Source organism: Scyliorhinus torazame, chromosome 24, assembly GCF_047496885.1.
Source record: "Scyliorhinus torazame isolate Kashiwa2021f chromosome 24, sScyTor2.1, whole genome shotgun sequence".
Taxonomy (NCBI): domain Eukaryota; kingdom Metazoa; phylum Chordata; class Chondrichthyes; order Carcharhiniformes; family Scyliorhinidae; genus Scyliorhinus; species Scyliorhinus torazame.
This window is the reverse complement of record NC_092730.1, coordinates 22,650,095-22,907,594: the sequence shown is the minus strand read 5'-3', so window position 1 is coordinate 22,907,594 and position 257,500 is coordinate 22,650,095. Positions and strand designations below refer to the sequence as shown.

At 53.5% G+C, this 257,500-nt stretch overlaps 3 protein-coding genes and 1 long non-coding RNA gene across 4 annotated transcripts; 2 read left to right on the top strand and 2 right to left on the bottom strand.

Annotated features, from left to right (window-relative positions):
• Window positions 1-10,174: 10,174 nt before the first annotated feature.
• On the bottom strand, window positions 10,175-26,851 carry LOC140399969 (uncharacterized). The gene is made up of 3 exons (XR_011937931.1): window positions 26,675-26,851; window positions 11,118-11,350; window positions 10,175-10,338 (listed from the first exon to the last, which is right to left on the bottom strand). It is a non-coding gene; the product is annotated as an uncharacterized lncRNA (long non-coding RNA).
• A 32,308-nt stretch (window positions 26,852-59,159) lies between these two features.
• On the bottom strand, window positions 59,160-74,239 carry LOC140399965 (protein RD3-like). The gene is made up of 3 exons (XM_072489458.1): window positions 74,139-74,239; window positions 63,734-64,052; window positions 59,160-60,046 (listed from the first exon to the last, which is right to left on the bottom strand). Exons 2-3 carry the CDS (start codon window positions 64,027-64,029, stop codon window positions 59,755-59,757), a joined length of 588 nt encoding a protein of 195 aa, XP_072345559.1. The 5' UTR covers window positions 64,030-64,052; window positions 74,139-74,239; the 3' UTR covers window positions 59,160-59,754.
• A 15,945-nt stretch (window positions 74,240-90,184) lies between these two features.
• On the top strand, window positions 90,185-207,976 carry LOC140399964 (nuclear RNA export factor 1-like). Its single transcript, XM_072489457.1, is given in 24 exon segments — window positions 90,185-90,311; window positions 112,623-112,718; window positions 120,939-121,134; window positions 145,461-145,518; window positions 145,520-145,552; window positions 145,554-145,607; window positions 151,885-151,968; window positions 160,148-160,252; window positions 161,407-161,487; window positions 163,952-164,021; window positions 165,462-165,550; window positions 165,841-165,948; window positions 169,313-169,422; window positions 172,517-172,553; window positions 175,881-175,949; window positions 181,494-181,549; window positions 184,826-184,933; window positions 185,524-185,582; window positions 190,268-190,383; window positions 194,750-194,792; window positions 194,894-194,966; window positions 195,788-195,970; window positions 200,760-200,820; window positions 202,267-207,976. Coding segments are annotated over 24 exon segments (1,962 nt in total). The 5' UTR covers window positions 90,185-90,283; the 3' UTR covers window positions 202,312-207,976.
• A 24,694-nt stretch (window positions 207,977-232,670) lies between these two features.
• On the top strand, window positions 232,671-257,471 carry LOC140400101 (uncharacterized). The gene is made up of 3 exons (XM_072489580.1): window positions 232,671-232,903; window positions 255,036-255,217; window positions 256,926-257,471. Exons 1-3 carry the CDS (start codon window positions 232,807-232,809, stop codon window positions 257,367-257,369), a joined length of 723 nt encoding a protein of 240 aa, XP_072345681.1. The 5' UTR covers window positions 232,671-232,806; the 3' UTR covers window positions 257,370-257,471.
• Window positions 257,472-257,500: the final 29 nt, after the last annotated feature.

Below are 257,500 nucleotides of genomic sequence, written 5' to 3'. Positions count from 1 at the left end.
TGGAGCTTCTCCATCAGTTCTCGCGCAGTCAGTCTGTTATCCGTGCGGAAGTCGCTGACTGTCGGTGTGCCCCGGCCTGTCTCCCCCTTTTAAAGGTGACATCCATCTTGGCTGACGCCAACCTGTGATGCAGATGGGCCCGGGGGAGGGGGGGGGGGGGGGGCCGCAGCGGACATTGCGGTCAGACCAAAGTGGTGTCTCGGCTGCTTTCACGTCCGGAGCGTGGCTCCTACCACAGTGGGCTGGTGGAGTGTTTGGCCGGTGGGGATGGAAGAGCTGCTGTGGCCAGGGCCCCGAGGGACGACCCTGTGCAGGAACTCCTCCATTTTCACCCATTCAGCTGATGGTTCCTTTGCCCCTTCCCTTACTCTTTCCGCTGTGACTGCCCAGTGGTAATATTGCAGCTGTGGGAGGGCCGGGCTAGGCCTCCCCCCACCCCCCCCCCCCCCCCCCCAGTGCTTTTCGTTCTACGCAAGACATTGAAATTGTTTTGAGTCTTTGTTCGGCCACATCGGAGTTGCTGTGCACAGCTCTGGTCTCCCCTCTTATTGAAGGAAAAAGACATGGAGGCACTGGAGAAGGTGTGAAGAAGAATTGAGAGCGGGTGGAATGTGCGAGGGAGCGGCTGAGTGAGAACAAGGAGCTCCGAGGCAATGCTCTCTGTCCAGGATACTGTTTGAGTTCAAAGAATATAGCAGATACCGGCCAATTTATCCGTGCTGGCTTGGGTCGGTGGTTCAGAGAGGGTTAATGGGCTCGTTAACTCCGGTGAGAAAACACACATTCGCAAGAAAGGGAAAGATGGCGAGAGGAAGGATTGGGCAACTCCTTGAATTTGGGCTTCGAACATTTGATCACGTTAAAGGCCCTCGAACAGAGCTGATGGCTGCGTGGGAGTGAAACAGGCTTGGGGGGGCGGGGGGGGGGAGAAGGGGCTTCGGGCGAGGAGAGGAACTGCGGGGGGGGGGGGGGGGCAAGATCACAAAGAGGTTTCAAGTTGTCGGGGTGGGCCAAGAGGGCAGCAGCCGAGGCAGGGACGAGACGAGACCCCACACTTTCCCCGAACAAGCTCAAACCCCCCCCCCCCCCCACCCCCCAAAAGAGGGGGGAACAAAAAACCCGAGACAGGAGAGGCCGAGAAAGGCTAAAACCGTGAGATGGATAAAGAGATGGGGTTTTCTGATTGGCCGCAGCACTCTCAAGTCGCTGCCGAAATGTGCATCCGAGTACTTTCAATGCGATTGGCCAAACATTCAGCAAATGTTTCGATCACGAGACGTTTCTGCTGGTTGGGAAGTCCAGGACTCGGGGGGGGTCATGGCCCAGATATCAACAACACGAGCGTCACTAGGATACACTTCGACACGCACATGGTGGTAGAAGTTTGGAACTCTCCTCAGCAAATGGCAATAGGGACAGCACGGCGGTTAGCACCGCTGCCTCACATCGCCAGGAACCTGGGCTCAATCCCAGCCTCGGGTGACTGTGGAGTCTGCACGTTCTCCCCGTGTCTGCGTGGGTTTCCTCCGGGCGCTCTCGTTTCCTCCCACAGTCCAAATATGTGCGGGTTAGGTGGATTGGCCGTGCTAAATTACCCTTTCGTGTCCAAAGATAGAACATAGAACATTACAGCGCAGTACAGGCCCTTCGGCCCACGATGTTGCACCGAAACAAAAGCCATCTAACCTATACTATACCATTATCATCCATATGTTTATCCAATAAACTTTTAAATGCCCTCAATGTTGGCGAGTTCACTACTGTAGCAGGTAGGGCATTCCACGGCCTCACTACTCTTTGCGTAAAGAACCTACCTCTGGCCTCTGTCCTATATCTATTACCCCTCAGTTTAAAGTTATGTCCCCTCGTGCCAGCCATTTCCATCCGCGGGAGAAGGCTCTCACTGTCCACCCTATCCAACCCCCTAATCATTTTGTATGCCTCTATTAAGTCTCCTCTTAACCTTCTTCTCTCCAACGAAAACAACCTCAAGTCCATCAGCCTTTCCTCATAAGATTTTCCCTCCATACCAGGCAACATCCTGGTAAATCTCCTCTGCACCCGCTCCAAAGCCTCCACGTCCTTCCTATAATGCGGTGACCAGAACTGTACGCAATACTCCAAATACGGCCGTACTAGAGTTCTGTACAGCTGCAACATGACCTCCTGACTCCGGAACTCAATCCCTCTACCAATAAAGGCCAACACTCCATAGGCCTTCTTCACCACCCTATCAACCTGGGTGGCAACTTTCAGGGATCTATGTACATGGACACCTAGATCCCTCTGCTCATCCACACTTTCAAGAACTTTTCCATTAGACAAATATTCCACATTCCTGTTATTCCTTCCAAAGTGAATCACCTCACACTTCTCTACATTAAACTCAATTTGCCACCTCTCAGCCCAGCTCTGCAGCTTATCTATATCCCTCTGTAACCTGCTACTTCCTTCCACACTATCGACAACACCACCGACTTTAGTATCGTCTGCAAATTTACTCACCCACCCTTCTGCGCCTTCCTCTAGGTCATTGATAAAAATGACAAACAGCAACGGCCCCAGAACAGATCCTTGTGGTACTCCACTTGTGACTGAACTCCATTCTGAACATTTCCCATCAACCACCACCCTCTGTCTTCTTTCAGCTAGCCAATTTCTGATCCACATCTCTAAATCACCCTCAATCCCCAGCCTCCGTATTTTCTGCAATAGCCTACCGTGGGGAACCTTATCAAACGCTTTGCTGAAATCCATATACACCACATCAACTGCTCTACCCTCGTCTACCTGTTCAGTCACCTTCTCAAAGAACTCGATAAGGTTTGTGAGGCATGACCTACCCTTCACAAAGCCATGCTGACTATCCCTGATCATATTATTCCTATCTAGATGATTATAAATCTTGTCTCTTATAATCCCCTCCAAGACTTTACCCACTACAGACGTGAGGCTCACCAGTCTATAGTTGCCGGGGTTGTCTCTGCTCCCCTTTTTGAACAAAGGGACCACATTTGCTATCCTCCAGTCCTCTGGCACTATTCCTGTAGCCAATGATGACATAAAAATCAAAGCCAATGGTCCAGCAATCTCTTCCCTGGCCTCCCAGAGAATCCTAGGATAAATCCCATCAGGTCCCGGGGACTTATCTATTTTCAGCCTGTCCAGAATTGCCAACACCTCTTCCCTACGTACCTCAATGCCACCTAATCTATTTACCTGGAGCTCAGCATTCTCCTCCACAACATTATCTTTTTCCTGAGTGAATACTGACGAAAAATATTCATTTAGTATCTCGCCTATCTCTTCAGACTCTACACACAACTTCCCATCCCTGTCCTTGACTGGTCCTACTCTTTCCCTAGTCATTCGCTTATTCCTGACATACCTATAGAAAGCTTTTGGGTTTTCCTTGATCCTTGTGCGGGTTAGGTGGATTGGCCAGGCTAAATTACCCCTTAGTGTCCAAAGATGTGCAGGTTAGGTGGATTGGCCGTGCTAAATTACCCCTTCGTGTCCAAAGATGTGCGGGTTAGGTGGATTGGCCGTGCTAAGTTACCCCTTCGTGTCCAAAGATGTGCAGGTTAGGTGGATTGGCCGTGCTAAGTTACCCCTTCGTGTCCAAAGATGTGCAGGTTAGGTGGATTGGCCGTGCTAAATTACCCCTTCGTGTCCAAAGATGTGCGGGTTAGGTGGATTGGCCGTGCTAAATTACCCCTAAGTGTCCAAAGATGTGCAGGTTAGGTGGATTGGCCGTGCTAAATTGTCCCTTAGTGTCCAAAGATGTGCAGGTTAGGTGGATTGGCCGTGCTAAATTGTCCCTTAGTGTCCAAAGATGTGCGGGTTAGGTGGATTGGCCGTGCTAAATTACCCCTTCGTGTCCAAAGATGTGCGGGTTAGGTGGATTGGCCAGGCTAAATTGCCCCTTAGTGGCGGTGTGGTCATGCATCTGCTACCTCCTCTTTCTCAGAGGTACAGGCTCGGGTTTGGGCAGGAGGTGTTGGACGAGCCTGGGTGAGCTGCTGCGCTGCACCTTGTAGACCGTCCACGCCACTGTGCGCCAGGTGGTCGATCGGCCACGGGTAACTTGCCACAGAATTCCCAGCTTCTCACCTGCTCGTGGAATCTCAGCGAGCATACCCCACCTCTGACCTTCTGTAGTAGGGGAAGTCATTGATCAGACTGCTGAGGATGGTTGGGGCCGAGGACACGACCCTGAGGAACTCCTGCAGTGATGACCTGGAGCTGAGATGATTGACCTCCAACCACCACAACCATCTTCCTTTGTGCCGGGTATGACTCCAGCCAATGGACAATTTTGCACCGGTAAGCCTGTTGCCACACACATTGCGTTGATGTCAAAGGCGATCACTCTCCCCTCAACCCCTTGAATCCTTTTTTAAAAAAATGTTTGGACCAAGGTTGGAATGACCAGGAACTGAGTGGCCTCGCAATACTCAAACCGAGCGTCAGTCAGCAAGCAGATTGTCGCTGGTGCCACTTGATGGCGCTGCTGACGACACCTTTCCAGCACTTTGATCCGGACTTTCGCTCTAGCCTCATGGAGCGAGGTGCAGGCGCAGAAGGGGGGCGTGAGTGTGTGCAGAGTCGTGGGAGCTCCGGTGAGACAGACCGTGTGGATCTGCAGAGCCAAATCCAATCGCGACAGGTACGAGGTACGAGCTGTCTTTGAGGGCAACGATTGTCGGCAGGAGAAGGAGAGCATAGACCATGCCATGTTTAAACGGGAGGTTGTCGAAAGAGGGTGAGGGAAGTGGGGGGGGGGGTGACTTAATGTGGTTATTGTCGGGGTGGGGGGGGGGGGGCGGGGATGGTATTCTTTGCACAACCTGCTCCTGGACCTGGCCCAGAAAATTGAGATGATCTACGAGTCAGTGGGGTTGATGTATCAGAGAGGGTGAATGAGGGTCAGTGGGGTTGATGAGGGTCAGTGGGGTTGATGTATCGGAGAGAGTGGATGAGGGTCAGTGGGGTTGAAGTCCAAAGTAGTAGTTGATTCCGAGACTAGGATGCTGAATCTTAATAAAGGGAACTATGAGGATATGAGGCGTGAGTTGGCCTTGATAGATTGGGGAGAGTTACTTAAAGGGATGACAGTGGATAGACAATGGCAAACATTCAAGGAACGCATGGAGGAACTACAACAACTGTTCATTCCTGTCTGGCACAAAAGCAAAGTGGGTAAGAGGGCCAATCCATGTCTTACAAAGGAAATTAGAATTCATATCCGATACAAGGAAGAAGCATACAGATTGGCCAAGAAAAATAATAGGTCTGAGGATTGGGAGCAGTTTAGAATTCAGCGAAGAAGGAAGAAGGAATTCATTAAGAAGGGGAAAGTACAGGACGAAAGGTAGCTTGCAGGGAACATAAAGACTGACACTATAAGAGTTTCTACAGATATGTGAAGAGAAAGAGATTGGTAAAGAGAAATGTAGGCCCACTGCAGACAAACAGGGGAATACATAATAAGGGACAAAGAAATGGCTGAGCAATTAAATACATACTTTGGTTCTGTCTTCACAAATGAGGACACAAATCAGATCCCAGAAATGTTGGAGAATGAAAGGTTTAGTGAGAGGGAAGAGCTGAGGGAGATCAACATTAGTAGAGAAATGGTGCTGGGAAAACTGATGGGATTGAAGGCGGATAAATCCCCAGGGCCTGAGAATCTGCATCCCAGAGTGTTGAAGGAGGTGGCTCTGGGAATAGTGGACGCATTGGTGGTCATCTTCCGGGATTCTATAGACTCTGGAACTGTCCCTGCTGATTGGAGGGTAGTTCACGTCACTCCGATATTCAAAAAGGGAGGTAGAGAGAAAGCAGGGAATTATCGACCAGTAAGCCTAACATCGGTAGTGGGGAAAATGCTTGAATCCATTATCAAGGACTTTATAGCGGAACATTTAGAAAGCAGTGGCAGGATCAGTCAGTGTCAGCATGGATTTATGCAGGGAAAATCATGCTTGACAAATGTTGGAATTCTTTGAAGAGGTAACCAGTACAGTCGACAAGGGGGAGCCAGTCGATGTGGTATATTTGGACTTTCAGAAGGTGTTTGACAAAGTCCCGCATAAGAGATTATTGTGCAGAATTAAAGCGCATGGGTTTGGGGGAAATGTATTGAGGTGGATAGAAAACTGGTTGGCGGAGAGGAAACAGAGTAGGGATTAATGGGTCCTTTTCAAATTGGCAGGCAGTAACCTGTGGGGTACCACAGGGATCGTTGCTGGGACCCCAGCTATTCACAATATATATTAATGATTTGGATGAGGGAAAGTTTGCAGATGATACCAAATTAGGTGGGAGGATGAATTGTGACGAGGATGCAGGGATCCTACAGCAAGATCTGGACAGGTTGGGCGAGTGGGCAAACCAATGGCAGATGCAGTATAATTTGGATAAGTGGGAGGTTATTCACTTTGGAAGCAAAAACAGGAAGGCAGATTACTACCTGAATGGTTGTAAATGAAATGAAATGAAAATCGCTTATTGTCACAAGTAGGCTTCAAGTGAAGTTACTGTGAAAAGCCCCTGTGCTAAACAGCCCCTAATTGGGAGAGGGGTGTGTGCAGCGGGACCTGGGTGTCCTTGTGCACCAGTCGCTGAAGGTAAGCATGCAGGTGGTAAAGAAGGCTAATGGTCTGTTGGCCTTCATTGCGAGAGGATTCGAGTATCGAAGCAGGGATGTGTTGCTGCAATTGTACAGGGCCTTGGTGAGGACACGCTTGGAGTATTGGGAGCAGTTTTGGTCTCCTCTGAGGAAGGGATGTTCTTGCTCTCGAGGGAGCGCAGCGAAGGTTTACCAGACTGATTCCAGGGATGGCGGGACTGTCATATGAGGAGAGATTGACTAGGTTGGGATTGTTCTCGCTGGGGTTCAGAAGAATGAGGGAGGAGTTTATAGAGACTTATCAAATTCTAACAGGACCGGACAGGGTAGATGCAGGAAAGATGTTACCAATGATGGGTGTGTCCAGAACCAGGGGTCACAGCCTGAGGATTCAGGGTAGACCATTTCGGACAGAGATAAGGAGACATTTCTTCACACAGAGAGGGGTGAGCCTGTGGAATTCATTACCACAGGAAGTCGTTGATGCTAAAACATTGAATATATTCACGAGGCGGCTGGATATGTACTCGGGGAGAATGGGATCAAAGGCTATGGGGAGAAAGCAGGATTAGGCTATTGAGTTGGATGATCAGCCATGATGGTGATGAATGGCGGAGCAGGCTCGAAGGGCCAAAAGGCGGCGGCCTGCTCCTATCGTCTATGTATCTATGAGATGATGGGCAGTGGGGTGGATGAGGGTCATAGAATTTACAGTGCAGAAGGAGGCCATTCGGCCCACCGAGTCTGCACCGGCTCTTGGAAAGAGCACCCTACCCAAGCCCACACCTCCACCCTGTCCCCGTAACCCAGTAACCCCACCCAACCTAAGGGCAATTTAGCACGTCCAATCCACGAACCTGCACATCTTTGGACTGTGGGAGGAAACCGGAGCACCCGGAGGAAACCCACGCAGACACTGGGAGGACGTGCAGACTCCGCACAGACAGTGACCCAAGCCGGAATCGAACCTGGGACCCTGGAGCTGTGAAGCAACTGTGCGCACCACTGTGCTACCGTGCTGCCCCTGTGGGGTTGATGCGGGTCAGTGGGGTGGATGAGGCTCAGTGAGGTTCACCAACGCAGCTGAAGACCCGGCTGTGGAATGTCCACACCAGAGATTCCTTGTTATTACCACACAATGACTTATTTATCGAGTTGGATTGTGAGACACTCAGCTTTGCTGTTGTTACGTCACACACTCCGGCCTAGCCCTGCTTGGAATTGGGTCACATTAGTGGTTAAACCTTTTATGTGCAGAGTTCCTACCCCAAAGAATTCGCAAGGGAACAATATTAAAGCCACTGTACAGATAGCACTCTTTTAATTCTTTCATCTTCCACCTCTCTCTCTCCATGCTCTATTTGATTAGACTGCCTGTCTAGCTGGGTACACTGTCACTTCAATTGAATACAGGTTATTATGGATGCGTTGAAGGTAATTAGTTCGACTGTGAAAGGGTACGTAACCCTATTGAGAAAATTAAGATATTCTGTTCAGTTACAATATCTGAGCTTCGAAAATTTGCATTTATTTAGACCAGAAACGCATCTGAGACACCGAACGTAGTCAGCAGGACTGATCTTGGGCAAACCAGGTATTATTTTCCTCCTTGTGCGTCATGGAGAAGGGTGCAGGCTGGTGAATTTCTGTGTCCACTCACAGAGGAAGAACAATGAAGGCAGGGTCATACTGCTTAACAGAAGAGTGGATGGGACAGAGGTATCATTGATAAACGTGAGGATGACCCACAACTTATTCGAAAGATCTTCATCCTTACCTTAGATAAAAGATGAGCGAGGTTAGCATGGTGGTATTTTAGAGTACCCAATTCATTTTTCCAATTAAGGGGCAATTTAGCGTGGCCAATCCACCTACCCTGCACATCTTTGGGTTGTGGGGGCGAAACCCACGCAAACACTGGGAGAATGTGCAAACTCCACACGGACAGTGACCCAGAGCCGGGATCGAACCTGGGACCTCGGCGCCGTGCGGCAGCAGTGCTAACCACTGCGCCACCGCGCTGCCCTCTTAATCGGAAAAATGAATTGGGTACTCTAAATTTATGTTTTTTAAAAGATTAGCAGCACAGTGGTTAGCACTGCTGCTTGACGGCACCAGGGACCCAGGTTCGATTCCGGACTCGGTTGACTGTGTGGAGTTTGCACGTTCTCCCCATGTCTACGTGGGTTTCCACCGGGTGCTCCGGTTTCCTCCCACAGTCAAAAGAAGTGCAGGTTAGGTGGATTGGCCGTGCTAAATTGTCCCTTAGTGTCCAAAGATGTGCAGGTTAGGTGGATTGGCCGTGTTAAATTGTCCCTTAGTGTCCAAAGATGTGCAGGTTAGGTGGATTGGCCATGCTAAATTGTCCCTTAGTGTCCAAAGATGTGCAGCTTAGGTGGATTGGCCGTGCTAAATTGTCCCTTAGTGTCCAAAGACATGCAGGTTAGGTGGATTGGCCGTGCTAAATTGTCCCTTAGTGTCCAAAGATGTGCAGCTTAGGTGGATTGGCCGTGCTAAATTGTCCCTTAGTGTCCAAAGATGTGCAGGTTAGGTGGATTGGCCATGCTAAATTGTCCCTAGTGTCCAAAGATGTGCAGGTTAGGTGGGGTTATGGGGCCAGGGCGGGGGCCTAGGCTAGGGTGCTCTTTGAGGGTCGGCGCAGAACCGATGGGCAGAATGGCCTCCTCTGCATTGTAGGGTATCCCAGATGAATATCCCCCCCCCCCCCCCCCCCCCCCCCCCCCCCAAAATTAGGTCCGATTCCCGAAGCGACGGAAGGAAGAACAACCTTTGACAAACTTTGCTTATAGCTGCCCTCAAGACGGTCGCCCCCGATCGGCTAAACCCCGTGCGCCCAACCGACAGATCCGCGGGCTGTCTTAGACTCCGAGAGAGCTGTCTGAGACGGAAAGAATCTCGTATGCGTTCCGCTGACACAGCGGCATGTTCCTTCAAACGTAAATCCCAGCAATGGCAATAATGTTCATGGGAGGTAAACCACAAAGAGAGCCGGTCCCACTCCCATCCCAACCCAACACCACTCATTATGTAGATTTTATTTGCCCACCGCCCCCCCAACCCGCGTTTTTTTTTAACCGTGCTTTCCCGTACATTTTCTCCACAGGAACTCGACACGTAAGGAAGCAACTTCTGTCCGGACCCGTTAACCATCATCAAATTCTTGTTTATCCTCTCTGCTTTTCTGTACATGTCATTTGGTTTTCGAAACTAGAAGTGCCTTGGCGATAACCACCCGCTTTAATACTGCGGTCATCGGCACCGAGGAGTTGACGGGATTGTGTCCAAGTCTGACTCTTTTTTAAAACCGTGTTAATCTTTCCCTTCTGCCCGCTGGGAGAAAATGAGAGATGGGTCGGCTCCGCGGGGTCCAGAGAAGGAGAGACACGGGGCCCAGCGGGATAATAAGGCGATTTACAGACAGATACCGGGGTACAGCATTTTCTTCCAAAGGATCTTTGCCTCTCGAGATGGGAGGGTTGGGCGGGATGGAAGGGGGGGGGGTTGGGGCGGGATGGAAGGGGGGGGGGTTGGGGCGGGATGGAAGGGGGGGGGGGTTGGGGCGGGATGGAAGGGGGGGTCCCTGTCTGTCCCGTTTTCCTCTTTGACTCGGTTCCATCACTGGCTGTGGCCGTCGAGTGGCGGACTTGATCATCTTCCTCCCAGTCTCTGCATTCTGCATCCTCCTTTTCAAAAGGACAGTTTCACATTTAGTGCATCAGGCATTGAAACGGACGGATTTGCGACGGGGGGAAAAACTCCCTTCGCGCCCGAAAGATGTCCCCTGTAGTGCAGAGTCACAGAATGATATCACACAGGGGGGGGGCCACTCGTCTGCCTCTGTAGCTGCTGTCCAATTGGTGTTGATTGGTTGGCCGGCGGGCTGGGTTTGGTTGGAGGGGTTGCCGTGGGGGATGCAGCATGGAACAGTTAACTGCCCGGCTTTGCTCGATTTCAAACCGGGCGGGTCCACGCAGATTGGTCCAGGCGTTCCCCTGGGGAATGCAGCACGGAACGGTTAACTGCCCGGCCTTGCTCGATTTCAAACCGGGCGGGTCCACGCAGATTGGTCAAGGCGTTCCCCTGGGGAATGCAACACGGAACGGTTAACTGCCCGGCCTTGCTCGATTTCAAACCGGGCGGGTCCACGCAGATTGGTCAAGGCGTTCCCCTGGGGGATGCAGCACGGAACGGTTAACTGCGACGGAGGACGGAACAAAATAGCTTCCATCGGCAGCATGTCTTTTCCCGGGAGTATCTGGGATCTGTTGAAGAGACGTGCAATGATCCCACCCTGGCAGCTCCTTCCCGCACCCTGTCGGAGCTCGAAGGCAGTGATGGGCTGGGGGAGTGGGGGAGGGATTTCCCTGGGTTTGGAGTTTCTGGGGATGTGGCTGAAGGACGGACAGTGCCCCCCCCCCCTCCCCCGGGTACCCCTTTCTTGGTTAATTCTTTCTATTCTCACCGTGACGCCGGCCACGTTGCCTTAGCTGGTGGACGTCTGGGGTACCGGTGTCTTGCGATGCTTTTTCTTTTTGCCGGATCTCCGGATGATTTTGCAAATCCGCCGAGGTTTGGAGGTGACGCTGATAGCCGAGGAGTCAATGTCATCAGTGGGGATATCAATGTCCTCTGCCGGTTCGGGCAGAGGGGTGGGAGTATGAGCTTCCGGCTCCGGGGCCTCTTCAACGATGGCATCTGCAGTCGGGAGAAGCAGCTGTTAGTGCATCCGAGCTGACACCGGGCGGGGGGTGGGGGGGGGGCATGAGCGAGGGAGTGCTGCACTGTCAGACGGTCAGTACTGAGGGAGTGCTGCACTGTCAGAGGGTCAGTACTGAGGGAGTGCTGCACTGTCAGAGGGTCAGTACTGAGGGAGTGCTGCACTGTCAGAGGGTCAGTACTGAGGGAGTGCTGCACTGTCAGAGGGTCAGTACTGAGGGAGTGCTGCACTGTCAGAGGGTCAGTACTGAGGGAGTGCTGCACTGTCAGAGGGTCAGTACTGAGGGAGTGCTGCACTGTCAGAGGGTCAGTACTGAGTGAGTGCCGCACTGTCAGAGGGTCAGTACTGAGGGAGTGCTGCACTGTCAGAGGGTCAGTACTGAGGGAGTGCTGCACTGTCAGAGGGTCAGTACTGAGGGAGTGCTGCACTGTCAGAGGGTCAGTGCTGAGGGAGCGCCGCACTGTCAGAGGGTCAGTACTGAGGGAGTGCTGCACTGTCAGAGGGTCAGTACTGAGGGAGTGCTGCACTGTCAGAGGGTCAGTACTGAGGGAGTGCTGCACTGTCAGTGGGTCAGTACTGAGGGAGTGCTCACAGTTGGAGGGTCAGTACTGAGGGAGTGCCGCACTGTCAGAGGGTCAGTACTGAGGGAGTGCCGCACTGTCAGAGGGTCAGTACTGAGGGAGTGCCGCACTGTCAGAGGGTCAGTACTGAGGGAGCGCTGCACTGTCAGAGGGTCAGTACTGAGGGAGTGCTGCACTGTCAGAGGGTCAGTGCTGAGGGAGCGCTGCACTGTCAGAGGGTCAGTACTGAGGGAGCGCTGCACTGTCAGAGGGTCAGTACTGAGGGAGTGCTGCACTGTCAGAGGGTCAGTACTGAGGGAGCGCTGCACTGTCAGAGGGTCAGTACTGAGGTAGTGCCGCACTGTCGGAGGGTCAGTACTGAGGGAGTGCTGCACTGTCAGAGGGTCAGTGCTGAGGGAGCGCTGCACTGTCAGAGGGTCAGCACTGAGGAAGTGCTCACAGTTGGAGGGTCAGTACTGAGGGAGTGCCGCACTGTCAGAGGGTCAGTACTGAGGGAGTGCCGCACTGTCAGAGGGTCAGTACTGAGGGAGTGCCGCACTGTCAGAGGGTCAGTACTGAGGTAGTGCCGCACTGTCGGAGGGTCAGTACTGAGGGAGTGCTGCACTGTCAGAGGGTCAGTACTGAGGTAGTGCTGCACTGTCGGAGGGTCAGTACTGACGGAGTGCCGCACTGTCAGAGGGTCAGTACTGAGGGATTGCTGCACTGTCAGAGGGTCAGTACTGAGGGAGTGCCGCACTGTCTGAGGGTCAGTACTGAGGGATTGCTGCACTGTCGGAGGGTCAGTACTGAGGGAGCGCTGCACTGTCAGGGGGTCAGTACTGAGGGAGCGCTGCACTGTCAGAGGGTCAGTACTGAGGGAGTGCCGCACTGTCAGAGGGTCAGTACTGAGGGAGTGCGGCACTGTCAGTGGGTCAGTACTGAGGGAGTGCTGCACTGTCAGGGGGTCAGTACTGAGGGAGCGCTGCACTGTCAGAGGGTCAGTACTGAGGGAGTGCCGCACTGTCAGAGGGTCAGTACTGAGGGAGTGCGGCACTGTCAGTGGGTCAGTACTGAGGGAGTGCTGCACTGTCAGAGGGTCAGTACTGAGGGAGTGCTGCACTGTCAGAGGGTCAGTGCTGAGGGAGCGCCGCACTGTCAGAGGGTCAGTACTGAGGGAGTGCTGCACCGTCAGAGGGTCAGTACTGAGGGAGTGCTGCACTGTCAGAGGGTCAGTACTGAGGGAGTGCTGCACTGTCAGAGGGTCAGTACTGAGGGAGTGCTGCACTGTCAGAGGGTCAGTACTGAGTGAGTGCCGCACTGTCAGAGGGTCAGTACTGAGGGAGTGCTGCACTGTCAGAGGGTCAGTACTGAGGGAGTGCTGCACTGTCAGAGGGTCAGTACTGAGGGAGTGCTGCACTGTCAGAGGGTCAGTGCTGAGGGAGCGCCGCACTGTCAGAGGGTCAGTACTGAGGGAGTGCTGCACTGTCAGAGGGTCAGTACTGAGGGAGTGCTGCACTGTCAGAGGGTCAGTACTGAGGGAGTGCTGCACTGTCAGTGGGTGAGTACTGAGGGAGTGCTCACAGTTGGAGGGTCAGTACTGAGGGAGTGCCGCACTGTCAGAGGGTCAGTACTGAGGGAGTGCCGCACTGTCAGAGGGTCAGTACTGAGGGAGTGCCGCACTGTCAGAGGGTCAGTACTGAGGGAGCGCTGCACTGTCAGAGGGTCAGTACTGAGGGAGTGCTGCACTGTCAGAGGGTCAGTGCTGAGGGAGCGCTGCACTGTCAGAGGGTCAGTACTGAGGGAGCGCTGCACTGTCAGAGGGTCAGTACTGAGGGAGTGCTGCACTGTCAGAGGGTCAGTACTGAGGGAGTGCGGCACTGTCAGTGGGTCAGTACTGAGGGAGTGCTGCACTGTCAGAGGGTCAGTACTGAGGGAGTGCTGCACTGTCAGAGGGTCAGTGCTGAGGGAGCGCCGCACTGTCAGAGGGTCAGTACTGAGGGAGTGCTGCACTGTCAGAGGGTCAGTACTGAGGGAGTGCTGCACTGTCAGAGGGTCAGTACTGAGGGAGTGCTGCACTGTCAGAGGGTCAGTACTGAGGGAGTGCTGCACTGTCAGAGGGTCAGTACTGAGTGAGTGCCGCACTGTCAGAGGGTCAGTACTGAGGGAGTGCTGCACTGTCAGAGGGTCAGTACTGAGGGAGTGCTGCACTGTCAGAGGGTCAGTACTGAGGGAGTGCTGCACTGTCAGAGGGTCAGTGCTGAGGGAGCGCCGCACTGTCAGAGGGTCAGTACTGAGGGAGTGCTGCACTGTCAGAGGGTCAGTACTGAGGGAGTGCTGCACTGTCAGAGGGTCAGTACTGAGGGAGTGCTGCACTGTCAGTGGGTCAGTACTGAGGGAGTGCTCACAGTTGGAGGGTCAGTACTGAGGGAGTGCCGCACTGTCAGAGGGTCAGTACTGAGGGAGTGCCGCACTGTCAGAGGGTCAGTACTGAGGGAGTGCCGCACTGTCAGAGGGTCAGTACTGAGGGAGCGCTGCACTGTCAGAGGGTCAGTACTGAGGGAGTGCTGCACTGTCAGAGGGTCAGTGCTGAGGGAGCGCTGCACTGTCAGAGGGTCAGTACTGAGGGAGCGCTGCACTGTCAGAGGGTCAGTACTGAGGGAGTGCTGCACTGTCAGAGGGTCAGTACTGAGGGAGCGCTGCACTGTCAGAGGGTCAGTACTGAGGTAGTGCCGCACTGTCGGAGGGTCAGTACTGAGGGAGTGCTGCACTGTCAGAGGGTCAGTGCTGAGGGAGCGCTGCACTGTCAGAGGGTCAGCACTGAGGAAGTGCTCACAGTTGGAGGGTCAGTACTGAGGGAGTGCCGCACTGTCAGAGGGTCAGTACTGAGGGAGTGCCGCACTGTCAGAGGGTCAGTACTGAGGGAGTGCCGCACTGTCAGAGGGTCAGTACTGAGGTAGTGCCGCACTGTCGGAGGGTCAGTACTGAGGGAGTGCTGCACTGTCAGAGGGTCAGTACTGAGGTAGTGCTGCACTGTCGGAGGGTCAGTACTGACGGAGTGCCGCACTGTCAGAGGGTCAGTACTGAGGGATTGCTGCACTGTCAGAGGGTCAGTACTGAGGGAGTGCCGCACTGTCTGAGGGTCAGTACTGAGGGATTGCTGCACTGTCGGAGGGTCAGTACTGAGGGAGCGCTGCACTGTCAGGGGGTCAGTACTGAGGGAGCGCTGCACTGTCAGAGGGTCAGTACTGAGGGAGTGCCGCACTGTCAGAGGGTCAGTACTGAGGGAGTGCGGCACTGTCAGTGGGTCAGTACTGAGGGAGTGCTGCACTGTCAGGGGGTCAGTACTGAGGGAGCGCTGCACTGTCAGAGGGTCAGTACTGAGGGAGTGCCGCACTGTCAGAGGGTCAGTACTGAGGGAGTGCGGCACTGTCAGTGGGTCAGTACTGAGGGAGTGCTGCACTGTCAGAGGGTCAGTACTGAGGGAGTGCTGCACTGTCAGAGGGTCAGTGCTGAGGGAGCGCCGCACTGTCAGAGGGTCAGTACTGAGGGAGTGCTGCACCGTCAGAGGGTCAGTACTGAGGGAGTGCTGCACTGTCAGAGGGTCAGTACTGAGGGAGTGCTGCACTGTCAGAGGGTCAGTACTGAGGGAGTGCTGCACTGTCAGAGGGTCAGTACTGAGTGAGTGCCGCACTGTCAGAGGGTCAGTACTGAGGGAGTGCTGCACTGTCAGAGGGTCAGTACTGAGGGAGTGCTGCACTGTCAGAGGGTCAGTACTGAGGGAGTGCTGCACTGTCAGAGGGTCAGTGCTGAGGGAGCGCCGCACTGTCAGAGGGTCAGTACTGAGGGAGTGCTGCACTGTCAGAGGGTCAGTACTGAGGGAGTGCTGCACTGTCAGAGGGTCAGTACTGAGGGAGTGCTGCACTGTCAGTGGGTGAGTACTGAGGGAGTGCTCACAGTTGGAGGGTCAGTACTGAGGGAGTGCCGCACTGTCAGAGGGTCAGTACTGAGGGAGTGCCGCACTGTCAGAGGGTCAGTACTGAGGGAGTGCCGCACTGTCAGAGGGTCAGTACTGAGGGAGCGCTGCACTGTCAGAGGGTCAGTACTGAGGGAGTGCTGCACTGTCAGAGGGTCAGTGCTGAGGGAGCGCTGCACTGTCAGAGGGTCAGTACTGAGGGAGCGCTGCACTGTCAGAGGGTCAGTACTGAGGGAGTGCTGCACTGTCAGAGGGTCAGTACTGAGGGAGCGCTGCACTGTCAGAGGGTCAGTACTGAGGTAGTGCCGCACTGTCGGAGGGTCAGTACTGAGGGAGTGCTGCACTGTCAGAGGGTCAGTGCTGAGGGAGCGCTGCACTGTCAGAGGGTCAGCACTGAGGAAGTGCTCACAGTTGGAGGGTCAGTACTGAGGGAGTGCCGCACTGTCAGAGGGTCAGTACTGAGGGAGTGCCGCACTGTCAGAGGGTCAGTACTGAGGGAGTGCCGCACTGTCAGAGGGTCAGTACTGAGGTAGTGCCGCACTGTCGGAGGGTCAGTACTGAGGGAGTGCTGCACTGTCAGAGGGTCAGTACTGAGGTAGTGCTGCACTGTCGGAGGGTCAGTACTGACGGAGTGCCGCACTGTCAGAGGGTCAGTACTGAGGGAGTGCTGCACTGTCAGAGGGTCAGTACTGAGGGTGTGCTGCACTGTCAGAGGGTCAGTACTGAGGGAGTGCCGCACTGTCTGAGGGTCAGTACTGAGGGATTGCTGCACTGTCGGAGGGTCAGTACTGAGGGAGCGCTGCACTGTCGGAGGGTCAGTACTGAGGGAGTGCTGCACTGTCAGAGGGTCAGTACTGAGGGAGTGCTGCACTGTCAGAGGGTCAGTGCTGAGGGAGTGCTGCACTGTCAGAGAGTCAGTACTGAGGGAGTGCTGCACTGTCAGAGGGTCAGTACTGAGGGAGTGCTGCACTGTCAGAGGGTCAGTGCTGAGGGAGCGCTGCACTGTCAGAGGGTCAGTACTGAGGGAGTGCTGCACTGTCAGTGGGTCAGTACTGAGGGAGTGCTGCACTGTCAGAGGGTCAGTACTGAGGGAGTGCCGCACTGTCAGAGGATCAGTGCTGAGGGAGTGCTGCACTGTCAGAGGGTCAGTGCTGAGGGAGTGCTGCACTGTCAGAGGGTCAGTACTGAGGGAGTGCTGCACTGTCGGAGGGTCAGTACTGAGGGAGTGCTGCACTGTCAGAGGGTCAGTACTGAGGTAGTGCCGCACTGTCGGAGGGTCAGTACTGAGGGAGTGCTGCACTGTCAGAGGGTCAGTGCTGAGGGAGTGCTGCACTGTCAGAGGGTCAGTACTGAGGTAGTGCTGCACTGTCGGAGGGTCAGTACTGAGGGAGTGCTGCACTGTCAGAGGGTCAGTACTGAGGGAGCGCTGCACTGTCAGAGGGTCAGTACTGAGGGAGTGCTGCACTGTCAGAGGGTCAGCACTGAGGAAGTGCTCACAGTTGGAGGGTCAGTACTGAGGGAGTGCCGCACTGTCAGAGGGTCAGTACTGAGGTAGTGCTGCACTGTCGGATGGTCAGTACTGAGGGAGTGCTGCACTGTCAGAGGGTCAGTGCTGAGGGAGCGCTGCACTGTCAGAGGGTCAATACTGAGGGAGTGCTGCACTGTCAGAGGGTCAGTACTGAGGGAGTGCTGCACTGTCAGAGGGTCAGCACTGAGGAAGTGCTCACAGTTGGAGGGTCAGTATTGAGGGAGTGCTGCACTGTCAGAGGGTCAGTACTGAGGGAGCGCTGCACTGTCGGAGGGTCAGTGCTGAGGGAGTGCTGCACTGTCAGAGCGTCAGTACTGAGGGAGTGCCGCACTGTCAGAGGGTCAGTACTGAGGGAGTGCCGCACTGTCAGAGGGTCAGTACTGAGGGAGTGCTGCACTGTCGGAGGGTCAGTACTGAGGGAGTGCTGCACTGTCGGAGGGTCAGTACTGAGGGAGTGCTGCACTGTCGGAGGGTCAGTACTGAGGGAGTGCTGCACTGTCGGAGGGTCAGTACTGAGGGAGTGATGCAGTGTCAGAGGGTCAGTACTGAGGGAGCGCTGCACTGTCAGAGGGTCAGTACTGAGGGAGGGTCAGTACTGAGGGAGTGCCGCCCTGTCAGAGGGTCAGTACTGAGGAAATGCCGCACTGTCAGATGGTCAGTACTGAGGGAGTGTTGCACTGTCAGAGGGTCAGTACTGAGGGAGTACCGCACTGTCAGAGGGTCAGTACTGAGGGCGTGCTGCACTGTCAGAGGGTCAGTATTGAGGGCGTGCTGCACTGTCAGAAGGTCAGTACTGAGGGAGTGCCGCACTGTCAGAGGGTCAGTACTGAGGGAGTGCTGCACTGTCAGAGGGTCAGGACTGAGGGAGCGCCGCACTGTCAGAGGGTCAGTACTGAAGGAGTGCTGTACTGTCAGAGGGTCAGTAGTGAAGGAGTGCCGCACTGTCGGAGGGTCAGTACTGAGGGAGTGCCGCACTGTCAGAGGGTCAGTACTGCGGGAGTGCTGCACTGTCAGAGGGTCAGTACTGCGGGAGTGCTGCACTGTCAGAGGGTCAGTACTGAGGGAGTGCTGCACCGCCAGAGGGTCAGTACTGAGGGAGTGCTGCGCTGTCAGAGGGTCAGTACTGAGGGAGTGTTGCACTGGGTGTGAGTGGGTCGGAGTCTGGAATTTGGGGGCATTTTTATGGGTTCAGAGTGTAGATTTGGGGGGTCTGGATTTTGGAGATTTGGGGTCTGGATTTTGGGGGGTTGTGTCTGGATTTTGAGGGGATTGGGTCTGGATTTTGGGGGTTCAGGGTCTGGATTTTGGGGGTTTGGGTCTGGATTTTGGGGGTTTGGGTCTGGATTTTGGGGGGGGTTGGGTCTGGATTTTGGGGGGGTTGGGTCTGGATTTTGGGGGGGTTGGGTCTGGATTTTGGGGGGGTTGGGTCTGGATTTTGGGGGCTGAGGGTCTGGAGTTTGGGGGTTTGGGTCTGGATTTTGGGGGTTCAGGGTCTGGATTTTAGGGGGTTGTGTCTGGATTTTGAGGGGATTGGGTCTGGATTTTGGGGGTTCAGGGTCTGGATTTTGGGGGTTTGGGTCTGGATTTTGGAGGTTTGGGTCTGGATTTTGGGGGGGTTGGGTCTGGATTTTGGGGGGGTTGGGTCTGGATTTTGGGGGGGTTGGTTCTGGATTTTGGGGGTTCAGAGTCTGGATTTTGGGGGGTTGGGTCTGGATTTTGGGGGTTCAGGGATTGATTTTAGGGGTTTGGGTCTGGATTTTGGGGGGTTCGGGTCTGGATTTTGGTGATTTTGGGGTCTGGATTTTGGGGATTTGGGGCCTGGATTTGGAGGTCTGGATTTTGGGGATTCGGGGTCTGGGTTTTGGGGATCAGGGTCTGGGTTTTGCTGGTTCGGGGTCTGAGTTTTGGGGATCAGGGTCTGGGCTTTGGGGATCAGGGTCTGGGCTTTGGGGATCAGGGTCTGGGTTTTATGGATCAGGGTCTGGATTTTGGGGATCAGGGTCTGGATTTTGGGGATCAGGGTCTGGGTTTTGGGGATCAGGATCTGGGTTTTGGGGATCAGGGTCTGTGTTTTGGGTATCAGGGTCTGTGTTTTGGGGATCAAGGTCTGGGTTTTGGGGGGTTCGGGGTCTGGATTTTGGGGATCAGGGTCTGGGTTTTGGGGATCAGGGTCTGGGTTTTGGGGATCAGGGTCTGGGTTTTGGGGGTTCAGGGTCTGGATTTTGGGGATCAGGGTCTGGGGTTTGGGGATCAGGGTCTGGGTTTTGGGGATTTGGGGTCTGGGGTTTGGGGATCCGCGTCTGGATTTTGGGGATTCGGGGTCTGGATTTTGGGGATTCGGGGTCTGGATTTTGGGGATTCGGGGTCTGGGTTTTGGGGATCAGGGTCTGGGTTTTGGGGATCGGGGTCTGGGTTTTGGGGATCAGGGTCTGGATTTTGGGGATCAGGGTGTGGATTTTGGGTTTCGGGGTCTGGGTTTTGGGGATCAGGGTCTGGAATTTGGGGATCAGGGTCTGGATTTTGGGGATCAGGGTCTGGATTTTGGGGATAAGGGTCTGGGTTTTGGGTTCATGGTCTGGATTTTGGGGTCTGGATTTTGGAGGTTCAGGGCGTGGATTTTGGGGAGTCCGGGTCTCGATTTTGGGTGTCAGGGTTTGGATTTTGGGGATCAGGGTCTGGATTTTGGGGATCAAGGTCTGGATTTGGCGGGTTCAGGGTCTGGATTTTGTGGTCTGGATGTTGGGGGGTTGAGCCTGGATTTTGGGGATTTGGGGTCTGGGTTTTGGGGATTTGGGGTCTGGATTTTGGGGGTTCAGGGTCTGGGTTTTGGGGATCAGGGTTTGGATTTTGGGGATATGGGGTCTGGGTTTTGCTGGTTCGGGTTCTGGGTTTTGGGGATCAGGGTCTGGGTTTTGGGGATTCGGGGTCTGGGTTTTGGGGATCAGGGTCTGGGTTTTGGGGATCAGGGTCTGGATTTTGGGGATCAGGGTCTGGGTTTTGGGGATCAGGGTCTGGGTTTTGGGGATCAGGGTCTGGGTTTTGGGGATTCGGGGTCTGGGTTTTGGGGGTTCAGGGTCTGGATTTTGGGGATCAGGGTCTGGGGTTTGGGGATCAGGGTCTGGGTTTTGGGGATTTGGGGTCTGGGGTTTGGGGATCCGCGTCTGGATTTTGGGGATTCGGGGTCTGGATTTTGGGGATTCGGGGTCTGGATTTTGGGGATTCGGGGTCTGGGTTTTGGGGATCAGGGTCTGGGTTTTGGGGATCGGGGTCTGGGTTTTGGGGATCAGGGTCTGGATTTTGGGGATCAGGGTGTGGATTTTGGGTTTCGGGGTCTGGGTTTTGGGGATCAGGGTCTGGAATTTGGGGATCAGGGTCTGGATTTTGGGGATCAGGGTCTGGATTTTGGGGATAAGGGTCTGGGTTTTGGGTTGATGGTCTGGATTTTGGGGTCTGGATTTTGGAGGTTCAGGGCGTGGATTTTGGGGAGTCCGGGTCTCGATTTTGGGTGTCAGGGTTTGGATTTTGGGGATCAGGGTCTGGATTTTGGGGATCAAGGTCTGGATTTGGCGGGTTCAGGGTCTGGATTTTGTGGTCTGGATGTTGGGGGGTTGAGCCTGGATTTTGGGGATTTGGGGTCTGGGTTTTGGGGATTTGGGGTCTGGATTTTGGGGGTTCAGGGTCTGGGTTTTGGGGATCAGGGTTTGGATTTTGGGGATATGGGGTCTGGGTTTTGCTGGTTCGGGTTCTGGGTTTTGGGGATCAGGGTCTGGGTTTTGGGGATTCGGGGTCTGGGTTTTGGGGATCAGGGTCTGGATTTTGGGGATCAGGGTCTGGGTTTTGGGGATCAGGGTCTGGGTTTTGGGGATCAGGGTCTGGGTTTTGGGGATTCGGGGTCTGGGTTTTGGGGAACAGGGTCTGGGTTTTGGGGGGGTTCAGGGTCTGGGTTTTGGGATCAGGGTCTGGGTTTTGGGGATCAAGGTCTGGGTTTTGGGGATCAGCGCCTGGATTTTGGGGATCTGGGTCTGGATTTTGGGGATCAGGGTCTGGATTTTGGGGATCAGGGTCTGGGTTTTGGGGGGTTCAGGGTCTGGATTTTGGGGATCAGGGTCTGGGTTTTGGGGATCAGGGTCTTGGTTTTGGGGATCAGGGTCTTGGTTTTGGGGATCAGGGTCTTGGTTTTGGGGATCAGGGTCTGGATTTTGGGGTATGGATTTTGGAGGTTCAGGGCAAGGATTTTGGGGATTCCGGGTCTGGATTTTGGGGGTCAGGGTCTGGATTTGGGGGATCAGGGTCTGGATTTTGGGGATCAGGGTCTGGATTTGGGCGGTTCAGGGTCTGGATTTTGTGGTCTGGATTTTGGGGGGTTGAGCCTAGATTTGGGGGATTTGGGGTCTGGATTTTGGGGGGTTGAGCCTAGATTTGGGGGATTTGGGGTCTGGATTTTGGGGATTTGTGGTCTGGGTTTTGGGGATTTGGGATCTGGATTTGGGGTCTGTGTTTTGGGGATTTGGGGTCTGGATTTTGGGGGTTCAGGGTCTGGGTTTTGGGGATCAGGGTTTGGATTTTGGGGATATGGGGTCTGGGTTTTGCTGGTTCAGGGTCTGGGTTTTGGGGATCAGGGTCTGGGTTTTGGGGATTCGGGGTCTGGGTTTTGGGGATCAGGTTCTGGGTTTTGGGGATCAGGTCTGGGTTTTGGGGGTCTGGGTTTTGGGGATCAGAGTCTGGGTTTTGGGGATCAGGGTCTGGGTTTTGGGGGTCTGGGTTTTGGGGATCAGAGTCTGGGTTTTGGGGATCAGGGTCTGGGTTTTGGGGGTCTGGGTTTTGGGGATCAGGGTCTGGATTTTGTGGGCTTCAGGGTCTGGGTTTTGGGGATCAGGGTCTGGGTTTTTGGGATCTGGGTTTTGGGGATCAGGGTCTGGGTTTTGGGGATCGGGGTCTGGGTTTTGGGGATCGGGGTCTGGATTTTGGGGATCGGGGTCTGGGTTTTGGGGATCGGGGTCTGGGTTTTGGGGATCGGGGTCTGGGTTTTGGGGATTCGGGGTCTGGGTTTTGGGGATCAGAGTCTGGAATTTGGGGGTTCAGTGTCTGCATTTTGGGGATCAGGGTCTGGGTTTTGGGGATTTGGGGTCTGGGTTTTGGGGATCAAGGTCTGGGTTTTGGGGATCAGGGTCTGGATTTTGGGGATCAGGGTCTGGGTTTTGGGGATCAGGGTCTGGAATCTGGGGATCAGGGTCTGGGTTTTGGGGATTTGGGGTGTGGGTTTTGGGGATCAGGGTCTGGGTTTTGGGGATCAGGGTCTGGGTTTTGGGGATCAGGGTCTGCGTTTTGAGGATCAGGGTCTGGAATTTGGGGATCAGGGTCTGGGTTTTGGGGATTTGGGATCTGGATTTTGGGGATCAGGGTCTGAGTTTTGAGGATCAGGGTCTGGGTTTTGGGGATCAGGGTCTGGGTTTTGGGGATCAGGGTCTGGATTTTGGGGATTCGGGGTCTGGGTTTTGGGGATCAGGGTCTGGATTTTGGGGTCTGGATTTGGGGGGTTCAGGGTCTGGATTTTGGGGGTTCAGTGTCTGGATTTTACGGGGCCAGGGTCTGGATTTGGGGGGTCAGGGTCTGGATTTTGGGGGGTTGGGTCGGGATTTTGGGGGTTCAGGGTCTGGATTTTGGGGGTTTGGGGTCTGGATTTTGGGGGTTCGGGGTCTGGATTTTGGGGGTTCGGGGTCTGGATTTTGGGGGTTCGGGGTCTGGATTTTGGGGGTTCGGGGTCTGGATTTTGGGGGGTTGGGTCTGGATTTTGGGGGTTTGGGTTCTGGATTTTACGGGTTCGGGGTCTGGATTTTGGGGGTTCAGGGTCTGGCTTTTGGGGGGTTGGGTCTGGATTTTGGGGGTTCGGGTTTGGATTTTACGGGATCAGGGTCTGGGTTTTGGGTTTCGGGGTCTGGGTTTTGGGGATCAGGGTCTGGATTTTACGGGATCAGGGTCTGGGTTTTGGGGATCAGGGTCTGGGTTTTGGGGGTTTGGGGTCTGGATTTTGGGGATTCGGGGTCTGGGTTTTGGGGATCAGGGTCTGGGTTTTGGGGATCAGGGTCTGGGTTTTGGGGATCAGGGTCTGGGTTTTGGGGATCAGGGTCTGGGTTTGGGGGATCAGGGTCTGGGTTTGGGGGATCAGGGTCTGGATTTTGGGGATCAGGGTCTGGGTTTTGGGGATTCGGGGTCTGGGTTTTGGGGGTTCAGGGTCTGGGTTGTGGGGATCAAGGTCTGGGTTTTGGGAATCAGGGTCAGGAGTTTGTGTGGGTTCAGAGTCTGATCTTTGGGGATCAGGGTCTGGGTTTTGGGGATCAGGGTCTGGGTTTTGGGGATCAGGGTCTGGGTTTTGGAGATTCGGGGTCTGGGTTTTGGGGATCAGGGTCTGGGTTTTGGGGATCAGAGTCTGGGTTTTGGGGATCAGGGTCTGGGTTTTAGGGATCAGGGTCTGGGTTTTGGGGGTTCAGGGTCTGTGTTGTGGGGATCAAGGTCTGGGTTTTGGGGATCAGGGTCAGGAGTTTGTGTGGGTTCAGGGTCTGAACTTTGGGGATCAAGGTCTGGGTTTTGGGGGTTCAGGGTCTGGAGTTTGGGGGGTTGGGTCTGGATTTTGGGGGTTCGGGTTTGGATTTTACGGGATCAGGGTCTGGGTTTTGGGTTTCGGGGTCTGGGTTTTGGGGATCAGGGTCTGGATTTTACGGGATCAGGGTCTGGGTTTTGGGGATCAGGGTCTGGGTTTTGGGGGTTTGGGGTCTGGATTTTGGGGATTCGGGGTCTGGGTTTTGGGGATCAGGGTCTGGGTTTTGGGGATCAGGGTCTGGGTTTTGGGGATCAGGGTCTGGGTTTTGGGGATCAGGGTCTGGGTTTTGGGGATCAGGGTCTGGGTTTGGGGATCAGGGTCTGGGTTTGGGGGATCAGGGTCTGGATTTTGGGGATCAGGGTCTGGGTTTTGGGGATTCAGGGTCTGGGTTTTGGGGGGTTCAGGGTCTGGGTTGTGGGGATCAAGGTCTGGGTTTTGGGAATCAGGGTCAGGAGTTTGTGTGGGTTCAGAGTCTGATCTTTGGGGATCAGGGTCTGGGTTTTGGGGATCAGGGTCTGGGTTTTGGGGATCAGGGTCTGGGTTTTGGGGATTCGGGGTATGGGTTTTGGGGATCAGGGTCTGGGTTTTGGGGATCAGAGTCTGGGTTTTGGGGATCAGGGTCTGGGTTTTGGGGATCAGGGTCTGGGTTTTGGGGATTCGGGGTCTGGGTTTTGGGGATCAGGGTCTGGGTTTTGGGGATCAGAGTCTGGGTTTTGGGGATCAGGGTCTGGGTTTTAGGGATCAGGGTCTGGGTTTTGGGGGTTCAGGGTCTGTGTTGTGGGGATCAAGGTCTGGGTTTTGGGGATCAGGGTCAGGAGTTTGTGTGGGTTCAGGGTCTGAACTTTGGGGATCAAGGTCTGGGTTTTGGGGGTTCAGGGTCTGGAGTTTGGGGGGTTCAGGTCTGGATTTTGGGGGTTTGGGGTCTGCATTTTGGAGATCAGGTTCTCCGTTTTGGGGGTTCAGGAGCTGGATTTTGGTGTTCCGGATCTGGATTTTGGGGGTTCAGGGTTTGTATTTTGGGGTTCAGGGTTTGTATTTTGGGGTGTTGGGGTCTGGATTTTGGGGGGTTGTGGTCTGGATTTTGGGGTTCAGGGTCTGGATTTTGGGGGGTTGGGTCTGGATTTTGGGGGTTCGGGTCTGGATTTTACGGGATCAGGGTCTGGGTTTTGGGTTTCGGGGTCTGGGTTTTGGGGATCAGGGTCTGGATTTTACGGGATCAGGGTCTGGGTTTTGGGGATCAGGGTCTGGGTTTTGGGGGTTTGGGGTCTGGATTTTGGGGATTCGGGGTCTGGGTTTTGGGGATCAGGGTCTGGGTTTTGGGGATCAGGGTCTGGGTTTTGGGGATCGGGGTCTGGGTTTTGGGGATCGGGGTCTGGGTTTTGGGGATCGGGGTCTGGGTTTGGGGGATCGGGGTCTGGGTTTGGGGGATCAGGGTCTGGGTTTGGGGGATCAGGGTCTGGGTTGGGGGGATCAGGGTCTGGGTTGGGGGATCAGGGTCTGGGTTTGGGGGATCAGGGTCTGGGTTTGGGGGATCAGGGTCTGGGTTTGGGGGATCAGGGTCTGGATTTTGGGGGGTTGGGGTCTGGATTTTGGAGATCAGAGGCTGGATTTTGGGGGTTCGGGTCTGGATTTTGGGGGCCTGGGTCTGGATTTTGGGGGTTAGGGGTCTGGATTTTGGGGGTTAGGGGTCTGGATTTTGGGGATCAGGGTCTGGGTTTTGGGGGTTCGGGGTCTGGGTTTTGGGGGTTCGGGGTCTGGATTTTGGGGGTTTGGGGTCTGGATTTTGGGGGTTCGGGGTCTGGATTTTGGGGGTTCGGGGTCTGGATTTTGGGGGTTCGGGGTCTGGATTTTGGGGGGTTGGGTCTGGATTTTGGGGTTCGGGGTCTGGATTTTGGGGTTCAGGGTCTGGATTTTGGGGGTTCGGGGTCTGGATTTTGGGGGGTTGGGTCTGGATTTTGGGGGTTCAGGGTCTGGATTTTGGGGGGTTGGGTCTGAATTTTGGGGGGTCGGGGTCTGGGTTTTGGGGGTTGGGTCTGGATTTTGGGGGTTCAGGGTCTGGATTTTGGGGGGTTGGGTCTGGATTTTGGGGGTTCAGGGTCTGGATTTTGGGGGGTTGGGTCTGAATTTTGGGGGGTCGGGGTCTGGGTTTTGGGGGTTGGGTCTGGATTTTGGGGGTTCAGGGTCTGGATTTTGGGGGGTTGGGTCTGAATTTTGGGGGGTCGGGGTCTGGATTTTGGGGGTTTGGGTCTGGATTTTGGGGGGGGTTGGGTCTGGATTTTGGGGGGTTGGGTCTGGATTTTGGGGGTTTGGGTCTGGATTTTGGGGGGTCGGGGTCTGGATTTTGGGGGTTGGGTCTGAATTTTGGGGGGTCGGGGTCTGGGTTTTGGGGGTTCAGGGTCTGGATTTTGGGGGGTTGGGTCTGGATTTTGGGGGTTTGGGTCTGGATTTTGGGGAGTCGGGGTCTGGATTTTGGGGGGTTGGGTCTGGATTTTGGGGGTTCAGGGTCTGGATTTTGGGGGGTCGGGTCTGGATTTTGGGGGGTTGGGTCTGGATTTTGGGGGTTCAGGGTCTGGATTTTGGGGGTTGGGTCTGAATTTTGGGGGGTCGGGGTCTGGGGTTTGGGGGTCAGGGACGGGGCACTACCTGTCGTTTTCTTTGAAGCTCCGCAGCCCATCCTGGGTCCGGCCGGAGCGGCAGCTGAGCCGCTGCTTGTGAAAGGCGGACCCGGGAGCCGCTCTTGTGACGGGGCAGCACCGGGAAACGTAACAAGGGAGAGGCGGCAGGACCGGGGGGAGAGCGGGGAGGAAGGGAAAGAGTGAGACAGGGAAAGGAAGGTGGGGAGCGAGAGAAGGGGGGGGGGGGGGGGGATAGTGGGAGGGAAAAAATGATTGAGAAAGGAGGGAGAGAGAAAGAGAGGGAGGAAGGTGGAGAGGGGGAGAGAGAAAGATGGAGGGAGAAAGAGGGAGGGAGAGGGGAAGGGAGAAATAGGGTGAGAAAGGGGGAGAGAGGGAGTGTGAAAGGGGGAGAGAGGGAGGAAGAGGAGAGAGGGGAAGGGAGAAATAGGGGGAGAGAGGGAGTGTGAAAGGGGGAGAGAGGGAGGAAGAGGAGAGAGGGGAAGGGAGAAATAGGGGGAGAAAGGGGGGGAGAGGGAGTGAGAAAGGGGGAGAGAGGGAGTGTGAAAGGGGGAGAGAGGGAGGAAGAGGAGAGCGGGGAAGGGAGAAATAGGGGGAGAAAGGGGGAGAGAGGGAGTGAGAAAGGGGAAGTGGGGAGTGAGAAAGGGGGAGAGGAAGTGAGGGGGAGAGGGAGTGAGAAGGGGGAGAGAGGGAGGGAGAAAGAGGGTGAGAAAGGGAGGGAGACAGGAGGCGGGAGGGAGGGAAGGTGGGGAGTGGGAGGGGAGGGAAGGGAGGGGGAAGGGGTAGAGGGAGGGAGGCAGAGAGAGGAGAGGGAATGGGAGGGGAAGAGGGAGGGAAGGAAAGTGGGGAAGTTGAGAGGGAAGGGGACAGGGTAAGAGAGCGGGGAAAGAAAGGTGGGAAGAGAAGGGGGAAGGAGAAGGAAAAGAGGGAGGGAAAGGGAAGGAGAGAAAGAGAAGAGGGAGGGAATGAGAGAGGCAGGTTCAGAGGAATGGAATGTGTGGGATGGAGAGCAAGGGAAGAAAGGCTGGGCAAGAGAGGAAGGGGAAAGAGAAATAGATCGAAAGAGAGGGAAGGAGAGGAGGAAGAGAAAGTGAGAGATGGAAAGGAAGAGGGGAGGGGTGAGAGGGAAGGAGAAAGGGCGGAGAGAGAGAACATAGAACATTACAGCGCAGTACAGGCCCTTCGGCCCTCGATGTTGCGCCGACCTGTGAAACCACTCTAAAGGCCATCTACACTATTCCCTTATCGTCCATATGTCTATCCAATGACCATTTGAATGCCCTTAGTGTTGGCGAGTCCACTACTGTTGCAGGCAGGGCATTCCACGCCCTTACTACTCTCTGAGTAAAGAACCTACCTCTGACATCTGTCTTATATCTATCTCCCCGCAATTTAAAGCTATGTCCCCTCGTGCTAGACATCACCATCCGAGGGAAAAGGCTCTCACTGTCCACCCTATCCAATCCTCTGATCATCTTGTATGCCTCAATTAAGTCACCTCTTAACCTTCTTCTCTCTAACGAAAGCAGCCTCATGTCCCTCAGCCTTCCCTCATAAGATCTTCCCTCCAGACCAGGCAACATTCTGGTAAATCTCCTCTGCACCCTTTCCAATGCTTCCACATCCTTCCTATAATGCGGCGACCAGAATTGCACGCAATACTCCAAATGCGGCCGCACCAGAGTTTTGTACAGCTGCAACATGACCTCATGGCTCCGAAACTCAATCCCTCTACCAATAAAAGCCAATACACCGTATGCCTTCTTAACAACCCTCTCAACCTGGGTGGCAACTTTCAGGGATCTATGTACATGGACACCGAGATCTCTCTGCTCATCCACACTGCCAAGAATCTTACCATTAGCCCAGTACTCTGTCTTCCTGTTATTCCTTCCAAAATGAATTACCTCACATTTTTCTGCATTAAACTCCATTTGCCACCTCTCAGCCCAGCGCTGCAGCTTATCTATGTCCCTCTGTAACGTGTTGCATCCTTCCGCACTGTCCGCAACTCCACCGACTTTAGTGTCATCGGCAAATTTACTCACCCATCCTTCTACGCCATCCTCCAGGTCATTTATAAAAATGATAGACAGCAATGGCCCCAAAACAGATCCTTGTGGTACACCACTAGTAACTGGACTCCAGTCTGAACATTTCCCATCAACCACCACCCTTTGCCTTCTTCCAGCTAGCCAATTTCTGATCCAAACTGCTAAATCACCCTGAATCCCATGCCTCTGTATTTTCTGCAAAAGCCTACCGTGGGGAACCTTATCAAACACCACATCAACTGCTTTACCCTCGTCCACCTGTTTGGTCACCTTCTCAAAGAACTCAATAAGGTTTGTGATGCACAACCTACCCTTCACAAAACCGTGTTGACTATCTAATTAAATTATTCCTTTCCAGATGATTGTACACACTATCTCTTATCAACCTTTCCAAGACTTTGCCCACAACAGAAGTAAGGCTCACTGGTCTATAGTTACTGGGATTGTCTCTACTCCCCTTCTTGAACAAGGGGACAACATTTGCTATCCTCCAGTCTTCTGGCACTATTCCTGTAGACAATGATGACATAAAGATCAAAGCCAAAGACTCCGCAATCTCCTCCCTAGCTTCCCATAGAATCCTAGGATAAATCCCATCCGGCCCAGGTGACTTATCTATTTTCACGCTTTCCAGAATTGCTAACACCTCCTCCTTAAGGACCTCAAGCCCTTCTAGTCTAGTAGCTGTATCTCAGTATTCTCCTCGACAACATTGTCTTTTTCCTGTGTGAATAATGACGAAAAATATTCATTTAGCACCTCTCCGATCTCCTCGGACTCCACGCACAACTTCCCACTACTGTCCTTGACTGGCCCCCACTCTTACCCTAGTCATTCTTTTATTCGTGACATATCTATAGAAAGCTTTAGGGTTATCCTTAATCCTACCTGCCAAAGACTTCTCATGTCCCCTCCTGGCTCTTCTTAGCTCTCTCTTTAGGTCCTTCCTAGCTAACTTGTAACTCTCGAGCGCCTTAACTGAACCTTCATGTCTCATCTTTACATAAGCCTCCTTCTTCCTTTTAGCAAGTGATTCAACTACTTTAGTAAACCATGGTTCCCTCGCTCGACCACTTCCACCCTGCCTGACAGGGAATACTTATCAAGGACACGCAGTAGCTGTTCCTTGAACCAGCTCCACATTTCAATTGTGCCCATCCCCTGCAGTTTCCCTCCCCATCCCATGCATCCTAAGTCTTGCTTTATCGCATCATAATTGCCTGCCTTATCGCATCATAATTGCCTTTCCCCCAGCTATAACTCTTGCCCTGCGGTATATACCTCTCCTTTTCCATCGCTAAAGTAAACGTAATCGAATTGTGGTCACTATCACCAAAGTGCTCACCTACCTCCAAATCTAACACCTGTCCAGATTAATTTCCCAGTACCAAATCCAATATGGCCTCGCCTCTCGTTGGCCTATCTACATACTGTGTCAGGAAACCCTCCTGCACACATTGGACAAAAACGGACCCATCTAAAGTACTCGAACTATAGCGTTTCCAGTCAATATTTGGTAAGTTAAAGTCCCCCGTAACAACTACCCTGTTACTTTCGCTCCTATCCAGAATCATCTTTGCAATCCTTTCCTCTACATCTCTGGAACTTTTCGGAGGCCTATAAAAAAAACTCCCAGCAGGGTGACCTCTCCTTTCCTGTTTCTGACCTCAGCTCATACCACCTCAGTAGACGAGTCCTCATCGAACGTCCTTTCTGCCACCGTAATACTGTCCTTGACTAACAATGCCACCCCGCCCCCTCTTATACCACCTTCCCTGAGCTTACTGAAATATCTAAACCCCGGCACATGTAACAACCATTCCTGTCCCTGCTCTATCCATGTCTCCGAAATGGCCACAACATCGAAGTCCCAGGTACCAACCCATGCCGCAAATTCATCCACCTTATTCCGGATGCTCCTGGCATTGAAGTAGACACACTTTAAACCACCTTCCTGCCTGCCGGTACATTCCTGCAACTTTAAAACCTTACTCCTGACCTCACTACTCTCAACCTCCTGTATACGGGAGCTACAATTCAGGTTCCCAAGCCCCTGCTGAACTAGTTTAAACCCTCCCGAAGAGCATTAGCAAATTTCCCCCCCAGGATATTGGTACCCCTCTGGTCAAGGTGTAGACCATCCCGTTTGTAGAGGTCCCACCTACCCCAGATTGAGCCCCAATTATCGAGGTATCTGAAACCATCCCTCCTGCACGTGTAACAACTCCCTGTAGCCACGTGTTCAACTGCTCTCTCTCCCTATTCCTCGTCTCGCTAGCACGTGGCACGGGTAACAACCCAGAGATAATAACTCTGTTTGTCCTGGATCTAAGTTTCCACCCTAGCTCCCTGAATTCCTGCCTTACATCCCTATCCCTTTTCCTACCTATGTCGTTGGCACCTATGTGGACCACGACTTGGGGCTGCTCCCCCTCCCCCTCAAGGATCCCGAAAACACGATCCGAGACATCGTGGACCCTGGCACCTGGGAGGGGAGAGGAGGGGGGAAAGAGTGAGGGGGAGCCGAGGACAGGGGAGAAAGAGAGAGAGAGGGGAAGGGACAGACAAGGAGAAGGAGGGGGAATGTGTGGGGGGGTAAGAGAGACGGGATGTTGAGATGGGGGAAGATAAGAGTGAGGAAGAGTCCAAGAAAGAGAGAGCCACCCTTCCACCTGCTGGTCACATCCTGACCGGTCGAGTATTTGGCCATCGTCCTTGTCTCGTGTCACTCGGCCAGTGACCGAAACAGCTCAAAAACGTGCCCTCAACACTGTGAACGTTAATTTTGGCTGACCGTCTCTTATCAAATGTCGTCTGGAATTCCATGGAAATCACATCCAAAAAGGTATTCCATGGCCCACTACTCGATCCAGGCAGATCCGAGAACAACACCAGGAGCACTTCATGGCCCACATCGACTGATCGAAGCATTTCATCGAATCATAGAATTTACAGTGCAGAAGGAGGCCATTCGGCCCATCGAGTCTGCACCGGCTCTTGGAAAGAGCACCCTACCCAAGGTCAACACCTCCACCCTATTCCCATAACCCAGTCACCCCACCCAACACTAAGGGCAATTTTGGACACTAAGGGCAATTTATCACGGCCAATCCACCTAACCGGCACATCTTTGGACTGTGGGAGGAAACCGGAGCACCCGGAGGAAACCCACGCACACACGGGGAGGATGTGCAGACTCCGCACAGACAGTGACCCGAGCCGGGATCGAACCTGGGACCCTGGAGCTGTGAAGCAATTGTGCTATCCACAATGCTACCGTGCTGCCCCCTCGATAGTTGAGGGACCCCAAAGATTTGCACTTGCACACAACTTCTTCACAATCCTGCAATGGCTTCACAATGGTCCGGCTTCAACAGCCCTGAGTGAGAGATCTGGAACAGACCCCCTTCGATATCAGGGCCGGGGGTTTTCCAAGATGATTGTGTGACGGCCTCAGGAGGGACTAGATCTCGTGGGTTTGGAAGGTGCTGTCGAAGGAGCCTCGGCGAGTGGCTGCGGTGCGTCTTGTAGACGGTGCACACGGCTGCCGCTGTGCGTCGGGGGCGGAGGGAGTGAATGTTTGTGGTTAGCGTGTCGATCGAGCGGGGCTGCTTTGTCCTGGATGGTGTCGAGCTTCTCGAGTGTTGTTGGGAGCCGCGCTCATCCAGGCGAGTGGAGAGTATTCCCTCACACTCCTGACTTGTGCCTTGTAGATGGTGGACAGGCTTTGGGGGGAGTCAGGAGGTGAGTTACTCTCCGCAGGATTCCCAGCCTCTGACCTCCCTGGTAGCCACAGTATTAATGTGACTGGGTCCAGCTCAGTTTCTGATCAATGGTAACCCCCAGGATGTTGATTGTGGGGGATTCAGCGATGGTGATGCCATTGAATGTCAAGGGGCGATGGTTAGATCCTCTCTTGTAGGAGATGGTCATTGCCGGGCACTTGTGTGGTGTGAATGTAACTTGCCCCTTGTCAGCCCCGAGCCTGGAGATTGTCCGGGTCTTGCTGCATTTGGACAGGGACTGATTCAGTATCTGAGGAGCCGCGAATGGTGCTGAACATTGTGCAGTCGTCCGCAAACATCCCCACTTCTGACCTTGTGATGGAATCATTGATTTCAGTTTTACCAAGTCTCCATGGTACCTTGGACACTCACCTGACCTTGGAAATAAACTGTACCCATGTATGAATCCCCATCAATGACCAAAACATTGAGTCGGGCGCCTGACCCACATACTGCGCCTCTTCGAGAGGACACGAGAAAGGATCAGTGATCTTCTATCTAACCTCCGAGACGGACCAGGGGAAAGACCCCCCCCCTTGCCCCCACCCACCCACCCACCCACCCACACACACACACACACACACACACACGAGGAGCTGACAGGGACTCGGTGTGAATATGCCAACCGGTTCAGTTTCATTAGCAGTGGGCAGTGCCTTAATGTCCATGTGCTCCCAAAATGGCAGCTGCCTCCTTGAGAAGACCCCTCCTCCCCCCCTCCCAGCCACCACCCCCATGCCACCCCCCTCCTCTTCCCCCCCCCTCCCAGCCACCCCACCCCACGCCACCCCCCTCCTCTCATCCCCCTCCTCTCACCCCCCCAGCCACCACCCCACGCCACCCCCTCCTCTTCCCCCCCCCAGCCACCACCCCACGCCACCCCCTCCTCTTCCCCCCCCAGCCACCACCTCACGCCGCGCCCTCCTCTCACCCCCCCCAGCCACCACCCCACGCCGCCCCCCTCCTCTCAACCACCCCCCCACCCCACGCCGCCCCCTCCTCTCACCCCCCCCAGCCACCACCCCACGCCACCCCCTCCTCTCCCCCCCCCCAGCCACCACCCCACGCCGCCCCCTCCTCTCACCCCCCCCAGCCACCACCCCACGCCACCCCCTCCTCTCCCCCCTCCCAGCCACCACCCCACGCCACCCCCTCCTCTCAACCACCACCACCCCCCCCCAGCCACCATCCCACGCCGCCCCCTCCTCTCACCCCCCCCCCCACGCCACCCCCTCCTCTCCCCCCTCCCAGCCACCACCCCCTCCTCTCAACCACCACCACACCCCCCCCCCCCAGCCACCACCCCACGCCGCCCCCTCTGAACAGATGGGTTGCTGTCGGGTCAGACGCCAACTTAGTCTAAGGTTCTGTCCTTGCCACGGTGGGCACCAGCCTTGCAAGAGGGATGTGTGTGCGTGTACATATATACACACACACACACACACACACACACACACGTGTGCAGCAGGAGTTCCCCAAAGAGGCATCAGGTGGCCAACACAATTCATTCCCTTTGCATTGTGGGAGGATGGGGAATCCGCTATGGCCTCATCGTGCAGAGGACACACTGGGGACTTTTGACCAGGCCTGACTCTGAGGAACATAAGAGCAGGAGTCTCCCATTCGCCCCCTCGAGCCTGCTGCCCGACGCAACCCGGTCAGGGCCGACCGTCTACCTCGAACCCGTATTATCCCCATATCCATTGACAATCGTCACCATCCCGAAATCGACTCGCTCTCCGGCTGGAACATATTCCTGGATTGAGCATCCACAGCCCACTGGGATAGAGAATTCCCAAGATTCGCTCTGCGTGAAGAAATATCTCCTCGTTCCTCCTCCAGGGGATCAGGGGTTATGGGGGAGGAGAATGGGGGACGAGAAAAATATCGGCCGTGATGGAATGGCGGAGCAGACTCGATGGGCCGAGTGGCCTAATTCTGCTCCTATGTCTTGTGGTCTTATCTCAGTCCGAAATGGCTGCCCCTTATTCTGAGGCCGTGCCCCCTGGTTCTGGGCCCTGCACCCCCCCCCCAAATCAGGGGGAAAACATTGTGGGCGGGTTCTCCAATAATGGGGCTGTGCCTCCCACGCCAGCGTCAAAACGCTCCAATCTGCAGGGGGCCGAGCAGGGTCCACAGCCGCCGCCGCCCGTTCCCGACAGGCAAAACGTGGTTCAAACCACGCCATCGGGAACTCAGCCGGTTGTCCCCGGAGAATCGCCGCGGGGGCCTCTGCCCCCCCCCTACCCGCGCCGCATAGATGGCATGCGGACGATCCGCGACAATCCTCCGGTGAATGGAGAATCGCGGGAGCGGCGTCCCGTTGGGTTTCGGCGTCAACGCCCATCTCCGCGCCGATCGCGATTTCGGCACAGTGGCTGGGAGGATCCAGCCCCCTATCGGCATGTACCCCGTCGAGCCCCTCAAGAATGTTGTAAGTGTCGACGAGACCACCTCTCGTTCTTTGAAACTCTCGCGGTACCAGTCCCAGTCCCCTCAATCTCTCCTGGTCAGACCGTTCCTGCCGTCTCAGGGATTAGTCTGGTCAATCTCTGTTGCACCCCCCTTTAACGACATGTACATCCTTCCTTGGGGTAAGGAGACCAGAATTGAACACGGTACTCCAGGTGAGATCTCACAAGGCTCCATACAATTTGAAACTGAGTCAATAGAAGCAGGAGGAGGCCATTCGGCCCATCGATCCCGCTCCGCCATTCATTCTGATCATGGTTGATCATCAACTTGATAGCCTGATCCCGCTTTCCCCTCATATCCTTCGATCCCCTTCAGCCCAAGTGCGATAGCTCACTGCTTCTTCAAAACACACAAGTGTTTTGGCCTCAACTACTTCCTGTGGTGACGAATTCCACAGGCCGCCCACTCTCCGGGTGAAGAAATTTCTCCTCGTCTCTGTCCGAAACGGTCTCCCCCGTATCCTCAGACTGTGAGCCCTGGTTCTGGTCACCCCCAGCATCGGGGAACATCCTTCCTGCATCGACCCTGGTCTGATCCTGTTACAGTTTATCGGTTTCTGTGAGATTCCCCCCCATTCTTCAGAACCCCAGCGAATACAATCCTGACCGACTCAATCTCTCCTCGTACCGTCAGTCCCGCCATCCCTGGAATCAGTCTGGTAAACCTTCGCTGCGCTCCCTCGAGAGCGAGAACATCCTTCTTCAGATAAGGAGACCAGAACTGCCCACAATACTCCAGGTGTGGCCTCACCAAGGCCCTGTACAACTGCAGCAACGCATCCCTGCTCCCGGTACTCGAATTGCAACCGGACATAATTATCCCTGATCTCCCATCCCCTTCCCTCAAAGGCCAATAAACCATCTTCTTCCTATTTGCTTCCAGCAACTCCGTGCCAACTTTTCAAAGACTTGAGGCCGGGACTGGAAGGGGAGGAGAGTTTTGAATAGGGAGTGAGGGCAGGGAGGGACAGGGCAGGGTTTGGGTGGTAGCATTGTACTGGACGATCTGGGGAAGGGTGTAGGGTGGGGGGGTGGGGGTTTAATGATGGATCTAACAGGTCTGTGGTGATATGCATCACTGTAAATACACAAGGGGTTAATGTAGATACACAACAACTAAGTAAACACTAGAGGGAGCACCAGAGACGTCATGACACCCAGGCATTCAACCAATAGGTCAGTAAGATAGGACACGACCAATGGGCAGTCAAGACACACCCTGAGGTGACACTACCACAAGGGGGCTACCCATATAAAAGGACAGGGCACACATGCTCTTTCTCTTTCCATAGGCGACACTCAGAGAGACAGGGGCAAATCAGGAAGCATCACACCCACCGCATGGCTTAGAGCAGACTGGTTAGTCAGACTGAGTTACTATAGCAAGATTAGGAGAGTCGAAGTCAAGGAGGAGAATTGTTAACTGTTCAATAAATGTGTTAAACCTATCTCCAAGTCTGAACCTTCCTTTGTCAGAGCGTACATCAAGGAAGCAGCTTATGCTACACGAAGAAGCAGAACGCAACAAGGGCGAGACAAGGTAGATGCAGGGAAGGCGTTACCAATGATGGGTATGTCCAGAACCCCAGGGGTCACAGTCTGAGGATTCAGGGTAAACCATTTCGGACAGAGATAAGGAGACATTTCTTCACACAGAGAGGGGTGAGCCTGTGGAATTCATTACCACAGGAAGTAGTTGAGGATAAAACCTTGAATATATTCGAGAGGCGGCTGGATATAGCACTCGGGGAGAATGGAATCAAAGGCTATGGGGAGAAAGCAGGATTAGGCTATTGAGTTGGATGATCAGCCATGATCGTGATGAATGGCGGAGCAGGCTCGAAGGGCCAAAAGGCCTCCTCCAGCGCCTATCTTATTAATAATAATAATAACCTTTTATTGTCACAAGTATGAAGTTACTGTGAAAAGCCCCTCGTCGCCACATTCCCTACGGGAATTGAACCTGCGCTGCTGGCCTTGTTCTGCTTCACAAACCCCAGCTGTCTAGCCCACTGAGCCAAACCCGCCCTTCTGTGTATCTGTGGCCCCCCTGGAGCTGTTTCGGAGTGTGTTTTCCCACCTGAGGTTTGACATTCCTCGACCTCCTCTCCCAATGGGGACACTGCAGACGGATTGGAGCCGACCATTTGGGACCGAGGTGAGGGGGAATTTCTTCAATCGGAGGGTGACGAGTCTTTGGAATTCTCCCCCCCCCCCCCCCCCCCTCAGAGCGGATGTGGGGGCTCGGCCATTGCTCTTGATTTTCCCCGTCCGTTCCCGCCGGAGTCGACATCGTCGGGACTGGAAGATCCCAACGCTGGCCAATGGTGGGGGCCACTTCCGCCCCTGGGAGGGGGGGCGGATGGAAAATCCCACCCACTGAGTCTGTTCAAGACCGAGAGCAACGGAATTCCGCAGATCCGGGACATTCGAGGGATCGGGCAGGAAAACGTTGTCGATTGTAGGAGGAGCCGTGATCTCATTGGAAGGGCCGGGCGTTCACGAGGGGCCGAATGGCCCACTCTTCTCATTTCTTACGTTCCGAGATAACCCCCTAGTCCCCAACTGCCCTCCGGTTAATATAGGTGGAGCGAGAGAGGGAGAGGCCGAGAAAGGGGGAGAGACGGGGAAAGAGGGAGAGACGGAGAGATCGAGAGAGAGAGGGAGAGACCGGGAAAGAGGGAGAGACGGGGAGAGAGGGAGAGACGGGGAAAGAGGGAGAGAGGGAGAGACAGAGTGAGAGACAGAGAGAGGGACAGAGGGAGAGAGAGAGACAGACAGAGAGAGGGGGAGACACAGGGAGAGTGGGAGACAGAGTGAGAGGGGGAGCCAGAGGAAAAGGGGGAGAGAGAGACAGAGGGGGAGAGAGAGAGACAGAGAGAGGGGGGGGAGAGAGGAGAGGGGGTGACAGAGGGAGAGGGAGGGAAAGAGACAGAGGGGGAGATAGAGGGGGAGATAGAGGGGGAGATAGAGGGGGAGACAGAGGGGGAGACAGAGGGGGAGACAGAGGGAGAGACAGAGGGAGAGACAGAGGGAGAGACAGAGGGAGAGACAGAGGGAGAGGGAGAGGGAGAGGGAGAGGGAGAGGGAGAGGGAGAGACAGAGACAGAGGGAGAAACAGAGGGATAGGGAGAGGGAGAGACAGAGGGAGAGAAGAGACAGAGTGAGAGAGAGTGAGAGGGGGAGGGAGAGAGAGTGAGAGGGGAAGACAGAGTGAGAGGGAAAGACAGAGAGACGGAGGGAGAAACAGAGGGAGAGGGAGAGACAGAGTGAGAGGGAGAGACAGGGAGAGACAGAGGGAGAGAGAGAGACAGAGGGAGAGGCAGAGGGAGAGACGGAGGGAGAAACAGAGGGAGAGGGAGAGACAGAGAAAGGGAGAGATATAGAGGAAGAGAGAGAGCGGATGATCCCCCAATTTGTTCTGGGCCAGGGTTTAGAGAACCCCAAAGTGTATCATGGAGTTCACCTGACCCACAACTTTTACGAGATTGTGGTTATGGGGAGCACCGGGCCTACTCTACAGGTGTGGTACAGCAGAAATCTACAGTACTTTTAAATTACAACAATGTTTATTTATGAATCCAGTTAACACTTTATAAACATCTGAACAACTACCAACACCAATAAATCCCCCAAAGAATACAGTACTCTACAAGTAACTCTTAATCTTTCCTTGCACCATGCATCAGACTGGGTTAAGGAGAATGGGCCACTTGGATGTGGTTCTGAGGTTTGCGACTGTTGGAGGGTTCACTGGGATTGAAGGGGGGGGGGGTGATTGGGGTGGAGGGCGAGTGTCGGACACTGCCCCACATTACGGATCCCTCACCAGACCACCCCCCTCCTCCCACCCTCCTATTTGAGGGAGCGCAGCCCTGTCGGATGCGGGAGGGGGTGCAAGATTGAGGGGGGGGGATTGTCCTGGGCTGACGGGCAGCCCCTTTTTAAAAAAAATAATTTTTATGAAAGGTTTTCATAAAATATCAATAACAAAATGAAAAAGAAACCCAACAGGGTTAAGTACAAAACACAGTCCAGAAAAACAACCCTCCCTCCCCCCCGTACATAAATAATAAATTAACATTAACACCCCGACTTAATACAAGTATATACAACCCCTCAGACCCTCCAGTGTAAATAACAAAAACAAAGATAAAGTGACCCCCCCCCCCCCGAGTTGCTGCTGCCATTGACCAATGTCTATCGTTCTGCCAGGAAGTCTAAGAACGGTTGCCACCGCCTAAAGAACCCTTGTACCGACCCTCTCAAGGCGAATTTCACCCTCTCCAATTTAATAAACCCCGCCATATCGCTGATCCAGGATTCCACGCTTGGGGGCCTCGCATCTTTCCACTGAAGGAGAATCCTTCGCCGGGCTACCAGGGTCGCAAAGGCCAGAATTCCAGCCTCTTTCGCCTCCTGCACTCCCGGCTCCTCTGCCACCCCAAATATTGCGAGCCCCCAGCCCGGTTTGACCCTGGATCCTACCACCCTCGACACCGTCCTCGCTACGCCCTTCCAAAATTCCTCCAGCGTTGGGCATGCCCAGAACATATGGGTGTGATTTGCTGGGCTCCCTGAGCACCTAACACACCTGTCCTCACCCCCAAAGAACCGGCTCATCCTTGTCCCGGTCATGTGTGCCCTGTGCAGCACCTTAAACTGTATGAGGCTGAGCCTCGCGCACGAAGAGGAAGGGTTCACCCTCCCTAGGGCATCTGCCCACATCCCCTCTTCGATCTCCTCTCCCAACTCCTCCTCCCACTTACCTTTTACCTCCACCACCGAGGCCTCCTCCTCCATCACCTGGTAAGTTTCCGAGATCTTCCCCCCTCCCCCCCCCCCCCCCCCCCCCCCCCTCCGAGAGCACCCTGTCCTGTACTGTGTGTGGCAGTAGACATGAGAATTCCACCACCTGCCGTCCGGCAAACGCCCTTACCTGGAAGTACCTGAAGGTGTTCCCCGAGGGGAGCCCTTCCTTCTCCTCCAGCTCACCCAGGCTCGCGAACTTCCCGTCCACAAACAGGTCTCCCAACCTTCGTATCCCTGCCCTGTGCCACCCCGCAAACCCTCCACCTGTTCTTCCTGGGGCGAACCGGTGGTTCCCCCGTAATGGGGTCCACGCAGAGGCCCCAACTTCCCCCCTGTGCCGCCTCCACTACCCCCAAATTTTGAGGGCAGCCACCACCACCGGGCTCGTGGTATACCTCCTTGGAGGGAGCGGCAGCGACGCCGTTGCCAGCGCCCCCAGACTCGTACCCACACAAGACGCCGTCTCCAGCCTCTTCCATGCAGCCCCCTCCCCCTCCATCACCCACTTGCGCACCATTGTCGCATTGGCGGCCCAGTAGTACCCACAAAGGTTGGGCAGTGCCAGTCCCGCCCTATCTCTACTCCGCTCCAGGAACACCCTCGGAGTCCCTCGCGCCCACACAAACCCCATTATACTCCTGTTAACCCGCCTGAAAAAAGCCTTTGGGATAAACATGGGGAGGCACTGGAACAGGAACAAAAACCTTGGGAGCACCGTCATTTTGGTTGACTGCACCCTACCCACCAAGGACAGCGGCAACGCGTCCCACCTCTTGAACTCCTCCTCCATTTGCTCCACCAGCCTTGTAAAATTAAGCCTATGCAGGGCCTCCCAGCTCCTGGCCACCTGGACTCCCAAGTACCTGAAGCTCCTCTCCGCCCTTTTTAGTGGGAGCTCGCCAATCCCCTCTCCTGGCCCCCTAAGCATCCTCATTACCTCTGGCGTCCTCCCACCGGGTCCGCCACATACAGCAGCAGGTCGTCCGCATAGAGCGACACCCTATGCTCCTCCCCGCCCCACACCAACCCCCTCCAGTTCCTCGACTCTCAGTGCCATAGCCAGGGGTTCAATCGCCAGTGCGAAGAGCAGGGGGGACAGGGGACACCCCTGTCTCGTCTCTCGGTGCAACCGAAAGTACTCGGACCTCCTCCTGTTTGTGGCCACACTCGCCATCGGGACCTCATACAACAGCCTAACCCACCTGACAAACCCCTCCCCAAACCCGAACCTCTTCAGCACCTCCCACAGATACCCCCACTCTACCCTATCGAAGGCTTTCTCAGCGTCCATCGCCACCATTATCTCCGCCTCCCCCTCCCTCGCCGGCATCATGATAACGTTCAAAAGCCTCCGCACATTCGTGTTCAACTGCCTCCCCTTCACAAACCCCGTCTGGTCTTCGTGGATGATCTGCGGCACATAATCCTCAATCTTCGTGTCTAAGACCTTCGCCAGCACCTTGGCATCTACGTTTAGCAACGAAATCGGCCTGTAAGACCCACACTGCAGGGGATCCTTGTCCCGCTTCAGGATCAAGGAGATCAGTGCCCGGGACATCGTCGGGGGCAAGGCCCCCCCCCCTCCCTTGCCTCATTAAAGGTCCTAACTAACAACGGGCCCAACAGGTCCATATATTTTTCATAAAATTCAACCGGGAAACCGTCCGGCCCCGGTGCCTTCCCCGCCTGCATGGTTCCTATCCCTTTGATCAGCTCCTCCAGCCCAATCGGGACCCCCAGTCCCGCCACCAGTCCCTCTTCCACCTTTGGAAACCTCAATTGGTCCAGGAAACGGCCCATCCCTCCCTCCTCCCGTGGGGGCTCGGATCGGTACAATTCCTCGTAGAAGTCCCTGAAGACCCCATTGATGCCAACCCCACTCCGCACCACACTCCCTCCCCTGTCCTTAACTCCCCCGATCTCCCTAGCTGCGTCCCGCCTCCGAAGCTGATGCGCCAGCATCCGGCTTGCCTTTTCCCCATACTCGTAAATCGCCCCCTGGGCCTTCCTCCACGGCACCTCCGCCTTCCTGGTGGTCACCAGGTCGAATTCGGCCTGGAGGCTGCACCTCTTCCTCAACAATCCTTCCTCGGGCTCCTCCGCATACCTCCTGTCTACCCTCACCACCTCCCCCACCAGCCTCTCCCCCCCCCCACCTCCCCCACCAGCCTCTCTTCCCCCCCCCCCCCCCCCGGGCTCCCTCCGCTCCTTGTGGGCCCTAATAGAGACCAGCTCTCCCCTCACCACCGCCTTCAGTGCCTCCCATAACATCCCCACTCGGACCTCCCCGTTGGCGTTGGTCTCCAAGTACCTCTCTATACTTCCTTGGACCCGCTTGCTCACCTCCTCATCCGCCAACAGCCCCACCTCCAAGTGCCACAGCGGGCGCTGGTCCCTCTCCTCCCCCATCTCCAAGTCCACCCAATGCGGGGCGTGGTCCGAAATGGCTATTGCTGAATACTCAGTATCCTCTATTCTCGCTATCAACGCCCTGCTCAAAATGAAAAAGTCGATTCGGGAATAACCCTTATGGACATGTGAGAAGAATGAAAATTCCCTAGCCCCCGGCCTTGCAAATCTCCACGGGTCCACCCCTCCCATTTGGTCCATAAACCCCCCTCAGCACTGTAGCCGCCGCCGGCTTCCTACCCGTCCTAGACCTGGAGCGATCCAGTGCCGGATCCAACACCGTGTTAAAGTCTCCCCCCATTATCAGGCCCCCCACTTCCAAGTCTGGGATCCGACCCAACATACGCCGCATAAAACCCGCATCGTCCCAGTTTGGGGCATACACGTTGACCAGTACCACCCTCTCTCCCTGCAACTTACCACTTACCATTATGTACCTACCGCCATTATCTGCCACAATGCTCGACGTCTCGAATAACACCTTCTTTCCCACCAAGATCGCCACCCCTCGATTTTTGGCATCTAGCCCCGAGTGAAACACCTGACCTCCCCACCCTTTCCTCAGTCTTACCTGGTCTGCCACCTTCAGATGTGTCTCCTGGAGCATAACCACATCCGCCTTGAGCCCCTTCAGGTGCGCGAACATGCGGGCCCACTTAACCGGCCCATTCAGTCCCCTTACATTCCAGGTTATCAGCCGGATCAGGGGGCTACCCGCCCCCCCCCCCTCCCCCGCCGAGTAGCCACGACCCCTCCTTGGCCAGCCACGTGCCCGCACCCCACACCCGGCCCATTCCCCACAGCGACACCCCCCCCCCCTCCCCGGCTAGGACCCATCCTTGCTGATTTACTCCCCCCATTGCACTTCCACAAGTCAGCTGACTCCTGCTGACCCCGGCCACTCCCGCCTCTCCCTCGACTCCTCCCATTGTGTGGCACACCCTCCTCTCCCGTCCCCATCCATAGGCTCTCCCCCTCCCCCTTCCGTTCTGAGCGCCGGAAACAACCCTCGCCCCCCCCCCCCCCCCCCCCCCCCCCCCCCCCCAGTCTTCAGCACGGGAAAAAGCCCGCGCTTTCCACCTACCAGGCCCCGCCACCTCTGACGCAGCTCCTTTTACAGGCCCGGTCCCCTCACCCCTGACTCGGGCCTCCCCCTCCCCCGCGGGGCCCCATCTCACCTTCAAGAGCCCCCCCCGACCAACCCAACCAAAACAGTGCCCAACCCGCCCCAGCCACCCTCACCGACCCAAAAGAGAAAAACACAAAGAGAAAGAAACCTGGAGCCCCCCACCCCCCTCGAAACAAAAATAAACATAGCATATCAACGCAGTCCCCAATCGCCCATCCCGACCCTCAATTGTGTCCAACTTCTCGGCCTTAACAAAGGCCCACACCTCCTCCGGAGACTCAAAATAATGGTGCCGGTCCTTGTAGGTAACCCACAGTCGCGCCGGCTGCAACATGCCAAACTTCACCCCCTTCCTGTGCAGCACCGCCTTCGCTCGATTGTACCCGGCCCTCCTCTTCGCCACCTCCGCACTCCAGTCCTGATATATCCGAACCTCCGTGTTCTCCCACCTGCTGCTCCTCTCCTTCTTGGCCCACCTGAGCACACACTCCCGGTCGACGAACCGATGGAACCGCACCAGCACCGCCCGCGGAGGCTCATTAGCCTTGGGCCTCCTCGCCAGCACTCTATGGGCCCCTTCCAGCTCCAGGGGCCCCTGGAAGGACCCCGCTCCCATCAGCGGGTTCAACATGGTGACCACATAGGCCCCCACGTCCGGCCCCTCCAGCCCCTCCGGGAGGCCCAGAATCCGCAGATTCTTCCGCCTCGACCGACTCTCCATCTCCTCGAACCGCTGCTCCTGCCATTTTTTGTGGAGCACCTCGTGCGCCTCCACCTTTACCGCCAGGACTAAGATCTCGTCCTCATTGTCAGAGATCTTTTGTCGAGCCTCACGGATCGCCACTCCCTGGGCCGTCTGTGTCTCCAGCAGCTTATCAATAGACGCCTTAATCAGCTCTAGCAGGTCCGTTTTAATCTCTCTGAAGCAGCACTGGATACCCTCCTGCTGCTCTTCCGCCCACTGCATCCACGCTGCCTGGTCTCCGCCCGCCGCCATTTTGTCCTTCTTCCCTCGCACCTTCTTCGGGTCCACCACCACCTTTTTTGTCGCCCCGCTCCTGGTTGAAGCCATATACTGACGGGGGGCTGTGGTAGACTCCTTCCCACGCCGGGAAGAGTGCCGTTGGGGGCCCTGAAAAGAGCCCGAACGTCCGCTCTTGCGGGAGCCGCCGAATGTGCGACTTAGCTCCACGTAGCCGCAACCGGAAGTCCCGGGCAGCCCCTTTAACCGACGTGACCACGACAGACCATGCCACTCGCCATGAGTTTGCCGCCCGCGGGATCTTCCTGTGCGGCAGTTGACCACGCGACCACACTTCGACGAGTTGCTTCATTGGTGGCCATTACCCGGCGGTGATGGGGGGCGGCGGGAGAATCCCGCCCGGAATTTCCTCCAATATATTCGATAGCCACGAGTAATAAATAGGCCACAGCTTGTGAGTCCCCACAGTTACACATCGATTACAAGCTGGTGTAGGCCCCGGGGTCGCTCAACCCTTGAGGTCGGCACAAACATCACTTGACAGAAATGGGTTGGAATATAAAAGCTACAAATTTGAGATGGTGCAGTCCACAGACACAGGTTTGAGAGAACAATGGCGTCTTTAACTCTGTAACCTCTATTAAAAAAAGTCACGGACCAGGAGCAGGACTGAGGCTCCTAGATCCAGCTCCACCGTTTCATAAAGCCCCTAAAAGGGCCCAAATCTCTATCAATCTTTTTTTTTTAAATTTAGTGTACCCAATTCATTTTTTCCAATTATGGGGCAATTTAGCGCGGCCAATCCACCGAGCCATATGCAAACTCCACACGGACAGTGACCCAGAGCCGGGATCGAACCTGGGACCTCGGCGCCGTGAGGCAGCAGGGCTAACCCGCTGTGTCACCGTGCTGCCCGTCCTGGTAAATCTGCACCGCGCTCCCTTCAAGGGTCAGTACGTCCTTCCGGAGGTGAGGGGGCCCCGAGCTGCTCACAGAGACTCCGGGTGAGGCCTAACCGGGGCCTGTGTCCAGCTGAAGCCTGACTCCTACTCCCTTTTGTATTCCCGCCCTCCAGGGATAGGGGGCAGCATCCCGCCGGCCATCTTGATTGTTTTCTGTACCGTTCCCTGCCATTTTAATGACCTGCCTTGCCTGGGACCCCAGACTCTTTCAATCCCGGGGCAGGCAGTCAAAATGTCTTGCTGGTCCCCTTGAGAATTGCAAGGAAGTTGCCGGAACTGAGAGCTTGTAGCTGTGGGGAGAGATCGAACAGGGCGGGGGTTCTTTCCTCGAGAAAAGGGAAGGATGTAGGGGATGGCCTGATGGAGGCATTGAATATTATATGAAGGGTGGAAGGGGGGGGGGGGGTCTCGATGGGGTCGGCATAGCGAAGATGTTTCCACTTGTGTGGGTGAGACCAGAGCTTGGGGGGGCCGTCAATGTGTGACAGCCACAATAAATTCATAGAATCCTTCCAATGCAGAAGAGGCCATTCGGCCCATCAAGTCTGCACCCACCCTCTGACAGAGCACCCTAGCTAGACCCACTTACACGCCCTATCTCTGTAACTCCGTAACCCCACCTAACCTTTTGGACACTAAGGGGCAATTTAGCCTGGCCAATCCACCTAACCCGCACATCTTTGGACATTAAGGCGCAATTTAGCACGGCCAATCCACCTAGCCTGCACATCTTTGGACACTAAGGGGCAATTTAGCACGGCCAATCCACCTAACCTGCACATCTTTGGACACTAAGGGACAATTTAGCATGGCCAATCCACCTAACCTGCACATAGAACATAGAGCATAGAAAATACAGCACAGAACAGGCCCTTCGGCCCACGATGTTGTGCCGAACCTTTGTCCTAGATTAATCATAGATTATCATTGAATTTACAGTGCAGAAGGAGGCCATTCGGCCCTTTGAGTCTGTACCGGCTCTTGGAAAGAGCACCCTACCCAAACTCAACACCTTCACCCAACACCAAGGGCAATTTGGACATTAAGGGCAATTTATCATTGGCCAATTCACCTAACCTGCACATCTTTGGATTGTGGGAGGAAACCGGAGCACCCGGAGGAAACCCACGCAGACACGGGGAGGACGTGCAGACTCCGCACAGTCAGTGACCCAAGCCGGAATCGAACCTGGGACCCTGGAGCTGTGAAGCAATTGTGCTATCCACAATGCTACCGTGCTGCCCTTGAGAACAAATAAATCTACACTATATCATTTAACCATAATCCATGTACCTATCCAATAGCTGCTTGAAGGTCCCTAATGTTTCCGACTCAACTACTTCCACAGGCAGTGCATTCCATGCCCCCACTACTCTCTGGGTAAAGAACCTACCTCTGATATCCCTCCTATATCTTCCACCTTTCACCTTAAATTTATGTCCCCTTGTAATGGTTTGTTCCACCCGGGGAAAAAGTCTCTGACTGTCTACTCTATCTATTCCCCTGATCATCTTATAAACCTCTATCAAGTCGCCCCTCATCCTTCTCCGTTCTAATGAGAAAAGGCCTAGCACCCTCAACCTTTCCTCGTAAGACCTACTCTCCATTCCAGGCAACATCCTGGTAAATCTTCTTTGCACCTTTTCCAAAGCTTCCACATCCTTCCTAAAATGAGGCGACCAGAACTGTACACAGTACTCCAAATGTGGCCTTACCAAAGTTTTGTACAGCTGCATCATCACCTCACGGCTCTTAAATTCAATCCCTCTGTTAATGAATGCGAGCACACCATAGGCCTTCTTCACAGCTCTATCCACTTGAGTGGCAACTTTCAAAGATGTATGAACATAGACCCCAAGATCTCTCTGCTCCTCCACATTGCCAAGAACTCTACCGTTAACCCTGTATTCCGCATTCATATTTGTCCTTCCAAAATGGACAACCTCACACTTTTCAGGGTTAAACTCCATCTGCCACTTCTCAGCCCAGCTCTGCATCCTATCTATGTCTCTTTGCAGCCGACAACAGCCCTCCTTACTATTCACAACTCCACCAATCTTCGTATCGTCTGCAAATTTACTGACCCACCCTTCAACTCCCTCATCCAAGTCATTAATGAAAATCACAAACAGCAGAGGACCCAGAACTGATCCCTGCGGTACGCCACTGGTAACTGGGATCCAGGCTGAATATTTGCCATCCACCACCACTCTCTGACTTCTATCGGTTAGCCAGTTCGTTATCCAACTGGCCAAATTTCCCACTATCCCATGCCTCCTTACTTTCTGCAGAAGCCTACCATGGGGAACTTTATCAAATGCCTTACTAAAATCCATGTACACTACATCCACTGCTTTACCTTCATCCACATGCTTGGTCACCTCCTCAAAGAATTCAATAAGATTTGTAAGGCAAGACCTACCCCTCACAAATCCGTGCTGACTATCCCTAATCAAGCAGTGTCTTTCCAGATGCTCGGAAATCCTATCCTTCAGTACCCTTTCCATTACTTTGCCTACCACCGAAGTAAGACTAACTGGCCTGTAATTCCCAGGGTTATCCCTAGCCCCTTTTTTGAACAGGGGCACGACATTCGCCACTCTCCAATCCCCTGGTACCACCCCTGTTGACAGTGAGGACGAAAAGATCATTGCCAACGGCTCTGCAATTTCATCTCTTGCTTCCCATAGAATCCTTGGATATATCCCGTCAGGCCCGGGGGACTTGTCTATCCTCAAGTTTTTCAAAATGCCCAACACATCTTCCTTCCTAACAAGTATTTCCTCGAGCTTACCAGTCTGTTTCACACTGTCCTCTCCAACAATATCGCCCCTCTCATTTGTAAATACAGAAGAAAAGTACTCGTTCAAGACCTCTCCTATCTCTTCAGACTCAATACACAATCTCCCGCTACTGTCCTTGATCGGACCTACCCTCGCTCAAGTCATTCTCATATTTCTCACATATGTGTAAAAGGCCTTGGGGTTTTCCTTGATCCTACCCGCCAAAGATTGTTCATGCCCTCTCTTAGCTCTCCTAATCCCTTTCTTCAGTTCCCTCCTGGCTATCTTGTATCCCTCCAATGCCCTGTCTGAACCTTGTTTCCTCAGCCTTACATAAGTCACCTTTTTCCTCTTAACAAGACATTCAACCTCTCTTGTCAACCATGGTTCCCTCACTCGACCATCTCTTCCCTGCCTGACAGGGACATACATATCAAGGACACGTAGCACCTCTTTGGACACTAAGGGGCAATTTAGCACGGCCAATCCACCTAGCCTGCACATCTTTGGACACTAAGGGGCAATTTAGCACGGCCAATCCACCTAACCTGCACATCTTTGGACTGTGGGAGGAAACCTGATAACCCGATGGAAACCCACGCAGACACGGGGGGGGGGGAGGACGTGCAGACTCCACACAGACAGTCACCCGAGGCCGGAATCGAACCGGGGCCCCTGGCGATGTGAAGCAACAGCGCTAACTGTCAGAACTGTAGTGATCTGTATATCTGAAGGTTTGTAAAGGGTTAACATCTTTAAGTAAGTGCTAGATAGCCACTAGATGGCAGCACCAGATATATGTATATAAGGTAAACTCAGAGAGAGTTCCCGCCTCGGCGTATCAGGAGTGACTAGTGAACAGAGTGTTAGAGATATAGCTTACTGAGCAGGTGTAGTTAATCACCATCATGTATATTGAATCTTATTTATCTAAACTAGTTCTAGTTATAGAAGAGTGAACAAATTCATAGTTAATTTATAATCGTTACTCAATAAACAGTGTTTGCTTTATTTGAAGACTTCGAGTGTTATTGAACACCACGCATACGACCATTCTGGCAGTAAGCAAATGAGTAAGAAGATATTGTGGCGCAGTGGATAGCACTGGGACTGTGGAGCTGAGGTCCCGGGTTCGAATCCCGGCCCTGGGTCACTGTCCGTGTGGAGTTTGCGCATTCTCCCCCTGTCTGCGTGGGTTTCACCCCCACAACCCAAAGATGTGCAGGGTAGGTGGATTGGCCACGCTACATTAGGGCAGCACGGTAGCATTGTGGATAGAACAATTGCTTCACAGCTCCAGGGTCCCAGGTTCGATTCCGGCTCGGGTCACTGTCTGTGTGGAGCCTGCACATCCTCCCCGTGTCTGCGTGGGTTTCCTCCGGGTGCTCCGGTTTCCTCCCACAGTCCAAAGATGTGCAGGTTAGGTGGATTGGCCGTGATAAATTGCCCTTAGTGTCCAAAATTGCCCTTAGTATTGGGTGGGGTTATGGGGATATGGTGGAGGTGTTGACCTTGGGTAGGGTGCTCTTTCCAAGACCGGTGCAGACTCGATGGGCCGAATGGCCTCCTTCTGCACTGTAAATTCTATGATGATATAAATTGCCCCTTAATTGGGGAAACAAAATAATTGGGCACTATAAAAAATTTTTTAAAAAAAGATATTACTAAACGTAATATAACATGGTACTAGGTACTTGGCTTTGAAAAAGACTAACTAGATAGATTAGGAAACTCAAGAACATAAGAAATTAGTAGCAGTCATTCAACTGGGGAAGCTTCGCAGCAATCAAATCCTCCGCAGAAAAACCACCTCGATGGGCCACGCACTCAGGACAACCGGTAATCTTAATTCCAATGGGAAATTGTTCAAGCAACAGTTTCAAATTTACCTAGAACATACCTAACCACCGTTACTGATGCTAGGAAGAGTGCATTGCTTTTATCAATGGCAGGAGAGGCTGCAATTGAAATTTATAATTCGCTTTCCATGCGCAGAAGGTGAGGACAAAAGAAAATTCGATGTTATACCAAAGAAATTTGATGACCACTGCCCAAAAGATGTGCAGGGTAGGCGGTTTGGCCACGCTAAATTGCCCCTTAATTTGGAAAAAAAAGAATTGGGTACTCTAAATTTAAGGAAAAAAAAGAAAGAGCCCACACCTCCACTCTATCCCTGTAACCCAGTAACCCCACCTAACCTTTTTTGGACACTGAGGGCAATTTATCATGGCCAATCCACCTAACCTGCACATCTTTGGACACTAAGGGCAATTTAGCACGGCCAATCCACCTAACCTGCACATCTTTGGACACTAAGGGGCAATTTAGCACGGCCAATCCACCTAACCTGCACATCTTTGGACACTAAGGGCAATTTAGCACGGCCAATCCACCTAACCTGCACATCTTTGGACTGTGGGAGGAAACCGGAGCACCCGGAGGAAACCCACGCAGACGCGGGGAGGATGTGCAGACTCCGCACAGACAGTCACCCAGCGGGGAAATCGAACCTGGGACCCTGGAGCTGTGAACAAAGAACAAAGAAATGTACAGCACAGGAACAGGCCCTTCGGCCCTCCAAGCCCGTGCCGACCATACTGCCCGACTAAACTACAATCTTCTACACTTCCTGGGTCCGTATCCTTCTATTCCCATCCTATTCATATATTTGTCAAGATGCCCCTTAAATGTCCCTATCGTCCCTGCTTCCACTACCTCCTCCGGTAGTGAGTTCCAGGCACCCACTACCCTCTGCGTAAAAAACTTGCCTCGTACATCTACTCTAAACCTTGCCCCTCTCACCTTAAACCTATGCCCCCTAGTAATTGACCCCTCTACCCTGGGGAAAAGCCTCTGACTATCCACTCTGTCTATGCCCCTCATAATTTTGTATACCTCTATCAGGTCGCCCCTCAACCTCCTTCGTTCCAGTGAGAACAAACCGAGTTTATTCAACCTCTCCTCATAGCTAATGCCCTCCATACCAGGCAACATTCTGGTAAATCTCTTCTGCACCCTCTCTAAAGCCTCCACATCCTTCTGGTAGTGTGGCGACCAGAATTGAACACTATACTCCAAGTGTGGCCTAACTAAGGTTCTATACAGCTGCAACATGACTTGCCAATTCTTATACTCAATGCCCCGGCCAATGAAGGCAAGCATGCCGTATGCCTTCTTGACTACCTTCTCCACCTGTGTTGCCCCTTTCAATGACCTGTGGACCTGTACTCCTAGATCTCTTTGACTTTCAATACTCTTGAGGGTTCTACCATTCACTGTATATTCCCTACCTGAATTAGCCCTTCCAAAATGCATTACCTCACATTTGTCCAGATTAAACTCCATCTGCCATCTCTCCGCCCAAGTCTCCAGACAATCTAAATCCTGCTGTATCCTCAGACAGTCCTCATCGCTATCCGCAATTCCACCAACCTTTGTGTCGTCTGCAAACTTACTAATCAGACCAGTTACATTTTCCTCCAAATCATTTATATATACTACAAAGAGCAAAGGTCCCAGCACTGATCCCTGTGGAACACCACTGGTCACAGCCCTCCAATTAGAAAAGCATCCCTCCATTGCTACCCTCTGCCTTCTATGGCCTAGCCAGTTCTGTATCCACCTTGCCAGTTCACCCCTGATCCCGTGTGACTTCACCTTTTGTACTAGTCTACCATGAGGGACCTTGTCAAAGGCCTTACTGAAGTCCATATAGACAACATCTACTGCCCTACCTGCATCAATCATCTTAGTGACCTCCTCGAAAAACTCTATCAAGTTAGTGAGACATGACCTCCCCTTCACAAAACCGTGCTGCCTCTCACTAATACGTCCATTTGCTTCCAAATGGGAGTAGATCCTGTCTCGAAGAATTCTCTCCAGTAATTTCCCTGCCACTGAAGTAAGGCTCACCGGCCTGTAGTTCCCGGGATTATCCTTGCTACCCTTCTTAAACAGAGGAACAACATTGGCTATTCTCCAGTCCTCCGGGACATCCCCTGAAGACAGCTAGGATCCAAATATTTCTGTCAAGGCCTCAGCCATTTCCTCTCCAGCCTCCTTCAGTATTCTGGGGTAGATCCCATCAGGCCCTGGGGACTTATCTACCTTAATATTTTTTAAGACACCCAACACCTCGTCTTTTTGGATCACAATGTGACCCAGGCTATCTACACCCCCTTCTCCAGACTCAACATCTACCAATTCCTTCTCTTTGGTGAATACTGATGCAAAGTATAAAGAATGAAGCATCTAGGCTAACCACTGTGCTACCGTGCTGCCCTGCTATAGAAAAATGTTTAGCCCATGAACAAAGTAAAAACCACGACAACGGGCAGCGCCGTGACGCAGTGGGTTAGCACTGCTGCACATGGCGCTGAGGACCCGGGTTCGAACCCCGGCTCTGGGTCACTGTCCGGGTGGAGTTTGCACATTCTCCCCGTGTCTGCGTGGGTTTCGCCCCCCCACAACCCAAAGATGCGCCGGGGAGGTGGATTGGCCGCGCTAAATTGCCCCTTCATTGGGAAAAAATGAACATCAACGTTCGGGGTTTGTATTCAGCGGAGGAGAAAACGGAAGAGAATTATTCGTCAGAAGAAGACAACGTCTCACTCGAAAATACATTTTTCATGGGAATCATTGAAAGATGTGAGGAACCCGAATGCAACGACAGGCAATCCTCATCCAATCAACTCTAGCCATGAATGGAATTTTGTAGTGCAAGTTAACAATTATCCCGTAATGTTTAAACTTGAGCTTCGGCAAATCCACTGACAAGTTTGGATCGCAACATAGTGTCATGTGAGAGAACCTTTAAGAAATGGGTGTTTACCGCTGCAGTGATGTCAGAGTAGTGGGTGGAGCTGGGCTGTCTGTCAGCTTTTTACTTTCGTTTTAGGCTGTTTGCTGCAGGGTGTGGTTTTAGTTTCGTTTTCAGAGCTGGACAGCTGCAGTCACAGCCAGAAGGTGTCTGAATCTCTCTCTGTGATCTAAAGACTGTAAATCGATCCTGGTGATTTAAACTCATAACAGTCGTGACTTTAACCTGATGTGTTTCTCTTTGAAGGTTTTTTAAGTCTTATGGATGTTAAAATGGACAGCTTAATCATTACTTCGTGTTTTATTCTTTGGGGATGTTAAAATGAAATCTTTAAGGATTACTTAGTGTTGTATTCTTTGGGGGTTGTATTTGAATTGATGGTTGCTAAGATGTTCACTGTATGTTTTAAAAAGGTTAACTTGAGTTCATAGAATAAACATTGTTTTGCTTTAAAAATTACTTTTCCATTTCTGCTGTCCCACACCTGTAGAGTGGGCCGTGTACTCCCCACACCACAATCTAGTAAAAGTTGTGGGTCAGGGGAACTCCATGATACACGTTGGGGTTCTCGAAACCCCGGCCCCTAACAATAGGGATGTTCACATCTGCATAGATCCGAAAGATTGAAATAACAATATTCGTCGGGAACACTATCCCATCCCAGAGCGCGAAGAAATCACAAGTGAGATGGCGAATGCTCACATCTTCACAAAAGCTCGACGCTTCACAGGGATTTTGGCAGATGCAACTTGACGACTCGAGCAGAATATTATGTACTCCCTTTGGACGCTTTTGCTTCAACCGTATGCCGTTTGGAATATCAGCATCCGAGATATTCCCCAGGATCAGGGAACAAATGACAGGAGGAATTGAAGGTGTACGCTCATCACATCATTTGGGCCACTGCCAAGGAAGAACACATCAAACGCTTAAGAAAAGTATTTGAGAGAATGAGCAAGTTTGGATTAAAATTGAATCAAGCAAAGAGCACATTTGCACAATCCCCTCTCTGAACTTCCTGGGAGGTACCATTTCTTACCAAGGTGCCAAACCTGGTGAGACAATTCGAAATATGAAAACGCCACAGGACATGAATGCCGCTCTGAGGTTTCTGGGTTTTGTCAATTTGTCGGGCAAGTTTATATCAAACCTGTCACCGAGAACATCTGCATTAAGAAATCTTATCAGAAAATCAACCACTTTTGAGTGGACACAAAGTCATCAGAAGGGGTGGGCAGATCTGAAATGACAACTTATGACCTCACCGATACTCGCTTTCTTCGACCCGAAAAGAGCGACTAAAATATCCACTGATGCAAGTCAGGATGGAATAGGCGCAGTTCTCTTACAGCAAGGTGTACAGTCTGATTGGGTTCCTGTTGCATATGCTTCAAGAGCTATGACTGCAACAGATACGCACAGATAGAAAAGGAATGTCTCGGATTACTCACGGGAATATTTAAATCCCATGACTATGTTTACAGACTTCCAACCTTCAATGTGGAGACGGATCACAGGCCGTTGGTCCACATCATTGAGAAAAATCTAAGCGACATGACACCTCGACTCCAGCGTATAACGATGAAATTACGGAGGTATGATTTCAACCGGATATATACACCTGGGAAAGAGCTTATCATTGCAGACACTCGCCCTGTTGCCTCACGGCGCCGAGGTCCCAGGTTCGATCCCGGCTCTGGGTCACTGTCCGTGTGGAGTTTGCACGTTCTCCCCGTGTCTGCGTGGGTTTCGCCCCCACCACCCAAAGATATCGGGCTAGGTGGATTGGCCGCGCTAAATTGCCCCTTAATTGGAAAAAAATTGATTCGGTGCTCTAAATTTATATTTTAAAAAATGAAATAATTGCAGACACTCTATTGTGTTCCATTGCAACAGAGAGCACACCAATGGAATTCATCAGAGGCATAGAAGGTCAGGCTCAACTATACACGGAGAATCTTCCGACATCTAGAACATAGAACATAGAACAATACAGCGCAGTACAGGCCCTTCGGCCCACGATGTTGCACCAAAACAAAAGCCATCTAACCTACACTATGCCATTATCATCCATATGTTTATCCAATAAACTTTTAAATGCCCTCAATGTTGGCGAGTTCACTACTGTAGCAGGTAGGGCATTCCACGGCCTCACTACTCTTTGCGTAAAGAACCTACCTCTGACCTCTGTCCTATATCTATTACCCCTCAGTTTAAAGCTATGTCCCCTCGTGCCAGCCATTTCCATCCGCGGGAGAAGGCTCTCACTGTCCACCCTATCCAACCCCCTGATCATTTTGTATGCCTCTATTAAGTCTCCTCTTAACCTTCTTCTCTCCAACGAAAACAACCTCAAGTCCATCAGCCTTTCCTCATAAGATTTTCCCTCCATACCAGGCAACATCCTGGTAAATCTCCTCTGCACCCGCTCCAAAGCCTCCACGTCCTTCCTATAATGCGGTGACCAGAACTGTACGCAATACTCCAAATGCGGCCGTACCAGAGTTCTGTACAGCTGCAACATGACCTCCCGACTCTGTTGAAAAACTGCAGTTAATAAAGCAAGAAAGAAAGAAGGATGCAACTTGTCAGAGGGTAATGCACCACCTACAACATGGGTGGCCGAAAGGGCGTGGTCCTCAATACCGCAACATACAAACAGATTTAACAATAGTTAATGGTCTATTGCGAAGACAAGATCAAATTGTTCTCCCCACAAAGCCTTCGTTCCGAGATTTTACAGATAATTCACGAGGGACACCGCGGCATCGAAAAACGTTAAAGAAGAGCAAAACAGGCAGCCTACAGGCCGGGTATCAACAAGGGTATCACTGACATGATCCTAACAAGCGAAACCCGTCAAAGACGTCAACCTGCCCAATGCAAGGAACACACTTCAACAACATGAATTCGTCACATCACCATGGACAAAAGTAGGGATCGACCTCTTCCATGCAACCGGTCGTGACTACGTTCTCGTCATGGCTTACTATTCAAACTACCCGGAGGTTATGAAACGTCCAGACCCAGGGCAGCAGTGGGTTAGCCCTGTTGCCTCAGGGCGCCGAAGTCCCAGGTTCGATCCCGGCCCTGGGTCACTGTCCGTGTGGAGTTTGCACATTCTCCCCGTGTCTGCGTGGGTTTTGCCCCCACAACCCAAACAGATGTGCAGGGCTAGGTGGATTGGCCACGTTAAATTGCCCCTTAATTGGAAAAAATTAACTTTGTTCCCCGGGACCACATGACAGTGGCCCGGATGAGCAGATTCTTTGGGGTGGAAGACAGGTGTGCAAAATGTGCGGAAGGGCCAGCGAACCGTGTCCACATGTTCTGGGCATGTCCGAAGCTGAGGGGATTCTGGCAGGTGTTTGCGGACGTCATGTCCACGGTGTTAAAAACAAGGCTGGCGCCGAGTCCAGAGGTGGCGATTTTCGGGGTGTCGCAGGATCCGGGAATCCAGGAGGAGAAAGAGGCAGACGTTCTGGCCTTTGCTTCCCTGGTAGCCCGGAGGCGGTTACTATTAGCCTGGAGGGACTCAAAGCCCCCGAAGTCGGAGACCCGGCTATCGGACATGGCTAGCTTTCTCTGCCTGGAGAAAATTAAGTTCGCCCTGAGAGGGTCACTGTTAGGGTTCACCCAGAGGTGCCAACCATTCGTCGACTTCCTTGCGGAGAATTAATCGTCAGCGGGGGGGGGGTTTAGTTAGCGTAGATTAGGGGGTTAATTAATGGTGGGACCTGTTGGGGAGGGAGGTGGTATTTGCACTATGTTTATATTTCCATGTACGTTGTTTATATTGCTGCTGTTAGAACGCCAAAAAAATTACCTCAATAAAATGTTTAAAAAAGGAAACAGTCTCAAGACATGGGATTCCGGAAACAATAATGTCGGACGATGGTCCATGTTTTGCAAGCTGGGAATGGTCCGAGTTCTCAAGCAACTATAATTTTAGACATGTGACGTCCAGCCCACACTACCCACAATCCAAAGGAAAGGCGGGAAAAAAAGTGCTCACATAATCAAAGAGTTGATAAGTAAAGCAAGTGAGGGGCGGCACAGTGGTTAGCACCGGCACTGCGGTGCTGAGGATCCGGGTTCGAATCCCGGCCCTGGGTCACTGTCCGTGCGGAGATTCCACATTCTCCCCCGTGTCTGCGTGGGTTTCGCCCCCACAACCCAAAAGATGTGCAGGGTAGGTGGATTGGCCGCGCTAAATTGCCCCTTAATTGGAAAAAGAAAAATAATTGGGTACTCTAAATTTATAGTAAAGCATAAGATTCACTGTCAAACATTTCGCTTCATTGTCATACAGAGCAACTCCATTAACTTCCGGACTTTAACCAGCACAGATCTTATTCAATAGAGATTACATTACCAGGGATCAGATTTCAAAATCCAGATAATCTACCGGCTCACAAGAAAATCACTGAACAACGTTCAAAGCAAAGATTGTACGATGACCAACACACAGTTCGATTAGACCCACTGACAAATGAGGACATTGTCAGAATTGAGAATCCAGAAGGAGGACGGTTTGCTCCTGCTGCTATCATCAGGCAAGCAACACCACAATCCTACATCGTCAAATCTGCCGATGGAGCAATCTTTCAACGCAACAGACGGGCTTTGCAGAAAATTAGGCTTCAACAACCAATTTTTCCAACCTTTCAGTTTCGATGAATCATTTTTGCAAGAAAATCTACTGTTCTGGGGCAGGGTTTCGAGAACCCCAAAGTGCATCATGGAGTTCCCCTGACCCACAAATTTTAATCGATTGTGGTCTGGGGAGCACACGGCCCACTCTACAGGTGTGGGACAGCAGAAATGGAAAAGTATTTTTTAAAACAAAACAATGTTCATTCTCTGAACTCAAGTTAACCTTTTTAAAACTTAGTGAACATCTTAGCAACCATCAATTCAAATACAACCCCCAAAGAATACAACACTAAGTAATCCTTTAAGCTTTCCTTTTAACATCCATAAGACTTAAAACACTTTTACCAGAAGCACATCAGGTTAAAGTCACTACTGTTGTTAGTTTTAAATCACCAGGATCGATTTACAGTCTTTAGATTACAGAGAGAGATTCATACACCTTCTGGCTGTGACTGCAGCTGTCCAGCTCTGAAAACAAAACTAAAACACACCCTGCAGCAAACAGCCTAAAACGAAAGTAAAATGCGGACAGACAGCCCAGCTCCACCCCCTCTCTGACATCACTGCAGTAGTAAACACCCATTTCTTAAAGGTACTCTCACTACAGATTTTTTTATACACACCCATTTATAAACACCCATTTCTTAAAGGTACTCTCACTACAGATACTTATATACACACCCATTTATAAACACCCATTTCTTAAAGGTACTCTCACTACAGATACTTATATACACACCCATTTATAAACACCCATTTCTTAAAGATACTCTCACTACAGATACTTATATACACACCCATTTATAAACACCCATTTCTTAAAGGTACTCTCACTACAGATACTTATATACACACCCATTTATAAACACCCATTTCTTAAAGGTACACTCACTACAGATACTTATATACACACCCATTTATAAACACCCATTTCTTAAAGGTACTCTCACTACAGATACTGATATACACACCCATTTATAAACACCCATTTCTTAAAGGTACACTCACATGACACTACTTCATACCAAGAAACCAGATGACATGCACAAAACTATCAAACATTCAGACTCACCACTTCGGCAATTCAGAAGGTCAACAAGAAGGAGACAAAAACCTAACAGACTGAACTTATAAATACTGGACTTATAAATATTATTCCACTGTGTATAGTCATCTTTCCAATTATGTTTGTGCAAATATACATATCATTCTTTATGCTTATCGGTTATACAATTTTCTTCATAGTATAGAAAACATGTATAAAAAAAAGGGGGGGATGTAGTGATCTGTATATCTGAAGGTATGTAATGGGTTAACATCTATAAGTAAGTGCTAGATAACCACTAGATGGCAGCACCAGATATATGTATATAAGGTAAACTCAAGAGAGAGTTTCTGCCTCGTCGTATCAGGAGTAATAATAATAATAACCTTTGATTGTCACAAGTATGAAGTTACTGTGAAAAGCCCCTAGATGCCACATTCCGGTGCCTGTGACTAGTGAACAGAGTGTTAGAGATATAGCTTAGTGAGTAGGTGTAGTTAATCAATATATATATATAATACTTAATCTTATTTATCTAATCTACACTTATAGTTATAGAAGAGTGAACGAATTTATAACCGTTACTCAATAAACAGTATTTGCTTTATTTGAGTGTTACTGAACGTCACGCATACGACCATTCTGGCAGTAAGCAAATGAGTAACAAGATCTAACTAAACGTAATATAACAAGAACTGCAAGGGTTAATGAATTCAGGGGAATTGGCGGGGGGGGGGGGGGGGGGCTGCAAGTGTGTAACGCACTCCCGCTGGGCCAGTGTTCGAGGGTGACGAGTGTCGATGCATTTAAGCGGTCAGGGGTGGGCCGGGAAGCTGGGTAAAAGCATGCGGGAACGAGGAATAGACGGATAGGGTGATGGGGAGGGGTGATGAATAGGGGGAGGAGCTTCGTGCGGAGGAGAAACAGCATTAGACGGGCCGAGTGGCCTGCTTCTGCACTGTCGAAGCTATGTAAAACGTAACTCACCAGGTCTGGAACCCTATACCTTTTCAGCAGTACAGACAACTCTGTGTCTTGCTAATTATAACAGTTTTAGATAAAAAATACACACATTGCGGAGGCAACAGCGCACACACAAGGCAGCCCATCACTGCTGGCCCCCTGCCTAGCTTCCCAATCACGGAGCGAACGCCTTGCTCTCACAAGGCTCGAAGGGGGATTAATTGTCCTCCCGGATGTTGAACTCGGGCATACTCCTCGCTCTCCGTGCAGAGAGCAGGCTTGGTTTCGCCTCCTCGATGCTGTCCTCCTGACGGAAGGGGTTGATCTTCAGCCTGGTTCTCAGGGTGAGGACGGAGAGGCTGTTCCCCCGCTTGCCCTCGGCCTGCCTCTGGAGGATGCGCCGGGCCTCCTCCTCCTCTTCCTGCTCGATGAAATCCAGCAGGGTCAGGCGGAATATCCGGGGAATCTCGGGCACCTCGGATTCGAACTCCTGCACCAGCTTCCGAAACCTGGAAGGATAAAGCGCAGAAAGCAAAAGAGGAATTGATTTCTGTCGCCGCGCGCCCCCCGCAGCCACTCGCTCCTTCGACAGCGCCTTCCAAACCCGCCACCTCTACCGGCTAGAAGGACGAGGGCAGCAGCAGACGCACGGGGAACACCCCCGCCTGCAAGTTCCCCCCCCCCGAGCCGCTCGCCATCCCGACTCGCAAATATATCGGCCACTCCTTCGCTGTGGCTGGAGTCAAAATCCCGGGCCTCTCTCCCTGACAGCACTGTGGGTGTACCTACACCACACGGGGACTGCAGCGGGTTCAAGATGGCGGCTCGCCCACCACCTTCTCAGGGGGCAATTAGGGATGGGCAATAAATGCTGGCCTAACCAGGGAGCGCTCCCACCCACCCACCGTCATTTCATGCACTTGGAAGGAAGGGCCGCCTTGGAGAGCTGACAGCCAATCCGATTGACTGACTGCTCTCCAGCCCCTCCGGGCACAGCGCTGCAGTGGTTGGAAGAGGTACTGCAGTGCCATGCCGGAATCCAAGTCCCGGGAACCGCAGTGATGGTAAGTGGCAGGGGTCCCAGGAGGGGACGCAGTGGGTGAATGCGCCACTGCGCCCACAGGACCTCCTCCACCTTAAATCTATGCCCCCTTGGTAACTAACCCCCTCAGCTAAGGGGGAAAATAAGCCTTTTTCTGTCCACCCCATCTAGGCCCCTCATAATTTTGTGCACTTCAATTAGGTCACACCCCTTCAGCCTATTAAAAATTTATTTTCCAATTAAGGGGCAATTTAGCGCGGCCAATCCTGCCCCTGCACATGTTTGGCTTGTGGGGGTGAAACCCACGCAGACACGGGGAGAATGTGCAAACTCCACACGGACAGTGACGCAGAGCCGGGATCGAACCTGGGACCTCGGCGCCGTGAGGCAGCAGTGCTAACCCACCGCGCCACCTGCGTCCTTTGCTCTAAGGAAAATAACCCTCGGCCTATCCAATCTCTTTTCATAACTGCAGTTTTCAAACCCGGGCAACACTCTTGTAAATCTCCTTTGCGCCCTCTCTCCAGGGCAACGATGCTCTTCGCGCAGTGTGGGGACCAGAACGGTACGCAAAACCTCAGATTGAGGCCTCGACAACATTTTGTACAGTTCATTTGTATTCAATAACCCCCCACCCCCCCACCCCCACCCCCACCCAATAAAGGAATGGAATAGCATAGAATAATCTTTATTGTCACAAGTAGGTTTACATTAACACTGCAATGAAGTTACTGTGAAAATCCCCTCGTCGCCACATTCCGGCGCCTGTTCGGGTACACGGAGGGAGAATTCAGAATGTCCAATTCACCTAACGAGCACGTCTTTCGGGACTTGTGGGAGGAAACTGGAGCGCCTGGAGGAAATCCACGCAGACACGGGGGAGAACGTGCAGACTCCGCACAGACAGTGACCCAAGCCCGGGAATCGAACCTGGGACCCTGGCGCTGTGAATCAACAGTGCTAACCACTGTGCTACTGTGCCGCCCCAGGAAAGGCCACTCTGCCTTGTTGTATTATCAGCACGGTAGCATTGCGGATAGCACAATTGCTTCACAGCTCCAGGGTCCCAGGTTCGATTCTGGCTTGGGTCACTGTCTGTGCGGAGTCTGCACGTTCCCCCCGTGTCTGCGTGGGTTTCCTCCGGGCGCTCCGGATTCCTCCCACAGTCCAAAGATGTGCAGGTTAGGTGGATTGGCCGTGCTAAATTGCCTTTAGTGTCCAAAATTGCCCTTAGTGTTGGGTGGGGTTACTGGGTTACGGGAATAGGGTAGAGGTGTGGACCTTGGGTAGGGTGCTCTTTCCAAGACCCGGAGCATACACGATGGGCCGAATGGCCTCCTTCTGCACTGTAAATTCTATGATACTATGATCATAACTGTTCGAACTGCAAGGGTTAATGAAGTGTCGAGAGTACCCACTAGAGGGAGGTACAGTTACAACTATAGAAGGCAATGACGCTAAGCCTTGTGGGAGAGTGTGTGCAGGAGGTAGCTGGAGAGAGTCAGAAGAGCAGATAGTGTAAGTGAGAGCAGATCATAGTTTAAGCCAGTAGTGAGATTAGCTGTAGATGAGTGTAGTTTAGATGTTATTAATCAACTGTGGGGGTTTTTTAGAAAATATTTTATTGAGCCATTTATAATTTTAACATTATAACATAGAGATCCAACACGCACAAAAACGCCACAATACCATACTCAACACCCCCCCCCCCCCTCCCAAGCACAGACCCTAACTACCCATACATTAGATTTCCTACCCTTTTTCGTAACTTCCATGCCTCCCCTTCCCCCCCCCCCCATCGCAACCCCCGCCCCCCCACCCCCCCACCCTGCTGACGGTCAATTTTCCTTGAAGAAAGGCGCAGCACGGTGGCGCAGTGGGTTAGCACTGCTGCCTCACGGCGCCGAGGTCCCAGGTTCGATCCCGGGTCACTGTCCGTGTGGAGTTTGCACATTCTCCCCGTGTCTGCGTGGGTTTCGCCCCCACCACCCAAAGATGTGCAGGGTTAGGTGAATTGGCCAACGCTAAATTGCCCCTTAATTGGAAACAATGAATTGGGTACTCTCAATTTAAAAAAAAAAAATTCCTTGAAGAAGTCGCGGCTGCCCCCCCCCGAGCGAACCCCTGTCGTGAACCCCTTCAGGCGAACTTAATTTTCTCTAGCTTAAGAAACCTGGCCCAGACCCCCGACTTAGGTGGCTGCGTGCCCCTCCATCTCAGCAAAATCCGTCTCCAGACCACCGTGGAGGCAAATGCCAAAATGTCGGCCTCTCTCCCCCCCCTTGGGCTCCCGGATCTTCCGACACTCCAAATATTGCCACCTCTGGACTCGGAGTCACCCTCTACAAAATTATGAGGGGCATAGACAGAGTGGATAGTCAGAGGCTTTTTCCCAGGATAGAGGGGTCAATTACTAGGGGGCATAGGTTTAAGGTGCGAGGGGCAAGGTTTAGAGGAGATGTACGAGGCAAGTTTTTTACACAGAGGGTAGTGGGTGCCTGGAACTCGCTACCGGAGGAGGTGGTGGAAGCAGGGACGATAGTGACATTTAAGGGGCATCTTGACAAATATATGAATAGGATGGGAATAGAAGGATACGGACCCAGGAAGTGTAGAAGATTGTAATTTAGTCGGGCAGCATGGTCGGCACGGGCTTGGAGGGCCGAAGGGCCTGTTCCTGTGCTGTACATTTCTTTGTTCTTTGTTCTTTTGTTCCCTTCCAGGACCTCTGATGTGACATCTGAAAATCCCTGCCAAAATCCCCTCAGCCTCGGACACGCCCAAAACATATGTATACTGTGCATTATTTAAAAAAAAAAAAAATTTAGAGTACCCAATTCATTGTTTCCAATTAAGGGGCAATTTAGCGTGGCCAATCCACCTAACCCTGCACAACTTTGGGTTGTGGGGGCGAAACCCACGCAAACACGGGGAGAATGTGCAAACTCCACACGGACAGTGACCCGGGGCCGGGATCGAACCCAGGTCCTGAGCGCCGTAGTGCCAGTGCTAACCACTGCGCCACCCATAAATGTATGGCCTTTGTGAACACTGCGCCAACCATCCTGAATTTAACAACACAAGGTACACCACATGCCCGTCTACCATTTTCCAAAATGGCCGCTAGGCCGGGATGCGAATGACGGGCCTGTACCTGAGTATGAAGGGCCCGCACTGGGAGGGTTTAACCTTGGCGCACAGCCCCTGCAGCTCGAGCTGCTCCCCCTGCGGGATCACAAAGCCGTGTTTGGGCTGGGCCATGAGCCAGCTGTAGTCCACCCCCTGCTTCAGCCGCTTGCACTCGGCCAGGCGCTCACGCTGCATCTTCTCGGCCCGCTTCAGCTGCGCGCTGAGCTCCAGGGTCAGCGTGTTGGTGACCAGCTCCTCCTCGGTGCGGGGCGTCAGGACCGAGCAGCGGTCATTCCAGTCGAACATGGACGAGAGGAACATGGCGGACAGCGGGTGGGCAGGGCCTGACAGAGGGGGGGGGGGGAAAGAGAACAAGATAATTGATCACAGGCGCAAGAGACCGTTTCTAAACCCAGTCTGACCTCCCCCCAGGAGGTAAGGATGTGGAAGCAGGGGGTGGGGGGCTTGAGGGGGCGGCTGGAGGGTGTCACGGCCACTGGGACGGGTCAGTCGACTATTCTCAGCTGCTGCTTTTAGACTGATCCTCTGACAGTGCGGCACTCTCTCAGTACTGACCCTCTGACAGTGCAGCGCTCCCTCAGTACTCACCCTCTGACAGTGCGGCACTCCCTCAGTACTGACCCTCTGACAGTGCAGCGCTCCCTCAGTACTGACCCTCTGACAGTGCAGCACTCCCTCAGTACTGACCCTCTGACAGTGCGGCACTCCCTCAGTACTGACACTCTGACAGTGCAGCACTCCCTCAGTGCTGACCCTCTGACAGTGCAGCACTCCCTCAGTACTGACCCTCTGACCGTGCAGCTCTCCCTCAGTACTGACCCTCTGACAGTGCGGCACTCCCTCAGTACTGACCCTCCGACAGTGCAGCGCTCCCTCAGTACTGACCCTCTGACAGTGCGGCACTCCCTCAGTACTGACCCTCTGACAGTGCAGCGCTCCCTCAGTACTGACCCTCTGACAGTGCGGCGCTCCCTCAGTACTGACCCTGTGACAGTGCAGCGCTCCCTCAGTACTGACCATCTGACAGTGCAGCACCCTCAGTACTGACCCTCTGACAGTACAGCACTCCCTCAGTACTGACCCTGTGACAGTGCAGCACTCCCTCAGTACTGACCCTCTGACAGTGCAGCACTCCCTCAGTACTGACCCTCTGACAGTGCAGCGCTCCCTCAGTACTGACCCTCTGACAGTACAGCATTCCCTCAGTACTGACCCTCAGACAGTGCAGTACCCTCAGTACTGACCCTCTGACAGTGCAGCACTCCCTCAGTACTGACCCTCTGACAGTGCAGCACTCCCTCAGTACTAACCCTCTGACAGTGCAGCACTCCCTCAGCACTGACCCTCTGACAGTGCAGCACTCCCTCAGTACTGACCCTCTGACAGTGCAGCGCTCCCTCAGTACTGACCCTGTGACAGTGCAGCGCTCCCTCAGTACTGACCATCTGACAGTGCAGCACCCTCAGTACTGACCCTCTGACAGTGCAGCACTCCCTCAGTACTGACCCTGTGACAGTGCAGCGCTCCCTCAGTACTGACCATCTGACAGTGCAGCACCCTCAGTACTGACCCTCTGACAGTGCAGCACTCCCTCAGTACTGACCCTCTGACTGTGCAGCGCTCCCTCAGTACTGACCCTCTGACAGTGCAGCACTCCCTCAGTACTGACCCTCTGACAGTGCGGCACTCCCTCAGTACTGACCCTCTGACAGTGCGGCACTCCCTCAGTACTGAACCTCTGACAGTGCGGCGCTCCCTCAGTACTGACCCTCTGACAGTGCGGCACTCCCTCAGTACAGACCCTCTGACTGTGCAGCACTCCCTCAGTACTGACCCTCTGACAGTGCGGCGCTCCCTCAGTACTGACCCTCTGACAGTGCAGCACTCCCTCAGTACTGACCCTCTGACAGTGCGGCGCTCCCTCAGTACTGACCCTCTGACAGTGCGGCGCTCCCTCAGTACTGACCCTCTGACAGTGCAGCGCTCCATCAGTACTGACCCTCTGACAGTGCGGCGCTCCCTCAGTACTGACCCTCTGACAGTGCAGCACTCCCTCAGTACTAACCCTCTGACAGTGCGGCACTCCCTCAGTACTCAGCCTCTGACAGTGAAACACTCCCCCAGTACTGAGCCTCTGACAGTGCAGCACTCCCTCAGTACTGACCCTCTGACAGTGAAACACTCCCCCAGTACTGACCCTCTGACAGTGCAGCACTCCCTCAGTACTGACCCTCTGACAGTGCAGCACTCCCTCAGTACTGACCCTCTGACAGTGCAGCACTCCCTCAGTACTGACCCTCTGACAGTGCAGCACTCCCTCAGTACTGACCCTCTCACAGTGCGGCACTCACTCAGTACTAACCCTCTGACAGTGCGGCACTCCCTCAGTACTGACCCTCTGACAGTGCAGCACTCCCTCAGTACTAACCCTCTGACAGTGCGGCACTCCCTCAATACTGAACCTCTGACAGTGAAACACTCCCCCAGTACTAACCCTCTGACAGTGCAGCACTCCCTCAGTACTGACCCTCTGACAGTGCAGCACTCCCTCAGTACTGACCCTCTGACAGTGCAGCACGCCCTCAGTACTGACCCTCTGACACTGCGGCGCTCCCTCAGGACTGACCCTCTGACAGTGCAGCACTCCCTCAGTACTGACCCTCTGACAGTGCAGCACGCCCTCAGTACTGACCCTCTGACAGTGCGGCACTCCCTCAGTACTGACCCTCTGACAGTGCAGCACTCCCTCGGTACGGACCCTCTGACAGTACAGCGCTCCCTCAGTACTGACCCTCTGACAGTGCGGCACTCCCTCAGTACTGACCCTCTGACAGTGCAGCACTCCCTCAGTACTAACCCTCTGACAGTGCGGCACTCCCTCAGTACTGACCCTCTGACAGTGCAGCACTCCCTCAGTACTAAGCCTCTGACAGTGCGGCACTCCCTCAGTACTGACCCTCTGACAGTGCAGCACTCCCTCAGTACTAACCCTCTGACAGTGCGGCACTCCCTCAATACTGAACCTCTGACAGTGAAACACTCCCCCAGTACTGACCCTCTGACAGTGCAGCACTCCCTCAGTACTGACCCTCTGATAGTGCAACACTCCCTCAGTACTGACCCTCTGACAGTGCAGCACGCCCTCAGTACTGACCCTCTGACAGGGCGGCACTCACTCAGTACTGACCCTCTGACAGTGCAGTACTCCCTCAGTACTGACCCTCTGACAGTGCAGCACTCCCTCGGTACGGACCCTCTGACAGTACAGCACTCCCTCAGTACTGACCCTCTGACTGTGCCGCACACCCTCAGTACTGACCCTCTGACAGTGCAGCACTCCCTCATACTGACGCTCTGACAGTGCAGCACTCCCTCAGTACTGACCCTCTGACAGTGCAGCACTCCCTCAGTACTGACCCTCTGACAGTGCGGCACTCCCTCAGTACTGACCCTCTGACAGTGCGGCACTCCCTCAGTACTGAGCCGCTGACAGTGCAGCATTCCCTCAGTACTGACCCTCTGACAGCGCAGCACCCACAGTACTGACCCTCTGACAGTGCAGCACTCCCTCAATACTGACCCTCTGACAGTGCAGCACTCCCTCAGTACTGACCCTCTGACAGTGCAGCACTCCCTCAATACTGACCCTCTGACAGTGCAGCACTCCCTCAGTACTGACACTCTGACAGTGAAACACTCCCCCAGTACTGACCCTCTGACAGTACAGCACTCCCTCAATACTGAACCTCTGACAGTGCAGCGTTCCCTCAGTACTGACACTCTGACAGTGAAACACTCCCCCAGTACTGACCCTCTGACAGTGCAGCACTCCCTCAATACTGAACCTCTGACAGTGAAACACTCCCCCAGTACTGACCCTCTGACAGTACAGCACTCCCTCAGTACTGACCCTCTGACAGTGCAGCACTCCCTCAGTACTGACACTCTGACAGTGCAGCACTCCCTCAGTACTGACCCTCTGACAGTGCGGCACTCACTCAGTACTGACCCTCTGACAGTGCAGTACTCCCTCAGTACTGACCCTCTGACAGTGCAGCACTCCCTCGGTACTGACCCTCTGACAGTACAGCACTCCCTCAGTACTGACCCTCTGGCTGTGCCGCACACCCTCAGTACTGACCCTCTGACAGTGCAGCACTCCCTCAGTACTGACGCTCTGACAGTGCAGCACTCCCTCAGTACTGACCCGCTGACAGTGCAGCACTCCCTCAGTACTGACCCTCTGACAGTGCAGCACTCCCTCAGTACTGACGCTCTGACAGTGCAGCACTCCCTCAGTACTGACCCGCTGACAGTGCAGCACTCCCTCAGTACTGACCGTCTGACAGTGCAGCACCCACAGTACTGACCCTCTGACAGTGCAGCACTCCCTCAATACTGACCCTCTGACAGTGCAACACTCCCTCAGTACTGACCCTCTGACAGTGCAGCACTCCCTCAGTACTGACCCTCTGACAGTGCAGCACTCCCTCAGTACTGACCCTCTGACAGTGCAGCACTCCCTCAGTACTGACCCTCTGACAGTGCTCTCCTCCCTCAGTACTGACTCTCTGACAGTGCAGCACTCCCTCAGGACTGACCGTCTGACAGTGCAGCACTCCCTCAATACTGACCCTCTGACAGTGCAGCACTCCCTCAGTACTGACCCTCTGACAGTGCAGCACTCCCTCAGTACTGACCCTCTGACAGTGCAGCACTCCCTCAGTACTGACCCTCTGACAGTGCAGCACTCCCTCAGTACTGACCCTCTGACAGTGCTCTCCTCCCTCAGTACTGACTCTCTGACAGTGCGGCGCTCCCTCAGTACTGACCATCTGACAGTGCGGCATTCCCTCAGTACTGACCCTCTGACAGTGCAGCACTCCCTCAATACTGAACCTCTGACAGTGAAACACTCCCCCAGTACTGACCCTCTGACAGTACAGCACTCCCTCAGTACTGACCCTCTGACAGTGCAGCACTCCCTCAGTACTGACACTCTGACAGTGCAGCACTCCCTCAGTACTGACCCTCTGACAGTGCGGCACTCACTCAGTACTGACCCTCTGACAGTGCAGTACTCCCTCAGTACTGACCCTCTGACAGTGCAGCACTCCCTCGGTACTGACCCTCTGACAGTACAGCACTCCCTCAGTACTGACCCTCTGACAGTGCGGCACTCACTCAGTACTGACCCTCTGACAGTGCAGTACTCCCTCAGTACTGACCCTCTGACAGTGCAGCACTCCCTCAGTACTGACCCTCTGGCTGTGCCGCACACCCTCAGTACTGACCCTCTGACAGTGCAGCACTCCCTCAGTACTGACGCTCTGACAGTGCAGCACTCCCTCAGTACTGACCCTCTGACAGTGCAGCACTCCCTCAGTACTGACCCTCTGACAGTGCAGCACTCCCTCAGTACTGACCCTCTGACAGTGCAGCACTCCCTCAGTACTGACCCTCTGACAGTGCTCTTCTCCCTCAGTACTGACTCTCTGACAGTGCAGCACTCCCTCAGGACTGACCGTCTGACAGTGCAGCACTCCCTCAATACTGACCCTCTGACAGTGCAGCACTCCCTCAGTACTGACCCTCTGACAGTGCAGCACTCCCTCAGTACTGACCCTCTGACAGTGCAGCACTCCCTCAGTACTGACCCTCTGACAGTGCAGCACTCCCTCAGTACTGACCCTCTGACAGTGCTCTCCTCCCTCAGTACTGACTCTCTGACAGTGCAGCACTCCCTCAGTACTGACCATCTGACAGTGCGGCATTCCCTCAGTACTGACCCTCTGACAGTGCGGCATTCCCTCAGTACTGACCCTCTGACAGTGCAGCACTCCCTCAGTACTGACCCTCTGACAGTGCAGCACCCCCTCAGCACTGACCCTCTGACAGTGCAGCACTCCTCACTAAAGACCCTCTGACAGTGCGGCGCTCACTCAGCACTGACCCTCTGGCAGTGCAGCACTCTCCCCGTACTGACCCTCTGACAGTGCAGCACTCCCTCAGTACTGACCCTCTGACAGTGCAGCACTCCCTCAATACTGACCCTCTGACAGTGCAGCACTCCCTCAGTACTGACCCTCTGACAGTGCAACACTCCCTCAGTACTGACCCTCTGACAGTGCAGCACTCCCTCAGTACTGACCCTCTGACAGTGCAGCACTCCCTCAGTACTGACCCTCTGACAGTGCAGCACTCCCTCAGTACTGACCCTCTGACAGTGCAGCACTCCCTCAGTACTGACCCTCTGACAGTGCAGCACTCCCTCAGTACTGACCCTCTGACAGTGCAGCACACCCTCAGTACTGGCCCTCTGACTGTGCAGCACTCCCTTAGTACTGACCCTCTTGACAGTGCAGCACTCCCTCAGTGCTGACCCTCTGACAGTGCCACACTCCCTCAGTACTGACCCTCTGACAGTGCAGCACTCCCTTAGCACTGACCCTCTGACAGTACAGCTCTCCCTCAGTATTGTCCCTCTGACAGTGCGGCACTCCCTCAGTACTGACCCTCTGACAGTGCAGCACTCCCTCAGTACTGATCCTCTGACAGTGCAGCGCTCCCTCAGTACTGACCCTCTGACAGTGCAGCTCTCCATCAGTACTGTCCCTCTGACAGTGCGGCACTCCCTCAGTACTGACCCTCTGACAATGCAGCGTTCCCTCAGTACTGACCCTCTGACAGTGCCACACTCCCTCAGTACTGACCCTCTGACAGTGCAGCACTCCCTCAGCACTGACCCTCTGACAGTACAGCTCTCCCTCAGTATTGTCCCTCTGACAGTGCGGCACTCCCTCAGTAATGACCCTCTGACAGTGCCACACTCCCTCAGTACTGACCCTCTGACAGTGCGGCGCTCCCTCAGTACTGAACCTCCGACAGTGCGGCTCTCCCTCAGTACTGACCCTCTGACAGTGCAGCACTCCCTCAGTACTGACCCTCTGACAGTGCAGCACTCCCTCAGTACTGACCCTCTGACAGTGCAGCGCTCCCTCAGTACTGACCCTCTGACAGTGCAGCTCTCCATCAGTACTGTCCCTCTGACAGTGCGGCACTTCCTCAGTACTGACCCTCTGACAGTGCAGCGTTCCCTCAGTACTGACCCTCTGACAGTGCGGCACCCCCTCAGTACTGACCCTCTGACTGTGCAGCACTCCCTCAGTATTGACCCTCTGACAGTGCAGCACACCCTCAGTACTGACCCTCTGACAGTGCAGCACTCCCTCAGTACTGACCCTCTGACAGTGCAGCGTTCCCTCAGTACTGACCCTCTGACAGTGCCGCACTCCCTCAGTACTAACCCTCTGACAGTGCAGCGCTCCCTCAGTACTGATCCTCCGACAATGCGGCTCTCCCTCAGTACTGACCCTCTGACAGTGCAGCGCTCCCTCAGTAGTGACCCTCTGACAGTGCCGCACTCCCTCAGTACTGACTCTCTGACAGCGTGGCACTCCCTCAGTACTGACCCTCTGACAATGCCGCACTCCCTCAGTACTGACCCTCTGACAGTGCAGCACTCCCTCAGTACTGACCCTCTGACAGTGCGGTACTCCCTCAGTACTGACCCTCTGACAGTGCAGCACTCTCTCAGTACTGACACTCTGACAGAGAAACACTCCCCCAGTACTGACCCTCTGACAGTGCAGCACTCCCTCAGTACTGACCCTCTGACACTGCGGCACTCCCTCAGTACTGACCCTCTGACAGTGCAGCACTCCCTCAGTACTGACCCTCTGACAGTGCAGCACTCCCTCAGTACTGACACTCTGACAGTGAAACACTCCCCCAGTACTGACCCTTTGACAGTACAGCACTCCCTCAATACTGAACCTCTGACAGTGCAGCACTCCCTCAGTACTGACACTCTGACAGTGAAACCCTCCCCCAGTACTGACCCTCTGACAGTGCAGCACTCCCTCAGTACTGACCCTCTGACAGTGCAGCACTCCCTCAGTACTGACACTCTGACAGTGAAACACTCCCCCAGTACTGACCCTCTGACAGTGCAGCACTCCCTCAATACTGAACCTCTGACAGTGAAACACTCCCCCAGTACTGACCCTCTGACAGTACAGCACTCCCTCAATACTGAACCTCTGACAGTGAAACACTCCCCCAGTACTGACCCTCTGACAGTGCAGCACTCCCTCAGTACTGACCCTCTGACAGTGCAGCACTCCCTCAGTACTGACCCTCTGACAGTGCAGCACTCCCTCAGTACTGACCCTCTGACAGTGCGGCACTCACTCAGTATTGACCCTCTGACAGTGCAGTACTCCCTCAGTACTGACCCTCTGACAGTGCAGCACTCGCTCGGTACTGACCCTCTGACAGTACAGCACTCCCTCAGTACTGACCGTCTGACTGTGCCGCACACCCTCAGTACTGACGCTCTGACAGTGCAGCACTCCCTCAGTCCTGACCCACTGACAGTGCAGCACTCTCTCAGTACTGACCCTCTGACAGTGCAGCATTCCCTCAGTACTGACCCTCTGACAGTGCAGCACTCCCTCAGTACTGACCCTCTGACAGTGCAGCGTTCCCTCAGTACTGACCCTCTGACAGTGCAGCACTCCCTCTGTACTGACCCTCTGAAAGTGCAGCACTCCCTCATTACTGACCCTCTGACAGTGCGGCACTCCCTCAGTACTGACCCTCTGACAGTGCAGCACTCCCTCAGTACTGACCCTCTGACAGTGCAGCACTCCCTCAGTACTGGCCCTCTAGCAGTGCAGCACTCCCTCAGTACTGACCCTCTGACAGTGCAGCACTCCCTCAGTACTGACCCTCTGACAGTGCAGCACTCCCTCAGTACTGACCCTCTGACAGTGCAGCACTCCCTCAGTACTGACCCTCTGACAGTGCAGCGCTCCCTCAGTACTGACCCTCTGACAGTGTGGCACTCCCTCAGTACTGACCCTCTGATATATGCATGATTGAGGAGGAGCGTTATGAGGGTCCCGGAAACAGTAGTACCAGGGTCCACGGTTTCTCTGCCTGGCCCTGACTCCTCCACCCTCGACGCACAGCGGCAGCCGTGTGCACCGTCTACAAGACGCGCCGCAGCCACTCGCTCCTTCGACAGCACCTTCCAAACCCGCCACCTCTACCGTCTAGAAGGGCGAGGGCAGCAGCAGACGCACGGGGAACACCACCGCCTGCAAGTTCCCCCCCTCCGAGACGCTCACCATCCTGACTCGGAAATATATCGGCCGTTCCTTAACTGCGGCTGGGGTCAGAATCCTGGGAACTCCCTCCCTAACAGCACGGTGGGTGTACCTACACCGCACGGGACTGCGGCGGGTTCAAGATGGCGGCTCGAGGGGCAATTAGGGATGGGCCATAAACGTGGGCCTCACACCCATAAATGAAGCAAAAATAACTTCACATCCATGGACATTCCTTGAATGAATTTTTAAGAACCTCTTGTTTCAGATGTACAAGTGGATTCACAGGGACATTTCAGCTGGAGGAGGCCATTCTGCTTGTCAAATCCATGCTGGCTCTCTGCAAAACAATCTCCCCGCCGAGGGCAACAAGCCCGGCTTCTCCCACCCGAACCTCGGAGCTAAAATTCCCTCACATCCCCCGAACCAATCCGTGTGCCTCTCCCTCCGCGCACTCTCTCTCTCTCTTTCTGTCTCTCTCTCCCTCCCTCTCTCTCTCTCTTTCTGTCTGTCTGTCTCTCTCTCTCTCTCTCTTTCTGTCTGTCTGTCTGTCTCTCATTCTGTCTCTCTCTCTCTCTTTCTGTTTGTCTCTCTCTTTCTGTCTCTCTCTCCCTCCCCCTCTCTCTCTCTCTCTTTCTGTCTCTCTCCCCCCCCCCCTCTCTCTCTCTCTTTCTGTCTGTCTCTCTCTCTCTTTCTGTCTCTCTCTCCCTCTCTTTCTGTCTCTCACTCCCTCCCTCTCTCTCTCTCTCTTTCTGTCTGTCTCTCTCTCTCTCTCCCGAACCCTCGCATCCTCCCGAAAGTGTGGAGACGAGGAACTGGGCCCTACTCCAGTTGTGGAGCCTAAACCGAGAGCCTCGTAAAGGTTCGGTCCAAACTCCCTGCTCTTCTGCTCAATCCCTCTGGCCTTGAAGTCCAAGGTCCCATCTGCTTTGCTCACAAACTTCCCACAATGTGCCCTGCCGCCTTCATAGATCAGCGCGCAAGACCCTGGGGTTACTATCGGAAGAGAGGATAGAAGGTTGTCGCAAAATTGATGAATGAATTGTCCCCCTGACAACCCACGCCCCAACCCCCCCCCCCCCCCCAACGGTCTCCAGTCTTTGAGGGGTTAACCTCCAGCGTGGCTGCGGCAACTCAGAAGGGACGACCGCCACGAGTCCGCGTCCAACTCCCTCCCCAACCCCCACCCCCAGGGGTTCCAACGCCACCGTAGGCTTCGCACAGGCCCGGACTCACCTCGGCTGCGGTACGCTGGGGCCAAACGGGGTCTCTGCTCCCTCTCCTGTGTCCTCTGCGTCTGTATCCTCAATGATGTCCCTGCTCCTGCCTCGCAGGTTGCGGCCGACTTAATCCAGTATTAAATTACTAATCCCCAAACCTGTGTCAGCATAAAGTGGCTTCTCAGGCTTACGGGAGCTGTGCGAGGTGTTGAGCGGGGGGGAGGGGGGGGGGGGGTGATGAATACAGAGCTCACTGGTGTGTAGAGTTAATGTGCGTAAGATCGCATAATTTCTAATTGGTCTCAACAACCCCGCATTCATAAAGTGCCTTGAATGAACCAGAGTGCTCCGCAGGAGGATCTCAGCCAGAGTCTGATTCTTGGAGATATCGGGGCGAAAGGCGATCAGGAATCTCGATCAAAGAGTTTAAGGAGCATCTTAAAGGAGGAGAGAGACAAAGAGGTTTAGGGGGAAATGCCATAGCTGTGGCAAACCACACTCCCCCCCCCCCCATCCCCCACAAGGTGGCTGAAGGCACGGCTGACAATGGCCGAGCGATGGAAATCGGGGTGGCGGGGTTGTAATAATAATTTTTTAAAAATATAAATTTAAGAGTACCCAATTTTTTCCCCCAATTAAGGGGCAATTTAGCGCAGCCAATCCACCTACCCTGCACATCTTTGGGTTGTGGGGGCGAAACCCACGCAGACACGGGGAGAACGTGCAAACTCCACACGGACAGTGACCCAGAGCCGGGATCGAACCCGGGACCTCGGCGCCGTGAGGCAGCAGTGCTAACCCACTGCGCCACCGTGCCGCCCCGATGTAATAATAATAATCACTTATTGTCACAAGTAGGCTTCGATGAAGTTGCTGGGAAAAGCCCCCAGTCGCCACATAAACCAGCCCCTATTAGAGCTGCCTTGCATTGGCCAGGCTGTGTGTGGGGATGTGGAATTAGACGAGCTTCGGCATCTCGGGGGGTGGGGTTGGAGGAGATTACATGGAGGGGGAAATGGAGATTCCGCGATCATGTCGTCCCTGTCCCGTTCTGCTCACTTCCCGTTAACCCCGTCAGGGCCAGGCCGACCACCCCGCCCCCCCCACCCCCCCCCGTGTCCCGTGGGGCAAATGAGCCTGGCGTTAGCACGGGATCTCTCACCATCTCAGGAGGCGCTTTTGAGAAGTGCGAGCGCGGCGCAGGCAGCCGGTTTTGAGCGCGGCAAGATCCCACGAGCAGCCTTGCGATGGCGGCCTGCAGGCCATAGGAATGTAGGTCTGGGGACCCAGGAGGCTGCGAAGAAATATCTCCCGCCTCAACCCCCCCCCCCCCCCCCCCTCTCTCCAAAGGGATCGTTTATATTCGCCTGCGAGGCGGACGGGATTCCACCTTCCATGAGAAGTAGCAACAGAAAAAAGCCTTTCTGCCCATCGGGGTTGCTCTAGCATTCAATCAGAGGAAGGGGCACGGTGGTTGGCACTGCTCTCTCAGAGAGCCAGGGTTCGATTCCCGCCACGGGCGACTGTCTGTGCGGAGTTTGCACGTTCTCCCCGTCTCTGTGTGGGTTTCCTGCGGGTGCTCCGGTTTCCTCCCACAGCCCTAAGATGTGCAGGTTAGGTGGATTGGCCGTGCTAAATTGTCCCTTAGTGTCCAAAGATGGGCAGGTTAGGTGGATTGGCCGTGCTAAATTGTCCTTTAGTGTCCAAAGATGGGCAGGTTAGGTGGATTGGCCGTGCTAAATTGTCCCTTAGTATCCAAAGATGTGCAGGTTAGGTGGATTGGCCATGCTAAATTGTCCCTTAGTATCCAAAGATGTGCAGGTTAGGTGGATTGGCCGTGCTAAATTGTCCCTTAGTGTCCAAAGATGGGCAGGTTAGGTGGATTGGCCGTGCTAAATTGCCCCTTAGTGTCCAAAGATGTGCAGGTTAGGTGGATTGGCCGTGCTAAATTGCCCCTTAGTGTCCAAAGATGTGCAGGTTGGGTGGATTGGCCGTGCTAAATTGTCCCTTAGTGTCCAAAGATGTGCAGGTTAGGTGGATTGTCCGTGCTAAATTGTCCCTTAGTGTCCAAAGATGTGCAGGTTGGGCGGATTGTCCGTGCTAAATTGTCCCTTAGTATCCAAAGATGTGCAGGTTAGGTGGATTGGCCGTGCTAAATTGTCCCTTAGTGTCCAAAGATGGGCAGGTTAGGTGGATTGGCCGTGCTAAATTGTCCCTTAGTGTCCAAAGATGGGCAGGTTAGGTGGATTGGCCATGCTAAATTGTCCTTTAGTGTCCAAAGATGGGCAGGTTAGGTGGATTGGCCGTGCTAAATTGTCCTTTAGTGTCCAAAGATGGGCAGGTTAGGTGGATTGGCCGTGCTAAATTGTCCCTTAGTGTCCAAAGATGTGCGGGTTAGGTGGATTGGCCGTGCTAAATTGCCCCTTAGTGTCCACAGATGTGCGGGTTAGGTGGATTGGCCGTGCTAAATTGCCCCTTAGTGTCCAAAGATGTGCAGGTTAGGTGGATTGACCGTGCTAAATTGTCCCCTTAGTGTCCAAAGATGTGCAGGTTGGGCGGATTGTCCGTGCTAAATTGTCCCCTTAGTGTCCAAAGATGTGCAGGTTAGGTGGATTGGCCGTGCTAAATTGTCCCTTAGTGTCCAAAGATGGGCAGGTTAGGTGGATTGGCCGTGCTAAATTGTCCCTTAGTGTCCAAAGATGGGCAGGTTAGGTGGATTGGCCATGCTAAATTGTCCTTTAGTGTCCAAAGATGGGCAGGTTAGGTGGATTGGCCGTGCTAAATTGTCCTTTAGTGTCCAAAGATGGGCAGGTTAGGTGGATTGGCCGTGCTAAATTGTCCCTTAGTGTCCAAAGATGTGCGGGTTAGGTGGATTGGCCGTGCTAAATTGCCCCTTAGTGTCCACAGATGTGCGGGTTAGGTGGATTGGCCGTGCTAAATTGCCCTTAGTGACCAAAGATGGGCAGGTTAGGTGGATTGGCCGTGCTAAATTGTCCCTTAGTGTCCAAAGATGTGCGGGTTAGGTGGATTGGCCGTGCTAAATTGCCCTTAGTGACCAAAGATGTGCAGGTTAGGTGGATTGTCCGTGCTAAATTGCCCCTTAGTGACCAAAGATGTGCAGGTTAGGTGGATTGTCCGTGCTAAATTGCCCCTTAGTGACCAAAGATGTGCAGGTTAGGTGGATTGGCCGTGCTAAATTGCCCCTTAGTGTCCACAGATGTGCGGGTTAGGTGGATTGGCCGTGCTAAATTGCCCTTAGTGACCAAAGATGGGCAGGTTAGGTGGATTGGCCGTGCTAAATTGTCCCTTAGTGTCCAAAGATGTGCGGGTTAGGTGGATTGGCCGTGCTAAATTGCCCTTAGTGACCAAAGATGTGCAGGTTAGGTGGATTGTCCGTGCTAAATTGCCCCTTAGTGACCAAAGATGTGCAGGTTAGGTGGATTGGCCGGGCTAAATTGTCCCTTAGTGTCCAAAGATGTGCAGGTTAGGTGGATTGGCCGTGCTAAATTGTCCCTTAGTGTCCAAAGATGTGCCGGTTAGGTGGATTGGCCGGGCTAAATTGTCCCTTAGTGTCCAAAGATGGGCAGGTTAGGTGGATTGGCCGGGCTAAATTGTCCCTTAGTGTCCAAAGATGGGCAGGTTAGGTGGGGGTTACGGGGATAGGGTGGGGGAGTGGGCCAAGGTAAAGGTGCTCTCTCAGAGGGTCAGTGCAGACTCGATAGGCCGAAAGGCCTCCTTCTGCACTGTCGGCATACTATGATTCCCCCCCCCCCCAAGTTTCTGACTCCGGGTGTGCTTGGCGGCCTGGATTATGGAGCTCTGCTAAGGGTTGAATGGTACAACCCCGAGGCGGGGGAGAGAGAGCGAGAGAGAGGGAAGAGAGAGAGCGAGAGAGAAGAGAGAGAGAGAGACTGTCTGGACCATGATCTGAGAACGCAACCTCGGGACAATCTATGTCCCGGTGGTGGGCTCGACATTGGTGGAGGAGCCCATGGAGTGCCCAGTAATTTTTCACCATCCCCCCCCTTGACAGTCCTGTATTGTGACTCTCCCCGTCCGCTCTCCAATCGCCTGACAAAGATGTCAAAACTCACTCCGGAACGATTTAAACAAAAGATAACAGATAGACATCCTATCGCAGATCACTTTGTCAGGGTCCTTCTTGTTCATTCCACTTGTTTTCCCTCCCTTTTATTTTGCCGTACTTACTTTGATCCGTGGATGATTAATGGACATGCGTCTTTAAGGCAAGTGGAAGATTCCAGAAGTTTAAGGAGAGATCACTTGCTGGGTTTAAACCGGTGCTGTGGACTTTTATGCACCTGTGTGGGCGATGGGGGTCGCGACTTGGTTTGATTGAGTTAGTCGGCGGTCACTGAATTGGCCCAAAAGGCTCTGCTGTGCCCAGTAACAGATGGCGCTCGGATCCTATCCCACTGGTATGCTTTTAAGAGCCCCAAGGTTTCAGTTTGATTCTGTTAGCACAGAGGAAGGTTCCAGCTAACTCTCTCCAGAACGCTGCTGCGAGCGCCTTCTCTCTCCAGAAAGCTTGGTGGGGGCTGTATTCCTGAAACTACAGAGGCCTGACTCCAAGCCACAAACTGAAAGCAAGGTTTGGAGAGAAATAAGGCGCCTCTCCAGGGACGTTGTAAGTACTGCATTTCTAAACGACGGAGAACGCGAATGAATGAATCTACGGCGAAGGCCATGACAGGCCGCAAAGCAAAGACTTTAACCTACACGCTTGCCGTGAAGAAAAGTCTGCTCAAACCCGGAGGAAACCCACGCAGACACGGGGGGGGGGGGGGGGGGGGGGAGAACGTGCAGACTCCCCACAGACGGTGACCCAGCGGGGAATCGAACCTGGGACCCTGGTGCTGTGAGGCCACTGTGCTAACCACTGTGCTACCGCGCTGCATCTGAAGCAAAAGACACTTTTTTCCTTTCACTTACGATGTTTACCAATTTCCACCTCTCTGTCTTTGTCTGTCTTGTGTGTGTGTGTGTGTGTGTGGAGAGGATGGGAGGGGGGGGGGGGCAAGTTACAGTGGGAGTTAGGTATTAGTTAATCGTTAACCAAATGTCTTTATTGCATATTTCATTATAGTCCTTGTTTTAAATAAACAGTAATCGTGTTTACATTTACAAACCTGGTGACTGTAATTCTTTGGGTACTTTTCGAAACATGATTGGTTAATTCACTTGAGTTGGGACCCGGGGGCCCGTGGGGCTGCAATTGACCGTGCGCTGGCCCAGGGCGTCGTGACAACTTTGCTCGAGATTACCAGGATTCCCCTGCCGACACTCTCTCCCAGAGTGTTACTGAGAAACTAAATATAGTCGTGAGTAACAGGCTTGTAAAAATTAATATTCAGCAGTTCTATTCAAGGCACAAACCCCTTGGACAAGAAGATTGCTTGGTAAGAAGCTGTTCTTCCAGAGATCAAGGGGAGGCGAGAGACGGAAAGGCACAACGAGACTAATCTTGGGATATATTGAGAGAGTAATTCGGGATCTAGGGCTTTATGAATAGAGCGATTGAATACAATTGAGGGAGGTCATGCTGAATGTTTATTCAGATCTAGGTTATGCCCCACAACTGGAGTATTGTGTACAGTTCTGGGGCGGGATCGTCCGACCCCCCCCCCCCCCGTCGGGTTGGAGAATCGCCGGGGGTGGGGGGGCGGCGTGAATCCCGCCCACGCCGGATGGGCCGAGCGGACGTAAATTACAACAGGTCCTTACCGGCAGTACCTGGCCCCGCGGGCGGCCCCCGGGGTCCTCGGGAGGAGCGCGGTGGGGGGGGGGGATCTGGGCCCGGGGGGGGGGGGGGGGGGGGGGGGGGGCGGCCCCCACGGAGGCCCGGCCTGCGATCGGGGCCCACCGATCCGCGGGCGGGCCTGTGCCGTGGGGGCACTCTATTCCCCCGCGTCGGCTGCTGCAGTCCTCCAAGGTGGCCGACGCGGAGATGACCCCCCCCCCCCCGCGAGCGCTGGGATGACGCCCGCACACGCTGGCGCACCCGCGCATGCGCCAACTCGCGGTTGGCGTGGCGCCAAGCCCCTTCCGCGCCGGCCGGCGTGGCGCAAACCACGCTGGCGTCGGCCTAGCCCCTGAAGGTGCGGACGATTCCTTCGCGCCGGAGCCACTCGCTGGAGTTGCCCCTCCCGCCGATTTCCGCAGAATGCTGCCCCTGGTCACCCGTGGACTTTAGGGAGGGTGCGAGGGTCCGAGAGAGAGAGAGAAAAAGAGAGAGATAGAGAGAGAAAGTGCGGAGGAGATTCACCCCACAACGCTTCCAGGGATGAAGGGGGTTTAGGTCCACAAGGTTAGGTTGGGGAAGCCGGGCCTGTTACTAGGAGCTCTGCCCCCTGCCGTGCTGCCTGACAGATAGCTGGTCCCGTCAGGATAGCGGGCGTGCACCTTCTCGCCATCCCTTGGGGAGTGACGGGGCCGTTAAATGATGACCCTCTCTCCCCCACCCCTGCCTCAGCTCATCCGCTGAAACTCTCGTCCATTTATTCCAGAGTGGCCAATTCCTGAGCTGTACCGACTGCGGCCTCCCCTATTCCACTCCCTGGCAAGTTGAGTTCATCCGAAGTTCTGCTAACCCGCACCCAGTTGGGGTTGGAGCAGAGGAGACCGAGGGGGGGACGGGATTGAGGTGTATAAAATGGTGAGGGGCACAGATAGAGCAGACAGGAAGGAAACGTTTCCCCCTTGGTGGAGGGCTCAATGGCCAGGGGGGCAGAGATTTAAGGTGAGGGGCAGGAGGTTTGGAGGGGATGTGAGGAAAAACCTTTTCCCCCGGAGGGGGGTGGGAGTCTGGAACTCGCTGCCTGAACGGGGGGTGGAGCAGAGACCCTCAGAACATTGAAGAAGTATTGAGATGCGCGCCTGCGATGTCGGGGCCTACTAGGCTGTGGGCCGCGTGCTGGGAAACGGGGTTAGAATAGTTAATGGTTGTTGTGACTGGGGCAGACGTGATGGGCCAAACGTAAACCTCTATACCCATGACTCATTGTGCTCGCTCACCTACACTGACCACGGGCCTGGCAACGTCCCTGTTCAACATTCCAATCCTTGTGTTGGAATCCATCCATTGTCTCGCCCCCCCCCCCCCCCCCCACTCCCCTCCACCCCCCCTCAATCTCTGTAACCTCCTCCAGCCCCCTACAACCCTCCGAGAGCTCTGCGCTCCCTCCAATTCTGGCCTCTTGAGCGTCCCCCCCCGATTCCCATCGCTCCGCCATTGCCGGGCCGGGCCTTCAGCTGCCTGGGGGCCCCCCCAACACTCGGGAATTCCCTCTCTAAACCTCTCCGTCTCTCTCTTCCTTAACGAAAACCTCCTTCATCGCGTTTTGGCCAAGATCTCCTCAGCGCGGCAGCACAGCGGTTAGCACAATTGCTTCACAGCTCCAGGGTCCCAGGTTCGATTCCCGGCTGGGGGGTCACTGTCTGTGCGGAGTCTGCACGCCCTCCCCGTGTCTGCGTGGGTTTCCTCCGGGGGCTCCGGTTTCCTCCCACAGTCCAAAGATGTGCAGGTTAGGTGGATTGGCCGTGATAAATTGCCCTTAGTGTCCAAAATTGCCCTTAGTGTTGGGTGGGGCAACTGGGTTATGGGGATAGGGTGGAGGTGTGGGCTTGGGTGGGGTGCTCTTTCCAAGGGCCGGTGCAGACTCGATGGGCCGAATGGCCTCCTCCTGCACTGTAAATTCTATGAAATCTATGTGATTCATAACTCCTGTAACACACGGTTGGGATGGTTTAATTACTTTTTATACATTCAAGAAATGTGGGCGTCGCTGGCTGCAGGCCCAGCATTGATTGCCATCCCTAATTGCCCCTTGAGAAGGTGGTGGGTGAGCCGCCATCTTGAACCCGCTGCAGTCCCGTGTGGTGTAGGTACACCCACAGTGCTGTTAGGGAGGGAGATCCCGGACTCTGACCCCGGCCACAGCGAACGATATATTTCCAAGTCGGGGTCCCAGGAGCAACTTTTCGACATTGATAGAAAGGCGCACATTGATGCAAAATTTAACACGGTTAAGCTCGACAGGAACTACCCGGCATGCTTTGGGAGGCTGGGAGAAGGGGCTGGTGGGAAACCATGTCATTCCCAAGCCTGTTGAACCGCTGGGCCGCGAGACGGGTTTTCCCGTGCAGTGATTCCATTTTCTGGAATGACGGTCGGGAGAGACCGAAGGTCTGGCCACCAAGGCAGAGTTTGACGGGCCTCGAAGCGGGGTCAGCTGCCAGGGGACTTCGATAAAGGCCCAATTTATTTGCACGGAAACCAAGGGCGTCATCGCTGGCCCATCGACCAATCGGTGGAGGGACATCAGCGAGTGATGAACTGTCGGCCATTGAAGACTAGAATCAATGTCAAGGGGCCATGAGAGAACCAGATGTTTTTTTTTTACGGCAATCGATGAGAGTCATCACGATCACCATTACTGTAGACTGGCTTTACAATTCCAGATAATTCCAAGGCGACGCGGTGACACAGTGGTTAGCACCGCTGCCCCACAGCATTGAGGACACAGGTTCGATTACGACCTCGGGTGACTGTCTGTGCGGAGTCTGCACGTTCTCCCCCGTGTCTGCGTGGGTTTCCTCCGGGCGCTCCGGTTTCCTCCCACAGCCCAAAGATGTGCAGGTTAGGCGGATTGGCCGCGATAAATTGTCCCCGAGGGTCCAAAGGTTGGGTGGGGTTGCAGGGATAGGGTAGGCGATTGGGCCTTGGTAGGGTGGTCCTTCGAAGGGCTGGTGCAGATCCGATGGGCCGAACGGCCTCCTTCTGCGTCGTAGGGATTCTCTGATTCTATTAATTGCATTCACGTTCTACCAGCTGGGGCAGCGCGGCGGCGCAGTGGGTGAGCCGTGCGGCCTCACGGCGCCGAGGTCCCAGGTTCGATCCCGGCCCTGGGTCACTGTCCGTGTGGAGTTTGCACATTCTCCCCGTGTTTGCGTGGGCTTCGCCCCCACAACCCAAAGCGATGAGCAGGGTAGGTGGATTGGCCACGCTAAATTGCCCCTTAACTGGAAAAAAAAAATTGGGTACTCCAAATTATTTTTTAAAAATTCCATCAGTGCCCCCCCCCTCCCCCCACCCCGGGATACTAACTCGTTACCAGCCCAGGGACGTTACCGTCTTCCTCTAAATTGTAGCTCTAACTCCTTGTTGCCACATTTGTCAAAGACTCGGGAAGGTCTCTGACAATCAGCCAACGCCTTTTTGAGTGCGATCCTATTATTTCGGAATTAACTCGACGTATGCCTCACCCGCCCGCTCCCCCGACTCTTCAAGGACCGCCCGCTCAGCTGTGCAGCCCCCCTGCCTTAATCCCCACCTCGCCATCCACCCCACCGTTGCCATCCCTCGGCCTCAGCCACATGTAATCTCACCCTGTCCCTCGATGGTGCCCACCCAGCATCCCTTGCGGTGATGGTGATGAGTGTCAAGCGGCCCATCGGCGAAGGAGGAGGCCAGAAGTCAGTCATTGCTCCAATTTTAGATTTATTGACAACACGAGACACCACAAATGGACAGCCCCAAATTCTGAAAGCCACCAGGAATGTCAAAATAGTTAAATCGGCACAAGTCCGCGCTCCCTCCTCCCCTGCCCCCCCCCACCCAACAACTTTTCGGCACGTGATTGTCATTTATACACTTAACGATGAGGTGCCTTGAACTGTACAGAATACCCCTGATTGGATTCCAACCGTATCTCCCACAGCAACGATCGAACTGCCCCCCACCCCTCTGGAAGACCCCGTCAGTCACCCTGCTCATGTTTTTGTAACTTGCTCAGCCTAACTCTTTATCAACCAGCACACACTGTGCCGCCATTTAAACACACGCTCCCCACGCCAACCCGCTCGCTCGCCTCCTGTGTTAAACTGCATCTGCCTCTCCTCGCCCCAGCCACCCTCACTCATGCAGGTCAGGTCGCAGTGATCGGATGTGACGGCTACAGAAGGCGTGGTTCTTAACGAGGCCCGAACAGGTTTGGCAACCAGCCTTGCAAATCCTTCCGGGGGGGCCCGACGACGGGAGATGGCGAGAACGGGATGAGGTCCCTGGTCAGCTGGCACCACAGCAGGCAAACGGCAAACCCTCTGCGTTTCCTTCACAATCCGGCGGAGGTCCATGCCCGTTACCTGAAGGAGGAGGAGTCACGGTGGTGAGGAAAAGCGGGCGCTAATTTGTGCACAGCAAGATGCCACAGGCAGCAATGTGATGACGACGAGATGAACCTGTGTTTCTTCCCTGCTGTCAAAACAGGGGAAAAACATTGGCCGGAACATTCAGGGAGAACTCCCCACCCCACAAGCTCACTCCTACTCACACACCGATACACGATCACACTCCAGCTCACACCCATATACCCATACACTCCTGCTCACACACATTCACTCCCACACACACCCATACACCCACACATTCACACACCCATACACTCCCACCCACCCACACACTGCGACACACTCCAACTCCAACTCACACACATACACCCACACATTCACGCACATTCCCATTCACACACATCCACAGTCCCACTCACCCACACATTCACACGCACACTCTCACTCACACACAGACACACACATGCACCCACACTCTCCCACTCAACAGACACACCCACGCATTCACACTCACAGACATGCCCACATATTCACACCCACGCTTTCACACACACACAGACACACCCACACTTTCACACCCATACACCCGTCATTCGCACACACACTCCCTCCATTCGCCCACAAAGGCACACACCTACACATTCACACACACACACACTCCCACACAGGCACACACCCACACATTCCCACACACACACTCCCATACATACACACACACTCCAACATACACTCTCACACACACACACTCCCACACAAACTCTCACACTCCAACACAGGCACACACCCACACATTCGCACACACACACGCTCCCACATATTCGCACACACACACACACACTCCCACACACCCACACTCTCACACTCCAACACAGGCACACACCCACACATTCGCACACACACACACACTCCCACACACCCACACTCTCACACTCCAACACAGGCACACACCCACACATTCGCACACACACACGCTCCCACACATTCGCACACACACACACACACTCCCACACACCCACACTCTCACACTCCAACACAGGCACACACCCACACATTCGCACACACACACACACTCCCACACACCCACACTCTCACACTCCAACACAGGCACACACCCACACATTCGCACACACTCACACACTCCCACACATTCACACACACACACACACACTCCCACACATTCACACACACTCCCACACCCACCCACCAGCCCCCGCCACTCACTGTGCGTCCTCACACACCCTCACTGCAACCTGATGACGAAGAGGGGAGGGGGGAAATGTGGGCTGAGAGTTGGAGGTGGTGTGGGTTGGGTGATGGGTGGGCTGGAGCGGGTGGAGGGTGGGGTAGAGATGGGTGGATGGGCTGGAGAAGGGTGGATTGTGGGTGGGTGGAGTGGGGGCTGGAGAAGGGTGGAGGGTGAGTGGGCTGGAGTGGGTGTAGGGTGGGGGGGGGCTGGAGTAGGGGCTGGAGTGGGTGGTGGGGGGGGGGGCTGGAGTGGGTGGAGGGTGGGGGGGGCTGGGGAAGGGTGGGAGGTGGGGGGGCTGGAGCAGGGTGGAGGGGCTGGAGTGGGTGGTGGGGGGGGCTGGAGTGGGTGGAGGGTGGGGGGGGCTGGGGAAGGGTGGGAGGTGGGGGGGCTGGAGCAGGGTGGAGGGGCTGGAGTGGGTGGTGGGGGGGGCTGGAGTGGGTGGAGGGTGGGGGGGGCTGGGGAAGGGTGGGTGGTGGGGGGGCTGGAGTGGGTGGAGGGTGGGGGGGCTGGGGAAGGGTGGGTGGTGGGGGGGCTGGAGTGGGTGGAGGGTGGGGGGGCTGGAGCAGGGTGGGTGGTGGGGGGGGGGGGCTGGAGTGGGTGGGTGAGAAGGGTGTTGCAATAGTCCATTCACCGTGGTTGCCAGATCCTGGCAGACAGCAGGGCACCATGCTGATGTTGGACGGGGTGGGGGGCTCCTGTCGTCCTGGCTGCCCCCAGCCCCCTCTCCCTCCAGGGGGTGGGGGGGGGGGGGAGCTGTCAGACCGCGATGGCAGGGCAGGGGGCCGGCGTGTGGCTGCAGCCCGGCCCGCAGAGCTCCCTCTGGCCGGGGGCACAGCCCGGGCTGGGCTGCCCCTTGCTGCCCAGCCCGCCCAGCCGCGGGTTGTGGAAAGCCCAGAAGATGGCACAGAAGTAGAGGAAGAAGGCGCCCAGCACCACGAACATCAGAGCGAAGGACTGAGCCGTGGCTGCGGTCACTATGGCCGGCAGAGGCATCCTCCTGCGGCGGGCACACACCCACCCACACACCAGGGGGGTGCAATGCTGGCGGCCCCCAGGCTCTGTCTGTCTGCAGCCTGCAGCCCCTGTGCTGGGCAGTTGCGCCTGTCCCTGGCTCTGTCTGTGTCTCTGTCTCTGTCTGTCTGCAGCCTGCAGTCCCTGTGCTGGGCAGTTGCGCCTGTCCCTGGCTCTGTCTGTGTCTCTGTCTGTCTCTGTGTCTGTCTCCCCCTGCACTGGCTCTGGTCACATTGGCTGTGCCTGGTACCCAGACCCCCTCCTCCTGTCCCCCAGGGTCTGTCTGGGGCTCAACACTCACAGTCACCTGGACTCTGGGACTAACAGCGTGTCAGCCCCTTCTACCCACACACACACAGATACACACAGACACACACACACATAGACAGACAGACACACACACACATAGACACAGGCACACACACATAGACACACACATAAACACAAACAGACAGACACAGACACACACACATAGACACACACACATAGACACAAACACATACACACATAGACACACATACTCACACACACAGACACACACACACACAGACAGACACACACACAGACACACACACATGCACACTCAGTCACGTACACTCACAAATCAAGCATACTCTCACATACAGACATACACTTACATACACGCAGAGTCTCACACTCTAATATACAGACAGACAAACTCTCACATACAGACACAACAAACACACACACCACGCACACACACTAACACACACCATGCACACTCTCACATACAGACTCATACACGCACTCTCACATACAGACACAGCACTCACACACACTCACATACAGACAGATACTCTCACACACACCAGGCACACTCACACACATGATACACACCCTCACATACAGGCACACACATTCACACACATCAGGCACACACTCACACATATGACACGTACCCCTCGCACACCACACGCACTCTCACATACAGACCACACAGACTCACAGATACCACGCACACTCTGACATACAGATCACACACCCTCACACACAGACACACACACTCACATGCAGACACACACACTCTCACGCACACCACACACCCTCACATACAGACACACACACTCTCACATACAGACACACACACTCTGACACACCCCATACCCTCCCTCACATACAGACACACACAGTCACACACATACACACACACTCTCATATACAGACACACACAGACACACACTCTTACATACAGACACACACTCTCACACACAGACGCACACTCTCACATACAGACACACTCTCACAGACACAAACTCTCAAGTACAGACACACAACACACATCTTCTCACAAACAGACACACACCTTCTCACAAACAGACACAAACTCTCAAGTACAGACACACACCACACACCTTCTCACAAACAGACACACACTCTCAATTACAGACACACCTTCTCACAAACAGACACACACCTTCTCACATACAGACACGCACACTCTCACATACAGACACACTCTCACATACAGATACGGAGTGACCCCTCCCCTTTTATACACAGAGTGACCCCTCCCCTTTTATATACAGAGTGACCCCTCCCCTTTTATACACAGATTGGCCCCTCCCCCTTTATACACAGAGTGACCCCTCCCCTTTTATACACAGATTGACTCCTCCCCTTTTATACACAGTGTGACCGCTCCCCTTTTTATGCACAGTGACCCCTCCCCCTTTTATGCACAGTGACCCCTCCCCCTTTTATACAGTGTGAACCCTGCCCTTTTATACAGAGTGACACCTCCCCCTTTTATACAGAGTGACCCCTCCCCCTTTTATAGACAGTGACTCCTCCCCCTTTTATACACAGTGACCCCTCCCCCTTTTATACACAGTGACCCCTCCCCCTTTTATACACAGTGACTCCTCACCGTTTTATACAGTGACTCCTCCCCATTTTATACACAGTGACCCCTCCCCCTTTTATACACAGAGTGACTCCTCCCCTTTTATACACTGTGACCCCTCCCATTTTATACAGAGCGACCCCTGCCCCTTTTATGCACAGAGTGACCCCTCCCCTTTTACACACTGTGACCCCTGCCCCTTTATACACAGAGTGACCCCTCCCCTCTTATACAAAGTGTGACCCCTCCCCCTTTTATACACAGTGGCTCCTCAACCTTTAATACAGAGTGACTCCTCACCTTTTATACACTGTGACCCCTCCCCTTTTAAACACATAGTAGCCCCTCCCCCTTTTATACAGAGTGACCCCTCCCCTTTTGTACAGAGTGACCCCTCCCACTTTTATACACAGAGTGACCCCTCCCCCTTTTATACACAGTGACCCCTCCCCCTTTTATACACAGTGACCCCTCCACCTTTTATACACAGAGTGACCCCTCCCCCTTTTATACACTGAGTGACCCCACCCCTTTCATACAGAGTGACCCCTCCCCCTTTTATACACAGTGACCCCTCCCCCTTTCATACACAGTGACCCCTCCCCGTTTTATACAGTGACTCCTCCCCTTTTATACACTGTGACCCCTCCCCTTTTATACACTGTGACCCCTCCCACTTTTATACACAGAGTGACCCCTCCCCCTTTCATACACAGTGACCCCTCCCCGTTTTATACACAGTGACTCCTCCGCTTTTATACACTGTGACTCCACCCCTTTTATACACAGTGACCCCGCCCCCTTTTATACACAGTGACCCCTCCCCCTTTTATACACAGAGTGACCCCTCCACATTTTATACACAGATTGACCCCTCCCCTTTTATACACAGTGACCCCTCCCCCTTTTACACAGTGACCCCTCCCCCTTTTATACACAGTGACCCCTCCCCCTTTTATACACAGAGTGACCCCTCCACATTTTATACACAGATTGACCCCTCCCCTTTTATACACAGTGACCCCTCCCCCTTTTACACAGTGACCCCTCCCCCTTTTATACACAGTGACCCCTCCCCCTTTTATACACAGAGTGACCCCTCCCCTTTTATACACAGTGACCCCTCCCCGTTTTACACACAGAGTGACCCCTCCCCCTTTCATACAGAGTGACCCTCCCCGTTTTATACAGTGACCCCTCCCCCTGTTATACAGAGTGACCCCTCCCCCTTTTATACAGAGTGACCCCTCCCCCTTTTATACAGAGTGACCCCTCCCCCTTTTATACAGAGTGACCCCTCCCCCTTTTATACACTGAGTGACCCCTCCCCCTTTTATACACAGAGTGACCCCTCCCCTTTTATACACAGTGACCCCTCCCCCTTTTATACAGAGTGACCCCTCCCCCTTTTATACAGAGTGACCCCTCCCCCTTTTATACAGAGTGACCCCTCCCCCTTTTATACACTGAGTGACCCCTCCCCCTTTTGTACACTGAGTGACCCCTCCCCCTTTTATACACAGTGACCCCCTCCCCCTTTTATACACAGTGACCCCTCCCCCTTTTATTCAGCGGGCCGCGTACGCGTTCTGTGCCCCTCTCGGCCGCGCGGCGATTGAGGACACGTACGCGCGCACGCACACACACGGGAGGGACGGGTGGACGTCACCGTAACGTGCAGCCCTGACGTCGGGCCGGGCGGCGGAGGCCGATTGTCCGTCTGAGGGAGCGAGGCGGCCGCGCAGCGGAGAGGCCCGGAGACCCCCCCCGGAGAAAAACCACAACCCCCCCTCCCCGGAGACCCCCCCCCCGGAGAAAAACCACAACCCCCCCTCCCCGGAGACCCCCGGACCCCGCACTCGGAGCCGGGCCTGCAGCTGAGTGGAGAGAGATGGCGGAGGACGGGCGGCACTACAGCGGTGAGAGGGAGAGGGAGGCGCGCGGTGCTGGAGACGGTTAATCCCCCCCCCCGCCAACCCCCCCCCCCCCCCCGCCCAACTCCCCCCCCCCCCCCCCCGCGCGAAACCCCCCCCCCCAACTCCCCCCCCCCCCCAACTTCCCCCCCCCCCCCAACTTCCCCCCCCCCCCCCAACTTCCCCCCCCCCCCAACTCCCCCCCCCCCAACTCCCCCCCCCCCCAACTTCCCCCCCCCCCCAACTCCCCCCCCCCCCCAACTCCCCCCCCCCCCAACTTCCCCCCCCCCCCAACTTCCCCCCCCCCCCAACTCCCCCCCCCAACTTCCCCCCCCCCCCCAACTTCCCCCCCCCCCAACTCCCCCCCCCCCCAACTTCCCCCCCCCCGCCCAACTCCCCCCCCCCCCCCCGCGCGAAACCCCCCCCCCCAACTCCCCCCCCCCCAACTTCCCCCCCCCCCCCCAACTTCCCCCCCCCCCCCCAACTTCCCCCCCCCCCCCAACTTCCCCCCCCCCCCCAACTTCCCCCCCCCCCCAACTTCCCCCCCCCCCAACTTCCCCCCCCCCCCCCAACTTCCCCCCCCCCCCCAACTTCCCCCCCCCCCCAACTTCCCCCCCCCCCAACTTCCCCCCCCCCCGCCCAACTCCCCCCCCCCCCCCCCCCCGGCCCAACTCTCCCCCCCCCCCCCCCAACTCCCCCCCCCCCCCCAACTCCCCCCCGCCCAACTTCCCCCAACTCCCCCCCCCCCCAACTTCCCCCCCCCCCCCCAACTTCCCCCCCCCCCCCAACTTCCCCCCCCCCCCCAACTTCCCCCCCCCCCCCCAACTTCCCCCCCCCCGCCCAACTCCCCCCCCCCCCCCCGGCCCAACTCTCCCCCCCCCCCCCGGCCCAACTCTCCCCCCCCCCCCCCAACTCCCCCCCCCCCCCCCAACTCCCCCCCCGCCCCAACTTCCCCCCCCCCCCCCCAACTTCCCCCCCCCCCCCAACTTCCCCCCCCCCCCCAACTTCCCCCCCCCCGGCCCAACTCCCCCCCCCCCCCCGGCCCAACTCCCCCCCCCCCCGGCCCAACTCCCCCCCCCCCCCCCCCCCGGCCCAACTCCCCCCCCCCCCCCCCCCGGCCCAACTCCCCCCCCCCCCCGGCCCAACTCCCCCCCCCCCCCCCCCCGGCCCAACTCCTCCCCCCCCCCCCCCCCGCGCGAAACCCCCCACCCCAACTCCCCCCCCCCCCCAACTTCCCCCCCCCCCCCAACTTCCCCCCCCCCCGCCCAACTCCCCCCCCCCCCCCGGCCCAACTCCCCCCCCCCCCCCCCCAACTCCCCCCCCCCCCAACTCCCCCCCGCCCAACTTCCCCCCCCCCCCAACTTCCCCCCCCCCCCAACTCCTCCCCCCCCCCCCGGCCCAACTCCCCCCCCCCCCCGGCCCAACTCCCCCCCCCCCCCCGGCCCAACTCCCCCCCCCCCCCCCCCGGCCCAACTCCCCCCCCCCCCCCCGGCCCAACTCCCCCCCCCCCCCCCGGCCCAACTCCCCCCCCCCCCCCCCGGCCCAACTCCCCCCCCCCCCCCCCCCCCCGGCCCAACTCCGCCCCCCCCCCCCGGCCCAACTCCCCCCCCCCCCCCGGCCCAACTCCCCCCCCCCCCCACCCGCGCGAACCCCTCCCCCCCGTGAACCCCCCCCCAACTCACCCCCCCCCAACTCACCCCCCCCAACTCACCCCCCCCAACTCACCCCCCCCAACTCACCCCCCCCAACTCACCCCCCCCAACTCACCCCCCCAACTCACCCCCCCCCAACTCACCCCCCCCCCCAACTCACCCCCCCCCCAACTCACCCCCCCCCCAACTCACCCCCCCCAACTCACCCCCCCCCCAACTCACCCCCCCCCAACTCACCCCCCCCCAACTCACCCCCCCCCAACTCACCCCCCCCCAACTCACCCCCCCCCGCCAACCCCCCCCCGCCAACCCCCCCCCCGCCAACCCCCCCCCCGCCAACCCCCCCCCGCCAACTCTCCCCCCGCCAACACTCCCCCCCCCCCCCCCAACTCCCCCCCCCCAACTCCCCCCCCCAACTCCCCCCCCCCCCAACTCCCCCCCCCCCCCAACTCCCCCCCCCAACTCCCCCCCCCCAACTCCCCCCCCCAACTCCCCCCCCCAACTCCCCCCCCCAACTCCCCCCCCCCAACTCCCCCCCCCCCCAACTCCCCCCCCCCCCAACTCCCCCCCCCAACTCCCCCCCCCAACTCCCCCCCCCAACTCCCCCCCCCAACTCCCCCCCCCAACTCCCCCCCCCAACTCACCCCCCCCCAACTCACCCCCCCCCCAACTCACCCCCCCCAACTCACCCCCCCCCAACTCACCCCCCCCCCAACTCACCCCCCCCCAACTCACCCCCCCCCAACTCACCCCCCCCAACTCACCCCCCCCCAACTCCCCCCCCCAACTCACCCCCCCCCAACTCACCCCCCCCCCAACTCACCCCCCCCCAACTCCCCCCCCCCCCAACTCCCCCCCCCCCAACTCCCCCCCCCCCCAACTCCCCCCCCCCCAACTCCCCCCCCTCAACTCCCCCCCCTCAACTCACCCCCCCCAACTCACCCCCCCCAACTCACCCCCCCCCAACTCACCCCCCCCAACTCACCCCCCCCCCCAACTCACCCCCCCCCCCAACTCACCCCCCCCCCCAACTCACCCCCCCCCAACTCACCCCCCCCCCAACTCACCCCCCCCCCAACTCACCCCCCCCAACTCACCCCCCCCAACTCACCCCCCCCAACTCACCCCCCCCAACTCACCCCCCCCAACTCACCCCCCCCAACTCACCCCCCCCAACTCACCCCCCCCAACTCACCCCCCCCAACTCACCCCCCCCAACTCACCCCCCCCCAACTCACCCCCCCCAACTCACCCCCCCCAACTCACCCCCCCCCCGCCAACCCCCCCCCCGCCAACCCCCCCCCGCCAACCCCCCCCCGCCAACCCCCCCCGCCAACCCCCCCCAACTCCCCCCCCCCCCCCCAACTCCCCCCCCCCCCCCAACTCCCCCCCCCCAACTCCCCCCCCCCCAACTCCCCCCCCCAACTCCCCCCCCCCCCCCAACTCCCCCCCCCCAACTCTCCCCCCCCCCCAACTCCCCCCCCAAACTCCTCTCCCCCCCCGCAAACCCCCCCCCCCGCGAACCCCCCCCCATGAACCCCCCCCAACCCCCGTGAACCCCCCCCAACCCCCGTGAACACCCCCCCCACCACCCCCAACTCCCCCAACTCCCCCCCCGCCAACCCCCCTCACAAACCCCCGCAAACCCCCCCCCGCAAACCCCCCCGCAAACCCCACCCCCGCAAACCCCCCCGCGAACCCCCCCAAACCTTCCCGCCCCCCAAACGCTCCCTCGCCCCCCCAAACGCTCCCTCGCCCCCCAAACGCTCCCTCGCCCCCCAAACGCTCCCTCGCCCCCCAAACGCTCCCTCGCCCCCCAAACGCTCCCTCGCCCCCCAAACGCTCCCTCGCCCCCCAAACGCTCCCTCGCCCCCCAAACGCTCCCTCGCCCCCCAAACGCTCCCTCGCCCCCCAAACGCTCCCTCGCCCCCCAAACGCTCCCTCGCCCCCCAAACGCTCCCTCGCCCCCCAAACGCTCCCTCGCCCCCCAAACGCTCCCTCGCCCCCCAAACGCTCCCTCGCCCCCCAAACGCTCCCTCGCCCCCCAAACGCTCCCTCGCCCCCCAAACGCTCCCTCGCCCCCCAAACGCTCCCTCGCCCCCCCAAACGCTCCCTCGCCCCCCAAACGCTCCCTCGCCCCCCAAACGCTCCCTCGCCCCCCAAACGCTCCCTCGCCCCCCAAACGCTCCCCCTCGCCCCCCAAACGCTCCCTCGCCCCCCAAACGCTCCCTCGCCCCCCAAACGCTCCCTCGCCCCCCAAACGCTCCCTCGCCCCCCAAACGCTCCCTCGCCCCCCAAACGCTCCCTCGCCCCCCAAACGCTCCCTCGCCCCCCAAACGCTCCCTCGCCCCCCAAACGCTCCCTCGCCCCCCAAACGCTCCCTCGCCCCCCAAACGCTCCCTCGCCCCCCAAACGCTCCCTCGCCCCCCAAACGCTCCCTCGCCCCCCAAACGCTCCCTCGCCCCCCAAACGCTCCCTCGCCCCCCAAACGCTCCCTCGCCCCCCAAACGCTCCCTCGCCCCCCAAACGCTCCCTCGCCCCCCAAACGCTCCCTCGCCCCCCAAACGCTCCCTCGCCCCCCAAACGCTCCCTCGCCCCCCAAACGCTCCCTCGCCCCCCAAACGCTCCCTCGCCCCCCAAACGCTCCCTCGCCCCCCAAACGCTCCCTCGCCCCCCCAAACGCTCCCTCGCCCCCCAAACGCTCCCTCGCCCCCCCAAACGCTCCCTCGCCCCCCAAACGCTCCCTCGCCCCCCCAAACGCTCCCTCGCCCCCCAAACGCTCCCTCGCCCCCCAAACGCTCCCTCGCCCCCCAAACGCTCCCTCGCCCCCCCAAACGCTCCCTCGCCCCCCAAACGCTCCCTCGCCCCCCAAACGCTCCCTCGCCCCCCAAACGCTCCCTCGCCCCCCAAACGCTCCCTCGCCCCCCAAACGCTCCCTCGCCCCCCAAACGCTCCCTCGCCCCCCAAACGCTCCCTCGCCCCCCAAACGCTCCCTCGCCCCCCAAACGCTCCCTCGCCCCCCAAACGCTCCCCTCGCCCCCCAAACGCTCCCTCGCCCCCCAAAACGCTCCCTCGCCCCCCAAACGCTCCCTCGCCCCCCAAACGCTCCCTCGCCCCCCAAACGCTCCCTCGCCCCCCAAACGCTCCCTCGCCCCCCAAACGCTCCCTCGCCCCCCAAACGCCCCCTCGCCCCCCAAACGCCCCCTCGCCCCCCAAACGCCCCCTCGCCCCCCAAACGCTCCCTCGCCCCCCAAACGCTCCCTCGCCCCCCAAACGCTCCCTCGCCCCCCAAACGCTCCCTCGCCCCCCAAACGCTCCCTCGCCCCCCAAACGCTCCCTCGCCCCCCAAACGCTCCCTCGCCCCCCAAACGCTCCCTCGCCCCCCCAAACGCTCCCTCGCCCCCCAAACGCTCCCTCGCCCCCCAAACGCTCCCTCGCCCCCCAAACGCTCCCTCGCCCCCCAAACGCTCCCTCGCCCCCCAAACGCTCCCTCGCCCCCCAAACGCTCCCTCGCCCCCCAAACGCTCCCTCGCCCCCCAAACGCTCCCTCGCCCCCCAGGCGCTCCCTCGCCCCCCAGGCGCTCCCTCGCCCCCCAGGCGCTCCCTCGCCCCCCAGGCGCTCCCTCGCCCCCCCAGGCGCTCCCTCGCCCCCCAGGCGCTCCCTCGCCCCCCAGGCGCTCCCTCGCCCGCCAGGCGCTCCCTCGCCCGCCAGGCGCTCCCTCGCCCGCCAGGCGCTCCCTCGCCCGCCAGGCGCTCCCTCGCCCGCCAGGCGCTCCCTCGCCCGCCAGGCGCTCCCTCGCCCGCCAGGCGCTCCCTCGCCCGCCAAACGCTGCCTCGCCCGCCAAACGCTGCCTCGCCCGCCAAACGCTGCCTCGCCCGCCAGGCGCTCCCTCGCCCGCCAGGCGCTCCCTCGCCCGCCAGGCGCTGCCTCGCCCGCCAGGCGCTGCCTCGCCCGCCAAACGCTGCCTCGCCCGCCAAACGCTGCCTCGCCCGCCAAACGCTGCCTCGCCCGCCAAACGCTGCCTCGCCCCCCCAAACGCTGCCTCGCCCCCCCAAACGCTGCCTCGCCCGCCAAACGCTGCCTCGCCCCCCCAAACGCTGCCTCGCCCCCCCAAACTCTCCCTCGCCCCCCATACACTCTTTTCTTTCCCCTCCCTTGCGTTTTTTCCATCTCTTCTCTCTTCCCCCCCCCCCCACGCTTGTTTCTTTCCCGCTCCCCTTTCGGCCTCCCACAGGCTCCGCCTGCCCCATCCCACCCTTCCCGTTCTCTTTACTCAAAATGTGGTTGGAAGTTGAGTCTGTGATTATTTTTAGGGCAGAGTTAGATGGACAGATTCTTGGTGAAGTGTGCAAAGGTGGCAATGTGGAACAAGGCTTACAATCAGATCAGCCTTGACCTTGTGGAGTGGTGGGACTGTATGGCCTGCTACTCGTTCGTATGTCCTTGCCCCTATCTGCGTGTTAATCTGCTGTGTTCCTGGGTTTACCCAGGTCACTCTGAACATCAACATTTACAAGTTTCACACCTTTCAAGTTTCTAATTTTCTATTCTTACAACCAAATTGAGTGATCTCTCACCTTCCCATGGCATGCTCTCAATCTGCCACCTTGTTGTATGCTCGCTAAATCCTGTCTACACCTTTTTGCAGTCTCTGTGTCCTCCTCACAGCCTGCACTCCCGCTCGGCTTTGGATTGTCATCAAACTTGGATTCATCATCTTTTCATCCAAGTCATTGATGCCGATTGTAAATAGCTGGGGCCCGAGCATTGATCCTGGCCACGCTCCACGCGTTACAGCTTTCCATCTCGAAAATGCCCCATTTGTCCCTGCTCTTTTCAATCCTCTATCCACGCTCTTTGGGCGAGGTTGTACTTGTAACTACCCCCAACTCCATGAGCTCTTGCCTCGCCTTTCAACCTTGTGTGGCACCTTTTCGGATGCCATTTGGAAAAGCTACGATATCTACTGGTTCCTCTTCCCTGCTCGTTACATCTACTCTACTCGTGAGAGCCTCGCAAAAGCTCAAACTAGGTCTGACTTGATTTCCCTTTTGTACGATGTTGCAGAACGTCCATAGACAGGGCTGCTGATAGAGCAGGCTCCCTTGTGTTGGGTCGTGTTGTGCTTTTTGAACGTTGGGCATTCACCCATCATCAGCTCTGGAGTACTCTTGAATGCTTTTTTTTTTTTTTTAACCCCTCCAGTGCTGGCCTCTTGCTAACCCCTAATTTCCATGGCTCCACCTTTTGGCAGTCGAGCATTCTGTTCCCTGCGGCCTAAGCAGTTAAATTCCCTGCCTTAATCTCTCCGGCTTGTTCTCTCTCCTCCAAGGTGCTTCTTATCTCTAGGGCAGGGTTTTGGTCATCCCTCCTGATAAACCTCATGCAGCCTAGCATCAGATCTTGTTTGCTAACACTCATGAGCAAAGCCCTGGATTTTTTTTTAATTGTGTGAAAGGCACTATACAAATGCAATATCATGGGCTGGCTAATAAGGTGAGGAGAGAAAGCTGGTTGGTTAAGTGCTTTCTGATGCTAGCTTCAGATCAGTTTGGCTGCATATGTTGGTGCAAGATCAGAAGGACAAACTGAGGTTAAAGAGAAAGACCTTCATTCTAAAATGGGTAGGAGTGGGCTCTTATTTTTCCAGCTATGTGGAAGTTCTACATCATGTATCACTGGTATTTGTCATTCTTGCCTGCACTGTTCACACTCCAGTAACTGACCAGTATCATCAATACCTTCTTGTGTTAAAAACGTACAAAGCACTGCAAAACTGTTCATTGCACGAGAGTACTTCCTGCAGTCGACTTAAACGTCAGAGCTTGGCACCCTACAGAATTCCTGCACTGAGTACAGAATTCCTACACTGAGTACAGTGTCATCTCTGCCTCGCTTTGCAAACCTCTGCGGGTTATACAAAAATACAAAAACTATCGCCCAGCTTCAGTGACGTTTCGGAGCCATTTTGTCAAATGTTCACATTCATTACCTCCACTGGAAACATTTTGTCTCCCCTCTCTTTTTCTTTCAACCTCTATTTATATAATAATTCATTGTCCACTCTTTGTACCACAGCGCAAACGTTTTGAAGCTCCCTGAGGTAAATGATTCCTGTAAACTACAGGATATAGTAACCTAAAGGTCATGTCACCAGAATAATCCAGGGGCCTGAGCTAATGAAATGAAAATCGTTATTGTCACAAGTAGGCTATTGTGAAAAGCCCCTAGTCGCCACATTCCGGCACCTGTTCGGGGAGGCTGGTACGGGAATCGAACCTTGCTGCTGGCCTGCTTTAAAAGCCTGCTATTTAGCCCTGTGCTAAATGATGCAGCGACATGAGTTCAAATCCCATGGAAGCTGGGGAATTTAAATTGTTAGTTGAACATATCTGCAAGACAAATTAGTAATCTCCGTAATACTAGGGAGGTGATGGCGTAGTGGTATTGGAACTAAACTAGTTAACCAGAGAGCCAGGCTTGTGCTCTGGGGACCCAGGTTCAAACCCCACCTCTGCAGATGGTGAAATTTGAATTCAATAAAATACCTGGAATTAAAAGTCTAATGATGACCATGAAACCATTGTCGATTGTCGTAAAAGCTCACCGGGGTTCACTAATATCCTTTAGGGAAGGAAATCTGCTGTTCTTACCCGGTCTGGCCTACATGTGACTCCAGACCCACAGTGGTTGAATCTTAACTGCCCCCTCAAGGGCAATTGGGGATGGGCAATAAATACTGGCGCAGCCTGTGACCCCCACCTCCCATGAATGAATAAAAAAAGAGATCGCCGCATCCTGTGAATATGGAAAAATATGGGGCCGGTTTGTGTTAGTCAGCCCTGGGGAGACTTTAAAAAACTTTTAACATTTTTATAAATTTAGAGTACCCCAATTATTATATTTTTTTCCCCAATTAAGGGGCAATTTAGCGTGGCCAATCCACCTACCCTGCACATCTTTGGGTTGTGGGGGCGAAACCCACGCAGACACGGAGAGAATGTGCAAACTCCACACGGACACGGGGAGAATGTGCAAACTCCACACGGACACGGGGAGAATGTGCAAACTCCACACGGACACGGGGAGAATGTGCAAACTCCACACGGACACGGGGAGAATGTGCAAACGCCACACGGACACGGGGAGAATGTGCAAACTCCACGCAGACACGGGGAGAATGTGCAAACTCCACACGGACACGGGGAGAATGTGCAAACTCCACGCAGACACGGGGAGAATGTGCAAACTCCACACGGACACGGGGAGAATGTGCAAACGCCACACGGACACGGGGAGAATGTGCAAACGCCACACGGACACGGGAGAATGTGCAAACTCCACACGGACACGGGGAGAATGTGCAAACTCCACACGGACACGGGGAGAATGTGCAAACTCCACACGGACACGGGGAGAATGTGCAAACTCCACACGGACACGGGGAGAATGTGCAAACTCCACGCGGACACGGGGAGAATGTGCAAACTCCACGCAGACACGGGGAGAATGTGCAAACTCCACACGGACACGGGGAGAATGTGCAAACTCCACGCGGACACGGGGAGAATGTGCAAACTCCACGCAGACACGGGGAGAATGTGCAAACTCCACACAGACACGGGGAGAATGTGCAAACTCCACACGGACACGGGGAGAATGTGCAAACTCCACACGGACACGGGGAGAATGTGCAAACTCCACACGGGGAGAATGTGCAAACTCCACACGGACACGGGGAGAATGTGCAAACTCCACACGGACACGGGGAGAATGTGCAAACTCCACACGGACACGGGGAGAATGTGCAAACTCCACACGGACACGGGGAGAATGTGCAAACTCCACACGGACACGGGGAGAATGTGCAAACTCCACACGGGGAGAATGTGCAAACGCCACACGGACACGGGGAGAATGTGCAAACGCCACACGGACACGGGGAGACTGTGCAAACTCCACGGGGAGAATGTGCAAATGCCACGCGGACAGTGACCCAGGGCTGGGATCCGAACCCGGGTCCTCAGTGCTGCAGTCCCTGTGCTAACCACTGCGCCACATGCCGCCCCGAGACGGTGCAATGTTGACAAGTGGGTTCAGGATAGGGGCAGTTACGTTTCCCAACCTTGCAGTTTCCGTAATCCTCGAGAATAATTGTGATTGACTAGAGGAAGAAAGCTGTAGACTGCAGGGAGATATCAACTGGCCTGGTCTGCTCAGTGTTTTATAGGGCCTGCTCTTGTATTCTAATCCTTGGTTAATAACTTCAAGGATAGTATCTTTATGGCTTCTTAACCATCTTACTGATCTCTGGTCATGTGCATCTGGAACTTTCTGTTCCTCTATACTTTCCAAAATCCTTCAATTTATTGTGTATTCCCTTGCCTTGTTTAAAAAATGTTTTTATTAAAATATTTGCAAATTTTTATACAGTAACAAAATCATAACAATGACATTGACATGGTAAAATAAGCATTTCCCCACCCGACCCAATCTTCACACACCACAACCATCTAGCACCTATCCACCCCCCCCCCCCCCCCCTTTTGGAATATTGCTTCTGCTGACATTTTCATTTTCCCCGAGAAAATCGACGAACGGTTGCCACCTCCGGGAGAACCCCAACATTGACCCCCAAACTTTATTTTTTTCAAGCCTGAGAAACCCAGTCATGTCACGAACCCAGGTCTCTACACTCGGGGGCTTACTCATTAAAAGGATCCGCCTCCGGGCTACTAGGGAGGCAAAGGCCAGTACATCAGCCTCTTTCACTCCCTGAACTCCCGGATCATCTGACACTCCAAAGATCGCTACCTCCGGACTCGGCACCACCCGTGATTCTAGCACCGTGGACATTGCCTTCGCAAACCCCTGGCAAAACCCTCTTGAGCTTCGGGCATGCCCAGAACATGTTGACATGGTTTGCTGGGGTTCCCGCGCACCTCACACATCTATCTTCTACCCTGAAAAACTTGCTCACCCTCGCCGCCGTCATGTATCCCCTTGCCTCGTTTGCCTTCCCCAAATGCGTTTGAATCATAGAATTTACAGTGCAGAAGGAGGCCATTCGGCCCATCGAGTTGGCACTGGCCCTTGGAACGAGCACCCGACTTAAGCCCCCGCCCCCACCCTATCCCTGTAACCCAGTAACCTCACCTAACCTTTTGGACACCAAGGGGCAATTTAGCACGGCCAATTCACCAGACCGGCACAACTTTGGACTGCGGGAGGAAGGCTGAACACCCGGAGGAAACCCACGCAGACACGGGGGGGGGGGGGGGGGGAGAGAACGTGCAGACTCCACACAGACAGTCACCCGAGGCCGGAATTGATCCCGGTTCCCTGGCGCTGTGAGTCAGCGGTACTGACCACTGTGCTGCCCCGTGTTACCTCGCGCCTCTCCAGAAGGAATTCCATTTGTCACTTTTCTGCCCACCTGACCCGACCAGTTGATAGATCTCTGCAGTCTATTCCGCTTCATTCCTCATTGTCAAATCACACAATCCATTTTTATTTAATCTGCAACTTCTTAACTATGCCTCCTACTTTTAAGTCTGCATCACTGATATCGAAGCACAAAAGCAAGGGACCTTGTACTGAGTTCTAGAAACCGCACTGGAAACGGCCTCCAGTTACTGCCACTGAGCCAATACTGGGAATATTGGACCCAAGCAACTCTCCCTGGCATCCAATGGACTTTTAACCTTTCTCACCAGGCTGCTATGTGGGACCTTGTCAAAAAGCCTTGCTAAAATCCATGAAGAGTACACCAGACATGTCATGCTCATCGACCCTCCATGTTCATCCTCAAAAGGTATGACGTTCCTCTTAAGTCCACGCTGACTGTCCCTGCTTTCTAAGGAACGATTTGTACTGCCCCTCGGTGGTATTTGCAGCATTGGGGACCGGCCGACTGGCCTGTAATTATTCGCTCTATCCCTTTCTCCCTTTTTAAGCAGTACAGTGTTGGCAGTCCTCAAGCACCACGTCTGCAGCCAGGGAAGATTGGAACAAGGTCAGAGCTGTTCCCTTGCTTCTCTGAGCACTCTGCAATATATTTCATACAGGCCTGGCGATTTATCCACTTTCATGAGAATACCCTCGCTTCCAACTTCCATGTCATCCATAAGACCAAAAGACATAAGAAAAGAATTAGGCCACTCGGCCCATTGAGTCTGCTCCGCCATTCAATCCTGGCTGATATTTTTCTCATCCCCAGTCTCCTACCTTCTCCTCATAAGCCCTGGTCCCCTTATTAATCAGGAACTTATCTATCTCTGTCTTAAAGACACTCAGTGATTTGGCCTGTCATCTGTTCATTCACGTTGGGTCAAACATCTTGAAATGACTGAGTCGAGCGGAAATACCTCTTTGAAGTACTGGAGCGGTTTGGGCTAGGAGCAGGGTTCACTTCCTGGGTGCAAATTCTGTCCAATGCTCCCAAGGTGAGCGTTCGAACCAGCTCTGAATACTTCCAGCTGCGCAGAGGCACACAGCAGGGATGCCCACTGTCCCCTCTCCTGTTTGCCCTGTTATGGGCCAGGGTTTAGAGAACCCAAAGTGTATAGGAGTTCACCTGACCCACAACTTTTACTAGATTGTGGTATGGGGAGCACACGGCCCACTCTACAGGTGTGGGACAGCAGAAATGGAAAAGTATTTTTTAAAGCAAAACAATGTTTATTCTATGAACTCAAGTTAACCTTTTTGAAACATACAGTGAACATCTCAGCAACCATCAATTCAAATACAACCCCCAAAGAATACAACACTAAGTAATCCTTTAAGCTTTCCTTTTAACATCCATAAGACTTAAAACACCTTTTACCAGAAGCAAACCAGGGGCTGGTTTAGCACAGGGCTAAATTTCTGGCTTTGAAAAGACCAAGGCAGGCCAGCAGCACGGTTCAATTCCCGTACCAGCCTCCCCGAACAGGCGCCGGAATGTGGTGACTAGGGGCTTTTCACAGTAACTTCATTTGAAGCCTACTTGTGACAATAAGCGATTTTCATTTCATTTCATTTCAGGTTAAAGTCACTACTGTTATTAGTTTTAAATCACCAGGATCGATTTACAGTCTTTAGATCACAGAGAGAGATTCATACACCTTCTGGCTGTGACTGCAGCTGTCCAGCTCCGAAAACAAAACTAAAACACACCCTGCAGCAAACGGCCTAAAACGAAAGTGAAAAGCTGACAGACAGCCCAGCTCCACCCGCTCTCTGACATCACTGCAGTAATAAACACCCATTTCGTAAAGGTACTCTCACTACAGATATTTATATACACACCCATTTAGAAACACCCATTTCTTAAAGGTACTCTCACATGACAGCCCTGGCAGTTGAACCTCTGGCGATTGCACTGCAATATGCAAAAAGCTGGAAGGGTATCCAAAAGGGAAGCAGAGAGCACAGAGTCTCACTCTATGCGGGTGACCTCCTCTTCGTCTCGGAACTACAGGAAGGCTCGAGAGCAATCATGCAGCTCCCGAAAGAGTTTGGATCCTTCTCGTTTTACAAACTTAACCTGGGCAAGAGCGAGGCATTCCTGGTGAACCAAGGCGGAGGAGGGACAGAGCTGCAGGGACTCCCATTCAAACTATCCAAAAACAAATTCCACGACCTGGGGATTCAGACAGCCTGGGATTGGACACGTTGGAAGTGGAATCTGACCAGCCCGGCGGAGGGAGTTGAAAAGGACCTGCACACGATCAAAATGAACGTACTGCCGAGGTTCCTCTTCCTGTTCCGATCTATACTGATCTTCGTCCCCAAGGCCGCCTTCCACAGCATAGATAAAATGATCATGGCATTGTGTGTGTGTGTGTCCGTGTGTGTGTGTCCGTGTGTGTGTGTCCGTGTGTCCATACCCTAGTGTGTGTGTCCGTGTGTCCATACCCTAGTGTGTGTGTCCATACCCTAGTGTGTGTGTCCGTGTGTCCATACCCTAGCCGCTGCCCCGCACCCTTTGAGACCTTTAATTAATTAAATCAGCGATTGATAAATTTTTGTTTCCAATTTTTCAAGCTCAAATACCACTTTAAAGAGAGTTCCAAACTTTACCTTTGTGTGTGGAAAGGGCAGCACGGTGGCCCAGTGAGTTAGCATTGCAGCCTCACGGCGCCGAGGTCCCAGGTTCGATCCCGGCTCTGGGTCACTGTCCGTGTGGGGTTTGCACATTCTCCCTGTGTTTGCGTGGGTTTCGCCCCCACAACCCAAAGATGTGCAGGGTAGGTGGATTGGCCACGCTAAATTGCCCCTTAATTGGAAAAAATGAATTGGGTACTCAAAATTGTATAAAAAACCTTTGTGTGTGGAAGTGTTTCCTGGTATCACCCCTTGTAAGGCTTGGCGGTAAATGTTTGACTCTGCCCTCCGAGTCCTAGACTCCCCAGTCTGCAAATAGTTTCTCTATCTACCTTATCTGTTCCCCATAATATCTGGGAAACTTTAACAAAATCATCCCGTAACTGCCTAAATTCCAGGGATTTCATAGAATCATTGAATTTACAGTGCAGAAAGAGCCTAATCGGCCCACCGGATCTGCACTGGCCCTTGAAAAGAGCACCCTGGTTAAGCCCACACCACCACCCTATCCCCGTAACCCCAACTAACCTTTTGGAAACTAAGGGGCAACTTAACACCGCCAATCCACCTAACCTGCACATCTTTGGACACTAAGGGACAATTTAGCACGGCCAATCCACCTAACCTGCACATCTTTGGACACTAAGGGACAATTTAGCACGGCCAATCCACCTAACCTGCACATCTTTGGACACTAAGGAACAAGTTAGCACGGTCAATCCACCTAACCTGCACATCTTTGGACTGTGGGAGGAAACCGGATCACCCGGAGGAAACCCATGCAGACACGGTGAAGGGGGGGACGGGACGTGCAGACTCCGCACAGACAGGGCTGGAATTGAACCCGGGTCCCTGGAGCTGTGTGGCAGCAGTGCTAACTCACCGTGCCACCCGTTTTGAAATTGTTTATTATTCTTAAATAAGGGGCAGTTTAGCGTGGCCAGTCCACCTGCCCTGCACATCTTTTGGGTTGTGGGGGTGAGACCCACGCAGACACGGGGGAGAATGTGCAAACTCCGCACGGTCAGTGACCCAGGGCCGGGATTCGAACCCAGGTCCTCAGCGTCTAATGTTTACAGTGGTAAACACTACTACCTCTCTGTCATTGCCAGAAGGACTAGCAGTTTGAAAAGAAGATCTTTCTTCCACTTTGAGGCATATAGGGAGTAGACAAAAAAGGATTTTTATCGGTGATAGCCATATTCCAACCGTTTATTTTTTAGTTCTGTAAACATTAGCAACATGAGAGGCTTGAGAATAAATTGCTGTCTTGTATATAAGCTGTAGAATAAGTTAATAGATTGGAAAATTATATGAACTGCAGTGATTCCCTCCTGCCAGTTATAAGAGCTCCAAACAATGCTCAGGAGGCGTCTTTTGAACCTGCATACTGAATTGTAGCATGAATTTGCTGGTATGGGAAAATATTGTACGAATTGAGGACTAAAGCCTTTCCCCATTCAAGCTGCCATATGGACTGGAGGCAATATTGGATTACGCGTGGGATTAAAAGAATCTAGCGGTTGTAATTTAAGACATTGGAGGAGAAAGTCTGGAAAGAGACCCAGAATTGAACTTGTACTCTTTTCCAAAGAACTTTGTTGCTTCGGATCTGCATGCACGTTCCACACAGACGAGGGATGAAACCTAGGAGTTTCCATGTTCTTGTGTGCCTGAGTTTAACATTTAGGTACCAACCCCGTACTTCATCTTATGAATTATCGATGTCAGTAATGGACCAAGGTAAATTGAAGGTTCCTTTTGTCGAACCCAGGCAAGATATTGAAACAAAGTTTGGGAAATGTTAGTCAGGAGATTGCTGGCAGAATCTGCTGACTTTTTGAGAGCAGTTGACCTCTTCCCAGATCTGGTTTCATGTACGTTATGCCTTTCCTGTATTTCACGTAAATCGGTAAGCTCGCGGTTGAGAAGTTCTCCATGAGAGTCGATAGTTCCGTTTCCCTTCGTGTGCACACTTTAGTGTACCCCAGATAAATGCTGGGATGACTCAGCAGGTCGGGCAGCATCTGTGGGGAGAGAAACCGAGTTCATGTTTCGAGTCCAATACGACTCTTCCTCCCCACTGATGTACCTACACTTTGGTGTGAGATGGAAGCCTAATCCTTGGGGGCAGGGACCTTCAGGTATACATAGGGCTGCCACTGGAATTTAGCCAGTTAAATGATAAATATAGGCTGGTAGCAGAAACCATTGACCAGCTTCTTTGATCCTATCACACAGTATCAGAGAGAGGTTGCACATTCTCCTGGCATTCACCATCTTACCGCATGAGATTCTGTGTTGCTGCAGCTTTAGTGTTAGAGTTTGGGAGATAATATCAGCCTTGTTTTCTTTTCAACTTTATACTATATCTGGCCCTACTGTACTCAATAGCAGGGTCTCTCTAGTTGCGTTTTACATAGAACATAGAACATTACAGCGCAGTACAGGCCCTTCGGCCCTCGATGTTGCGCCGACCTGTGAAACCACTCTAAAGCCCATCTACACTATTCCCTTATCATCCATATGTCTATCCAATGACCATTTGAATGCCCTTAGTGTTGGCGAGTCCACTACTGTTGCAAGCAGGGCATTCCACGCCCTTACTACTCTCTGAGTAAAGAACCTACCTCTGACATCTGTCTTATATCTATCTCCCCTCAATTTAAAGCTATGTTCCCCCGTGCTAGACATCACCATCCGAGGAAAAAGGCTCTCACTGACCACCCTATCCAATCCTCTGATCATCTTGTACGCCTCAATTAAGTCATCTCTTAACCTTCTCTCTAACGAAAACAGCCTCAAGTCCCTCAGCCTTTCCTCATAAGATCTTCCCTCCATACCAGGCAACATTCTGGTAAATCTCCTCTGCACCCTTTCCAATGCTTCCACATCCTTCCTATAATGCGGCGACCAGAATTGCACGCAATACTCCAAATACGGCCGCACCAGAGTTTTGTACAGCTGCAACATGACCTCATGGCTCCGAAACTCAATCCCTCTACCAATAAGAGCTAGCACACCGTAGGCCTTCTTAACAACCCTCTCAACCTGGGTGGCAACTTTCAGGGATCTATGTACATGGACACCGAGATCTCTCTGCTCATCCACTCTGCCAAGAATCTTACCATTAGCCCAGTACTCTGTCTTCCTGTTATTCCTTCCAAAATGAATCACCTCACACTTTTCTGCATTAAACTCCATTTGCCACCTCTCAGCCCAGCGCTGTAGCTTATCTATGTCCCTCTGTAACTTGTAACATCGGTCCGCACTGTCCACAACTCCACCGACTTTAGTGTCATCTGCAAATTTACTCACCCATCCTTCTACGCCCTCCTCCAGGTCATTTATTAAAATGACAAACAGCAGTGGCCCCAAAACAGATCCTTGTGGTACACCACTAGTAACTGGACTCCAGTCTGAACATTTCCCATCAACCACCACCCTTTCTCTTCTTCCAGCTAGCCAATTTCTGATCCAAACTGCTAAATCACCCTGAATCCCACGCCTCCGTATTTTCTGCAGTAGCCTACCGTGGGGAACCTTAGCAAACGCTTTACTGAAATCCATATACACCACATCAACTGCTTTACCCTCATCCACCTGTTTGGTCACCTTCTCAAAGAATTCAACAAGGTTTGTGAGGCACGACCTACCCTTCACAAAACCGTGTTGACGATCTCTATAATCAAATTATTCCTTTCCAGATGATTATACATCCTATCTCTTATAAACCTTTCCAAGATTTTGCCCACAACAGAAGTAAGGCTCACTGGTCTATAGTTACCTGGGTTGTCTCTACTCCTCTTCTTGAACAAGGGGACAACATTTGCTATCCTCCAGTCTTCTGGCACTATTCCTGTAGACAAAGATGACTTAAAGATCAAAGCCAAAGGCTCAGCAATATCCTCCCTAGTTTCCCAGAGAATCCTAGGATAAATCCCATCCAGCCCAGGGGACTTATCTATTTTCACACTTCCAGAATTGCTAACACCTCTTTATGAACCTCAAGCCCTTCTAGTCTAGTAGCCTGAATCTCAGTATTCCCCTCGACAACATTGTCTTTTTCCTGTGTGAATACTGACAAAAAATATTCATTTAGCACCTCTCCTATCTCCTTGGACTCCAAGCACAACTTCCCACTACTGTCCTTGACTGGCCCCACTCTTACCCTCGTCATTTGTTTATTCCTGACATATCTATAGAAAGCTTTAGGTTTATCCTTGATCCTACCTGCCAAAGACTTCTCATGTCCCCTCCTGGCTCTTCTTAGCTCTCTAGGTCCTTCCTAGCTAACTTGTAACTCTCGAGCGTCCTAACTGAACCTTCATGTCCTATCTTTACATAAGCCTCCTTCCTCTTGACAAGTGTTTCGACTGCTTTAGTAAACCATGGTTCCCTTGCTCGACCACTTCCTCCCTGCCTGTCAGGTACATACTTATCAAGGACACGCAGTAGCTGTTCCTTGAACAAGCTCCACATTTCCATTGTGCCCATCGCCTGCAGTTTTCCTCTCCATCCGATGCATCCTAAGTCTTGCCTCATCGCATCATAATTGCCTTTCCCCCAGATATAACTCTTGCCCTGCGGTATATACCTATCCCTTTCCATCACTAAAGTAAACGTAATCGAATTGTGGTCACTATCACCAAAGTGCTCACCTACCTCCAAATCTAACACCTGTCCTGGTTCATTACCCAGTACCAAATCCAATATGGCCTCGCCTCTCGTTGGCCTATCTACATAATGTGTCAGGAAACCCTCCTGCATACATTGGACAAAAACGGACCCATCTAAAGTATTCGAACTATAGCGTTTCCAGTCAATATTTGGAAAGTTAAAGTCCCCTATAACACCTACCCTGTTGCTTTCGCTCCTATCCAGAATCATCTTTGCAATCCTTTCCTCTACATCTCTGGAACTTTTCGGATGCCTATAGAAAACCCCTAACAGGGTGACCTCTCCTTTCCTGTTTCTGACCTCAGCCCATACTACCTCAGTAGGCGAGTCCTCATCAAACGTCCTTTCTGCCACCGTAATACTGTCCTTGACTAACAATGCTACCCCTCCCCCTCTTATACCACCTTCCCTGCGCTTACTGAAATATCTAAACCCCGGCACCTGCAACAACCATTCCTGTCCCTGCTCTATCCATGTCTCCGAAATGGCCACAACATCGAAGTCCCAGGTACCAACCCATGCTGCAGGTTCACCCACCTTATTCCAGATGCTCCTGGCATTAAAGAAGACACACTTTAAACCACCTTCCTGCCTGCCGGTACACTCCTGCAACTTTTAAACCTTACTCATGACCTCACTACTCTCAACCTCCTGTATACTGGAGCTACAATTCCGGTTCCCAAGCCCCTGCTGAACTAGTTTAAATCCTCCCAAAGAGCATTAGCAAATTCCCCCCCCCCCCCCCCAGGATATTGGTTCCACTCTGGTCCAGGTGTAGACCATCCCGTTTGTAGAGGCCCCACCGACCCCAGAATGAGCCCCAATTATCCAGAAATCTGAAACCCTTCCTCCTGCACCATCCCTGTAGCTACGTGTTCAACTCTCTCTCCCTAATCCTCGTCTCGCTATCACGTGGCATGGGTAACAACCCAGAGAATAATAACTCTGTCCTAGATCTAAGTTTCCACCCTAGCTCCCTGAATTCCTGCCTTACATCCCTATCCCTTTTCCTACCTATGTCGTTGGCACCTATGTGGACCACGACTTGGAGCTGCTCCCCCTCCCCCTTAAGGATCCCGAAAACACGATCCGAGACATCACGCACCCTGGCACCTGGGAGGCAACACACCAGCCGCGAGTCTCTCTCGTTCCCACAGAATCTCCTATCTATCCCCCTAACTATGGAGTCTCCAGTGATTAATGCTCTACTCCTCTCCCCCCTTCCCTTCTGAGCAACAGGGATAGACTCTGTGCCAGAGACCTGTACCCCATGGCTTACCCCTGGTAAGTCTCCCCCCCCAACAGTATCCAAAGCGGTATACTTGTTACTAAGAAGAACGACCGCAGGGGATACCTGTACTGACTGCTTCCTCCCAGCCCCTCTCACCGTCACCCATCTATCTTTATTCTTCGGAGTAACTACATCCCTGAAGCTTCTGTCTATGACCATCTCTGCCTCTTGAATGATCCGAAGTTCATCCAGCTCCCTAACGCGGTTTCTGAGGAGCTGGAGATGGGTGCACTTCCCACAGATGAAATCAGCAGGGACACGGACGCCGTCCCTCACCTCAAACATTCTGCAGGAGGAACATTGCACTACCTTCCCTGCCATCCCCTCTAGATAAAAAAAGAAAAAGAAAGAACTTACCTGTTATTCACTCCCTTTCTCAGCAAGCACTCACTCAGCAACCTCTGCGCCCCGCACAATAACACCTGAGGGAAAATAAAAGAAAAACTACTTACCAATCACCAGCCAATCCCTTACCTGCAGGCTGTGACATCACGGTTCAACTTCTTCCTACTTCTACCTGCCCTCGAGCCTTCCTCTTGATCTTTACAGTGGTTATTTTTTTTTTGGTGAGAGGAGAGGGTAGGGAGGGAAACACTGAAGAACTTTCGGGTTTGAGTGTCACTTGACAACAGCTCCTCCACAAACCACCTTCAAGTTCGGGTGAGCATAATGGCGTATGCAAATTTCCCCCACAACAGCCAATCAGCAGCTCTGCTCTACTGCCCTCTGCTGGATACTTGTCTTCACTTGAACAGCTAGGGTCTTTTGCTCAGGTACACCTTCAAGTTAGGGTGAGCACAACGGCGTATGCAAATTCCCCCCGCAACAGCCAATCAGCAGCTCTGCTCTACTGCCATCTGCTGGATTTGGAGCTTTGCTGATTTAGCTCCAGTTTCTTCACAGAAGTAAGAGTTCTGTGTCGCAGTGGAAGAGTGTGATCCCCTGGTCTCAATTGTGCTCAGACACCAACCCGAGGAGAAGAGAGAGAAATCAGTCCATTTTCTTTTTCCTCTCTTTCTCATAGATAACATGAATAGGATGGGAATATAAGAACATAAGAACTAGGATCAGGAGTAGGCCATCTGGCCCCTCGAGCCTGCTCCACCATTCAATGAGATCATGGCTGATCTTTTGTGGACTCAGCTCCACTTTCCGGCCTGAACACCATAACCCTTAATCCCTTTATTCTTCAAAAAACTATCTATCTTTATCTTAAAAACATTTAATGAAGGAGCCTCTACTGCTTCACTGGGCAAGGAATTCCATAGATTCACAACCCTTTGGGTGAAGAAGTTCCTCCTAAACTCAGTCCTAAATCTACTTCCCTAATAGAGGGAATAGAGGGATACGGACCCAGGAAGTGTAGAAGATTGTAGTTTAGTCGGGCAGCATGGTCGGCACGGGCTTGGAGGGCCGAAGGGCCTGTTCCTGTGCTGTACTTTTCTTTGTTCTTAACCAGCAGTCTGCAGTTTTGGATCGATGTTTAGCTGCTGACCTAAGCCTGTCTTTTTTCAGGCTACCGATGAGGTGCCTGCGTGTGGTTAATTGCTGTGGAAGTGTCTATAAAAGGGCAGCTGCTTTGCTGCAAAGAAACTTGCTTGTTCAAGGTCGAGGGAAGCAGGAAGAGGCTGGTCAGGGTGATTTGGTGTTTCATACGGTGTGTGCTGGACCCATTAACTACAGGATGTAGAGATTAAATGGTCCAGAATGGGAGTGCAAATATTTATTACGGCATTGAGATTCCGTGTTGCTGCAGCTTTCGAGTTAGAGTTTGGGAGATAATGTCAGCCTTGTTTTCTTTTCAACTTTATATTATATCTGGCCCTACTGTACTCAGTAGCAGGGTCTCTCCAGCTAGATACTCCCCTCCTGGCTATGCTCCTTTGATAGTTATTTTATTTTCATATACTCAGCTTGACTGGTCCCATGTGTTTGTTCAAAGCAGGATTTTCTGTGTCTGATTGAACGAATAGAGAAAGCTGACAAAGGAAGCAGTTTCTGCTGCTCCTAATTTAAATTGGCCGATTTCTCTGCAGCTTGTTGTGGCATCTAGATGGTGACGTTTGTGGAGACGTGTTCCATTGCCCAGCACTGACATCCTGCAGTTCAGTGGAGGAACGTTGGCTACGTGAGAATTGCACATTTTGATTCCATTTCCAAGAATGGTCAACGGGATAGTATTGATTTGCAATCCGGTGCTTGCGGCCATAGCGAAGAACCTTTTCCTTTTCTAAGCTGATTCGAAAGTTTTTACCGCGCCCCGATCTTTTACGTTCCTGCATGGGGAAATCATTGTGCGTCAAGTTGGATTCTAATCTCGTCAGAGTTGGTCTGAAGTGGGGTTCATTGTAATGTGTGTCCACAGAGGTGACATTGTAAGGAGCAATGTAACCGCTGGAACAATCTGCCTCATGGCCTGTCATTCTGAGGCACTTCCAAATTAAAGGTGGTTATTTCTACACACACATCTCCACTCCAGTTTATTTTAAAGTTAGCGCAGGGGGACCGCATTAAAGCCATCCTTCATTAATCAAGAGCCCCATTCAGGCCTGAAAGCAAAGCTGAATTATTTGACACTAAATTGCTTCCCTGACTCTGTTCAGCCCCCCAGAGATCAGGGATCGTGCATAATGGTGGATTCCAGGGGGAAGGACGAAAGCCAGCAAGACGGCGGCCGCGAAAAAGAGACAAAAATAAAGGTAAGAGGGAGAGCGAGGCAGAAGAACGACGTGTAAGCCGGTTCGGAGGGGTTGTCAGCCCTGTACGTTTCCACCACTTGCCTGCCACCTCTAGCTCCAATGGTCTAATTCTGAGCTCCTCGCTTAAGGGTTGAATTGTGAGGCTGCAGAATTCCAGCGTCTGGCAGGAATGAGCGGCGCGGCCACTCCCTGAGAGCTGGGATGCAAAATAGGCTGCACTTCCTTCTCAAGCTCCAATCTTTACCTGCATCTTAACTCTGCTTTAATGGTGCGCCTTTTCCTTCAAAGCCAGTCTACCTGCCAAACCCGCTCTCACCTTGTCTACACTAAATGTGTATTTAATTTTGCGCACAGACTCCTTCAAGATACCTTTTCTGATCAATGAACCTTGATTACTTTTTTTTTTTAACAAGTTCTTCTCGGCAAGGGCTACAAAGCCTTTACGATGGTCCGGTGTGATTAACACCGATTGCCACACAATCTTGCATGTCGCTGGATTCAGCCTGAAGCGTTTTATAACTCGGTGGGGCTCTGTCCTCGATCTTGCTCCTGCTTGCTGCTGAGGAACTGTACCGTTGGCTCTCTTCCTGCCCCCCCCCCCCCCCCCCCCAAGCACTCCCGGCACCTTGCCAAAGTTGTGTCTCGGCTTTCGGAATGTTCCGCGCCAGCTGCCTCCAGCCCCAGTGCCGGCTGATGCGGAAGGGACCGACCTTTCCGGTTCACTTCTCTCTAATTTTGATCTTAATGTGGAAGCAAGAGATTAAATGGCCGGGGGAGCCTTCTTCCAAACCTGGTCTTGGTCCAGAACTTCCTTCTGTAGCTTGGTTCTATCTGACCAGGATTATTTTGTTATTCCTGCCAAGTTTGTTGGGTCCCACTGGACGCCCATCGTGGTACTTATTCCCAGTACCACCTTTCCTTCCCGGATAACAGCTCCCACTCATCCATGCCTGAACAGTACAATCCCTCTCTACATCTCGGCTCTTTTGCCTGACTGCCTTTAGATCTGTGGTTCCTCAAGTCGTGGAAGCTTGAAATGAAATGAATATCGCTTATTGCCACAAGTAGGCTTCAAATGAAGTTACTGTGAAAAGCCCCTAGTCGCCACATTCCGACGCATGTTCGGGGAGGCTGGTACAGGAATTGAACCGTGCTGCCGGCCTGCCTTGGTCTGCTTTAAAAGCCAGCGATTTAGCCCAGTGTGCTAAACGAGCCCCTGTCAACTCTTGCGCTAACCATCACCTTGAAAGCGGCAACATAATCGATGTTCGGAGGTCGGCACACCTCACTGCCAGATGTGTTGTCCGCTGTTGTGCATTTTGGTCACGAGGCAGCAGCACCACCCTCTCCCACATCTTTGATCTGACGTTACTCTTTCTAAACATGAATATCTTATGTACTCTCCCTCCCACTTCTAGTCTGCATTTCCCTTTACTTGCTCGGTCTGTTTAAAAAAAAAAATAAAAAAAAATATTTTTATCTGCGCACATATTCCTCTGAATTATATCCTTCGTTGCTCTCCAATTACAAGTGCACTACCGCCCTTTCTAAATGCCGACATCTCGCTGCATTTTCCCAGCTGGCATTAAAATCTCGATGCTGGCCAGGCTTGAATGGCTTGTAAAACTCAAGCTTTGGTTCCTCTTGGTGACTTGTGGCTGATGTGCTGTTTCTGGACAGACAGATCAGGAATGGATAAACAGGCTGGGTCTTTCTTTTCCCTTGGGAGGGTGAAAGGAAGACGGAGGGGTGACCGATTTGAAATTGTGGAAGATTTTGGGCCAGATTGCCTGTTCCCGTATTGGGCAGCAGGGTGGCACATTGGTCAGCACCGCTGCCTCATTCTGCCAGGGACCCGGGTTCGATTCTGACTTCGGGTGACTGTCTGTGTGGAGTTTGCACTTTCTCCCCCGTGTCTGCGTGAGTTTTCTCCGGGTGCTCTGGTTTCCTCTCAGTCCAAAGATGTGCAGCTGAGGTGGATTGGCTGTGCTAAATTGCCCCTTAGTGTCCAAAGGTGTGCAGGTTAGGTGGATTGGCTGTGCTAAATTGTCCCTTAGTGTCCAAAGATGGGCAGCTTAGGTGGATTGGCCGTGCTAAATTGCCCCTTAGTGTCCAAAGATGTGCAGGTTAGGTGGATTGGCCATGCTAAATTGCCCCTTAGTGTCCAAAGGTGTGCAGGTTAGGTGGATTGGCTGTGCTAAATTGTCCCTTAGTGTCCAAAGATGGGCAGGTTAGGTGGATTGGCCATGCTAAATTGTCCCTTAGTGTCCAAAGATGTGCAGCTTAGGTGGATTGGCCGTGCTAAATTGCCCCTGAGTGTCCAAAGGTGTGCAGGTTAGGTGGATTGACTGTGCTAAATTGTCCCTTAGTGTCCAAAGATGGGCAGCTTAGGTGGATTGGCCATGCTAAATTGCCCCTTAAATCCAAAGATGTGCAGCTTAGGTGGATTGGCCATGCTAAATTGCCCCTTAGTGTCCAAAGATGTGCCGGTTAGGTGGATTGGCTGTGCTAAATTGTCCCTTAGTGTCCAAAGATGTGCAGGTTAGGTGGATTGGCCATGCTAAATTGCCCCTTAGTGTCCAAAGATGTGCAGGTTAGGTGGATTGGCCGTGCTAAATTGCCCCTTAGTGTCCAAAGATGTGCAGGTTAGGTGGATTGGCCGTGCTAAATTGCCCCTTAGTGTCCAAAGATGTGCAGGTTAGGTGGATTGGCCATGCTAAATTGCCCCTTAGTGTCCAAAGATGTGCAGGTTAGGTGGATTGGCCGTGCTAAATTGCCCCTTAGTGTCCAAAGATGGTCAGGTTCGATGGATTGGCCATGCAAAATTGCCCCTTAGTGTCCAAAGATGTGCCGGTTAGGTGGATTGGCCGTGCTAAATTGTCCCTTAGTGTCCAAAGGTGTGCAGGTTAGGTGGATTGGCTGTGCTAAATTGTCCCTTAGTGTCCAAAGATGGGCAGCTTAGGTGGATTGGCCATGCTAAATTGCCCCTTAGTGTCCAAAGATGTGCAGGTTCGGTGGATTGGCCGTGCTAAATTGCCCCTTTGGATGGAGTTGCAGGAATAGGGTGGAAGATTGGGCCTTTCGATAAGGTGGTCTTTCGAAGGGTCAGTGTAGACTCGATGGGCCAAATGGATTCCTACACTGTAGGGATTCTATGATTCTATGTACCCTGTGTAAAAACCTTGGTGCCTTCCACTTCCACACGGTGCGTGTATGTGAAGCTGAGGGGAGTGAAGTCTGATTAGTCTAGAACTGGCACAGGCCTAATTGGCTGTTTCTGTGCTCCACCTTGGTGGTGATAAATTCTGGCAGCGGTGATCCAACAGTTGCTGATCCGTCACGTAGTATTAAACTAACTCTCGTTACCATTGGCAGCGTAGAGAATTTGGGCGTCCTCGGACCAGTTGTTGCAGGTATCATGTAACCAGGTCATAGATTGCAAAAGTTCCCTGGTTATAGGTTAAGAGGAGAAAGCAATGTGCCTGATTCCACCCAGCAATCTCTACTGGAAAGCTATAATTCTGGATGTTGTAGGACGGGGTTTGAATGTGCTGTGTGCACAGCACGATGACATTCGAAGCATCAACCTGCACTGATGCAGTGCTTTTCATGTAGTATGGTTCACAAGCAATTATCAAGCTAAGTTTGACACTCGATCCAGAGAAGATGTTTGGGCTGGTGCTCAGAAACCTTGTCGAAAGGCAGCACGGTGACACAGTGGGTTAGCACTGCTGCCTCATGGCGCCGAGGTCCCAGGTTCGATCCCGGCTCTGGGTCACTGTCCGTGTGGGGTTTGCACATTCTCCCCGTGTCTGCGTGGGTTTCGCCCCCACAACCCAAAGATGTGCAGGGTAGGTGGATTGGCCGCGCTAAATTGCTCCTTAATTGGAAAAAATTTATTGGGCACTCTAAAATAAAAAATCCTGGTCGAAGAAGGGAGGGCTGGTGTAAAAGGCAGAGATATATAGGCAGGGGATTCCAGAGCTTAGCCCAGGCAGCTAAAGACACAGCCGCCAACTGTTTAGTGATTAAAATCGGGACGCTCAAGAGGTCAGTTAGGAGTTGCGCAGAGATCTGAGATTTGGGGGGGGGCTGGAGAAGGTAGGTTACAGAGATCGGGAGTGATGATGAAGTGTGGTCATGTGAGGGAATGCAAACCGACTGTGAAACTGTATCCCAGCCAAGCAGGAGAGAGAGGAAAATTGGCCAGAGTACCGAACAATGCTTAAAGCTCAAATTCTAATCATAGAATTAGAATCATAGAATTTACAGTGCAGAAGGAGGCCATTCGGCCCATCGAGTCTGCACCGGCCCTTGGAAAGAGCACCCGACCCAAGGTCAACACCTCCACCCTATCCCCATAACCCAGTAACCCCACCCAACACTAAGGGCAATTTTGGACACTAAGGGCAATTTGGCATGGCAAATTTACCTAACCCGCACATGTTTGGACTGTGGGAGGAAACCGGAGCACCCGGAGGAAACTCTCACACACACGGGGAGGATGTGCAGATTCCGCACAGACAGTGACCCAAGCTGGGAATCGAACCTGGGACCCTGGAGCTGTGAAACAGTTGTGCTAACCATTTGCTACCGTGCTGCCCCTTCAAACCACAGCTCCCAGCTGTTCGTAAATACTTGTATATATTTGGGCATCTGTGCTTGTAGCAAAACTTTAAACAAATAGAACCTTTGGCAGAGTTGGCACAGCAGGCGAAAGGTTGTTGCTCTCAAACTGAGGAGCATACTTTTTCTGTCAGAGTAATTCAGTTTTCTACTTACTGGCCTGGGCCCAGCTTTAGTTTTTTTTAATTGCCTCTTAACAATAACTGTGTGTATATGTTTGAGCACCTTCTGGCCCCTTTTCTATGACACCAGAGTTTGTTTTGCTTCAGGTTTGTCCCTTGCTCCACCTCTTTCTGGCGTGCTGAGGCATGCTGGATGTTCCTTAATCTCTGGCAAGCCTTATGAGTTTAGACAGCAGCTGTTGACCAGTTATCACCTGTGTGTGGGGTGGGGTGGGGGGGAGGGGACACGCATCGCCCAAAATTGCCAACCTTGCCGCAGACACCCTTCCAATATGGTCCGAATGTCGGTAATAGGATTGCTCGCCATTCTGTCCTTTCGCCATGAAGTTGATCCAGGAATCCCAACAATCAACTATACAGTTTGTACAGATTTTTCTCCATTTTCGCCCCCCCCACCCCCCCCGGCGACGCGCAGCTCCTCAAACACGGTCACAAACATCCCCCACCTTTTCTCAAACCCCCCTGCAGAGCCCCTTAACTCATACTTTATCTTCTCTAACCGCAGGAAGTGGTACAGGTCACCCAACCAAGCCGCTACCCCCGGTGGCCATGCCGACCGCCACTCCAGTAAAATTCGCCGCCGTGCAGTCAGAGAGGCGAAGGCCAAGACATCGGCCTTCCTCCTCTCCGTGAGCTCCGGCTTCTCTGAAACCCCAAATATCGCCACCAAAGGGTCCGGGTCCACTCCCTCCTCCACTATCCTGGCTAAGACCGCGAACACTCCCGCCCCGAATGTTCCCAATTTTTCACAACCCCAAAACATGTGCGCGTGATTCGCTGGCCCCCGCCCACACTCATCTGCTACCCCCTGAAAGAACCCACTCATTCTCGCCCGAGTCATATGCACCCTGTGCACCGCCTTAAACTGTATCAGGCTCATCCTTGCACAAGAGGAGGTCCCGTTTACCCTTCGCAGTGCCTCACTCCATCCTCCTCAATTGATCCCCATTCCCATACAGCAGGCATTTACAACAACTACCTACAGTTGTTGAGTGATAATTTAGCTGTTTTAAAGCAGCAGAACTGAGGAACCCATGTGCTGAAAATCCTCTAGTAAAGAAAGGACAAGATTATAGTTGTGTGGCTCCCTTAAGCGCTCCATTCAGACCGAAGTACTTAGTGTTGTGGGGAAATGGACCAACCAATTTGTGTAATACAATGAATTGGCATGTCAGTGATGTGGTGGCGGGATGAATATTAACCAGAACATGAATAGTTAGTATTATTTGTTTATTAAAACATTTTTTTTTTTAGAATACCCAATTATTATTTTTTTACAATTAAGGGACAATTTAGCATGTCCAATCCACAGAACATGCACATCTTTGGGTTCTGGGGGTGAAACCCACACAGACGTGGTATGGGCTCTTTTATGTCGACCTGATGAAGATAAAGGCCACGGCTTTGATTTAACATCTCGCTTGATTGACAAGTGGCACACCCAGCAGTGCAGCACTCCCTCAGTGCTGCCCAGGTCGCGTGTTCCTATCTCCGGAATGGGCCCTCATGGCGCAGCCTTGTGGTGCAGATGGATATTGAGTGTTCCAGCGGAACCCTGGCTGACTAGACGAACAGTCCTTTGACTGACTCTAATCTTGCGAATGTGTGTCTTGAGAGGAATGAAGATGTATGGTTTTAATTTTGAGGATTGACTTTAATAGTGTGAATGGAGGAGAGCAACTGGGCGTAATTTGAAAGCTCCACATTTATAGCAGATGAAAAATCTTGCAAGATATTTCAACGCCAGCAGTTCTCTTCAAGCGGATTTTTTACCCGTTACCGTGACGCCAGATGATAAATGTCACCGTTTCATAATCTGATACCTTTTGATAAATGGTAGTTCCCATAAATATAAAATACTGACTCTAAATATATGCTTTGTCTCTTGACCTATCGCCTGAGAGAATAATCTGGAGAGCTCCGCGTGTAGCTGGTTAGCATTGCTGCCTCACGGCGCTGAGGACCCGGGTTTGAATCCCGGCCCTGGGTCACTGTCCGTGTGGAGTTTGCACATTCTCCCTGTGTCTGCGTGGGTTTCACCCCCACAACCCAAAGATGTGCAGGGTAGGTGGATTGGCTGCGCTAAATTGCCCCTTAATTGGAAAATATAATTGGGCACACTAAAATTTTTCTTTTAAAAAAGAAGTGCTTGGAGATACTGGTGTCTGCTGGGCATCTCTGCAGCACTGGGATCTCAAAACCGACTGTGTGCCTTCACCCATATCTCCCTCCCCCCTCCGTTGAGGTCATTACAGCTTGGGCCCCTTCCCGTTCCCTCGCCACGGCGACACAAAATGTATTTTCTAGCAGTCGGGTAACAGGCCAAGAGCAGTGATCTGCCTGATTTCCCTCCTCAACTTAGAAGGGAGTGCAGCTTCCAGCTGTGGAACCTGCTACACTGCTCCTAGCTGAGATGTGCTATTGAGCGCTAAGTAAATTGCTCAAGCAGAGAGCCAGCACAGATGCAATGGGCCAAATGGCCTGTGCTGAAATCATTCTGTGATCCAGAGTGCAGGTAGAAACTAAGTCCCTGACTTGTTGGACTGTCTGGCCTACACTCAAGGGGCCATTATGGGATCTGGAACAAACCATTACAAGGGGACATAAATTTAAGGTGAATGGTGGAAGATATAGGGGGGATGTCAGAGGTAGGTTCTTTACCCAGAGAGTAGTGGGGGCATGGAATGCACTGCCTGTGGAAGTAGTTGAGTCGGAAACATTAGGGACCTTCAAGCAGCTATTGGATAGGTACATGGATTACGGTAAAATGAAATAGTGTAGATTTATTTGTTCTTAAGGGCAGCACGGTAGCATTGTGGATAGCACAATTGCTTCACAGCTCCAGGGTCCCAGGTTCGATTCCGGCTTGGGTCACTGTCTGTGCGGAGTCTGCACATCCTCCCCGTGTCTGCCTGGGTTTCCTCCGGGTGCTCTGGTTTCCTCCCACAGCCCAAAGATGTGCAGGTTGGGTGGATTGGCCATGATAAATCGCCCTTAGTGTCCAAAATTGCCCTTGGTGTTGGGCGGAGGTGTTGAGTTTGGGTAGGGTGCTCTTTACAAGAGCCAGTGCACACTCAGGGGGCCAAATGGCCTCCTGCACTGTAAATTCAATGATAATCTATGATTAATCTAGGACAAAGGTTCGGCACAACATCGTGGGCTGAAGGGCCTGTTCTGTGCTGTATTTTCTATGTTCTGTGTTAAATGGTTTTTAATCAATGAGGGTACTGAAATTCTAACGTTTCCTTTTTGAGGCGTTTTTGGAGAAGTTCTATTGATTTAGGAACGCCCAAATAGCTGCTCCGAAAGTGACTTAATTAGAAATCAACAACAACTTAACCCTTCCTGTGACACACACCTTTTCATGGTTAGTTGCACTTAAACATTGAACTTTTTCTTCCCCCTCTCCCAGAACACGATGACCGAGTTGGGGGTGGTTTTCCGGTTCGGAAAAAGAAAGGACGCGGCCCTTTTCGGGGGAAGATGTACAGCGAGGGGAATCAGAAACCGCGGAATCGAGGCGGCGGAGGCTCCAATCTACGCGCGCGGTTCGAGGATGACGATGGCGATGTGACTATGAATGACCATGAGTCGCCGAGATCACGATTGTGAGTAGCTGCCTGCATTGCAGAGTGTTTACGCTCTTAATGCCACACGGAATAAGAGGCATTCTCTGCACTCGCCGTGCCCACTAGACATGTTTCAGCTTGCAAAACGTTTACGTGTGGTGTTTCCTTTTCCTCTTCGCGTGAAAACGAAGAGGCTGTGTTTTATTTTTGGTGATTTATCTTTGTAGTCGGTTCGAGTCAGTCGTGGAGTCAGAAAGCTTTACAGCACCGAGGCAGAGGCCCTCCGGCCCATGCTGTTGGTTCGCGTAATCATTCCGAGGAGAATATCTTCACAACGTCTGCTGCTGTAATAAAACAAAATTGGAGATGAAATTCCGAATCCTGCAAAAAGAAATTTAGCTCCGATAAATTAATGCACCGCCGTTGCTCCCGCTTCTAATGCGCCAGGGTTTCGAGAACCCCAAAGTGTATCATGGAGTTCCCCTGACCCACAACTTTCACTAGATTGTGGTATGGGGAGCACACGGCCCACTCTACAGGGGTGGGACAGCAGAAATGGAAAAGTATTTTTTAAAGCAAAACAAGGTTCATTCTATGAACTCAAGTTAACCTTTTTAAAACATACGGTGAACATCTCAGCAACCATCAATTCAAATACAACCCCCAAAGAATACAACACTAAGTAATCCTTTAAGCTTTCCTTTTGACATCCATAAAACACCTTTTACCAGAAGCACATTGGGTTTACATTCGCTACTGAGAACATTTATAATTCTGAATTCACCAAATGATCAAGAGATAGTCTTTTGATGGCAGAGAGAACAGCAGTTCACCTCTGTCTGGCTTCAGCTCCAACACTGAAAATGAAACTAAAACACACCCTGCAGCCTGCTCAAAAACGAAAGTAAAAAGCTGACAGCCCAGCTCCACCCACTTTCTGACATCACTGCAGTAATAAACACCCATTTCCTCAAGGTACTCTCACATGAGACGCGCTCCCCATTCGTTCATTTACTCTATTTCTCCTATCCATTATCCTATACGCATGCATTACAATTCCATTTATTCTTTTCCCCGGTTGTCTTCCTGTCTTTACTCTCCCACCGGGTGCTCACTCTCGCTCCGTTATGCAGCACAAGTTCTCCCGTTTCTCACCAAAATAGCTTAAACGGGTTAAGGATGGAGGTGCATAACAAAGCCCAATCCAGACTGATATTGTTACTTCCATAGATAGGGGGCGCCAGTTAAAACGGTAGCATAGAACAGCACAGAACAGGCCCTTCGGCCCTCGATGTTGTGCCGAGCAGTGTCCGAAACCAAGATCAAGCTATCCCACTCCCTGTCATTCTGGTGTGCTCCGTGTGCCTATCCAATAACCGCTTGAAAGTTCCAAAAGTGTCCGACTCCACTTTCACAGCAGGCAGCCTATTCCACACCCTAACCACTCTCTGAGTAAAGAACCTACCTCGGACATCTCTCCTATATCTCCCACCCTGAACCTTATAGTTATGCCCCCTTGTAACAGCTATATCCACCCGAGGAAATAGTCTCTGAACGTCCACTCTATCTATCCCCCTCATCATCTTATAAACCTCTATTAATTCGCCTCTCATCCTCCTTCACTCCAATGAGAAAAGCCCTAGCTCCCTCAACCTTTCCTCATAAGACCTATCCTGCAAACCAGGCAGCATCCTGGTAAATCTCCTTTGCACCCTTTCCAATGCTTCCACATCCTTCCTATAATGAGGTGACCAGAACTGCACACAATACTCCAAATGTGGTGTCACCAGGGTCATGTACAGTTGCAGCATAGTTAGCACAATTGGTTCACAGCTGCAGGGTCTCGGGTTCGATTCCCGGCTTGGGTCACTCTTTGTGCAGAGTCTGCATGTTCTCCCCGTGTCTGTGTGGGTTTCCTCCGGGTGCTCCGGTTTCCTCCCACAGTCCAAAGATGTGTGGGATAGGTGGATTGGCCATGCTAAATTGACCTTGGGTGTCCAAAAAAGGTTAAGTGGGGGTTACTGGGTTACGGTAGAGATGTCTGCTTGAGTAGGATGCTCTTTGTGGGGGGCCTGTGCAGACTCAATGGGCCGAATGACCTCCTTCTACACCGTTGATTCTATGAGTATCCTCCAATTGATACATACCTTAGCATAGACTGGAGAGCAAACTTCATGACCATCCTTCGGGGGGGGGGGGAGGCAGTGTCTGTAGAATCCCTTTACATTGGTGGATCTCAAAGCATATGGCAAGAGTTGCCTTGCTGTCACCAAATGCAAGCTGCCATCGATGCCGTAGCCAGATAGGAAATGTAGCATCAAGTCTCCGTGTCATTTTCGCATTGTTGCTAACTTTTGGTTGGTTCAATTGGCTGTTTTATAACCTTTGCTCGAGTCGCCAGGTATCTTTATGATACTGCCACGAGGTTCAAGTTCAAGTAATGATCAATAACTCAATACACCAATTAGTAAGATTCAAATCAAAGCACATTTATTATACACAGTAATCGCTACTCATGCATTATTTCTACTTCTAAGCTACTTCTACAACTAACAGGCCTATACTTAGCTTTGGACTGGCCCACCGGGTCAGGGGAACAAATGGCCTTTCGTTCGGGTTCTGAGTCTGCAAGATTCGAAGTTGGTATGGACTGGTAGCTAGGAGCGCCTATCTCGTAGCGAGCGTTGACTTAAGACTTACTGGATCTTGGCGGCAGCTGAACCGGTCACTGTCACGGGTTGGTTCGTGTTGCTGAGTGACCCGGTCAAGAAGAACGATTTGAACTTGGGGGCTTAACTTTATAGTCCCCAGGGGCTTCCCGCCTTTCGGGGCGGACCCTGTACCTGGTTCCAAGTGATTGGACTTCATTCCAATCGCTTGGTTCGATTTCTCCAATACTGGAGCGGTTCCCTGATCGATGGGCGGTCTTGAGATGTCCGTTAACCTCTTTTGTGTTGGCTCCTGCTGGCGCCGAGGAGTCTGGCTTGGCTTTGTTTATCCCAGATGTTTTGATTGTACCCGGTGGTCGCTCATTAGTATGTAGATGGCTGCTACATTATTATGCAGATGGCTGCTTGTATCGATGCTGTCTGGGCTTTTGCAGAGTTTAATACACAGTAAACTTGCACCTGCTAGTTTCTGCCTCTGTTGGCTGAATTTCCCTTCAGCCTTTGCTGTTCTCCATTTTACGTCGGGAGTTGGCCAACCCAGGTGGCTATAGCATGTGTTGTCCATCTACATGCCAACTCGTCAATTATTCAGTCCTGTTGATAGTTTTGCCCAAGTTGCATTTCTTTCTTTCTTGATTTTTATAAATTTAGGGTGCCCAATTCATTTTTTCCAATTAAGGGGCAATTTAGCGCGGCCAATCCACCTCCCTTGCACATCTTTGGGTTGTGGGGGTGAAACCCACGCAGACACGGGGAGAATGTGCAAACCCCACACGGACAGTGACCCAGAGCCGGGATCGAACCTGGGACCTCGGTGCTGTGAGGCTGCAATGCTGACCACTGCGCCACCGTGCTGCCCTCCAAGTTGCCTTTATAATGGAAGCGCACACTGGTGTGCAGGGGCAATGCGATTCCAAAATCTTCCTGGCTTCCAGGCTGTTGCGTTAATAATACTTTGGAATGATGGCCGATTTTTAACCGCGCAGGATTGTCGGTAAGGAGGTGCTGATGTGAACAGCCAGATTCTTGGATAAGCTGATGGAGAAAATTAGGTTGAGAAGATTGGGTGAGCGAGGAGAGGGTCACGAGTGACACATCAGCGCAGCCGCATCTCTGGAGATTGCTGATCTGGTGGGAAACACGAACAATTTCACTGCAGCTGGAATGTAAGCGATATAATGTTCCGTGCTGCTGTTTTGCCACATCAGTGACTTGCGTTCTACGATGTTAATACACTGGCCGCGAATGCGTTGGGATGGCGTGAGGTACTGTGTGCAGCTGACAGAAAAATTGGTGGTGTGATGAATAATGAGGAAAGCCTTCGATTACAGGACGATATAGACCGGCTGGTCAGACGGGCAGAACAGTGGCAAATGGAATTTAACCCTGAAAAGTGTGAGATGATGCCTTTTGGGAGGACTAACCAGGCCCGGGAATACACCATGAACAGCTGGGCCCTAGTAAGCACAGAGGATCAGAGGGACCTTGGGGTGCATGTCCATAGATCCCTGAAGGCAGAAGGAAAGGTAGATAAGGTGGTTAAGAAAGCAACATGGGACATTTGCCTTGATTAGCCGAGGCGTAGAATATAGGAGCAGACAGGTTATGACGGAGCTATATAAAACGCCCACTAGGCCACAGCTAGACTATTGTGTGCAGCTCTGGTCGCCACACTACAGGAAGGAAGCGATTGCATTAGAGAGTGTGCAGAGGAGATTGACCAAGAGATTGACCAAGATGTTGCCTGGAGCTGGAGCGTTTCAGCTGTGAAGGGAGGCTGATTAGACTGGGGTTGTTTTCCTCTGAGCAGAGAAAGCTAAGGGGGCATCTGATTGAAGTGTGCAAAGTTATGAGGGGCATAGATAGGGTAGGTAGATAGGTAGGGTACCATAGATAGGTGCCGTGGGTAGCACAGTGGGTAGCACAGTGGGTAGCACTATTGCTTCACAGCTCCTGGCTCCCAGATTAGATTCTTGGCTTGAGTCACTGTCTGTGGAGTCTGCACATTCTCCCCGTGTCTGTGTGGGTTTCCTCTGGTTTCCTCCCACAAGTCCCGAAAAACGTGCTTGTTAGGCGAATTGGACATTCCTGAATTCTTTCGCCGCGTACTCGGAACAGGCGCCGGAGTGTGGCGACCAGGGGCTTTTCACAGTAACTTCATTTCAGTGTTCATGCAAGCCGATTGTGACAAAGATTGTTATTATTAGATAGGGGGCACCAATTTAAGGTAAAGAGCAGGAGATGTAGAGGGGATTTGAGGATAAACCTTTGCACCAAGAGGGTGGTGGGATTCTGAAACATGCTGCCTGACAGGGAAGAGGCGGCTGGAACTCAATAACATTTAAGGAGCTTACGGAAACTGGACTGGGTGCGAGGCTGTTTTACAACCTGTATTGTGACAGCCTGCTCGCCAGTTTTAATTCACAGCAAATGTGTTACCTTGCGTCACCTGCTCTAAAATGTCATCGCCATCTTTGGAAAGTGTTTTGGGTGACTTTCTCCATTGCAGTTGCTTTGTTGGTGTCGAGCGTGGTCAGTGGTGTGTTACCATCTTTTCAGTGAAGTTAGGGTTTACTGACACTGCTGACTTCAATTGGGCTCAATGCTAAGTGTCCAGGGTCTGTGTCATCTGCAAGCTGGAGCCGTTCAGTTTCGCAAATCATCTTGTCCAGAACTTCCAAATCATTCCAGTCGACATAGCTGGCAGATGAGAATTGTCATCTTTAGCTTCAAGCCGAAGCAACTGTCCAGAGTTCTAGACCGTGATGTTTACCACAAGTCTTTCATCTCCAAAGGAGCTGAGATTCCCTTGGTTATAAGCATGCATCTCTTCAGTCTACTGATATCATCCAGGTTAAACTCTCTCAACCCTCACACCCAGGCAGGAACCCTCACAGCATTAGAGCTTGAAAGGCCGCAGCATACAAGGCTACGGACCAAGTGCCGTTGAATGGGATTGGAATGGATAGGTGCTTGACTGCCAGCACATGCAACACTTGCTGTACTGTAAAACTCTGGCGGAATTCAAGGTATTTAATCTAAGGTGACTGCCTCCTGGAACACAGTGCCCAGGTATCTCTTCCCCCCCCTCCTTGATGTGTCAGTGTTCGAAGCTCAGAATCCAGCTCATCAACTCTGAGCCGGAGTTCCGCAAGCAACCAGCACTTGCTGCAGACGTGCTCACTTGGAACTACAACAGGGTCCACCAGCTCCCACATCATGCAGGAACAGCACATCACCTGACCCTCCATCTTTACTTTATTTAATTCGTTTTTAATTTGGTTTTCAATTTAAACTTTAAAAAAAAAATCTCCTTATGACCTCGGTCTCAACGCAATTTCTAACCAATAATTTAAGTGCATGTTCAAATGTAGCACAATTCCCCATTAGCCAATCAAAACACTGCCCTCTGTGACGTCACACTGAAGTTTATTTTCAGTCCGACCTCGCTGTTTCAGAGAATTGAGAGTAGCCACTGCCTCCCCTCCACGTAGCACTCTGCTTCTACTGGTCACTGTCTCCCCTCAGCACTCTGCTTCTCCTGGTCACTGCCTCCCCTCCACGTAGCACTCTGCTTCTCCTGGTCACTTACCTCCCCCCACACACAGCTCTCTGCTTCTCCTGGTCACTGCCTCCCCTCCACGTAGCACTCTGCTTCTCCTGGTCACTTACCTCCCCCCACACACAGCTCTCTGCTTCTCCTGGTCACTGCCTCCCCTCCACGTAGCACTCTGCTTCTCCTGGTCACTTACCTTCCCTCCACGTAGCTCTCTGCTTCTCCTGGTCACTTACGTCCCCCCACACACAGTTCTCTGCTTCTCCTGGTCACTGCCTCCACTCCACGTAGCTCTCTGCTTCTCCTGGTCACTGCCTCCCCTCCACGTAGCACTCTGCTTCTCCTGGTCACTTACCTTCCCTCCACGTAGCTCTCTGCTTCTCCTGGTCACTTACGTCCCCCCACACACAGTTCTCTGCTTCTCCTGGTCACTGCCTCCCCCCACACACAGTTCTCTGCTTCTCCTGGTCACTTACCTTCCCTCCACGTAGCTCTCTGCTTCTCCTGGTCAATTACCTTCCCTCCAGGTAGCACTCTGCTTCTCCTGGTCACTTACTTCCCCCCCACACACAGCTCTCTGCTTCTCCTGGTCACTTACCTCCCCCCACACACAGCTCTCTGCTTCTCCTGGTCACTGCCTCCCCTCCACACAGCTCTCTGCTTCTCCTGGTCACTGCCTCCCCTCCACACAGCTCTCTGCTTCTCCTGGTCACTTACCTCCCCCCACACACAGCTCTCTGCTTCTCCTGGTCACTGCCTCCCCTCCACACAGCTCTCTGCTTCTCCTGGTCACTGCCTCCCCTCCACACAGCTCTCTGCTTCTCCTGGTCACTTACCTCCCCCCACACACAGCTCTCTGCTTCTCCTGGTCACTGCCTCCCCTCCACACAGCTCTCTGCTTCTCCTGGTCACTTACCTCCCCCCACACACAGCTCTCTGCTTCTCCTGGTCACTGCCTCCCCTCCACACAGCTCTCTGCTTCTCCTGGTCACTGCCTCCCCTCCACGCAGCTCTCTGCTTCTCCTGGTCACTGCCTCCCCTCCACACAGCTCTCTGCTTCTCCTGGTCACTTACCTCCCCCCACACACAGCTCTCTGCTTCTCCTGGTCACTGCCTCCCCTCCACGCAGCTCTCTGCTTCTCCTGGTCACTGCCTCCCCCCACACACAGCTCTCTGCTTCTCCTGGTCACTGCCTCCCCTCCACACAGCTCTCTGCTTCTCTTGGTCACTTGCCTCCCCTCCACGCAGCTCTCTGCTTCTCCTGGTCACTGCCTCCCCTCCACACAGCTCTCTGCTTCTCCTGGTCACTTACCTCCCCTCCACGTAGCTCTCTGCTTCTCTTGGTCACTTACCTCCCCTCCACGCAGCTCTCTGCTTCTCCTGGTCTCTGCCTCCCCTCCACGTAGCTCTCTGCTTCTCCTGGTCACTTACCTCCCCCCACACACAGCTCTCTGCTTCTCCTGGTCACTTGCCTCCCCTCCACGTAGCTCTCTGCTTCTCTTGGTCACTTGCCTCCCCTCCACACAGCTCTCTGCTTCTCCTGGTCACTTACCTCCCCCCACGCACAGCTCTCTGCTTCTCCTGGTCACTGCCTCCCCTCCACGTAGCTCTCTGCTTCTCTTGGTCACTTACTTCCCCCCACACACAGCTCTTTGCTTCTCTTGGTCACTTGCCTCCCCTCCACACAGCTCTCTGCTTCTCCTGGTCACTGCCTCCCCTCCACACAGCTCTCTGCTTCTCCTGGTCACTGCCTCCCCTCCACACACAGCTCTCTGCTTCTCCTGGTCACTGCCTCCCCTCCACGTAGCTCTCTGCTTCTCTTGGTCACTTGCCTCCCCTCCACACAGCTCTCTGCTTCTCCTGGTCACTGCCTTCCCTCCACGCACAGCTCTCTGCTTCTCCTGGTCACTTACCTCCCCCACACACAGCTCTCTGCTTCTCCTGGTCACTTACCTCCCCCCACACACAGCTCTCTGCTTCTCCTGGTCACTGCCTCCCCTCCACGTAGCACTCTGCTTCTCCTGGTCACTTACCTCCCCCCACACACAGCTCTCTGCTTCTCCTGGTCACTGCCTCCCCTCCACGTAGCACTCTGCTTCTCCTGGTCACTTACCTTCCCTCCACGTAGCTCTCTGCTTCTCCTGGTCACTTACCTCCCCCACACACAGCTCTCTGCTTCTCCTGGTCACTTACCTCCCCCCACACACAGCTCTCTGCTTCTCCTGGTCACTGCCTCCCCTCCACGTAGCTCTCTGCTTCTCCTGGTCACTTACCTCCCCCCACACACAGCTCTCTGCTTCTCCTGGTCACTTACCTCCCCCACACACAGCTCTCTGCTTCTCCTGGTCACTTAACTCCCCACACACAGCTCTCTGCTTCTCCTGGTCACTTACCTCCCCTCCACACAGCTCCCTGCTTCCCCTGGTCACTGCCTCCCCTCCTCACAGCTCTCTGCTTCTCCTGGTCACTGCCTCCCCTCCACACAGCTCTCTGCTTCTCCTGGTCACTTACCTCCCCTCCACACAGCTCTCTGCTTCTCCTGGTCACTTACCTCCCCCACACACAGCTCTCTGCTTCTCCTGGTCACTTACCTCCCCCCACACACAGCTCCCTGCTTCTCCTGGTCACAGCTCCTGAAATGAGGTAGGTATTTATATCACTTACCAAGATAGGATCTGATGAAATGTATCCCAGGGCACTGTGGGAGCTAGGGAGGAAATTGCCAGCCCCCTAGCTGAGATATTTGAATCATCGACAGCCCCAGGAGCGGTGCGTGAAGATTGGAGGGTAGCAAATGTTGTGCCCTTGTTTAAGAAGGGCTGTAGGGATAAGCCTGGGAACTGCAGACCGGTGAGCCTTGCTTCTGTAGTGGGTAAGTTGTTAGAATGTATTCTGAGGGACAGGATCTACAGGCATTTAGAGAGGCGAGGGCTAATTAGGGAAAGTCAGCATGGCTTTGTAAGGGGAAAGTCATGTTTTTAAGATAAAGATAGATAGTTTTTTGAAGAATAAAGGGATTAAGGTTTATGGTGTTCGGGCCGGAAAGTGGAGCTGAGTCCACAAAAGATCAGCCATGATCTCATTGAATGGCGGAGCAGGCTCGAGGGGCCAGATGGCCGACTCCTGCTCCTAGTTCTTATGTTCTCACGAATTTGATTGCGTTTTTTGAAGGGGTAACCAAGAAGGTGGATGAGGGCAGTGCGGTCGATGTTGTCCAGAAGGACTTTAACAAGGCCTTTGACAAGGTACCACATGGTAGGTTGTTGCAGAAGGTTAAATCTTACTGAATCCAGCGTGAGGCAGCTAATTGGATACAAAATTGGCTTGGCGACCAAAGCCAAAAGGTGGTTGCGGAGGGTTGTGTTTCAAACTGGAGGTCTGTGACCAGCAGTGTGCCTCGGGGATCGGTGCTGGGTCCACTGTTGTTCGTTTTATATATATATATATATGGTTAGTAAGTTTGCAGATGACACCAAGGTTGGTGGCATGGTGGAAAGTGAAGAAGGTTATATAAGATTGCAACAGGATCTTCACCAATTGGGCCAGTGGGCCGATAAATGGAAAAGGAGTATAATTTGGATAAATGTGAGGTGATGCATTTTGGTTCGATCAAATCAGGGCAGGACCTACTCAGTTAATGGTAGAGAGTTGGGGAGAGTTACAGAACAAAGAGAGCTAGGGGTACAGGTTCGGAGCTCCTTGAAGGTGGAGCCGCAGGTGGACAGGGTGGTGAAGAGGGCATTCAGCAATGAGATTTCATTGGTCAGAATATTGAATACAGGAGTTGGGACGTCTTGTTGAAGTTGGACAAGACATTGGTAAGACCACACATGGAGGACTGTGATCAGTTCTGGTCACCCTATTACAGGAAGGCTATTGTTAAGCTAGAAAGAGTGCAGAAGAGAATTACGAGGATGCTACCAGGACTTGATGGTCTGAGTTATAAGGAGAGGCTGGATAGGCTGGGACTTTTTTTCCCTGGAGCGTAGGAGGCTTAGGGCTGATCTTAATGGGCTGTTTAGCACAGGGCTAAATTGCTGGCTTTGAAAGCAGACCAAGGCAGGCCAGCAGCACGGTTCGATTCCCGTACCAGCCTCCCCGAACAGGCGACGGAATGTGGTGACTAGGGGCTTTTCACAGTAACTTCATTTGAAGCCTACTTGTGACAATAAGCGATTTTCATTTTTCATTTATAGAGGTCTATAAAATAATGAGGAGCATCGATGAGGTAGATCGGTAACATCTTTTCCCAAAGGTAGAGGAGTCTAGAACTAGAGGGCATAGGTTTAAGGTAAGAGGGAAGAGATACAAAATAGACCAGAGGGGAAATTTCTTCACACAGAGGGTGGTGAGCGTCTGGAACGAGCTGCCAGAGGCAGTGGTAGAGGCGGGTACAATTTTGTCTTTTAAAAAGCAGTTAGACAGTTACATATAATATTAATCTTTATTGTCACAGTGGGCTTACATTAACACTGCAATGAAGTTGTGAAAATCCCCTCGTCTCCACATTCCGGCGCCTGTTCGGGTACACCGAGGGAGAATTCAGAATGTCCAATTCGCCCAACGACCACGTCTTTCGGGACTTGTGGGAGGAAACCGGAGCGCCCGGAGGAAACCCACCCAGACACGGGAAGAACGTGCAGACTCCACACATGACAGTGACCCAAGCCGGGAATCGAACCTGGGATCCCTGGAGCTGTGAAGTAACCGTGCTACCATGCTGCCCAGTGGGCAGGATGGGTATAGAGGGATATGGGCCAAATGCGGGCAAGTGCAACTAGCTTGGTGATAGAAACTGGGCGGCACAGACAAGCTGAGCCAAAGGGCTTGTTTCCATGTTGCAAACATCTATGACCGTCCCAGGATGCTGTCTGGATCTCTCCCTGCAGATTAACAGTTACAAAGCAAGAAGAAAGAAGACCTTCCTTCAGAGCATCTTCCGCTAATTGATTACAATTCAAAGACGTTTTCTTTCTTGCACCTAAATTCCATGCAGTCTAAATTGTCCCTTGCTAATGTCACTGTTCTGTTAGCCCTGCCGACTCGCGGTCGGCCGATTTAACTGGAATTGAATGTGGGGCCTTTTGTTTTTTGGCTGGATCAGCTCCTTATCCAGGGGCTGGTTTAGCACAGCGGGCTAGACAGCTGGCTTGTAATGCAGAACCAGGCCAGCAGCACGGATTCAATTCCCGTACCAGCCTCCCCGAACAGGCGGCGGGATGTGGCGACTAGGGGCTTTTCACAGTAACTTCATTGAAGCCTACTTGTGGCAATAAGCGGTTATTATTATTATCGGAGCCGTCCATGGAGCCAGAATTCCCGATTTACTGTGCTCCGTATGTGCTTTGGCAATATAGTCATTCATCACTTCCGCGAATGAACTGCTAAGACACGAAGTCGATGTGGTTAACTCGGTGCTAATTAGAGTCACGGGCACAAAGAACAGAATGTATGGTGGCCATGGATTACTGCAGGGTGCATTTAAACACTCGACTGGGTTTGTTTAACTCTTGTGCTTGCCAGATATCAAATGTTATTTGGTCACTTTTCTATCCTTTCACTTTTAACGCTTGTAGGTGACGCGAAGCCCAGGAAATAGTTTTAATTTCCTCCGAGGCAGAATACGGCATTTCAGTCGCCTGGAATCTTTTAACGCAAGAGCGATTCCCAGCTCATTGTTCACACACCACTTCGGACGAATGATCACTGGGTCGTGGTTTTTGTGTACAATGTGAACTGTGAGCCCTCCTGACGTCTTGGCCAACATTCCTTCCTCAACCAGTGAACTAAAGGATTGTTTTTTAAAAAAAATAATTTTTATTAAAGGTTTTCATAAAGTATCAAAAACAAAATGAAAAAGAAACCCAACAGGGTTAAGTACAAAACACAGTCCAGAAAAACAACTCTCCATACCGCCCCCCCCACCCCGTACATAAATAATAAATTAACATTAACACCCCGACTTAATACAAGTATATACAACCCCCTCAGACCCTCCAGTGTAAATAACAAAAACAAAGATAAAGTGACCCCCCCCCCCCGAGTTGCTGCTGCCATTGACCAATGTCTACCGCTCTGCCAGGAAGTCTAAGAACGGTTGCCACCGCCTAAAGAACCCTTGTACCGACCCTCTCAAGGCGAATTTCACCCTCTCCAATTTAATAAACCCCGCCATATCGCTGATCCAGGATTCCACGCTTGGGGGCCTCGCATCTTACCACTGAAGGAGAATCCTTCGCCGGGCTACCAGGGACGCAAAGGCCAGAATTGCAGCCTCTTTCACCTCCTGCACTCCCGGCTCCTCTGCCACCCCAAATATTGCAAGCCCCCAGCCCGGTTTGACCCTGGATCCTACCACCCTCGACACCGTCCTCGCTACACCCGTCCAGAATTCCTCCAGCGCAGGGCATGCCTAGAACATACGGGTGTGATTTGCTGGGCTCCCTGAGCACCTAACACACCTGTCCTCACCCCCCAAAAAACGACTCATCCTTGTCCCGGTCATGTGTGCCCTGTGCAGCACCTTAAACTGTATGAGGCTGAGCCTCGCGCACGATGAGGAAGAGTTCACCCTCCCCAGGGCATCTGCCCACGTCCCTTCCTCGATCTCCTCTCCCAACTCCTCCTCCCACTTACCTTTTACCTGCACCACAGAGGCCTCCTCCTCCTCCATCACCTGGTAAGTTTCCGAGATCTTCCCCACTCCCACCCACCCCCCCGAAAGGATTGCTTTAACTCGTCGTTCACCCCCGTTTATTGTTTATGGGGTTTTCCTGGGCAGGATGGTTAGTGTTTTCTCGCAAAGTGGAGGCTGCTTCTCGAAAATAGCTGTGTGCCTACACGCCGTTTGTGTGTGAAGTGTATTACTCTGGCTTTTAAAAATTCACGTGTTCATGGAATCTCGCCGTTACCAGGCGGAAGGATGAGGGAGTGGGACTAGCTGACCTGACTTGGACTCGAATGGCCACCTTCCTGTGGTGCCACCATTCTATGATCCTATGACAGATTTCAGGGAGAGTGTCACAGCACTTGATGCCAATATCAGCTACCATGGGTCCAGGAGACCTGGGGGCTCAGCAGTTTAATGGGAATAGGGTAGATTGGGGGGGGGGTCTCGTGTACAAGGGCAGCTGGGAGACGCAATTCTTTTTTAGAATTTTCCAATTAAGGGGCAATTTAGCGTGGCCAATCCACCTAACCCTGCACAATCTTTGGGTTGTGGGGGGGTGAAACCCACGCAGACACGGGGAGAACGTGCAAACTCCACACGGACAGTGACCCAGAGCCAGGATCGAACCTGGGACCTCGGCGCTGTGAGGGAGCAGCGCCTCCACTGCGCTCCGGTGCTGCCCTCATAGAAAGACTCAATCCTGAATGTTTGAGGCATATTATTCTCTTTGAGGAACTTTCGTTTCCATTGCTGGTTGAATTGTCATTTTTCTTTGTAATCTGGGTTACGGTTACAGATAAGCAAACCGATAAGTCACCCAGTGATTAAAGTCCAATATTCTTGTAGATGGGATTTTTATCAAGCTCACGGTTTATATACAAAGTAAAGTGAAATGCAAAACCAATCACTGATATTGGAAAACCTGAATGTAACTGGACTATTGATCAGATGGATGGATGCTGATTGACTCATAAAGTTACCTGGTATAAATCCACAGTGCTGTCCCCGCCAAAGTCTTCAAAGTTCCTCTTTTATCAAGTACTTCCCTTGGTTTGTAGCAGAAGCTTAATTCCGTGTTATAATCAGCCTTGAGAGGGCGGCGCAGTGGTTAGCACTGCTGCCTCACGGCGGCTGAGGACCCGGGTTCGAGTGGGTGTGTTCCTGCACACGACATACGCAGTTCATATCAATCGGCTCAAAGCTGCTCCCCTGGATCTCTTAGTCACGTGGTTTTGGAGACCAGGCATGGTTCTGCAAGCTTGGTGACTTTGAAACTTTTGAAGTTGTGGCTGGAAGAATCCAGTGAGTGGGATGTATCCTCTCTCCTTTGCCCTCTCCCTCCCACCGTGGACTTGGGTCCATGATTATGCTTGGCAAAGTGGTGCAGTGGATTGGCCATTGCCTTCCGCTGTAAGGCTGACCAGGAAACGTTCCGCTCTTACCACTTGCCGTCCAGTGTATTGGAAGGAATCCCAACCGCTGATCAATCTGTTTGGCCACGTCATGAGCCATAGATCATAGAATTTACAGTGCAGAAGGAGGCCATTCGGCCCATCGAGTCTGCACCGGCTCTTGGAAAGAGCACCCTACTCAAGCCCACACCTCCACCCTATACCCGTCGTAACCCAGTAACCCCACCTCACCTTTTTGGACACTAAGGGCAATTAAGCACTGCCAATCCACCCTAACCTGCACATCTTTGCACTGTGGGGGGCACCCGGAGGAAACCCACGCACACACGGGGAGAACGTGCAAACTCCGCACAGGCAGGCACCCGAGGCCGGAATCGAACCTGGGTCCTTGGAGCTGTGAAGCAACTGTGCTAACCACTGTGCTACCGTCAAGCCCTCAAATGGAAGTCAAACCTGCAGCTTCTGCTCAGACAGGGATGCTATTCACTGCGCCACAAGGCCAGAATATTGCCTGTTGTGCAAAAATGCCAGCGCCCGGGTGAAATTACAAAACTTCCATACCCAAAAACGCAACTGTTCCCTTGTACAAAATTCCAAGTTTCCTGTTGCCCCAACTACCCCACTTCACCCGCTGTCACGCCTCGGCTGAGTGGGTAGAATTCTTACCTCTTAAAGGTTGTGGGTTCAAGTCCCACCAGAGAGACTGGAACATAGAACATTACAGCGCAGTACAGACCCTTCGGCCCTCGATGTTGCGCCGACCTGTGAAACCACTCTAAAGCCCATCTACACTATTCCCTTATCGTCCATATGTCTATCCAATGACCATTTGAATACCCTTAGTGTTGGCGAGTCCACTACTGTTGCAGGCAGGGTATTCCACACCAAAGAACAAAGAAATGTACAGAACAGGCCCTTCGGCCTTCCAAGCCCGTGCCGACCATGCTGCCCGACTAAACTACAATCTTCTACACTTCCTGGGTCCGTATCCCTCTATTCCCATCCTATTCATGTATTTGTCAAGATGCCCCTTAAATGTCACTATCGTCCCTGCTTCCACCACCTCCTCCGGAAGCGAGTTCCAGGCACCCACTACCCTCTGCGTAAAAAAACTTGCCTTGTACATCTACTCTAAACCTTGCCCCTCTCACCTTAAACCTATGCCCCCTAGTAATTGACCCCTCTACCCTGGGGAAAAGCCTCTGACTATCCACTCTGTCTATGCCCCTCATAATTTTGTATACCTCTATCAGGTCTCCCCTCAACCTCCTGCGTTCCAGTGAGAATAAACCGAGTTTATTCAACCGCTCCTCATAGCTAATGCCCTCCATACCAGGCAACATTCTGGTAAATTTCTTTTGCACCCCCTCTAAAGCCTCCACATCCTTCTGGTAGTGTGGCAACCAGAATTGAACACTATACTCCAAGTGTGGCCTAACTAAGGTTCTAAAAAACGCCCTTACTACTCTCTGAGTAAAGAACCTACCTCTGACATCTGTCTTATATCTATCTCCCCTCAATTTAAAGCTATGTCTCCTCGTGCTAGACATCACCATCCGAGGAAAAAGGCTCTCACTGTCCACCCTATCCAATCCTCTGATAATTTTGTATGCCTCAATTAAGTCACCTCTTAACCTTCTTCTCTCTAACAAAAACAGCCTCAAGTCCTCAGCCTTTCCTCATAAGATCTTCCCTCCATACCAGGCAACATTCTGGTAAATCTCCTCTGCACCCTTTCCAATGCTTTCACATCCTTCCTATAATGCGGCGACCAGAATTGCACGCAATACTCCAAATGCGGCCGCACCAGAGTTTTGTACAGCTGCAACATGACCTCATGACTCCGAAACTCAATCCCTCTACCAATAAAAGCTCACACACCGTATGCCTTCTTAAAAACCCTCTCAACCTGAGTGGCAACTTTCAGGGATCTATGTACATGGACACCGAGATCTCTCTGCTCGTCCACACTGCCAACAATCTTACCATTAGCCCAGTACTTTGTCTTCCTGTTATTCCTTCCAAAATGAATCACCTTACACTTTTCTTCATTAAACTCCATTTGCCACCTCAGCCTAGCGCTGCAGCTTATCCATGTCCCTCTCTGTAACTTGTAGCATCCTTCCGCAACGTCCACAACTCCACCAACTTTAGTGTCATCTGCAAATTTACTCACCCATCCTTCTACGCCCTCCTCCAGGTCATTTATAAAAATGACAAACAGCAGTGGCCCCAAAACAGATCCTTGTGGTACACCACTAGTAACTGGACTATGTCTGAACATTTCCCATCAACCACCACCATTTGTCTTCCAGCTAGCCAATTTCTGATCCAAACTGCTAAATCACCCTGAATCCCATGCCTCCGTATTTTCTGCAGTAGCCTACCGTGGGGAACCTTATCAAACGCTTTACTGAAATCCATATACATCACATCAACTGCTTTACCCTCATCCACCTGTTTGGTCACCTTCTCAAAGAACTCAATAAGGTTTGTGAGGCACGACCTACCCTTCACAAAACCGTGTTGACTATAATCAAATTATTCCTTTCCAGATGATTATACATCCTATCTCTTATAAACCGTTCCAAGATTTTGCCCACAACAGAAGTAAGGCTCACTGGTCTATAGTTACCGGGGTTGTCTCTACTCCCCTTCTTGAACAAGGGGACAACATTTGCTATCCTCCAGTCTTCTGGCACTATTCCTGCAGACAAAGGTGACTTAAAGATCAAAGCCAAAGGCTCAGCAATCTCCTCCCTAGCTTCCCAGAGAATCCTAGGATAAATCCCATCCGGCCCAGGGGACTTATCTATTTTCACACTTTCGAGAATTGCTAACACCTCCTCCTTATGAACCTCAAGCCCTTCTAGTCTAGTAGCCTGAATCTCAGTATTCTCTTCGACAACATTGTCTTTTTCCTGTGCGAATACTGACAAAAAATATTCATTTAGCACCTCCCCTATCTCTTCAGACTCCACGCACAACTTTCCACCACTGTCCCTTGACTGGCCCTACTCTTATCCTCGTCATTCTTTTATTCCTGACATATCTATAGAAAGCTTTAGGGTTATCCTTGATCCTACCTGCCAAAGACTTCTCATGTCCCCTCCTGGCTCTTCTTAGCTCTCTCTTTAGGTCCTTCCTAGCTAACTTGTAACTCTCGAACACCCTAACTGAACCTTCATGTCTCATCTTTACATAAGCCTCCTTCTTCCTCTTGACAAGTGTTTCGATTGCTTCAGTAAACCACGGTTCCCTTGCTCGAACACTTCCTCCCTGCCCATTGTGCCCATCCCCTGCAGTTTTCCTCTCCATCCGATGCATCCTAAGTCTTGCCTCATCGCATCATAATTTCCTTTCCCCCAGATATAACTCTTGCCCTGCGGTATATACCTATCCCTTTCCATCACTAAAGTAAACGTAATCGAATTGTGGTCACTATCCCCAAAGTGCTCACCTACCACCAAATCTTCCCCAGCAGTATGGAGTGGAGAAATTTAGACTGGCACTTCAATGCAGTGCTCGGAAACCTCTGCAATGTTGGATGTGCCATTTTGTGGATGAGACATTAACATCAGGAGCACACTGTGTGCCCCCTCGATCCTGCTCCTCCATTCAACACCATCGTGGCTGGTTTCTGGCTTCAACTTCACTTGATGACTGACCTCGTGAGACCAAGAATTTGTCTACCTCAGTCCTGTATATGCTCAACAATGGAGTATCCGTTACCCTCTGGGTTAGAGAATTCCAAAGATTCACAAGCCTTTGAGTGAAGAAATTATAATCTTTATTAGTGGCATAAGTAGACCTACATTAACAATAGGGCAGCACGGTAGCACAGTGGTTAGCACTGTTGCTTCACAGCTCCAGGGTCCCAGGTTCGACTCCTGGCTTGGGTCATTGTGCAACCACAATCCTCCCCGTGTCTGTGTGGGTTTCCTCCGGGTGCTCCGGTTTCCTCCCCCAGTCCAAAGATGTGCGGGTTAGGTGGATTAGCCATGCTAAATTGTCCTTGGTGTACAAAAAAAGGGTTAAGTGGGGTTACTGGGTTGCAGGGATAGGGTGGGCTTGAGTAGGGTGCTCTTGCCAAGGGCCAGTGCAGACTCGATGGGCCTAATGGCCTCCTTCTGCACTGTAAAAATTCTATGAAGTTACTGTGAAAAGCCCCTAGCCACCACACTCCAGAGCCTGTTCGGATACACGGAGGGAGAATTCAGAAAGGCCAAATCACCTAACAGCACGTCTTTCGGGACTTGTGGGAGAAAACCGGAGCATCCGGAGGAAACCCCACGCAGACGCGGGGAGAATGTGCAGTCCTTAATGATCAGCTCCTTACCCTGAGACTGTGTCCCCAGTCAGGGGCAACAGCTTTTCAGCATCTACCCTATCAGCCCCCATCAGAATCTTGTATGTTTCAATGAGATCTCATTCTTCTAAACTATATAGACCCAGTTTACTCAACCCTCATCTGAGGCAAAAACCCTGTTATCTCAAGAGACCATTCTTTTTTTTCTTTTCTCTTTTTTTTTTCCTCCTCCCTCATTCCCCCCTCCTCCCTCACCCCTCCTCCCTCATTCCCCCCTCCTCCTCCTCCCCCCTCATTCCCTCCTCCTCCCTCATTCTCCCCTCCTCCTCCCTCATTCCCTCCTCCTCCTCCCTCATTCCCTCCTCCTCCTCCCTCATTCCCCCCTCCTCCTCCCTCATTCCCCCCTCCTCCTCCCTCATTCCCCCCTCCTCCTCCCTCATTCCCCCCTCCTCCCTCATTCCCCCCTCCTCCCTCATTCCCCCCTCCTCCCTCATTCCCCCCTCCTCCCTCATTCCCCCCTCCTCCCTCATTCCCCCCTCCTCCCTCATTCCCCCCTCCTCCCTCATTCCCCCCTCCTCCCTCATTCCCCCCCTCCTCCCTCATTCCCCCCTCCTCCCTCATTCCCCCCTCCTCCCTCATTCCCCCCCTCCTCCCTCATCCCCCCCCTCCTCCCTCATCCCCCCCCTCCTCCCTCATTCCCCCCCTCCTCCCTCATTCCCCCCCTCCTCCCTCATTCCCCCCCCTCCCTCATTCCCCCCTCCTCCCTCATTCCCCCTCCCTCATTCCCCCCTCCTTCTCCTCCTTCATTCCCCCTCCTCCTCCCTCATTCCCCCCTCCTCCTCCCTCATTCCCCCTCCTCCTCCCTCATTCCCCCTCCTCCTCCCTCATTCCCCCTCCTCCTCCCTCATTCCCCCTCCTCCTCCCTCATTTCCCCCCTCCTCCCTCATTCCCCCCCTCCTCCTCATTCCCCCCTCCTCCTCCTCCTCCCTCATTCCCCCCTCCTCCCTCCCTCATTCCCCCCCTCCCTCATTCCCTCCTCCTTCTCCTCCCTCATTCCCCCCTCCTCCCTCATTCCCCCCTCCTCCTCCTCCCTCATTCCCCCCTCCTCCTCCTCCCTCATTCCCCCCTCCTCCTCCTCCCTCATTCCCCCCTCCTCCTCCTCCCTCATTCCCCCCTCCTCCTCCTCCCTCATTCCCCCTCCTCCTCCTCCCTCATTCCCCCCTCCTCCTCCTCCCTCATTCCCCCCTCCTCCTCCTCCCTCATTCCCCCCTCCTCCTCCTCCCTCATTCCCCCTCCTCCTCCCTCTCCTCCTCCCTCATTCCCCCCTCCTCCTCCCTCATTCCCCCCTCCTCCTCCCTCATTCCCCCCTCCTCCTCCCTCATTCCCCCCTCCTCCTCCCTCATTCCCCCCTCCTCCCTCATTCCCCCCTCCTCCTCCCTCATTCCGCCCCTCCTCCTCCCTCATTCCCCCCTCCTCCTCCCTCATTCCGCCCCTCCTCCTCCCTCATTCCGCCCCTCCTCCTCCCTCATTCCACCCCTCCTCCTCCCTCATTCCCCCCTCCTCCTCCCTCTTTCCCCCCTCCTCCCTCATTCCCCCTCCTCCTCCCTCATTCCCCCCCTCCTCCTCCTCCCTCATTCCCCCTCCTCCTCCCTCATTCCCCCCTTCTCCCTCATTCCCCCCTTCTCCCTCATTCCCCCCTTCTCCCTAATTCCCCTCCTCCTCCTCCCTCATTCCCCTCCTCCTCCTCCCTCATTCCCCCCTCCTCCCTCATTCCCCCCCATCTCCCTCATTCCCCTCCTCCTCCCTCATTCCCCCCTCCTCCCTCATTCCCCCCTCCTCCCTCATTCCCCCCTCCTCCCTCATTCCTCCCTCCTCCCTCATTCCCCCCTCCTCCCTCATTCCCCCCCTCCTCCCTCATTCCCCCCCTCCTCCCTCATTCCCCCCTCCTCCCTCATTCCCCCCTCCTCCCTCATTCCCCCCTCCTCCTCCTCCTCCCTCATTCCCTCCTCCTCCTCCTCCCTCACCTCCGCCCTGCCCGCTGTCCTGGGAAACCCCCTCAAGAGACCATTCTAATGAAGCTTTGTTCTACTTTCTCCAAAGCAAGTATATCCTTCATTAACTATGGAGACCAAAGCTGTACACATTGTTCTTGTGTTTGTTTTTAAGCATTCTGCTTAAACTGTTAAGCCAAGACCCCATCTGTCCTCTCGAGGCAGACGTAAAAGATCCCATCGTACTGTTGGGAGCTGACATGGGGAGTCTGTTGCGGAGTACTGGGACGACTCCTCAACACCACCCACAGATGATCTGGTCATTATCACATTGCTGTTTGTTGGAGCTTGCTGTGTGAAAACTGGCTGCCGCGTTTCCTCAATACACGTCGGAAGCACTTAATTGGCTCTACGGCATTTGTTCGGGGATAGTGAGATAGTGAAAGGCACTATAAAAATGTAAGTCAATCTTATTCTTCAGCCAATGCCACCGCAAACAGTTTATTTATCTCAATCGTTGTGTTTGAAATGATTGTCAGCTTTACCACCGATGACAATGCTTCAGAGACAGCAATTCACACCTTGTGGAATACATGGGGCTGTTTTGAAGACGTCCAATGGTGCTAAATACAGTAAATCCCTTCTTGTCTCAGTGTTTACAACACTGCAGCTCAATAAGATTCTGAGAAGTGGCATGCAGTTTTACACCTCGAGGCAGAATGATCTGAGCTGAGAGTAATTATAACTGTCCTCTGCCACTCAGCCTGCTATAAACAGGCAAATCCAGGTAAGTGTGGCTATTTAAAGCAGTGGCTTTACGAGCGCAGGTCAGGTTAGCAGCTAAGCATCGCAACCACGTGGGGTTTAACCATAATCCAGACCCGCTGGTCCACGTGTTTACAGGTCCAAGAGGTGCGTGCAGATCGGCAGGTTTGTGAAACGCAAGTGTCCTCACTGCTGATCTTGCCACGCTAGCTGTGATCATTGCAAGTACGAAGAGTTAAGGCCCCAGCAAATAACCCCCCCCCCCCCCCCCCCCAGCAGTATGGAAATGAACCCCAAAGTATTTTACAAAGTGTAGTTGGGGGTTGCGGGGGCGTGGGGGGGGAGAGAATCGATCCAAATGGGAAGTGGGTAAAAGCCAGGTTTAAAGAGTCTGAAAAGGAGGAAGAGGTGGCGAGGCAAAGGGGAAGCTCCACATGAGGCTTGGGCTGATGTGTGGCCTAAATGTTACTTCCCACTTATAGGTGAGGCAATTAAGGGGCAGCACGGCAGCGCAGTGGGTTAGCGCTGCCGTCTCACGGCGCCGAGGTCCCAGGTTCGATCCCGGCTCTGGGTCACTGTCCGTGTGGAGTTTGCACTTTCTCCCCGTGTCTGCGTGGGTTTCGCCCCCACAACCCAAAGATGTGCAGGCTAGGTGGATTGGCCACTAAATTGGAAAAAATGAGTTGGGTACTCCAAAATTATTTTTTAAAAGAGTGAGGCAATGACTATCTCCCAAAAGAGAGAATCTAACCAACTCTCTTGACATTCAGTAGCACTCCCATTGCTGAAACCCCATCATCAACATCTTGGGCGTCACCATTCCCCAAAAGCCTGTCCAGCATCTACAGGGCATAAGTCAGGAGCGTGATGGAATACTCTCCACTTGCCTAGATGAGTGCAGCTTCATCAAGAAGCTCATCATCATCTTAAGACCAGGAGCCTTCGTGATCGGCACCCCATCCAGAAACATTCACTCCCTCCACCACCGACGCACAGCGGCAGCCGTGTGCACCGTCTACAAGATGCATCGCAGCCACTCGCCGAGGCTCCTTCGACAGCACCTTCCAAACCCGCCACCTCTACCATCTAGAAGGACGAGGGCAGCAGCAGACGCACGTGGAACACCACCGCCTGCGAGTCCCCCCCCCTCCAAGCCGCTCACCATCCCGCCCCGGAAATATATCCACCGTTCCTTCACTGTCTGGGGTCACAATCCTGGGAACTCCGTCCCTAACAGCACGGTGGGTGCACCTACACCACACAGGACTGCAGCGGGTTCAAGATGGCGGCTCACCCACCACCTTCTGAATGGAAACTAGGAATGGGCAATGGATGTTGTCCTTTCCAATGTCGCTCACATCCCATGAATGAATGAGAGCTGCAGTCAGCATGGATGTTTGAACAGTTTGAACTGATGTGGCGGCAACAGAACTGCTGGTGCAGGTTGAATGCAAGACTTTGTGCCTAGAAATCTGAATACCTTGAATCCATTTAATGACCACATGTTTGTCCCAAATACATATCAATTTCTCCCTCACTGTATCTAAATAACTTCAGTTGAATGTGGCCCACCATCTGTGCTCGGATGTCAATCCGGCCGCCCCACATAAATTGTTTTTGACACCTGGTTTTAACTCCTCATCAAAAAGACAATGCAGCACTCCCTCAGTGCCGCGCATGGCTTGTTGGCCTGAATTATCAACTCGGATCATTGGTGTAGCACTTGAACTGCAATCTTCTGGACTCTAGGGCACAGGTGTGACAGATGAGGTCCCTCACAAGAGGTTAATGGGCCAAATTGAAGCACACAGGATAGGGAGCAATGTATTGTTCTGGATTGAAAACTGGTTGACCGACAGGAAACAGAGTAGAATAAATAGGTCTTTTTCCCAGTGGCAGGCAGTGAGTAGTGGGAGGGATCAGTGCTTGGGGCCCGGCTGTTCACGATATATATAACTGACCGGGATGAGGGAACCAAATATAACATTACCAAGTTTGCTCACAGCAAATTTGGGAGTTGTGAGGAGGGTGCGAGGAGGCTTCAAGGTGATTCAGACAATTTGAGTGAGTGAGCAAACACATGGCAGATACAGTACGGCCTGGCTCGATGTGAAGCTATCCACTTCGGTGTGAAAAACAGAAGGGAAGAGTATCATCTTAATGGTGATATATTGGGAAGTGTGGATGTACAGAGGGATCTGGATGACCTTGTGCACCAGACAATGAGAGTGGAGGGGCGGATGCAGCTAGGTAAATGGTATGTTGGCCTTCATTGCATGAGGAATTTGAGTTCTGAAGTAGAGGTGCTTACTGCAGTTATACAGGGCCTTGGGGAGACCACACCAGCAGTATTGTGTGCAGTTTTGGTCTCCCGGCCTAAGAAAGGGAGTGCAGCGGAGGTTCCCTTGTCGTAGGGGGAGTGCAGCGGAGGGTCACTAGGCTGAGACCGGGTTGGTGGTATGAGGAGAGATTGATTTGACTGGGCCTAGATTCACCAGAGTTTAGAAGGGTGAGAGGAGACCTGACTGAAACATATAAAATTCTCAGAGCCAGGCAGACATCACTGTATTCAAAAAAGAGATAATGCTTTAGATTATACTGGTATCAAAGGATATTGGGCGGGGGGGGGGGAAAGTGGGAATATGGGACTGAGATGGAGGAGCAGCCATGATCGTATTGAACAGCAGAGCAGCAGCGATGGGCCAAATGTTTCTGAATGGAGCGGAGACCCCATTAACCGTAATGCTGATATAAGTACACGCTGTTGCAGTGAGCATGTTTCAGCAGCTGCCTGCCAGTGTTCGAATCCTTACCTGTGTTATCTGCTGTGTAATTGAAATATAATCCAAGCAGTTCACAGCGCTGCTCAATTTGCGTTCTCTATTCCTGTAACGGCATTGTGATGCAGCTAGCAATCTCCTAAGTTTATTTTAAATGTTTAATCCTGCGTGTTGTGGTTTTTCAATCTTATAAATCCCTCTTTTAATCTTCAGCACACCCTATGGTTCAAGACCTGCTCGGCGTCCAGACAGCTGGCATGATCGTGATGGAGGGACCATCGAGCATTCAAGTTACTGTGAAACAAAAACTCTGAGAGAAGTGCAAGTACCAATCCGCGACGAACCTGGTTTAAGATCACTGTACGTCCTTGTTTTGGGAGTTTCCCGTCCTGTCCGTCTCTGTTGTACACATTTGATTGTTGATCGCTACATGGAGAAGTGTCTACAAATATGTGAATCAAGGCGAAGTGATACCTTTCAGTTGCAAATCTCCTTCCTCTGAGAGGGTGGAACAATTTTTATCTTTCTTCCTCCATCACCTTCTAGCCACAACTTTTAAATAAATATTCGTTCAGGGCAGCACTGCGGTTAGCACTGTTGCTTCACAGCGGCAGGGTCCCGGGTTCGATTCCCGGCTTGGGTCACTGTCTGTGCGGAGCCTGCACATTCTCCCCATGTCTGCGTGGGTTTGCTCCGGGTGCTCCGGTTTCCTCCCACAAGTCCCGAAAGACGTGCTTGTTAGGTGGATTGGACATTCCGAATACTCCCGAACAGACGCCGGAATGTGGCGACGAGGGGATTTTCACAGTCACTTCATTGCAGCGTTAATCCAAGCATACTTGTGACAACAATAAAGATTATTATCATGGGATGTGGATGTCGCAGGCTGTGCCAGCATTTATTGCCCTTGAGGGGCCAGTTAAGAATCAACCACATTGTTGTGGGTCTGGAGTCACCTGTAGGCCAGACAGGTAAGGACGGCAGATTTCCTTCCCTAAAGGACATTAGTGAACCAGATGGGGGTTTACGACAATTGACAATTTTTTTCACAGTGATCATTCGACTTTTAATTCCAGATTTTTATTGAATTCAAATTTCACCATCTGCAGTGGCGGGATTTGAACCGAGGCCCCCAGAGCATTACTCTGGCTCTCTCTGGTTTACTAGCTCAGCGACAATAATACCACTCCGCCTCCCCATAATGCTGCAACTGTTCACATTAGATTAGCATGGTCATCTCTCCCTGCTGCCCCTCCACTCCCGACAAAGATGGGTCCCCCCCCCCCCCCCCCCCCCCCCCCCCCCCGCTAGCCAGCTTTCCCATCTGGCCGTGTCAGGAAATGATGTGGTTCACCCGACTCGGGCCAGCAAGGATCAGTCCTTCCATCTCCTAATGGGCATGCACTGAGAAGTCAGCACTACTGAATCTAACTGAATTGTATCAAAATATGGGCGAGGGCGGCACAGTGTTTTAAAAAATATATATTTTATTAAAGTTTCCAAACACTATTTTTCCCCCTTACAAATCAACAAAAACGGTAACATGATAATTGATAGATAACATTGTTTAAATAAAATAGTGAACTAACAAAATAACACGAAATAGTGCTCCCCACCCCCGCCCCTTCACCCCATCTAGAACAAAAACAATTTACCCCCCCCCCCCCCCTCTGGGCTGCTGCTGCTGGCTATCTATTTTCCCTCTAACGTTCCGCTAGATAGTCGAGGAACGGTTGCCACCCCTGCCACCCTTGATGGTGAACCCCTGAGCCGATCCTCTCAGCGCAAACTTCATCCGCTCCAGTTTTACGAACCCTGCCATATCGTTTATCCCGGCCTCCACGCCGGGGGGGTTTCGCTTCCTTCCACATGAGTAAAATCCTTCGCCGGGCTACTAGGGACGCAAAGGCCACAATATCGGCCTCTTTCGCCTCCCGGCTCATCCACTACCCCAAATACATTGAAACACAAATAAGAACCTCGGGAGGACCATCATCTTAATCGCCTGCACTCTGCCCGCCAGTGACAGCGGCTGCATATCCCACCTTTTGAAATCCTCTTCCATTTGCTCCATCAGCCGAGTCAGATTGAGTCTGTGTAGGGTTCCCCAGCTCCTGGCTATCTGAATCCCCAGGTATCGGAAGTTTCTTTCCACTCTCCTTAGCGGTAGGCCATCTATCCCTCTACTCTGGTCCCCAGGGTGTATTACAAAAAGCTCACTCTTTCCCATGTTAAGCCTATATCCCGAGAAATCTCCAAACTCCCTCAATATCTGCATAACCTCTGTCATCCCCCCCCACTGGATCCGCCACATACAGCAGTAGATCATCTGCGTAGAGTGACACTCGGTGTTCCTCTCCCCCTCTAACCACCCCCCTCCATTTCTTAGAGTCTCTCAGCGCTATGGCCAGTGGTTCAATTGCCAGCGCGAATAGTAATGGGGACAGAGGACACCCCTGTCTTGTTCCCCTATGTAGTCGAAAATACTCCAATCTTTGCCGATTTGTGACTACACTTGCCATTGGAGCCCCATAGAGGAGTTTAATCCAGCTGACAAACCCCTCCCGAACCCAAACCTCCTCAGCACCTCCCATAAATACTCCCACTCTACCCTGTCAAATGCCTTCTCTGCATCCATTTCCGCCACTATCTCTGCCTCCCCCTCTGCTGGGGGCATCATTATCACCCCCAATAGCCGTCGCACGTTGACATTCAGTTGTCTCCCCTTTACGAACCCTGTCTGATCTTCGTGCACCACCCCGGGACACAATCCTCTATCCTCATTGTCAGCACTTTTGCCAACAACTTGGCGTCCACATTCAGGAGCGAGATAGGCCTATAAGACCCGCATTGCAGCGGGTCTTTATCTTGTTTCAGGATTAGTGATATCGTCGCCTCCGACATTGTCGTGGGTAGGGTCCCCCCTTCTCTGGCCTCGTTAAAGGTTCTTACCAGCAGCGGGGCCAACAAGTCCACGTATTTCCTGTAAAATTCCACCGGGAACCCGTCAGGTCCCAGGGCCTTCCCTGCCTGCATGTTCCCCAGCCCTTTGGTCACCTCGGCCACCCCAATTGGCGCCCCCAGGCCTGCCACCTCCTGCTCCTCCACCCTCGGGAACCTTAGTTGGTCCAGAAATTGCTGCATCCCCTCTTTTCCTTCCGGGGGTTGGGACCTATATAACCTCTCATAAAAGGTCTTGAACACCTCATTTACCTTCCCTGCTCTCCGCACCGTGGTTACCGTTTCATCCCGAACTCCCCCTATTTCCCTCGCCGCTGTCCTCTTACGAAGCTGGTGGGCCAACAGGCGACTCGCTTTTTCCCCATATTCATATCTCATCCCCTGTGCCTTACTCCACTGTGCCTCCGCCCTCCCGGTGGTCAGCAGGTCAAACTCCGTCTGGAGTCTTCGCCTCTCCCTATATAGTCCTTCATCCGGGGCCTCCGCATATTTTTTATCCACACTCAAAATCTCCCCCAGTAATCTTTCCCTCTCTTTGGCCTCTGTTTTCCCCTTGTGAGCCCTGATGGGGATCAACTCTCCCCTGACCACCGCCTTCAGCGCTTCCCATACTACCCCCACTCGGACCTCCCCATCATCATTGGCCTCCAGGTACCTTTCGATACATCCCCGCACCCTTCCGCAGACTCCCTCATCCGCCAATAATCCCACATCCAGTCGCCAGAGTGGACGCCCAGTCGCCCTCTCCTCTCCTAGTTCCAGATCCACCCAATGTGGGGCATGGTCTGAAACAGCTATGGCCGAGTACTCCGTTCCTTCCACCCTCAAAATCAGTAACCTTCCCAAAACGAAGAAATCTATCCGGGAGTATACCTTATGGACATGGGAGAAAAAGGAGAACTCTTTGGCCAGCGGCCTAGCAAATCTCCACGGATCCACTCCCCACATTTGGTCCATAAACCCCCTAAGCACCTTGGCCGCTGCCAGCCTTCTTCCGGTCCTGGATCTAGATCTATCTAGCCCTAAGTCTAGCACGGTGTTGAAGTCCCCCTCCATTACCAGGTTTCCTACCTCCAGGTCCGGGATGCGTCCCAGCATCCGCTTCATAAATCCTGCATCATCCCAGTTCGGGGCATATACGTTGACCAGCACGACCTCCATTCCCTGCAGTCTGCCACTCACCATCACATATCTGCCCCGCTGTCCGCTACAATGTTCCTAGCCTCGAACGACACCCGTTTCCCCACCAATATGGTCCGCCACCTTCAGATGCGTCTCTTGAAGCATGGCCACGTCTGCCTTCAGTCCTTTTAAGTGTGTGAACACTCGGGCCCTCTTAATCGGCCCATTTAGGCCTCTCACATTCCACGTTCCAGCCGGACTGGGGGGCTGCCCGCCCCCCTTCCCTGTCGACTAGCCATCACCCTCTCTGGGCCAGTCCCACGTCCCGGTTCCGCGCACCCACCTGTCCCCCAGGCGGCGCATTCCCGCCTCGACCACCTTTTCTCTTACCAGCTCCCTTTAGATCTCAGCAGCAGCAACCCAGTTGTCGTCCCCCCCCGCTAGATCCCCATCTAGCATGGTTACTCCCCCCATATTGCTTCCGAAAGTCAGCTGATTTCAACTGACCCCGGCTTCTTCCGCTCTCTCCTTGACCCCCCCCCCCGTGTGAGCAACTCCCATCCTCCTTGCGCCTATCTTCCCGCCATCATCTCTCTGGCGCAGGAAAAGAAAAAGAAACCCCGCGCTTTCTAAAACCATCCAGCCCCCCATGGCGCAGCTCCCCCTAACAGCCCCGTTCCCATTCCCCATCCCCCGCCTGTGTCTTTTCTCAGTGTCCCCCCCTCCCCAATTTACACCTCTATACATCAGCATTGTCGTTTCCCCTCCAACATCAGTCCCTCAGTTCTGGTCCAGTTTCTCTTTTTGAATGAAGGTCCATGCTCCTTCCGACGTTTCAAAATAGTAATGTCTATCCTGGTGCGTGACCCATAATCGCGCCGGCTGCAACATCCCGAACTTCACTTTCTTCTTATGCAGCACCTCCTTGGCTCGATTGAAACTCGCCCTCCTTCTCGCCACCTCCGCACTCTAACCCTGATACACTCGTATCATCGCATTCTCCCATCTGCTACTTCGTACCTTCTTGGCCCATCTCAGAACAACCTCTCTGTCATTGAAGCGGTGAAATCGCACGATCATCGCCCTAGGTGGTTCTCCAGCCTTTGGCCTCCTCGCAGGGACCCGGTGGGCCCCTTCCACTTCCAAGGGGCCCGAGGGGGCCTCAGCTCCCATTAGCGAGCGTAGCATCGTGCTCGCATAAGCCTCGCCGTCAGCTCCTTCCACTCCCTCGGGGAGACCCAGGATCCGGAGGTTCTTTCTCCTTGATCTATTTTCCAGGACTTCAATCCTTTCGATGCACTTCTTATGAAGCGCCTCGTGCGTCTGCATTTTGACCACTAGGCCCAGGATCTCGTCCTCGTTGTCAGTTACCTTCTGCTCCACCACATGGAGCTCTATCTCCTGGGCCTTTTGTGTCTCTTTAAGCCCCTCGATTGCCTGTAGCATCGGAGCTAGCACCTCCTTTTTTAGCAGTTCCACACACCGTCTTAAAAATTCATCCTGGTCCGGTCCCCATGTCACCTGGGCTCCCTCCGACACCATCTTGTTCCTTTCTTTCCTCTGCCGCTGCCCTCGAGGATCCTCCGTGATCTGGCTGCCGCCGCCGATCTTTTTCTTTCCCACTGGGGGCTTCACCCCACACCGGGTTTCGTCGCAAAAAAAATTCCCGTTGAGGCTCTTAAAAGAGCCCGAAGGTCCGTCTAAGCTGGAGCCGCCGAAACGTGCGGCTTAGCTGGTCATCGCCGCAACCGGAACAACACCGGCGGCAGTGTTTAGCGCTGCTGCCTCACAACGTCGAGAGCCCGGGTTTGAATCGCGGCCCCGGGTCACCTTCCGGGTGGAGTTTGCACGTTCTCCCCATGTCTGCGTGGGTCTCACCCCCACAAACCCAAAGATGTGCAGGTAAGGTGAATTGACCACGCTAAATTGTCCATTAATTGGGAAAAATGAATTGGGTACTCTAAATTTATAAAACAAAACATGGGTGGTAACTTCTCAATCTCATTCAAATCAAGATCATCGGTTTCTGACACTGGACCCGGTGTTTAAGGCTTTTTTTGGATTTTGGGTCGCAAGATCAGGGTTCCGATACCTGTGGTTCATAGAATCGTAGAATTTACAGTGCAGAAGGAGGGCATTCGGCCCATCGAGACTGCACCGGCCCTTGGAAAGAGCACCCTACCCAAGCCCACACCTCCACCCTATCGCATTAACCCCACCTAACCTTTTTGGACACTATGGGGCAATTTATCACGGCCAATCCATCTAACCTGCACATCTTTGGACTGTGGGAGGAAACCGGAGCACCCGGAGGAAACCCACGCAGACACTGGGAGAACGTGCAAACTCCACACAGTGACCCAAGCCGGGAATCAAACCCGGGTCCCTGGCGCTGTGAGGCAGCGGCGCTAACCACTGTGCCGCTAGCTGATGTCTTGCACCTTACAAGTGCATATTTGGGAGCAAACGCTGATAAAGTAAGCTTTTGAAATTTAAAAAAATGAAATGTTGGATGTGACTAATGGCCAAGTATTTTTTTTCGTTCTCCCACCAGATTCCCTTTGGAAAGAAATACGAGAAGTCCTGGCTTTTGTCAAACTTGCATAATATGTGCAGCGTTCCCTTTACTCCTGTTCAGGTAGGGCTGGCAGCATCTGTAATTGTGTGGGACTGGCTGGCATCTCACGAAAATAGTGCCAGCAGAATTATATTTTTCTCAGATTCAATTCGCCACGTTTAAAAGGCGGACGTTTTTTAAAAAACGGGAGGGATGTGGCTTCTGCTTCGCAATTGTTGTTCAGTGATTGTTGTCAGAACGTAGATTGAATGGCCCTGATTCCGAAGGCGGGTGTGTAGACTGGTGGAATCCTCCTAGCAACAGAGAAAGGACGGAAGACATGTTGTCCTGGGTTTGATGTAGTGCGAGCGGTGCGGCATGGACCGCTTGCCAGGCGAATAATTTGTGTTAACACTTGTCACTGCTGGAGTGCGTGAGAGCGAATCAGCTGAATTTTGGCTCGATCCACATCTCACCCCTATGCTGACATAAGTAGAAGGATTAAACAGCGCCACACAATGCAGTAACCCTCTGGGGGAAACCTAATTGGATAGCAGCAAATTGAATGACTTAAAAATAGCTACGAGCTCTACCTTCTTTCCGACATTGATAGTATCAACAATGGGGATGGTGGGGGGTGGGTTTGGCGAGCAGGGACACAGAACTTGAGTTCCTCCTGAAGATATTCTCGAGCAGACGAACCACCTATTCCCTGAAGTCAAGAAGAACGAGCGGTGCTCTCGTTGGAACATATAAAATTTATCAGGGGACACGATAGGTTTTAAGGATCGGTGCTGGGAACTGTTCTTCTTTTAGGAGAGAATCTAGAATCCGGTTTTGGGGTGGTGGGTGGTCACAATCTCTGGATAAGGGTTCGGCCGTTTGTACTGAGATGAGGAGAAATTTCTTCACTCGAGGATTGTTCATCTTTGCAGTTTTGGTTTAATGGCGGAGCAGACTTGAGGGACTGAATAACCTACTCCAGCTCCTGTTTCTTTTTTAAAAAAAAGTACCCAATTCCTTTACCCCACCAATTAAGGAGCAATTTAGCGTGACCGGGATCGAACCCGTGTCCTTAGTGCCGTGAGGCAGCAGTGCTAACCACTGCGCCGCGGTGCTGCTCCCAGTCCCCACCCCAGCTCCTATTTCTTGCGTTCCTGTAAAGGGGTAGGGGTGAAGGCTGGAAATAAGACTAGCTAAGCGTTGATGAGCTAGTACCAACATGTGGTCTGAGTGGCCTTGTTTCGCGATTTCTATAAGGTTGTACGTCTGTATATCAGCATTGTGGGCAGGAGGGCACGGGGATACTAACTGAACACTCGGCAAAAATATTTGCTTTGGGGCGTTGAATGCTTTAATCTAATATGGTGATGCAAGACCAAACTGCTTTTGCAACATGGTTGGTGTGTCTTTTGGTTTACTTAACCTGTGTCTCCAGAGCTGCTGGCTATTTTTTAAATGTCTTATTTGCAGCTCCCAATATTTTCCTGTCGGATCGCATTAATGCGGGGATAAAAGGCAAATCATTATTGATGGAGTGTGGGCATCGCTGGCCTGTTGTTGCCCTTGAGGGAGCATTTGAGACCCAACCACATTGCTGCGTGTGGGCCTGGAGTCACATGTAGGCCAGACCAGGCAGATTTCCTACCCCTGAAGGACATTGGTGAACCAGATGGGTTTTTTTTTTAAACGACAGTGGTTTCATTGTCATCATTAGACTTTGCATCCCAGATTTTTATTTTCTTTTGTTACTGAATTCAAATTCCATCACCTGCCATAGTGGGTTCTGAACCCAGGCCCCCCCCCCCCAGAGCGTTAGGCAGCGATAACGCCGCTATGCCACCACAACCCCAATGCTGAGTTTCAAATGAGGAACCCGAGGAGCAGCGCTCCGAAAGCTAGTGATTCGAAACGAACCTGTTGGACTTTAACCTGGTGTTGTAAGACTTCTTACTCAGTTTCAAATGATTCTTTCCAAGGAATACCCCACTGTGCTCTAAATGAGCCGGTTTGGGTGGTATAACCGCGCTGTAGCTGGAGATATTGGTTCTGGTACTGGGAAACAGGGTGGTTACGACCATTGATTCTAATATCGCCGCGATGGTGAGTTATTCTGAATGTTCTCCGAGAAGCTACTTTTCTCACCATAAGAAGGTAGAGTGGTCTTTCCAAGAGCCGGTGCAGACTCGATGGGCCAAATGGCCTCCTTCTGCACTGTAAATTCTATGTAATAGTTGAAAATATTGCCTCAACCTAACTTAAAAGTCAGCGTTTGTTTCGAAGACGACTGACCAAATTCAAGTTTCTTTTTTTAATAAAAAAAAGCCAACAAGTGTTAATTCCGAATTAGGTCCAATTATTTTTGTTTTTTAATCAATTTAGAGTACCCAATTCATCTCCAATTAAGGGGCAATTTAGCGTGGCCAATCCACCTAGCCTGCACATCTTTGGGTGGTGGGGGCGAAACCCACGCAGACACGGGGGAGAATGTGCAAACTCCACACGGACAGTGACCCAGAGCCGGGATCGAACCTGGGACCTCGGCGCCGTGAGGCTGCAGTGCTAACCGCTGCTCCACCGTGCTGCCCCATTAGGTCCAATTTGAAGTTTTTATTTCGGTAAATTCGATTTGTAAATTCAGTATCTGTATTTCATTTATTCGATATGCAAATTGTGCATCTTACCCGGCAAACGTGGCCATTTGCCAAGGAATTTGGTTGGGAATTTCCAACTTTCTGCCTCACAGCTTCTCTGTAGGTTTTTTTCCTTAAGGCTCTTCAAACGTGACTGCTAAACCCTGACCTGATACTTCCACCAAAAATACTATCAACACTTTGTTTCTGGGCTGTCAGGATCAAGAATGATACCCTGACTTCAGGAGTCAAGTTCCGCGGGGAGGGCCGGCACGCGGCGCAGTGGTTAGCACTGGGACTGCGGCGCCGAGGGCCCGGCTTCGAATCCTGGCCCTGGGTCACTGTCCGTGCGGAGATTCCACATTCTCCCCCGTGTCTGCGTGGGTTTCACCCCCCACAACACAAAGATGTGCAGGGTAGGTGGATTGGCCGCGCTAAATTGCCCCTTCATTGGAAAAAAAATAATTGGGTACTCTAAATTTATAAAAGGAAAGAAAAAGTTATGAGGAAGGATGACTGAAACTAGACCTGTTTTTCGCGCGAATGTAGAAGGTTACAGGGTGGTCTGATCGAAATCTTCAAGATATTAACGGGAACGGCAGGGAAGATAAATATAAACTATTTCCACTGGTTGGAGATTCTACAACTAGAGCACATAGCCGGAAAATGAGGGCCAGACCGTTCAGGAGAGATGTTCAGAAGAGCTTCTTCACTTGAAGGGTGGGAGAGGTTTGGAATTCTCTCCCAGAGACAGCAGTTAATAGAACATAGAACTGTACAGCACAGTACAGGCCCTTCGGCCCACTATGTTGTGCCCAACTAGTCTGAAACTAAGATCAAATCAACCTACTCCCAATCATTCCAGTGCACTCCATGTGCCTATCCAATAACCACTTGAAAGCTCCTAAAGTGTCCGACTCCACTACCATAGCTGGGAGTGCGTTCCACGCCCCAACCACTCTCTGAGTAAAGAACCTACCTCTGACATCCCTCCATATCTTCCACCATGAACCTCATAGTTATGCCCCCTTGTAACAGCTACATCCACCCGAGGACAAAGTCGCTGAACGTCCACTCTATCTATCCCTCTCATCATCTTATACACCTCTATTAAGTCACCTCTGATCCTCCTTCACTCCAATGAGAAAAGCCCTAGCTCCCTCAACCTTAAACGAGATGTGTTAATTTAAAATCTGCGATGGATAGGGTTTTGCAAAGCTAAGGTGTTGAGGGATATGGGGCAAAGGCAGGTATATGGAGTTCGGTCACAGATCAACCATGATCTCATTGAATGGCAGAGCAGGCTCGAGGGGCTGAATGGCCTTCTCCTGATCCTTGTATGTATGCCTGTTCCTCTGTTTTTGCAGATAAAAGCTCTCCATTGTTACGTTTTGCCCCCCCGTAAAGTAAACCCTATCTGAAAATAAGAAGTGAATAAATGAATTTTAATTGGCCATGTCGTTTGGGAACGATTGCTCCAAATCCTGACTGACTGCTTGTGTGAGCCCTGACAACGGTCGGGGTGTAATGGTTGTCCATGTACTGCTGGACCCGGCTCCGTAGAAATGGTCGCTTTACTCAGTTTGAAAACCGGTGCCCTTATATTGGCAGATTGGTTGCTTGTTTGGGGGGGGGGGGGATCTTTTCAGCTGGGTGATGCCATATTAAGATCTTGTCTTGTAATCACCCGGATGTTGCCTGTGATGGAGCATCTGAGCTATGAAGAGAGGTTGGACAGGCTTGGGTTGTTTGCCTTAGAGCAGAGACATTCCCCCCGTGTCATAGAACATAACAGCGCAGTACAGGCCCTTCGGCCCTCGATGTTGTGCCGACCTGGGAAACCACTCTAAAGCCCATCTACACTATTCCCTTATCGTCCATATGTCTATCCAATGACCATTTGAATGCCCTTAGTGTTGGCGAGTCCACTACTGTTGCAGGCAGGGCATTCCACGCCCTTACTACTCTGAGTAAAGAACCTACCTCTGGCATCTGTCTTATATCTATCTCCCCTCAATTTAAAGCTATGTCCCCTCGTGCTAGACATCACCATCCGAGGAAAAAGGCTCTCACTGTCCACCCTATCCAATCCTCTGATCATCTTGTATGCCTCAATTAAGTCACCTCTTAACCTTCTTCTCTCTAACGAAAACAGCCTCAAGTCCTCAGCCTTTCCTCATAAGATCTTCCCTCCATACCAGGCAACATTCTGGTAAATCTCCTCTGCACCCTTTCCAATGCTTCCACATCCTTCCTATAATGCGGCAACCAGAATTGCACGCAATACTCCAAATGCGGCCGCACCAGAGTTTTGTACAGCTGCAACATGACCACATGGCTCCGAAACTCAATCCCTCTACCAATAAAAGCTAACACACCGTATGCCTTCTTAACAACCCTCTCAACCTGGGTGGCAACTTTCAGGGATCTATGTACATGGACACCGAGATCTCTCTGCTCATCTACACTGCCAAGAATCTTACCATTAGCCCAGTACTCTGTCTTCCTTATATTCCTTCCAAAATGAATCACCTCACACTTTTCTGCATTAAACTCCATTTGCTACCTCTCAGCCCAGCGCTGCAGCTTATCCATGTCCCTCTGTAACTTGTAACATCCTTCCGCACTGTCCACAACTCCACCGACTTTAGTGTCATCTGCAAATTTACTCACCCATCCTTCTACGCCCTCCTCCAGGTCATTTATAAAAATGACAAACAGCAGTGGCCCCAAAACCGAACCTTGTGGGACACCACTAGTAACTGGGCTCCAGTCTGAACATTTCCCATCAACCACCACCATTTGTCTTCTTACAGCTAGCCAATTTCTGATCCAAACTGCTAAATCACCCTGAATCCCATGCCTCCGTATTTTCTGCAGTAGCCTACCGTGGGGAACCTTATCAAACGCTTTACTGAAATCCGTATACACCACATCAACTGCTTTACCTTCATCCACCTGTTTGGTCACCTTCCCAAAGAACTCAATAAGGTTTGTGAGGCACGACCTACCCTTCACATAACCCTGTTGACTATAATCAAATTATTCCTTTCCAGATGATTATACATCCTATCTCTTCTAAACCTTTCCAAGATTTTGCCCACAACAGAAGTAAGGCTCACTGGTCTATAGTTACCTGGGTTTTCTCTACTCCCCTTCTTGAACAAGGGGACAACATTTGCTATCCTCCAGTCTTCTGGCACTATTCCTGTAGACAAAGATGACTTAAAGATCAAAGCCAAAGGCTCAGCAATCTCCTCCCTAGCTTCCCATAGAATCCTGGGATAAATCCCATCTGGTCCAGGGGACTTATCTATTTTCACACTTTCCAGAATAGCTAACACCACCTCCTTATGAACCTCAAGCCCTTCTAGTCTAGTAGCCTGAATCTCAGTATTCTCCTCGACAACATTGTCTTTTTCCTGTGTGAATACTGACAAAAAATATTCATTTAGCACCTCTCCTATCTCCTCGGACTCCACGCACAACTTCCCACTCTTACCCTACTCTTACCCTAGTCATTCTTTTATTCCTGACATATCTACAGAAAGCTTTAGGGTTATCCTTGATCCTACCTGCCAAAGACTGCTCATGTCCCCTCCTGGCTCTTCTTAGCTCTCTCTTTAGGTCCTTCCTAGCTAACTTGTAACTCTCGAGCGCCCTAACTGAACCTTCATGTCTCATCTTTACATAAGCCTCCTTCTTCCTCTTGACAAGTGTTTCGACTGCTTTAGTAAACCATGGTTCCCTTGCTCGACCACTTCCTCCCTGCCTGACAGGTACATACTTATCAAGGACACGCAGTAGCTGTTCCTTGAACAAGCTCCACATTTCCATTGTGCCCATGCCCTGCAGTTTTCCTCTCCATCCGATGCATCCTGTGTCTTGCCTCATCGCATCATAATTGCCTTTTCCCCCAGATATAACTCTTGCCCTGCAGTATATACCTATCCCTTTCCATCACTAAAGTAAATGTAATCGAATTGTGGTCACTATCACCAAAGTGCTCACCTACCTCCAAATCTAACACCTGTCCTGGTTCATTACCCAGTACCAAATCCAATATGGCCTCGACTCTCATTGGCCTATCTACATACTGTGTCAGGAACCCCCCCCCCCCCCCCCCGCAACGCGTGGATAGCACGGTAGCATTGTGAATAGCACAATTGCTTCACAGCTCCAGGGTCCCAGGTTCGATTCCGTGTCTGCATGGGTTTCCTCCGGGTGCTCCAGTTTCCTCCCACAGTCCAAAGATGTGCAGGTTAGGTGGATTGGCCATGATAAATTGCCCTTAGTGTCCAAAATTGCCCTTAGTGTTGGCTGGAGTTACTGGGTTATGGGGATAGGGTGGAGGAGTTGACCTTGGGTAGGGTGCTCTTTCCAAGAGCCGAAGCAGACTCGATGGGCCGAGTGGCCTCCTTCTGCACTGTAAATTCTATGAAACCCAAAGATGTGCAGGGTAGGCGGATTGGCCACGCTAAATTGCCCCTTAATTGGGAAAAAAAAATGTAATGGGTACTCTACTCTGCCTTAGTGCAAAGAAGGCTCGGGGGAGACCTGATTGTATTGTGAGGGGTGTGGACAGGATGAATAGGAAGCAGCTGTTCCCCTTAGTTGAAGGGTCAGTAATGAGGGGGCATGATTTAAAGTGAGGGGCAGGAGGTTTAATGGGGATTTGAGGAAAAGTTTGTTCGCTGAGCGTGGTGGGAGTGTGGATTGCACTGCCTGAGAGGTTAGTCGAGGCGGGAAACATCAACCTTTAAAACGTACGTGAATGAACACTTGAAATGTCACACCATTCAAGACTATGGGCCAAGTGCTGGAAAGTGGAGGAGTGTAGATTTAGTGTAGTTTTGTCGGTGCAGAGCTGATTGGCTGAAGCGCCTTTTTGCTGTACGACTATATATTACATAAAGACGGTAGTCCCTTTAGCCACCAGTTGCAGATGCGAGCCAAATGTTGACATAACTGATTAAAATGCTTTAAACAACGAGGCAGCAGCCAAAGGGAATAACTTGCGGCCTTTAATATCCAGCCTGTGCTCACTTTACAGCAGCTGTCACAAGACGGCAATCTATCTGAATTTCCCATCTGTTGCCACAAACTGCCTGAGCACCTTGTTCTCTTCTGTATGGCTCCGAATCATGCCAAGTGTTGCACTGATACATTCGGGGAGGGATTGGAGTGTGACTGAATTGAATGGAGGGCGGCACGGTGGCACATTCTGCCTCGCGGCTCCGTGGGCCCAGGTTCGATCCTGGCCCCGGGTCACTGCCCGTGTGGAGTTCGCACATTCTCCCCATGTCTGCGTGGGTCTCGCCTCCACAACCCAAAGATGTGCAGGGTAGGTGGATTGGCCACGCTAAGCTGCCCCTTAATTGGGGAAAAGAAAGAATTTGGCACCTTAAATTTAGATCAAAATAAATACAAACTTGAAAAGAGAAATTTGCAGGGCTGTGGGGTAAGAGGTGCGGAGGAAGAGCAGGAACCAGCACAAGGAGCCAAATAGCCTCATTCGGTGCTGTATGTTGATGAATCATTTACTTTTTATTTCCTCCACTTGAGGAACAGAGCCATGTTTGCATTTGATCACTAGCGGATGGTAATGGAATCTTTTCTTTCCACAGTTCCATTATGACTGCAATAGGGCCGTGTTCTATGTCGAAGATTCTCGGACTGCATATGCTTTAAAGCAGATAACAAGAAGAATTGTTGACAAAGATTTGTACCGGGTATTTGGCTTTATTTATTTCTGGCAGTAATAGTCTCAGGATAAGGGGGGGGATCGTTTCGGACAAAGATGAGGAGAAATTTCTTCACTAACGAAAGGAGTCGGGCATTTCGAGACTGAGATGAGAAATTTCACTCGGGGAAGGATTCGGCCATTTTGGGACCGAGATGAGAAGAAATTTCTTCACTCGGGGAAGGAGTCGGCCATTTTGGGGACTGAGATGAGGAGAAATTGCTTCATTCCGGGAAGGAGTTGGCCATTTTGGGTCTGAGATGAGAAATTTCTTCACTCGGGGAAGGAGTCGGCCATTTTGGGGACTGAGATGAGAAGAAATTTCTTCGCTCGGGGAAGGAGTCGGCCATTTTGGGGACTGAGATGAGGAAACAACTCTTCATTCAGGGAAGGAGTCCGCTATTTTGGGTCTGAGATGAGGAGAAGTTTCTTCACTCAGGGAAGGAGTCGGACGTTTTGGGACCGAGATGAGGAGAAATTTCTTCACTCGGGGAAGGAGTCGGCCATTTTGGGTCTGAGATGAGGAATTTCTTAACTCGGGGAAGGAGTCGGCCATTTTGAAACTGAGATGAGTAATTTCCTCACTCAAAGGGCTTGCAAATCTTTGGAATTCTCTCCCTCAAATACATGAATAGGATGGGAAATGAGGGGCAGGGGACCCCAAAAGTGTAGAAGATTTTAGGTAAACGGGCAGCATGGTCGGCGCAGGCTTGGAGGGCCAAAGGGCCTGTTCCTGTGCAGTAATTTTCTTTGTTCAGAGAATTGTGGGTTGAAGATCGTTTAAGGCTGCGGGATAGACAAGATTTTGGACCTCTTGGGGGCGACTACGGGATATGAGGAGTGTGCGGGGAAAATGGAGTTAAGCCCATGATCAGCTACAATCATATTGAATGGTAGAGCAGGCTCGACGGGCCGAATGGTCTGCAACCTGCTCCTATTTCATGTGTTGCTGAAGACATTTGCAGCTCCTTGCCTGCTGGCACTCTGGAGACTGAAACTGGGTCTTCCCTGTCAGTCTCAGCGTTGCGGCAAGTAATTTGTTTTTTATCCTGTATTTTTCATTTACTTTGCCAATGCAAGCCTGCATTGCCCTCCAAACCCTTAAAATTGATTGATGTGAAGAAATATTTTCTCTTCCCGCAGGTGGCAATCACAATAAACTCCTCACTGCCGCCCTCTTCCGTTTCAACTGAGCTCAAATTGGAGGAGATTGAGCATGTAAAGGTATGGGCACGCTGAGGGACCCGTACGTTATTTGCAGTGCTTCGCCAGGTGACATTATCAACAAACAGGGAGATATGTAATTGGCATGTTAAAGAGGTTAGGCTAAACCGTGAGTGATCACCGTGGTGCTAGGCCTCCCCGGCGAATCCTGGGCTCTGCACTTCAGGAAGGGTCTCGAGGCCCTTGGAGAAGGGTGCAGTGGGGAGTTGCTGGAATGGTACTGGGTGTGTGGAAGTTGCGTTCCAGGGAGAGTGTGGAGGCTGGGGTTGCTCGCCTTTGAGCAGCGAAGTTCAAGGGGGAGGGAGAGATTAAATCGAGGAGTTTTGATGACTAGATGGAAACTTTCCATTCACAGGAGGATAGGTAACCAGAGAATCAGAATTTCCAGTGGAGGAGGAGGCCATTCGGCCCATCGAGTCTGCACCGGCCCCTGGAAAGAGCACCCTACTTAAGCCCTCGCCTCCGCCGTAACCCCGTAACCCCACTAAGGGGCAATTTTTAGCATGGCCAATCCACCTAACCTGCACATTTTTGGACTGTGGGTGGAAACGCACCCGGAGGAAACCCACACACACACACACGGGGAGAACGTGCAAACTCCACAAAGTCACCGGGGTCCCTGGCGCTGTGAAGCAGCAGTGCTAACCACTGCCACTATGCCGCCCTAGGAGACACGTTTAAAGATAATTTGCAACAAAAAAAAAGAATTGGCGATGATCTAATTGCCGAATTGGGGAGCTGATTGTCTCGCTCTAATTTCTATGAAATTGAATGATGTCATTGCAAGGTGGAATTCCCTTGGGCCTCTGTTTAAAAATACATTGCAGCGCTTGCCAGAAACTGGCCAAGTTCATGCTGATGAATGCAAATTTACAAAACAACCCAGCAACCTTTTGAACTTTTATTTTAACTGCAGCTGTAACGGGCAATGAGGTAATGGATGCAGTCGTAACAGGGGCGCAGGTCTGATAACTGAGACCAGGAGGAGTCGTGAGCTTCTGAGATAGCAGAAAGTATCATAGAATAGAATTTACAGCGCAGAAGGAGGCCATTCAGCCCATCGAGTCTGCACCGGCTCTTGGAAAGAGCACCCCACCAAAGCCCACGCCTCCACCCTTCTCCCCGCAACCCCACCTAGTCTAAGGGTAATTTATCACGGCCAATCCACCTAAACCTGCACATCTTTGGACTGTGGGGGGGAAACCGGAGCACCCGAAGGAATCCCACGCCCACACACTGGAGAACGTGCAGACTCCGCACAGACAGTGACCCAAGCCGGGACTCGAACCTGGGACCCTGGAGCTGTGAAGCAACTGTGCTAACCACTGTGCTACTGTGCCGCTCAGTAACGAAGGATTGCTGAAAAAGTTGCTCGTACAACATCTTTAGCGAAAGTCGAAGCACTCCATAACCAGTGCGTTATTTGCCAAGTTTTATGGACATTCGCAGCAGCTAATTTGTGTGTAAACAACAGCAGTGGAGGTTGATTACTAAGGGGGAGGGTGGGGGGGGCATGACAAATCTGTATTTGGTTGAGGGAAACATATCGGCAGGACACCGCCCGGCCTTACCTCTCATTATGGCAGAGCATGTGCCAGTATCTTTTAGAAGAAAGATGGGGCTTAGCGTCTCATCCAGAAGACACCGCCTCTTCCGATGCCCAAAGTGCCGTAACTTGCGCAGCCTCGGACCAGGTGCTGGAACATGGGATTGAAATAAGCGGCTAGTTGCTTTTCTCCCTATTTTGGCCAGCGCAGAACATAGAACATTCCAGCGCAGTACAGGCCCTTCGGCCCTCGATGTTGCGCCGACCTGTGAAACCACTCTAAAGCCCATCTACACTATAGAACATTACAGCGCAGTACACGTGATGGGCTGGACGGTGGCGCAGCGGTTAGCACTGCTGCCTCACGCCGCCGAGGACCCGGGTTCGCTCCCGGCCCCCGGGTCACTGTCCGTGTGGGGTTTGCACATTATCCCCGTGTCTGTGTGGGTTTCACCCCCACAACCCAAAAAAGATGTGCCGGTTAGGTGGATTGGCCACGCTAAATTGCCCCTTAATTGGGGGGGGGGGGGGGAAATAACAGTTGGGTACTCTAAATTTAATGAGCTGATTGACCTCTTCATGCCCCACAAACTTTCTGTGGTTCTAATCCTGCATTAGAGTGTCACTTTAGATTATAGATTCAGTCCCGACTGTGTCACAGGGACCTATTACGACCTGATTCAGCAGCAGGAGCGGTGTCGCTCCGTCGAGAATGATAACCTCTGGAGGAATCAAGAACTGTTGATTTGCTTTCCGACTCAGTCAGAGCTGGAAAGCGACACAGCAGTGCAGTGCTAATGTGCAGAGGCCTCCTGGTGTTACTTCGGAAAAATTCAGAGCCAGGACAAAGCTATCACTTGACAGGATGTCTATGACAGTTCTTTCATTTCACTAAATCTATCCCTCTCTATTTTCCAGCAATGTATGAGTAAGCGTTATGACGGATCACAGCATGCCCTTGACTTAAACAGCATACGCAGTGACCCAGGTATGGCTTTGTGTTTTGTTCTGCTTAACCTGTTTGGTTTCACATTTGGTGACTTCACGTTTATCTTGGATAATTAGGAAAAAAGTACTTAAATTACTGTTGAAAGCCAAGCAGTCTCCTTCCCCTGCCTCTCGCCATCCGCTCTCCACCCAGTCCTGACATTTTCTGGGCTACAGTTGCTTCTTACATGAGGCTAGGTACCTGGGGAAGGGTTACTTTAACCCCCTTAAAAATAAGGTGGGATGTTAACATTTAAAAAAATCTTAAAACCTGACTCCAACTTGATTTTTAAAAACATTTACAGTACCGATGATTTTTTTTCCCAATTAATGGGCAATTTAGCGTGGCCATTCCACCTAACCTGCACATGTTTGGGTTGTGGGGGTGAGACCCACGCAGACATGGGGAGAATGTGCAAACGCCACACGGACACGGGGAGAATGTGCAAACTGCACACGGACACGGGGAGAATGTGCAAACTCCACGCGGACACGGGGAGAATGTGCAAACTCCACACAGACACGGGGAGAATGTGCAAACGCCACACGGACACGGGGAGAATGTGCAAACTGCACACTGACACGGGGAGAATGTGCAAACTCCACACAGACACGGGAGAATGTGCAAACTCCACGCGGTCACGGGGAGAATGTGCAAACTCCACACGGACACTGGAGAATGTGCAAACTCCACACAGACACGGGGAGAATGTGCAAACTCCACACACAAATGGGGAGAATGTGCAATCTCCACACGGACACGGGGAGAATGTGCAAACTCCACACAGACACGGGGAGAATGTGCAAACTCCACACAGACACGGGGGAAATGTGCAAACTCCACACGGACAGTGACCCACGGCCAGGATCGAACCCGGGACCTCAGCTCTGTCAGCAGCAGTGCTAACAATGCCCCACCGTGTGGCCCCGAGCTTGCCCAGTTTAATGGTCGGCGACCAACCAACTTTCCCAGGTGACTATTTGATCATTGGGGCTTTGTGCTTCATACTTAACCTATATCCCAGGTCTATCTCTGTCCGGCTGGCTTTTCTCGGCCTTGGGGAACCCAACAGCGAAAGGGAATCCAGGACCATTTCTTGGAAAAGGTTAAGTGTCTTGACAGCACTGCTTGTGGGCCAAGAGAAGACAGGGGTGCTTCCTCCCAGCCCACCAAGCTTGCCTGTCTCCCTGCCTGCCATCAGACCCGCCTTGCGCCCAGCACCCAGAGGAAACTACGGGCCACTTGTTGAACCACTGTGGAGACTGAGATGGGTTAACACAACACTGACCAGAAAATTGGGTCGCACAGTGTGCCGTGCGGTGCAGTGGCCGAGTGCTCCCTGTTAAACCCGGGGCTCGATTTGCTATATCGCACACTGACCATAGATTAGTAACAATTATTGCTGCTGATTCTTAGCAACTCTTCTGTTTGGTTGTTCAGACCTGGCCTCCCAGAATATCGAAGTGGTGTTAAACAGAAGGAATTCCATGAACACAGTCGTCAAAATAATAGAAGAAAACATTCCAGAGGTATGTAGGGTGCGGAAGGTGTGTACACTGAGAGGGGGGGATGCTTCATATTTTCTAATGTCCAGGTTCTGCCATTTGCAGAAGCTCTTTTGCAGATTTGTGTACCTTGGAAGCATAGCAGCAATTTGTACCTCTTTAACAAGGAGGCCAGGCACCCCTGCGGTGTCTTTTCCAGAACCAACAGGTCACTGCAGGTCAGGCGCCGAGGCCTGTCAGCCCTCTTCTGTACGCGCTTCGCTGTCTCTCGGGCGTTTGTTAACTGGCGATATAACTCGCGTTGTGTTTTCCAGTTGCTCTCTCTCAACCTGGGCAATAACCGGCTGTACAGGCTGGATGACCTGACGGACCTCGTCACCAAAGCTCCCAGTTTAAAAATTTTGAATCTTTCCAGAAATGAGGTGAGTGCCTGTTTGCTGTCATGGCGATGATCTGAGTCAAATATCTTGTCCTGGGTTTTCTGCCTAATGTCACCTTTAGTTCGCACCAGAAAACAATGTCAAATAGCACCGCATCACTGTCATACTGCTAAATAAACTTAAATGTAAACGGTGGCTTGATGACTCATTTGCCTCCCATGTGTCGGGTGAGCCTGTTTGCCGTTGGTGCCTATTTCGCAGAGTCTGTTTGATTCGGGCACCCTTTAGGCTCAAGGGGCCTCGCGCGCGTTTTTGCTCCACATCCTCGAGAAGGACAACGGCGCAACAGGGATGCCGAGGCAGAGGGAGGGAGATGGTGTCATTGACCGTGCTTTGAGACAATCCGCACAAATCTGTTTGAATCGAGAGCTGGGATTGGTCGAGCGGCCTGCCCGACCTTAAAGCTATGCTCAGACGGGTCGGCCGCGATGTCGATCAAATTGAACCTTTTCCCACAGAGAAAACCGATTTCAACCTCGACCAGAGTCCTCCCAAGTTACTAGCCGCTCTTTCGGGAGACAAAGATTCGCTAAATTTTGTGCGAATCAGACACACTGGCATCCAGTGGTACGTCTCAAACGTCTAAAGCTCACATTTCAGAGTCCATAATGGCTGAGGAAAAATGTCATGAATGTGGCACACATCTATCCAGCAGCGAACGATTCTTTAGGGCAAAACTGTACTGCTTGTCAGCGGTGAAAATATTAACCTTTCCTTGTGGGCCTTGAACTGAAAGCTGACTTGAGCTTGTCGAGTCTGTCTGCCAGTTTGCCCGGCAAAAGCTTGGCAACTACATGTGGAAGCATTGGAAAGGGTGCAGAGGAGATTTACCAGAATGGTGCCTGGTATGGAGGGAAGATCTTATGAGGAAAGGCTGAGGGACTTGAGGCTGTTTTCGTTAGAGAGAAGAAGGTTAAGAGGTGACTTAATTGAGGCATACAAGATGATCAGAGGATTGGATAGGGTGGACAGTGAGAGCCTTTTTCCTCGGATGGTGATATCTAGCACGAGGGGACATAGCTTTAAATTGAGGGGAGATAGATATAGGACAGATGTCAGAGGTAGGTTCTTTACTCCGAGTGTAGTAAGGGCGTGGAATGCCCTGCCTGCAACAGTAGTGGACTCGCCAACACTAAGGACATTCAAATGGTCATTGGATAGACATATGGACAATAAGGGAATAGTGTAGATGGGCTTTAGAGTGGTTTCACAGGTCGGCGCAACATCGAGGGCCGAAGGGCCTGTACTGCGCTGTAACGTTCTGTGAATCGACAATGCCGACCTCAAATCCAAAGGAAGCCAATTTTTTCCAATTAAGGGGCGAAACCCAAGCAAACACGGGGAGAATGTGCAAACTCCACACGGGCAGTGACCCAGAGCCGGGATCGAACCTGGGACCTCGGCGCCGTGAGGCAGCAGTGCTAACCACTGCGGCGCCATGCTGCCCCGTGACTGCAGAAGTCTTAAATTCAGAATGAAACCTGGGTTAATGTTGCTCTCAGTATATCATTTTGCACACGTTGGCCTAGTCATCACCGGGGTGCGGTAAGCACTGCTGCCTTAAGACGCCGAGGACCCGTGTTCGATCCTGACCCGGGTCACTGTCTTGTGGGCTTTGCACATTCTCCCTTGTGTCTGCGTGGATCTCACCCCCCACACACACACACACACGACCCAAGATGTGCAGGGCAGGTGGATTGGCCCCTTAATTGGGGGGAAAAAAAGAACTGTGTACTCTAAATTTATTTTAATAAAAACCATTAACAAAGGTGGGCAGCACGGTGGCGCAGTGAGTAGCACTGCCGCCTCACTGCGGAGAGGTCCCAGGTTCGATCCCGGCTCTGGGTCACTGTCCGTGTGGAGTTTGCACATTCTCCCCGTGTCTGCGTGGGTTTCGCCCCCACAACCCAAAGATGTGCAGTGTTAGGTGAATTGGCCGCGCTAAATTGCCCCTTAATTGGGTACTCTAAATTTATTTTTTTAAAACATTAACAAAGTACTTTTTAAAAGCACAGGGCAGAACAAAGATGGTCATGATAATTGCAGTTACTTGTGGCAAAGTTTTAAGCTGACCGCTTGGACTTTGACAATTACCAAAATGTCAGGATAAAGACCCGGTGTTAAATGTCAGCAGTTAGAAAATCCAGGCTTTTTAAATACACCGAATACAAGTTCTTCAGTCTTAATTTGGTGGTATATCACATTATAAAGACTTGTTTTACAGTTATTGTCTAACTGCTATGGATTTGAGTACCGACTCAGCTAAGTCAGCCGTGCCAACTCTCACACTCAAGCTGGTTGATGACTGTTCAATAAGAGGAGGCACACCGAGGACATGATGCTGGAGGCGGGGGTGGGCTTGTGAGCTTCTCTGTTATCTCGGCCCCTTAGCCCCACCTCTCCCCCACACCCTGAAGTGGGTGCCCAACCCAGCTCGATGAGGCACGTGCTCGCTGCGCCTCAGGCTGAAGTGAGATATGCAGCACAGCTGCTTGCTGAAGGCCAGTGCAGGCCCGTAACCAGCCCACACTGACCGCAAAATGGCCGCTTTGTTCTCCAGTCTATGGAGTAAGCTGATCGTATCGGGTGTGTGTGGCTGGTTGTGATGACTAACAGAATAGCCTGTGAGGAGTGACCACTTGGGCTATGCAAGCTTGGATTGCCAACGCTGGAGATTTATCCCAATGTGAGTCGAAGTAACGGGTGGGGAAGGAGTATGTCGCCGTGGCAGAGAATGCTTCCAGCACGAAAGGCTAAAATCAAATGCATTCACTTCAATTTGTAGTAAAGCAGCATCAGACCTGAGCTGCAATGTTACACTCCGTCAGTCTTCTGCATCTCAGCTTAATTTGCTGCTTTCCCAATTCCTGATCCTCAAACATACACTGATTAGTTTGAAGTAGTTACCACTGCTTTTAACTGTGGCCTTTAATTTGCAGTTGTTTTAATGAGGCGGATTGCTGAATCTCCAGAGACTGATAGAAAAAGAAAGTGGAAAGTTTATCTAAATGTGCACTACAAGATATGCAGTGTTATTCCTGAGTGCTGTTGTTCAGTTATCATACACCGCATTTACTGAGCATTTGTTGATGTGTTCACGTTGCTGTGCATTGGGGAATAATAGTTGTACACCTTGAGAAAGGATTTCTGATTGAGAAACGCACATTACCTGTTCCTCCGTATAACAGATGTATTTATTCTCAGAGAATCCTCTCAAATTGGAGAAATTCCGGGCACGGAGGCATTTGAGTGCCGTGCTTAGAAGCAGAGGTAGTGTTTTCTTTTAATATAGAATTAAACCGTTGTGGTCACCTTAAGGAACAATGCAAAATAAATCTCTATTTAGCTCAAATCCGAAAGAGATCTGGACAAAATAAAAGGCTTCAAGCTGGAAGAGCTGTGGTTGGATGGGAACCCTCTTTGTGACAGCTTCCGGGATCAGGCGACATACGTCAGGTCAGTGGAAAGACCCCTTGTACTACTTTCCTCCCAGGGAGCCTCACAAATGACACGCAATGTATTTTCTTTCTTGCGCTCTCTCTCTCTCGCGCTCTCTCTCTCTCTTCACCCCCCCCCCCCCCCCCAGTATATTCCCTAGCTTCCATTTCAAATTAGTCTAATTTTCTCGCTAATTCCTTTACGTGGAGTTTCAGTAATATTGTGAGATTTCTGCACGTGTAGCATTTATTAATTTAGTTGTGGCATTGGTGTTTTGTGTGTAAATGCATGACTTTAAGTGGTTATGTACCCTGAGTGAATGTTTTTCCACAGTCGATCTGGTGTTCAAGCTGTTAAAGAACCTCTTTTCTTTTAGTGTTTTCCGTTTTTCACAACTTTTGCAAAATCCTGTAGACCTGAACCCTGCGAGTGGTGATGGATTGTGGATTAATCTCGAATAGTCCACCTTTTGGTGCTCAGAATGCGTGAGGACTGCAGTCCAAAGACATCCGCCCTGTGTGCGTTTTTTTTCCCCCCCAGTTCCAATTTGGACAGGGTAAATTGAAGTTTTTCTTTTATTAATGTTGATGACTGAGGTTGCAAAATGCAGTGTCAGATCGAAACTCGTGAAGCTGTTGCTTACCCGGAAGTCTCTCGGTAAATATCTTGCATCCCTACGAAGCCTCGAAAGAGCTCAAAAGCCAGTGGCCACACCAACTCTTCCGCAACTTTGCCTCAAAAAGAGTAGGCAGCAGTCGCCTGTCAACAAGTTTGAAGAAAAGGAGCCTCGAATCGTCGCCCGTGTCAGTCCTTGCGCCTGTGAAGTGGGTCCGTGTTTCTTTCTTCCGCCCCTCCTCCCTCTCTGTTGGCCGGTGAAGAAGGCTGGTTAGCCAGTGACGGGTAAGATCCCTCAGGAGAAGGACAACCTAAGACAGGCACAGCCGCGCATTGGCCTTCAGAATTGGGGCGTGTGGATATTTGGCAGATTCCTGGCATTCGCATCCGTGGCAGAGAATGCTTCCAGCACGAAAGGCTAAAATAAAAATAGGTTGACGAGCTCCGTCTGGCAATGCAGCTTGATGGGGAGGAAAATTTGTGCAGTTCATACATTGCATTGAACACCGTCGTCTTGACAGAGCCATGGACCAATTCCGTGTGCCTGCTTTTGGAGGCGGCTTTCAAACAAATTTGCCTTGGGGCAGTAAGAAGAGCTCGCTGAGGCGTACCACAAATAATTTGGCACAAAACATCAGTTGCTTGTATAATAAAACATTTTAATATAATTTAACATGGCGATGGCCAATGTTAAAATGGGTATTTATTTAACTAGATGTTCTTTGGACAACAGTCCTTCATTCTGCCCACAGCCTCCTTTCAGTATGTTTTCCTTGTTCTCTCACTCTGTCTCTGTTCCTGCTCTCTCACTCTTTCATTATCTTTTTCCTCATGCCGTTGCTGATTTGAGGCCTTTTCCGTGGGTCTTCCTTAAAATCTGCATTTGCCAACCAATTATTCATTTTTAATTGTTCACTCCCGATGTGCGGTAATCATTTGGGCAAAGTTGGCAACTAGTACCTCTGCGATATCACTTTGGTTTAATCCTTCTCCCCACCCAGTCCCAACTAACCAGAGTGTTGGTATCTATTTCCCCAACATTGATCCTGTTAAATGTCGCCGCTGTACAGGTGAGTGCTAGCTTGGTAAGTAAACGGCAACTGAATATGCGGGAGATTGAGGGCAGCATTGCTTTTCGTTGGCCCAATAAGGCTGTGTTTCAAACATCTTTTAAAAATAAAACTTTGCACCTAAGACTGACTACAATCGAGGCTGATGACTCCCGGGGGCACGTTTGCCGTGCCTTCGTTTAGCAAGTGAATGACTTTTAGGCCGTTTGTTGGGTTTGGCGACGAGAATGGGGTTTGTGATTAAAGGTGGAATTGCTTTGAGCTGCTGCAAATTGCCCAGCGTTTAAAATTGGTTATGCAATTGATTTATTCCTCGCAAGTTCTTTCTTTAAAGAAAAAACACACACGGAGTTACACACTACTTATCCAGAGCCCAATGAAAACGGTGGGGTTAAATGTAGCGAACCATGCTTTGCACAGTGAAATGGAAGGTAAATTCACCCAGGAATAATTTACGTCGACAGTCGCCTGGCGGATTCACGCGTTTGCATGTATTTTTGACATGGCCTAATTAGGCCAACAAAAAGCTTACTGCCGCATTGCTGCGAAAACAATTAATGCGTGATGTTTTCAGCACTTCCGATTTTTATAGATGATGCGTTGAAGCGAATCACATATGATCACGATGGGCGCCTAAGCCACGGGACCGCCTACCTAGATCCCGCTGACTCCTCCTCTGAAACATAGACCCTGAGCTCCATCACACGCTGCCGCAAAGCAGTAAAATCAGTGTTCTGACCGCGTAGCTCGTGAGAACAATCCAGACTCCAAACGCGAGTGTACACACGTCCCATAGCAGCAAAGGAGAATTGCACTGTTGCTCAAATTTATTGTAAAAAAAAAAAGCCAAGCGAGGACAAACCCTAGATGAAAGTAGAGAGTGATTTTAGGTTTTGAATCGCAAGAGACTGGCAACAATTTAAATGGCCTTTTAATTTAACTGCAATAAGCAGCTACCTCACAAAATCGGATCTCTCTTCCGTTTCCAAGGCAAAGTTTTAAAATCTTAGTTTGTTTGCCAGTTCTGTTTCCGAGTGAGTGAGCCCAGCATTATCTGGTCAGATTCAAATCGATTCAATTGACTTGAGGGGCATTCTCCATGTGCCTCGCCGCCCCTTCCCTGTTTCATATTGGGCAGAGTTGGTATGACTTGGTTGTGGAACTGGCTGGGAGGAAATCTCTCCTAGCGGCTGGGAAAGGGACCGTTACGGCCTGGGTAGGTTAGTTCAGTGGAGGTTTGATAAACATGCCGGGTTTTGCTGCAGGGTTTTGGGTGTGAGTGGCTGGTGGGGATGGAGGGGGCGATGGGTCCGGCTGCGGCGGGGGAGGGCGGACACGCTTATCGGCCAAGCGTCCGTGGAAGTTTTCTCACGCTGTTACCTTTTTGTTTCTTTCACCTCTCTCTCCCTCTTTGCAATGTTTGACAGTGCTGTCAGGGAAAAATTTCCAAAGTTACTCAGGCTGGTAAGTACATCACTCGGGGGTTACTTCAGACTTAGGCTCGGTTTACAGCGTTCCCGAGTCGGGTGGAAATCGGATTGGGGGAGGGGGGTGAGGTGTGTGCAGGTGGTTTGGGGAGGGGGAGAGGCGTGTGCTGGTGGTTTGGGGGGGCGTGTGCTGGTGGTTTGTGGGGGGGGGGGGCGTGTGCTGGTGGTTTGGGGAGGGGGAGAGGCATGTGCTGGTGGTTTGTGGGGGGGGGGGCGTGTGCTGGTGGTTTGGGGAGGGGGAGAGGCGTGTGCTGGTGGTTTGGGGAGGGGGAGAGGCGTGTGCTGGTGGTTTTGGGGGGGGCGTGTGCTGGTGGTTTGTGGGGGGGGGCGTGTGCTGGTGGTTTGTGGGGAGAGGCATGTGCTGGTGGTTTGGGGGGGGTGAGGTGTGTGCTGGTGGTTTGGGGAGGGGGAGAGACGTGTGCTGGTGGTTTGGGGAGGGGGGAGAGGCGTGTGCTGGTGGTTTGGGGAGGGGGGAGAGGCGTGTGCTGGTGGTTGGGGGGGGAGAGGCGTGTGCTGGTGGTTTTGTGGGGGGAGAGGCATGTGCTGGTGGTTTGGGGGGGAGAGGCGTGTGCTGGTGGTTTAGGGAGGGGGGAGAGGCGTGTGCTGGTGGTTTGGGGGGGGGGAGAGGCGTGTGCGAGTGATTTGTGGGGGGGTGTGTGCTGGTGGTTTGTGGGGAGAGGCGTGCGCTGGTGGTTTAGGGGGGGTGAGGTGTGTGCTGGTGGTTTGGGGAGGGGGAGAGACGTGTGCTGGTGGTTTGGGGAGGGGGGGGAGAGGCATGTGCTGGTGGTTTGGGGAGGGGGGAGAGGCGTGTGCTGGTGGTTTGGGGGGGAGAAGCGTGTTCATGGTGGTTTGGGGGGGGAGAAGCGTGTGCTGGTGGTTTGGGGGGGAGAGGCGTGTGCTGGTGGTTTAGGGAGGGGGAGAGGCGTGTGCTGGTGGTTTGGGGGGGGAGAGGCGTGTGCTGGTGGTTTAGGGAGGGGGGAGAGGCGTGTGCTGGTGGTTTGGGGAGGGAAGAGGCGTGTTCTGGTGGTTTGGGGGGGAGAGGCGTGTGCGAGTGGTTTTGTGGGGGAGGCGTGTGCTGGTGGTTTGGGGGGGGGGAGAGGCGTGTGCTGGTGGTTTTGGGGGAGGCGTGTGCGAGTGGTTTTGGGGGGGTGGAGAAGCATGTGCTGGTGGTTTGGGGGGGCGTGTGCTGGTGGTTTGGGGGGGAGAGGCGTGTGCTGGTGGTTTAGGGAGAGGGGAGAGGCGTGTGCGAGTGGTTTGGGCAGGGGGGGAGAAGCATGTGCTGGTGGTTTGGGGGGGCGTGTGCTGGTGGTTTGGGGGGGAGAGGCGTGTGCTGGTGGTTTAGGGAGGGGGGAGAGGCGTGTGCTGGTGGTTTTGGGGGGAGAGGCGTGTGCTGGTGGTTTAGGGAGGGGGAGAGGCGTGTGCTGGTGGTTTAGGGAGGGGGAGAGGCGTGTGCTGGTGGTTTGGGGAGGGGGAGAGGCGTGTGCTGGTGGTTTTGGGGGGGGCGTGTGCTGGTGGTTTGTGGGGGGGGGGGCGTGTGCTGGTGGTTTGTGGGGAGAGGCGTGTGCTGGTGGTTTGGGGGGGTGAGGTGTGTGCTGGTGGTTTGGGGAGGGGGAGAGACGTGTGCTGGTGGTTTGGGGAGGGGGGGGGAGAGGCGTGTGCTGGTGGTTTGGGGAGGGGGGAGAGGCGTGTGCTGGTGGTTGGGGGGGAGAGGCGTGTGCTGGTGGTTTTGTGGGGGGAGAGGCATGTGCTGGTGGTTTTGTGGGGGGAGAGGCATGTGCGAGTGGTTTGTGGGGGGGGTGTGTGCTGGTGGTTTGGGGGGAGAGGCGTGTGCTGGTGGTTTGGGGGGGGGTGAGGTGTGTGCTGGTGGTTTGGGGAGGGGGAGAGACGTGTGCTGGTGGTTTGGGGAGGGGGGGGAGAGGCGTGTGCTGGTGGTTTGGGTGGGAGAAGCGTGTGCTGGTGGTTTGGGGGGGGAGAAGCGTGTGCTGGTGGTTTTGGGGGGGGAGAGGCATGTGCTGGTGGTTTGGGGGGGGAGAGGCGTGTGCTGGTGGTTTAGGGAGGGGGAGAGGCGTGTGCTGGTGGTTTGGGGGGGGAGAGGCGTGTGCTGGTGGTTTAGGGAGGGGGGAGAGGCGTGTGCTGGTGGTTTTGGGGGGAGAGGCGTGTGCTCATGGTTTGGGGGGGGAGAGGCGTGTGCTGGTGGTTTGGGGGGGGGAGAGGCGTGTGCTGGTGGTTTAGGGAGGGGGAGAGGCGTGTGCTGGTGGTTTAGGGAGGGGGAGAGGCGTGTGCTGGTGGTTTGGGGGGGAGAGGCGTGTGCTGGTGGTTTGGGGGGGAGAGGCGTGTGCTGGTGGTTTGGGGGGGGAGAGGCGTGTGCGAGTGGTTTGGGCAGGGGGGAGAAGCATGTGCTGGTGGTTTGGGGGGGCGTGTGCTGGTGGTTTGGGGAAGGAGAGGCGTGTGCTGGTGGTTTAGGGAGGGGGAGAGGCGTGTGCTGGTGGTTTGGGGGGGAGAGGCGTGTGCTGGTGGTTTAGGGAGGGGAGAGGCGTGTGCTGGTGGTTTGGGGGGGGAGAGGCGTGTGCTGGTGGTTTAGGGAGGGGAGAGGCGTGTGCTGGTGGTTTGGGGGGGGAGAGGCGTGTGGGGGTGGGGGGGGGCGGTAGCTGGTGGTTTGGTGGTGGGGGTAGCTGGTGGTTTGGTGGTGGGGGGGGAGTAGCTGGTGGTTTGGTGGGGGCGGTAGCTGGTGGTTTGGTGGGGGCGGTAGCTGGTGGTGGGGGTAGCTGGTGGTTTGGTGGGGGCGGGGGGGGGCGGTAGCTGGTGGTTTGGTCGGGGCGGTAGCTGGTGGTTTGGTGGTGGGGGTAGCTGGTGGTTTGGTGGTGGGGGGGGGGAGTAGCTGGTGGTTTGGGGGGGGCGGTAGCTGGTGGTTTGGTCGGGGCGGTAGCTGGTGGTTTGGTGCGGGTGGTTTGGTGCGGGTGATGGTGGGGGGAGGGTAGATGACGGGTAGCTGGTAAGTCACTCGTTGAAGGATTTTGCTGTAAAGTAATGGGCTGAGCTTTTAATCCGGATATTTTTATACTTGAGCCGCACCATTGATTCCAATTTAGAAATGTTGGACTGTAATTAAACTTTAAATTCGCTGATCATAGGTTGCGTAGAAACCACTTTGAGTCCAGCGTACAAAGCCGCTGTCAAAACGGTTAATTAATTTTATTTAGTTTTGGGTGAGTCACAATTTGAAGCGCTCGGTGCTGCGTCGCACTGCTCCGTCGCACTGCTCCACCGCCGCAACCTGATTCTTTGCCTGGCTTTCTACCCACAGGACGGTCATGAACTCCCTCCTCCTATTTCCTTCGATGTTGAGACGCCAACCACTCTTCCTTCGTGCAAGGTACGGCGAGGAATAGGCCGCTTTGACGGAGACCCACGATGCATCTTCTGCTAAAGTAGTCTCTGTTGTGGCGGATCAGGAGAGGCAGGTTTACAGCGGCGGAGGCATCGGGCGACATCAGAGGGGCCCGTTTGCCGCGGGCGCAAAAATCCCCCCCCCCCCCCCCCCTCCCCCAAAATGACATGATCAGAAACAGCTTTCTGCCGTCTGCCCACAATGAATCCTCGCCCCCTGGTGGAGACCAGTTGTGATGACCACGCCAAGGGTGCGGAAGTGCTTGAGGTTGAAGGCCGAGGCTGATCGTTGCCACCTGGCACCCTGACAGTGCCAAGTGGGCGCTTCCAGGGAGGTAACCCTCCTGTGGGGTTGGGGGGGGGGGGGGAGGAGAGGGGGTGTGGTGGTGGTGGTTCCCCTTAATGTGGTGGGGGGGGGCGGAGAACAGAGAGCCCTGACAACCTTTTGGGGGGGGGGGGGGGTTGCTGGGAGGAAGAGATGAGTGCCCCCACCCCATACCCCTGTGGTTGGAGTTGCTTCAAAGCTTGGTCCTCCATGTCCACGGGGACGGTTTGGGGGAGCTTAATATAAGCGCAGATCGGGGCACCTTTAAAGATGGATTTTTTTTTTTTTTTACGACAATGGAGGTTTAATCCCAGATTTTTATTGGATTCAAATTTCCGTTCCGGCCTCCCCAAACAGGCGCTGGAATGTGGCGACGAGGGGATTTTCACAGTAACTTCATTTGACACCAAGCGATTTTCATTTTTCATTCCATTTCATCTCAATATCTGCTGATGTGGGATTCGGACCCGGGGCCCGTGAGCTTTACCCTGAGTCTCTGCATTACTAGTCTACTGGCAGTACCACTAAGCCATCACCTCCACTAGTCCAGCACCCCTATCTTTTACCTGTAGCTCTGCAATTCTTTTCTCTACATTATCTTATCCAGTTCCCTTTGGAAATCGACATTTGAATCTGCTTCCACCACACTCTCGGGCATGAGTGCGGTCCAGGCCCTGGCCACTCCTTACGCCTCTGTTAATTCCTTCACCAATTAGCTTACAATCCGTGCCCCATCGTCCTTGATCCATCCACCAATGCCAACAATTTCCTCCTACCTACCCTTCCAGGTCCCTCCTATTTTGAATATCTGTATCGAAGCCCCTACCTCGGTGCTTTCTTCAAGGAGAACTACCCCAGTTTCTCTCCCCTCCCCACGTGGCTGAGGTCCCTCATCCCTGGAACCATTCTTGTAAACCTTTTCTGCACCTTCTCGAGAGTCTTCATATCCTCCCTAAAGGTCCCAGCATTTATTGTCCATCCCTGTTTGTGCGTGGGCGCTTGGTGGGGAGCCACCTACACCTGAGCAGCTTGCTAGGCCACTTGCATCGCGAGTCAACCACGTTTCTGCGGGTCTGGAGTTGCAGGTGGGCCTCACCAGGCAAGGACTAGTCAACAGGCTAGTCAACAAGATGGGTTTTTACAACCATCCCCTTGGTTTCATTTTCACCACTATTGAGGGCGAGCATTTTCCCCCTGATCCCCTTATTAATCAAGAACCGATCCATCTCTGTCTCAAAGACACTCGGTGACTTGGCCTCCACAGCCTTCTTGGACTCCAGAGCTGGTGGTTGAGGTAGAAACTCAGCAGTTAAGATTGGATTGGTTGGCTAGGTGGGCCAAGAGGAAAGGCGCCAGAGGAACCGAGTGGTTACTGCATTTGAAACCGTTTACCTGTGTGGAGGAAAAATGTCAAATGGGTGTACCTATTTTCTATGCTTGTCTGTAAGACCGTTAACCTCCTGCGCCTGGTGGAATGGGTTTTCATAGAAACCAGAGCTTGAACCCCACTCCGAAGTATATAATCTCCACTGACACTTTGGTGTAACACAGGGGGAGTGCTGCAGGGTCGGAGGGCTCGTTTTCAGGTGTGTGTGTGGGGGGGGGGGGGTAGCATGGTAGCACAGTGGTTAGCACGGAGGCTTCACAGCTCCCAGGGTCCCAGGTTCCGATTCCCCGCTGGGTCACTGTCTGTGCGGATTTGGCACGTTCTCCCCCCGTGTCTGCGTGGGTTTCCTCCGGGTGCTTCGGTTTCCTCCCACAGTCCAGAAAGACGTGCAGGTTCAGTGGATTGGTAAATTGCCCCTTAGTGTCCAAAAAAAGGTTAGGTGGGATTAGGGGGTTAGGGTGGAGGAGTGGGCTTAGGTAGGGTGCTCTTATTCCCTCTGTGCGGGGGGGGGGGGGGGGGGGGGAGTTACTCCCTCAGCGCGGAGTGGGGAGCTATTCCCTCAGCACGGGGGGAGGGGGAGCTATTCCCTCAGCGTGGGGGGAGGGGGGACTATTCCCTCAGCGCGGGGGGAGGGGGAGCTATTCCCTCAGCGCAGGGGGAGGGGGGACTATTCCCTCAGCGCGGGGGAGGGGGAGCTATTCCCTCAGCGCGGGGGGGGGGGAGCTATTCCCTCAGCGCGGGGGGAGGGGAGCTATTCCCTCAGCGCGGGGGGAGGGGGGACTATTCCCTCAGCGCGGGGGGAGGGGAGCTATTTCCTCAGCGCAGGGTGGGGGGGAAGGGGAGCTATTCCCTCAGCGCGGGGAGAGGGGGAGCTATTCCCTCAGTGCGGGGGGAGGGGGAGCTATTCCCTCAGCGCGGGGGGAGGGGGAGCTATTCCCTCAGCGCGGGGGGAGGGGAGGCTATTCCCTCAGCGCAGGGGGAGGGGGGGCTATTCCCCAAGCGCGGGGAGAGGGGGGCTATTCCCTCAGCGCGGGGAGAGGGGGAGCTACTCCCTCAGCGCGGGGGGAGGGGTGGAGCTATTCCCTCAGCGCGGGGAGAGGGGGAGCTACTCCCTCAGTGCGGGGGAGGGGGGCTATTCCCTCAGCGCGGGGGGAGGGGGGACTATTCCCTCATCGCAGGGGGAGGGGGGGCTATTCCCCAAGCGCGGGGAGAGGGGAGCTATTCCCTCAGCGCAGGGGGAGGGGGGGCTATTCCCCAAGCGCGGGGGGAGAGGGAGCTATTCCCTCAGCGCGGGGGGAGGGGGAGCTATTCCCTCAGCGCGGGGGAGGGGGGCTATTCCCTCAGCGCAGGGGGAGGGGAGCTATTCCCTCAGCGCAGGGGGAGGGGGGCTATTCCCCAAGCGCGGGGAGAGGGGGGCTATTCCCTCAGCGCGGGGGGAGGGGGAGCTATTCCCCAAGCGCGGGGAGAGGGGGAGCTATTCCCTCAGCGCGGGGGGAGGGGGGCTATTCCCTCAGCGCGGGGGGAGGGGGAGCTATTCCCTCAGCGCGGGGAGAGGGGGGCTATTCCCTCAGCGCGGGGAGAGGGGGAGCTACTCCCTCAGCGCGGGGGGAGGGGTGGAGCTATTCCCTCAGCGCAGGGAGAGGGGGAGCTACTCCCTCAGTGCGGGGAAGGGGGGCTATTCCCTCAGCGCGGGGGGAGGGGGCACTATTCCCTCAGCGAGGGGGGGCTATTCCCTCAGCGCGGGGGGAGAGGGAGCTATTCCCTCAGCGCGGTGGGAGGGGGGTTATTCCCTCAGCGCGGGGGGAGGGGGGGTTATTCCCTCAGCGCGGGGAGGGGAGCTATTCCCTCAGCGCGGGGAGAGGGGGGGCTATTCCCTCAGCGAGGGGGGAGGGGAGCTATTTCCTCAGCACGGAGGAGGGGGAGCTATTCCCTCAGCGCGGAGTGGGGGAGCTAGTCCCTCAGCACGGAGGGGGGGGAGCTATTCCCTCAGTGCGGAGTGGGGGCGGTCTATTCCTTCAGCGCGGGGGGGGGGGGAGCTATTCCCTCAGCGTGGTGGGGGAGCTATTCCCTCAGCGTGGGGAGGGGGAGCTATTCCCTCATTGGGAAGTGTGGGAGCTATTCCCTCAGCGTGGGGGGAGGGGCGGCTATTACCTCAGCGCGGGGGGGCTAGTTCCTTGCCGGGAGGGGGCTATTCCCTCGCGGGGAGGGGGCTATTCCATCAGCACGGGGGGGGCTTGTCCCTCGCGGGGAGCAGGCTACTCCCTCGTGGGGAGCAGGCTATTCCCTTGCGGGGGAGCTATTCCATCAGAACGGGGAGGGGGCTAGTCCCTCGCGGCGAGGGGGCTAGTCCCTCGCGGCGAGGGTGCTATTCCCTCGTGGGGGGGGGGCTATTCCCTCGTGGGGTGGGGGCTGTTCCATCAGCACGGGGGGGGCTTCTCCCTCGCGAGGGGGGGCTACTCCCTCGCGAGGGGGGGGCTAGTCCCTCGCGGGGAGGGGGTTATTCCTTTGCGTGGAGGGGGCTATTCCCTCACGGGTAGAGGGCTGTTCTCTCGTGCGGGGGAGCTATTCCCTCGCGGGGAGTGGCCTGTTCCCTCGCGGGGAGGGGTCTGTTCCTTCGCGGGGGGAGCTATTCCCTCAGCGTGAGGGGGGGGGGGGGGTGGGGAGCTATTCCCTGGCCATTGTTTATCCCTTAACCAACTTCACCGAGAAACAGATGATGTGGCCATGACCGCATTGCTGCTTGTGGGGATTTGCTTTATGCACATTAGCTGCCACATTTCCCACACAAAAGTCCTCCATTGGCTGAAAAATTCACTGGGGCCATCCTAAGGATATAAAAGGCACTGTCAACGTAAGCCGTTTATTTTTATGGATTTCCAAAAATAATTGCATGTTAAGTTTACAGCCGCCTAGTTTAATTATTTTCTCCAATACTCTCCCCTACCCTGCGGCTAAAAGTAGTTTTTCCCCCTATTCATACACGGGTTTTCTGGGCCCAGTATTTATCGCTCCATCCCTAATTGCCCCTTGAGAAGGTGGTGGGCGAGCCGCCATCTTCAACCCGCCGCAGTCCCGTGTGGTGTAGGTACACCCACCGTGCTGTTCGGAAGGGAGTTCAATGATTGAGTACCCAATTATTTTTTCCAATTAAGGGGCAATTTAGCGTGGCCAATCCACCTGTCCTGCACATCTTTTGGGTTGTGGGGGCGAAACCCACGCAGACACGGGGGGGGGGGGGGGGTGCAAACTCCACACAGACAGTGACCCAGGGCCGGGACTCGAACCCAGGTCCTCAGCGCCGTAGGCAACACTGCTAACCACTGTGCCACCGTGCTGCCCTTCAGTAGCACTTTTGCCTCTTGAGTCAGAAGGTTGCGTGTTCAAGTCCCATTCTGGAGACTCAAGCGGATAGTCCAAGCTGGCACTGCCGGTGGAATACCCTAGAAGCATTGCCGTGTTTGGGACAGTCCTGAAGGGGCTGCTGTTGGATCAGTCTTTTCAGGTAACACGTCTGCAATCCCAAATAGACGAATATTTTCCAAGTGTCCTGGCCAACTCTTCCCTGAAACAATGCCAGGAAAAGCAAATTAATTGATCATTTATTGTCTGCGTGATCGTACTGTGTGCACGATGGTTGCCTTAGTTACTGACACAACTGTGCCCTTCAGGAGTGACACATGGGTTTAAAGCATTTTGGAATATGAAATGCTATGTTGATGCAAGTTCTTTTCCCTATGTTCGTTACGTTCGAGTCTCGGTGATTATTAATGGCAGGGTGAGTAGATGTCGTTCAGCTGCTGTTTATTTTCCTTTAACAGGCGAGTTACTTTGGTACAGATGAAATCAAGGTGCTTGTATCACGGTTCATTCAACAGTAAGTACCCGTGGCCTCAGATATGTGGTCATCTTTGGTGTGCGCTAATAAATGGAAACATTTATCAAAAGGTTTTGAAGTGCCAAATAGATTTACAGTTCTCAATCAAAACAGGTGATGTTGAAAACCCTCGGCAGACCTGGCAGCATCTGTGAAGAGAGAAAGTGAGTTTCGACTCCTCTTCCGAGCTGTTTAGAGTTCTATTTTTTTTACCAGTTTCAGGCCGACTTGTTGCTTGAGCAATGCATCTCTGATTTGAACTGGGTGTACGTTAAAAGTTGGATTGAAACTGGCCCACTTTGTTCTTAGAATAAGGTTTAAGAACAAGCCAGGGGAAGTTCTGATTGTAAACAACAAAGCTCTTTTAGAATCTGAAATTTAAAGTTATATGATTAACAAATGTTTGTTTTTTGTGCAAAGCGTTTAGTCCATCTGACTCTGTCACGGTACCTATAATCGGAACAAAACCACAGCCAGATTTCATTGCGGTGACGTGCTCCGAGTGTCGCTGACCCAGGGACGGGCCACCAGCTTGTGCAGAGGGTTTTCCCTCCTTCAGCTAAGGTTACCGGCCTGGACAGCCCAGCTTGCACTTTAGCACCAATGTGGCAGCGACTGAGTCAGCGTTTGCTGCGCTCTGCCCAGTCCCTGCCCAATTCCACCTCGGTGACGGCGCCCATGCCTTAATACAGCTGTGGCTGAAACGCTCATCCCTGGCCTTCACCGCCCCTTCGACCTAACCTATTCCAGCCCTTTGCGAGTTGGCCTCCCCACCTTTCAAAGACTTGATCTCACCCAAAGCTCTTCTGTCTGCAACCCAGTTCACTCCCAAGTCCCATCAAACTTACGGCCGATGGCTGCGTTGGCTCCTGGCCTGACACCGCCCCCACTTTAAAATTGTTTTTGGATCCTCGCGGGACCGTGCTGCCTCCTACTGGCCCTCGGAGATCTCTTGTGTCCCTTCAATCCTGGTAGCATGTGCCGCCCTCATTTTAATTACTTTTACCCATGGTCCTACGGTTGCCAACTGCGATTGAACATATTTCTAGAAGTTTCACCACATGACTTTCCCCTCACGCGGCGACCATGAGTCGGCCAACACGTCCATGCTTGTGGCGCGCACCAAAACTTACAATAAAAACACAATTCTTTTTAAATGTCGCGCTGATTTTTCGCCAGGGATGCACACAGCAGTGTCCTGGGCGAGTGATCTGCAATTCCCGAACACTCGGGGCCAGTCCTAGAGAGTTGTTGGTCACGCCGTTGCTCCCCGGGCTGTAAGCTGTGAAATCCCCTTGCTGGAGCTCTCCAGCTATCTATCTCGCACCTTTCTTCCCTCCTTCGGGAGTCTCCTTAAGACCTTCTTCTTCGTACAGCCCGTGGGCCGCTTTTCCAACGTTGAAGGCGCAGTACACTTGCACGTTCGTTCTGCAAAAACTGGGGGAGTGACGGCCCTTTTTTTTTTGTTTGTTTAAAAAATGGAAAAGCACCAGAGTGATCAAAAACATGGTGTCCGGTCTGGAGAATTACCGAGCAGCTACTGGCCTGAAGAAAGGTTTTAAACTAGATACGGGTCACCTGCGTGAGAGAAAAGACGTGAGCTGAAGGCCTATCCTCTACTCTCGTGGGGACAAATGCGTTAAAGGGGGATTTACACGTTCCCAGAAGCAAGGAAAGCTTCATCTGAAATTAGCATATTCGAGTTACGCAACCTTCTACATAGAACATAGAACATTACAGCGCAGTACAGGCCCTTCAGCCCGCGATGTTGCGCCGACCTGTGAAACCACTCTAAAGCCCATCTACACTATTCCCTTATCGTCCATATGTCTATCCAATGACCATTTGAATGCTCTTAGTGTTGGCGAGTCCACTACTGTTGCAGACAGGGCATTCCGCGCCCTTACTACTCTCGGAGTAAAGAACCTACCTCTGACATCTGTCCTATATCTATCTCCCCTCAATTTAAAGCTATGTCCCCTCGTGCTAGACATCACCATCCGAGGAAAAAGGCTCTCACTGTCCACCCTACCCAATCCTCTGATCATCTTATATGCTTCAATTAAGTCACCTCTTAACCACCTTCTCTCTAACGAAAACAGCCTCAAGTCCCTCTGCCTTTCCTCATAAGATCTTCCCTCCATACCAGGCAGCATTCTGGTAAATCTCCTCTGCACCCTTTCCAATGCTTCCACATCCTTCCTATAATGCGGCGACCAGAATTGCACGCAATACTCCAAATGCGGCCACACCAGAGTGTTGACCTCATGGCTCCGAAACTCAATCCCTCTACCAATAAAAGCTAACACACCGTACGCCTTCTTAACAACCCTCTCAACCTGGGTGGCAACTTTCAGGGATCTATGTACATGGACACCGAGATCGCTCTGCTCATCCACACTGCCAAGAATCTTACCATTAGCTCAGTACTCTGTCTTCCTGTTATTCCTTCCAAAATGAATCACTTCACACTTTTCTGCATTAAACTCCATTTGCCACCTCTCAGCCCAGCGCTGTAGCTTATCTATGTCCCTCTGTAACTTGTAACATCCTTCCGCACTGTCCACAACTCCACCGACTGTAGTGTCATCTGCAAATTTACTCACCCATCCTTCTACGCCATCCTCCAGGTCATTTATAAAAATGACAAACAGCAGTGGCCCCAAAACAGATCCTTGTGGTACACCACTAGTAACTGGACTCCAGTGTGAACATTTCCCATCAACCACCACCCTTTGCCTTCTTCCAGCTAGCCAATTTCTGATCCAAACTGCTAAATCACCCTGAATCCCATGCCTCCGTATTTTCTGCAATAGCCTACTGTGGGGAACCTTATCAAACGCTTTACTGAAATCCATATACACCACATCAACTGCTTTACCCTCGTCCACCTGTTTGGTCACCTTCTCAAAGAACTCAATAAGATTTGTGAGGCACGACCTACCCTTCACAAAACCTGGTTTGAAGTCGACCAAAGAAGTTCCCACGCTTCAGCGTTTAGTGCAGTTGATTAGTCTAGTCTGTTTAACGAACCTCGCCTGGTTCCTGGTGGAAAGGAGTCTGCAGTAAAGGCTACCTCGTGTTTCACATTCCCCTGGCACCTCGTTTTCAACCAGGAAGCGGGCGAGGCAGCAAATCGGGCGAACCGCCCATGGTTGCTCCAGGGTTAGCAGTTGTGGCCTCCAGCCTCGTTCCTAACCCATCTTTCCCGACCCGCGCTGACTAACCCGAGGAAAGTAAAGACCCACCCTGACTTTGTTCCTCTTGCCTTCGCAGGTACTATTTAGTTTACGATTCGACAGACAGGCAAGGGCTGCTCGATGCCTACCACGATATGGCCTGCTGCTCGCTGAGTATTCCCTTTTCGCCGCAGAACCCTGCCAGGTTTGTTACCTTCAGGCAAAGTATTTGTCTCACGAGAGTGATACGGGAGATGAACTTAATGCACGATGTGCAGGCCCAAGCTATGGAGCAGGAGAGAGAAGGTCTGCGGGACTGTCACCCACTCATCGAGTTCCCCACAATCTCGGTTACGCAATCCTAGGTAGGGGGCAAGAAAAGGCCAAAGCATCCCCTGACGTGAGGAAGTGGGGCGGTGAGAGAGTGATAGCGAGGCTACATAGTGTGGAGGGGAAGGGGGAGCATTAGTACTGGCCCGTATTGGAAGGGAGGAGGATGCCATTAAACTCCACACGTGGAGAGAAGCGGGGCGGCTCCCTCCTCCCTGTGGGGCAGGCACCTCCCTGCAGAGGGTGAAAGGGAACACGCGCTTCCACATGGGAAGAGCCCCTATCCGAGGGTCGAGAAGTGGGTCGGGCTTTTCACTGCGGGCCGAGAAGGGGGGCGTATTTATAACAGAGCCTTTTGCCGCACATTTCCACTCTGGTTTTGTGCATGGGGGGGGGAAACCACTATCCCAGTTTAGCATGAGCTGCGTTTGAGTGTCCTCACATAACGATGTTGTCTCCAAACAGGAGCAGCCTGGGAGAGTATTTCAAGGAGAGCAGGAATGTCCGGAGACTGAAGGACCCAAGTAAGTGAAATGCTCATTTCTTTTCGTGCCTCAAACACACTGCTGCCTGTGCAAGGTGCTCCAACCTGGCTGCTGTGGGAGGGGAAACGCCAATCGCTTCCTTTCCAAAGAATTCCTCCGCGTTCAACCCGGGCAGCACGGTAGTACGGTGGTTAGCACAATTGCTTCACAGCTCCAGGGTCCCAGGTTCGATTCCCGGCTTGGGTCACTGTCTGTGCGGAGTCTGCACATCCTCCCCGTGTCTGCGTGGGTTTCCTCCGGGTGCTCCGGTTTCCTCCCACAGTCCAAAGATGTGCGGGTTAGGTGGATTGGCCGTGATAAATTGCCCTTAGTGTCCAAAATTGCCCTTAGTGTTGGGTGGGGTTACTGGGTTATGGGGATAGGGTGAGGGTGTGGGGTTGGATAGGGTGCTCTTTCCAAGAGCCGGTGCAGACTCGATGGGCCGAACGGCCTCCTGCACTGTAAAGTCCATGTAACCCATTTCAGTTGCCGATTTTAAATAGCGGGAAGGTCCCGTCGCAGCAGACGCTGATGACGCAAGTGGTCGGCGATAGAGGCCGGACGATGGCTCTTTTCGAATGGGGCAGAGAAGTCCAGGTTTAAACTGATCATGTGGCTCACTAAGGAACGGAGTCGTAAACAACAGCGTTCGAGAAAGGTCAACGTCTCCTCGCAATGTTTGATTTCTTCTCTGTATGAGTCACTCGACTTCAAAGTCGACTTCAAACCGAGATTATCAGTGGCTCGTGATAGAGCCCAGCACAAGGATGCAAATGCCTATTGTGTGGCATGTCCGTCCGCTTGTCGCGACTGGGCTTCATATTAACTGCTGTATCTGCCACCACTTTCCAAAGCCAGCCTCTGTGTGTTTGTGAAATGTTGCATTGTTTTTTGCTGCAGTCCGTGCCTCGGTTATACCAGGATATATTTGTCCTCTATTAACAGCAATCTTATCTGCCTGTACTGCCCCACGATTAGAATAATCTGCCCTTTGATAAGGGAGAAGTCTCAGAATTCTCCCCCCCCCCCCCACCCCTTCACTCTGGCTCCCTGAAAGAAACGCTGACTCAGACCTGCTTCCTGCGAACTCCGATCTAGCTAGAGTGGCCGTCCCTGTGTGAATGCTCTGTGGGGGGGGGGTCTCTAACCGCGTGAAGTAAACGGGAGCTCCGGTGACTTGTTATTGTGGAGGCAGTGAGGCCGATAGTAGCACCCCTGGACAGGAATATAGAATATAAAACGTACAGTGCAGAAGGAGGCTGTTCAGCCCATCGAGTCTGCACCCACCCACTTCCACCCTATCCCTGTGACCCAATAACCCCTCCTAACCTTTTTTGGTCACTTAAGGGCAATTTATCACGGCCACTCGCTAACTCCGCACAGTCCAGCCTCGCAGCCCCTCCGCGCAGTCTGCATTATTGAATGCTGCACCGTCGAGGCGATTCATTTTGCTATTTGAAGGGCGGCACGTTGACGCAGTGGTGAGCACTGCTGCCTCGTGCGGCGAGGACCCGGGTTCGGTCCCGGCCCCGGGTCATAACCTTGTCGAGTTTTCACATTGGCCTAGTTTCCTTGGGCTATCGAGCGAGCTGTGTGTCTGTGTCTGTGTCTGTGTCTGTGTGGGGGGGGGGGGGGGAAGGCGGGGGGAGATAAATGTAGGATCGGATTCCACTCTCATCCCCCTGCACAGCTGACTAGCCTGCAGCAACTTGCACTTGTATGCTGCCTTCAATATTTAACCAGTGCACGTTCCAAATTAGCAGAGAGAGAACGGGAATATTGAACCTGGGAGAGAGAGTTTCGGAGTTATCCGATAGCTTGAGTGGAAAGAAGAGATTTAAAGTTTCTCAAGAGGGTGACGAGAGGAGTGGAGGCAGAGGAGGTTCAGAAAGGGAGTCCCTCAGGGCAGGTGACTGGATATTCTGCCAAGAAATGCAGGGGACAGAGGTTCCCCAAGAGGCCAGAATGAGAAGACCGAAGGATGGGGTAAAAGCAGCCAGGCTGGAAAGGTATAATTGTAGAGAGGGTAGAAGGGGGCTCCTCTGGCAGCCGCTCCGCCCAGGGCCCCTCGCTCCTCTGGCAGCCGCTCCACCCAGGGCCCCTCGCTCCTCTGGCAGCCGCTCCGCCCAGGGCCCCCCGCTCCTCTGGCAGCCGCTCCGCCCAGGGCCCCCCGCTCCTCTGGCAGCCGTTCCGCCCAGGGCCCCTCGCTCCTCTGGCAGCCGCTCCGCCCAGGGCCCCCCGCTCCTCTGGCAGCCGTTCCGCCCAGGGCCCCTCGCTCCTCTGGCAGCCGCTCCGCCCAGGGCCCCTCGCTCCTCTGGCAGCCGCTCCACCCAGGGCCCCTCGCTCCTCTGGCAGCCGCTCCACCCAGGGCCCCTCGCTCCTCTGGCAGCCGCTCCGCCCAGGGCCCCTCGCTCCTCTGGCAGCTGCTCCGCCCAGGGCCCCCCGCTCCTCTGGCAGCCGTTCCGCCCAGGGCCCCCCGCTCCTCTGGCAGCCGTTCCGCCCAGGGCCCCTCGCTCCTCTGGCAGCTGCTCCACCCAGGGCCCCTCGCTCCTCTGGCAGCCGCTCCGCCCAGGGCCCCTCGCTCCTCTGGCAGCTGCTCCGCCCAGGGCCCCCCGCTCCTCTGGCAGCCGTTCCACCCAGTGCCCCCCGCTCCTCTGGCAGCCGCTCCACCCAGGGCCCCTCGCTCCTCTGGAAGCCGCTCCACCCAGGGCCCCTCGCCCCTCTGGAAGCCGCTCCGCCCAGGGCCCCCCGCTCCTCTGGCAGCCGCTCCACCCAGGGCCCCTCGCTCCTCTGGAAGCCGCTCCGCCCAGGGCCCCTCGCCCCTCTGGAAGCCGCTCCACCCAGGGCCCCTCGCCCCTCTGGCAGCTGCTCCACCCAGGGCCCCTCGCCCCTCTGGAAGCCGCTCCACCCAGGGCCCCCCGCTCCTCTGGCAGCTGCTCCACCCAGGGCCCCTCGCCCCCCTGGCAGCCGCTCCACCCAGGGCCCCCCGCTCCTCTGGCAGCCGCTCCGCCCAGGGCCCCCCGCTCCTCTGGCAGCTGCTCCACCCAGGGCCCCTCGCCCCCCTGGCAGCCGCTCCACCCAGGGCCCCTCGCCCCTCTGGCAGCCGCTCCGCCCAGGGCCCCTCGCCCCTCTGGCAGCTGCTCCACCCAGGGCCCCTCGCCCCTCTGGAAGCCGCTCCACCCAGGGCCCCCCGCTCCTCTGGCAGCCGCTCCACCCAGGGCCCCTCTGGGCAAAGGCAAAAACTGGCAGCTAGAAGGAAAACATTAGAAGAAACTCGAGTGGCGATTGAAGTGGATGTGGGCTCGCTGGGATGAGGAGATAGGTTTGTATATTTAGGTCAGATGATTAGATGGCAGATGTGATGCTGAGGTTAGAAGGATGGAGTTAGCCAGCAGTAATTTTGTGATGGTGGAAGGGTGTGTTAACTAGAAATCCAGCTTCTAAGAAGGAAAATAAAAACCTTTGCCACATTCTACCCACTTTCCTGTCTGCCTCAACGCACAGATCTATAGGAAAAGAAATGGAGGCCATTGAAATGTGGATGCAAAGAATTTCCACATCCAGGACAATAAGACAAATGAGATGCTCAAAATGGCCAAAGCAAACAAAATCTCGTTAACTGTGAGATCCAGAAAAAGAATCAGTATTTTAGCCATTTGATCAGAGCTGAAAAGCTGCCGAGATCTCCCCGAGAGAGCCAAGTGGAGGCAGCTGAAAGCGGGGTCGGCCTAGTCGGAGTTGGGTGAGGGCCAAGTGGAGGCAGCTGAAAGCGGGGTCGGCCTAGTCGGAGTTGGATGAGGGCCGGTGGCTGACGAGCTGCAGTGGATGTGGGAGGGTGATGCGAGACGAGTGTGGCAGAGCTGGGAGGAGGAGCTAAACGCCGCAGCTGGTGAAAGGGAAGGTCACAGAGCAATTGAACTAATACTCAACTGACCGTGCCTGAGCCCTGAAGCTAAAGAGCAGGTTTTCTCGGGAGAAGTGAATGCTGAAGGGACGTATGATTAAGACCCTTAAAGGAAGCAACCAGTTGAGCCCCTATAATATTAATTACCACAGTTTCTAGAGCCAGGTGCCCTAGGTTTCGACTGTGGGAAGGTACACAGACAGCTTAGATTTAAATGCTTCATGTATGTGGTGGATGATGAATGTGGGGAATGGGCTGTTAGCTAAGGTGTTCCCTCACATTAAGCAAGCATTGTATATCACCTAGCTGGTCTCACCAGGGACGCGACCGCGACAGCCCTTTTCACGCTTTGAAAGGCTCTCCTCGCAGTAGTGCAGAGCAGTGAGGTGCAGAGTGGGAGATAATTGTCCCCCGATGTGGTGATGCTGCCTCCGATCCCCATCTCCTGTCTGAATCACCTGACGGAGCGACCTGCAGTCGATCAACCTTGATTGGAAAGCGCACTCTCCATATGTGGAAAACTGCACTGAGCCGCTCGCTGCGTGCTGTCATCCTCCCCATGTGCCGAAATCCCGATTGGGGTCATTGTCAGTTTGGGGGCAAAGAGTCTGTCTCACTGGGCGTGACAACGTGGTGAGGTATGAGGAAGAAACTACCCAGCAAGAGGCTTTCATAAAGTGGTGTTTTAAAATGCAGAACGATACTACTGCAGTGGTGTGAATGGTGTTTTCGGGTTGAACTTTCAATTAACTTTCTCTCCGCTCCGTCTTTTTGCTCCTAGCACTCCGGGCAAAGTTGCTGAAGCACACCCGCTTAAATGTTGTAGCCTTTCTCAACGATCTCCCAAAGACGCAACACGACATAGCCTCCTTTGTGGTGGATGTAAGCACACAAACAGTAAGTGAAGAGCTGCTTGTGCATGGTATGCTGCTAATTCCCTGTGCCATCTTCCATTCCCTCCCTCTCCCCTCCTTCCCAGAGGTCGTCAGTCCTCCTGCAGTTAGATCGCACGGTGTTGGGTGGTGATGTTGTATACATCGGTACAGATAGTGTCAGTGACTCCTTGGTGCCCCTGTTCCGAACCTTGTCTCGTACGCGCACACAGCAGATTTCCAGCAATGCTCGCAGGTTGGTGGCGGAGTATAAACTCTTTTTTTATTCTCTCGACCAGAAAAAAAACCCTGACTCAGCGCAAACCCTTACATGCTGACCACTGTTTATATTTGTTATCAATAACCCAGATCCACATCTCTTTTTAAAAATCAGTTCTTGGGAGGTGAGCATTCCTGCAAAGGCTGACATTGTTACCTATCCTGAGGTGGATCGACATCCGGATCGACACCACAGCCACTTTAAACATTCCACCACTTGACAGCCTTGTCGACCATCGACAGGACGCACTGCAGTCACCCACGAAGGCTCCTCCGACAGCACTTCCCCACACTCGCCACCTATAAAGACGAGGCATCCGTCTGGGGAAGGTGGGGGGGGTTTGACAGTGCTGTTTCAGCAGGGAGTCCCAGCGTTTTGGCCCAGTGATGATGAAGGAGCTACTATGTGATACAAGGGTAGCGCCCACTGTGAATCCTTTTGGGGTTGCTCGCCTTTGGGCTTCCTCTGCACATCTCTCTGCTTGCCTCTCCCTCATCTCTGCAAGTTTAACATCTTTAGGGGCTGTTTAGCACAGGGCTAAATCGCTGGCTTTGAAAGCAGACCAAGGCGCCGGAATGTGGCGACTAGGGGCTTTTCACAGTAACTTCATTTGAAGCCTACTTGTGACAATAAGCGATTTTCAATTTAGACCTGTTGTCTGCCTTTTGCTTAGGTTTTTGATGAGCTGTGCATTCTGTGTACATTGCCAGTGAGGTTATTTTATAAACTATCTGTTCTCTATATTTTCCAGTTGTGGCCCTGTACAGCTCCAACATCACCCTTCCCTCACTCCCAGCCTGGGGATCTTTCTTTTTAAATTTGGAGTACCCAATTATTATTTTTTTAAATTAAGGGCCAATTTACCAGGGGCTGTTTAGCACAGGGCTAAATCGCTGGCTTTGAAAGCAGACCAAGGCAGGCCAGCAGCACGGTTCAATTCCTGTAACAGCCTCCCCGAACAGGCGCCGGAATGTGGCGACGAGGGGCTTTTCACAGTAACTTCATTGAAGCCGACTTGCGACAATAAGCGATTTTCATTTCATTTTCATTTAGCGTGGCCTACGCACCTACGGTGCACATCTTTGGGTTGTGGGGGTGAGACCCACGCAGCCACGGGGAGATTGTGCAAACTCCCCACGGACAGTGACCCAGGGCTGGGATCGAACCCAGGTCCTCAGCGCATGCGGCAGCAGTGCTAACCACCATGCCACCCTAGCCTGGGCATCTTTCTAGTGGAGTGTCTCCATCCCACATGGGAATCTTGGCTCGTCTTTAAAAATGTATTTGTGTGGTGGGAGTGCCGCAGGCAAGGCTAGCATTTGTTGTCCATCCCAAGATTTTTAGAAGCGGCGGTGAAGGAACAACAAATATCTTTCCAAGTCCGGTTGGTATTCAACTCGGAGGGGAACTTGCAGGTGGTGGAATTTCCATAGTATCCGCTGCCTTTGTTTTACTAGTTGGTAGAGGGGTTGGAAGGTGCTGTCAAAGAACAACAAAGAACAAAGAAATGTACAGCACAGGAACAGGCCCTTCGGCCCTCCAAGCCCGTGCCGACCATACTGCCCGACTAAACTACAATCTTCTACACTTCCTGGGTCCGTATCCTTCTATTCCCATCCTATTCATATATTTGTCAAGATGCCCCTTAAATGTCCCTATCGTCCCTGCTTCCACTACCTCCTCCGGTAGAGAGTTCCAGGCACCCACTACCCTCTGCGTAAAAAACTTGCCTCGTACATCTACTCTAAACCTTGCCCCTCTCACCTTAAACCTATGCCCCCTAGTAATTGACCCCTCTACCCTGGGGAAAAGCCTCTGACTATCCACTCTGTCTATGCCCCTCATAATTTTGTATACCTCTATCAGGTCTCCCCTCAACCTCCTTCGTTCCAGTGAGAACAAACCAAGTTTATTCAATCGCTCCTCATAGCTAATGCCCTCCATAGCAGGCAACATTCTGGTAAATCTCTTCTGCACCCTCTCTAAAGCCTCCACATCCTTCTGGTAGTGTGGCGACCAGAATTGAACACTATACTCCAAGTGTGGCCTAACAAAGGAAGTGATGCTATTCAATATCAAGGGTAGGTGGGCAGATTCTTTCATTAGGAATGGTCATTGACGGGCAGCACGGTGGCGCAGTGGTTAGCACTGCTGCCTCACAGCGCTGAGGTCCCAGGTTCGATCCCGGCTCTGGGTCACTGTCCGTGTGGAGTTTGCACATTCTCCCCGTGCTTGCATGGGATTCGCCCCCACCACCCAAAAGATGTGCAGGGTAGATGGATTGGCCACGCTAAATTGCTCCTTAAATGGAAAAAATGAATTGGGTACTGTAAATACCCGATGGTCATTGCCTGGGGCATGTGTGGCCTAAATGTTACTTGCCATTGATCATGCTAAGCCTCAATGTTGTTCAGTGCACTATGCAATCATCAGTGAATATCCCCATTTCTGACCTCCATCGGGGGGAAGGCCATTATGAAGCAGCAGTAGGGCCTAGGACACTATTCTGAGGAACTCCTTCAGGAACCGAGGTGATTGGCCTCCAACCACCACAGACATCTTCCTTTGTACTAACTTTGATTCCAACCAGCGGAGGGTTTCCCCCCTGATTCCTATTGACTTCAAGTTTGCAAGGGCTCCATCATGCCACACTCTGTCTAATGGTGCCAAGGGCAGCTGCTCTCACCCAACCTGTGGAATTCAGCTTGTTTGTCCCTGTTTGAACAAAGACAGTAATGAGGTTAGGAGCCCAAACTGAAACGTGAGTGAGCAAATTATTGCCGAGTAAGTGCCACTTGATAGCACTGTGACTCGCGCCTCATCACTTTCTCTGTGATTGAGAGTAGACTAATGGGTCGGCAATTGGCTGGATTGGGTTTGACATGCTTTTTGTGAACAGGACTTGCCTGGGCACGTTCCCATGGTAGGTAGATGGCAGTGTTTGTAGCTGTACTGGAATAATTAAGGGGGGTGACTAGGTCTGGAGCACAAGTCTTTTATAATATTGCCAGAATGCTGTCAGGGTCCAATGTCAGCTATGTCTTGCTGTCACGTGGAGTGAAAGTTTTGGGCTAAAGACGGTGGCTCCTGTCCTTGGGCAGATACACCCACATCAGGGAGGCAGTTGACAGCGAGTTTGGTTTTCTGACGACTTCTGCAAACCCAGTCTAGAATCATAGAACCCCTATAGCGCAGAAGGAGGCCATTCGGCCCATTGAGTCTGCACTGACCCTCCGAAAGAGCACCCTACCCAGGCCCATGCTAATGTGCTGGCTCCCACACAGGCAGTCGCCCAAGGTCGGAATTGATGCTGGATTCCTGCCGCTGTGAGGCAGCTGTGCTAACTACCCTGCCGCCCCTAATTTGAGAATTCACGTTATTCAGTACTCTTTTATAAAAAAAAAAATCATTGAGAGTACCCAATTCATTTTTTCCCAATGAAGGGGCAATTTAGCGCGGCCAATCCACCTGCCCTGCACATCTTTGGGTTGTGGGGGCGAAACCCACACAAACACGGGGAGAATGTGCAAACTCCACACGGGACAGTGACCCAGAGCCGGGATCGAACCCAGGACCTCGGCGCCTTGAGGCAGCAGGGCTAACCCACTGCACCACCGTGCTGCCCTTTCAATACTCTTTCAATGTTGCGCAAAGAAGGAAAGACTCCGATTTAGACAGCAACTTCCAAAACATCCCTGAACATCTTCCGAAGTGGAGCAGTGTTGGAAACAAGTCGCCAGTGTGCGCACAGCCAGCTCCCACTACCAGCATTGTGGCAATGGCCAGCTAATCTATTTTACTGACGTGTGTTGAGGGATAAATATTGGCCCCAGTGCACCATGAAGAACCCCCCACTGCTCTTCCAGTCGTGGTCATGGCGTTTTTTTTTTTTTTTACATCCACTTGAGAGGGGCCTCAGTCTAACAGCCCAACCGAAAGACGGCAGTGCAGCACTCCCTCAGTGTGGGTGCCGTGAATGTCGGCTCAGAGCCTGTGCCTGACCCTCTGGAACAAGACCTGAACCCCCTAACTCTCTAACTCTGCTGCGATTGCTGCCACTGAGCCTGAGCTGGCCCGCCGTACGTAACACAATAACCTGTTTCTGTTTCAGAATACACTACTCTGTTTTACAGTGCATGGAGTCTTCAAAGAAGGTGTGTGAAACGTGATGAATTTACCGCTTAAATTTTCAAAGCGAACTTTTTATTCGGGTTCTCGGAGAGTAGCGCTTTAACGAACCTTGATTTTCCATCAGTGGACAGTAAATCCAGGGAATCTGTGAGGGCCTTCTCGAGAGTGTTCATTGCCGTGCCTGCTGGGAATGCAGGGTAAGTTGTTTTTTTCCCTTCCCCGTGCGCAGTTATGTCCTCCGGGCTAGCATGCATTTACTCGTTTCTCTGCTCGCTTTGGCTCAAAAGGGCAGCTGCGATATTGGAATGAAATCAGAACCGACAGGAAGGCAGAGATGGGTAGATTTCAGGACACTAATCATAGAATTTACAGTGCAGAAGGAGGCCATTCGGCCCACCGAGTCTGCACTGGCCTTTGGAACAAGCACCCCACTTAAGCCCACGCTTCCACCCTATCCCTGTAACCGAGTAAGCCCACCCAACCTTTTTGGACACTTGAGGGCAATTTATCACAATCGACCCAACCTGCACATCTTTGGACTGTGGGAGGAAACCGGAGCGCCCGGACGAAACCCACGCAGACACGGGGGGGGGGGGGGGGACGTGCAGACTCCGCGCAGACAGTGACCCAAGCCTGGGAATCAGACCCTGGAGCTGTGAAGCAACTGTGCTAACCACTGTGCTGCCCTTTCACGGCACGATGGGATTTGGGGATAGCGCAGGAAAGTGGCACTGCGGGACTGAACGGCGGTGCAGGCCCGATGGGCTGGAATGGCCGGCTCCTGCGTCCCTGTATTTCCGTCTGAGCTTTTGGGAGAGAATAAATGTGCGTTTATGTCGCCGGGGCAGGGGATTGCGGGGCTGGGGGTCTGTTCCTGTTGCTTATGTTGAATTTCCCCTGTTTTCAGTACTGATATTTTTAATCGGGGAGCAAATGCAGATCGCGAGTAGCCGCTTTCTTGTCTTGACGCTACATTGGACTGTCCCCCCCTCCTCCTCCCCGTCTCCCTTTTACACAGACTCTGCATTGTGAATGACCAGCTGTTCATCAGGAACGCCACCACCGAGGAGATCCGCAAAGCCTTTGTGACCCCAGCGCCCACGCCATCGAGCAGTCCGGTGCCCACCCTCACCGCGCCTCAGCAGGAAATGCTGCAGGCTTTCTCGCAGCAGTCGGGCATGAACATAGAATGGTCACAAAAGTGAGTATTAAAAAAATCGCGCGGGAACTCCGGATTCTTCCGTCTGCAAAAATTATGAGGGGCATAGACCGCGTGGATAGTCAGAGGCTTTTCCCCGGGGTAGAGGGGTCAATTACTAGGGGGCGTAGGTTTAAGGTGCGAGGGGCAAGGTTTAGAGTAGATGTACGAGGCAAGTTTTTTACACCGAGGGTAGTGGGTGCCTGGAACTCGCTGCCGGAGGAGGTGGTGGAAGCAGGGACGATAGTGACATTTAAGGGGCATCTTGACAAATACATGAATAGGATGGGGATAGGGGGATACAGACCCAGGAAGTGTAGAAGATTGTAGTTTAGTCGGGCAGCATGGCCGGCACGGGCTTGGAGGGCCGAAGGGCCTGTTCCTGTGCTGTACTTTTCTTTGTTCTTTGCACTTTGCTTCGTTCGGCCTTTCGCTCCTACGTTTCTCCATTTCCCTCCCAAAAAGTACTTGTTTGTGATCTGTTTCCTCGTGAGTCGCTTTAAACCATTTACTCTGCATCGCTAAGTTGTCGATGGTGTGCGTCCGCCGTGTCCTACGGTTAAGTTGTCGATGGGTGTGCGTCCGCCGTGTCCTACGGTTAAGTTGTCGATGGGTGTGTGTCCGCCGTGTCCTACGGTTAAGTTGTCGATGGGTGTGCGTCCGCCGTGTCCTACGGTTAAGTTGTCGATGGGTGTGTGTCCGCCGTGTCCTACGGTTAAGTTGTCGATGGGTGTGTGTCCGCCGTGTCCTACGGTTAAGTTGTCGATGGGTGTGCGTCCGCCGTGTCCCATGGTTAAGCCCCTCGGCTGGAGTATTGTGCTCAATCCTGGCACTGCACTTTAGGAAGGCCTAATAGGAGAGGGTGCAGAGGAGTTTGTTGGAGGACTTGTGGAGAGACTGGAGAAGCTGGGATTGTTCTCAAAGCAGAGCAGGTTGAGGGGGAGGTTTAACAGAGGTATTATAGAACATAGAACAGTACAGCACAGAACAGGCCCTTCGGCCCTCGATGTTGTGCCGAGCTTTGTCCGAAACCAAGATCAAGCTATCCCACTCCCTGTCATTCTGGTGTGCTCCATGTGCCTATCCAATAACCGCTTGAAAGTTCCTAAAGTGTCCGACTCCACTATCACAGCAGGCAGTCCATTCCACACCCTAACCACTCTCTGAGTAAAGAACCTACCTCGGACATCCCTCCTATATCTCCCACCCTGAACCTCATACTTATGCCCCCTTGTGACAGCTACATCCACCCGAGGAAATAGTCTCTGAACGTCCACTCTATCTATCTCTCTCATCATCTTATAAACCTCTATTAAGTCGCCTCTCATCCTCCTTTGCTCCAAAGAGAAAAGCCCTAGCTCCCTCAACCTTTCCTCATAAGACCTACCCTCCAATCCAGGCAGCAAGCTGGTAAATCTCCTTTGCACCCTTTCCAATGCTTCCACATCCTTCCCATAATGAGGTGACCAGAACTGCACACAATACTCCAAATGTGGTCTCACCAGGGTCATGTACAGTTGCAGCATAACCCCGCGGCTCTTAAACTCAAGCCCTGTTAATAAACGCTAACACACTATAGGCCTTCTTCACGGCTCTAAATTTGTCCTACCAAAATGAATCACCTCGCACTTATCAGGTATTCAAAATCATAAGGTGTTTTCATAGAGCAAGGATGGCAAAACTATGACGTTGTAACCTTTTCGCAGATGTTTTTACTTGTGGGGGTTCAAATTTGCTTAACTTGACACAGTCTAGACCGCGTATTCTGATGAAGTCAGTGAACTGAAATTATAACTCTCTCTCTATAATAATAACCTTTATTAGTGTCACAAGTAGGCTTACATTAACACTGCAATGAAGTTACTGTGAAAATCCCCTCGTCGCCACATTCCGGCGCCTGTTCGGGTACACGGAGGGAGAATTCAGAATGTCCAATTCACCCAACAAGCACGTCTTTCGGGACTTGTGGGAGGGAACCGGAGCACCCGGAGGAAACCCACGCAGACACAGGGGGAGAACGTGCAGACTCCGTGCAGACAGTGAACCGAGCCGGGAATCGAACCTGGGTCGTTGGCGCTGTGAAGCAGCACTGCTAACCACTGTGCCACCATGAAACCCCCCCTCTCTCACTGCCTTGCCTCCTGAGAGTTTCTGTTTTTATTTCTGATTTCCAGTTTTTAGTACCTCGTGACATTTGCTGCAGTGACAGCCAGCTAGGTTAGGCCTCCAGTTATCATCCTCTGCAATGCTGTTGTTTGCACATCCTGTTTCCGTAGCAGACAGGGATAATCCCTTGGAGTACTGCTTTGCAGAGGTGTAAATTGCACCATTTAGGACAAATTGCACCTCCAGCCCCCAGTACACTTGACTGATCCAGGAGACTGAAGCCCTGTGAATGACGACTGCTGGATTAATTTTAGTCTGGAGTCAAGAGCGGCTAGCACAGCGACTTTTTGATCAGATAGGAGAAGAGGGAAATGCGTTTTAAATTGATATATCTCCGCACTCTGTGGGATTCTGGTGCCTTGGTGGTTCCTTGCCACAGGGAAAGCAGAATACACGATTACTGTCTCTGATTTAACTGAGCATTCATTGACATGATGAGGTAACCATACAGAACCTCCAGGCCCATAACCACGAATTAGATTCAGTTTGATACTGAAATGGTTTTTGGAGCAGGCGATGCGTTGGATTAAGGGCTTGCCCCGTCCACCCTGGGCCTTGGCTCTAATTTTAAGAAAGGAATTTTTAAAAATGTTGTAAAACAATTCAAGCAGTGGTGCCTCACGCACCGAGGTCCCAGGTTCGACCCCAGCCCCGGGTCACTGTCCGTGTGGAGTTTGCACATTCTCTTCCTTTTTCTTTGTTTTAAAAAATAAATAAATTTAGAGTACCCAATTCATTTTTTTTCCCCAATTAAAGGGCAATTTAGCGTGGCCAATCCACCTACCCTGTACATCTTTTGGGTTGTGGGGGTGAAACCCACGCAGACACGGGAAGAATGTGCAAACCCCACACGGACAGTGACCCGGGGCCGGGTTTCGAACCTGGGACCTCGGCGCCGTGAGGCAGCAGTGCTAACCACTGCGCCACCGTGCTGCCCGTTTCTGCCTGGGTCTCACCCCCACAACCCAAAAAGATGTGCAGGGTAGGCGAATTGGCCACGTTAAATTGCCCCTTAATTGAAAAACGAAAAGAATTGGGTACTCTTTTTAAAAATTATTTTTTAATTTCAAGCAAAACTAGGGGCTGGTTTACACAGTGGGCTAAATGCCTGGCTTGTAATGCAGAACAAAGCAGCAGCGCAGGTTCAATTCCCGTCCCAGCCTCCCCGAACAGGTGCCAGAATGTGGCGACTAGGGGCTTTTCACAGTAACTTCATTGACGCCTACTTGTGACAATAAGCGATTATTATTATTAACTAGCCAGCGAGGGAGAAACCTTCTGGGACTGGGTTTTAATTTTTAATAATCTTTATTGCCACATGTCGGCTTACATTGACACTGCAATGAAGTTACTGTGACCCCTCGTCGCCACATTCCGGCGCCTGTTCGGGTACACGGAGGGAGAATTCAGAACGTCCAATTCACCCGACAAGCACGTCTTTCGGGACTTGTGGTGACCTAATCTTCACTGTCGTTGTAAATCTGCAGGGAATGATCCATCTGCTGCCTGGCCCTTTGCCCCTCACTTTCCTTAGCAGTGGAAGTAGAGAAAGTGCCCACGTGCGAGCTTCACGATTGTGTCAATTGGAAGCCATTTACTTCGGGCCTTTCCCGCTGCTGGACAGAGCAGGCCTGTCTCCCACGGCTCGACCATACCCAGGCTGGTTCAGGCCTGCCCACCTCAGGAAGCCATCAACCTTAAAGCAAGCAAGACTTTGCTTATCTCGAATCAGATCCATCGCTATAGATTGCATTTTTAAACTGACACAAACAAGACTGTGTGTCTAATAATTTACAGGCCGTAAAATCAGCCAGGATCTGACCTCCGTTTCTCACTTTGAAGTCTTTGAACATCGAGTTCAGAATCGGCACCTGTGTGAATGAAAGCTGGCTGGGTGATATCTCTGCAGCAGATAGATACTGGGTTTCATGTTGGCTGCTGCTTACTTAAGCTGATCACCCATGTGATACACATAGGCTCCTGTATGACAAGGGGAGGGAGTGATCTCAGTGGGTCCCCGTTCTTACCGGTCATCAACCCAATGCACTGAGGTCAGCTTAATGTCAGCGCGCAAACCGTTGACACTCCAGCAGCCATGGAATTGTTGTAGGTCCAGGGTGGAATTGGGCCACGATGGTCGTGGGTTTAGGCCTGGAATACTGAAAGCCAGAGTCGGATTGACAGAGTGGAGCGGAACAGAGTGAAGCAGGGTCAGGCCCGTGTCCAAAAAGGCCAGGGTGCGCAGAAAGTGTCAAGAGGTTGAGACAGCCCAGCACGGCGGCACAGTGGTTAGCACCGCTGCCTCAGCGCCAGGGACCCGGGGTCAATTCCGGCCTTGGGTCACTGTCTGTGCGGAGTCTGCACGTTCTCCCCGTGTGTGCGTGGGTTTCCTCCGGGTGCTCCGGTTTCCTCCCACAGTCCAAAGATGTGCAGGTTAGGTGGATTGGCCGTGATAAATTGCCCTTAGTGTCCACCGGTTCGGTGTGATGACGGGGATAGGATGGAGCGATTACTTGCCGTATGTCCTGTATATCTCGCCAGTACCTGTGTGTTGAAGTGTTTTCTCCATCCCTGCTCCCTCGTCTTTTCCCTAACTGGGCTCCCAAATCTCTCTCTTTCCCTCCAGGTGTCTGCAGGACAACGACTGGGACTTCAGTCAAGCTGCCCAAATCTTCACACAGCTCAAGGTTAGTTTATTGAATTGTTTCGAGTGTGCAGAATTGGGAGACCGAAAAAGCTCTTGAAAAGACCCTGGTGTCCAGTGGGATAGTCCAGTTTGAAGGTCAAGCCCAGAGGTCAGTTTAATTCCCCCAGCCCCCCCTTGCCCTGGGAAATGTGTTACCGGGTAAAGAATTTGCCAGAACAGGACCTTTCCTTTTCTGTCTTCGACTCCACCTGTGTGGAGCGGGAATAATCTCACCACTGCGGCCCTTCTGGGCTCCTGATTCTTCGAGACCGTGCAGCGCAGGCCGGGGAACGGCTGCGCCCCCACCTTCCTCGGTGTCAAATCCACCGCGCGCTCCAGCAAGCCACGCGGTCGACTGTGTGAAGGCCTGCATCACCCGTTGGGCGCAGTGGGGATGTCAGTCTGCCAGACGACCTTGGAACCCTCGTATAACAGCGAACGGAAGAGTGAACCTCCGGCATGTGGGTGGGTGGCCGTGGTCTCTGTCGTTCGCCACGTCGGGTCTGCACTGCTCTTGTCTGGGCGTATCTGAAACTCCGCCTCATCCTCACACCGGTATCGCCTGCTTGACTCGTTGCATACCGGCGTATGGTACCAGTGAGTGAATTATCCATGTGCAGTGAAAAGCTGAGGCTGATTACTAAGGTAAGTATAGTCTGTTGTGGCTAAAGAGGGCTTGAGGAGATCAATTTGTACAGAGTATGCAAAAAAGCACGTTTCTCGAGGCTGTAAAGAAAGCCCTCTTAATCGACAAATCGATTCATACACCACGATCTGTAGGATTCAACGGGGCAGGCGATGACTGACCGTAAGACGTACGAGCTGGAGAAGGGCCATTCGGCCCATTCAGCCATTCAATGAGACCGTGGCCGATCTTATCCTCGGCTCCATTTTCTTCCCGCCTTACCCCCACAGCCCTCGGTTCCCTTACCGATTAGAAATTTGTCTCTCTCTCTCTCGGCCTCGGACACACTTAACGCCCCGGCCTCTACAGCCTCTCTGCGGTAAAGAATTCCACAGATTCACTCCCCCCTGAGAGGAGAAATTCCTCCTCATCTCCGCCTGAAATGGGCCCCCCCCCCACCCACTCTGAGATTACTCCCTCTGGTCCCAGACTCTCCCACAAGAGGAAACATCCTCTCAGCATCTCCCCTGTCGTGAGGCCCCCCCCCCCCCCCCCCCCCCCCCCCCCCCCCCAGAGAATCCTCTATGACTCAAGGTAGCCTCTCGTTCTTCTAAACTCCCACAGGCCCCGGCCTCCTCCACCGCTCCTGTCTGAGGGGATAGACGGCTTAGGGACGCACCGGAGAGCAAGGGAGAGGAAAGGGCTGATTATTTTTTTAAGACGCGGTGCGGTTTTGACCCTGTTTCTGACCCTGTGGTACTGTCAGCAGAGCTTCCTTGATTCATGACCTTTTTTTTGTGGTTTTAACTGTTTTTTTTCCAGGGCGAGGGAAAAATTCCTGAAATAGCGTTTGTGAAGCAGCTATGAAGAAGCGTTACACTACTCCGTCAGACCCAAGGCTTCAAGGCCCGAGGAGCCGGGTCTCTGGATTTATTTTTTAAAAAAAAGAAGAGCTAAACGCTGGTATAAATGATATACGTTATGTATAATGTGAACTTTTCTTGCCATGATTTTTTAAAACTAATGCACTGCAGTTCGCGTTTCTTAAGTCATACTCGAGATGTTATCAGAGTCCAACGTAGCATTCTGATTTGTGTGTATCGTCTGTGTCGCGCCAGTGTTTTTGAAATTGAATTTTTTTAGCGGAGGGGAGGGGACGGGGGTGGGGGGGACGGGGGTGGGGGGGGGGGGGGGGGGGGGGATGGGGTCGTTTTGTTAAACTTTGTGAGTAAAATGGAAGGATGCGTCTTTTTCACCTGGCTGATAATCGGGGGGGGGGTTTGGTTCGTTCTGGAGGCTGAGCTTGCCGCGTTCCGGCAGCTCCGGCCTGCCTTTTCCCGGCGTCCTGACCCAAAACGGAGCTGAGGCCCCCGCTCCCCAGAGGACTTTCTCTTCTTGTTTTTTTAATAAACGTTTGTCGAAAAGGCGAGGGGGTGGCATCGCTTTAAATGACAGCTGTCTCCAGTCAGCCTGAACAGGTGAAGGTGAAAGTCGCCACGATTTTGGGCGGTGGGGGGGCTTTTTTATTTTGAAACTCCCATTACTCACAACGATGCAAAAGGTTTTCAGACATAGGCTCACCTTTGCGAGGGGTATCCTCGTTCCCGATACCTGGCCAGGAATGGTTCAAATCTCCAGCATTTAGTCATGCCCCCCCCCCCCTTGACTGGAGAGGCGATGGGGTGGCGCGACACCCAGGCGGAGGGGGAGAGATTCCCGTCATATTTGGGTGCGTGCTTTTTCAAACAAAAACCACGCACTCGAGTTGCTGCCAATTGGATGGGTTTTCTCTCCCAGCCCCTGTCCTGCAGGCCACGCCCAGCGCTTTCCTTGTCCTCCACCACCTTTACTCGTTTTAGGCTTATCACCTCAGAGTGGCTTATCGCCTTTTGCACCGCCAAGCAATTGTGCCTCTCCGGAAGCACTTCCCTGAACCCAGAGACAAATTGTTCTCCCTGTTCATTGATTTGGTCCCTCCTCCTCCTCCTCTCTCTCTCTCTCTCTCTCTCTCCAAAATTAGCTCAACGTGCATCTGCTGGAGTGGTGTGGGCCTGCAGATCCACTTTCCCGACCACTCGGGTGAATCTCAGTGGGGTCGGGTGCCATTTTTGTCCAATGCTGGAGGCCAACGAGGGTTTGTTTTTTTACAGCCCCTCGATTTCCCCACTTGGGCTGAATCCCTGTGCTTCTGAGCTAGCCGCCCACACGCGGTATTTCCTGATTGGGGAGCCAGCTGGTGTGTTACTACTTTGCATTGTGGCTCTCTCCCCCCCCCCCCCCCCCCCCACCAAATAGCCTCAGTGATAGAAACAGCACCTGATGTGACACCGAGTCAAATGGACCGGAGGGGGGGAATCCCTGCTTTCTGTGGAGTTGAGCTGATTTCAGCCTGTACAGGGGTGCTGTCATTGGCCTCTTTGCCCCCGGGCTGGCGAGAATCAGCCAGGGCCCTCGTGGCTGCTCGCTATTCGGCATGGGCGCCAGGTGAGGGCAGGGCCAGGCTCGGCAGCTGCAGTGCTCCCACCCACTCCCAGAGATTGAATAGACTGCTGATATTCAGCGGCCAGGGATTGGAGGCCATTGGTAACAGTCCGAATCTGTGGGATTTAAACTCACCAGTACCGGTTAAGGAAGGGTGGGAGGGGGCGGGTACATGAAGGGGGGGGGCGCAGAGAATCCCCAAACAAAAGCAATGGATTTAGAGTGAAAAATCTAATCTCGGCAACGTTGAACTTCACCTCGAGGTGGAGGGAGCCCAAGCTCGCAGGGTCTTCAGGCAACCGGTGTATCGTCAAATGGCGAGCCCACAGCAATTGTTCCAAGACCGTTGCGGGGGGGGGGGGGGGGGGGTGGAGGGGTTGTTCTGTCGTTCTCATTGTTTCTATCGCGTGACTGGTGGGATTGTGGAATTTATTGTGCGCGCGTGTGTGTGTGTGTATGTGTGTGTGAGAGAGAGATTGAGTGCCAGCCGGTGTTATGTTGTACTGCCGAAGAGCACGGTGGGACTTTTTCATTTGTAACCACCTTTCCATGCTGGGGAGGGGAATGTAGAAAGCACCCCCCCCGGGGTGTGCAGCGCATTCCTTTTCTGCACCCTTCCCAGGCTCCGCTGAAAGCTGCTGTGTCAGTGGAACAGTCCCCCTTTGCACCTCAAAATGATTTGGTTCGGTTGGAGGTTTGTTTGTGAATCTTAAGACTTTGACACTTATCCCCGAAGTGTTGTACGCTCCCGTTAATGAACTGCTTCTGGAGCAAGGCACACTTGCTGCAGTAACGCCTAGTACTTTTCATAACCTGCCCCGAGAGGGAGAAAAAAAAAAGATTGTTTTACATGTTGTATCATATATCTCCCAACGGGTTACTTATCTACCGGGGAACTAAAACGAAAGAGCTCGCCCGGGTACAGGTCGCCGCGATGGCAACTGGTTCTCCTGTTTGGGCACAGACATTTAACGGCTCACCTCCAGCACCTACTTTGTTGTGCTCTGACACCGTGGTCAACCTTCTCTCGCAACTAGAATCCGAAACCTGCTGCTGCTTGCTCCGATCTCAACCCCGCAGTGAAGATACGTTTTATCAGCGTGTGATCCTCTACCTGCCGGGGGAGTGCGTTGTTAAAACTGAAGAAACGGAAAGAGGAGAACCATCGGTTTCGGACTGTACCTGGCCGGGCCGAGGGCAACTTTGCCTCGTCGGACGCTCCTCCACTCCGCCAAGGCTCACTGCGTCGTGTACCCAGCTCAGAGCCTTGGCGTAGCAATCAGTGGTTGGCACAGCCCAGTTTCTGTTGAGTTCTGCAGAGCCCGATACAATCTCTAGTGCTTTAAGAAACATGTATACCAAAAAAAAAAGTCTAAAAGTCTCTCTCTGCCTGAGCTCCTCATTTGTGAAATGAAAATTTGGGAAGCGCTCGGTCTGTGACATTTCCAGTTTTGAATGTATTGTGAGATTGACAAACCTTTGACTGTGTTGATGCGTGAATAGGTTGTGTGCCTTTCCCTCCTGTCGGCCTAACAGTTTATTGTATTGATGATTGGCAGGTCAGAAGGGGCCCGAATTCAAACCAGCCCATCTGCCCGTTGCCACGTAGATATTTGCCCGCAGGACTGCTCAGTGACCCGATTGCCCACTTCCTTTCCGCGCTGTGAAGAACAAAAGGCTTTTTTATTTTAAAAAAAGACATCCCGTTGCTTCATGCCATTCATCGCACGTTGGCCAAATAAGGCAGTGACCCTCCTCGCGCTGTAGCTGTCTTGCCAAGGGGAGGGGGGGGCCATCTGCCTCTTTCTATCCTAACGCGTCTTCAGATGGTTTGCCACTCAACATTTGTTCGCCGGTTGAAGAAAGGCATTAACCTCACCTGCCAAGATGCCGTTCTTGTGCCTCAAAGGTCAAGATGGCTGTGTTTGCCGTTGATTAGTGTGTACAGCACAATCATCTTGCAGAGAATCCTCTTTCAGGTGTATTCTTCACCATTGCAATGTATAATGCCTACTGGAGGCGATGGAAAGTCGAGGAGATGTTCCTGGGACTGGAACCTCCCTTGGTTAGAGCCACAGTGCTCCAGCCCAACACAACAGGAAGTGGCAGTGCATTCTCCAAGCAGTCTAGTTCCCCCCCCCCCCTTTGCACGGAGTCTCCCACGAGGGACCAGTGCGACACCCGTAGACCTTCTGGCAGCAGCCTTCCGTGCTGGGCCGCCTTGTCACTTTAGCCACCTGCCCCTCCGCCGGCAGGCATTAGACGGCCCGCCATGAGGTGGCCTGCTGTTGCTGCTCGAAAGTACGTTGGCACCGGCCCTTCCGCGCCATGTGCCGACTTTACCAAAGCAGAGCAGCGGGGAAAGCTGCTGGTCCCTGTCCCCCCCCCCTCCCCCAATCACTCCCCTCACCGCAAGACTGGCAGATTCCTGGGAGCAGGGTTCGTGCCATTGCAGAGGGAGGTGCGTTACCAGATGGAGTAACTTTGGAAAGAAGAATATTTTAATTAGCGGGAAGGGAGAAGAAACTCAAAAAGGAACGCTTTAGGTATCTGCTAGCCGACAGAACGGAATGGTTAATCCCCGTTATTGTGCACTGTGTAAGTGACGTACATTGGACTGCTGTGTGGCTTATTATTTCACCCATGGAGTCGGGTGGGGGTGATGCTGGGATTAAGTTCCCAACTTCCTTTTCGCCCGATTGGACTTGACACCTTGCAGTTTGGAGGCCAGCACCAGGTTGCTAACCCGTGCCACCCCGAGGCACCGGCTGACTGCTCGAAGCTGTTGGGGGACTGATCCAGCCATGGATCCGCCACCTCCTACTATCCCTTACCCGCACCGGGAGACGCCATGGCCTCCGCCCTGGTGTCTCGCTGTGTCAGCTGATCCGATTTGGGAGTTGAATGGAGGATGGTTTCGGCATGCTTTGACCCCCCCCTTTCTTCTTTGCCCCATTCCCTATGTGTTTCCCTGGGGTGTGCCATTCAATTCATTACCAGAGTTTTTCCACTCAAAAAAGACGTGGCTTCAATGGGTAATGGCTTGAAGGGCACCGACTGACATTTGATCTACCAGCAGGCAGAAGATTGCTGTCACGAGACTTGTCATGACGGTCGATGGGCCGAATGGCTTGCTTCTGCGCTGTGGAGATTGTATGGAGTTGGGTGTTGCTCATATTTTGACTCCTGTTCAATATTTTCCTCCATGCACCCCCTTCCCCCTCACCCCCCACAATATTGAAAGATCTGTTGTGATCTTTATTATGGAAGGTGGCAGTCATTGGAAGCAAAGGCTGGAATCACATCTGCGGCAGTATGAAAGATAGAACATTCTCGGCTCCTCCTGCATGTGGAGGCGAAGGAGTAGAGCCTTGTGCAAGTTACCCCTGAACTCAGGAGGTGACCGGGTTCATTAACCTCCAGATTGAGCTGATTGAGTCGGATCCTGTCCAGTACCTTGAAGGTGAAGATTGAGTTTGGTGTGTGTGTTATCAACTATCGGGGGAACCTTTGCAGTTGGACCTTTCATTCCTCCCCAGTCGCGGACTCTTGTTCCACCCGAAGCTTTCCCTCCGACGAGGTCCTGGTTGGCGTGGCAACGTTTGGAGTTGCTCGAGTCGTGGTTCCTGACGCGACCCGGCTGCGCCTCCCGTACCACCCTCCTGAACGAAACCGCCTACGTTCTGTGATGTCCGGCCGTCAGCTTGCCGCTGTCCACCTTCCACCGCTATCCCGTTTGCTGCCGTCCCCCCACAGCCCCCGTGTCCGAGACTGAGCCAGTCTCGCACCACTGCGAGAGAACTTTGCAGAAATATCGCAGACTCTTTTCGTTGGCAGGCTGAAAATGCAGTCTTTAAACGTTACAGTCCAGTGTGTGTCCTTGCTTTTATTTTGGAGAGTTTGCGTTTGTGTTTCAGCCTCTGTTAGTATTTCAGTTGTTCCATCAATGACCCACGTCCCATAAACCTTTTTACGACATTGTAAATGCCATCTGAATTTGGAACGATGAGTGATTAATCAGTGTAAATAAATTTTTTTGTTTCTGACATTACCTCTGACTGGATTTCTATTTGTACATTATTGGGGTGTCTGGGGGTTATGGCCTGTAAGGAACTTGCTCCCTAATAGTAGGGTTAATAGCAGAGATCTGCAGCACGGGAACCTGGTGGTATCGGGCTGGGTACAGCACAGTCCCGTCCGGCTGGGACTGTGTATCGGGCTGGGTACAGCACTGTCCCGTCCGGCTGGGACTGTGTATTGGGCTGGGTACAGCACCGTCCTATCGGGCTGGGACTGTGTATCGGGCTGGGTACAGCACAGTCCCGTCCGGCTGGGACTGTGTATCGGGCTGGGTACAGCACCGTCCTATCGGGCTGGGACTGTGTGTCGGGTTGGGTACAGCACGGTCCTATCTGGCTGGGACTGTGTATCGGGCTGGGTACCCTGTCGAGCTGGGACTGTGTATCGAGCTGGGGCAGTGTATCGGGCTGGGTATAGCACAGTCCCGTCCGGCTGGGACTGTGTATCGGGCTGGGTACAGCACAGTCCTGTTGAGCTGGGACTGTGTATCGGGCTGGGTACAGCACAGTCCTGTCGAGCTGGGACTGTATATCGGGCTGGCTACAGCACAGTCTTGTTGGGCTAGGACTGTGTATCGGGCTGGGTACAGTACAGTCCTATCGGGCTGGGACTGTGTATCGGGCTGGGTACAGCACAGTCCCGTCGGGCTGGGACTGTGTATCGGGCTGGGTACAGCACAGTCCTATCGGGCTGGGACTGTGTATCGGGCTGGGTACAGGACTGTGTATCGGGCTGGGTAAAGCACAGTCCCGTCGGGCTGGGACTGTGCATCGGGCTGGGTACAGCACAGTCCTGTCGAGCTGGGACTGTATATCGGGCTGGCTACAGCACAGTCTTGTTGGGCTAGGACTGTGTATCGGGCTGGGTACAGTACAGTCCTATCGGGCTGGGACTGTGTATCGGGCTGGGTACAGCACAGTCTTGTTGGGCTGGGACTGTGTATCGGGCTGGGTACAGCACAGTCCTATCGGGCTGGGACTGTGTATCGGGCTGGGTACAGGACTGTGTATCGGGCTGGGTAAAGCACAGTCCCGTCGGGCTGGGACTGTGCATCGGGCTGGGTACAGCACAGTCTTGTTGGGCTGGGACTGTGTATCGGGCTGGGTACAGCACAGTCCCATCGGGCTGGGACTGTGTATCGGGCTGGCTACAGCACAGTCGTGTCGGGCTGGGACTGTGTATCGGGCTGGGTACAGCAGTCCTATCGGGCTGGGACTGTGTATTGGGCTGGGTACTGCACAGTCCTGTTAGGCTGGGACTGTGTATCGGGCTGGGTACAGCACAGTCCTGTTGGGCTGGGACTGTGTATCGGGCTGGGTACAGCACAGTCCCGTCGAGCTGGGACTGTATCGGGCTGGGTACAGCACCGTCCTATCGGGCTGGGTACTGCACAGTCCTGTTGGGCTGGGACTGTGTATCGGGCTGGGTACAGCACAGTCCCGTCGAGCTGGGACTGAATCGGGCTGGGTACAGCACCGTCCTATCGGGCTGGGACTGTGTATTGGGCTGGGTGCTGCACAGTCCTGTTGGGCTGGGACTGTGTATCGGGCTGGGTACAGCACAGTCCCGTCGAGCTGGGACTGTATCGGGCTGGGTACAGCACAGTCCCGTTGGGCTGGGACTGTGTATCAGGCTGGGTACAGCACCGTCCTATCGGGCTGGGACTGTGTATCAGGCTGGGTACAGCACCGTCCGATCGGGCTGGGACTGTGTATCGGGCTGGGACTGTGTATCGGGCTGGGACTGTATCAGGCTGGGTACAGCACCGTCCGATCGGGCTGGGACTGTGTATCAGGCTGGGTACAGCACCGTGCTATCGGGCTGGGTACTGCACCGTCCTGTAGGGCTGGGACTGTGTATCGGGCTGGGACTGTGTATCGGGCTGGGACTGTATCGGGCTGGGACTGTATCAGGCTGGGTACAGCACCGTGCTATCGGGCTGGGTACTGCACCGTCCTGTCGGGCTGGGACTGTGTATCGGGCTGGGACTGTATCAGGCTGGGTACAGCACCGTGCTATCGGGCTGGGTACTGCACCGTCCTGTCGGGCTGGGACTGTGTATCGGGCTGGGACTGTGTATCGGGCTGGGACTGTGTATCGGGCTGGGACTGTATCAGGCTGGGACTGTATCGGGCTGGGTACTGCACCGTCCTGTCGGGCTGGGACTGTGTATCGGGCTGGGACTGTATCAGGCTGGGACTGTATCGGGCTGGGTACAGCACAGTCCTAACTCGAGTGCCATCTTCCCTCCTCGCAGTCCTGCACATTCTTCCTTTTCAGACCCCTTGATCTCCCCATTCACTCCGTCCAGCCGCCTCGGGATTTTTAACATCTCTTAACAAATCTCCACTCTTGTTTTTTTTAAAACCCAATTTAATGGGCAATTTAGCGTGGCCAATCCACCTACCCTGCACATTCATCTTTTAGGTTGTGGGGGTGAGACCCACGCAGACACGGGGAGAATGTGCAAACTCCACACGGACAGTGACCCGGGGCCAGGATCGAACCCGAGTCCTCGACGCCGTGAGGCAGCAGTGCTAACCACTGTGCCGCCCCCTAATTTCCACTCTTCGCTGAGGCAAACAGTCCCAATCTATCCCCTTCACTGACGTTCTGGTGAATCTTGCCTGCACACCAATGCCATTCCTATCGTGTGGCACCCAGAACTCTACGCAATACTGCAGCCGAGGCTGGACGCCTATCCTCCCTGCAGTCACACTCTCTGACCCTATGAATAAAGCAAAGGATTCCGAATGCCTCATGAAGGTTTATATCCCATCATGCCATTCTCTCTCACTGAAGGCCCACCCGTCTGGGTCTAACCTTCCCTTCAAACCCCATCCCTCTGCTCTGTTGTCCCATCTCATTAATATCTAACTGCAGTCCAACAGTCTGTGATGTTCCAACCCCCGCTCCTTGACCATACCAGGCTTGGGGGGTGGGGGGGGGGAGAATCAGGTTGACTCGGCTCGCCTCTCTACGTGTGTTGCCTGGTCAAAGGCTCCCGCCGAGGGGTTTGGATGGGCCTCGGCCTGTTTGACCCCAACTTGGAACAGCCCAGCCGAACCGTGTGGGGGAGGGCTTGGTCCGCCCACGGCAGCTCCGGAAAAGCAGGAATCGGTGGTCCCTGGGTGCGGGGTCATCCAGGGCTTCCCACGCCTGCTTGAAAGGACGAAAGCCCTTTACAGCCAATAAAGTACTTGCTGAAGTGAAACGTGACAGGGGAAATATGGCGACTCCGTGCACAGCGAGACGGCACATACAGCCACGACCAGATCATCTGGATGGCCGCAGGATAGAGTGGATGCAGGACTCCAGGTACAAGCTCCCCTGCCGCTCTTCCAATCGTGGCTGATCTTCAGAGAGGTTAGATGGGGCCCGTCATCTAAAGTCCCATTGAAAGATGTCAACGCCGACAATACAGCACTCCCTCAGTACTGACCCGTTGACAGGGCGGCACTCCCCCGGTACTGACCCTCTGACAGTGCAGCACTCCCTCAGTACTGACCCTCTGACAGTGCGGCACTCCCTCAGTACTGACCCGCTGACAGGGCGGCACTCCCCCGGTACTGACCCTCTGACAGGGCGGCACTCCCCCGGTACTGACCCGCTGACAGGGCGGCACTCCCCCGGTACTGACCCTCTGACAGTGCGGCACTCCCTCAGTACTGACCCTCTGACAGGGCGGCACTCCCCCGGTACTGACCCTCTGACAGGGCGGCACTCCCTCAGTACTGACCCTCTGACAGTGCAGCGCTCCCTCAGGACTGACCCTCTGACAGTGCGGCATCCCCTCAGTACTGACCCTCTGACAGTGCAGCACTCCCTCAGTACTGACCCTCTGACAGTGCAGCACTCCCTCAGTACTGGCCCTCTGACAGTGCAGCATTCCCTCAGTACTGACCCTCTGACCGTGCAGCACTCCCTCAGTACTGACCCTCCGACAGTGCAGCACTCCCTCAGTACTGACCCTCTGACAGTGCAGCACTCCCTCAGTACTGACCCTCTGACAGTGCAGCACTCCCTCAGTACTGACCCTCTGACAGTGCGGCGCTCCCTCAGTACTGACCCTCTGACAGTGCGGCACTCCCTCAGTACAGACCCTCTGACAGTGCAGCACTCCCTCAGTACTGACCCTCTGACAGTGCAGCACTCCCTCAGTACTGACCGTCTGACAGTGCTGCACTCCATCAGTACTGACCCTCTGACAGTGCGGCACTCCCTCAGTACTGACCCTCTGACAGTGCAGCACTCCCTCAGTACTGACCCTCTGACAGTGCGGCACTCCCTCAGTACTGACCCTCTGACAGTGCGGCACTCCCTCAGTACTGACCCTCTGACAGTGCAGTACTGACCCTCTGATAGTGCAGCACTCCCTCAGTACTGACCCTCTGACAGTGCAGCACTCCGTCAGTACTGACCCTCTGACAGTGCGGCACTCCCTCAGTACTGACCCTCTGACAGTGCGGCACTCCCTCAGTACTGACCCTCTGACAGTGCGGCACTCCCTCAGTCCTGACCCTCTGACAGTGCGGCACTCCCTCAGTACTGACCCTCTGACAGTGCGGCACTCCCTCAGTACTGACACTCTGACAGTGCGGCACTCCCTCAGTACTGACCCTTGACAGTGCGGTGCTCCCTCAGTACTGACCCTCTGACAGTGCGGCACTCCCTCAGTACTGACCCTCTGACAGTGCGGCACTCCCTCAGTACTGACCCTCTGACAGTGCGGCACTCCCGCAGTACTGACACTCTGACAGTGCAGCGTTCCCTCAGTACTGACCCTCTGACAGTGCGGCACTCCCTCAGTACTGACCCTCTGACAGTGCGGCACTCCCTCAGTACTGACCCTCTGACAGTGCAGCACTCCCTCAGTACTGACCCTCTGACAGTGCAGCACTCCCTCAGTACCGACCCTCTGACAGTGCGGCACTCCCTCTGTACTGACCCTCTGACAGTGCAGCACTCCTTCAGTACTGACCCTCTGACAGTGCGGCACTCCCGCAGTACTGACACTCTGACAGTGCAGCGTTCCCTCAGTACTGACCCTCTGACAGTGCGGCACTCCCTCAGCACTGACCCTCTGACAGTGCGGCACTCCCTCAGTACTGACCCTCTGACAGTGCAGCACTCCCTCAGTACTGACCCTCTGACAGTGCAGCACTCCCTCAGTACCGACCCTCTGACAGTGCGGCACTCCCTCTGTACTGACCCTCTGACAGTGCAGCACTCCTTCAGTACTGACCCTCTGACAGTGCGGCGCTCCCTCAGTACCGACCCTCTGACAGTGCGGCGCTCCCTCAGTACTGAACCTCCGACAGTGCAGCGCTCACTCAGTACTGACCCTCTGACAGTGCAGCACACCGTCAATACTGACCCTCTGACAGTGCAGCCCTCCCTCAGTACTGACCCTCTGAAGTGCAGCAATCCCTCAGTACTGACCCTCTGACAGTGCAGCACTCCCTCAGTACTGACCCTCTGACAGTGCGGCAATCCCTCAGTACTGACCCTCTGACAGTGCAGCACTCCCTCAGTACTGACCCTCTGACAGTGCGGCACTCCCTCAGTACTTACCCTCTGACAGTGCAGCACTCCCTCAGTACTGACCCTCTGACAGTGCAGCACTCCCTCAGTACTGACCCTCTGACAGTGCAGCGCTCCCTCAGTACTGACCCTCTGACAGTGCGGCGCTCCCTCAGTACTGACCCTCTGACAGTGCGGCACTCCCTCAGTACTGACCCTCTGACAGTGCAGCATCCTCTCAGTACTGACCCTCTGACAGTGCAGCACTCCCTCAGTACTGACCCTCTGACAGTGCGGCACTCCCTCAGTACTGACCCTCTGACAGTGCGGCAATCCCTCAGTACTGACCCTCTGACAGTGCAGCATCCTCTCAGTACTGACCCTCTGACACTGCAGCATTCCCTCAGTACTGACCCTCTGACCGTGCAGCACACCCTCAGTACTGACCCTCAGACAGTGCAGCACTCCCTCAGTACTGACCCTCTGACAGTGCAGCATTCCCTCAGTACTGACCCTCTGACCGAGCAGCACTCCCTCAGTACTGACCCTCTGACAGTGCGGCACTCCCTCAGTACTGACCCTCTGACAGTGCAGCATTCCCTCAGTACTGACCCTCTGACCGTGCAGCACTCCCTCAGTACTGACCCTCTGACAGTGCGGCGCTCCCTCAGTACTGAACCTCCGACAGTGCAGCGCTCACTCAGTTCTGACCCTCTGACAGTGCAGCACTCCGTCAATACTGACCCTCTGACAGTGCAGCGCTCCCTCAGTACTGACCCTCTGAAGTGCAGCAATCCCTCAGTACTGACCCTCTGACAGTGCAGCACTCCCTCAGTACTGACCCTCTGACAGTGCGGCAATCCCTCAGTACTGACCCTCTGACAGTGCAGCACTCCCTCAGTACTTATCCTCTGACAGTGCGGCACTCCCTCAGTACTTATCCTCTGACAGTGCAGCACTCCCTCAGAACTGACCCTCTGACAGTGCGGCACTCCCTCAGTACTGACCCTCTGACAGTGCAGTACTGACCCTCTGACAGTGCAGCACTATCTCGGTACTGACCCTCTGACAGTGTGGCACTCCCTCAGTACTGACCCTCTGACAGTGCAGCACTCCCTCAGTACTGACCCTCGGACAGTGCAGCACTCCCTCAGTACTGACCCTCTGACAGTGCAGCACTCCCTCAGTACTGACCCTCTGACAGTGCAGCACTCCCTCAGTACTGACCCTCTGACAGTGCAGCACTCCCTCAGTACTGACCCTCTGACAGTGCAGCACTCCCTCACTACTGACCCTCTGACCGTGCAGCCCTCCGACAGTGCAGCACTCCCTCAGTACTGACCCTCTGACAGTGCAGCACTCCCTCAGTACTGACCCTCTGACAGTGCGGCGCTCCCTCAGTACTGACCCTCTGACAGTGCGGCACTCCCTCAGTACTGACCCTCTGACAGTGCAGCACTCCCTCAGTACTGACCCTCTGACAGTGCAGCACTCCCTCAGCACTGACCCTCTGACAGTGCGGCGCTACCTCAGTACCGACCCTCTGACAGTGCGGCGCTCCCTCAGTACTGACCCTCTGACAGTGCAGCACTCCCTCAGTACCGACCCTCTGACAGTACGGCGCTCCCTCTGTACCGACCCTCTGACAGTGCAGCACTCCTTCAGTACTGACCCTCTGACAGTGCGGCGCTCCCTCAGTCCCGACCCTCTGACAGTGCGGCGCTCCCTCAGTACTGAACCTCCGACAGTGCAGCGCTCACTCAGTACCGACCCTCTGACAGTGCAGCACTCCCTCAGAACTGACCCTCTGACAGTGCGGCACTCCCTCAGTACTGACCCTCTGACAGTGCAGTACTGACCCTCTGACAGTGCAGCACTATCTCGGTACTGACCCTCTGACAGTGTGGCACTCCCTCAGTACTGACCCTCTGACAGTGCAGCACTCCCTCAGTACTGACCCTCGGACAGTGCAGCACTCCCTCAGTACTGACCCTCTGACAGTGCAGCACTCCCTCAGTACTGACCCTCTGACAGTGCAGCACTCCCTCAGTACTGACCCTCTGACAGTGCAGCACTCCCTCAGTACTGACCCTCTGACAGTGCAGCACTACCTCACTACTGACCCTCTGACCGTGCAGCACTCCCTCAGTACTGACCCTCCGACAGTGCAGCACTCCCTCAGTACTGACCCTCTGACAGTGCAGCACTCCCTCAGTACTGACCCTCTGACAGTGCGGCGCTCCCTCAGTACTGACCCTCTGACAGTGCGGCACTCCCTCAGTACTGACCCTCTGACAGTGCAGCACTCCCTCAGTACTGACCCTCTGACAGTGCAGCACTCCCTCAGTACTGACCCTCTGACAGTGCGGCGCTACCTCAGTACCGACCCTCTGACAGTGCGGCGCTCCCTCAGTACTGACCCTCTGACAGTGCGGCACTCCCTCAGTACCGACCCTCTGACAGTACGGCGCTCCCTCTGTACCGACCCTCTGACAGTGCAGCACTCCTTCAGTACTGACCCTCTGACAGTGCGGCGCTCCCTCAGTACCGACCCTCTGACAGTGCGGCGCTCCCTCAGTACTGAACCTCCGACAGTGCAGCGCTCACTCAGTACTGACCCTCTGACAGTGCAGCACTCCGTCAAGACTGACCCTCTGACAGTGCAGCGCTCCCTCAGTACTGACCCTCTGACAGTGCAGCACTCCCTCAGTACTGACCCTCTGACAGTGCGGCAATCCCTCAGTACTGACCCTCTGACAGTGCAGCACTCCCTCAGTACTTACCCTCTGACAGTGCAGCACTCCCTCAGTACTGACCCTCTGACAGTGCGGCACTCCCTCAGTACTGACCCTCTGACAGTGCAGTACTGACCTTCTGACAGTGTGGCACTCCCTCAGTACTGACCCTCTGACAGTGCAGCACTCCCTCAGTACTGACCCTCGGACAGTGCAGCACTCCCTCAGTACTGACCCTCTGACAGTGCAGCACTCCCTCAGTACTGACCCTCTGACAGTGCAGCACTCCCTCAGTACTGACCCTCTGACAGTGCAGCACTCCCTCAGTACTGACCCTCTGACAGTGCAGCACTCCCTCAGTACTGACCCTCTGACCGTGCAGCACTCCCTCAGTACTGACCCTCCGACAGTGCAGCACTCCCTCAGTACTGACCCTCTGACAGTGCAGCACTCCCTCAGTACTGACCCTCTGACAGTGCGGCGCTCCCTCAGTACTGACCCTCTGACAGTGCGGCGCTCCCTCAGTACTGACCCTCTGACAGTGCGGCGCTCCCTCAGTACTGACCCTCTGACAGTGCAGCACTCCCTCAGTACTGACCCTATGACAGTGCGGCGCTCCCTCAGTACTGACCCTCTGACAGTGCGGCACTCCGTCAGTACTGACCCTCTGACAGTGCGGCACTCCCTCAGTACTGACACTCTGACAGTGCGGCACTCCCTCAGTACTGACCCTCTGACAGTGCGGCACTCCCTCAGTACTGACACTCTGACAGTGCGGCACTCCCTCAGTACTGACCCTCTGACAGTGCGGCACTCCCTCAGTACTGACCCTCTGACAGTGCGGCACTCCCTCAGTACTGACCCTCTGACAGTGCGGCACTCCCTCAGTACTGACCCTCTGACAGTGCGGCACTCCCTCAGTACTGACCCTCTGACAGTGCGGCACTCCCTCAGTACTGACCCTCTGACCGTGCGGTACTCCCTCAGTACTGACCCTCTGACAGTGCGGCACTCCCTCAGTACTGACCCTCTGACAGTGCGGCACTCCCTCAGTACTGACCCTCTGACAGTGCGGCACTCCCGCAGTACTGACACTCTGACAGTGCAGCGTTCCCTCAGTACTGACCCTCTGACAGTGCGGCACTCCCTCAGTACTGACCCTCTGACAGTGCGGCACTCCCTAAGTACTGACCCTCTGACAGTGCAGCACTCCCTCAGTACTGACCCTCTGACAGTGCAGCACTCCCTCAGTACTGACCCTCTGACAGTGCGGCACTCCCTCAGTACTGACCCTCTGACAGTGCGGCACTCCCTCAGTACTGACCCATTGACAGTGCAGCACTCCCTCAGTACTGACCCGCTGACAGTGCAGCACTCCCTCAGTACTGACCCGCTGACAGTGCAGCACTCCCTCAGTACTGACCCTCTGACATTGCGGCACTCCCTCAGTACTGACCCGCTGACAGTGCAGCACTCCCTCAGTACTGACCCTCTGACAGTGCAGCACTCCCTCAGTACTGACCCTCTGACATTGCGGCGCTACCTCAGTACCGACCCTCTGACAGTGCGGCGCTCCCTCAGTACTGACCCTCTCACAGTGCGGCACTCCCTCAGTACCGACCCTCTGACAGTACAGCGCTCCCTCTGTACCGACCGTCTGACAGTGCAGCACTCCTTCAGTACTGACCCTCTCACAGTGCGGCACTCCCTCAGTACCGACCCTCTGACACTACGGCGCTCCCTCTGTACTGACCCTCTGACAGTGCAGCACTCCTTCAGTACTGACCCTCTGACAGCGCGGCACTCCCTCAGTACTGACCCTCTGACATTGCGGCACTCCCTCAGTACTGAACCTCCGACAGTGCAGCGCTCACGCAGTACTGACCCTCTGACAGTGCAGCACTCCGTCAATACTGACCCTCTGACAGTGCAGCGCTCCCTCAGTACTGACCCTCTGAAGTGCAGCAATCCCTCAGTACTGACCCTCTGACAGTGCAGCACTCCCTCAGTACTGACCCTCTGACAGTGCGGCAATCCCTCAGTACTGACCCTCTGACAGTGCAGCACTCCCTCAGTACTGACCCTCTGACAGTGCGGCACTCCCTCAGTACTGACCTTCTGACAGTGCAGCGCTCCCTCAGTACTGACCCTCTGACAGTACAGCACTCCCTCAGTACTGACCTTCTGACAGTGCAGCACTCCCTCAGTACTGACCCTGTGACAGTGCAGCACTCCCTCAGTACTGACCCTCTGACAGTGCAGCACTCCCTCAGTACTGACCCTCTGACAGTGCAGCGCTCCCTCAGTACTACTGACCCTCTGACAGTGCGGCACTCCCTCAGTACTGACCCTCTGACAGTGCAGCACTCCCTCAGTACTGACCCTCTAACACTGCAGCACTCCCTCAGTGCTGACCCTCTGACAGTGCAGTGCTCCCTCAGTACTGACCCTCTGACAGTGCAGCGTTCCCTCAGCACTGACCCTCTGACAGTGCGCGCTCCCTCAGTACTGACCCTTTGACAGTGCAGCACTCCCTCAGTACTGACCCTCTGACAGTGCAGAACTCCCTCAGTACTGACCCTCTGACAGTGCGGCGCTCCCTCAGTACTGACTCTCTGACAGTGCAGCACTCCCTCAGTACTGACCCTCTGACAGTGCGGTGCTCCCTCAGCACTGACTCTCTGACAGTGCAGAACTCCCTCAGTACTGACCCTCTGACCGTGCAGCACTCCCTCAGTACTGACCCTCCGACAGTGCAGCACTCCCTCAGTACTGACCCTCTGACAGTGCAGCACTCCCTCAGTACTGACCCTCTGACAGTGCGGCGCTCCCTCAGTACTGACCCTCTGACAGTGCGGCGCTCCCTCAGTACTGACCCTCTGACAGTGCGGCGCTCCCTCAGTACTGACCCTCTGACAGTGCAGCACTCCCTCAGTACTGACCCTATGACAGTGCGGCGCTCCCTCAGTACTGACCCTCTGACAGTGCGGCACTCCGTCAGTACTGACCCTCTGACAGTGCGGCACTCCCTCAGTACTGACACTCTGACAGTGCGGCACTCCCTCAGTACTGACCCTCTGACAGTGCGGCACTCCCTCAGTACTGACACTCTGACAGTGCGGCACTCCCTCAGTACTGACCCTCTGACAGTGCGGCACTCCCTCAGTACTGACCCTCTGACAGTGCGGCACTCCCTCAGTACTGACCCTCTGACAGTGCGGCACTCCCTCAGTACTGACCCTCTGACAGTGCGGCACTCCCTCAGTACTGACCCTCTGACAGTGCGGCACTCCCTCAGTACTGACCCTCTGACCGTGCGGTACTCCCTCAGTACTGACCCTCTGACAGTGCGGCACTCCCTCAGTACTGACCCTCTGACAGTGCGGCACTCCCTCAGTACTGACCCTCTGACAGTGCGGCACTCCCGCAGTACTGACACTCTGACAGTGCAGCGTTCCCTCAGTACTGACCCTCTGACAGTGCGGCACTCCCTCAGTACTGACCCTCTGACAGTGCGGCACTCCCTAAGTACTGACCCTCTGACAGTGCAGCACTCCCTCAGTACTGACCCTCTGACAGTGCAGCACTCCCTCAGTACTGACCCTCTGACAGTGCGGCACTCCCTCAGTACTGACCCTCTGACAGTGCGGCACTCCCTCAGTACTGACCCATTGACAGTGCAGCACTCCCTCAGTACTGACCCGCTGACAGTGCAGCACTCCCTCAGTACTGACCCGCTGACAGTGCAGCACTCCCTCAGTACTGACCCTCTGACATTGCGGCACTCCCTCAGTACTGACCCGCTGACAGTGCAGCACTCCCTCAGTACTGACCCTCTGACAGTGCAGCACTCCCTCAGTACTGACCCTCTGACATTGCGGCGCTACCTCAGTACCGACCCTCTGACAGTGCGGCGCTCCCTCAGTACTGACCCTCTCACAGTGCGGCACTCCCTCAGTACCGACCCTCTGACAGTACAGCGCTCCCTCTGTACCGACCGTCTGACAGTGCAGCACTCCTTCAGTACTGACCCTCTCACAGTGCGGCACTCCCTCAGTACCGACCCTCTGACAGTACGGCGCTCCCTCTGTACTGACCCTCTGACAGTGCAGCACTCCTTCAGTACTGACCCTCTGACAGCGCGGCACTCCCTCAGTACTGACCCTCTGACATTGCGGCACTCCCTCAGTACTGAACCTCCGACAGTGCAGCGCTCACGCAGTACTGACCCTCTGACAGTGCAGCACTCCGTCAATACTGACCCTCTGACAGTGCAGCGCTCCCTCAGTACTGACCCTCTGAAGTGCAGCAATCCCTCAGTACTGACCCTCTGACAGTGCAGCACTCCCTCAGTACTGACCCTCTGACAGTGCGGCAATCCCTCAGTACTGACCCTCTGACAGTGCAGCACTCCCTCAGTACTGACCCTCTGACAGTGCGGCACTCCCTCAGTACTGACCTTCTGACAGTGCAGCGCTCCCTCAGTACTGACCCTCTGACAGTACAGCACTCCCTCAGTACTGACCTTCTGACAGTGCAGCACTCCCTCAGTACTGACCCTGTGACAGTGCAGCACTCCCTCAGTACTGACCCTCTGACAGTGCAGCACTCCCTCAGTACTGACCCTCTGACAGTGCAGCGCTCCCTCAGTACTACTGACCCTCTGACAGTGCGGCACTCCCTCAGTACTGACCCTCTGACAGTGCAGCACTCCCTCAGTACTGACCCTCTAACACTGCAGCACTCCCTCAGTGCTGACCCTCTGACAGTGCAGTGCTCCCTCAGTACTGACCCTCTGACAGTGCAGCGTTCCCTCAGCACTGACCCTCTGACAGTGCGCGCTCCCTCAGTACTGACCCTTTGACAGTGCAGCACTCCCTCAGTACTGACCCTCTGACAGTGCAGAACTCCCTCAGTACTGACCCTCTGACAGTGCGGCGCTCCCTCAGTACTGACTCTCTGACAGTGCAGCACTCCCTCAGTACTGACCCTCTGACAGTGCGGTGCTCCCTCAGCACTGACTCTGACAGTGCAGAACTCCCTCAGTACTGACCCTCTGACAGTGCAGAACTCCCTCAGTACTGACCCTCTGACAGTGCAGCACTCCCTCAGTACTGACCCTCTGACAGTGCGGCACTCCCTCTGTATTGCACTGGTAGTGCTGGATTGAATTATGGTCTCAAATCTCTGCAGCTGGTCCCTAACCCATGACCCTCTGTTTCAGAAGTGAGCCAGACTCCGCACAGACAGTGACCAGGCCGGGAATCGGGCCCGGGCTCCTGGTGCTGTGAAACCGTAGTGCTAACCACTGTGCTCCCATGCCGCCCATCCCCAGGACCTGCCGGTTTCCATCCAAGGTTGTTGAGGGAAGTATGGGGAGCACATTGCAGATACCCTAACTTTGATCTTCCAGAGTTCCCTCGAGTCAGGAGTTGTCCCACCGGATTGGAAAATCACTCCCGTCACTCCGCTTTCCGAGAAGGATGATGGGGGGTGGGGTAAACCAGGGAATTACAGAACGGTTATCCGAACTTGTGTGGTGGGGAAATTGCTGGAGTCTGTGATCCGGGATGGGGTAGCTGAACACCTCAAATGTTGGGAAGATAGATTTGTGAAGGGAAGGTCATGCCTGACAAACCTCATTGGTTTTTTTTTTTGAAGAGGTGACTGAGGTAGTGGACAGGGGAAAGACTATGGATGTTGCTTATATGGACTTCCAGAAGGCATTTGATAAAGTGCCACACAAGAGACTGTTAACTAAGGTGGACCCAGGCAGCATGGTGGCGCAGTGGGTTAGCCCTGCTGGCTGACGGCGCCGAGGTCCCAGGTTCGATCCCGGCTCTGGGTCACTGTCCGTGTGGAGTTTGCCCATTCTCCCCGTGCCTGCGTGGGTTTCGCCCCCACAACCCAAAGATGCGCAGGCGAGGTGGATTGGCCAACGCTAAATTGCCCCTTAATTGGAAATGAATTGGGCACTCTAAATTTTTTTTTAAACTAAGGAGGACCTTCCAAGCCCACGACCTCTACCATCTCGAAGGACGAGAGCAGCCGACGCATGAGGAAACACCCCCCAATTGTGTTCTTAAAAAAAAATTTAAAATGTGTTTACAGGAGCACCATTGAAGCTCATCGGTCAGGCCCCCTAAAGCTTGGTCGAACAGGTCAGAGTCTTGAAGGAGTAAAGTGAGAGAGAGGCGGAGAGGTTTAGGGAGGGAATTCCAGAGGTTGGGGAGGGGGGGCCCCCAGACAGCTGGAGCGGGGAATTGGTGGAGCGATGGGAATTGACGGGGAGTGCTCAAGAGGAACGCAGAAATCTCCCGAGTGCTTTTTTAAATGTATTTTATTACACACGTATCAAAACAGGTTACTCCCCTGCTGTGCCCCTTAACTCCGACTTTATCTTCTCTAACTGCAGGAAGTCGTACAGGTCACCCAACCGAGCCGCTACCCCCGGTGGCGATGCCGACCGCCACTCCAGTAAAATTCGCCGCCGTGCAGTCAGAGAGGCGAAGGCCACGACATCGGCCTTCCTCCTCTCCGTGAGCTCCGGCTTCTCTGAAACCCCAAATATCGCCACCAAAGGGTCCGGGTCCACTCCCTCCTCCACTATCCTGGCTAAGACCGCGAACACTCCCGCCCCGAATCTTCCCAATTTTTCACAACCCCAAAACATGTGCGCGTGATTCGCTGGCCCCCGCCCACACTCATCTGCTACCCCCTGAAAGAACCCACTCATTCTCGCCCGAGTCAAATGCACCCTGTGCACCACCTTAAACTGTATCAGGCTCATCCTTGCACAAGAGGAGGTCCCGTTTACCCTGCGCAGTGCCTCACTCCATACTCCCCAATTGATCTCCATTCCCAATTCCGCTTCCCATTTCTCCTTGATCTTCACCTCCCTGCTCCCCCAGCCACTTATAATACATCCCCAATTCTTCCCTCCCCTTCCACATACGGAAGCAGCAGTCGCTCCAGCAGGGTGTATCCCGGCAATCTAGGGAACCCCTTCCAGACCTTTCGTGCAAAGTCCCTAACCTGTAGATACCTGAACTCGCTCCCCCTCGGCAGCTCTACCCTCTCCCTTAGCTCCTCCAGACTGGCGAACCCTTCCTCCAAATACAAATCCCTCACCTTGACCAGCCCCACTTCCCTCCACCTCCTGTATACACTATCCACCCCCCCCCCCCCCCCCGGCTCAAACCCATGATTCTCGCACAGTGGCGTTAGCACCGACACCCCTTCCACCCTAAAATGCCTCCTCAACTGATTCCATATCGATAGAGCCGTGAAAAAGGCTTATAGTGCGTTAGTGTTTATTAACAGGAGGCTTGAGTTTAAGAGCCGTGGGGTTATGCTGCAACTGTACAGGACCCTGGTGAGACCACATTTGGAGTATTGTGTGCAGTTCTGGTCACCTCATTATAGGAAGGATGTGGAAGCATTGGAAAGGGTGCAAAGGAGATTTACCAGGATGCTGCCTGGATTGGAGGGTAGGTCTTATGAGGAAAGGTTGAGTGAGCTAGGGCTTTTCTCTTTGGAGCAAAGGAGGATGAGAGGTGACTTAATAGAGGTTTATAAGATGATGAGGGGGATAGATAGAGTGGACGTTCAGAGACTATTTCCTCGGGTGGATGTAGCTGTTACAAGGGGGCATAACTATAAGGTTCGGGGTGGGAGATATAGGAGGGATGTCCGAGGTAGGTTCTTTACTCAGAGAGTGGTTAGGGTGTGGAATGGACTGTCTGCTGTGATCGTGGAGTCGGACACTTTAGGAGCTTTCAAGCGGTTATTGGATAGGCACATGGAGCACACCAGAATGACAGGGAGTGGGATAGCTTGATCTTGGTTTCGGACAAAGCTCGGCACAACATCGAGGGCCGAAGGGCCTGTTCTGTTCTGTACTGTTCTAAGTTCTATATCTTCACCGTGGACTGCACCACCGAGCTCCCTACTCGGAGCCATTGGCAAAGCTGCCGTCACCATAGCCCTCAAACTAGACCCCTCACAAGATTCCTCCTCCATCCGAACCCACTCTACCCCTTCTCCTTCCCACCACCGCCGCACCTTGTCCACAGTCGCCGCCCAATAATAATGAAGCAAGTTCGGCAACGCTAACCCTGCTTCTGGACCTCCCGAGTGCCGGACGAGGTGGCAGAGTAAGGGGAGGCCCCGGAGGGATTTGGAAAACAGGTTGAGAATTCTCTGTCTAAGGATGGGGAGGTTGGTGTTGCGGTTTTTGGACAGGGATGGCAGACTTTGAGGACACCCAAGAGCGTAAGAACTCTGAAGATGAATCACACTGGACTCAGAACCTTCATTCTCTCCTCAGATGTCGCCACTCCCGCTGAATTTGTCCCTTAGTGTCCAACGGTTAGGTGGGATTAGGGAATAGGGCGGGGGGGGGGTTAGGGTGCTCTTTCGGAGGGTCGGTGCAGACCCGATGGACTGAATGGCCTGCACTGTAGGGAATCCAATGATTCTGTCCAACGCAGGCTGATTTGGGGGCCTCCTCTAATCATTAACTGATGTAATTAGCAGCACGTTAGCTGCCAGGGGATGTCGACATTTGCATCTACATTGGGTTTTATCCCTCAGTTGCTTCTATCCATTGTTCTCCTCAGACTGTGTGTTTTGACGGCCCATTAGCACCTCCCGGTATTCTGGAGACTTGTTTACACTGGGAGCTGGGCATTCGGAGCCTTCCCTTTCTGATCTACGGTGTGTGCAGTTGCCTTTTTCAAAGCCGGTGTGACGGGGAGCTTCAGCGATGCAAAGACAAGTCTGTTCATGTCTATCCCTGTCGTCTTCCCTGCACCTCGAGACTGCGAACACGTCTTTGCTGCCTCCAAGCCTTAATAATAGACAGTGTATAATCTTTATTATTGTCACAAGTATTGACACTGCAATGAAGGAGGGCGGCCCAGTGGTTAGCCCTGCTGCCTCACGGCACCGAGGTCCCGGGTTCGATCCCGGCTCTGGGTCACTGTCCGTGTGGAGTTTGCACATTCTCCCCGTGTCTGCGTGGGTTTCGCCCCCACAACCCAAAGATGTGCAGGCTGGGTGGATTGGCCGCGATAAATTGTGTAATCTAAATTGAATTGGGCACTCTAAATATTTTTTTTTTTGAAACACGGCAATGAAGTGACTGTGAAAAGCCCCCAGTCGCCACACTCCGGCGCCTGTTCGGGTACACCGAGGGGGAGAATTCCGAATGTCCAATTCAACTAACGAGCACGTCCTATCGGGACTTGTGGGAGGAAACCGGAGCGCCCGGAGGAAACACAGGCAGACACGGGGGGGAGAACGCGCAGACTCCGCACAGACAGTGACCCAAGCCCGGGAATCGAACCCAGGTCCTTGGCGCAGTGAATCAACAGTGCGGACCACTCTGCTCCCGTTTCCGGACTCGTTTTCGGAACCTGGTTCTCTGAGGCAGTTCCGAGTTGGGAGATTTCTCCCCCCACCCCCCCCCCCCCTAAAACTGATTAGGACCCCTTATCAGGGAGGCCCACCAACCTGCCTTATCTCACGCCCCATTGTAGTCAAATTGCCCCTATTGTTAAGTTCCCTCAGCGGCAGATACAAAACATTTGCTCCCACACATTGTATTCGTGCACCCCCCTCCCCGCACAAGGTGACCTCTGTACAGCCGGCACAGAACACCCCCACCCACCCGCCACCTTTCCATCCAGTCGCCCCATCTTTCGTTAATCTTTCTGCTGAGGAGCGCTCCGCTTCATAGAATCATAGAATTTACAGTGCAGAAGGAGGCCATTCGGCCCATCGAGTCCACACCGGATCTTGGAAAGCGCACCCCTACTCAAGCCCACACCTCCACCCTGTCCCCATAACCCAGTAACCCCACCCCATCTTTTGGGCACTTAAGGGCAATTTAGCACGGCCAATCCACCTAACCTGCACATCTTTGGACACTAAGGGCAATTTAGCACGGCCAATCCACCTAACTAGCACATCTTTGGACACTTAAGGGACAATTTAGCACGGCCAATCCACCTAACCTGCACATCTTTGGACACTAAGGGGCAATTTAGCACGGCCAATCCACCTAACCTGCACATCTTTGGACACTAAGGGCAATTTAGCACGGCCAATCCACCTAACTAGCACATCTTTGGACACTTAAGGGACAATTTAGCACGGCCAATCCACCTAACCTGCACATCTTTGGACACTAAGGGGCAATTTAGCACGGCCAATCCACCTAACCTGCACATCTTTGGATACTAAGGGACAATTTAGCATGGCCAATCCACCTAATCCGCACATCTTTGGACACTTAAGGGACAATTTAGCACGGCCAATCCACCTAACCTGCACATCTTTGGACACTAAGGGGCAATTTAGCACGGCCAATCCACCTAACCTGCACATCTTTGGATACTAAGGGACAATTTAGCACGGCCAATCCACCTAACCTGCACATCTTTGGACACTAAGGGACAATTTAGCACGTCCAATCCACCTAACCTGCATATCTTTGGACACTAAGGGACAATTTAGCGTGGCCAATCCACCTAACCTGCACGTCTTTGGACACTAAGGGGCAATTTATCGCGACCAATCCACCTAACCTGCACATCTTTGGACACTAAGGGGCAATTTAGCGCGACCAATCCACCTAACCTGCACATCTTTGGACACTAAGGGGCAATTTAGCGCGACCAATCCACCTAACCTGCACATCTTTGGACACTAAGGGGCAATTTAGCACAGCCTATCCACCTAACCTGCACATCTTTGGACACTAAGGGGCAATTTAGCACGGCCAATCCACCTAACCGGCACATCTTTGGACACTAAGGGACAATTTAGCACGGCCAATCCACCTAACCTGCACATCTTTGGACACTAAGGGACAATTTAGCGTGGCCAATCCACCTAACCTGCACGTCTTTGGACACTAAGGGGCAATTTATCGCGACCAATCCACCTAACCTGCACATCTTTGGACACTAAGGGGCAATTTATCGCGACCAATCCACCTAACCTGCACATCTTTGGATACTAAGGGACAATTTAGCACGGCCAATCCACCTAACCTGCACATCTTTGGATACTAAGGGACAATTTAGCACGGCCAATCCACCTAACCTGCACATCTTTGGACACTAAGGGACAATTTAGCGTGGCCAATCCACCTAACCTGCACGTCTTTGGACACTAAGGGGGCAATTTATCGCGACCAATCCACCTAACCTGCACATCTTTGACACTAAGGGGCAATTTATCATGGCCAATCCACCCAACCTGCACATCTTTGGACACTAAGGGCAATTTAGCGCGACCAATCCACCTAACTGCACATCTGTGGACACTAAGGGGCAATTTAGCATGGCCAATCCACCTAACCTGCACATCTTTGGACACTAAGGGGCAATTTAGCGCGACCAATCCACCTAACCTGCACATCTGTGGACACTAAGGGGCAATTTATCATGGCCAATCCACCTAACCTGCACATCTTTGGACACTAAGGGGCAATTTAGCGCGACCAATCACCTAACCTGCACATCTGTGGACACTAAGGGGCAATTTATCATGGCCAATCCACCTAACCTGCACATCTGTGGACACTAAGGGGCAATTTATCACGGCCAATCCACCTAACCTGCACATCTTTGGACACTAAGGGGCAATTTAGCGCGGCCAATCCACCCAACCTGCACATCTTTGGACTGGGAGAAAACTGGAGCTCCCGGAGGAATAATAATAATCTTCATTGTCACAAGTAGACTTACACTAACACTGCAATGAAGTTCCTGTGAAAAGCCCTAGTCGCCTCACTCCGGCGCCTGTTCGGGTACACAGAGGGAGAATTGAGAATGTCCAATTCACCTAACCCACGGCTTTTCGGGACTGGGAGGAAACCGGAGCGCCCGGAGGAAACCCACGCAGACACGGGGGGGGGGGGGGGAGAGAGAGAAGGTGCGGACTCCGCACAGACAGTCACCCAAGCTGGGAATCGAACCCGGGACCCTGGAGCTGTGAAGCAATTGTGCTAACCACTGTGCTATCGTGCTTCACATGTTATCGCAGAACGTTGGAGGGTATTCGGATCTACACCAGCTCTGAAAATCAATCCAGTTAACCCCAGTGCTCCGTCATTCAATCCTGGCTGATATTTTCTCATCCCCATTCTCCTGCCTCCTCCCATAACCCCTGAGCCCCTTATTAATCAAGAACCTATCTCTCTCGGTCTTAACGACACTCAGTGATTTGGCCTCCACAGCCTTCTGCGGCAAAGAGTCCCACAGATCCACCAACCCTCTGGCTGAAGAAATTCCTCCTCATGGTGGAGGTGGAGATGGCTGGCAGCGCTCGACAGGGAGATGTTGAAGAGGGGGAGTCTGGGACCAGAGGGCGTGATCTCGGAGAGAGGGTGTGGCCCCATTTCAGACCGAGACGGGGAGGAATTTCCTCTCCCAGAGGGAGTCAGTCTGTGCAATTCTTTACCGCAGAGGCCGGGTCGTTGTGCCCGAGGCCGGGAGATTTTTAATCGGTGAGGGTATCGAGGGTTACGGGGATAAGGCGGGAAAGTGGAGTCGAGGATTGTCACCATATTAAATGGCGGAGCAGACTCGATGGGCCGAATGGCCTACTTCTCCATTCGGTCCTATTTATTCTTCCCCGCGATGTGCGCGTCGCTGGCGATAGGCCCAGTATCTTGTCCATCCCTAATTGCCCCTGGTGAGGGAGGCAGGTGCCAGCTGCCATTTTGAACCCGCTGCAGTCCCGCGTGGTATTTGTGGCAGGTTGGCCAACCCAAGAGGCTTTGCCAGGCCCGTTTCAGAGGGCCTGTTAAGAGTCAACCACATTGCTGTGTCCGTGGGGTCACCTGTAGGCCAGACCAGGCCAAATAATGATGATAGTTGCCGTGGTCACCATTACTAATAACCGCTTTCAACTGTCCATGTCTCTCTCCCCCTCCTCTGCCTTTACCTTCCCTCTCTCTCTCTCTCCCCTCTGTCTTTACCTTCCCCCTGTCTCTCTCTCTCTCCCCCCCTCTGTCTTTACCTTCCCCCTGTCTCTCTCTCGCTCTCTCACCCTGCCTTTACCTTCCCCCTGTCTCTCTCTCTCTCCCCCCCTCTGTCTTTACCTTCCCCCTGTCTCTCTCTCGCTCTCTCACCCAACTTTACCTTCCCCTGTCTCTCTCTCTCTCCCCCCTCTGTCTTTACTTCCCCCTCTCTCTCTCCCCCTCCTCTGTCTTTACCTTCCCCCTGTCTCTCTCTCTCTCCCCGTCTTTACCTTCCCCCTGTCTCTCTCTCTCTCCCCCCTCTGTCTTTACCTTCCCCCTGTCTCTCTCTCGCTCTCTCACCCTGCCTTTACCTTCCCCCTGTCTCTCTCTCTCTCCCCCCTCTGTCTTTACCTTCCCCCTGTCTCTCTCTCTCTCCCCTCTCTTTACCTTCCCCCTGTCTCTCTCTCTCTCCCCCCCTGTCTTTACCTTCCCCCTGTCTCTCTCTCTCTCCCCCCCCCTGTCTTTACCTTCCCCCTGTCTCTCTCTCTCCCCCCCCCTGTCTTTACCTTCCCCCTAGTCTCTCTATCTCTCCCCCCCCGTCTTTACCTTCCCCCTAGTCTCTCTATCTCTCCCCCGTCTTTACCTTCCCCCTAGTCTCTCTATCTCTCCCCCCTGTCTTTACCTTCCCCCTGTCCTCTCTCTCTCCCCCCCCCTGCCTTTACCTTCCCTCTGTCTCTCTCTCCCCCCCCCTGTCTTTACCTTCCCCCTAGTCTCTCTCTCTCTCTCCCCTGTCTTTACCTTCCCCCTAGTCTCTCTCTCTTCCCCCCCCCTGCCTTTACCTTCCCCCTGTCTCTCTCTCTCCCCCCTCTGTCTTTACCTTCCCCCTCTCTCTCTCTCCCCCCCCTGTCTTTACCTTCCCCCTGTCCCTCTCTCTCTCTCCCCCCCCCTGCCTTTACCTTCCCCCTGTCTCTCCTCTCCCCCCCCCTCTGTCTTTACCTTCCCCCTAGTCTCTCTCTCTTCCCCCCCCTGCCTTTACCTTCCCCCTGTCTCTCTCTCTCCCCCCTCTGTCTTTACCTTCCCCCTCTCTCTCTCTCTCCCCCCCTGTCTTTACCTTCCCCTAGTCTCTCTCTCTCTCTCTCTCCCCCCTCTGTCTTTACCTTCCCCTCTCTCTCTCTCTCCCCCCCTGTCTTTACCTTCCCCCTAGTCTCTCTCTCTCTCTCTCTCCCCCCTCTGTCTTTACCTTCCCCCTCTCTCTCTCTCTCCCCCCCTGTCTTTACCTTCCCCCTAGTCTCTCTCTCTCTCTCTCTCTCCCCCCTGTCTTTACCTTCCCCCTAGTCTCTCTCTCTCTCTCTCTCCCCCCTCTGTCTTTACCTTCCCCCTCTCTCTCTCTCTCCCCCCTGTCTTTACCTTCCCCCTAGTCTCTCTCTCTCTCTCTCTCCCCCCTCTGTCTTTACCTTCCCCCTCTCTCTCTCTCTCCCCCCCTGTCTTTACCTTCCCCCTAGTCTCTCTCTCTCTCTCTCTCTCCCCCCCTGTCTTTACCTTCCCCCTAGTCTCTCTCTCTCTCTCTCCCCTCTGTCTTTACCTTCCCCCTGTCTCTCTCTCTCTCCCCTCTGTCTTTACCTTCCCCCTGTCTCTCTCTCTCTCCCCCCCTGTCTTTACCTTCCCCCTAATCTCTCTCTCCCCTCTGTCTTTACCTTCCCCCTAGTCTCTCTCTCTTCCCCCCCCCGCCGCCCCCCCCTGTCTTTCCCTTCTTCATCTTTCTCTTCCTTCTCACTCTCTCCTCCTCTCTGTCTCTCTCTCCTTCCTTCTCTGTCTTTCTCTCCCTCCCTCTTTCCTTCTCTCTGTCTCTCTCCCTTCACTCTGACTTCCTCTCTTTTGTCTCTCTCTCTCCTTCCTTCTCTCTGTCTTCGTCTCCCTCTGCCACTCTTTCTCTGTCCCCGGCTCTCGTGGCCTGTCTCTCCCCCTATCTCTTTCAGTCTGTCTGCCACTCTCTCTCTCTCTCTCTCCCCCCCCCCCCCGCCGTCTCTCACCCCTGATCTCTGTTGGCACTCCTCCCTCCCCCTCCCCGTGACTCAGTAGGGCCAGAGTTTCACAGAGTCTCAGAATTGTTACAGCACAGGGCCGGGGGGGGGGGGGGGGAGAGAGAGAGAGAAGGCCATTCGGCCCATCGAGGGCCATTCAGCCCACCTGGGACCTGTCAGTTTAATCCCCCTCACTGCCAGGACTGAAGGCGTGTGTCCAATGCGAACAGGTCGGCGGGGTGGGTTACAGATCGAGACAGAATGGTGCACACAAAATAGGCCTTTCACCCCATCAAGCCCGTGCTAGCTCATTAGTGTGTCGTCGTCCCCCCCCCCCTCTGGTTACCCACCCTCCACCAACCGGGAAACACTTTCTCCTTATTTCCTCCATCCAAATCCCCCTCATGATTTCGAACGCCTCGATTCAATCCCCTCTTTAAAAAAAAAAAAATTATTTAGAGTACCCAATTCATTTTTTCCAATTGAGGGGCAATTTTAGCGCGGCCAATCCACCCTCCCCTGCACATCTTTGGGTTGTGGGGGCGAAACCCACGCAGACACGGGGAGAATGTGCAAACCCCACACGGACAGTGACCCAGAGCCGGGATCGAACCTGGGACCTCGGCGCCGTGAGGCAGCAGGGGTTTCAATCCCCCTCTTAACCTTCTCCTGTGAGGAGAGCAATCCTAACTTCTACCCAGTCCCCCCTCATGACCTGCAGTCCCCCCCCCTCGTCCTACTTCCCCCTCTAATAAATCTTGGGGGGGGGGGCAGAGTGGTGAGTGAGCACTGTTGCTTCACAGCGTCGGGGTCACGGGTTCGATTCCCGGGCTTGGGTCACTGTCCGTGCGGAGTCTGCACGTTCTCCCCCCGTGTCTGCGTGGGTTTCCTCCGGGTGCTCCGACTTCCTCCCACAAATCCCGAATGACGTGCTCGTTGGGTGAATCGGACATTCTGAATTCTCCCTCTGTGTACCCGAACAGGCGCCGGAGTGTGGCGACTAGGGCTTTTCACAATAACTTCATTGCAGTGTTAATGTAAGCCTACTTGTGACACTAATAAATTGATCATTAATAACGCAAAGTTGAATAAGAGAGGGGGGTGGGGGGGCGTCCATTTTGGCAGATAGAATTCCCTCCAGTCTGACTAGATTTCACCACTTTGTCCAGAACAGAAAATGCTCGATAATCTCAGCAGCGTCTGTGGAGAGAGAAGAGAGCGAGCGTTCCGAGTTCGGATGGCTCTTATTTTTTTGTTTCGGATTCCACATCGGCAGTAATTTGCTTGTATTTTTCTTGCTCTCTGTCTGCTGTGGAGGGAGGGGGGGGGGGCGGGGGGGCGGGGAGATAGTTTTGTCTGACTGTGGATTAGACCCGGGGAAGGTGCGATAAAGGGGAGGGGATAAACAGGTCGTCGAGTCCTGGCTTGTTGGGAAGCTGTGTCGCCGACTTATAAAGAAGGAACCTTGCCGGGTGCTCTGTAACAGGTGAAAGGGTGAGTGAGTCGCAGACAGGCGAGACTTTGCCCCCCTCCCCACAAAGCACAGATGGCTTTGCAATCACTAAGGTTCCCTGACACTCTCCAGGACGGTGGCCCCAGCCAGGGAATGCACCTATCTGGCAAAGACGAGATCGCACTAATGGGTGAGTTGCCACCAGCCTTTCGCTGGCTGATATGTTTTTGGTTTTGAAGTTAAAATGTGCGGGATCGTACCCCCCTCCTCCCCAAGCAACTGCATTTCTGGGGGCAGGCAGGATTAAGGGCAGCGCGGTAGCATGGTGGATAGCACAAATGCTTCACAGCTCCAGGGGCCCAGGTTCGATTCCGGCTTGGGTCACTGTCTGTGCGGAGTCTGCACGTCCTCCCCGTGTGTGCGTGGGTTTCCTCCGGGTGCTCCGGTTTCCTCCCACAGTCCAAAGATGTGCAGGTTAGGTGGATTGGCCATGATAAATTGCCCCTTAGTGTCCAAAGATGTGCAGGTTAGGTGGATTGGCCGCGCTAAATTGTCCCTTAGTGTCCAAAGATGTGCAGGTTAGGTGGATTGGCCGTGCTAAATTGTCCCTTAGTGTCCAAAGGTGTGCAGGTTAGGTGGATTGGCCGCGCTAAATTGTCCCTTAGTGTCCAAAGATGTGCAGGTTAGGTGGATTGGCCGCGCTAAATTGTCCCTTAGTGTCCAAAGACGTGCAGGTTAGGTGGATTGGCCGTGCTAAATTGCCCTTAGTGTCCAAAGATGTGCAGGTTAGGTGGATTGGCCGCGCTAAATTGTCCCTTAGTGTCCAAAGACGTGCAGGTTAGGTGGATTGGCCGTGCTAAATTGCCCTTAGTGTCCAAAATTGCCCTTCGTGTTGGGTGGGGTTACTGGGTTATGGGGATAGGGTGAGGGTGTGGGGTTGGGTAGGGTGCTCTTTCCAAGAGCCGGTGCAGACCCGATGGGCCGAATGGCCTCCTTCTGCACTGTAAATTCTATGATATGATAATCTATGATAAAAAGGTTTTACTGTTCTGCTTTCTTGGGTTAGTTTGGGACTCAGCTGACGGTTTCCTCAGGTTTTTATGTACCTCTTCCTCTGTGCATTCTCTGTCTCTCTCCCCCCCCTCATTGCCCCCCCTCTCTGACCCCGTACCAGCCTCCCCGAACAGGCACCGGAATGTGGCGACTAGGGGCTTTTCACAGTAACTTCATTTGAAGCCTACTTGTGACAATAAGCGATCTTCATTTCATTTTTTTCATTTTCTCTCCCCGCCCCCCCCCCCCCCCAACCCCCTGCTGTCTCCCTCTTTCTCTATCTCTCTTCCCCTTTTTCATAGAATTATCATAGAATTTACAGTGCAGAAGGAGGCCATTCGGCCCATCGAGTCTGCACCGGCCCTTGGAAAGAGCACCCTACCCAACCGGCCCTTGGAAAGAGCACCCTACCCAACCCCACACCTCCACCCTATCCCCATAACCCAGCAACCCCACCCAACACTAAGGGCAATTTTGGACACTAAGGGCAATTTAGCACGGCCAATCCACCTAACCTGCACATCTTTGGACTGTGGGAGGAAACCGGAGCACCCGGAGGAAATCCACGCAGACACGGGGAGGATGTGCAGACTCCGCACAGACAGTGACCCAAGCCGGGAATCGAACCTGGGACCCTGGAGCTGTGAAGCAATTGTGCTAACCACTGTGCCACCGTGCTGCCCTTTGTCTGTGCGTCTCTCCCCAGTTTCTGTCTTTCACTCTCTCTGCCCCATCTCTCCCTCTCTCTCTCCACTCACCCTGTCTCTCTCTCTCTCTGTCCAAGACTCTGTCTCTCTTTCCCCCCTCCTTCGCCATCTCTCTCTCTCTCACCAAGACTGTCTCTCTTTTCCCCCCTCCTTCGCCGTCTCTCTCTCTCTCTCTGACCAAGACTGTCTCTCTTTCCCCTCTCCTTCGCCATCTCTCTCTCTCCCTCTCTCTGTCCCTCTTTCTCTCTCTCATAGAATTTACAGTGCAGAAGAGAGGCCATTTGGCCCATCGAGTCTGCACCGGCTCTTGGAAAGTGCACCCTACCCAAGCCCACACACCTCCACCCCTATCCCCATAACCCAGTAACCCCACCCAACACTAAGGGCAATTTATCGCGGCCAATCCACCTAACCTGCACATCTTTGGACTGTGGGAGGAAACCGGAGCACCCGGAGGAAACCCACGCAGACACAGGGAGGACGTGCAGACTCCGCACAGACAGTGACCCAAGCCGGAATCGAACCTGGGACTCTGGAGCTGTGAAGCAGTTGTGCTAACCACCATGCTACCGTGCTACCCTAACCCTGTCTCTCTTTAACCGTCCAGTCTCTCTCTCTCTCTCTCTCTCTCTCACTCTTTCCATCGCTCTGTCTCTCTTCACTCCCCACCCCACTTTCGCCATGTCTCCCTCCCCCTCCCCTCATCCTGTCTCTACTCTGTCCATACTTGCACCCTCGCAGGATGGTTGTGGGAGAGTTGTTGGATATCTGGGGAATGTATAATTGGGAGTGGTGGGGGTGTTTTATGGAGAGTCTGGGATTGGGAAGGGGGTTAATGTAGAGTCTGGGATCGGGAGGGGGGTTTATGGAGTGGGATCGGGAGGGGGTTTATGGAGAGTCTGGGATTGGGAGGGGGTTTATGGAGAGTCTGGGATTGGGAGGGGGTTTATGGAGAGTCTGGGATCTGGGAGGGGGTTTATGGAGAGTCTGGGATTGGGCGGGGTTTATGGAGTGGGATCGGGAGGGGGTTTATGGAGAGTCTGGGATTGGGGAGGGGGTTTATGGAGAGTCTGGGATTGGGAGGGGGTTTATGGAGAGTCTGGGATTGGGATGGGTTTATGGAGAGTCTGGGATTGGGAGGGGGTTTATGGAGAGTCTGGGATTGGGAGGGGGTTTATGGAGAGTCTGGGATTGGGAGGGGGGTTTATGGAGTGGGATCGGGAGGGGGGTTTATGGAGAGTCTGGGATCGGGAGGGGGTTTTATGGAGAGTCTGGGGATCGGGGAGGGGGTTTATGGAGAGTCTGGGATCGGGAGGGGGGTTTATGGAGAGTCTGGAATTGGGAGGGGGTTTATGGTGAGTCTGGGATTGGGAAGGGGGTTAATGGAGAGTCTGGATTGGGAGGGGGTTTATGGTGAGCTGGGATCGGGAGGGGGTTTATGGAGAGTCTGGGATCGGGAGGGGGTTTATGGAGAGTTTGGAATTGGGAGGGGGGTTTAATGAGAGAGTCTGGGATTGGGAGGGGGGTTTATGGAGTGGGCTTCGGAAGAGGATTTATGGTGAGTCTGGGATTGGGCGGGGGTTTATGGAGAGTCTGGGGATTGGGAGGGGGTTCATGGAGAGTCTGGGATTGGGGAGGGAGTTAATGGAGAGTCTGGGATTGGGAGGGGGGTTTATGGAGAGTCTAGGATTGGAAGGGGGTTTATGGAGAGTCTGGGATTCGGGAGGGGGGGGTTAATGGAGAGTCTGGGATTGGGAGGGGGGGTTTATGGAGTGGGCTTCGGAGGGGATTTATGGTGAGTCTGGGATTGGGAGGGGGTTTATGTAGAGTCTGGGATTGGGAGGGGGTTCATGGAGAGTCTGGGATTGGGAGGGGAGTTAATGGAGAGTCTGGGATTGGGAGGGGGTTTATGGAGAGTCTGGGATTGGAAGGGGGGTTTATGGAGAGTCTGGGATCGGGAGGGGGTTAATGGAGAGTCTGGGATTGGGAGGGGGTTTATGGAGAGTCTGGGATTGGGAGGGGGTTTATGGAGAGCCTGGGATTGGGAGGGTGTTTATGGTGAGTCTGGGATTGGAGTGGGGGTTTATGGAGAGTCTGGGATTGGGAGGGGGTTCATGGAGAGTCTGGGATTGGGAGGGAGTTAATGGAGAGTCTGGGATTGGGAGGGGGTTTATGGAGAGTCTGGGATTGGAAGGGGGTTTATGGAGAGTCTGGGATCGGGAGGGGGGTTAATGGAGAGTCTGGGATTGGGAGGGGGTTTATGGAGAGTCTGGGTTTGGGAGGGGGTTTATGGAGAGTCTGGGATTTGGGAGGGGTTTATGGAGAGTCTGGGTTTGGGAGGGAGTTAATGGAGAGTCTGGGATTGGGAGGGGGTTTATGGAGAGTCTGGGATTGGAAGGGGGTTTATGGAGAGTCTGGGATCGGGAGGGGGTTAATGGAGAGTCTGGGATCGGGAGGGGGTTAATGGAGAGTCTGGATTGGGAGGGGGTTTATGGAGAGTCTGGGTTTGGGAGGGGGTTTATGGAGAGTCTGGGATTGGGAGGGGGTTTATGGAGAGTCTGGGTTTGGGAAGGGGGTTTATGGAGAGTCTGGGATTGGGAGGGGGTTTATGGAGAGTCTGGGATTGGGAAGGGGTTTATGGAGAGTCTGGGATTGGGAGGTGGTTATGGAGTGGGATTGGGAGGGGGTTTATGGAGTGGGATTGGGAGGGGGTTTATGGAGAGTCTGGGATTGGGAAGGGGTTTATGGAGAGTCTGGGATTGGGAGGTGGTTTATGGAGTGGGATTGGGAGGGGGTTTATGGAGTGGGATTGGGAGGGGGTTTATGGAGAGTCTGGGATTGGGAGGGGGTTTATGGAGAGTCTGGGATTGGGAGGGAGTTTATGGAGAGTCTGGGATTGGGAGGGGGTTTATGGTGAGTCTGGGATTGGGAGGGGGTTTATGGAGAGTCTGGGATTAGGAGGGGGTTTATGGAGAGTCGGATTGGGAAGGTGTTTATGGAGAGTCTGGGATTGGGAGGGGGTTTATGGAGAGTCTGGGATTGGGAGGGGGTTTATGGAGTGGGATCGGGAGGGGGTTTATGGAGAGTCTGGGATTGGGAGGGGGTATATGGAGAGTCTGGGGTTGGGAGGGGGTTCATGGAGAGTCTGGGATTGGGAGGGGGTTTATGGAGAGTCTGGGATTGGGAGGGGGTTTATGGAGTGGGATCGGGAGGGGGTTTATGGAGAGTCTGGGATCGGGAGGGGGTTTATGGAATGGGATCGGGAGGGGGTTTATGGAGAGCCTGGGATTGGGAGGGGGTTTATGGAGAGTCTGGGATTGGGAGGGGGTTTATGGACTGTGATTGGGAGTGGGTTTATGGTGTGGAATCGGGAGGGTGTTTATGGAGAGTCTGGGATCGGGAGGGGGTTTATGGAGAGTCTGGGAATGGGAGGGGGTTTATGGAGAGTCTGGGATTGGGAGGGGGTTTATGGAGAGTCTGGGATTGTGAGGGGGTTTATGGAGAGTCTGGGTTTGGGAGGGGGTTTATGGACTGGGATTGGGAGGGGGTTTATGGAGTGGGATTGGGAAGGGGTTTATGGAGTGGGATCGGGAGGGGGTTTATGGAGAGTATGGGATCGGGAGGGGGTTTATAGAGAGTCTGGGATCAGGAGGGGGTTTATGGAGAGTCTGGGATTGGGAGGGGGTTTATGGAGAACCTGGGATTGGTAGGGGGGTAATGGAGAGTCTGGGATTGGGAGGGGGTTTATGGTGAGTCTGGGATTGGGAGGGCGTTTATGGAGTGGGATCGGGAGGGGGTTTATGGAGAGTCTGGAATCAGGAGGGGGTTTATGGAGAGTCTGGGATTGGGAGGGGGTTTATGGAGTGGGATTGGGAGGGGGTTTATGGAGAGTCTGGGATTAGGAGGGGGTTTATGGAGAGTCGGATTGCGAAGGTGTTTATGGAGAGTCTGGGATTGGGAGGGGGTTTATGGAGAATCTGGGATTGGGAGGGGGTTTATGGAGAGTCTGGGATTGGGAGGGTGTTTATGGAGTGGGCTTCGGAGGGGATTTATGGAGTGGGATTGGGAGGGGGTTTATGGAGAGTCTGTGATTGGGAGGGGGTTTATGGAGAGTCTGGGATTGGGAGGGTGTTTATGGAGTGGGATCGGGAGGGGGTTTATGGAGTGGGATTGGGAGGGGGTTTATGGAGTGGGATAGGGAGGGGGTTTATGGAGAGTCTGGGATTGGGAGGGGGTTTATGGAGTGGGATCGGGAGGGGGTTTATGGAGTGTGATTGGGAGGGGGTTTATGGAGTGGGATTGGGAGGGGGTTGATGGAGAATCTGGGATCGGGAGGAGATTTATGGTGAGTCAGGGATCGGAAGGGGGTTTATGGAGTGGGATTGGGAGCAGGTTTATGGAGAGTCTGGGATTGGGAGGGGTGTTATGGAGTGGGATTGAGAGGGGGTTTATGGAGTGGGATCGGGAGGGGGTTTATGGAGAGTCTGGGATCGGGAGGGCGTTTATGGAGTGGGATTGGGAGCAGGTTTATGGAAAGTCTGGGATATGGAGGGGGTTTATGGAGTGGGATTGGGAGGGGGTTTATAGATTGGGATTGGGAGGCGGTTTCTGGAGAGTCTGGGATTGGGAGGGGGTTTATGGAGTGGGATTGGGAGCAGGTTTATGGAGAGTCTGGGATTGGGAGGGGGTTTATGGAGTGGGATTGGGAGGGGGTTTATGGAGAGTCTGGGATATGGAGGGGGTTTATGGAGTGGGATTGGGAGGGGTTTATGGAGTGGGATTGGGAGGAGGTTTATGGAGAGTCTGGGATTGGGAGGGGGTTTATGGAGTGGGGTTGGGAGGGGGGTTATGGAGAGTCTGGGATTGGGACGGGGTTTATGGAGAGCCTGGTATTGGGAGGGGGTTTATGGAGAGTCTGGGATTGGGAGGGGGTTTATGGAGAGTCTAGGATTGGGAGGGGTTTAAGGAGTGGGACTGGGAGGGGGTTTCTGGAGAGTCTGGGATTGGGGGGGGGGGTTTATGGAGAGACTGTGATTGGGAGGGGGTTTATGGAGAGTGGGATTGGGAGGGGGTTTATGGAGAATCTGGGATCGGGAGTGGGTTTATGGAGAGTCTGGGATTGTGAGGGGGTTGATGGAGTGGGATTGGGAGGGGGTTTATGGAGAGTCTGGGATTGGGAGGGGGTTTATTGAGAGTCGGATTGGGAGGGGGTTTATGGAGTGGGATTGGGAGGGGGTTAATGGAGAGTCTGAGATTGGGAGGGGGTTTATGGAGGGTCTGGGATTGGGAGGGGATTTATGGAGAGTCTGGGATTGGGAGGGGGTTTATGGAGTGGAATTGAGACGGAGTTTATGGAGAGTCTGGGATTGGGAGGGGGTTTATGGAGTGGGATTGTGACGGGGTTTATGGAGAGTCTGGGATTGGGAGGGGGTTTGTGGAGAGTCGGATTGGGAGGGTGTTTATGGAGTGGGATTGGGAGGGGGTTTATGGAGAGTCTGAGATTGGGAGGGGGTTTATGGAGGGTCTGGGATTGGGAGGGGATTTATGGAGAGTCTGGGATTGGGAGGGGGTTTATGGAGTGGAATTGAGACGGAGTTTATGGAGAATCTGGGATTGGGAGGGCATTTATGGAGTGGGATTGTGACGGGGTTTATGGAGAGTCTGGAATTGGGAGGGGTTTGTGGAGAGTCTGGGATTGGGAGGGGGTTCATGAAGAGTCTGTGATTCGGAGGGGGTTTATGGAGTCAGATTGGGAGTGGGTTTATGGAAAGTGTGGGTTTGGGAGGGGGTTATGGAGTGGGATTGGGAGGGGGGTTTATGGAGAGTCTGGGATTGGGAGGGGGGTTTATGGAGAGTCTGGGATTGGGAGGGGGTATATGGAGAGTCTGGGATTGGAGAGGGTTTATGGAGAATCTGGGATTGGGAGGGGGTTTATGGAATGTCTGGGATTGGGAGGTTGGTTTATGGAGTCTCTGGGATTGGGAGGGGGTTTATGGAGAGTTCGGGATTGGGAGGGGGTTTATGGAGTGGGATTGGGAGCAGGATTATGGAGAGTCTGGGATTGGGAGGGGTGTTATGGAGTGGGATTGAGAGGGGGTTTATGGAGTGGGATTGGGAGGGTGTTTATGGAGAGTCTGAGATTAAGAGGGGGTTTGTGGAGAGTCTGGGATCGGGAGGGTGTTTATGGAGAGTCTGGGATTGGGAGGGGGTTTATGGAGTGGGATTGGGAGGGAGTTTATGCAGAGTCTGGGTTTGGGAGGGGGTTTATGGAGAGTCTGGGATTGGGAGGGAGTTTCGGGAGAGCCTGGGAATGGGAGGGTGTTTATGGAGTGGGAATTGGGAGGGGGTTTATGGAAAGTCTGGGATTGGGAGGGGGTTCATGGAGTGGGATTGGGAGGGAGTTTATGGAGTGGGATTGGGACGGGGTTTATGGTGAGTATAGGATTGAGAGGGGTTTATGGGGTGGGATTGGGAGGGGGTTTATGGAGAATCTGGGATTGGGAGGGGGTTTATGGAGAGTCTGGGATTGGGAGGGGGTTTATGGAGAGTTTGGGATTGGGAGGGCGTTTATGGAGAGTCTGGGATTGGGAGGGTGTTCATGGAGAGTCTGGGATTGGGAGGGGGTTTATGGAGAGTCTGGGATTGGGAGGGGGTTTATGGAGTGGGATTGGGAGGGGATTTATGGAGAGTCTGGGATTTGGTGGGGGTTTATGCAGTGGGATTGTGATGGGGTTGATGGAGTGGGATTGGGAGGGGGTTTATGGAGAGTCTGGGATTGGGAGGGGGTTTATGGAGAGTCTGGAATTGGGACAGGGTTTATGGAGAGTCTTGTATTGGGAGGGGGTTTATGGAGTGGGATTGGGAGGGGGTTTATGGAGAGTCTGGGATTGGGAGGGGGTTTATCGAGTGGGATTGGGACGGGGTTTATGGAGAGTCTGGGATTGGGAGGGGGTTTATGGAGAGTCTGGGATTGGGAAAGCTTTTCTGGAGAGTCTGGGATAGGGAGGGGGTTTATGGAGAGTCTGGGATTGGGAGGGGGTTTGTGGAGAGTCTAGGATTTGGTGGGGGTTTATGGAGTGGGATTGGGGGGTGTTTATGGAGAGTCTGGGATTGGGATGGGGTTTATGGAGTGGGATTGAGAGGGGGTTTATGGAGAGTCTGGGATTGGGAGGGGGTTTATGCAGTGGGATTGGGATGGGGCTAATGGAGTGGGATTGGGAGGGGGTTTATGTAGAGTCTGGGATTGGGAGGGGATTTATGGAGAGTCTGGAATTGGGACGGGGTTTATGGAGAGTCTTGTATTGGGAGGGGGTTTATGGAGTGGGATTGGGAGGTGGTTTATGGAGAGTCTGGGATTGGGAGGGGGTTTATCGAGTGGGATTGGGACGGGGTTTATGGAGAGTCTGGTATTGGGAGGGGGTTTATGGAGAGTCTGGTATTGGGAGGGGGTTTATGGAGAGTCTGGGATTGGGAAGGCTTTTCTGGAGAGTCTGGGATAGGGAGGGGGTTTATGGAGAGTCTGGGATCGGGAGTGGGTTTATGGACAGTCTGGGATTGGGCGGGGGTTTATGGAGTGGGATTGGGAGGGGGTATATGGAGTGGGATTGGGAGGGGGTTTATGGAGAGTCTGGGATATGGAGGGGGTTTATGGAGTGGGATTGGGAGGGGGTTTATGGATTGGGATTGGGAGGCGGTTTCTGGAGAGTCTGGGATTGGGAGGGGGTTTATGGAGTGGGATTGGGAGGTGGTTTATGGAGGGTCAGATTGGGAGGGGATTTATGGAGTGGGATTCGGAGGCGGTTTATGGAGTGGGATTGGGAGACGGTTTATGGACAAACTGGGATCGGGAGGGGGTTTGTGGAGTGGGATTGGGAGCAGGTTTATGAAGAGTCTGGGATTGGGAGGGGTGTTATAGAGTGGGATTGGGAGGGGGTTTCTGGAGAGTCTGGGATTGGGAGGGGGTTTATGGAGTGGGATTGGGAGGTGGTTTATGGAGTGGGATTGGGAGGTGGTTTATGGAGGGTCAGATTGGGAGGGGATTTATGGAGTGGGATTCGGAGGCGGTTTATGGAGTGGGATTGGGAGACGGTTTATGGACAAACTGGGATCGGGAGGGGGTTTGTGGAGTGGGATTGGGAGCAGGTTTATGAAGAGTCTGGGATTGGGAGGGGTGTTATAGAGTGGGATTGGGAGGGGGTTTATGGAGAGTCTGGGATTAGGAGGGTGTTTATGGAGAGTTTGGGATGGGGAAGGGGTTTATGGAGTGTGGAATCGGGAGGGGGTTTATGGAGTGGGATTGGGAGGGGGTTTATGGAGTGGGATTGGGAGGTGGTTTATGGAGTGGGATTGGGAGGCGGTTTATGGAGTGGGATTGGGAGGGGGTTTATGGAGAGACTGGGATTGGGAGGGGGTTTATGGAGAGTCTGGGATTGGGAGGGGGTTGATGGAGAGTCTGGGATTGGGAGGGGGTTTATGGAGAGTCTGGGATTGGGAAGGGGTTTATGGAGTGGGATTCAGAGGGGGTCTATGGAGAGTCTAGGATTGGGAGGGGGTTTATGGAGAGTCTAGGATTTGGAGGGGGTTTATGGAGTGGGATTGGGAGGGGTTTATGGAGTGGGATTGGGAGGAGGTTTATGGAGAGTCTGGGATTGGGAGGGGGTTTATGGAGTGGGGTTGGGAGGGGGGTTATGGAGAGTCTGGGATTGGGACGGGGTTTATGGAGAGCCTGGTATTGGGAGGGGGTTTATGGAGAGTCTGGGATTGGGAGGGGGTTTATGGAGAGTCTAGGATTGGGAGGGGTTTAAGGAGTGGGACTGGGAGGGGGTTTCTGGAGAGTCTGGGATTGGGGGGGGGGTTTATGGAGACACTGTGATTGGGAGGGGGTTTATGGAGAGTGGGATTGGGAGGGGGTTTATGGAGAATCTGGGATCGGGAGTGGGTTTATGGAGAGTCTGGGATTGTGAGGGGGTTGATGGAGTGGGATTGGGAGGGGGTTTATGGAGAGTCTGGGATTGGGAGGGGGTTTATTGAGAGTCGGATTGGGAGGGGGTTTATGGAGTGGGATTGGGAGGGGGTTAATGGAGAGTCTGAGATTGGGAGGGGGTTTATGGAGGGTCTGGGATTGGGAGGGGATTTATGGAGAGTCTGGGATTGGGAGGGGGTTTGTGGAGAGTCGGATTGGGAGGGTGTTTATGGAGTGGGATTGGGAGGGGGTTTATGGAGAGTCTGGGATTGGGAGGGGGTTTATGGAGTGGAATTGAGACGGAGTTTATGGAGAGTCTGGGATTGGGAGGGGGTTTGTGGAGAGTCGGATTGGGAGGGTGTTTATGGAGTGGGATTGGGAGGGGGTTTATGGAGAGTCTGAGATTGGGAGGGGGTTTATGGAGGGTCTGGGATTGGGAGGGGATTTATGGAGAGTCTGGGATTGGGAGGGGGTTTATGGAGTGGAATTGAGACGGAGTTTATGTAGAATCTGGGATTGGAGGGCGTTTATGGAGTGGGATTGTGACGGGGTTTATGGAGAGTCTGGGATTGGGAGGGGTTTGTGGAGAGTCTGGGATTGGGAGGGGGTTCATGAAGAGTCTGTGATTCGGAGGGGGTTTATGGAGTCAGATTGGGAGTGGGTTTATGGAAAGTGTGGGATTGGGAGGGGGTTATGGAGTGGGATTGGGAGGGGGGTTTACGGAGAGTCTGGGATTGGGAGGGGGTTTATGGAGAGTCTGGGATTGGGAGGGGGTATATGGAGAGTCTGGGATTGGGAGAGGGTTTATGGAGAATCTGGGATTGGGAGGGGGTTTATGGAATGTCTGGGATTGGGAGGTTGGTTTATGGAGTCTCTGGGATTGGGAGGGGGTTTATGGAGAGTTCGGGATTGGGAGGGGGTTTTTGGAGTGGGATTGGGAGCAGGATTATGGAGAGTCTGGGATTGGGAGGGGTGTTATGGAGTGGGATTGAGAGGGGGTTTATGGAGTGGGATTGGGAGGGGGTTTATGGAGAGTCTGAGATTAAGAGGGGGTTTGTGGAGAGTCTGGGATCGGGAGGGTGTTTATGGAGAGTCTGGGATTGGGAGGGGGTTTATGGAGTGGGATTGGGAGGGAGTTTATGCAGAGTCTGGGTTTGGGAGGGGGTTTATGGAGAGTCTGGGATTGGGAGGGAGTTTCGGGAGAGCCTGGGAATGGGAGGGTGTTTATGGAGTGGGAATTGGGAGGGGGTTTATGGAAAGTCTGGGATTGGGAGGGGGTTCATGGAGTGGGATTGGGAGGGAGTTTATGGAGTGGGATTGGGACGGGGTTTATGGAGAGTATAGGATTGAGAGGGGTTTATGGGGTGGGATTGGGAGGGGGTTTATGGAGAATCTGGGATTGGGAGGGGGTTTATGGAGAGTCTGGGATTGGGAGGGGGTTTATGGAGAGTTTGGGATTGGGAGGGCGTTTATGGAGAGTCTGGGATTGGGAGGGTGTTCATGGAGAGTCTGGGATTGGGAGGGGGTTTATGGAGAGTCTGGGATTGGGAGGGGGTTATGGAGTGGGATTGGGAGGGAGTTTATGGAGTGGGATTGGGACGGGGTTTATGAAGAGTATAGGATTGGGAGGGGTTTATGGGGTGGGATTGGGAGGGGGTTTACGGAGAATCTGGGATTGGGACGGGGTTTATGGAGAGTCTGGGATTGGGAGGGGGTTTATGGAGAGTTTGGGATTGGGAGGGCGTTTATGGAGAGTCTGGGATTGGGAGGGTGTTCATGGAGAGTCTGGGATTGGGAGGGGGTTTATGGAGAGTCTGGGATTGGGAGGGGGTTTATGGAGTGGGATTGGGAGGGGATTTATGGAGAGTCTGGGATTTGGTGGGGGTTTATGCAGTGGGATTGGGATGGGGTTGATGGAGTGGGATTGGGAGGGGGTTTATGGAGAGTCTGAGATTGGGAGGGGGTTTATGGAGAGTCTGGAATTGGGACAGGGTTTATGGAGAGTCTTGTATTGGGAGGGGGTTTATGGAGTGGGATTGGGAGGGGGTTTATGGAGAGTCTGGGATTGGGAGGGGGTTTATCGAGTGGGATTGGGACGGGGTTTATGGAGAGTCTGGGATTGGGAGGGGGTTTATGGAGAGTCTGGGATTGGGAAGGCTTTTCTGGAGAGTCTGGGATAGGGAGGGGGTTTATGGAGAGTCTGGGATTGGGCGGGGGTATGTGGAGTGGGTTTGGGAGGGGGTTTATGGAGTGGGATTGGGAGGGGGTTTATGGAGAGTCTGGGATTGGGAGGGTGTTCATGGAGAGTCTGGGATTGGGAGGGGGTTTATGGAGAGTCTGGGATTGGGAGGGTGTTCATGGAGAGTCTGGGATTGGGAGGGGGTTTATGGAGAGTCTGGGATTGGGAGGGGGTTTATGGAGTGGGATTGGGAGGGGATTTATGGAGAGTCTGGGATTTGGTGGGGGTTTATGCAGTGGGATTGGGATGGGGTTGATGGAGAGTCTGGGATTGGGATGGGGTTTATGGAGTGGGATTGAGAGGGGGTTTATGGAGAGTCTGGGATTGGGAGGGGGTTTATGCAGTGGGATTGGGATGGGGCTAATGGAGTGGGATTGGGAGGGGGTTTATGGAGAGTCTGGGATTGGGAGGGGATTTATGGAGAGTCTGGAATTGGGACGGGGTTTATGGAGAGTCTTGTATTGGGAGGGGGTTTATGGAGTGGGATTGGGAGGTGGTTTATGGAGAGTCTGGGATTGGGAGGGGGTTTATCGAGTGGGATTGGGACGGGGTTTATGGAGAGTCTGGGATTGGGAGGGGGTTTATGGAGAGTCTGGGATTGGGAAGGCTTTTCTGGAGAGTCTGGGATAGGGAGGGGTTTTATGGAGAGTCCGGGATCGGGAGTGGGTTTATGGACAGTCTGGGATTGGGCGGGGGTTTATGGAGTGGGATTGGGAGGGGGTTTATGGAGTGGGATCGGGAGGGGGTCTATGGAGTGGGATCGGGATGGGGTTTATGGAGTGGGATCGGGAGGGGGTTTATGGATTGGGAGGGGGTTAATGGAGTGGCATCAGGAGGGGGTTATGGAGTGGGATTGGGAGGGGGTTTATGGAGTGAGATTGGGAGCGGGTTTATGGAGAGTCTGGGATTGGGAGGTGGTTTATGGTGAGTGGGATTGGGAGGGTGTTTATGGAGAGTCCGGGATTGGGAGGGGGTTTATGGAGTGGGATTGGGAGGGGGTTTATGGAGAATATGGGATTGGGAGGGGGTTTATGGAGAGTCTGGGATTGGGAAGGGGTTTATGGAGTGGGGTCGGCAGGGGGTTTATGGAGTGGGATTGGGAGGGGGTTTATGGAGAGTCTGGGATTGGGAGGGTGTTCATGGAGAGTCTGGGATTGGGAGGGGGTTCATGGAGAGTCTGGGATTGGGAGGAGGTTTATGGAGTGGGATTGGGAGGGGGTTTGAGGAGAGTCCGGGATTTGGTGGGGGTTTATGGAGTGGGATTGGGGGGTGTTTATGGAGAGTCTGGGATTGGGATGGGGTTTATGGAGTGGGATTGAGAGGGGGTTTATGGAGAGTCTGGGATTGGGAGGGGGTTTATGCATTGGGATTGGGATGGGGTTTATGGAGTGGGATTGGGAGGGGGTTTATGGAGAGTCTGGGATTGGGAGGGGATTTATGGAGAGTCTGGAATTGGGACGGGGTTTATGGAGAGTCTTGTATTGGGGGGCGGTTTATGGAGTGGGATTGGGAGGGGGTTTATGGAGAGTCTGGGATTGGGAGGGGGTTTATCGAGTGGGATTGGGATGGGGTTTATGGAGAGTCTGGGATTGGGAGGGGGTTTATGGAGAGTCTGGGATTGGGAAGGCTTTTCTGGAGAGTCTGGGATAGGGAGGGGGTTTATGGAGAGTCTGGGATCGGGAGTGGGTTTATGGACAGTCTGGGATTGGGCGCGGGTTTATGGAGTGGGTTTGGGAGGGGGTTATGGAGTGGGATTGGGAGGGGGTTTATGGAGAGTCTGGGATCGGGAGTGGGTTTATGGACAGTCTGGGATTGGGCCGGGGTTGATGGAGTGGGATTGGGAGGGGGTTTATGGAGTGGGATTGGGAGGGGGTTTATGGAGTGGGATCGGGAGGGGGTTTATGGAGTGGGATCGGGAGGGGGGTTAATGGAGTGGGATCAGGAGGGGGTTTATGGAGTGGGATTGGGAGGGGGTTTATGGATTGAGATTGGGAGCGGGTTTATGGAGAGTCTGGGATTGGGAGGGGGTTTATGGTGAGTGGGATTGGGAGGGGGTTTATGGAGAGTCCGGGATTGGGAGGGGGTTTATGGAGTGGGATTGGGAGGGGGTTTATGGAGTGGGATTGGGAGTGGGTTTGTGGAGAATATGGGATTGGGAGGGGGTTTATGGAGAGTCTGGGATTGGGAGGGGGTTTATGGAGTGGGGTCGGGAGGGGGTTTATGGAGTATCTGGGATCGGGAGGGGGTTTTTGGAGAGTCTGGGATTGGAAAGGGGGTTTATGGAGAGTCTGGAAATGGGACGGGGTTTATGGAGAGTCTTTTATTGGGAGGGGGTTTATGGAGTGGGATTGGGAGGGGGTTTATGGAGAGTCTGGGATTGGGAGGGGGTTTATGGAGTGAGGTCGGGAGGGGGTTTATGGAGTATCTGGGATTGGGAGGGGGTTTATGGAGAGTCTGGGATTGAGAGGGGGTTTATGGAGAGTATGGGATCGGGAGGGGGTTCATGGAGAGTCTGGGATTGGAAAGGGGGTTTATGGAGAGTCTGGAAATGGGACGGGGTTTATGGAGAGTCTTTTCTTGGGAGGGGGTTTACGGAGTGGGATTGGGAGGGGGTTTATGGAGAGTCTGGGATTGGGAGGGGGTTTATCGAGTGGGATTGGGACGGGGTTTATGGAGAGTCTGGGATTGGGAGGGGGTTTATGGAGAGTCTGGGATTGGGAAGGCTTTTCTGGAGAGTCTGGGATAGGGAGGGGGTTTATGGAGAGTCTGGGATTGGGCGGGGGTATGTGGAGTGGGTTTGGGAGGGGGTTTATGGAGTGGGATTGAGAGGGGGTTTATGGAGAGTCTGGGATTGGGAGGGGGTTTATGCATTGGGATTGGGGTGGGGTTTATGGAGTGGGATTGGGAGGGGGTTTATGGAGAGTCTGGGATTGGGAGGGGATTTATGGAGAGTCTGGAATTGGGACGGGGTTTATGGAGAGTCTTGTATTGGGGGGCGGTTTATGGAGTGGGATTGGGAGGGGGTTTATGGAGAGTCTGGGATTGGGAGGGGGTTTATCGAGTGGGATTGGGATGGGGTTTATGGAGAGTCTGGGATTGGGAGGGGGTTTATGGAGAGTCTGGGATTGGGAAGGCTTTTCTGGAGAGTCTGGGATAGGGAGGGGGTTTATGGAGAGTCTGGGATCGGGAGTGGGTTTATGGACAGTCTGGGATTGGGCGGGGGTTTATGGAGTGGGTTTGGGAGGGGGTTATGGAGTGGGATTGGGAGGGGGTTTATGGAGAGTCTGGGATCGGGAGTGGGTTTATGGACAGTCTGGGATTGGGCGGGGGTTGATGGAGTGGGATTGGGAGGGGGTTTATGGAGTGGGATTGGGAGGGGGTTTATGGAGTGGGATCGGGAGGGGGTTTATGGAGTGGGATCGGGAGGGGGGTTAATGGAGTGGGATCAGGAGGGGGTTTATGGAGTGGGATTGGGAGGGGGTTTATGGAGAGTCCGGGATTGGGAGGGGGTTTATGGAGTGGGATTGGGAGGGGGTTTATGGAGTGGGATTGGGAGTGGGTTTGTGGAGAATATGGGATTGGGAGGGGGTTTATGGAGAGTCTGGGATTGGGAAGGGGTTTATGGAGTGGGGTCGGGAGGGGGTTTATGGAGTATCTGGGATCGGGAGGGGGTTTATGGAGAGTCTGGGATTGGAAAGGGGGTTTATGGAGAGTCTGGAAATGGGACGGGGTTGATGGAGAGTCTTTTATTGGGAGGGGGTTTATGGAGTGGGATTGGGAGGGGGTTTATGGAGAGTCTGGGATTGGGAGGGGGTTTATGGAGTGAGGTCAGGAGGGGGTTTATGGAGTATCTGGGATTGGGAGGGGGTTTATGGAGAGTCTGGGATTGAGAGGGGGTTTATGGAGAGTATGGGATCGGGAGGGGGTTTATCGAGTGGGATTGGGACGGGGTTTATGGAGAGTCTGGGATTGGGAGGGGGTTTATGGAGAGTCTGGGATTGGGAAGGCTTTTCTGGAGAGTCTGGGATAGGGAGGGGGTTTATGGAGAGTCTGGGATTGGGCGGGGGTATGTGGAGTGGGTTTGGGAGGGGGTTTATGGAGTGGGATTGGGAGGGGGTTTATGGAGAGTCTGGGATTGGGAGGGTGTTCATGGAGAGTCTGGGATTGGGAGGGGGTTTATGGAGAGTCTGGGATTGGGAGGGGGTTTGTGGAGAGTCTAGGATTTGGTGGGGGTTTATGGAGTGGGATTGGGGGGTGTTTATGGAGAGTCTGGGATTGGGATGGGGTTTATGGAGTGGGATTGAGAGGGGGTTTATGGAGAGTCTGGGATTGGGAGGGGGTTTATGCAGTGGGATTGGGATGGGGCTAATGGAGTGGGATTGGGAGGGGGTTTATGGAGAGTCTGGGATTGGGAGGGGATTTATGGAGAGTCTGGAATTGGGACGGGGTTTATGGAGAGTCTTGTATTGGGAGGGGGTTTATGGAGTGGGATTGGGAGGTGGTTTATGGAGAGTCTGGGATTGGGAGGGGGTTTATCGAGTGGGATTGGGACGGGGTTTATGGAGAGTCTGGGATTGGGAGGGGGTTTATGGAGAGTCTGGGATTGGGAAGGCTTTTCTGGAGAGTCTGGGATAGGGAGGGGGTTTATGGAGAGTCTGGGATCGGGAGTGGGTTTATGGACAGTCTGGGATTGGGCGGGGGTTTATGGAGTGGGATTGGGAGGGGGTTTATGGAGTGGGATTGGGAGGGGGTTTATGGAGTGGGATCGGGAGGGGGTCTATGGAGTGGGATCGGGATGGGGTTTATGGAGTTGGATCGGGAGGGGGTTTATGGATTGGGAGGGGGTTAATGGAGTGGCATCAGGAGGGGGTTATGGAGTGGGATTGGGAGGGGGTTTATGGAGTGAGATTGGGAGCGGGTTTATGGAGAGTCTGGGATTGGGAGGGGGTTTATGGTGAGTGGGATTGGGAGGGTGTTTATGGAGAGTCCGGGATTGGGAGGGGGTTTATGGAGTGGGATTGGGAGGGGGTTTATGGAGAATATGGGATTGGGAGTGGGTTTATGGAGAGTCTGGGATTGGGAAGGGGTTTATGGAGTGGGGTCGGGAGGGGGTTTATGGAGTATCTGGGATCGGGAGGGGGTTTATGGAGAGTCTGGGATTGGAAGGGGGTTTATGGAGAGTCTGGAATTGGGACGGGGTTTATGGAGAGTCTGGGATTGGGCGGGGGTATATGGAGTGGGTTTGGGAGGGGTTTATGGAGTGGGATTGGGAGGGGCTTGATGGAGGGTCTGGGATTGGGAGGGTGTTCATGGAGAGTCTGGGATTGGGAGGGTGTTCATGGAGAGTCTGGGATTGGGAGGGGGTTCATGGAGAGTCTGGGATTGGGAGGGGGTTTATGGAGTGGGATTGGGAGTGGGTTTGAGGAGAGTCCGGGATTTGGTGGGGGTTTATGGAGTGGGATTGGGGGGTGTTTATGGAGAGTCTGGGATTGGGATGGGGTTTATGGAGTGGGATTGAGAGGGGGTTTATGGAGAGTCTGGGATTGGGAGGGGGTTTATGCATTGGGATTGGGATGGGGTTTATGGAGTGGGATTGGGAGGGGGTTTATGGAGAGTCTGGGATTGGGAGGGGATTCATGGAGAGTCTGGAATTGGGACGGGGTTTATGGAGAGTCTTGTATTGGGAGGCGGTTTATGGAGTGGGATTGGGAGGGGGTTTATGGAGAGTCTGGGATTGGGAGGGGGTTTATCGAGTGGGATTGGGATGGGGTTTATGGAGAGTCTGGGATTGGGAGGGGGTTTATGGAGAGTCTGGGATTGGGAAGGCTTTTCTGGAGAGTCTGGGATAGGGAGGGGGTTTATGGAGAGTCTGGGATCGGGAGTGGGTTTATGGACAGTCTGGCATTGGGCGGGGGTTTATGGAGTGGGTTTGGGAGGGGGTTATGGAGTGGGATTGGGAGGGGGTTTCTGGAGAGTCTGGGATCGGGAGTGGGTTTATGGACAGTGTGGGATTGGGCGGGGGTTGATGGAGTGGGATTGGGAGGGGGTTTATGGAGTGTGATTGGGAGGGGGGTAATGGAGTGGGATCGGGAGGGGGTTTATGGAGTGGGATCGGGAGGGGGGTTAATGGAGTGGGATCAGGAGGGGGTTTATGGAGTGGGATTGGGAGGGGGTTTATGGAGTGAGATTGGGAGCGGGTTTATGGAGAGTCTGGGATTGGGAGGGGGTTTATGGTGAGTGGGATTGGGAGGGGGTTTATGGAGAGTCCGGGATTGGGAGGGGGTTTATGGAGTGGGATTGGGAGGGGGTTTATGGAGTGGGATTGGGAGTGGGTTTGTGGAGAATATGGGATTGGGAGGGGGTTTATGGAGAGTCTGGGATTGGGAGGGGATTTATGGAGTGGGGTCGGGAGGGGGTTTATGGAGTATCTGGGATCGGCAGGGAGTTTATGGAGAGTCTGGGATTGGAAATGGGGTTTATGGAGAGTCTGGAAATGGGACGGGGTTTATGGAGAGTCTTTTATTGAGAGGGGGTTTATGGAGTGGGATTGGGAGGGGGTTTATGGAGAGTCTGGGATTGGGAGGGGGTTTATCGAGTGGGATTGGGACAAGGTTTATGGAGAGTCTGGGATTGGGAGGGGGTTTATGGAGAGTCTGGGATTGGGAGGGGGTTTATGGTGTGGGGTCGGGAGGGGGTTTATGGAGTATCTGGGATTGGGAGGGGGTTTATGGAGAGTCTGGGATTGAGAGGGGGTTTATGGAGAGTATGGGATCGGGAGGGGGTTCATGGAGAGTCTGGGATTGGAAAGGGGGTTTATGGAGAGTCTGGAAATGGGACGGGGTTTATGGAGAGTCTTTTATTGGGAGGGGGTTTATGGAGTGGGATTGGGAGGGGGTTTATGGAGAGTCTGGGATTGGGAGGGGGTTTATCGAGTGGGATTGGGACGGGGTTTATGGAGAGTCTGGGATTGGGAGGGGGTTTATGGAGAGTCTGGGATTGGGAGGGGGTTTATGGTGTGGGGTCGGGAGGGGGTTTATGGAGTATCTGGGATTGGGAGGGGGTTTATGGAGAGTCTAGGATTGAGAGGGGGTTTATGGAGAGTATGGGATCGGGAGGGGGTTCATGGAGAGTCTGGGATTGGAAAGGGGGTTTATGGAGAGTCTGGAAATGGGACGGGGTTTATGGAGAGTCTGGGATTGGGAGGGGGTTTATCGAGTGGGATTGGGACGGGGTTTATGGAGCGTCTGGGATTGGGAGGGGGTTTATGGAGAGTCTGGGATTGGGAAGGCTTTTCTGGAGAGTCTGGGATAGGGAGGGGGTTTATGGAGAGTCTGGGATCGGGAGTGGGTTCATGGACAGTCTGGGATTGGGCGGGGGTATATGGAGTGGGTTTGGGAGGGGGTATATGGAGTGGGATTGGGAGGGGGTTTATGGAGTGAGATTGGGAGCGGGTTTATGGAGAGTCTGGGATTGGGCGGGGGTTTATGGAGTGGGATTGGGAGGGGGTTTATGGAGTGGGATCGGGAGGGGGTTTATGGAGTGAGATTGGGAGCGGGTTTATGGAGAGTCTGGGATTGGGAGGGGGTTTATGGAGTGGGATTGGGAGGGGGTTTATGGAGAATATGGGATTGGGAGGGGGTTTATGGAGAGTCTGGGATTGGGAGGGGGCTTATGGAGTGGGGTCGGGAGCGGGTTTATGGAGTATCTGGGATTGGGAGGGGGTTTATGGAGAGTCTGGGATTGGGAGGGGGTTTATGGAGAGTCTGGGTTTGGGAGGGATTTTATGGAGAGTCTGGGATTGGGAGGGAGTTTATGGAGTGGGGTTGGGAGGGCTTTTATGGAGTGTCTAGGATTGGGAGGGGGTTTATGGAGAGTCTGGGATTGGGAGGGGGTTTATGGAGACTCTGGGATTGGGAAGGGGTTTATCTAGTTTCTGGGATTTGGAGGGGGTTTATGGAGAGTCTGGAATCGGGAAGGGGTTTATGGAGTGTCGGATTGGGAGGGGGTTTATGGAGTGGGATTGGGAGGGGGTTTATGGAGAGTCTGGGATTGGGAGGGGGTTTATGGAGAGTCTGGGATTGGGAGGGGGTTCATGGAGAGTCTGGGATTGGGAGGGGGTTTATGGGGTGTCTGGTATTGGGAGGGGGTTTATGGAGTGGGATTGGGAGGGGGTTTATGGAGAATATGGGATTGGGAGGGGGTTTATGGAGAGTCTGGGATTGGGAGGGGGCTTATGGAGTGGGGTCGGGAGCGGGTTTATGGAGTATCTGGGATTGGGAGGGGGTTTATGGAGAGTCTGGGATTGGGAGGGGGTTTATGGAGAGTCTGGGTTTGGGAGGGATTTTATGGAGAGTCTGGGATTGGGAGGGAGTTTATGGAGTGGGGTTGGGAGGGCTTTTATGGAGTGTCTAGGATTGGGAGGGGGTTTATGGAGAGTCTGGGATTGGGAGGGGGTTTATGGAGACTCTGGGATTGGGAAGGGGTTTATCTAGTTTCTGGGATTTGGAGGGGGTTTATGGAGAGTCTGGAATCGGGAAGGGGTTTATGGAGTGTCGGATTGGGAGGGGGTTTATGGAGTGGGATTGGGAGGGGGTTTATGGAGAGTCTGGGATTGGGAGGGGGTTTATGGAGAGTCTGGGATTGGGAGGGGGTTTATGGAGAGTCAGGGATTGGGAGGGGGTTTATGGAGAGTCTGGGATTGGGAGGGGGTTTATGGGGTGTCTGGTATTGGGAGGGGGTTTATGTAGTTGGATTGGGAGGGGGTTTATGGAGAGTCTGGGATTGGGAGTTGCTTCATGGAAATTCTGGGATTGGGAGGGGGTTTAATGGAATTTGACTCGTTGGAGTTTAGAAGGATGAGGGGGGATCTTATTGAAACTTACAGGATACTGCGAGGCCTGGATAGAGTGGACTTGGAGAGGATGTTTCCACTTGTAGGAGAAACTAGAAGCAGAGGACACAGCCTCAGACTGAAGGGACGATCCTTTAAAACAGAGATGAGGAGGAATTTCTTCAGCCAGAGGGGGGTGAATCTGTGGAACTCTTTGCCGCAGAAGGCTGTGGAGGCCAAATCACTGAGTGTCTTTAAGACAGAGATAGATAGGTTCTTGATTAATAAGGGGATCAGGGGTTATGGGGAGAAGGCAGGAGAATGGGGATGAGAAAATTATCAGCCATGATTGACTGGGAGCAGACTCGATGGGCCGAATGGCCTAATTCTGCTCCTATGTCTTGCCATGGATTGGGTTTAACTGAGTGTCTGGGATCGGGAGGGGTGACATTTTGGGGTGTATTTGAGATCCGCCCCTGCACTCAGCCGTGGCCCACCCCTTACATTTGACCTGCTCTGCTCTCTTCCCAGAAGCGGCCCTCATGGCGTCGCCACAGGTCGCGATGAACGGGCCTCGCCGTCGCAAGAGGACCAAATACAACACCTGGCAGAAGAACCTGCTGGAGAAAGCCTACTCACTCTGTAAATACCCCAACGTGTGGACACGCGAGACCCTGTCCAAGGCTCTCAACGTCGACGACGCCAGAATCATCGTAAGCAAATCGCTGGCCCTAATTGCGAGCGTGGGCGGTACGAAGGGCTGATCGGGTTCTGGGCGCTGACCTATGGCCCCTCACCTCCGAGCAGTGACACTTGCGATGGCCACTTCTGGGCGAAGGGTCACTGGGTTGACCCCTGGATGAGGCGAGGTTGCCGTATGAGGGGGAGGCTGAGTAAATCGAGTTTATATTCTCTGGAGTTTGGAAGAAAGTTTTAAAAAATAAATTTAGAGTACCCAATTCATTGTTTCCAATTAAGGGGCAATTTTAGCGCGGCCAATCCACCTAACCCTGCACATCTTTGGGTTGTGGGGGCGAAACCCACGCAGACACGGGGGCGGGGGGGGTGAATGTGCAAACTCCACACGGACAGTGACCCAGAGCCGGGATCGAACCTGGGACCTCGGCGCCGTGAGGCAGCAGTGCTGACCCACTGCGCCACCGTGCTGCCCTCGGAGTTTGGAAGAATGAGAGGCGATCTCATTGAGACCTCCAGGATTCTGAAGGGGTTTTGATAGGGTGGAGGCTGAGAGATTGTTGCCCGCTGGTCAGGGAATCTAAAACACGGGGGGGGGGGGGCTGACCATGAGGAGGAATTTCTTCACTCGGGGAAGGAGTCGGCCATTTTGGGGACCGAGATGAGGAGAAATTTCTTCACTCGGGGAAGGAGTCGGCCATTTTGGGGACTGGGATGAGGAGAAATTTCTTCACTCAACAGGGTTTATGAATCTTTGGGATTGTCCACCCCAGAGGATTGTGGGTGCTCCATCGTTGGAACACATTTGAGGCCATGGGACGGACAGACTTTTGGTCTCTTGGGGGGAATTAAGGGATATGGGGAATGCACGGGGGAAAGTGGAGATTGCTGAGGGGCACCAGCTCTCTCTCCCCCCCCCCCCCCCCCCCCCACCTGTGGCCTCTTGTCAGGTCGTCTGGTCCGGCCAAGTGGGCCTCGGACTGGTCAGTTGGTCAACAGAACGAATGATCTGTCTGGAGGTGTCCCCCCCCCCCCGGAGTCCCGTTCACCCATCCCCACCTGTCCCCGTGCTCCCTGACCTCGACTGGCTCCCGGTGAGCTAGCGCCTCAATTTGAAAATCCCCCGCCCCCTGCTTTCAAATCCATCTCCGGCCTCATCTCCCCGTGACCACCCCCCCCCCCCCCCCCCGCCCCCAAACCATCCCTGTAATCTCTCAGCCCCGAAAAAAACTCCCAGATCTCTGCATTCTGCCCACGGAAAGGTTCAATGCTAGGGGGCGTCACAGCGGTCAGCGCCGCTGCCTGATGGCGCCAGGGACCCGGTTCGATTCCGGCCTCGGGGTGACTTGTCTGTGCGGAGTCGGCACGTTCCCCCCCTTGTGTCTGCGTGGCTTTCCCCCCAAAGATGTAGATTGGCCGTGATAAATTGTCCCCTAATTGGAAACCAAAAAGAATTGGGTGCTCTCAGTGTATTTAAAAGAATAATTTGCAGGACTGCGGAGTGGGGGTTAGGCTGTGGGGAAGGAGGTAGGCCGAACACAGACACAATGTGCCGAGTGGCCTCTGTTCCTGTTGCCGTGAATGTTTGAGGAGTCTGGGGGTGATGAAGGCAGGGAAGGAGGGGTTGTGGCCTCCTGAAGGGCTGGGGTGGGCAGGGAGATGGGCGATGTGTGCATCAATTTCATCCCAGGCCTCGTGTCCATCTCGTCTTCTTGTTCTCAACAGGTCTGGTTCCAGAACCGGAGAGCCCGTTACAGCAGGCAGTCCGCGGCAGGCCGCCAGCGCGGGAGACCCTCGGCGGGCGACGCTTTGGAGGCCCAGCTACCCGCCGCGGGCACGGTGCACTACGCCAGCCCGGTGCCCGCCCAGGGGCCCTGCGATGGCGTCCGGCGCCCGCTGGCGGACGCGCTCCACGGGCCCAACGCTCTCCCGCCGGCTGGGTGTCCCCCTGCCCTGCAGGGCCTGAAGCTGGAATGTGACGCGGCGAGCTGTGCGGCGGGGCCTGGGATGAGCTCGGCCTATGGCCACTGGTACATTCAGGCGGGCGGCCCGAGTGCCGGCCCCTCCGCCCGGTACCCAGTGGACGAGATCGAGGTGGATTTCACCGTCGCCGATTTCACCATGGACTTGGACAATCAGTACCTGCTGGACCTCTCTCACAGCCTGTAACTTTCCAGGGTCGGTGGGGGGGGGAAATCGCACCACAATCCCAGGTGAACTGTGTCGTTGGAAGGCCGAGAGAATAACCTTCTCGCATTGAACAGCAAAGCAAGGACAAAAGCAAGGGACATGGTTCAACT

Excerpts from the sequence above, each read along its gene's own strand:
- LOC140400101 (XM_072489580.1), top strand. The coding sequence starts at position 232,807 with ATGGCTTTGCAATCACTAAGGTTCCCTGACACTCTCCAGGACGGTGGC. Across the intron at positions 232,904-255,035 it reads AGACGAGATCGCACTAATGG|AAGCGGCCCTCATGGCGTCG; the intron begins GTGAGTTGCCAC and ends CTCTCTTCCCAG. Across the intron at positions 255,218-256,925 it reads TCGACGACGCCAGAATCATC|GTCTGGTTCCAGAACCGGAG; the intron begins GTAAGCAAATCG and ends TGTTCTCAACAG.
- LOC140399965 (XM_072489458.1), bottom strand. The coding sequence starts at position 64,029 with ATGTTCCTCTCGTCCATGTTCGACTGGAATGACCGCTGCTCGGTCCTG. Across the intron at positions 60,047-63,733 it reads TGCGGGCCCTTCATACTCAG|GTTTCGGAAGCTGGTGCAGG; the intron begins GTACAGGCCCGT and ends TTATCCTTCCAG.